General features: G+C 46.3%; 8 protein-coding genes and 2 long non-coding RNA genes across 17 annotated transcripts; 6 read left to right on the plus strand and 4 right to left on the minus strand.

Annotated features, from left to right (window-relative positions):
- The first annotated feature begins 6259 nt into the window (after positions 1-6259).
- On the plus strand, positions 6260-75208 carry LOC8041402 (anillin). Its single transcript, XM_029995431.3, has 18 exons — positions 6260-6527; positions 6619-6712; positions 6774-6890; positions 13809-13886; positions 21186-21316; positions 24503-24698; positions 31460-31659; positions 34253-34809; positions 38232-38406; positions 43030-43165; positions 43963-44127; positions 46492-46658; positions 52342-52395; positions 54421-54469; positions 56724-56830; positions 64324-64410; positions 69245-69352; positions 74820-75208. Exons 1-18 carry the CDS (start codon positions 6501-6503, stop codon positions 75024-75026), a joined length of 2655 nt encoding a protein of 884 aa, XP_029851291.3. The 5' UTR covers positions 6260-6500; the 3' UTR covers positions 75027-75208.
- A 2405-nt stretch (positions 75209-77613) lies between these two features.
- On the plus strand, positions 77614-86787 carry LOC115332943 (zinc finger protein 62 homolog). The gene is made up of 5 exons (XM_029995425.4): positions 77614-79415; positions 79818-80021; positions 80812-80932; positions 81353-81694; positions 82980-86787. Exons 1-5 carry the CDS (start codon positions 77947-77949, stop codon positions 83220-83222), a joined length of 2379 nt encoding a protein of 792 aa, XP_029851285.2. The 5' UTR covers positions 77614-77946; the 3' UTR covers positions 83223-86787.
- Positions 86788-90748: 3961 nt separating this feature from the next.
- LOC8041401 lies at positions 90749-108842 on the plus strand. The gene is made up of 6 exons (XM_002414638.5): positions 90749-91117; positions 91944-92167; positions 93190-93343; positions 96606-96737; positions 97597-97809; positions 103373-108842. The coding sequence occupies exons 1-6, from the start codon at positions 91012-91014 to the stop codon at positions 103522-103524; spliced, it is 981 nt and encodes a 326-aa protein (XP_002414683.1). The 5' UTR covers positions 90749-91011; the 3' UTR covers positions 103525-108842.
- On the minus strand, positions 93334-101153 carry LOC120841005. Its single transcript, XR_005715672.3, has 2 exons — positions 100984-101153; positions 93334-97950 (listed from the first exon to the last, which is right to left on the minus strand). It is a non-coding gene; the product is annotated as an uncharacterized LOC120841005 (long non-coding RNA).
- Positions 108843-118242: 9400 nt separating the features above from the next.
- Positions 118243-123375, minus strand: LOC121833700. Of its 2 annotated transcripts, none has more exons than XM_042287204.1 (3): positions 123290-123375; positions 121383-122301; positions 118243-118338 (listed from the first exon to the last, which is right to left on the minus strand). In XM_042287204.1, exons 2-3 carry the CDS (start codon positions 122299-122301, stop codon positions 118307-118309), a joined length of 951 nt encoding a protein of 316 aa, XP_042143138.1. In that variant the 5' UTR covers positions 123290-123375; the 3' UTR covers positions 118243-118306. The 2 variants fall into 2 exon arrangements, with proteins under 2 accessions (XP_042143138.1, XP_042143139.1); XM_042287205.1 differs by lacking the exon at positions 118243-118338 and adding an exon at positions 119873-120378.
- A 3222-nt stretch (positions 123376-126597) lies between these two features.
- LOC8041399 (uncharacterized protein C18orf19 homolog B) lies at positions 126598-134346 on the minus strand. Its single transcript, XM_002414639.5, has 3 exons — positions 133912-134346; positions 127414-127738; positions 126598-127093 (listed from the first exon to the last, which is right to left on the minus strand). Exons 1-3 carry the CDS (start codon positions 134024-134026, stop codon positions 126838-126840), a joined length of 696 nt encoding a protein of 231 aa, XP_002414684.2. The 5' UTR covers positions 134027-134346; the 3' UTR covers positions 126598-126837.
- Positions 134347-137318: 2972 nt separating this feature from the next.
- LOC8041400 (mRNA cap guanine-N7 methyltransferase) lies at positions 137319-146534 on the plus strand. Of its 3 annotated transcripts, none has more exons than XM_002414640.5 (10): positions 137319-137845; positions 138447-138573; positions 138670-138801; positions 139065-139189; positions 140712-140893; positions 142070-142237; positions 143753-143870; positions 143953-144075; positions 145967-146000; positions 146109-146534. In XM_002414640.5, the coding sequence occupies exons 1-10, from the start codon at positions 137804-137806 to the stop codon at positions 146141-146143; spliced, it is 1086 nt and encodes a 361-aa protein (XP_002414685.1). In that variant the 5' UTR covers positions 137319-137803; the 3' UTR covers positions 146144-146534. The 3 variants fall into 3 exon arrangements, with proteins under 3 accessions (XP_002414685.1, XP_029851302.1, XP_029851300.1); XM_029995442.4 differs by lacking the exon at positions 137319-137845 and adding an exon at positions 137858-137899; XM_029995440.4 differs by lacking the exon at positions 137319-137845 and adding an exon at positions 138265-138389.
- Positions 146535-152532: 5998 nt separating this feature from the next.
- On the plus strand, positions 152533-179867 carry LOC8038095 (DNA topoisomerase I, mitochondrial). Of its 2 annotated transcripts, XM_029995435.4 has the most exons (17): positions 152533-152735; positions 153193-153235; positions 160619-160802; positions 161742-161973; positions 162037-162240; positions 163608-163708; positions 166461-166551; positions 166636-166760; positions 169474-169589; positions 169717-169961; positions 170054-170530; positions 175026-175280; positions 175715-175829; positions 177422-177549; positions 177609-177703; positions 177763-177912; positions 178586-179867. In XM_029995435.4, exons 1-17 carry the CDS (start codon positions 152688-152690, stop codon positions 178686-178688), a joined length of 2712 nt encoding a protein of 903 aa, XP_029851295.2. In that variant the 5' UTR covers positions 152533-152687; the 3' UTR covers positions 178689-179867. The 2 variants fall into 2 exon arrangements, with proteins under 2 accessions (XP_029851295.2, XP_040357400.2); XM_040501466.2 differs by having other exon boundaries at positions 152570-152735; positions 177422-177912.
- On the minus strand, positions 179865-191784 carry LOC115332948. Its single transcript, XR_005715670.2, has 3 exons — positions 191630-191784; positions 191342-191534; positions 179865-179930 (listed from the first exon to the last, which is right to left on the minus strand). It is a non-coding gene; the product is annotated as an uncharacterized LOC115332948 (long non-coding RNA).
- Positions 191785-197990: 6206 nt separating this feature from the next.
- On the plus strand, positions 197991-236068 carry LOC8031953 (casein kinase II subunit alpha). 4 transcript variants are annotated; one of them, XM_029995437.4, is made up of 10 exons: positions 197991-198161; positions 213888-213934; positions 223432-223601; positions 223662-223773; positions 223847-223948; positions 224026-224076; positions 226643-227097; positions 227238-227386; positions 232377-232457; positions 233350-236068. In XM_029995437.4, exons 1-10 carry the CDS (start codon positions 198119-198121, stop codon positions 233445-233447), a joined length of 1308 nt encoding a protein of 435 aa, XP_029851297.3. In that variant the 5' UTR covers positions 197991-198118; the 3' UTR covers positions 233448-236068. The 4 variants fall into 4 exon arrangements, with proteins under 4 accessions (XP_029851297.3, XP_029851296.3, XP_029851299.1 ...); XM_029995436.4 differs by having other exon boundaries at positions 197994-198161; positions 226640-227097; XM_029995439.4 differs by lacking the exon at positions 197991-198161 and adding an exon at positions 212639-212856 and having other exon boundaries at positions 226640-227097.
- The last annotated feature ends 3746 nt before the right edge of the window (positions 236069-239814 follow it).

Below are 239814 nucleotides of genomic sequence, written 5' to 3' on the forward strand. Positions count from 1 at the left end.
CTGCGAGACAGGTACGCACCGTACGCACAGAGCATTAGGGCTCGCGCCGTAGTTTCGGCTTCGCTCAGACCTGAGGTGGAACGGTGGATAGTTATATATTTCTCTACTATTTAATTTCCTTTGGATTTTTTTTTTTTTTTTTTTGTAATGGTATTTACTGTTAGAAAGTTTTCGGATGGCACGTGACTGTGAAGATGTCCTACATGTGGGATTCTTCTTTCTTTTCTTTGTCTTCTTATGTTGATGTGTTGACGAAAAAGAGAGTAAGTCGTGAGTCAGCGCTATGTCTGTGTCCCTTTTTCTACTTGTCCTTGCGTTTGTTTGCGCTGTTTTAATTATGTGTTTACTATGTCCGTCATCAGTTGGGTCAGCTTAGAAGTCCAATCTCTGTCGTCATTCGTGACCTCATTTCGCCCACACTTTTCAGTCACTCTTTTATGGTGCTTATAGTGCCTGCAGGGCTGCAAGTGGGCATAACAGTTATCGCTATCACCAGCGCAGGATGTCTTCGTTCTTCATCTTACAAAAACAGAAAAGGAAGCAGTGTTTATACTTAGATCAGTATAAGTTTCATAAGAAACGTTCGAATGCGAACAGAACTGTCGCGTGGCGGTGTGCCAACCATGGTTCATCCTGCTTCCCCGCATCAATCCTGACAGAAGCTCGTGACGGAGCGCGTCGTGTTTGCGGTAACAGTGTCGCGCAATGTGCGTAGTCCGTTTAGCGGTTGTCTGAAATGTATTTTTTAAGAATACGCTGATATGTAAAAAAATATTTCAGAACATACTCTTCAGCAGAAAATGTGCGCAGGCCAGGGTTAGAACGATGTAGATCTTTCGCGAAGAGGTTGAGACCTTCAGAGCCTTGTACCAATGGGTTGACGCGGGACGGGTTCAAATGAAAATGGCGTTTCGGCAATAGATCGAAACGGGACGGGTTCAGCGGGAAGGTCGTCTCGGGAATGGGTTGAAACGGGACGGGTTCAAACGGGAATGGGTTGTTTCGGGTACGGAGCCTTTATGTGCGCTTTGCTAGGGCCACCCTTTGTAATACCACTCGCCGACAAACCAGCAGCCACACCCTCCCGGAAACAAGCACCTTATCTCACAAGTTTGGAGCAGCGTTGTGGAACCCACGGAGGGAGGATATTCATCTCCCCCCTTCGGATGGGGGGACCGATGGACACAAAGGCCACTTTCCGGCGCACGGGAAACGCACGGGGAAACAATGAGGAACAAAATGGCGATGGGGGAAAGGAAAACAGGCAGTTGGCATCACTCTATGCGAAGCGCACATGAAGGCACCCTAGTTTCGGGCTACACCCGTAATCGCCTCTGGAGTTCCCTCTGAGTGCACCTCAAATCTCATCTGTGCGCCCGGGGTGCCCGCATATATCGATAGTTGGAGCCCAGTGAATTAATAAAAAGTGATAAATATTAGATAAATATAGAGTGTTTGTTGTCCGCAGTGTTTTATGTTATTACTCTTTACCGATGACGTTACATAGTGCATCGGCCGCTTAGCAATGCAGCTGAAGCAGTTGGCGCTTCTGTTCTGTTCGTTCTCCAGTTCCTGTTTGTATAAATTTATTTATTAATTTACCTGAGTTTATATCATTCTATCTGTTTCGGATTAATTGCCCAGAAAGATAAATGCAAGACTTTTGCAGGTAGTCGAAGTATGCTGGTGTAGTGCTTTATTTTATATTATTACTTCTACTCATAAATTACACCGTCGTGCAATGTAAAAACGATAACCCATACATTTGGCTAAGAAAGTGGGATATATTCTGCAATTTGTGTATATATGTGATGCCATTTTGTGACTGTAATCTTTCTCCGAAAAAGGTTCCATATGATCTGTATTTTATATGTAGTGAGGCGTTCACTCCCCCATACACCCAAAGCAATGGTGAGTTGGTTAAACATGATCAGATAAAATTAGCGCAAACGACAAGAGAAAGGTAAGACAGGACAGAGCGCTACTTTTTTTTTTAGTAGCGCTTTGTCCTGTCTTACCTTTCTCTTCTCTTGTCGTTTGCGCTAATTTTATCTGACCATGTTTAACCAACTGGCCCAACAGATGATATTGGTGAGTTGGTTAGGCTGTTTAATTACTTTGTCTATTTTCTCGACCAAAACATTCTTTTTGCAAAGTGTTCAACAGGGCGCACTTAATTGTCACCCAAAATCGCTGAAAGGGGTGGGGTTATATATATATATATATATATATATATATATATATATACAGTGGCGTACGCAGGATTTTATTTCGCGGGGGGCCGGACCAACGAGAGTAAAAGGGGACAAGATAAAAAGAAAGTCCAAGAGAAAATAAAAGCATGTTCATTTTTTTTTTCTAATAACTATGCATTCTTCTATTAAGTAATTAAAATAAAGTTGTCATATTGGTTTCGGGATGATTATGATACATAAAAATGATGCCCCGGAAATTCCCCACCAGGAAGGCATTTGCATTTTATTTTTTTCATTTACAAGTCACGTCAAAAAAAGGCACCAGAGTAAGCAGAAAACAAGAATCATAAAAACAAATATTTTATGAAGCACGACTCCAATGCAGAAAGCCTCCAGTCATCGGGGCTGATAAAACAATGATGCATAAGTAGAAACGCGGAACATCTTGATGGATAGACGATCAGCACTGGAAAGCTCCTCCACCGTAAAGTACTCCCTATCTTAACCTGATCTAACCAACAAAAATCTCACGTGATTTGTTCGTTGGTGTCGATTTTTAAGGTTTCAGAAGTCCGCTCACAAAAGAAAGTCAAGGAAGTCACACAACGCAACAAAGGGACGATGTAAAATGGTTTACACACTCACATATTGCACTTGGCTCTCTTCCTGAGGAAGCAGGTCGCACACTCGTGCCCATATCTCGCGCGGTTCTCAAACTGCCGATGACAACTTCTGTACTCGAACCTTGAACCGCAAATCCCGCGCCTTTAGGCGCCTATATTCACTTTTCTAAGACTTTTCCCGCCATCCGAGGAGCCAATCAGATATCGCTCTTTTTAGACCAATGGGAGCCACGAGGTACAAAACAAACACATACAATACAGCTCTTAAAAAATCTTGCGTACACTCAGCGGGGGAAAGCTTTGATGCTCAAGTACAAAGACTGAAAGCGTCGGGATATCCCAGTTCGATAATATATGAAGTCGCGGAATCCTTGATGACCTCAAATAAAAAACATGACACTGAAAAACACAAGAAACACCGACCGACTGTTCTGCCATATATACACCGCTTGTCCCACAACTTGAAGAGAACAGCTGCGAAGTTTCAAGTCCAAGTCGTGCTTTCAGCTTTGGACAAACTAAAAAGGCTCTGCCCTAAGATCAATTGCCAACAGCATCAACAGCAAGAATGCAGTGTAAAACATCGACTCAAGTATGTAGAATGTCAAAGTGGAGTGATATATCAAATACCATTTACTTGCGGCAAAGTGTATGTAGGTCAGTCGGGGCGATGTATTAATACGAGATTAAGAGAACATGCCCAAACGTTGAAATCAGCACCATCGGGACATCTTGCGGTGCATGTCAGAGACTGCAAATGCTCACCAACATTCAACAACACCAAAGTTCTGAAGCGGTTCCGTGACAAAAACATTAGAGAGCTGTACGTGGCTCAAGTCATCCTCACCAGTGGCGACAAGTGTATAAGTGCCCCATCAGTGACCCTAACACAAAAAGAACTTCAGTTCCTTCGGTGTATGCCCTAAAGACTTGAAACACAAAAAGAACTTCAGTTCTAGCGGTGTTTTACCTCAAGACTTTTTAGCCGGTTGCTCTGCGTAATGTTTTTTTCTTTTTTCCTACTATTCAATTTTTTTATTATTTTTTCATTTTGCTGTATAGACAGTTTTTTTTACGTGACAAGTACTTTGCCTTCAGCTGAAGTCAAAATATTTTTGTTTCGATTTCTAAAACCAAGTATGTTCTTAAAGCAGCAGTGACTTTAATTTTATTTCATTTTTCTTTTCTTCTTTTTCGCTTCCACCTTGTCTTTCTCTAAATGCTCTATTAAATTTGACAGTTGTAAGTAAGCGCTCTGTCCTGTCCCCTTCTTCTCTTCTTAGTCCTTTGCGCTTTTAAAACCACCGTCTAGACATACAATACAAAATCCAATTAAAAAAGTACACGTGCATAGACCCCCGAAAACTCCTAAAAACCTTCGCCCTAACTGTCGACCGTCAGCCGGACATCGCTTCAAGGAAAATTCCCTCGTCGGGGTGCAAGAGCAGTACCCGACGCTTCTTCTAAAAAAAAAAAAACAAAAAAAAAAAAAAAAAAAAAAACAACAAAGGTTACAAAACATTGAGGGGCCCCGCTGCGCTCGAGCGAGGCACAGCGCATGGTACGCACCCAGAGCGGGGTCCTCGAGGAACAATTAAGACAGGGGACAAGGGGGCCGCTCCGTGGCGACGACAAACCAGCCCTGGCGGCTCCGCGAGAGGGACATGGGCCACTCGCGAAACAATAAAAGTAGAAGTAAAGAAAGATATTCGTTAATTGATTATTTTCCAGTCATATTAGAAAAAAGACGTTAAAACTACACATTTTTTTTATTATTTTTACTTTGCCATATTCCCTTCCTTTTTTATTACCTTTTTTTTACAACTTCTCCACGAAGTTTGATATTGCTAAACCCGAGAGTCACTAACTTCGCCGACTCCCCCCCCTCGGAAATTTCGGGGGGGGGGGGGGGGGGGGCCGCGGCCTCTTCGCCCCCCCCCCCCCCCCCCCCTGTGTACGCCACTGTATATATATATATAAAGAGTGACGAATGTTGACAAATGCTTCCGTTGATATATGGGAAAAAGTAATGTGCGCAGACACAGCAGCCGTAGGATGATAAAAATAAAATTCTAACTTAATGGCGAAAAAAGTCACGCAAGAAAAAAAGGTGAAGTGCCGAAAAAAAGTTGTATTAGCTTACGGGAATAATGAAGACTAGGCACAAGAACGCTAATTACGCGGGAAAGAAACTTTTAAAAAGGACGGAGAAGAATAAAAAAAAATGAATAAAAATAAGAAAAGGGCCTGACGTCCGTCCGGCTCGCAAAACACATCCACACGGCGTCGATTCTTGGTCGGTATCCAAGCGCGCGAAGGCACAGAGACACGGCGCTTCGGCGTGCCAAGGAAGCTTTGAACACGCCGCCAGACCCTTCTTTCGACGAGTTGTGCCTTTTTCCTGCGACCACTGCGCTTTCGTAAAATTTTTCACGTGTTCGCAACGGCAAGTCTCAACAATACACAGAGTCTCAAAAAACTTCTTTGGCGAATGACGACGAACGAGTAGAAAACGTGTCTACAGCACGCTGGAAAACCGCAGCAAAACGCTGGCAAAACCGCAAATCGTATCCCAGCGAGGTTGCGTCCGGTGCAGGGATGGGCAGTATTTCAAATACAAGTATTTGAAATACGTATTTCAAATACTTTGTGTATTTTGCATTTGTATTTAATTACAAATTGGGTAATGTATTTGACGTGTGTATTTAAATACTAAAACGTGAGTATTTCAAATACAATTGTAATTAAATACAATTTTGTGGGCTTGAAGCTGCTTGAAGCTCTGTACTTTTTCACCTATTACGTCCCAGCTGATTACAATTTTTTTTTGTGATTATATTTCTTTTGCGTTACTAGAGCCTCGCACATTAACTCCCGAGTGTGCGATGCAAAAGTAAAATGAGATACCCAGAAACCCGTTGCAGGTGCCCTGAAGTCGCTGACGCAAATTTTGAGGAATGTATTTGGAAAAGTACTATTTGGAGGAGACCAAATACATTTGGTTGTATTTTTATCTTGTATTTAAATGCTTTTTTCGAAATGTAATTAAATACTTTTTTGACGAAGTATTTTGTATTTGTATTTCGATACATATTTGCATGTATTTTGCCCATCCCTGGTCCGGTGGCTTCACTTGCGTGCACTTGCGGGAGCGGGAAGCGCGATGGTTTCAACGCACATCAACGTTGACGCACATTAACCAGCATTGAAATTTGAAGCGCGAAAACCAGCCGCAAAGTAGCAGAAGCCTTACAAAGCAACACAAAAAAGGGGAAAAAAAAAAGTTACAATATTTATTTGTTTTACTTGTCGCAAGCTACCACCCATCATTCTAAGCAAAATGGCGCTGCCGTACGGTTTCGGTTTTGGTTTCGCTGTGCCGCCATGTTGATTTTCGTACAGCCTCCGGATACCAGGGGATTCAAATGGCGCTGCGGACTCCATAGTTTCCGGCTCTGCATAGTTTCTCTGGGTTCTCTGTAGTGGCTTCGAGCCAGTCGAGCGTCGAGGAGGCGCTTTCGAATTTTTACCGGACTCGCCGGTTGGGAACTGGGAGTGGAAAGTACTTAACGTTGGTTCGCGCCGAGTTCTTTTCGAACTGATCCTTTTTGCAAATATTTCGTTTTTCACGTTGTTGTAGTGCTAAAAGTAGAAAGCTTCAGTGACTTGACTGGCCTTCAGCATGGATGAGATCACCGAATATGCATTGGTAAGTATGCGCTGCTCGATTTGTAGCACTCTCGTTGTTGGCGTTTCCGCTAGAAACTTGTTTGAACGCCCGTACTTGTTGCTCTTTAAAGAAACTTTCGGAACGTGCTCGAGCCCGTGTCGTCAACCCTGAAATGTTCAAGGTGAAGCGGCCTTCCCTTGACGACGGCAAGCAGCGGAGTGACGGTGAGGCGAGAGGCTGGCTCTCCCACACCCGAGACCTGGACGCAGGGGGCTGTGCTTGCAGGTCCCGACTGCGGAGACTCCCCGCCCAAGCGTCAGTGCTTGATTCGGGACAAGGAAAACTTGGGCGTGCAGCTGGCGCCGAAACTCCAGGGTCTGGCGGCGCTGCGCAGGGGAACAGGTCCGTATCGTGCGGGAAAGAAAAAAAATGGGTTGTGTGGATGTTTATACAGCCTAGAACTTGGTCTGCCTCAACGGGCGACGAGTCTCCCAGCTGGAGATGAGAATTTTGGCCAGTGCAGAACAACGCTGGCCTGGGGTCTTTAACGTGCATCACGCAGTAGTGATACACGGCCCTACGCCGGTACGATGCTCATCCAGATCGAAACAGGCAGGGGTGGGTATTGAGCCCAGGATCCTGGGTTCTGCAGCGCGAGCTTTCGCTCTACGTGCTCCGAGCTGGTGTGCGCTAGCCCACTTGGCCACCGATCCCCCCCCTATCGCGTGGGAAGTCCAACGGCCACTACATCCTCTGGAAGCAGAAGAGAGTGCATCCATCGAGAATATTATGTGACTTGCATTGACGTCACACCAACTGCCATTGTGGTGACCTTGCTGCTGATATATACAGCGTATGCACCAACGCGTAGACGGCCCGCAGAAATCGCATTCTTAACGTAGTGCTTTGCGATTTACTACAGAAGTGCGGCTCTTACCTCATAAAAAAAAAAAAAATGTTTGGGCAGTTGGTGGCGGCGTCAAGGTGGGGCTGGAGGGGGGTGTGTGCTAATTTCCAGGTTTGGCATATTAAGCTGGACGTTATGGTGTGGGTGTTGTTTGCTTCTCCGCATTATGGCAAAAACGCGACTTGTGCATGATCCGCGCAGCAGCATTGATGTTCTAGCAAATTAGGGAATTTGCTGTCTAGGATAAAAAGAAGAAATTGAAGTTGTTTTGGTATTTCATAAGGTGAGCTCCAGATCTGTTTTCCGCACCCATCTGTGCTGTCAAAGCTTTTATTGACGTGTAGACTCACATGAACATAAGGACCATCTGAATGCGGTCATTGAATTGGGGTAGACTGTCGACTGATGAACGCTTGCTTAGCTATAACCGCACGATTCCGCCTAGTTCACTTTCATTTCACCAGATTGAGGCAATAATCCACGGATTCAGGACAAGGGTGGTGGCACTGGGATTGAATCTAAACGTTGTACATCTGCTCAGCTAATCATCTACCTGAGCCCTAATTGTTTTGACATGGACAGGCATTGTATAGGCGTGCGATCATATAATTGAAGCAGCGTGGAGCAAGACACAGACCTCAGGTTAACACTCCCAGATTGCACTGAATAAGTTACCCCTCCACAGTGTCAAATCATGCTGCTGAATCTGGGAGGCTGATTGACCTCTCGCTATTTACACCGGGGATGCCTTCAGAAATGGATGTGCGTGACGTCAGGGATCAGCAGAATCAGCGGGACTCCCTCCCCTGCATTATAACGATCGACGGTGATGGATGGATGGATGCTAATGGCTGTACCCTGCATTTATTTATTTATTTATTTATTTTGAGTGACCCACAAGCAGCTTGACGCTGTTTGTGGTAGTTTGTGCCACCTAGTCTAGAAACCAAAAGTGGGATTTTTCCTCCCCGCCTAATTCCTTCCCTTCCGTCCTTTTGTAGCTATCACCAGGTGGTGTGGGATACTGCCAGGATGACCTTTGGGGGATTGGGGAAAAAAAGAAAACACAAAAGAAAACACCCCTTTTTTTGCCCCAGCGAGGGAGTCGCCAATTTTCCTCTGGCCAAACCTTGTCAGTGCCACCCCAACACTGTGCCCACTGGGAGACTGGGTTGAGACTTTGGACCAAAGCCACAGTGGAGAAAATTCCAATTTTCCTTTGCCCCTTGATCTGCTAGTTATTCATACATCCTTCAATTCTCCCTAGATAATTTCCACCAAACTTTTAATCTCCTCTTTGTTATTGCAGTGCCCTTTTCATCCATTCCTCCATTCTCACTTGCAAACCCCAGCGCTCTGACGAGATTGAGCTGAGAGAGATGTCTGAGCTGTCAGACGCATTTAGCGGTCACACTCTCGACAACAGGGCTTTGTGCATGCTGACAAGAGTAGAAAAATTGAGGTGTACATGAAACGGTTGTTACGGCAGCAGCGCTGTTCGATGCAGAAGGCAACAAACTCCTTCCTGTTAAAAAAAGAAGATGCTTCCCGAGTGGGTGGATGCAACTCAAAGAATGTGGAATCCAAAACCAGTTGTACAAGAAGCGTCTGGAGGGCGGCATTAATGAATATTGAAGACTCCTTCGAGTAAATGACATGCGCAACAGCGCAAGCCACAGGTTAGGCGATGCCACCGCCGGATTCCCGCAGAGCAAGATCTGTAAAGTTACCAGACACACCAATTGCGAAGAGATCCCACGCCAAGACGTGAGATCTATTCGGAATTGTGCAGTTTGAGCAAAAGCTCCCCCATCCGCCTGGGATGTCTACGTCAGTGCGGCTCCGTGCAAAGTGTGACATTGTTACCACGTGATGTGCATCCAATCAATCATCAATCAATTCCTCTTTTTGCATCCTGGGGAGCAAAGGGAGGAATTTCACCCTCGTGTGAATAACCCTTTAAGCATTCACAAGGCCTGATTTTTTTTTTTTTTCTTTTCACTCAATACCAGAGTGAAAGACAGAAAATTACGAAAGGCTCTAGAAGTTGATAAGAATTACGACATACTTCCACTGTTGGAGGACATCTGAACGAGGGCAATTCTATTCAGCTTCACTGCTCTGCGCCAGAGTGAGAGCCCAGCCACATAACTTTATGGGTAAATTCCTCTCTTCTCTATGCCAAAAGGTGAAGTCCATCTCCAAACCTGGAAGACATGTATCCTCAGATAGCGATTTGGACAGCAGGTCAGTATTGTGCGAGCTTCATTTTGAAAGCCGCTTTAGTCAGGGGGCCCCGGTATATTCTTGTTATTAGCCGAGACACGTCTATATTCTACGAGGGCATCATACTTTCTTAAGAAGGGGCAGCACCATGTAACAGGTTGTTTAGGAGTCGAACTGCTCAGTTTTCATGTTTATTTTTCACGGGCTATGGTACTTATGAAGCGGTCAGCAGCAGCTTACGCACGTGAGTACTGCTTAACGCTACTATACCAAATGATCCCAGTACATGCGGCAAAAGGCGCGGGGTTCTTGGCGTTTATTTTGATCAGATTCTATGACTGCACCATCTACTTCCGTCCTGGATTGCTGAATTGAATCGATGCAGGCAATGAGCACACCTTCCCCTTCAGCCACCCTAGCGGCATTTCGCAGGTGGTGCCATAAATTATGAACCACATGCGAGCGATTTTTTGACACGACAGGACCTGCTCTTGCTCGGTTTGTCGAAACCACATGCAAGTGATGCACGTTGTGACAAAAAGCAGTGACAAGTGACGCGCGTCCAGCAATAGGGACGTTGCGAAACATTCTGTTCCATTGGCCCGAGCCACTTCCGGGCGGCACATAAGAACGGGCCATGTTTTCATGGCCCGTTTACGAGCGATGTGAGGGGCAACGGAAAATACCATTGTTTGGTCTCTCGCTTGCCGAATCGCTTTCTGTGGTTAAAGCTTAATGCTTGCCGGCTGATGGCACAATGCCAGACACGAGGGGAATCGCTTCTTTGTCCCATCTCCCCACACCATTGTCCAGAAGTCAAGTGACACGGCGGCTCATTTCATTTTCGTGTATATAAAACGTTTCAATGCCGATCATCTCCATGAAAAAAAGCAGCGGCCCTGAGAGATTTAAATCCCTGTTTTTGTATTAGGTTTGTTTTAAAAAAATATTGCACTTTGAAAATTGTATTTTAGCGAGCGTGCCACACTGAAGGAAGCGTAGTCAAACCATTCGGAAGATCCTCTGCTAAGCTTGACACCGGTGCGCCCTTGATGCTTCCGACATCTCTCTGCAGACCACACAGACTGTCTGCGAAGTGCCGCAGTAAATTGCCCGAAACAGGCTCTTTTTTTCTCCTTTGAACGAGGAAAGTTCTTTGGTTGATGTTTTCATTCCCAACTTCCACCACCTAGCTGCACCTCTGTAGTAAATTGCAATGCGTTGGGAAAGCAAATTTGCTGACCTTTAGAAGTGTGCTTAAAGCATTTGTGTACATGCTGTACTTGGCACCACCATATTTCGCCAAGATCAAGTAGGAATGACTACCAGCGTAATGCTATCACATCACGTGCAAGCCATTTTTTGGCAAGGAAATTCAACTAGGGTTATATTGTTTGTTTGCAGAGTGCCTCAATGTTGCTTGCTAGCTGCGCCTTGCTAGAGTGGCGACATATTTTGGGAGAGCATGTTCGCCTTTGCAGCCGTGGCCAGCATGTTGCCTCCCGCGATGTGCTGACCTTGTATGCTTGAGACCTGTGGATCAGCTTGTACTCGTGAAATTGCCCAATCCACCTTTTTCCAAACTGGTGCTGCCACCTGGAAGTGCGGCTGGGTTCGAGATTGAGTGGCTAGAAAACAAGGCGTTTGCCAGGCTTCTCCCACAACTCGTTTTTGGTTCGACACACAAAACGTTAGCTGCATCCTGTTGGCTCATTGAGAGCATTTGACACGCTGTGACCTAAATACGGCTCCCCCAAACTTCGCTTTTGTCCCCATCATGGATTATCTTCGGCCCCCACGTTGATATTAAGAAGCAGTATTCCCTCTCTGCTCGGCCAGAAGAAAGAGAAAAAGGGTACTAAATCCATTCTCTCGAACTGAAAAAGGTGGATTTAAAAGTACTTGTTCAAGTTGGGGTCAAATTATCTCATGTAGAGGCTTCTTCGACTGGGTAGCATATGCAGTCGCGGTGTTGGAAACAAACGCATACTTAACGGAATGCATGACGTTACATGTTCTGAAGATTGTCCCGTGTCATTTCACAAGTCATAATACTCAATAACTATGTAAACAGCTCTTAAACGGTTACATATGAGCAGAAGGCAATATGGTGACTCTGCTAGCAGATGGCAGAGTTGTCCCCACTTTGTGAGAGCCACCAGCCCAGCATCCTTGAGGCAAACGATACAGCCATTAACATCCATCCATCCATCCAGCTTCGCCAATACTGGAAACTCCTTCGAAAACCTATGGGAGCGGCGGCGAACAGTGACAGTGACGCCCTTAGCAAATCTGGAGTCTTCACAAGCGGACAATACAATAGAAAAGTATAGGCTCTGCGACATTCTAGATGTTTGCAAGCCCCATTTTCCTATCCTTAGAGCTGAATCAATTAATCGCCTTCATTGTGTTTGCACGGCGATATCTACCGATCACAACCGCAAGGACAATCAAATTATTTCACATATAGAAACCAACATTTATTTATTCATTAAGTAGGCTGAGCGGCATTCAGAGTATTACATACGACTGGTTCGCGTCTGAAAGCTGGAAAGAAGGCTTTATCAATTAGAACTATGTTCTCAAAACTTACTTTTGATGTGAGATGTACAACATGCTAACCTTGTCATTTCACCTTCTCAGAATAGGTGATCACAATATCAGCAATATCCAGTGGGCCAGTCATCCCAATGGATATTGCTAGAGAGCCTACTAGCTAGTGGAAGCCAGCCAGTAGCAGATGTGCTCACAAACACATGCACATAACCACAACACAACAAAAGTGACAAAGAGAATGGCCATACAAATGCTTCACAAGCTTTGCAGCAGTAAGAATAAAGAGCTAACTGAAAACAAAAGAGACATTTTCGGGGCTTCATCTCGGACCCAAAACAAAAAGTGATTGCAGATAAAACAACTTTGCAGGCGGCACAAATGCTTTAGCATACAAAGAATCAAACTCCAGAGTATTAGTGTAACGTGAAGGACGACTTGTTTGTAAGCAACGAAGTGGCTGAGAAAGAGTCAAAAACATATAAAACAAGTCAATAATAAAAATAAAATGCCCGATCCACAGAAAAAGAGACAGAAAAGCACAAACAGAAAGGCAGACGGAAGAAAACACAGCGGCGTCTGAACCAAAAAGAAAGTAAAGTAAAATTAGAAAGACTGACTGAGTAGCGAGACCGTCCTCAGAGTGCTGGCATTTAGTGTGCGTAAAGGTAGTCAACTGAATCTGCGCATTGTATTACTGGAAACGAGTTTAATTTTTATTTGCGCTACCTCTTTTTCTTGCATATTTGAGAAGTGGCAGGTATTCTTTAAAGCTCCGTTTTTGTCAATTAAGTGTACGTGTACATTCATTTCGGTAATGACCTCAGATCTTGTATGCACAATTGTCTTCACACAGCATATTGAAGTCGGGGTAGTGAATATCCTATGATAGGTTTTCTGCTGCCTTTTATATTTATATTTGATGGTGTCGGCAGGCTTAGCCAGATTGTCTTTTCGACAAGAGAGGTATGAGCAAGACATTCATGAAAACGGTAATGTCAACAGCAAAGGTAAGATGTACTGATTGATCGAAACTCTAGAGTTGAGCTGTAGCTAAGTTTTGAGAATTTTAGATGTTTAAGTATTTAAAAAGACAGTGCATAGATAGATTCATGTTTCGCATGCCTTACTTAAACTGTGACATCATCAGAATGTTTTGGCTAAAAAGACAAAACTGCACCTTGAAAGCCAAGAAAACATTTTTTACAGGAAGAACACATCCTTCGCTCATGAAATGGTAAATAGTTTTTTAACAGAAAAACGTCACAACGCTTTTTCCTTAATTCTCTTGTGCAGAGAAAGGCGAAGTCAATGCATTCCGAGGAGTTTGTCTGTTAGGGGTGACTCCAGGCTTGCCAGGGGCACTGCGGTCAGTTTTCAGTATTGGTCTCCAAGGTATTTGGTTGAGGCACTCTATTTGGCACGCAACTTGGTGCCAGCCTTGTCAATCATTGTAGACTCTGTATATACAATATTAAAGTGTCACCTTCATGGTGCGAGCACGAATGGGCTGTTGAGAGCAACGCTTTGGTCGTGCGAGGACTTTTTCATCTGTTTGGCGCACAGCGTGGACTTTGAATGGTCATAGACTTTTATGATAAAAAAAAAGAAACCATTTGTCTTCTCCCACGCAGCTGGAGTGCACCACTGGGGGACCTCCTGCCCAATACCACGAGAGGGTGCAGCTTCTCTTGCCCCAAGGGACAATGCTGGTATCGCCTCATTGATTTTCGCCCATCGACCTAGTGCTTCTAAAGACGCTGTTCTCACAGGTTTGCACCAATTTGCAGACTAAGCGTTTCACACCTAGTGGTGGGCATCATGCATGCGCAAGGGAGTGTGGCTAAGATCCCCCATCAACAAACCATTTGGGATGCAATGTTGTGTCGGTGCAGGTTCCCGTGCTCTTTTCGTAATGGGATTGTTGATTTTACGTCTTCCTAGCAATGCCCGACTACTTTAGCGGCCTCAGTGTTATGAACAGTGCTCGTTACACCGCAAAACTTCCTTGAATGGTATGACACATGACAATCCATACTTAAGGTTGTTTGTTTTCGGGTTTTATATTTTTTAATATTCGGGGGGTAAAAATCGGGTGCTATTTTTCATGCTGATAATCAAGGAGAAATCGGGGTTTTTGTGGAAACATTCCGAAATTCGTTTTTTTTTTTTGGGGGGGGGGGGGGGGGGTTAAATTTCCAACAAATGAACTGAGTAATACATTCTTTTTTTTTAAATTTTTATTGGAGCGTATTACGAGCTCCTTAACAATGACGCGTTAAAATTGGGGGTCTGTTTCAAGCTGGTAATCGGGAGGATATCAGGGTTTTCCAGCTCTGATTGTCGTCGGTCGCTGCAAGGGAAGCACCGCCCACGGAATCCTCCTCTCCTTCAGGTGTCAACAAAAACCCTGACTGTTCGAGGGGCGGTCGTCTTTGGTCAAATATTTCGCTATGGAATGAACTTGTTAAGTTTAGCCTATCTGTTGACGCGACTGACTGGCTTGGACGTTGTTCGTGGGAAAGCTTGGATGCCAGCGAGATGGCCATGCTGCCCGAGAGACCCTGGTGGGCTTCGACACCTCAGCGGTCAAAGGGGAATTGATAGTGCATTTCACAAGCTGCGTGCAGCAGGGCCGAAGCCGTGTCCAATGCCTTGCCAACCCCAGCGCGTGGCTATGATCAACATTGGCGGCATGTAACTGGCTCCAGATCACGTAGCCGCTTGTTCTGGCTTCGAGTTGAGGGGGTGAACGCTACTCGTTTTTCTTTAATTTGTTTCCACGACTTTGGCTGTGTGTGGTGGTGCAGCCGTCAGTGGTTCAAACCACTTGACGGCTGGAACTGCTAAACATGGACTTGGAACATTTGTGTCTCCTAATAATAAAAACTATATAGTCGGTAAGTATTGGGCTTTTTTCATACCATACTATTGCATCTTGCAATGGTTTTGTTTTCAACTTATAGATATTGTGATTTCAGTTGTGAAATATGCAGATTGTTTTTTTTCATGAGGCTTAAGTTGTTCTTCTTTTGTTGACTTTGTTCTATTGAAAATCCATAAGAGGAATCGACCCGCTACCAGGAATAGCTGCCATTAAGATAAATTGTAGTGATGGACCGAATCTGCCGAACTTTAGATTCGGCAAAGTTTGGCACATGCCAAACTTCTGAAGGAAACTTCGGTAAAGATTCGGCAAACACCGGTGCACGTGCGAGAACGCCACAGGGCCATGCGGTTACCATCGTACAGTGTAGTACTACCAGCGGTTGCGGCAAGGTGCAGAGTAGGCGACATGGTAACTGTGTGTTTGTCAGCCTTTGCGAGTGTGGTTTTCTACAATATATTCTGCCTCAAGAACAGTAGATCGGCCAGGAATTGATGCAGTTCACTGCACGAGTAAGAAATGATGTGGTACATCCTGGATATAATTTTCATTTGATCTTTCCAGTGATGCAATGAGGTAGTTGCAACATACAAGTGCTTTAAAGCACTCCTCGCCGTTATAGCAATCCTGTTTTCGGCTCACAAGTAGCTTGTGCCAAAACAAAATAATATTGCTTTTTAATTAGCATTATTTCGCGGTTTTCATCTATCCCCATTAAACTAAACACAGAACTATCATGCTCGACGTTGCACATCCGCCATTCCTAAAGGCTCTGTTATACACCGACGTTGAGTGCAACAAACATAGCGTAGCACGGAATGTGGGTCTTTGATTGGCTGGCAAGCAGGAACTCGGATCTGCGACCAATCAGTATCTGTGCACTGCGCTAAACGACGAGTTTGCTATGCTCGACGTCCGAGTATAACAGATATTTCCATCTTTTTAAACATTTGCATGTGTCCTAACATCAGAAACCGGCATTTTAATAATTAAAAACGAGACGTTGCGAGTAGTGACGCACACTTCCTTGCAGAGCTGGTGTAAAGCGAATCAAATTGGAAAATATGCATATTTACAAAAATATTGTTATTTCTTCTGGTGAAGGCTTAGCAATCATTGCATTCATTTTTGTGCATGTAACAGTGACTCGCAGAGAAAGTAAAAATGCAGTGTTGCCGCCTTTATTTTAACAATGTACACACTTGCATGCTTGCGCTGATGAGGCCACAAAACCGAAACTCGCGTGTTGTGACTGCGGCTGCTACCCAAGCTCGTTGTCTCACAACCTCACCACTTTTGAAAAAAGTCACTGTAAAATTGCCAGTAAACACACAAAAATGACAATTATCTCATAGAATATCACATTATTTAGTAATAACTGTCAATATGTATTAAAAAAAAAACAAAAAAACCTAAGAACCTTTTTTGCCGAAAAAACATCTTTCAAGTCTGGCAACAATCTATCTTTGCCGAACCTTTAGAAAAGTTTGGCAAAACTTTGGCTTTGCCGAATCTCAAGATTCGGCTGAAGTTCAGCCCATCACTAATAAATTGTAATTCTGCTGTTTGCTTTTTATGGTATGGTCTGGATTATATTTAAGGAAAAGGTATGTTTGGAATTGGTTATGGAAGGTGCTTTTTCGTTATGTTTGTATTTAGAAAATCGCCTCCTGTGCTTATAGCCCCAAGTTTGACCTTGATGACCATCTACAAGATTTACTTTTACTCGACTCGACTTTTGTGGCTCCTGAGCTGCTCCAAAGCACAACTTCTACTGCTCCAAAGCTGCTCCCAGACCTGCTACAAAAGTCTGGAGCTTGCTTCCTCCCCTGAAGCAGCGAAAGCCACAAAGCATAAAATTGCAATCTGCATTTGCACTGACTGCCTCACATAGTTAAAAAAATTGGCTCCACTGTCTGTGCACTAATTTTTTTTATACTATTGTATTATTAAAAGGACGTGGGCAGCATACACCGGACATAATACTTTCCAATGAACTCCAGTGACGGCTATTTAGGAAATAGAACATTCCTGAGTTGCCAAGGTAAATAACTGAAGATTTATGAATTAAATCGCAGAGGGAGAGAAGCAATACTGAAGTCCTTTCTTGGTGCAGAGGTTTAGAAATATGTCAACTATAATAATGCCTGGAGAGCAAAAAAAAAAAAAATGATGCAAAAAGAAAAAAAAAATTGATTTGTGTTTATCTGCACCTTGATCGTTCTAGGGTTACTCGAAACAAAGAGAACATTATTGGCGCGAACGCATGTCCATCGGCGACTGCTAACTTTACTCATAGCACCGTTCCCTACACTTTTGCGAGGACCTGCAAGTGGCGAATTTGCGGGCTGTCGTGAGCCATTTTGGTGTCTCATGGCATGCTATTTATTTTATTTACACAAATACCTGCTTCGCCGTTAGGCATTATGCAGGGGGGAACAAAAGAAAAACGCATTCAAAAAGCATTTTCAGTAACGCAATCGACAATCATCCAGTACTACATTTTCACTCGACCACGCTTCTCCGCAGTCTGTCATAAAAGACGTCATTATTGATAATAGCTATCATTTCTTCCGGAAGGGCATTCCACTCCCGGGCGGTTTGAACAAAAAATGAATAACAAAAACAGTCAGTACGATAACGATACTCTGCCGCAGTCTTAGAATGATTCCGCCTTGAAGATATATGTTGTGGTTCGAGAATGAGACCCTTTTCAATGCGCGTTTCCCCGTGATATATACTGTGAAAGAATTTTAACCGCAAACACTTTCTCCGAAGTCTAAGAAGATTTCCCAATCCAGTCTGTTCTTCATTTCTGTACAGCTCGAGTACGGACTATAATCGCCTGTGACAAACCTTAATGCCTGATTTTGAATTCGCTCTAACTTATTTGCGAGGTAACACTGAGTCAGATCCCAGATAACACAGGCATACTCCAAAATTGGTCTGATAAAAGAAAAATATAATGTTTGTCTTACGCTACGAGATGTATTCTTAAAATTCCTCCGAATAAAAAATAACATCTTACTTGCCTTTGCTACAATACCGTATTTACTCGCACAATGAACGCACTCGCGTAATGAACGCACCCCCCAAGTCTGCTCTCAAAATTTCGACTTTTTTTTTCACTCGCGTAATAAACGTACCCCCAACTCGGACGTCAAAATTTTGACCGCCTCCCCCCTCGCGCGCGAAATGAACGCACTTTTTATCCTGGTGCAGCGAGGTCGCGAATGCATGGGCAGCGTGGGCGAACAAAACGCCTTGCAAAAGGCGTTAAAAAAATTGGCAAAGATCCAACGGAAGCAAGAAAAAAAAACATAGAGTAGCTTCTTTTTTTTCTTTTTTTTTTTTTTTTTTTTGCACAGCGCAGTCTGGACTTTGGGCTCGCGCGTCGCCGCGCGCAAGGAGGTAAGAAAGAGAAGCGGAGAAGCGCTCTAAACGAACGAAACAGCTTGCAAAAGGCGGCAAAAAAAAAAAAAAAAAAAAAGAACTCAGAACTAAGAGAAAACGGAAAAAAAAGAGGAGCTTTTTTTTCTTTTTTTGCTCAGCGCAGTTTGGTTACGGGGGTCGCGCGCCGCGCTCTAGGAGGTAAGAAAGGAGCGGAGAAGCCAGCAAACAAAACAGCTCGCGAAAAGCGGCAAAAAAAAAAAAAAAAAAAAAAAAAAAAAAAACGGAATTGAGAATTAAACAAGAGAAAAAGCTTTTTTTCTTTTGCACAGCGCAGTTTGGTTACGGGGGTCGCGCGCCGCGCGCAAGGAAATAAGAAAGATAAGCGGAGAGCCCAAGCAACGCCTGAGCAAATGAAACAACTTGCAAAAAGCGGCAAAAAAAAACCAAAGGAATTAAAAAAAAAACAAAGAGATAAGAAGTTACTTCGATTTTTCAGGGTAAAAGGTCCGTTCATTATGCGTTCATTATGCGAGTAAATAGGGACGCAAAAATTTTACTCTGCGTAATGAACTTTGCATCGATTTTTCGGAAAAAAGTGCGTTCATTCTGCAAGTAAATACGGTACTATCTATGTGGTCATTCCATTTTAGATTATTCGAAAAATTAACTCCTAAATACCTGTGTTTATCTACCCGCTCAAGTTCATAGTTTTTTTATCTTATATGTAGCCATGCTAACAATAGATCGAGTAAAACACATGTATTTGCACTTTTTTATATTCAAGCCCGTTTCCCAATGATCGCAACAGCGTTCTAACATACCTAAATCTTTTTGCATCATACAGACGTCTGCATCATTTTCTATAACTCTGTATAATACACAATCATCCGCAAATAGCTTGATGTTTGACTGTATCCCCTCGCAAATGTTGTTAATAAATATAAGAAATAACAAAGGTCCCAGTACACCTCCCTGAGGCACCCCCGAGGTTACAAGTACAGGTGAAGATTTTTGACCATTTAATACAACACTTTGTTCTCGCTGAGATAAGTAAACAGCAACCCAATTTATAATATTTTCATTAATTCCTATTAATGTAAGCTTATTCAATAACAAATGATGTGGCACCTTATCAAATGCCTTACAGAAATCCAAGAATATACAATCTACTCGTTTTTTGTTGTCAATGGCGTTTGAAAGGTAATGTGTAAATTCAGCTAGCTGAGTTACACACGAATAACCACGACGGAAACCATGTTGGGAAGGAGAGAAAAAATATTTTGAACTTAAGAAGTTATATATTGAGCTATATAATATATGCTCCAAGAGTTTGCACGCAACACATGTCAGAGACACGGGGCAGTAGTTTTCAACAAGATTTCTTGATCCTGACTTAAAAATTGAGAGTAATTGGGAGGCACTAAACGCCGCGGGTAGTTTTGTGCGAGCATTCTCGGTCGCGATCTCTGGACGTTGGAACCAAGCCCCCCCTCAATCGGCCGCAGCCAGGAAGGGAGCTGTTTATACTGTTCGGCGGATAGCTCAATCTCGCTAGAAAGAGCCGACCTCGCGATAACGCTAGATTCGTTTTCGTTTCGCCACTGCATTCTGAGCAAGCCCACTTAAATTCGCGGTTACAAGTAGTGTCGTGAAAACATTGCTCATTAATCTGTATTCTGCTATGCCTGTAATTGATCACTGCACTCAGAGACTACTCATTTTCTATTCATATCCAATAACAAAACTTACAAATAGGCTTTTTTTGTGTTTCATACAAAAACAGGCTGAGCCAAAAAAGCCTGGCAATTTAGAGCACGGGTTTGCAGTTCCCACATAGTAAACACTTTCAGCGGTGTTGAATTTTGGTGGTGGTTGGAATGTAGGAAAGTAATTTTCTAGGCACAAAAAGGGAATGAAAGACTGTTTTATTTTGGGAGATTGTGGCAGACAAGGAAGTTTGAGCAGTTGATTGCATGGAAAGAGCCAATGGCTCTTACGTTAACGAGAGGCCCTTTTTGTTCAGTGACACCTCACTGCACACTTGGGGTTAAAATCCAAAGTGGGTCATGAATTACTAACACTAAAAGCGGTGTGAAACGGGTCGGGCTTTTTGGAGGCGCAATGGGGGACAGCGGGCGTATCAGTGAGTCGCGTGTTAACCCACCCAGGCCCCTCTGTTTACGCCGCTTTGTCGTGACAGCCTGCAGATGGCTCAATAAAAAAATGTTAACCCACCTGGCCCACCCGTACACGCCGGCGGCGCCCCAAGCCCCACTGTCCCCCAAGGCACCACCGAAAAACCCATTCTGGGTGAAACATTTGGTATCTCAGTTCGTGGTTGTTAAAAAAAATGGCAAGCCCTCCCAGTATTCACCCCGTTCAGCGGGAGTTGATACCACGAGGGTGCCACATCATTTGGTGCCCCAGTAGACTTCCGGTAGTTTATTTATTTGTTCAACAATGCACAGCGATCGGGTAAGAAGATTTGCCTTCGGAGAAGTACCTGTAATACGTCTGCGGGAACCTGCGCGCATTGTAGAAACTAGTGCAAATAACAAAAGGATGCGAGACAAATGGAAAAGAAGAGGAAAACCGGAAGCTCGCAGGGGTCCGCCGATAGGGGGCGGTAGCGAGCTTGTTTGCAAACAAACATTGGTGAATAAACGGCTCTGGGAAGGGTGCGTGGTGCACGTGGCGGGCACTGCTGACGGTGCCCCCGTTGGTCCACCAGGGGAGGCTGCCCAGTGTCCGCGTCCCAGGGGCTTGGCCGCGCTGCGGCAGAAGGGCGCCCACGGAAAGGCCGAGACCTCGGAGGAGCCGTGCCGGGAAGGGAGCTGGGACCCCCGGGTGCTGGCCAGCCTGGTGAGTTCCTCGCTCTGCTGCCCCTTGAACCGCACATTCCCCAGAAGCTCTTGCCAAGGCTTCCGACTGCCCTTGGGAATTGACTCTCCGAAGTTCGGCCACTTTGATCACTACCATCGTCATGGCGTATGTGCCACAGCGATGGCGGCCTCCTGGTTACAGATGGGGAAAGAAGTTGAAGATGCTCGTGAGCAGACGATGCGAGGCCTATGTACATAACTTGCACGGACGTCATTCGTAGCTATGTCATTATTTTATGCGCCGGGAGCGTTCGGTTTGCTGTGTGAGTTTCACACCACAGAAGTATTAGTTCGAAGAAACTTGTAAGTTGAAATAACCACCAGTACCCAGCAACGGTGACGCTTGCAAGCTATAAATGGACCTTTCTGGAGACGCCAGTGACACGAGTGAGTGCTCTGGGGCATTATGGGAACTTCGAGGGTGTCTCGCTCTTTAGCCAAGCCAAGTCTAGCCTAGTCGAGCTTTTGCATGACAAGTGGCGCATGCTACCGCTCAAACTGCAGCACGATTCTTAATCCACTCATGCACCCAGGCGAACTAACGGTCTTCGATCGTTGGTACGAGCTGCATTGTTTTTTGTTTTCTTTATTGGCAAAGGAAAATAACATGTACCAACAAACTCAACTGATTCCCATAACAAAAAAAAACAACAAAAACGTTGGATGCATGCATGAGTGAGTGATACCTCGCTCTTTTGGTGCATGGTCCACGTGCGATGGCCCATTAAAAAAGAATGGTGGCCCATCCAGAAGGATGGCCCATCCAAAAAAGGGCTGTAGGTAGACGTGTTGTGATTGAGGGTTTCTCACCTCATATGGACAATGCAGTGCAGCACAGGGCACTGCAAAGATTGCCGTCTTCCGTACACAGGGAGCCAATTTGAACGTAGGCAACATCCTTGGAGGCAACACGGCGGTAGCAGCAGACAACGCTGCAGCGACCCTTGCTGTTCCCATAATACCTCACGTGCACCACTTGAGGGCACGTGCTACCATCCAGAAAGGTCCATTGAATACAAAAGCTGCGTAAGCGTTCACTTTTAACTCGGATCTGGTCAATTTGTCGGCGGCCCACAATCGCCTCTAAAGCCCCTTGATGTGCAGATTTTTATCGAGGCATTCGTGTGAGTTGCCGCTTTGTCCTGACCAGATATATTTTTGTCGCCATAAAAAATGAAAGAGAGAATGAACCATACTGTGAAGAGCAGATTCTCGTCCACCCCTGACTCGTGTGAAATACCGCAGACTACAGGTTTATCTTCGCCATTAGTATGGCAAAAGTTAAACTGCTACTTTAGCCACCAGGTGGCACTGAATTTCTGAAAGGGTCTATTGGCAGAAAATTGCTCCTGCCTCGCTGGCAGGGTAAAACAGTCGGCAAGGAGGCATTCCAGACGATTCTTAGAGTTTTCAAACTTTTGCTCGCAAAGGGACTCCGTGCCGTACTGTGCAGGCTTCTCCAGACTCGTCAGACAAAGCTCTTTTCGCACGACGACGCCGACTAGCAGTTAGGATCGAGAATCTGAGAGGCGACACTTATAGAGACCGCAGGGGCACGTGTGCACTTCCATTGTGTTGTGCGCAGTGCCACCGGCAACATATTAAAACGACGCACAAGCAGAGGGAAAGAAAGAGGAGACGTAGGACAGAGCGCTGACTGGCGTCTTCTCTTTCTCTCTGCTTGTGACCCATTTTAATATGTTGTCTATGTACCAACTGGTTCAACTCTCCACATTACTACAGTGCCACTGGTGCAGTGATTCTCAATTGAACTTGCTTTACAGCTCGCACCGTAAAAAATTAAAACTTGTTTAGAAAAAAAATAAATATTAGCTGCAGAAACAACTATTGTTGGTTGTCTATGAATGGCAATAGCATTCATCATGAGACTCACGACGCAGCTCGCTGTGAATACTACGCCACGAATTTTGAGTAAACACTTTATTTTATGAATGGTTCATGACGCAATCATTGACGTTAGTGCGACTGCTACGCTTCATTTCAAAATTAAGTGATTGCTTTGTTTCTTTCTAATCGTTTAATCTTCTATCTTTCTGTAATCGTTTAGTGTTCAAGCTGTTTCACCACCATCATTAACCACGTACCAACTAGCCCAACTCAAACCAATAATTGCTTCGTAGCTTAAACGCAAATGTGATTGTGTGCGTACTCCGCTCTGTGTATGCGCGGCGCAGGTTTATCTGCTTGCTAGGACGATGTCTAGAACGACCTCTAGGTTGACCTCTAATGTGATTAAGGATTACCTCTAGGACAACCTCAAGAACGTCTAGTATGATGTCGAGGATGACGTCCACATACGCACAGCGCCTGCGTATGTGCGGTGCATACGTGTGCCGCACTTATGCACGGTGCATTTTAGGTTAGATCCCATGTCTCGAAAACTGGGTGAAGTAACTAAAGAATGCTACTAGATTAAAAACCAAATGCAAAAGAAAAAAATTTTTTTTTTTTTTAAGCAGCCTGGACGGGAAAAGGTTACCATAAGACGAATTTACAACAAACGCAAAAAAAGTTTTAGAGCCAGACTTACGGCTCGAAACAAATTTGTAGTTGGCACTCGTAGAAGCCGCCACTGGTCATGTGGTAGACCTGTGTGCCGCCGCGCTGCGTCGCCAGAGCCGTTCAGTGCCGCCGCTGAAGACCCCAGGACTCCCACGCCGCCGCCACATGCTAAGTGTGGCACGCCACCGATTGAACGCGTTTCTCCATGCCACCGCTGTTGCCAGAGGGAACACACTGGCGCGCCGCCGCCGTCAATTTCTGACCGGCGCGCAGGTGTATCACGTGGTGCTTGCGCTCTCTTGGGAGCTTCCTTTGGGCTCTAAAAGTTACCTATTAATCTTCATTCTTTCGTTACACTTCAAACGAAGATTAATATGTAACTTTTAGTGACCATACGAAGCTCCCGAAAGAGCGCAAGCACCACGTGACCATAGCGGCCAGACACGTGACCCCTACCCTACTCCCTGGAACTTGTCGGGTGTGCACATCTCAGATTTCTGGTCTCAGTACTTGGAGGTGACCCTTTAGTCCCCTATGCTTAAATTTCCTGAGAAAAAAAGGCTTTTTGTGCAACCTTTAGAGTCGGATGCAGCACGGCCCACATTGGGCTCGCCTTGAGGGGCAGTGTGGCGTCTGTGTGCAGGAGGCCCAGGGCTTCACCCGGTCCCCGTCAGCTTCCATGCTGACCTACGCCTTTGGCCGTCCCAAGCCCTCCTCTGAGCCGGGCCCTCTGGGCTCGGGCTGCCCCCCTTGCGGGGCACGGGACTCTCCCAACTCGGCCCAGTCCGGGACGCTCCAAGAGAGCCACGCAAATGAAAAGTCGTGCAGCCAACTCGTGGGTAAGCCAAAAACCCTCAGGTTTTTCTAGAAACCTTTATTCTGATTTTTTAGGGTTATATATAAAAATCAATAACTAAACCGTAAAATACCAGGGGAGTGCACACCCCACTTTCACTGAAAACTGGGTTAATCTAGATGTGGGCGCTTGTCCAGTCAAATCGGGCGCTTAACGTATAATTTGTACAATCCCCAAGTTTGAGAAATGTTAATAGTGGACCCTTGAACCAAGTGGGTGCTTCTGCGGTATTTTACAGTAATGAACCAAACAAAGTTTTGAGCAGTTTTAGTGTGTTGATTGTTTTATACACACAGACAAGTCATTCATGTCCAGATAATCGGATTAAAACGTCATAGAGGAACTCACTTGGTCATGTAAATTTTCCACAAATTCTTATTGACGTGCATAATGATCTGCATGCACACCGTTTCTGTCACGGTAGTAGACCCGTCCAGTCTTCAGATAAATCTTAACTGAGGTAATGAGGCAATTTTATCAAAATTGCCTTCGTGAAAACAATTTTTTATTTTTTCACAAAGTACTAAAATATTTTCTGCATTGTTTCTGTCATGTGCGCTTTCAACAGGTTTCGTTAATGAGCTGCACATTTCTACGACACAAAAAAACGTAAGAATGTTTGAATTTCTGTTTTGAATTCGGGGAAAAATCGAGTTTAGCTCGATTATCAAAAAACATGTGGGGTGTGTAAAAAGAGGGAAATGTTGGGTTTTACCTGAAAAGGAAGGGCCCTAGGTATATGAAAGGAATAAGCGTTCTATAGACGATTGCAAGCAAGGCGACTGGCCGCCGCCATGTCTCTGCTCGTGCAGACAAGCCCGTGCAACTGCCAGCTTGTCAGAGCTATGTTCACATGTAAGCTGCATGTGCTCGCACGCATGGGGCACCAGTCGGGAGCTTACTTGCAATGGCCTATAGAATGCTTCCACATGACAACAATCCGCCATTTTGTTGTTAGTTTTTTTGTTTTCAGACAAATTTATTGATTTGAAGGATTACATCGTAACCTGTTGAGGAGATGTCAGCGTGGTAAGGCATCAGTTTCTGTGCACTACGCATTTGAGGGGTCCGGTATAAATCCTTAGAATGCTCGCCTTCGGCACTCGGCAGACGGCTCACAACAACAAAATGGTGGACGAAATTATGTCCGTGAAAACACCCCATAAACCCCCGTTGATCAAGTCTGGCATGGCCGCATAAGGAGCCACCTCTATCCTGCCCCCATGAAGTCTAGTTTGAACCTACCTAACCTTGCGTGACATAGGAACCTTCTCGTCTGTGTTTGTTTTACGAAAGTGAGTGAAAAGCTACTAATGCCTCCCTCCTACATATTATCGCGTCTCGACCACCAATACAGGATAGGCATCGTAAAACTACGACATCTGACAGTTGATTCATGCCCCATGCTTTTACGGAACCAGTTTCTGGCGTCTCTGGTAACCTTGTCCGATGGCATCGCGTTTAGAACGGCATTAACTATTTTAGTATTTTCTTAAATTATTTGCATTCTTAGAATTTGTTTTTTTTTAGAGGGCAGCTCTTAGGCGCCCGTTTGCAGGTTGAGCGTCGTCGCCGTCGCCATCGGCGGCTGTGGAACCATGCGTTGCATTATGGGACGTTTGCCCGCAAAAGTTAGCGCTGAAAATTTTCCTGCTAAATTTAGGGAGAAAATTTTTTTGCTAGATTTAGCAGGGAAACTTAACCTGCTAAATTTAGCAGGAAAATTTTCGCTAGATTTAGTGGGAAATTTTCGCTACATTTTCTGTTCAGTGGGAGGGGAATGTGAGAGGGGGAGAGGGGGAGAGGAGGGTAGGGAGGAGGAGGGTGTACCCTCCCCCCCCTCCTCCTCAAGAGCTGTGCTGTAATTCAGAATTTCAGAAAATTGTAAATGTCTTTCACTTTGATACTCCCTCCCCTCTGCAATGTTCTCGTGGCCCTGAGGGTATTTGAAATGAAGAAATTTACGATGCAGTGGCTCAACGAGGTGGACCTATGGTTTAGGCAGTTTTCCTTTGTTGGGAAACGCCTCTCGCGCCTTCTGCGCTGCTGCTACCCACCGCCAGACAGAATGGGCTCCGGCGATGGGTTTTGTTGCCCCCTTGGGACCTCCCATCGCAGATTCCTATTTGGTAGATTCGGAAATTTTTGAGCTGTCATTTTTGGCCCAGACATATCTTTCTCATTTTCGTTGTCTCGGTCACAATGTAGAATTTATTAAATATACTTAAAAAGAGCATTCATTGTGCAACATTTTGATATACTGCAACAAATTTAAAAGGCATACTCCTCTGTCTCGTAGAATGTTTTTTTTTTTTTGACGATTTTGGAATTTACAGTTATCTTGCCAAGTGTCTAATTTTATGGATCAATATTGGTGCCATAATATCAGTTTATAATCTTTATGCAGGTTGAATTTGCACTCAAGTTTATGCTGAAATGGCATTTTCTCCAAGTGCGAATTTCGGGCTCTTTCCATATTTGCATTGGGGATATCAACATCTAGGGCAGGTCGGTAAAACGGCATTCGCTAAAACGAGCTTCTCTAAACCGCGTGCCTCTGCATTTTCAATGGGTTCGCTCTAACAATAGAAAGAAAAGCACCAAGGCTAGTGTTTACCCCTTAATTAAAGGGCCCCTTAAAAGAAAAGAAAATAAAGTCTTTTTTTTTTTAAACAGTTTGATTGTGACACGCATGTCAAAAACTTAATTTTACGCGAAAAAAAATAAAATTTTAGAGCAACATTGACGGCGTGAGACGTGATTTGGTTGGTAGTCGCCTTCTTTCCACTTCTTTTCTCTCTCTCGGCATTTCGGGTGCTCGGAGGAGAGGTGGATTGGCTTGGCCAGCACATTGAGGTTGAAAGAATGTATGACCATTCCGTGACGTCATGGACTTCGTGCGCAGAATTTAAAATAAATCTCGCGCCTTCAATATTGCTCTAAAATTATATTTTTTTTTTCGCATAAGATTAATTTTTTGCATGCGTGTCCCAACTAGATTGCTTAAAAAAAAAATTTTCTTATCAGGGTTCTTTAAGGGAGGACATTACCTAGAAGGCAAACTTTTTAACCAGGAGTCTTATTTGTATAAAATTTGCAGGGATGATATAGCTCGGAAGGAGGATGACATGCAAAATTTTAAGTTTACAAGTTTATCCTTCAAAACAGTTACCGTAATATCTCAAAAGGGGCCCCACCCCCAAAAGATAACCCGCCACCTATTTTCGGCTTGATTTGCCATTTTTTGTTAAACACCGAAAGACAGCCCACTTCTAGTAATCGTAGTGTTTGGATCAATGATGGCCTCGGTGTAAATGCGGCTAGTTACCTATAGTGGGATATAAGCGAACATTGCTGACTGGGAAGAACAGTCATCTTTGCTTCATTGCCCCTCGCCACGATAAGAATTTTGGCAGGGCCCACTTCCAGTGGTGCAAAATGAAGTGCGCTTAAAGCAACATTGCCATCATCAGCATTACCATTCTTAGTCCTTCATGTCCCTGTAACTATGTTAAAATTTCACTGCATTCTCGTGTACATCGCGCTTACTTAGGTCCTCTATTGCAACTATTGCATATTGTCAGCATTAGTTTTATCAGTCTCATTGTCTTGCAATGCACAAATGTGCCAAAGTTCCTATGTGCTAATAATTAATGACCGGTGAGTTTTCTTTTCCTCCACACGTGTTTTGTAGTGTCATAATTCACTATACATTAAATTTGAAATTCGACCATATGTATTAATAGGGCTTTTTAACACTTTAACATTTATTTTTGCATTTAAATGCTTGTCTAGGTTTATTTATCTAGTTTTTTTTTCGTATAAAATTATAATTTATTTTTTTTTCAAAACAGGGACAGATTGTTAATCTGGCCAAAAAATGTGTAGACTCCCCGGTTTAAATGGAGCTTGTGGACAAGGGTGAGGGTTTGATGTTGCGGTTGAAAAGGGTGAAGAGCGCTAGGCCTAACTGCAGTCTTCATGAGGCCGCCATGGGCTGCTGACCTCTAGCAGGCCAGTCTCGAGGATTCTGGTTTCAGTTTCGTTCCAAAGAAAAAAAAGATACATTCAGATTCTGCCCTGGAACGAAAAAACATGTACATCTGCAAAAATATTTGCAACCAAAATTAAAGAAGAAAACAAAACGCTTATTTTTATCAAAGAGTAAGTCATTAAAAAGTTATAGCAAGTGTGCTCTTATTGCGACGATAGAAAATGAAAGAATCGGGGTCAAAGGCACCGCGAGGAAGAACGCCCCAAGGTACTGATCATGATCTTAAAAACAAGACATCCTCGAATGTAGTCGGTGAAATGTGAGACCTAGCTCTGTTCCGATAAAATAAACTTGAGCTCCGAGGATGCCCGCTTCACGCTGGCCTGTGTGGATGATATACCCAGAACTACTTGCGCTAAAGTGTACAGTTGCAATTGTCATTCTTTTTGCTCTTCGCAAAATTTCAATACATTCGTGGTTCTTGGAACGCTGGCCATTTTTGGAGCATTTTGAGCTATGTCCAGTGGGCCTAGCTCGCTTGTCAAATGAAATTGCGCGCCAGCCTCGAGGCTTGTTCATAACAGTTGCGTCGGCTGCGTTGCGACTTGCTGCACAGCGCCTCCCCATTGGCTCGCTGCAAGCACGACTGTGTGAACGAGCCTTGAGCTTCTTTTCTTTTGAGGAACACTTCGAGGGCATATTTTGGTTCCTCTGGGGACCAGAAGACGCCGAAATACCTGAACTTTCCTCTTGAACCGAAAACTGCTAAGAACATATTTTTAGTTTCAATTCAAAGCAAAATATTCAAGAATGTTTCGATTACGTTTTCATTCCGCCTAAAAATATTGTTCTTTTTCGGTTTTGCTTTCATTCTGTTCCGGCGCCCTGTTACAAACGTTGCTCACCGCCACTGCGGCTCCATGCCGGGACTACTCGGATCAAATAGCATGAGCCCTGAGCAATCAAGGCGACGGCAGCGCAAACAATGCAAAAGAAAAAAAGCACAGATTCAAGCCAGTGGTGTAGCCAGGGAAGGGGCTTATGGGGCGTCAGTCCCCCCTCCCCTCCCGGCACCCCAAGTTATGGGCACCCCATCCGCCCAGGCCCTCTCAAAAGAATTCCTGGCTATGCCACTGACTCGAGCAGACAATACGCAGCATTAAACCGAAAACAAAAGAAGCGGCTAAACAAAACGAAAAGTGTCGCGAATTTTACACTCCCCACACGGCGCCTGTGAAAACGACGACTGCGTGATTTACTCGCAGCTCTGTTCATATCCTTAAACAAAATCACACACACACACACAAAAAAAAAAGATATATATATATATATATATATAAACGAATATGTGCAGATGAATGAACCGTACTTAATCCAATGAATTAAAGAATCCAAGTTTTCAGGAACCCGCCGAAAGCCAAAAATTGGCGGAGCCAATTTTTGGCTCCGCCAATTTTTGGCTCCGCCAATTTTTTGGCTCCGCAATATATATAATCACCGAAATGCACACTCCGAAGCCGTGAACACAAGTGAAAAAAAACTGGGTTATGCAAGTAGTCCGTTGCTGTGCACTAATACAAGATGACCTCAGTTGTGAAATAACTATGAAAGGTTGCCCACAGATGGAGCCAGGGACGGATAATACAATCCATCGGGGAAGGCAATTTTCAGGCTTTCACTGGAGTGCAAACTTGATCCTGTTATTTCCCTATTGAAATACACGGAACAAAGATCTTGTTGGAGATACGTTAAAAGGGCACTGACACATCAAAATCTTTTTTTTTTTTATTATCCGAAACGATTGAAAACGATGCCGGGACATTACCCTCAAAATTTGAAATTTGGGACTTCAGTATTTGTGAAGTAAAAAAACAATTTCCAAATGCCGAATTCGAAGTTCCCGCGCGATCGGCGCTGGTGCCTTGACGTCAAAAATTGCGGAGACCTGAGAGCACACTTTCTTTCACCACTCCCTGCTGTTGCCACGGCGACCCAAAGCGAGGAGGAAAGGAGTGAGCGGCGGCGTTGCGGCGGACCGGTTTTGAGCGGTGTCGCCTGTTTTCCGTTGGAGGATACAAATCCAGGAGACGGCACCACAACGAACTCCCGATTTTTGGTATTTCAAAAAGAAGGGCCGTAGTGCGTTCGCAATTGCGTTAAAAAACATGTTTTAGGATTGCCGTAATTAAATTTTATAGAGATGTCGCCTACAAAGCTTCTAAATTTCCTGATTTTTGACGTCACCGATCAAAAGAAGCGAGGAGGCGAAGGCGGGAAAATCAAACGCCAAAAATAAAAAGGCGCGCGCGCGTGGGAAATTTTTGTTTTTGCGATGCGTTTTTTTTTGCGTGTCTATGACTGCAACTTGCATCGTTTTAGACAATAAAAATAAATACGACCTTTGGGGTGTCAGTGCCCCTTTAAGAAAGAATATACCTTTCGCAACGTCATGTCAGAAAATGTATTTGTGCCTCTGTTCTTTTCAGAAGTGCTCACGAATGGCAGTTTGTAGGAATTCAAGCTCTCGTAGAAAATCTCTAGCCCCAAAACCGGGAAATGTGCGACCGCCTGCTAGTTGTTTCTTTATTCTCCTTTTAATGAAACCATCCTGAAGTCGATCCGTCCGGTGGTTGCTGAGCAGTCGGACCAAAAAGTTGCCATTGGAAATACATGGGGCCTGGGGAGCTGCGATATCCTTTTAAAGACCCTCGTCCAAAATGTTTCCCACAGAAGGATGGATGTTTTTTCAGCTGGTTTAAAGTGTCCCTCTGGAACCCTGGAAAGAAAGTCTGTTCCCCAATTGTCGTCCCTCGGAGGGGCTGGCGAGGACCCACCAATGTCTCCTCCGGGGCGCCCAAGACCCTCGACGCCTGTCCAGCCCGAGCTGCTCTCTGTGGCCCAGAGGAGGGCTCTCTTCGAGGGACGCGCCAGACTGGCCGCTGCCTCGCAGGTGGGCACCTGCTTGTTCGACCCACATCCTTGCCAAAATCTCCCAAACTTTGCAAGTGAGCACTGCTCACTTTTCTAGTTACAGCTACGATGAAGTTTGCAATTTTCCTAGCCTTTCCAGTTTGAACTTGGGGAACTTTTTGTGGCATCTCTGCAGCATGCCCATATATCCAGGGGTAGCCTTTAAAGTGGCCGCATAAATCTGCTTGGGAGCACATTGCACTAAGACTTGCCAGAGTGGTGCCCGAAGGTGGTGGAAGCATAGCATAAAAAATCCAAAGAACAAACTTGCCCAAGTAAAAAGTAAAAAAAAAAAAAAAACTGATTTTTTTTTAGCTACGGTGCCCCTCTGCTATCCACGCACCCTCTGACGGGAGCATTGACCGACAGATGGCAGCAGCTGCCCAGGTTCAAATTTACCGCCCGGTCGCACCAAAAGCAGATAGTTTTTAATAAAAACCAGCACGCGCTCAATAAAAGGCATTAGGACACGAAACAAATAAGGTCGATGGTCTGTCGAGTAATTTCAATTATATGTCATCTGCTTTTGGCGCAGCTGGGCAGTAAGCTGACGCCAGGCTGCTGCCACATCTGTCGGTCGTGGTGCCAGTCAGAGGGTGCATCGGTAGCAGACGGGCGCCGTAGGTATAGAGAATCAGTTACTGTTCTTTTTACTTTTTACTCGGGTAAGCTTGTTCTTTGAAATTTTGATGCAATGCTTTCACCACCTTTGGGCACCTCTGTGGTAAATCTTAGCGCGATGCATTATCGAGCCAACTTTTGCAGTCACCTCAAAGACTTCTCTGGATTTGTGGGCATGTTGTAGTTGTAGAAGACCGCTTTATGGTCATACCTGTTTTTTTGCTTTCGGAATTCACATTTGTAAAATTGAGTGACTCGTGATTATCATAAAATACCGAATAAACACCGACCCATGGTGAGGAGGAGAGGAACTGATGTCGCAGATGCACCAGATTTGCGTTTCCCAGTGCAGCAAGCGCGCAGGAACCCACTCACGTCATATGCACCGCTAGTGCAGATTGTGCGGCTATGGTGATTTTTGTCCAAGGTTGCGTGGTGCGAATGGGGGAGCGGGGGACATGTTTAGAGATTTTCAACCCTACGGATATTGAGCCAGAAAAATGAGATGGGCAACCTCTCGGAAGAGGGCATTCTTACGAAATTTTTACGGTGGTGTACTTTTGCGGTAGACTTGAACTTGAAGGAACTGGCCAATTCTGTTTCACCTGTCATGAGTTTGAATCGTCCCCAAAGTAGGAACTGTATAGTACTGTCAACAACTTTATTTCTGCGGGCTAAATATTTAGCAAATATTTTACAAAATGCAACTTTTGGGAATATTTGGTGGGCACAGAATTGTGCCATTGGGAGTGGCATTCTAATGAATTGTTATCATGGAGTGAATATTTGGACAGTAATTTTTTGCGGTGAGGTCGCGGAATTGGCAATAATTTTGGACTAGGGTCCTTGGGAGTCAATGAAGCAGCGGCAAAATTGTCCTGGCGCTCGTCGCCTTTGTGCGTTTGCTAGCACCGAACAATCGCGCTCAGAATAAAGTGCAGGATCGTTTGCTGTGCCGATTAGTTTAGTCGGTGATAGAAAAGGAACAAATGCATTATACACTTTTGGCACCGCTTGCTTGGCTTCATTGGATATGATGGCCTTGCCCCAAGCGATAAAAATGGGAAAGAATAATATCAAGTGTGCCAGGCTCTTGGGAAGAGAGGGGCTGCGCATAAAACAATGTTTGCTTTTTACGGCACTCTTGGCATCGGTGTTGTTCTTGGAGCTTCATGACTATGTGATGTTCTTGCGCTACGATATGTGCGAAGGTTTCTAAAAAAATGGAGTCTCGCAAAAAGAGCAGCCCCCCCTACTGTGTCGTGGCGTTGGCATAAGCAAACATGGCGGCGCCCATGGAACAGAGCAGACACTGGTCTAATAAACGACCGAGTGTAAAGGAGGGGGAGAGAGGCTTTATATGAAGTAAAGTGTTGCGTTACAATTCAATTTTATGATAATTTCTTTACTACCCATTGCAAGTGTGCTTTGACCCGAGTCTTAATTCTGAAAAGATGGCTGCGTGTTCCTCTTGCGTCCCTCCTGTTCTCTTTGCAAAAAGTATTTTTAACGATAGCTCGAGTAACGATGTACTTCTTATAACAATCAGTTTTGTGACTTTCTAGACTAGAAATGATTTGTCCAGATACAACGATAATCGGTTATAACGATTGAATTTTTGGGTTTTTTCATTATCTTTCTAAGTGGATTGCACCATAGTATGCTTAAGTATCAAAGAGGAACCCTTAGTCATTACCAAAGATGGACTCGCTTAGCGATGCCACTACTTTTTTCACTTTCAAACGACGCACTAACATTGGCATCTGCTCCCAATGTGTCGGTCACTGCTCCAGACCCAGTACTTTGCCTGTTACGAGAGGTCAACTGCCGCTTTCATGACTGAATTTTACGAGTGCAGTGAGGGTCCATTGAAGTGGTTTGCGTTCTGGCTGGGCCAGTAGGGGGACTTGCACTGGAGAGGGGCCAATTGGCGTCCCTCCTTCTCTTGACAGGCCAGCGCCCGGGGGACGAGCGACGGGCGGGACTCCTGGGCTTGTGGGGACAGCCTCGAAAAGTGCCTCCCAGAGGTCTCGTCGGAAAAGTCGCCACAAGTCTTGGTGGAGGAGACGCCACCGGTGTCGTCGAAGGAGTTGCCAGAGGTCTCACCACAGGTTGTGATAGAGGAGACACCAAAGTTCTTGTCGGGGGAGTCGCCACAAGTCTTGGTGGAGGAGATGCCACCAGTCCCGTCGAAGGAGTTGCCGGAGGTCTCACCTCAGGTCGTGGTAGAGGAGACGCCACCGGTCTCGTTGAAGGAGTTGCCGGAGGTCTCGCCGCAGATCTTGGTGGAGGAGGCGCCACCGGTCCCGTCGAAGGAGTTGCCAGAGGTCTCGCCGCAGGTCATGGTGGAGGAGACACCACCAGAGGATTTGCCAGAGGTCTCTCTGGAGGAGTCGTCGGAGGATTCACCAGAGGTCTCGCCAGAGCTTTGGTTGGAGACGTTGCCAGGTGCAAGCAGGGTGCCCCGGCTATATCCAGTGCTGCCGCCTGCGGACTTGCACGAGGGCCCGTGAGTGTTTCTGGCCTCCCACGGCCCCTCCTCGACTGCTGGGTGCTGAGCACCTTGGGTGTCCTCGCATTCCTGAAATCCTCATTTGCTGATTGGCATTCGGTTTGAAGCGAACGAGGTCCAATTTCGGCAAGCTCTGTTAGCCAAAAACAAGTGTGTGGCGTAATGCAATAGGGCGCGTGTGCACAGCTAAGATGACAGCGTGTCCTACACTGCGGCAAAAGAAATGATTTTACGGCAGCCTCCATAGATCCTGCAGAACAAGAGTCAAAGCACACTGTGCAAGCTGTCATGTCACGCTCCAGGCTTGTTTTTGAGGATTTTAAGGATTGCATCTATCACACGCGGCTTGGAGACGCTACAGTCCAGAAAAAGGCTCTTAAAAATCTCTTACTCTTTCGTTTCATAAGTAAACACTTATCAATTGGCATTCATTCATTCATTCATTCATTTCATCTTAACATACCGTTAAGGGCATTACATGAGGGGGATCAGGGATTATATAATGGATGCCAAGTACAAACAAGATACACTTGGGGCATACTCGAGAAATTATATAAAATTGAAAAAAGAAGCTACACTGAGCTCAAGTCCTGACACAGCCAGCGCTAGGAGCTAATGGGATCACTGAAGCAGCATCGAAATTGCCAATCACTTTTGTTTCTGATTGATTGAGCAATGTACACAAGGAACACCGTGATTGATGCTGTCTGATTGGTCCCATCAGTTCGTAGCGTGAGCTGCGTCTGGACTTGAGGTAAAACAGTAGAATGACATGAGAAAGATGTAGTTTTTTGAGAAGAAAAAAGTTATCGGAGTCCACGATGGTGACAATAGAGAATGGGAGACTGTTCCAGTCGCTGATAATTTGGGGAATAAATGATGGATTAAAAGCATTAGTAGAACCAGAAATGCGTTTGATGGTGCAGGCGTTGAGGCGAGAAGATATTCGGTGAGGGGTGATAACAAAGTGCTTTGGACGTAGAGTGTCTGGTATCTTATGAAAGAGCTGAAAGACTTGCCTGCCAAGTTGCAGAGAGGACATGGTTAGTTGACTTTTAGCAACACTCAAAGAAAGCTCACAAGTGGATGAAACGAGCATCTCTGCTCTAAACTGCTCCCAGGTTATTGATGACGTACAGTTGATGGGGGTTCCAGATGGTTGCAGCATATTCGAATTTTGGTCTGACGTATGTTTCATATGCCAGGTTATGGACAAAAGGGGAAGCACATCTTAAGTTACGTCTCATTAGTCCAAGAGTTCTAGATGAGTCGGCAGTAATGGCTTCAATGGGTTTATTCCAGGAAAGGTCTGATGTTAATCTTACACCATGATATTTATGCACGGCCACTGTCTCAATCAGATCGGACTCCAAAAAGTATTGAGAGGACAGGGTGGATTTTTAATGCGAAAGCATTAATTGTCTCATGGAGCGAGCCGACGTCATCAGTTTGAAGCGCCAAAACGGCACCTTAAATCTTTTTTCCAAGTGTAGCCAGCTCCCAGCTATGAAACGACACGAAAAGCTTAGACACGGCACCTAGTTTCCCCGATCCCAAAGGAGCGAAGTAAAGCTGATGAATTTTTGGCTTCGGTCCCATTGACTAGCGTGCGTCGACAAGGCTCTCATTGGCCGCTGCGCGTCAGTTTCAACGATCGCTCAACCGATGGCGCTGCGTGTCCGCGAGGCAGTGGCTCCACCGTTCCACGCCCAAGGTCAGCGCGCCGTACGCCGCAGACGAAAGAAGGGAGCGAAGAGCGGCGTGCGTGCTTTCGCATTCACAACTCATAAGAAGTGCTTAGGTGGACCTCGAGCCTCTTTCCCGGTCAAATGGATTAGTTTGCATTTAGATTTGTTTAATGACATTATCCATTCTTTGCACCATTTGTTAATTTTATCTGCTTCCTGAAGCTGGTTGTTATTTTGCGCACAGGTTACTTTGTTATAGATTACACATTTGTTGGTGAAAAGGTATTTTTGAGGAAATTCCACTGGGAAGGTTATTTATGAAGATTAAAAAGAGTAGAGACCCAAGGACAGACCCCTGGGGAACGCCGGAAAGGTTTATTAGAGAAGATTTATGATCATTAATGGACATCAGCTGCACGCGTGAAAACAGAAACTCTCATGCAAACATTAATTGGTCAAGACGAAGAGACGATAGCTTAGGAAGGAGCCGTTGATGAGGGATACGTTCGAACGCTTAAGAAAAATCCAGAAATGCTGCATCTGTCTGGACATGACATTCAAGGTTGGTGTGTAGGTCATGGATGAAGTTGCGGAGCTGTGTTTCACAGAAAGGCCCCCTTTAAAAACCGTGCTGCTGTTTAAAGAAAAGGGAATTACGATAGGTGCCTCATGATACTGGAGTCGAGGATATGCTCAAGTAGTTTGCATGAAATGGAAGTTAGAGGGTGATAATTAGAAGCAGAAGAGCGGTTACCCTGTTTAAAAACTGGAATAACCCTGCCGACCTTCCAGTCAGGTAAGAGGCAGCTTTCTCATAGGGATGGGTTAAAGATGAGTTTCAAATACTCACTAAAAATAACACTGGTGTTTTGTTAAATTTTAGAGTTTGTGTTGTCGGTTCCAGTGGACCAAGGAAGTTTTAGTTTATCAATAAATTTTTTAATACCGACGGAGTTAATATCGATAGGAAGCATGTGCTCGTAAAACTCTTTGGAAGAGAGAGGGGACCGAGTCCAAGTACTCGTTAGTAAACACTGATGAAAAGTATTTGTTAAAGACCTTAGGCAGTCGCTCTCCGGAATGGGGTCATTGTTAGCATGAGTAGGCGCAAACTAATATAACCACTTTGTGCGATTCTCTAGCACGTCGTCTGCTTGAATCCCACTCACTGCGTCACGGGAAAGTGCCCGTGAGGTGGCGCCACTCAACATCTCGCCGCTCAACATCTCCCTCCTTGCCACGCGATGACGCAGCACACGCAACCAGTCTCTGTAGGAATTGCAAACGATCCCCATGGTTTGAGATGATGAGAGAGACCAAACTCTCTTAATATACGACTCTGGGCGTGGCTACGGAAAGCGTATGCAAGACAGCGTGTTCTCCCACATCAAATTTGTCGACATGAATATTTGAACCTGCATTTCCTTTGAAGGACAGGAAATGTTGCTCATGGAGCCCACCGTGACCATCCGTAGTGACAATACTGGATTTCTCGACTAATATAGATAAGTGACCCCACGAAAGTGCGGCGTTTGGATTACCCTTTCAAACGTTCAGCTTTCGTAGTATGGCTTACCGTTAGCTTAATGTGTCTTAAAGTCTTGCAACATTTCAGGGTAATTGATTGATTGCTTTCTCCGCTGCTAACATGTGTTACGACATTGCGGGGGAATCAGGACGTTAGAAGCAGTTGACTTTTAGTCTCAGAGTGAGGGCTTTTCTTCTCGGCAGCGTGGGGCTCGAACATGGGACGAGGTCTCTGGCGACGCCCTCTGGTGGCAGCACGGAGCTCTCCCTGGTGCACACGCAGAGCGTCTACCGACGGAAGCTGGTCTCGGCCCCCGCCCGGCCAGCGGAGCCCGTGGAGGAGTCTCCGCCCAGAGACCAGACCCTGGCTCGGATACTGGTGAGGCCGCTCCCCGGGAGGAGTTCCAAGCCACGCTGCAGGCGAGGCTTGTGGGCCGCTTTTCGGCGGCCCTCCGAGCTCGCAGCCGGAGTTGCTTCTTGGGCGGCTGCTCCATCTGGCTCGTGGACAAATGGACCTTCTTTGGCTCGGACATCTTGGCCGGTCATTTGCACCGTGTGACTACCATTGCCCAACGCTTAGCTTTTGCGCTCCATTCCCCAAACTGAAGCCTCAGATAGGATATACAAGGTGTTTCTTTAGACAGTTCGTTTTAACGAAAAGTTGCGAAAGCAGCACTAATCCGGTTTGTGCGGGGGAATTTTACGTAGGGTTCGATGTTTTCGGGGCATACCAATAAACCCCAATAAATAACCCCTGAAGTGGTTTCCTCGGAATCGGGAAAAACCGAAAACCCTCGAATCGGAGCTGCCCTTGAACAGGGAAATCCCCAGTTTCGGGGAAGGAAATCTGCGGCATTGTTTTTATGACCCTGAACACAAGCCATACTAGTATTTGGTCGAATATAAGTCAACCACAAATATAAATCGATAAAAAAAAAAAATAAAAAAAAATTAGATTGACCTTTTTTTTTTTTTTTTTAAATAACAGAAGTTTGGGCAAAAGAATGACGCAAACCTTACGTTACTGCGCTCTCAGCTAAATCATAGTGCAAAGCCAATCATTGTCAGAACTTCCAGACATGTCATCATCGTCAGAAGCTTCGTCAGCTTCGTCGACATCCTCACAGATTTACAACAAAAGTTCACTAACGCCCTTGCAAAATGGTGACAACAAGGGAAGAAAGAAGGTCGACACTGCTGCTGTTTCGGTTGTTTTCGTGCACCAAGAGCTTTCGGAAACAAGAAGCAGTGCGGCGCTACGGCCACATCGGCTCGGTGACTCGATAGCTCCATGCACTCAGTAGGGTCCGGAAGTTTGGTTATTAATGTAGGTCGAAATTTTCTGGTTGCGATTATAGGTAGATCCTTAATTTTTTGACAACATTTTCGAAAAAGAAAAAGAAACGTTGACTTATATTTGAATAAATACTATCCGTCCTTGAGGTTGTTTTTTCTTTGGGAACCACGTCCCTTGCACTGGGTCTCCTCCTGTCGTCGGTACCGACATGACGTTTGTCAAGTATTTGGGTCGCAGGTCACATGGACCCTGGAAAGGGTCACAAGATTATTGATGTGCAGCAGGGATGGGCAGTATTTCAAATGCTTTGTGTATTTTGCATTTGTATTTAATTACAAATTGGGTAAGGTATTTGACGTGTGTATTTAAATACTAAAACGTTGGTATTTCAAATACAGTTGTAATTAAATACAATTTTGTGGGCGAAAATACATCCCTCAAATTTATTGTCACTGTCCAGAGCAGGAAGAAAACTATGTTCTGCACCGAATGCAGTGTCTCCCAATCAAGCACAAGCATTTAGTGACTTTGTGATTACGGTGCTAGTCCAGGGCAAGAATAGTGACGAAATTGACGTTCGCAGGCAGACTGTGCCTGTGACAACTTGTGATGCTTTCCAGCCTGATTTCCATCCATATTTTCGCCTGGAACATTCTAAATGCGCGGGTCGTCCAGATTTTCGTAACTGGTGCGAGTTGCAACTATAAAAAATTGTCTAGCTAGTGCTGCACGTCTTGGTCGTCTCGGTTCTTTGCTCGTCTATACCAATAAGTAATCGAAAAAAAAAGCTGCTTGAAGCTCTGTACTTTGTTCACCTATTACGTTCAAGCTGATTACATTTTTTTTGTGAATATATTTCTATTATGTTACTAGAGCCTCGCACACTAACTCTCGAGTGTGCAATGCAAAATTAAAATGAGATACCCAGAAACCCGTTGCAGGTGCCCTGAAGTCGCTGACGCAAATTTTGAGGAATGTATTTGGAAAAGTATTTGGAGGAGACCAAATACATTTGGTTGTATTTGTATCTTGTATTTAAATGCTTTTTTGGAAATGTAATTAGATTTGTAATTAAATACATTTTTGACGAAGTATTTTGTAATTGTATTTCGATACATATTTGCCTGTATTTTGCCCATCCGTGATTAGCCGCAATAAACCCCGATTTCTTGCTCGGCGCTGAAAATGAACACCAAAAGCACAGATTCCGGAAAAAAAATAATAAACCCCGAAAAAACGTTCCCGAATCCAAAGAAAAATACGCCCCGTAAAAACATAACCCTAGTTATACAGCCTGGGGGGAATAATGGAGGGAGCTGCTAGTCACGCTAAGTCAGTTAATTAACTAAAATTTGTTATTAACTTTTTAATTAATGCATATGATTCCAATTATAAACTTGCAAGGCATCATCGAGAAAGTCTAAATCAATAAATTTTATAATCACTTTGAGCGCGTGGGAAGCTTGGTGTTGCACTGAAGTTTGTGCCACGGGTGCAAGTCTGTCAATCCGAAAACTCGTCCGCAGGGCTTTTTTTGTCTTTTTTCCGCTTTTTCCCATTGCGACATCTGCACGAGACACCGAATTACGCCGGTGCTTAATAAATACACCAAAAAACACATGCAGTCGAACCCGGATATATCGAATTTACAGGAGATCGTAAAATAGTTGGATATATAGATAATTTTGTTTTTTAGTTTTTAGTTTGCACCCACGGGAGCCGCCACTCGTCGCATGGTAGACCTGTGCGCCGCCGCTGCTGCGAGTTATGCCGGAGCCATTCAGAGCCTCCGCTGAAGCCCCACATTCCCCACGCCGCCGCCGCACGCTGAGCGTGGTGCGCCGCCGGCTGAATGCATTTCTCCACGCCGCCGCCAGAAGGGAACACTCCAACGCGCCTCCGCCATCAATTTCTGACCGGCGCACAGGTCTATCATGTAGTTCTTGCGCTCTTTCGGGAGCTTCCTATGGGCCCTAAAAGTTTCTTATTAATCTTTGTTTTTTTAGGTGCACTTAAAACGAAGATTGCTAAGTAACTTTAATAGATTAATTATGTGCACGAAAGGTTGTTCTTTTATTGCTGTTGTTTTTGATATTGCTGTAAATAAGTTCTGCAGCTGTTGGTGCTGGGGGAGGTTCCATCGGTTCACTTAAACTCTAATGTATTGACGGCTGCAAGCCACGTTGTATTTCTTGGGGTTGAATTAGACACTCATTTAAAATTCCACAGGCATATTAACTCTTTAACTAGAAAAGCAGCATTCGGCATAAGAGCATTAATCAAAGTACGCGCCTTTTTCCACATCGATACGCTGATTTCCCTCTACTACGCATTTATACATAGTCATCTCAACTACTGCATATCTTCGTGGGGAAATACTTATCGCACACATTTGTCTCCATTGCAGCACGTCCAAAATCAAGCATTTCGTATCATCACCTTTAGTCACTTTTCATCTGATATTTCTTGGTTTTTCCGTGCTTTTTATATTTTATCTGTTAGCAATTTAAATAAACATACCCTCGGGTTACTTGTGTATAATTTCGTGAACGGCAAACTCGCTCTAACACTTCTTAACGATAATCAGTTTCCACAGCATAAGATAACTCGATTCGCATTTCATCATAACTTGTTATTGCCTAAGCCTAGGACTAACTATGGTAAATTTACCACCAACTTCTCAGCCACGGCTGTGTGGAATTCATTACCTTTAGCCATCAAGCAATCACCATCAATTCACGTGTTTAAGCAGAAACTTCGCATATTTCTTCAGTCCTTTTAGTCATACATTGCTGTCATGACGTCATTGTGTATCTCTCTTTTTGATAATTGCCGTTTTGTCTCTCATATTATTGTAATTAGTACTGCATTTCACTTATTCTCAAAATTGATTTGCAATTCCAACTGTAATAACCTTGCTCTGTTTATTCAGTGTTATTTTATTTATAAGTTTATAATTATTATGAGTGTTTAACTTACTGTTATTTTGTTCATTTTATATCACTGCAATTAGTTCTGTGTTTCACTTATTCATGTCATAATTTATTTTCCATTCTGACTGCTGTAAATTTGTTTTATTATTATTGCTACCATTAACAGGAGGTCCCTTTCCAGTCTCTGACTCTGGGACCTCCTTCTGTAATATTTCTAATGTATTTACCTTTGATCTACGCACAATAAAACCAACCTGAACCTGAACCTGAGGGGCGGCTCTGTCGAGCAGTTCTTGTACTGTTTTTTGCTCCTCCTCCCTCTCTTCTTGTGTGAGGAGAAATCAATAAATTTGAATTCATACTTCTAGAGCCCATAGGAAGCTCCCGAAAGAGCGCAAGCACCGCTTGACTAGAGCAGCCAGTCACGCGACTTTATCAGCCACTTTCCCGTGGGCTCCCAGGGGTGCCAACCACAAATTCGTTTTGCGCTGTAAATATAGCTCTAAAAATGTTTTTGTTTAGTTTTAAATTTGTTTTATGACATTCTTTTTTTATCCTGGCTGTTTAAAAAAAAAATTACTTTTTTCCTTTGCATATGTCCTTTAAGGTGAAACGAAGTAAAGGAAATATTGCTTACCAGTGAGTTGTTTTGGGCTCAAGTTGGGAAAAAAATGTTTTCTTCTTTTTTTTTGGACTGGGGTTTTGGTTTGAGGCTCGGTCCGAAGAATTTTGGTGCAAGTTTGTCAGATGGCGGCGGGACGGTGGTGTGCAGGCACTGGGCGAGGAGGCTGCAGTGCAGGAGGGGGTGATGAGGCAGGCCAGCCGGGCCCTGGCGCTGTGCCGAGCCATGCCCGAGTTCTCCGGGTCGGCCGAGCAGGTGGAGGGAGAGCGCCTGCTGCTCCTCGCCGGTGAGTGACCCTCTGGGGCTCCGCTCGCGTCGTTTGACCTACAGGGTGTCTCAAATAGCGGCCAGGCTCTTTAAGTCGACCGCAAAAGTCGGTTTCTTAACCCATCGCGTTACAATTTTGTGCAGCATTGCCCACAGGTGGTGCATTTTTTTTTATAAAACTTGCAAAGAGCGAACTTGCCCGAGGAAAAAAATGCAGCAAAGCCACCGGTCTTCAAACAATAGGGTCTTCAACAATATTCTCCGTGCGGGAGAAACCCGCGGTGGCTCCGCTGGAGGCCGGTCGTCTGCGACGGCTCAGTATCTTTGGCTCGTACGTAGCAGAAACGCACGATTGGTCCCTGCCCACAACGCGCACCGCAATCACTGAGCGAACGCGTTAAGTGCAGTTGTTCGAGAAATGCGGGATTTAATCTGATGACGACACGCTTTGTGAGCGTAGCAGCGACGACGGCAGGTACATCGGCACCGGTGAGGACGAATTGTAGCCAAGCAATTAATCAAATTTGGCAGCAGCATTATTTTTAAAGTCCTGTAATGCGTAATATGCAGTAGCTATCTAGCATTTTTTTCTGGCACAATTTTTTTACATTTGTGTCGCATCGTAAAACTTATTTTATGGCTGAACCCGGCACTATCCACTGTGGCTAGTGCCGGGTTCCAAACAATGTTTGTGCATTTGAATAAATTTTTTTTTAAAAATGAATAAACTTAAATTTGCAATGTGGCAAGGAATCAAGCCCCCAAAAAGAGGATGAGAGGGGCCTTGTGTGAGCCTGGCTGGTTGGGTTCCTGCAGCGGAGCGTCAGCAGGCCTGCCTGGCGGAGGCGGAGCGGCTCAAGACGCAAGGGGGCTGTGCGGGGCAAGGGCAGAGCCCCGCGGGCCGGGCCAGCCTCACCTTGAGCTGCCTGGAGCTGCCACTCAGGAAGGACTTCCTGGCCGCCCAGCTGCAGGGGGCCCTGGGTGAGTTCCCCCCTGCACATTTGGCCCCGGAGGACCTCTTTTCTCGCCTTTTTCCCCCGGCATGTGCTGGTGCTTCGGTTCTACTTGGTTTCCCCAGATTCCACCGGTTTCCAGCTGTACGTGATATTCCCAGCTTGTGCTGTTTGCGCCCACTAGCGATTATGGCATTGAAGGCTCTCGCTTTTAAGAACAAGTTGCACATACACTATGCATTGTACTTAAATACTGAGGTGGGCTAGTTAGCTCAGCATACTGATAATGTAAGGAACAGACGAGGACATGAAGTAGAGAGGACAGCACTGTACTCTCAACTGGGTTTTAATAAAAATTTAGGGAAGAGAAGTAGTGATAGAAGTTATACGGAAGGCAAAAAAGCACGAGAGGGCAACTTTTTTTGCTGCCTGAATTTAGGGAGCTTTCTTTTTTTGTTGCTTCTTAAATTTTTTCTATGGATCAAGAGTTTTTTTATGCGTCTCGCTTTTCCGTTTTTCTTTCATTTTTTAAAAAATTATTTTCGTGTTTTGTTGTTTATGCTGTGTGGAGGTCCCGGCCAGGTGCACGCGTAAGTGCGGCGGTGTTTGCGGTCTCCGCCAACTTAGCTTTACTGTATTTAGTGGCTCTTGGATGCTCTATTTGGGAAGCTCCCGTTAGTTGCGACCTTATGCATTAGCAAAGACGCCAGGAAATTTCCATTTTAGCTTAATTTAACATATTTTTGTATATCAAATTATTGATATATCAAACTCTTTTACGATCCCCTTTGAATTCGATATATCCAGGTTCGACTGTACCCCCTTATGTAATGCCTTCAATGAAATGAAAGATGCAGCTGTTCCTGGTCATTGGAAAGTTGCAAAGGAGATCCGTGTTTACAAATCGGCGGATGCTTTATCCCTAATCAAATATAGGCCTGTATTGTTGCTATCGTCATGCTCTGAGGCTCTTGAACACATTGTTCTCAAGCCATACCTTGGCAAAACTCACTCATTAGTGCGATCATTCACACTCACTCACACTCATAGCCAGATATGAGGTGGGCGTTATTGAGGCCGGGAGTCTTAGAAAATTGTGAGAATGAGCGTGAGCGTAAGTTTTGAGAACTCATGAGTGTGAGTTCTGAATACTTATAAGTGTAAGGGTGAGCGCAAGTTCTAAAAACTCGTGAGTGTGTGTGAGTGAGTATTGGGAACTCGTGAGTGTGAGTGTGAGTTCATGAGTGTGAGGGTGAGTTATTAGAACTAATGAGTGTGAGTTCCAAGCACTCATGAGCATGAGTGTGATGATCATGATGAGCTGTGAGTGTGATGGGGGGGGGGGGGGGGTGGACCGTGATGACCGGTGAGTCTGATGGATCTGTGAACGCTGAAATTCGCTTGACTTCAATCAGCATATTTGTATTTTTTTTAGAAGCCACAAAAACTGGGTATCATACTTTTTTTTCTATTTTTAGTATTGAGTGTGTGCCTTTGATGACCCATGACTTTGATTATCTTTGGTGGTTGTGTCTAAACCATAAAAAATGGCACGTGAACCTGGAGAAAAGAGTGAGCGCGACTCAAACCGGCGAGTTCTCAAGTAGCTTATTACCGTGATGATGACGTGGGTGAGTGAGTTTTGGTTTCGTGTTTAATCGTAATGGTGAGTGTGTGTGATGACCTTGTTTTTAATAAATTGTGATGGTGAGTGTCTATGATGACCCTGTTTCGAATAAATCGGGATTGTGAGTGTGAGTTTTGACTGGGGAAACTGGGGTGATTGTGAGTGTGAGTGAAGTCGCCTCAAAATAATGACCTATGATTCAAGCATATAGTATCTATTTTTCTTGTAACCGAGAATGTCTGCCATGGCCAACATGGTTTCCGGGGCGGCCTTTGAACGACTACGCGTTATCTTGCTAAAGTTCTAAACCGTCAAGGCAAGTTGATATTCATCAATTACTCTAAAGCTTTTGATTGGGTTTTTCACCCTAAACTACTGTTAAAACCTGTTCTGTTCTGAGCCGGCTTACGTGTTTCCCCCAGGACTCTATCTTGAGACCATTTTTATTTCTTATCTTTATTAATGACGTGGCCAATTTCTCTATTAAAATTGGTATCAAAGATTGATTACTTCGGAACTATCGCTGACACCAGAGAGCGCCGTCGGACAAGAAGAAGGGCTCCTCCTCGTCCAATTTGATCCTTGACACAGATTTTTTTAATAGAGAAATCGGCCACACACGAACGTAATGTTTGGTTTCTTAGAATGCTTAGAGCCCATAGCTTGAGTTATGACCCTAGATAGACTATTGCAGGAAGTGGTTAAGGGCCCCTTTAAGACCTGGACGTTGTAGGGAGCGGCTGCCCCATGGTTGTGGCTGTGCAGGCGGAGACGTGCACCACTTCGTGTGCCTGGTCAAGCAGGGGCCCCACGTTCTGGCCAGCCAGATGCTGTCGACGGCGGGCGGCCAGTCCACGCTCCGCTTCACCAACCACATGACCCTGCTGGACCTGGCCCCCGACTTCCTGGTGACCGTCCACGTCTGCGCACTGGTCAGTGAGGGAGGCCTGCTCGCTTGGCCTACTGCAGCTATGGCGAGGGTTTGCCAAGGTTCTCCTAGCTACTCGACTCTTTGCTACGGGGGTCTCGAATACGCGGCCCGCGACGCTCTGGGAAGCGGCCCGCAAGCATCCCGTGGCTGCGAGCCCCCGTTTCCATGCCTCGAGTGCCACATGCGCCATGAGTGACAGTTTTATATCGTCAGTTTATTTCTGCTCAAAAGAGAACTTTGCTCGTTAACGTGTTCATGCATTTGGCACTATTCTGCTTATTTTTTGGACGGAGTATCGCTTTGTCTAAATATTGGCTTCTCATTCTTTTCTCATCTAAATCAACCGGAATGGCAGTATCACCATTAGGATACAAGCGTGAGCTCTTTGCACAAGGAGTCACCCCGATTGCACAAATGCTCGCTCAGCGGCAGAAACTGCCAAAAATAAAGCTGTGAGCTCGGGCTCGTAGCTGCCAGACAATACCTTTAAAATGAAAAACATTTTCTTATAATTCTGCTATAAAAATTGTCTGGAAAGCAAAAGCAGCCATATGAAGAGAAATTTTTATGTGCGTGTTGAGGCTAGTGAATTTTGTGGCAGGGCAAGGATGGTGTGCTTGCTCGCGTTTTATTGAAAACTGTCAGTACTGTGGTGTGGCAGCGTTCTAAATCTTATAACATGAGGCGTGGGCCCAAAGTAGTACATAAGCTAAAGATGGCCAAACGGTTGGCTTACAAAAAGCAGACAGCACAAGGTTCCTTGTCTAGAAAACCTCTGGGGTGTCACTAGGGCAGCCTGCTGCTTTGCAACGTGAAACACCACTGCTGTTTGCTTATATTTCTTGTCCTTTGCGAGTTAGAAACTAACATAGAAGTTTGGGCTAGCTGGTATTTCATGATTAAAAATTAAAACGGCGCAAGGATAGGGACAAGAACAAGAAGGTAGACGGACGGACAGTATTTATACTTCATGTTAGCACGAATAAACTTTAGTTGTAAGTCAGCGCCTTGTCCGTCCACCTTCTTGTTCTTGTCCGTGTCCTTGCGCTGTTTTAATTTTTAATCATGAGTTAGAGACCACTGCTTTATGCCCCTGAAAAGGGAATCTCTCGACCGCCTCGTGTTCTCCGGGGACAACCTCGGGTCATTTTAGAGCGTCGGTTGTATTGGCCTTGCACTGAGCGAGTGTTTTTCCGAAAACCAACGGAGTACGTAGAAGAGAATGTTGCCAAGTGAAGAATGGGCACGCCGACACGACCGAGCAATTTGTGCGGAGCATCCGCAAGGACGTGTTTGGTGCTAGCTGTTCTGTGGGATCACGATTGTGGTTTAGGCGAGACTCCGTGCGACCATCGCCAGAATTTCTGCTCAAGCACGATGCAATATTGCTGAAACGTCGCACCAGCCCATTCACATCACATCGCGTGATCATTCGCACATTTTTTTTACTTTCTCCAACATGTTGTGGTCGTTTGGCATGTACCGTCCACTCTTTAGATTCTGCGCATGATGGCCCCGCAGTTGTTGCCATGGCTCCGCGTGCCGGAAAATGAAATTGTGAATTTTTAGAGTTTGTTTTTGACGAGGAATCGCTAGTTTGTTGCAGTCCGCATTGGCGTAGCATAGCTTAGAATTTTTGCACCGCACGGCTTAGAAGCCAAGGTGGCCAAGGTGCACTCTTCTCCACCTTTAGTTCGCAGCAGTGCCTTGCCGCCCTGTGGAGGGGGCTTTGCGCATTTGCCGTCTCCAGATATTGCTAGCTGCCACAAACTTTTGAGCTGGAGAAAAAAAAAAATGATGCAATTTGTGAAAATGCAGACATCCAACAATGGGAGGGGTGCAATGTGGCAAAAGAATCACTTTACCAAACCTTGTAAGCCCTTGTCGCACGTGTGTGGCTGCTTGATTGTCAAAATGTGCCATCACTGTTGGGCAAGGTTAGTAAATCCTTGGTGCTTTCTCCCAGGTTTAGGAGATACACAAACACAGATTTTCAAGTTCCATATGATTCTCGTGTTGTTGCTAGTACAGATTGTTAGGCCTTTGCAAACAGATTTCATGCCACGTCATAGCTCTGCTGTTGAGACTCGTGGCTGCACACTTACATGATTTGACAATTGGGATTCGCAAAAAAAATGCTAGAAAATATGGACGAGTAGTCAAATAAACCACTGCGGTTGACGTTTAGCTTTTGAACTGCACGTTTAGCTTTTGAACAACCTACAATTTCTGGAAGGTCAGAGAAACCTGCCATGCTTCCTTCACTTGCTGGGCAGTGATGTGATATCTGTGTCAGAGTGCTTACCCTGCTACATCCTGCTACATTTCATCAAACTGTGAGGAATCTGCTGCCATATATTGCACCAAAAGTTAATTTCACTTTATGATTACAGAAACTAATAATTCAGGTGTCTCTGCATTGTGGGATTCTTCTGGTCAACTTGCGTCAATTCTCTCAACTTTCAGGTATCGCTTAGAATAATGTGTAATTTGATTCAATTTTCATATCGAAGTTGACTTGGTACTCGAAGGTTTCGTGATAGTATTTATTTTTGTTTGTGGTCCGTTGGGGCATTTTAAGTAGCTCCTTTGAGCGTGCTTCTTACTGTGCAGTGTTGCACTGCAGAGAAGCTATGCCTGCGGAGTAGACATTGCTTATGTCGCTTCCCTGCAGAGCAGCCTCATGCATGCCAAGGATAAAACTCTCTAAGGTGAAATAATGCACTATGTGTCAAAAATTAAAAAGAAAACAAAGAAACTAAGTGAGTGTTTATGTTATAATTACCTTGCAGAAAAAAACTATGGTTAGTCTATAAGACAGTATGACATTCTGACAAGTTGCATGCATCTTTTGTCACGGTTTCTTTTTAATTCAAAAGTTATGCAAGGACATTTGTTTATTCATACTGCTCACCTTTTTCAAGGCTTTAGCAGGAGTGGTACAACATAAATTCGAAATACAGAATTAACAGCATTGGCAAATGTATCTACTGTCAGTGTAGACATCCAAACCATAAATTGTTCTGTTTACCTTAATTTTGTCGTAGATTAGTTTAACTTTGACTCCTTGCTCCTTTCATCCGCTGTGCTATTCCAGAGCTTCGTACGAATATCAAGTAGTCTTTTCAAGAAGTTGTTAGAAACACTTACCCTATTCCCTTTTAGTTAATGGCAATTTTTCATTGAGGAAACAGTGCAAAAAACAGACGACGACAAAGAAGAAACACACGGGACTTGTCCCATGTTTTTCTTCTTCATCCTCGTCTGTTTTTTGCGCTGTTTCCTACGGTGAATTCCCACCAACTCGCCCAACTATTCATTCTTCTAAGTGCAATTTTTCATCCCTGCTACTTTTCCCTTGTGTCTGTGAACTTTAATATTACCGGACGATCCCTGTTAGGTTGTTGGTTTCCCAGTGTTTTTTTATTTCTTTATTTGGGTATCTCTTACACCCAATATGGCCTCGAAAATTCCTACTTTTATCTTATCTAACAGGATCTGTTCCGTTTCGTGCTCATCTTCTTTTATGCCCCTGATTATGAGATTGTTTTTATGAGAGCGATTATCAATGTCATCATATTTCACTGCTGGAAAGTTAATTTGAGATTGGAGATTGCTGACTTTGCTCTGTAGTGCTTTGATTGATTTGCCAGTGTCACCAACGTCAGACAGCTTTCTTTCGATTGCACAAAGCCGAGTGTGGAATTGTTGGAAAGACTCATCAGCAAACTTTTTTTTTTCTTTAAAACTCTTGCACTGTTTTGAGGATATCTTGTTGCCTGTCTACAACGGTGTTGATAACTGCCCTCTGGGATCTAATCATTTCTTTAATTTGGCCAAACATTTCTTCGGTAGTAGGCCTGGGATTAACCTCGACGCCCTCAGATAGCCTCAGGAGCAATTTGAAGACACTTCCACTATCACAAATGCACTGGAAAACCGTTTGTAGGCACGGCAGGACAACAAGACAAAGATTTTTAGAACGGAAACAAGATTTTCAATAACCAACCTGAACAATAAGAGCACATTATGATCACGGCAGTTTCGCCGATGTGTGACTGTGCTCTATATTAAATTTTTATATTTAGGTAGTCTTTAAATGGAATTGTTTGCGAACGCAGCCAATGAAATTAAAACAAAATTAAATTTGTCACGGGATGCTGCGAATAACATTAATGCATTCATCTGGATTCTGTAAGGTATATAACCCCCTTTTTTTGATTTTTGGGTATTTCGGACCCTCAACTGTTTAATTGTTGTCTTTAAAATCAATTTTGTTGCCTTCAAAATAAAATTTCTGGTGGCAAATAAAATAGGAGCAAACTGTTTAAAAAAAATGAGTGAAGTTACGCGCGAGCCTGAGTCATCCAAAACGGTCGAGTGCGTGAACCGGGGAAAGGGCCACCCTGAAAGGTTTGGGGACGGCTCCGTGTGGACGGCTCGTCCCAAAGGGCCAATGGGTTAATGGGGAGACATGCTGAGTTTGCATTATCATCAATGTTCCCAGAAAGCCAGAGGTTGCCCATGGTACCCTTGAGGCTTCCCCGAGCTCAGTCAACCGTCCCTGCTTGCAAGTAAAATGTTTTTCCAGTTTGAGCGCTATTTGAGAAGATCTGAGCCCCAGTAGATAATCCTGGTTCGTTGCTGTGCGCTAGGTCTCTAGATTTGTGCACTGCATTATTGCATTAATTAGGACGCTGGGACGGGCTTCCAGTCGAGAGACAGAGAAAGCTTTGAGAGTCCCTGCTCTGCATGCGAGATGCCATTGATGCGTGTAACTGAGTTGGCTATGCACTTTTAATGTGCTTTGCAATGAATGCTAAAAAGCGGGGTGGAGAATAAACATGGATTTAAATCATGATTTAAAATCAAACCTTTCTCACACAAATATTTGCAAAAATATTTGTTTATTTACTGTTTGCCTATTATCTGGTGCTCTCAATGTCCATTTGTTTGATATTTAAATCAAATAAACATTGAGCAAGAAATATTTATAGCAGGGTGGAAATGAGTAAAAAGCGGTGCTATTCTGGGCAAGTTGCGAGTTTGTCGGTTATGTCCTGTGGCAAGAAAATCGGAAAGTGAAATGAAGAAACATGCAATTAATGCAAAGGTGCAAGCAAGCTGTACAAGAATGATGGTAATAATCCCTTCTCCAGGGACAATTGTCGTCATGAGGAAAATAACCTCATAGTGCTAGCAAATGAGATCACGAAAAAAATAGGCAAATTAAGCTTTTTCGCAAATAAGAAATTAAGCTACATTTGTTCTGGTACGGCAGGGTTTGCAGCAGTAAAAAATGGTTAATTAGACTGTACTTTAAATTTACAGTAATTCTTTCTTCACATTGCCTTCTGTGATTGTTTGGATTGATCGATTGACCTGCCATGTTTAATAACACTTCTATAGTGCTACAGATAAACTTTTTTCAAGCTAGTGATTTAAATCAAATTAATCTGATTTTTTTTTTAATCACAATCTTTTTTTTGCTAGAAGTGATTGTAGTAGAATGAAGAAACACTATGGTTGTGCTCCAAAAGTGTTTTTTTTTTTTTCTGCTCTAAAAACGCTCGACTTAATCTCTCAAATATGTAGGAAATGGACCGCAGCCATGTCTGCAAGCTTGTGTGAGCGTATAACCCGTGGAATTTTAAAAGAGGCCGTGGCTTTGTTGTCTTGTGCAGCAAACCAAGAAGGAGACACTGCCTCACGACCGCAAGTACCGGATTGGCACCAAGGTAACAAACCCCTAGTCGTGTACACTCGTTGGGACGCTCGGCCTTTTTATGCCGCAGCATTTACAGTGGCTCGCATACTTGGCAAGGAAATTTGCTCACAGAAATAGTGCACTTTTTTTGGCAAAAGCTTGGGCGTCCACAGAACTTTTTTCAAGGGGGTACAAGCACTATTTTATTTTGGGGGGGGAAGGGGGAAGGGAGGGGGGGAGAGGGGAGGGAGGGAGGGTTACCCAATTTTGCTTTCGGAGAGGAGCAAGCCTGGCATTATGGGGCAAAAGCATGGTTGTGGCAAGCAACAAGTGGCCCAGCGGGCACTACAAATTTTCAGTAGGATCAGAGTCCTTTGGTCATGCTATTCTACTTTTATTGCGGAAATAAGAGGAGCGTCTGACAGGGTTTTATCAACACGACGGCTTCAAGCTTCTGCCGTGCTTGTTACAAATGCCATGGAGCTCATTGTTGACATTTGACAATCCTAGTGGTGGCGTGAGAAGGAAGCGTAAAGCTGCAGTCCCACTGTTCATTCATCATACAAAGGGCACTCGCTGCAGGCACAAGTGTCTGCGGACATGCCTCGAGCTTCTTGGAAGCATGACTGTTCCCTACCTATATACAGTGCAATCCACTTCTAACAATAACAAGAAAAACCCAAAATTTGCATCATTATGACCTATTATCGTTGTATCTGGACTAGAAACTGATGGTTGTATGGGGTATCGTTCTAAGTGAATTGCTCGGCACATGTTGGCAGGCTGTTTATGTGACCAGGACCGTCGTACAAGGGAGAAACGCACCTGAGCCAGTGGCTGGAGACTGTCTTTTGAATGACGTATGCACCTTTCCAAAATACGCTGGTCGCCGCCATGTTGCTGATAATGATGCACCTGGTGCCACTCCCCTGTCAGCTACAAATTTTCTGCCACTCTTTTGGACTGTTGAAACCTGCGCGATTCTCCACCTATGTTTTGCGCTTTTGCTTTCAAATTTTTCCGACCTCTCTTGGAAGTTCCCACTTTTTTTGTTTTATGCATGCTTCATACCTTTTTTTTGTTATCTTCCATTGTGACAAATAGCGCTGGTAAGTGCCTGCCGTTCAAGCGTTTCTGCTCGACATTCACGGGAAACGAAGGAAGGGAAGAATGTCCAACGGCCCTCGACACGATTTTGCAAACAGAGGCAACTGTTCTCCCCACTCTCTGAGATAATCTGCGTAGAGCCTTTCTCAGTCATCGGCAAAAATAGCTGTTCGGGCTGCGGTGATCAGATTGCATCCGTTTTTTTGCCTCGGTGCTGGTGTGAAAAAAGGAAGCTCTCCCCAAAACGTGCCCCAAAACGAGGTCCTCTTGGATTCCGTCCGATTGTCAGCATGTGACTGTCGTTGACTCTCTAGTGCTGCATTATTTGAAATGTTTTCCAAATATAAATCCTTTTTAGATAATGCTGCACCGTGTGGTACGTGCAATACATTGTTTGACTTTTAGCACTCGCTAAATTTCATGTCCGAGTCCCGTCGTGCACATAGATAAACACATTATTTGTGCGCGTGAAATATGCACGGCTTTTGGCTATCTTCTGCTGTAAATTATTTTTGACAGCTGGGCGCTTTGTCGATTTACACGGCTGAGTCAGTGGTGTCGTCAAAACTCATAGTAAAATAAATATTCCAATCACATTTGTTGGGAAAAATACATACACCGTGAATTGCAAAATACAGTGGGAAACTGAGAGAATTTAGCCACTAGCAGTGTCTGATATTGCGCCTATCAAAATGAACAGCCCACTCGGTTAAGGTTAGCAGGGACGCTGGTGAGAGACTAGCCTCAAACCCAGTGAGTGGGCTCAGTGAAAGGTTCTCTTTTCCCCCCCAAGCGTTTCTTGAAAAGGAGTATAAGCAGCGTGACCGCAGCCTAAGAGCATGCCACCAAAACATTGTCGGTATCCCCAGAATCCCTAAGGGGTGGGGGGCATGGGTCAAAAACGCAGTCTGAGCGGGAGCGTGAGCCTCATGGGAGGATTCTTCCCCAGGCCAAACTGAAGCTGACCCCCCGGGGGGACAAGACAAGTGGCAAGACTGGTGAGTGTGCACTCCCATCCCTGGCCTGCTGAAGCGTGTGTGCTAGATGCTTGAGGACACCGAGTGGAACAAAGTGCTGGCCTTTGCATGGTTGGCGTGCTGTTGAGACTAAAGCCATTGGATCACTGGGAAAGTAGTTCCAAGCTCCCCTTACGGTCGGCGTTTTGGTCCATGGAGTGGCCAGTTTCTCCTTGGTCTCTCCATTCTTGGCGTGTCAGTCCAAATTTCCGGTGACAGATTGCTTCGCAAAGGTTATTTCTTGTACATCGAGATTTTGTGATCTGCACACCGGCTAGACGAGCGGGATCTTCGCACCGCCACCACATGTTGCGTCAGTGCTTGGTGTTGGTTTTTGTTGAGTATGCAGGGTGATCAATTTCTGGGGATGCGGATTGAGTGGATTGGCATGAGCCAAGAAACGACAAACAGCTGTCAAGCTGCCATCTTGTTTATTTGGAGATACAAAAAAGGGGCAAAAAAAAAAATTTAAACAATGACTGCGCGACCTTAGCGCCGAATACGTGGCGCCATCTCGTGACTGTCTTTTACACTACCAACACTTGGCAGGATTGAAAACTAATCTTCCTGTCTTGAAATACACAAGAAAAACAATTTCAGTGTACAGTGAAACGTAAAGGGAATTATTGTCAATATCGTACTCGCAGAAAATTTCAATAAAAATGCATGTAAAAAGTACTTTTTATAACGAAGAACACATTGGCTATATCGAACTTTTTAACCCCGAGAAGGCTTCCAAAAACGCGCAAACAATTGTCTTCTAGACTGTCACCCCCCCCCCCCCCCCCCCCGAAAAAAAAAAAAAAGTAGGAAAGAAATTACCAAAAGTTCAAGCCGCAAACAAAATTGAGCGAAGGCATCCGGTTCAGAAAGGGGGAGAAAACTAAAAAAACACTGTGCATGCACAAAAACAACTTTTCATCCCAAAGCGGTTCATTACGAAGAGAAGCGATTCAGAAAAGGAGATAAGCTAAAAAACAAAATCTGTGCAGATACACAAAAAAAAAAAAATTACAGCTCGTTGTTTTAAGGTGAAAGCGAAGAGATGAGAAAGAAAGAGAAGCTCTTGTTTTACAACAAACGCAGCGTGGAAGTTCGTTGTAAATGGTTTTTGCTATATCGAACTACCCTTGGCTATATCGAACTGATCGTAGCATTTCCTGCTGTTCGTTATAAACGGGTTTGACTGTAAGAGGTTTTGTGGAGATAAGTGGGAATGATAAGCTGATTGCATGTGCATTGCCAAAGACAATGTTGATGAGGAACGCTTCCGGTCAAAGCTCTGTAGCAACCTTGGAATGATTGGTTAAAAACAACCTTTTTAAAGATTTGATAGGACCAAAATGACGATTGCCGTGGCAACAGGAACCGATGAGGTGGTCCCTGTTTTAGTGAGAAAAAATTGTCTGACAAGGTGGAAACAATAACATTCTTAATTGCCTGTTGATGCAACTTGTGGTCGACAAAAGTTCCCCTCCTGTGCCCTGTAGTTCAGCAACCGGGCTGGGAAGCCTTCAGGGTGCCCCACACACTTCGAAGGCCCCAGGAATAACAACTTTCTAAAGCGTTTTTATATAATGCTGATTCAGTTTTTTCTGAATTCATTTTTATTGAATCCAGAGAGTGTTTTTGTAGTTTATTTTTTTTCCAAAATTTTGAGTTTATCGGAGTTTATTTTTGTTAGATTCCCAATTCTCCGAAATTCTGACTAAGTTTAGTGTTTTTTATTTTTCAGAAATAAAAATTAATAACTGGTGCAAATGTGTGCTACATTCAAAAGAACACACTTGTATAAAAACAAACTTCTGGAGCTGGGTTTGACGTTGACGCCAAATCCAACCGAAAAATGTAGTTTTGTACAAGTGCATTCTTTTTGGCAGCTCCCCTCGGTAAGACCCCATTCTGACGATAATCTGAGATTGGAAAAGAAACTGGGCTGCCATTTTCTCGGGACCATTTACCCGGTGCACCGACCAAACTTAACTCTAAAATACCGTCTTTTTTTTTTCTTTTTTTTTTTTTTTTTACTGGGACATTGAAATTTGTAGTTTATTGAATAAATTTCAATTGACGTCCAAACTTTACCGATGGGTGTTGTTCGGATTTATCTGAAAACATGGAACCCTAGGTATAACGCGAGCAAACGGGTCTAGTAAATTACATTAGATGAATTTTCTTTGATATCTAAAGAGAACTGTGGGAAGCCAGTGCAGCTGTGAAGGAGGGATCCTTGCAGGGAGCCAGGCGGCCGACTGTGGGCCCCTTCGTCCCAGTTTTGGCCTGGTTGGAGTGGTGCACCTGACGCTGGCCAACTGGAGCCGCTCCACCTTCCACTTGGACAAGGTGAGGCTTTCTCCCGCTATGGTACCTGCGTTTCGTGTCTGTCTACACCGCCTCGTACAAGTGTCGCGCTGTTGGTCGCGGCCCTGGCAGTGTTTCAGCAATGGTGCTGGATGTGGCAGTTGCCCCGCAGCCTGGAGTTGGGACACCATGTGGACAGCCACACTCGCGTTGGCTCGTGCTTTACACCAGTATTTGAACGCCCAACCACCAGGATGGTGACGCGGCATACTTGGGACTTTTTTGAGTTCACTTGTTGCCACTTGTGGAAAACCTTCCATGTATGGGCTGTAAAGAAACGAGTCGCGTTACCGTACTCCCTCCGCTGCTCAGAGGGTGCTCCCAGTGGGTTACTGTGTGTCTTGTGACTGTGTGTTCCCGCCACTCTTTTGGCTCGTCTTTTGGGCGAGAACCTATGATCCTCTAGAGGCAATTCTGCTCCTCCTAGCCTTTTTTGAGAATGCATTGGATGGTTTTTAGCAGTTTCTGGATTTGCACTGCTGTAAGAGTAGATTGCATGTTCCGCATTTTTCCTACAAGCGTGGGAAAAGTGGAGGAAATACTTGGATTGTAGCGACGTATTGAGGCTTTTAAAGAGAATCCAGCCAGGCGGATTTTCTCGGTTTAAAATTATTGGAATAAGATCACTCTCGTAGGGATTGGGGTCGACAGCCCAGGAGAGGAAAGGAAACAATGTTGGTTCGCTAAGCGAGAAATCAATGGATGTAAAGGATCGAGTTGAGGCACTGAAATATGTTGGCTCCATTTTGTTCAGGAAGCATAGAGCTGTGGAAGACCGTTCTATCATTAAGCCACATGTGTCACGTCTTCCACCGCCCCCCATAGGGTTATGGGCATTGAAATCGCCAAAGACAAGGGGTGGTGGGGGAAGTTGATCATTAAGAGATTGGAGCTTTTCATGGGTTAAAGGATAGCTTAAGGGAACGTAGAGAGAACAGATGGCTATCAATCGGTCAGACAGGAGTTTGATTGCACATCATTTAACGAACTGACCAAGTTACCAATCTGCTTAGCAGTCGCATACTTCATGCTGCAATGGTATCTATTCCCATGACGTCACCTCACCTACCCTCTCCTCCTAAAAAACCATGGTGGAAGGCCGACTGTGAAGAATCAAGAAAAAACCAGAACTGAGCATGGGGCATTTTTAGGTGCTATCCGACAGTGACCAACCTAATCAGCTTCAAGATCACGAAGGCTTGCGCAAGGTATATCCGCCGCCACACAAAACACCAGAGTTTTCAAGGATGTGCTTCTTCTATTAACAATACTGCCACCAGCAAAGAAGTGGGCTCACAGTGATGTGATTGCTGTGCCATTTGGGCCAAACTGTGCTAAAGGGCTTATCCTGCTACATTTAGCCCAAATGTGATGAACTTGCTCCAACATTGCACCAAAGTTTGATTTCTAAATACGGAAAATATAATGGCTCTGGCCCTGCTACACGTCCAGATCGTTATGGTATGCTTGTGCGAATTTTCAGAGATTTTAATTTTAGCCACAAATAGCATGCTATCCTATTTGATCTCTCTATCAGTGTCAAACACTGACAGTACTTGAAATTTCCTCAATATTTCTCATGTTCTTAGTTTTCTCTGGCGTGTAAGTTAGCTTCGTTAAGTGCGCTTCTTACCGTGCTCTTGTGTACTGCAGTGAAGCGGTAACCGCAAAGTAAGCATCGCAACTTTGCTCATTTTGCTTCGCCGCAGTGCATCCAAGTGCTAAAGGGAAACCTTCCCCCAGAGCGGGACGTTAAGCACGCAAGCGTCCAGTATATTAAAAAAAAAAGGAACTTCGTGAGTACAGTCGAATCTCATTAATTCAAACTCTAGGGGGACCGAAAATTTCTTTGAATAAAGCAAAGTTTGAATCAACGGGAGTTTTTTTTCCATAGAGACGCATAGGATGGGACCAGCAGGTTAGTTTGAATTATCCGCAAGTTTGAATTAGGAGAGTTTGAATTAAAGAGTGAATTATACTGTGGCTATTATTTATGATAGACTGCTGTGTTCTAGCGATATCTTTTTCAGATTCATAATTTAGTGAGGGTACTCACAAGAACATTTGCAGGAACTGCTCTGTAGGTTTCTTTTTATTTGAACTTTGTTGTTTAGTTATCACCTTTATATATGTTTTATCCATTCAAGTTTCAGTGAGTATAGATTAAACAAACTAAATTAGGTAAAGCAGTAGAAGGGAGCTTGGGAGTGACCTGAACAACTTTGGCTGGATTGTTTTCAAGAAGGCATACTTATCGTTCGCATGCTGATCTCTATTATTATGAGGTTCTACATACAAAATGTCATTAATGTTTATAATTTAATGACAGAAGTATTTGTTTTTCATCTGATTTCAGAATTTTTGTTTTATTACAACCTTTAGTACTTCAATGAAACATCAATTTGCGACCTCAACATTATTCTGACATTATTTTAGTGGAATATACTATTTGGTTTATGTTTCATTTCATACTTAAAATGACCATTCACAGCAGTTCATACTGTCTTTCATCAATCAGCATCTTGTTGCCATGCCTAGTGCTTCTAAGTGCAACTAAACAAGGAAATCAAACCTGCCGTTGCACAGAATTGTGAAGGCAAAGCATGCATGTCTTTTAGTTGGATAAACCAACTCACAAATCTTAATATATAATATTCACAGTAAGTATGGATAAATATAAAATGTGTGCTTGTGCTCGAAAAAGTACTTTTTGCTGCTTCATAATTGAATTGTGGCGGCTCCAAAAGGTGCTACAAAATGGGTCAATCGCATCACTGAATTCATAGTGTCAATGGGCACTACCACTTTTTTTCAGTGCCGCTTCTTTCTGAAACCGGACTGTGCCCCGAGAGCCTCGAATTGCAGGCAGATCTCCTCGGGGAACACTTTCAGCGCGTATAGAGTTCCCAGCATTCTTCAGCGGCTTTTTTGAAACGCAAGGCTCAAGCAGAGTGCCAATCTGTCCAAACATCCAGTGGTACCCGGGAAGCTTACAACTCTCCCCTTAATCTGAATGAGCTGAAATGGCTGCTACACGAAGTAAAACCTACGGCTGCTGGACCAGGCAGAATCCACTACCATATGCCTACCCATCTTCACCACTCGACACTCGATTTAGTCCTGTATCTGTTCCATCGCATCTGGCAGGAGAGGACATACCCATCATCATGGAGAGTGGCAACCATCATTCCTTTGCCAAAGGCAGGAAAAGATGCATCATGTGCATCCAGTTACTGCCCAATTGCGCTAACCAGTTGTCTCAGTAAAACATTAGAAAGGATTGTTAACGAGAGACTTGTGTATTTGTTGGAAAAAGAAAACATCCTCGATAAATACCAACGTGATTTTCGGCGATCTCGATCTACATTAGACTGCCTGATTTGTTTGGAGGCTACTATTTGCGAGGCCTTTGTAGATAGGCAGTATTGCTTGTCTGTCTTGTTCGATTTGGAAAAAAGCTTGTAACACTGTATGGTGGCATGGTAACCTTCAGGATTTGTATAGTTTTGATATTCGAGGCATGATGTTAGCGCTAATTCAGAGCTATCTGGCTATGGATACTTCCCAAGTCAAATTGGGCACAGCCTACTCTCAAGAGTTCTGCCAAGAAAACGGAGTCCCTCGAGGAAGCGTCTTGAGTGTCGCCCTTTTTATAGTAAAAATGAACTCTATATCCCGGGTCATTCCATCGTCTGTCTAGTACTCTCTTTATGTTGATGACCTCCAAATATTGGTCTCATCTTGCTACCTTGCTGTGTTTGAACATAGGATTCAACTAACTGTAACCAATTTACTAACGTAAGCAGATCAAAAGGGGTTAAAATTTTCTCCTGGAAAGAGTGTTTGTGTTTGCTTCTCTCGCCTGCAGGGACCCTTAGCTGACCCCTCAGTCGCTATTCGCTCCACCCAAATTCTAACGAAACCAGAACACAAATTCTTAGGGCTTATTTTCGACCACCAATTGTCTTTCCTTTCTCATATTAAGTATAATTGCCAAAAGGCACTACGCATTCTTAAAGTGCTTTCTCGCACATCTTGGGGCTTTGACCGGTTCTGGCTTCTACGGATGTATAGATCAGTGATTTGCTCGTTTTTAGATTATGGCAGCATTATATATGGATCATGGCAGCATGATATATGGATCGGCGAGGCCTTCAGCTCTAAAAATGCTTGATCCTGTCCATCCCCAAGAGTTGATCTACTGGTGCCTTTTGCACATTGCCAGCCTCTGCAGAATCAAATAAATGGTCGCTGGAGAGACAAAGGTCTGTCTTGGATTCGTTCAGTGCCTCTACACCCTGCCCAAGGTGCTGTAGTAGAAACAAAATACAAACACAGCTTAATAAGCAAGCCCACTGTTATACCTCCGTTCAGTATGGGAAACACATGCACAGCAGATTCTATTTGACTGAGCACTAGAATGCCAATACCTCCTATCCCACAAACAGTAGCCCCATGGGATTACAACTCACTAACCAAATACAATAAGAAAGACACTTCTCCAGAGTGCATGAGAGAAGCATTTTTTTAACTTCACAGTAGATGTTCTGTGCACAGCTTACACTACGCAGATGGCACCAAGTCTGATACATTAGTTGGATGTGGCATGGTTGGACCCTCTGTTTGCTGTACCCAATGAATTGCATCTGCAGCCACCATTTTAATGGCAGAACTATGTGGTCTACGTGTTTCTATTGACCATATTGCGAAAACAAACCGCATGATCTCTTTTATATACATGGACTTAGTTCTCTACAAGCTCAGAGCTTCTAAAAACCCGATAATCATAGAGTTGCAGAAAAAAATTAATCTTGCGAGGTCTGCAAATTAAGCAGACTTCGCAGCAAGTTCTGCTGGCGAGAGAGAAGTGGACTGGCATACTATCCCATATAAGGATTACCATAAACTCGTAAAATGTTGTGTCACCCAAAACTGGCAGCAAGAGCGGGGTGAAAATATAAATAAAGCACCATACAGTAAAGCCATTGCTCAGTAAGTGGGAGAAGGCACCGTGAACGATTCTATGAGATCTTGTGCCGATTGAGGATAGGTCATATGTACCACCCTCACAGCCATCTTCTGCGCAGGAAACCATTGACTGTTGAACACATATTGCTTGAATGCGTATGGCTCTGCACAACGTGAACATTTTTCTCAAATATATGAACATATACCGTTACACCTTACAATCCCACTCTCTGACGAGCCACTTATCTCGCATAACTCTGTTTTTTTGGTTGGTAAGAGTTATTGGTCTTTTACACCGACTATGATTTTATATTCCAACTGGTACTATAGAAAGCTACTAAAGCTCTTTGCTCTTTGAAACCTTTTCTTAGTCTGTCTCTGGCGCAGCTAGATGCTTTTGCTCCATAAAACCTCCATCGATGCAATCAATCGTAAATATTTATAGCAGGATGAAAAGGAGCAGTGAAAACGGGTGCGGCAGTATCGTAGCACCCGGTGCGTCCCTGCGTCAGTTCTGCGCGGCGCTCGGATCTGGTCGATACAGATAATGCCGCGTGGTACATCTGTGGTGCACCTAGCCCAGTGTCACCGCTCATGTGTTCCATGCTTTAAAAGCGGTGCTCTTCTGGGAAAATCTGAGTTTGGCACTTGTCTAATGTCCTAAGGCAAGAAAATCGCAGAGTGAAAGGAGGAAACGGAAGCGAGCAAAATAATAAACTCTAAAAAAAAATCAAAACACGAAAAAAGAAAAAAAAAAAGAGCAAATGAAGCCTCTTTAGCACTAGAAGAGATCAAGCTGCATTTGTTTTAGTATGACGGGGTTTACATCAATAAAGAGCCGTTAATTAAACCATACTTTAAATTTACAGTAAGTTCTTCTTTCCCATTGTTTTCAGTGATTGTATGGATTGATCGACCAATTTCCCATGTTTAAAAATATGTCTAGTAATAAAGAACCACTTTTTTCTAGCAACAGTTATTTAAATGAAACGAAAGAGCGAGATTAGAAATAGAGGAAATAATTCCCGTGAAAAGAAAGAAATTTGTCTCTTATTAAGCTTGACAGTAAAGCACGCGAATAAAACTGGTTTATTTGATTTAAAAAGAAGAAATCGTGATTTATTTCCTACCCTGCTGCTCGGAAACCTCCTTGGAGTATGTGGCCTTAAAAGTCTCTGGCCAAAGTAAAAAAAAAAAAAAAAAATCATGATTTTGTTTAAAAATTGAATGAATTGGGTTTATTTTATTTAAATCAGGTATATTTCATTTTAATCAAACTTGTACGATTTAAGTCACTTCAGCTAGAAAAGAGTGACTTTTTTTATCTTTAGATATGGTTCTTTAAGGACTGCCTGATATAGTATAAATCTTTCATGCTTGACCATTCTCTGCTAGCTTTACATACAAAGTAAATGCCAATGGAATGCAAAAACTGATAGACAAACAATAAATAAAAAATATTTTCAGTATTGTTTGTGGATGTTTGATTTCAATCATCATAGCCAAGTCGGTGCAATTTGTACTCCGAGTCACTAGTTGTGTGCAATGCAGGCGAAGGTAGTGCCAGCCGAAGAGAGAAAGGGCGGGCACTAGGAAGGCGGGAAGGGAGAGGAGGGCAATGGAAGGTGAGGGGAGAAAGGGAGAGCACTAGGAACTCTAAAGAGGAGAAGTTTCTTTCCTCCTTTCCAGCCTTCCTAGTGCTTGCCCTTTCTCCCCTCGCCTGGCGTCGCCTTCGCCTGCACTGCACACAACTGATTGCCCTGAAACCAGGACAGTGCGCAGCGCTCCCCGGTCATGCAGTGCGAAGTCGGTGCAACATAGGGGGCAAACTGCGCCATGCCTGTGCACCGCGGCGAGCACCACGATGCATCACCTCGCGCGTTATTTGTTTTTCTTGCGTATGTCCACACACAGCGGCCATCTGCTGTCAATTTCTCCCGGCTTTTTACTCGCGGATTTAGCGGTCCCACACGAACGAACATTGTGGACATGATTGTCGATGGGGTCACGAAGCGGGTAACAGTTCCACAGGTATATTTTGCCCATCATTGTTGGTTCAAAAAAAGAACCACCAGATAATAGCCGTACCTCGGTTGCCTCGGTATCATTGAAACGCCTCGCAACGCTTTCCACGAAGTTCTTAACTTTCGGGCGCTCCTTGCCACCGCAGCAATTGCCGGTAATCGCAACGATGGCAAGAAGCTCGTCGTCTTCGCTGTCGGAAGAGCTGGGGAATTCATAGAATGCCGCTGCGAGGCGTCGTTTTCGCAAAGTCGCTATCTCGATCGGCTGTGCGTCTGCTATTCCCGCCATCTCCTCGATTCCCTCTCCTGGCCGGAATGCCCGATGGGATTGCACCCCGGCACACCGTCCATTTTCTTGGTTCGCGTTTTGATCGAGGACCATTGATTGAAGACGATGGGGTACACCTCGGTGCCCCGGTATAGAGTAGAGATGGTGATATAAATCACCTTGATTTTTATTCCCTGTCTCTGGCATGCACGCAGGTCCCCGCCCACTCTCCTCTGGAGGGCACCCTGCTGGCACAGCTCAAGCTCAGGCCCCAGCAGCATCCGCAAGTCCGGGGATTTCTGGTGAGTGGCACTGGGGAGCATCTCTCTCAAAGGGGGGGGGGGGGGGGGGGGGGGGGGGGGGGTGCTACTACTGCTGCTGGCCGATCGCTCGCTTTATCCCTTTATCACAAATGTTTCTGCCCAACTTTTTAGCAATACCCCCCCAATCGAAAAACATGGCACGAAGTATGTCAGCATTCATGGTGTTTAAACCCCGATACTGTGGTGAGGGAAAAAAATAGGAAATTTTAAAGTCGAAGAAAAAAAGGCACAGGAGAAGACGTCTGAAACTCAGCTATATCGTCATTTTCTCTCAATCTTTATATAGACAAACTCATGTTTACAAATAAACCGGAGCGCCCCTAGTGGACGCCACCAGCACCGCATGTGCACAATGTAGTGTGGGCAAGAGGATCGCTGTCGCCCAGGGCTCTCCCCGCAGTGGGCGGCAGTCACTTTCCCGCCCACCGCTCCCACTGACCACTTACCGCTCAATTATGCCACAGGATGACGATGCGATTTTGCCAGCGCACATGGCTGCAGACTGTCGTACTCAGCAAGCCTGTGAACCACCTTCTTATCGCGTCTTATCGCATTGCCCACTGCCGCCACTCTTTCAAACAAGGAGAGCGGAGCCACAGAGCGCCGCCGGTAGTGATGGTGTGGGGGGGGGGGGGGGGTGCTCGGCCGAGGAGCAACACAAAATAAACGGAGGTAACGAACATGCACCGTGCAGCAGTTCTCTCCGCAGGCGGTGAGTCGCAGAGAGCAGAAAGCCTAGACGACTTTTCTTTCTCTGCTCAATGCTTGCTCGCGCCGTGGCTTGCTTTATCATCGACTCTTCGCTCGCTCCCCGCCTTTCCTTCCCCATCTTTTTTTTTTTCTTTTTTTCCCAGGGCAATTGGGAGTGGCGCCACGCGGCCCTGCGGCTTGGCGCCACTCGCAGGGCCGCGATATTAGAGAGCCTACACAAAGTGCATTCTGTCGGCAAGCCAGATAGTGCCGCGTTGCAAACCCCTTCTCGCCGCTCACATCTCGGTTATGTCCACCGTTGAAAAATTTCTGGGGAGAACCCTGCCGTCACTCATAAACAAACCATTGAAATGTGATGTTGCCAGCATCGGTGCGAGTCCCTGTGCTCTCTGTCGTGTTGGAATTGTTGATTCTACGTCTTCCTGGCAATGTTTGACTACTTTAGTGGCCTCAGCAAAATTAATGCGTTGTACCGCAAAACTTTGCGTGAATAATGTGTCATGCGACGATTTATTCCACGTGGACGCTAAAGCCTGATTTGCATGATGAGATTCTGCTCTCTATTTTCAGTCATGGCGTCGCTCGGGCTGCAAAAGCGTGAACCGTAGCTGAGATGGTCGACGTCGATATTGAAAATCGCAAGCAGAATCGGACCAAGTGAATCAGGCATAATAAGTTGGTGATGGCCACTGGTAACAATGATCAACATCTTCGTGCATCTACTGTTTACACCGAGCCTACTTACCCTCAACCAACCCTCAACCAACCCTCAAAACTCTTAAAGTGTTTTAAGCCCTGCACTTGTTATCGTAATTACCAGGTCAACGATTGGTCTACAGGCCTCTGTCGTTTGAACGAGCAGACGACAACAAGCAGAAACGTTTGAAAGAGCAGATGACAGTTCGAACGATCAGGTAGCCGTTTGAACTTGAAGATGCACTGAATGTAGTCTGCAGGTGGTCGGTACAACTTGGCAGTTTTCCCACATTCATGTTGCAACAACACAAATAAATCTGACGACCACAAGTATCCCTGAATTTAACCCAAAGTGCTTCCCATGTGAGCAATAGTGGTTCGACGGTGGCTCGTTTTTCTTTTTCACGGCCCCTATCCACGTTCTTGGACAAAACGAGCAGACAGAAAACACGTGAAAAACGAGATGTACTAGATGCACATAAAATAAACCCCACTGCTAACTTTACCCACGCTGCACCTGCAACCCCCAAATTGCTAATCCCCAACTGTCACATCCCTGAAAACAAGCTATTTTATTGGAAGATATGATTTTGCTTTCACTAATGCTGGGGTTGTGAAGGAGGGGCTCAGACCATCCTTTAAAGTCAGTGGGGGGTCCGAGACCCCCTGAGGTCCCCCAGACTTTAAGCCCTGGTGCCACAGTACCTTGCCGTGTCATATTGGCACCTAATATGGCATCTGCACAAAGCGTGTAAATGCAAACATTTTACCCCCCAAACATGTCAATTTTTCGGGAAAAAAAAGTGTGTTCATTATGCAAGTAAATACTATTACTCGAGCAAATACGGTATTTCGACTTTTTGATTCCACAAAGAGCAAATTACTGAAACCAGCTCCCTGCCTCCATGGCTATACCATCTCTGAAGCCACACACTTGAAGAAGGTTGACAACCATTTTATCTGTTGCAACCACTCCTCTGTAATGCCTCCGGGCCCCGAGGGTATCAAAAGAAAAAAATAACTGGGAAAGGATCTCCAAGTGGGGATACGCGCAATTACGATGACCGTGGCTTTTTTCAGATCATTGCAACAGGACCGTCTAAAGTGGCGCCGTTTGCGCCACGAACGAAGCTCTGCCACGTCTTGCGCCATTTTTGACAAGGATTGCACCACACTCGCGCTCAGGTGGGCTGGAGCAAGAAATTAAAATATTTCATCGTTGGTCGACCCTTGGGGAAGTAAGGGGGAAGAACAAATATGTATTTCACAGCGTCTCTACAGTCAGATTACAGACTAAGCTTTCAACACATACAAACACAGATACTAAAAGCGCAGGTCACGAAACATTTGCTGCACTCGACTGGTTTAGACGACGAAGGAACACGTACAGGAAGATTGACAAATGCCATGTTGTCGCACTTTGATGACGTTTGGTCGGTCTCATTGACTCATACCATCAGGTGAGCTTTGAATTAAGGTGAAGCAAAGTATCGAGCTTGCTCGTCAACCGTGCTACAGCCTGATGATGCGTCGGCGGGTCGATCACGGACATGGTCTAAATTTTCAGACGATGTCGGCACTGTCAAGCTAAAAGTCGCGAGGAACCACTGCAAAATGGTAGGGTGGCGGCTACTGTGATAAGACAGAACCAGGGCCTTGTACACCTCGCGAGTTCGCTCGACTATGATGCCTGCTGCATTCCTCCGTGCCGCCTCTCACCAGCGCACGCACGCCAAGCTTCCCCGCTTTGCACCGGAGTGCTAGGAGCAGCGGCTGCCACGGGGAGTGCCTCAGTTAGCACAATATGCTCGGAAATGAGGCAGCATAATTTCCGAGCCCCTGTTCTTTGCTCTTGATTGTAGATTAATCTCTAAGTTTTTTTTTTTAAACTGCGACGAGAAAAACAAATTGTGTGTTTAGATTTCAATAAATAAGTCCAGGTAGTTCCCATGCAGCTGTCTGTCGAAAGAGCAGCGAGGTTCCAATGCCGCTAAAGAGCAGTGTCACTTTTCAAGCACGAGTGGAGGTCTTCATAATGTTTGTAGGTGGTTGTTTTTGCAGTTTATAGGACTAAAGTCTTGACTTTGGTAGGTTTATGAAACTTGGAAGACATATTTTTATTGATAGACACATTAGCGAATATACTGCATGGTTTTTGTTGGCACTTTACAGAAATTATATTTATGAACTAAATAAACTACCGGGTGTAAAAATTGGATGAGAGAGAGGGTCTTTATCCCAACTCAAGTGTTGAACTGTGATTCATTTTTCATCCAGTTTTAGTACCCATTATAAATGGAACTACTCTGAGTAGAGCCTTATTTCTAAAAAAAGAAGGCTCTGTGTTCCTTTTGTGCCCTATCTATTCTTATTACAAAAGGTTGTAAGTTATATGCTACAGTACCAAAAAGGAACCCTCAATCTTTATCAAAGATGAACTCATTTAGCGATCCAATCAATTTTTTCCACAGATGTTCGCATCTGGTCCGAAAGCGTCAGTGGCTGCTTTAAACCAATATTTTCCCTGCTACGGATCCTACTACAAAAGGTCAAATGCCGCTTCCATAACTGCGTTTTTGACTCGATAAATGTTTTCTTGAGAACTTGGGCTAAGTTCTTAATTTGGCCACCCCTTGGTTTTGGTCTCCAAAAGGCTGGCCCACCCCTTGGAGACCACAACCAGGGAGGATGTTACTGACGGTGCAGTTGAGAAATTGCCTGTTATTTGTGAGCCTTCTGGCCATTGAGTGAAACTCCGCAAGATTGTAATAGGATTCACTGTACTTGCTGAATCCTTTGTGCGAGGGTGGAGAATATAAATCAAGATGATTTAAGTTGTGATTTAAACCGGAACAAGTCCTATTTACTGTTCGTTTGTCATTTGATGTTTCCTCTGTGCACTTGTTTTGTACTGAAATCAAAGAATCCTGGAGTAAAAGATTTCTGTTAGGCTGAACACGAACAGAAAGCAGTGTTCTTCTGAGCAAATCGAAACATTGGGATTTCTTCCTAGATTCCACTTTGTTTGTCGGTTACGTAACATCATGTTGCAAGGAAAACGCAATCAAAGCTTTTTAGCTAACTATGCGTTTTAATATGATGGGTGTTATATCAATAAAAAGTTGTTAAACAAGCTGTACTTTAAATTTACAGTAATCATTTCTTCGCATTGCTATCAAGGATCGGACAAATTGATCAATCTTTCTGCCACGTTCAAAAATACATGCAGTGATCAACAGTCACTATTTTCTAGCTACAGCAATTTAAATATAATTAATCTGATTTAAATCAAATACATAAGCGATATATTTAAACTTAAGAAACAAATGTTTTTTTTTTACTTTTTTTTGTGGAGCCTGGGCCCAAGGGCTATGGAAATAAACGGGCAATGTTCCGACGCTTTCAGACGATGTTCGAGGACGTTGGCGGCTTAGGTGCTTGGCATCGTCGCTGGTGCCTGCTGGCAAAGAACCGGCTGTCGTTTTGGCGCTACCCCGAGGATGAAGGAACCAAGGTGGGTGTCGCTCCCTCGTCAGGCACGGTCCGTAGGTACAGCCCCACTGCGTTTGGCCTCACCTTGGCAGGGCCGACGGGGCTGCTGCATTGGCCATTTTTCTGGGAGGGCTGCAGAGCCCTTGCACCTCTGCTCGGTGCAGAGCTGAGTCTTGCACACATAGTCTTCTGCAGGGTGGTTCTGCTCGGTTTCCTTTTCCACATTCAAATGCTCGTTATGATAGAGTGTGCAGCGTGCCCACGAATAGGGAGAAACCTGTAAAGCGGCTGCATAAATCGGCTCGGTAACGTATCGCGCTACGATTTACCGCAGAGGGGCCTGAAGGTAGTGGAAGCATCGCATCAAACAACTCATTTACACGAGTAAAAAGTAAAAACACAAGAACTGATTTTCCCCACCTACGGTGCCCGTCTGCTATCCACGCACTCTCTGTGCGTGGATGGCGAAACAACCGACAGAGGGCGGCGGCCCCCCTGGCGCAACCTTACCTCCAGGTTGCTGCGCCAAAAGCGGGCAATGTTTTTGAATCATGCGAGGCACCCGCCCAATAAAACGGATGAACTAGCAAATAAAACCGATGGTCAGCCGTTTAATCTCGGCAACATGTCGTCTGCTTTTAGTGCGACCGTCCTCTTGTCGGAGACTGGGTTCAAGAATTCCGTGGTAGGATATTGGCGCAAACAAACCTTTTGAAAAGGGAGGGAAAAAAGTAAAAGGTTATGAGTAATAGTTTCAAAAGTGATCGGATTATTTCCTAATAAATGTATTTACTTCAAGAGTAATCATTTAGGAGTAATTTGATTACTCGTAATGAGTACCGTACAACTCTTGTATGGGCCAAAAGAGTGTGCATTGCGTGGGGCATTTCTCCATGTCTGGTGGCTGGCCCTGCACAGGGGAGTAAAGCCGGGTGTAGAATGCGGCAAATCCCAAGTGCCAACATCGCTAGTCCCGAGGGAGAGAGCGACAGAAAAGCGGAGGTTAAGTGTGGCCAGCGGCATCGTCATATGCATTGCCGGCACAAGCAGCGCTGTCAGCCCTCTGTAGTCGCAATCAAAAGCGTGCCAATAAACGTCTTTGTTTCTCAGCGATCACCGCGTGCGGTTGTGTCCCTACGTGCGGTCGACATGGTGTCAGAAGACACAAAGACTTCGGCGAAGTAGGCTTCGCTGAACAGCCGCGCAACCCTGCCGCTGCAATTGGCTACAGCAGCGACAGCGGGAAACGTGACATCCCTGCTACCAGCCCTGAAGTCCCTGGATACGTCGCAAGATCTTTGGGTGGCACTGAAACTTTGGGCGAATGAGTACAAGCTCCATGCGACTGCGACTGGGCTCGCAACTAAGCCCAAAGAAATTCAAGCAGCAACGTTTTTGTTCGTGGTTGGCGTAGAGGGACGGAGGATCTTCCGCACGTTCAATTTCAAAACGGAAGCGGATCGCAATGACACAGACGAGCTCTTTGAAAAATTTAAGGAGCACTGCAAGCCCATCGTTAACCTCATGTACCATGACTTTGTTTTCGGCTTGAGAGTTCAAAAGCAGGGGGAATGCTGCCTGACGGAGCTTCATACGGTCATCCGGAATTGCGAGTATGGGCAGCTCAAAGAAAGGATGTTCAAGAGCCACATCATCCTAGGCATAAAGGACAAGCAGTTACAAAGCCATCTGATAATTGAGAACCCCGATTTCAGCAAACTCATGGAAATTTGTGGCACGCGAGAGAAAAGCAAGGAGCAGGTAGAAGAGATACAGAAAACGACCCAAGTAGGCCGCGGCAATGCCGACAAGCACCAGGACGCCACTAACAAGGTCAACTTAGCACAAAAAAACCAAGCATGCGCAAAGTGCAGTTATGCGTACCGCAAGAACCAAGCCTGCCCTGCAGAAGGCAAGAAATGCAAGCAGTGTGGCAAACTCAACCACTTCGCGAGCGTCTGCTGATCAAAGAAGCCGAACAAAGGCGCGCCAGACAGATGAAGACCCGGAAAGTTGAAAGCCTGGAATGCGAAGGAAGCTACTTTCTGCATGCTGTCTCATCGTGCCACACGCAAAAAGGGGTTGTTTGGAAAGCCAAGATCGACATTGAAGACCAGCCAGTGGTCTGCAACTTGGATACTGGACCAAACTGTTCAGTGATTTCACTCAAGCAACTGAAGGTGATAACACGCAAGGAGTTTGAACCAATTAAGCAACAACTGAACACATTTTTCGGCCAGAAAAAGAAAGCAGCCGGAAAGGTGACTCTGCAAGTGTCCAGCAAACACGGAGCTGCTTGAGCTCAGTTCTTTGTTGTGCAGGAGTCGGTGCAAGCAACCCTCAGTGGTGAACTGTCCCAGGAGCTAGGCCTCATCCAACTTGTGACTACAGTAACAGAAGAGGGCCAACTTTACGAAGCGGCACGACCGTTCTAAGAGACTTTCAAGGGACTAGGTGAACTACGTGGGAGTGGGGTACCACATGAAACTGCACTACAGATCGCTAGGTGTAGTCAAGTCAGCCAGTAACGTCATACTGGCCCTCCGTGACAAGGTCAATGCTGAACTCGACTGGATGGAAACAAATGGAGTGATAAGCCCCATTACAGAACCAACCGAATGGGCCAGCCAGGTGGTAGTTGTAGTCAAGAAAGATAAGAATATGATTAAACCTTGTCAACCTGATCAAAGCATGCAAGAGAGAAGGCATTACCATATGCAGACACTGGAGGACATTTCGACAAACATAGAGGGTGCCAAGTACTTTTCTATGTTAGGCGCTGCCACAGATTTTTGGCAGATTCGATCTGACAAGCCCAGCTTATACTTGTGCACCGTGAGCACGCCTTACGGTAGGTACAGATTCTTCCGGATGCCATTCGAAATTGCCACTGCCCCAGAAGTCTTCCAAAGAGCAATGCACCAGGTGCTCCAAGGTCTCAGCGGTATCGAGGTGGTCATGGACAACATACTGGCACAGGGTTCAACAAAAAAGGAGCACGACAGACGTCTACAAAACGTCGTGCAACGGTGCGAAGAAGTGAACCTCAAGCTGAACCTGGCCAAGTGCCACTTCTGCCAAATGGAGGTATGCTACCTCGGGTTTGTGCTAACCGACAAGGGACTCTCGATCGACCCGAACAGAGCAGAGGATAACCTTGCAGTTCAAGTACGAGAGATTGCAAAGGAACTGAAGACGTTCCTGGGAATGGTGAACTTCGTTGCCAGATTTTTCCCGAACATGCCGGAGTTAAGTGCACCTCTACGAGACCTGCTGAAGGACAATGCTTGGGTCTGAACCGACTCCCAGCAAGAAAGCTTTGAGCATCTTTGGACAGCCCTATCACAGGCACCGGTTCTGGCATACTACAACAAGACGCAGCCCCTTGTGTTGCAGGTAGATGCTGGCCAACGAGGTGTAGGAGCTGTCATCCTGCAGAATGGACACTCCCTAGCCTACTCTTCTCGCTGACTGGAGTGCAAGAGAGAGATGCACAAATTGAAAAAAAGATGCTAGCCATTGTGCATGGTTGCACCTGTTTTCACAACTATGTCTTCGCTCGGCCTTACATCCTGGTGGAAAGTGACCATGGCCCTCACGAGGCGATCTTCAGGAAACCACTTCACCAGTGTACGTCCGCTACGTCTGCAAAGAATGCGCCTGGCTCTTAAGAAGTACTCACTGCAGATAAAGTATGATCCGGGAAACGAGATGTTCATCGCACACGCCCTGTCTCGGTTTCTATCGATAGCGAAGGTGCCAGAGGAAGAACACTTCCAAGGGAACGTCACTGAAGAGCTGACAGTCTCTGCAGAAAGACTACAGCAAATCAAGCGGGCAACGAAGCAAGGTGAGAATCTTCGTACTCTGAGGGAGTATGCAAGCACAAAGTGGCCAGAAGAGAAAAATGCCGTCCCTGAACAAATCCGAGCCTACTGGCCGTACCATGATGAGATCCATGCAGAAGACGACCTTCTTCTCCAATCAAACAGACTGATCATTCCCAGCATTATGAGGAACGAAGTCCTAGGCCTCTTGCACGCAGCCCATGGGGGTACAGAAAAGATCAAACAATGTGCCGGAGACGTTATGTTTTGGCCAAGAATGTCAGCAGACATCCAAGAGAGAGCGGAAAGATGTGCGCTCTGCAGACAACACGAGACCAGGAACCAACTGCTGCCAATGATGAGCAATGATGTCCCAGAACTGCCATGGCAGATAGTTAACATGGTCCTTTCCCAGCAAGCAGGAGAAGAGTATGGGATCATTGTGGACTTTTATATGTTTTATTTTGAACTTCAACGCTTGAAACACACAGTGGCAGATGCTGTCATAAACCTCTGCCAAGAGGTCTTCATTACACATGGTTTTCCCCACAAGCTGATCAGTCACACTGCGCCACTGTTCAACAGCCACATGTTTGCCGAATTCATGGAGCGCTGTGACATCATCCACGCGACATTGAGTCCACACTGCCCCTGTCCAAACGGATTGGCCTAGTGAGCCGCCCAAGAGGCAAAGAAGCTTCTGAGCAAGACTCCCTACGACACGGCAGAATTCTACACCGCCCTGTTGGAATGGAGGAACATGCCAAGAGACAGGCTCCTGCAGTCCCCAGTCCAGCGTCTGATGGGAAGAAGGACGAGGACACCGCTGCCTACCCAACCTCAAGCTTTTAGAACCTGAGACAGTGCCACCCCAGCAGGTAACTGCAAGACTTAAGGAGATATGCCAGCGCCAACAGACGTACTACAACCAAGGTAAAAGAGGTCTGAAGCGTCAGCATTTCGGGTCGCCAGCAGTCGTAGTCACAGACGACCCCGCACTCAGATCCTACATAGTGGCGAGTGAAGATGGACAACAGCTTCGTCACAACAGAGAGCATACCCGCTCCCAAAGCCCCGCAACAATGGCAGCAACGATGCCACAGCCTTCGGGACCCCAACCCGTGGCACCAAGGAGAAGCTCAGGACAGTCCCGCAAGCCACGTCGGTACATAGAGTGTGACTGAGGCCTTAGTTCCAGACTTGTTTCCTTTCATTAAAGAGAGGGAGATGTAGCCAATGGCATCATCATGTGCATTACCAGCATAAACAGCACCACCAGCCCTCCATAGTCAGAATTAAAAGCGCACAAATAAACGTCTTTGCCTCTCAACTATCTCCGCAAGCGGTTGTGTCCCTACGCACGGTTCTTATTAGGCGTGTTTGTGTAGCTGCAACGAGTTGAAGTTGCTTGAGCGCTTGCCAACATTATTTATTTTTATACGATTACGGTGTTTTTCTGCAAAGTCAGCTCGAAAAGAACAAGGTGCAGACCTTGCAGGGGATGTTTTACTGCTTCTTTGTGCATATTAAGGCGTCGCCAGCGATATGGGCCCATCAGGACCGCCAGCTGGGACCAGCAATGTTCATGTCTATGCCCTGCCGTTCCCAAGTGCCCCGAATGCGTGGGACCTTTCCCTCTATATTATTAATATGACTCTGCAGGAGCCCAAGGGCTGGCTGGACCTGTACGAGAGCGGCGACATGGACAGCCGCCTGGTGTCGCGTGACGTGTGCGCCCGCCCGCACACCCTGGCGCTGGCTGTGGCAGGCGGGCAGCGCCTGCTGTCGGCCGACACACGGGAGGAGGCAAAGCGCTGGTGCGCGGGCCTCAATGCTGCGCTGCACTGGACGCGCACCTGGGCCTGCTGAGGCTCCAGCACGCTTCCTCAGCTAGATCACCTCCGGGAGATAAACGACGCTTTGTGGACTCCACATGAGCCAATCTTTGACTTTTCTCGGGCCTTTTCTGTGCTATTTGTACGGGGTATCCGAAAACAACAAAATGTATGCTGCTTTTTTTATTTCAAAAATAAACTAAGCACTGCCGAACACTCATTCTCTGCCCAAATGTAGTACTAGCAGTGCGAACCAGGTTTCAAAGTTTCAGCAACCGGTATTTTATTCAAAAGTTCACAAATAAGATGGCTGCACTGAGAGATACATTGTTAAGACATAGGGCGCAGTGGACCGCTGATCCTTTTCAGTTGAATACTGCTTCATCCAGGAGGTAAAAACGATTTGTTTTGAAAGACAAGACAGCAATTAGCATTCCAGAAAAGGTTTGTTTGTGCATCTCGCCTGAAAACGAATTCATCGATCGAACGGTAGGGTGCCGATAGTACGCCGTCAGAAAAGGTATAAAGGAAAAGAAATATGTGACACGACTAATTTAAGCCGTTTTAACGTCGCTAGAGTGAAAAGGTTTAGCTCTCGGTGACTGAAAACTTTGCGTGTATGAAGTTTTCGTCATGCCAATATTCAAGTGTAGAATAAAGCCAGCGCACGAGCCGAGGGGGACTCTGCGTTTCAAGACGCTCGCGCGCCCCACCCTTTGCACTGTTTTCTTTCAGCTGGTCTCAGCTTAGACGCTGTAGCTTAGACGCTGTTCTAGCAAACCGGCCGGGAGCAAACGGTCAACGATACTTCATCTCACAAACATCTGCAGTGCAGACAAAGGCACGGGCACGAGCGTGTGGCTTTGGAAAGTGCCTCCTATGCACGAGTTTGCGTACAAACAAAATCATTTCGCTGAGCAAGGCTCATGCGCCTGTGCCTCTGGCTTTACTGCAGACATTTGTGAGATGGAGTAGAGAGGCGCAGATTGAACACTTCTATTTCACGCTTTAAATGTCGTTTGCAATATTGTGGCGTCGCGGTCTTCTGATTGATCGACTCAGTGTCGTACCTTCAGTTTACACTCTAACCGCGGGGGGGGGGGGGGGGGGGGGGGAGTTTTTGTTGGGTGCGGCCTTTGCTCCACCCATTGTCCAAATTCTCCTAATATACGGCTCTGAACCCTGGGTGTCCGCAGCGCCATTTGAATCCCCTGGTATCCGGAGGGGGCTGTACGAAAATCAGCATGGCGGCACAGCGAAACCGAAACCATACGGCAGCGCCATTGTGCTTGGATGGATGGGTGGTAGTTTGCGCCACCTAGAGTCAAACAAATAAATATTGTAGCTTTTTGTTTTGTTTTGCGCGGTTTTTGTGTTACTTTAGGCTTCTGCTGCTTTGCGGCTGGATTTCGCGTTTCAATGCTGGTTAATGTGCGTTGAAACGCACACAAGCCAGCACTGAAACGCGAGACCAGCAGCAGAAACCTAGCAAAGCAACAAAAGTGACACATACACAAAAAATATGCAATGTTTATTCTTTTGCGTTCATTTTTATTCAACAGGCAGTAGAAAGTACAGAAGAAATGACTCACTATTTTTCACAAAAGAATCAAAGAAATGAACAACAAAACAGGATAAAACGTTAGGGTTACGTGCGACGAAGGTGATGATATCCGACCTTGCAAAAACACTTCTCTAAATTTACATAACTTCTCTGTAGGTTCGTGACCCTTTCCAACCTCTTGGCGTATACTCACAAGCATTACGCCGTTCAATCACAGGCGTGGAGCCTAGAAACAAAAAATTTAATTACTTGCTTGATTGGCCTTTACGTGCCTGACATGGTCATGTGAAACCAGCGAGCATATTCTGCACCTCCTTTCAAAAAACGGTACTTCAAGTTCAACACAGCGACACTAAATACTTGTGTCTCCTCCGTTTTTCTTCTCCTTGAGTCAGCCTTGAGTTAAATGCCTCCACGCTAAATTGACAATCATTTCTAATTTGATTATATAAGAAAGCGTAAGTAAAGACCGACGACGGTGTCTTGCAACTAAAGGAAACTAAGCAATGAGGTTAAGAAAACCTATCTCAGCTCTTTGGTATCGAGTCTTCATCGATATCTGTATTAGTTTTTAATATTCACTTAAATTAGGGAGTGCGTCACTACTAAACGAAACGGGAAACCAGTACGGATCGCTCCATCGCTCATCCTCAGTTAATCGAAAAATATTTAGGCTCATTTTCACTCCTCACGAACAGACGCGTGAATCGCTGACAACAATCCCAAATAAACAGCTCGCTGCAAAAAGTGCACCATCTTATGAAGTGAGCATATGAGCTCGATCTTGATATTACATATAAATCGCCAGTTAGTTGACAATGACACATTTCTCGCGGTGAGCGAACAAGGGTAATCCTAAACAATGATAGGATTCGGTTTTAGAGAGAAAGCGCGCCCAGACACGTTGAAAGAGTGAAAGAAAAAGTGAAGGCATAACTAGCTTCAAAGCTAGTCATGCCTTCAAAATAACTTCATCGCTATTTAACGTTATAAATTGTATGAATCATATTTATTTAAAACAAAACGTATACCCACACCCGCTGGGAGCGCGGCAATCGGAAAAAGTTCGCCGGATCCACCGTGGCCGGATCCAACGGCCGGACGGAAGTAGCCGAGAGCGAGAGCGGCGAGAGCTTCGACTTCATTTGCTTCATTCCCCTAATATTACTGTAGGCTTAACGGAACGACGTTGGTCGTGGTTTTGTGCTGCTGTTTTGGGCCGTCTTCGTCAGTATGGTGTGTGCGTTAGTGCGTTAGACGGCTAATGAACGAGAACGATGAGAAAATGACCCCCCCTACAAAAGGAGCATTCGTCTTGTTCAGGGTTGGGCGCTGATAAATTGTAATGGATGTTTGAGATGCGAACGCAGCAAGCCCCGCGTTTTCCTTGATGAGTGGGATGGATTTGATGAAACGACTGGCCAGCCCAATGGATTTTGACGCAACCCGCGCCGACGTTCTGCTGAGCTGCGGCGCATCTCGTCAGCCGTCCCGCAAAGCGGATTGCCTCGGGCACTACGGGGCTGGTTCCCGGGATCCGCTGTGTTCCAGCCAGGCGGGCGAAGCCAGCGCGATTCCGACGTGGCTTTCCAACGGCCTTCTGGGCACCACCACGTCCGATGTGCCGTCGACCGGCGCCCTGCCCCCCGTTTCCGAACTGCGGCCAGGGATTCGGTCGGGAAGCGGCCTCCAGCTGTGGGCGCTTTCCGCCCAGACGGCCTACCAGCAGACGTCTTCTCCGAAGGACGACATGGGTGGCTTTGCGAGGCAAGAAGCGATGCCTTACCAAGTGGACGGTGCCGCTTCGAGAGCCCCGTGCGCCCACGAAACCTATCCTACCGAAAACATGTTTGCCTACAGCGAGATCTCGAGGTCTGATCTAGCCACTGTCGAAGCCCTAAGTTCACTCAGGACCTCCGTTGAGCAGATTGATGCAACGGATGGAGTTTTGAACGTTGGTGGCATCTCCACATCGTACCAGAATGTTCCAGACCACCCATACTCAAACATCCCACTGTTGTCTATTTCTAATGCGCAGCTTACCTCGGAAGAACAGACGACACTCAATCGTATTGTGGACGACTCTCTGTTTTCTGTCGCACCAAAGCCGAGTCTTCCTCGCACAATACAACCATCCACCGTAGTACACAAAAAGGCAGAAAACAATAGTAGCATACTACAAACAGCCGCTCACCACAGCAACCTCATTGCATTGACCCGACCGGGGGTTGGACTGCCGAGCATCGAGGCGGCCTGTAAATCGGAGCCACCCCTCAGAGAGGACCGAAACCCACCGGCCTGCCCTAACGTGGCCCCGGTGCAGTGCTCTGCTGGCCAGGATGCGAGGCAGGCAGAGAGACGGGCAGCGAGTCTTGTGGAGGAGGTGCGTTGCTTCCGCTGCACCGTCTGCTCATCCCTGCACGAGACCAAGGCCGAGGCCATCGAGCATGTTGCCCAGCTCCACAGCCCAGGGGCCCAAGGGCGGCCGTCCAGCCACGCGGTCATTGGTCGTGCCGAGAAACGCTTTCTGTGCGGCAAGTGTCGGCGCGGTTTTGTCACATTGGACGAGTGCTGCCGACACCTCAAACAGGCTCACAAGGCCAAGTCTAAAAAGATCCGACTGGAGTGGATATACACCAACCAGCCGGACCAGATGCGGGCAGCGACTCCAGCGGAAGAGGTCCTTGCCGAGGTGCCAGCTGTTTTGCAGGGAAGCGGCGCACCCGAATACGGTCTACAGAAAGAAGCGGTGCGGTCTACATCCAAAAAGGACTCTGGGAGAAAGTTTGTGGATGCCCCCATGTCGTCCTCGCAAAAGGCGTGGAGACGGAAAGTGAACAGGGAGCAAGAAAGCTTCATGTGGGTACCTCAAATCAGTTGCTTACCGAGATTTAGGAGCTCCATGATAAGTTGAGTGCACATCATGTGTGCTGCCTTTTCTCATGTGTAGGTTTGCCCACCAAAACCATTCTTTTTTTTAAGATTTTAAGTAAATCACTAGAGATCGCGGCATAGTGTATTAATTTGCTATTTTAACAAAAGATTTTGATTGTTGCCAATATAGGTGTGCTATAATAGCCTATTAGCAATGACCAAGTCAGCCCCAAAATCTATTTGCCAATTTATGGGAGGAGACCAGAAGCCAGCCCCACAAGACTTGAGATGTTCCCAAGTTGTAATGCTGCTGAACTAGACATCCATGTAAACTGTCGCTTCAGCTCCCAACTTTCAATGCATTTTGAACGCCTGGTTTTGTTCCAGCTGCGAGCGCAAGGGCTGCAACGTCCGCTTTCGCGAGCTTGAAAACCTCGAGTACCATGTGCGGTGTCATCGAGCAGATGCAGCAGACTTCGCTTGCCCCGAGTGCTCACTGGTGTGTCTCCGGTGGCGCACCATGACGGTGCACTTGTGGCGTCAGCACCTCTGCGACATGGAGCTCCACTGCTGCGACCAGTGTAACTTCCGGTGAGGTCACTCTTTTTGCTCGAACCATCAGCGTGGCATTTTTTTCTGCCCAGGGTGTTGAACCCTGTCACTGCTTGCCATCGTAGCCAATCCAGCAGAGGGAGCATACCTCGTGAGCCTACAATTGGGCTTTACCTGAATGCAAGGGCCCTTCGTTGGCAGCAGGCGTGAGCTACAGTTCACAGATGTGGGAGTAGTGCGTGCGATGACACTGTCTGTGAGCCAGAGTCGAGGCTCGATGCCTGCTGCTAGCCAAGGCCCCTTGGTTTGAACATTTCCCTCAAGAAAATCACTTATGGTTCGGGACTGGAACAGTCTGGCAGTTGCTGCCAGGAGGTATTCCTATGGTGATCATTCTGCCGGCTGCATTTACCCACTGCAAAAAACAGCTCGGTGGTTTCCATGGCATGGCGTCTCGAGTGAACAGCGGTAGAACTGATATTTTGTTTTGTGTGCATTAGAGCTGAATTGAAACAAAAAGTGCAACTACTGAGCCCGAGCCCGACAGAACCAGAAAATTGACCAATTAAACACATTGCTCTTGCATGCTGGAGTGTGGGCATTTCGAAGCAGTTGCTCGCAACAGAGGATGTCTCGTGAATTGGCCACACGCTGGTCTTTTTCTTGCTTTGTCTGGAAGAATTGAGTGGATCTGGAGGAACAAAGTTTCCTGTTGATGTATGAAAACAGCTGTCATTTGCTTTAGCTTCTGTCATTGCTTTCCATTTTTTTTCTCTGGGATGGGTGTTGAAGCCCTAAATGGGGACCTTTGTTGATTTATGTAAAACAGGACCTACAGTTTGAGCAAGCTGGAGAACTTGCACAAGCGTATTCATGGGGACGAGCGACCTTTTCTTTGCGACGTCTGTGGCAAGGGATTCAAGACAAGCAAGCAGCTACGAAACCACAAGGTTAGTCTTCGCTCCGTTAACTGCCTGCTGTAGCTGGCCATTTTTGCATTCAGGGCTACACGCCCAGAAAGAGATGCTGCACTGCCGAAGAAAGACGATTTTCTGCCGGGACGTGCTGCATTGGGGAAAATTGGATGTAGCCATAATTCCTTATGGATCGCGGTCTGGCACAGGAGACGACTTGCCTGAACAAGGGTTGGTGATAGCACCCCTTGCAGCAGCACCATTCCAACTCTAGTGCCTGCGGTGTGTGCCAGCAGTGGTGTTGGGGGGGGCAAGGGGGACACAAAATGTCGCTCACCCCCACCTCTATGTGCTGGGACTCCAAGATTTTCGAAACCGTCCCAGTTGTGTCCTGCTTGGGCGCTCTCGGCGTGCTCGATGAGGTGGCTCTCGAGTGACGAAGCCCTCTGGTCACAGGCGATCCACGTCCAGGCCAAGCGGTGTGCCGCGGGGGGCAGCATGCGGGCTGAGAGCTGTGCAGAGTGCGGGCGGTGCTTCTGCAAGCGGCGCCTGCTCCAGCTGCACCGGAACTCGGTGCACCGCAAGCTGCGGCCCTTCCTGTGCTCGTACTGTGGCCACCGGGCGTCGGACCAGAGCTCGCTCAAAATGCACCTGCGCCAGCACACCGGGGAGAAGCCATTTGCCTGCCACCTGTGCGATTACCGGACAGGGGACCACAATTCGCTGCGGCGCCACAAGATGCGCCACACGGGTGCCAAGCCCTACAAGTGCCCCCACTGCCCGTACGCCTGCATCCAGGTGAGGCTGCTAAAATCTGCTCCCCAGTTCCGCGCTCGTGGCCTGAGATCCGCCCTCGTCCCGCAGTCACATTTCTTTGTCCCAAGTCCTTTTTTTATCGGGAAGAGTTGAGTTTTTGCGCCCGGAACAGCCGTCGTCCCGTGTTCCGGGCGCATAAATTCAACTCGTCCGTCATCCCGTGTCGCACTAGGACACGTGTCCTAGTGCGACATAAAAGTTGCATTTGAGGCTGGAATACGATTTGGAAGGCCGGCACGAGAAGTCTGAAAAAGGTGAGCCTCATCGGGTGTTTGGATCCCAGCAACCTTGCCAAGTGTACTGCCCACTCCCTGCCGGGGGCGCCTTTTTATGAAAACAATGGGAACACCCAGCCACCTTTTGGGACGGGTGCAGAAGTGCGGACCAGTGATACTGGCCTCAAAAGGGTTCGAGGTGCCGCTGGAGAAGAAAGGAAAAGGTGTTTGATAATTCACGTAGGAGTTTGTTGCTCTTCCAGGCGAGAACGGGAGTGTTAAGAGATAGACACATTATCTGCCATGTGCCATAGTGAGACACAAACATTTGGTTTTGAAGAGCACGGGGCTTCGCCCTGCCATTTCTGAAGAGGTAACGGATCTGGTGGGGGTGCTGGATTTTGCTTGGAAGGGTGAAGGAGAAAAGGATTACCGTCACAAAGAAGAGGTTCGAAGATTGGTGGAGATTATCTAGGGAAAATTGAAGGATGCACAACTAACTAGCACAGCTGGGGACAGGTGGGGCAGAGTAAAATTGAGACTCCCTCACGTGTGGCTTCGGCCCAAAGTCTCAACCCTGTTTCCCAGTGGGCCTGGTATTGGGGTAGCACCGACTAAGTTTGACCAGAGGAAAATTGGCGACTTCCTCGCCAGGGAGAGAAGGCGGGGGTGATGTTTTTTAGTTTTTTGCCCGATCCCCCAAAGGTCATCCTGGCGATATCCCACACCGCCTGGTGATAATTATAAAAGTGCAGAGGGGAAGCAAATTTGCTTAGAAGGGTGAAGGGAGGAATAATACTTTTGGCTTTTAGGCTAGGTGCTGCAGGCTACTGCCTGTTATAAAGGGTACAGCCATTAGCATCCATCCAGGATGGGCAGGGGCCTCAAGCTTTCTCACATTTCAGTAAACCTAAGGAATGAGCTCCACCATTTACATATCATCGCCAGGGAAGTTGTAATTTAATGCACATTTTGAAATTGCGGTTGTTAGGAGTGGGGAATTGTGTACTCTAAAAGGTAGGATGTGCGCTGATTGGATTCCCCTGACGCAGTCGAGCACGTTCAAGGGCCACCTGCACCGGAAGCATCCCGGAGAGAGCGGCACCGTCCTCTTTGCCTGCGAGCAGTGCCCGTTCCGCACGGTACGCAAGGACAACTACAAGGCCCACCTGGCGGGCCACTCGGAGCAGGCTGCGGCTACCCGGGACGGCCCGGAGCATGGGGTGTTAGAGCACGCTTCTCGGCTCTCCCTGGGCCAGATTGTGGAGCTGGCACAGTCTGCCGGAGCCTCCTAGCACCCCTGCCACGTGGGTCCCGCTGCTCGCGAGATTGGGAGACACTGCCTGGGACCCTCCATGTCGGAACTCTGTGCAGGGATTGGCCTCTGCCCAACGATTGAATGCCGTAAAATGGAGACCATACAAACGACGTGTACTGGCACAAGCTCTGCAACCAAATGGCCTCATTACCATTGTTTGCTTGCAACACCTGTTCACTGGCAGAGAACCGATTGCCGAGGCTGACCCGTTGTCCAGCACGCGAGGATACGGGCATTTGTGGGCAGGTGCCGAACCTCGCGGGAATCTATGTCGAATGGGGAGGCGTGCATCTCGCACATATCTTTTCTAGTTAAAAAGTGCACCCGTTGTGCACTTTTTAACTAGAAAACTAGAAAACTTTCAAACTAGACAGTAACATTGTCTAGTTTGAAAGTAATTGGAGTGTTGTTGACCCCCCAAGTAACATTCCAAGTTTGTGTTCCTGCGGTCCAAAGTACTCCCAAGAAGTGTTTCCTCGAGTGTGCTTGTGTTCACCTCCCGGACATGTAAACACTTGCAAAGTGACCAGGCTTTTGACATGTCGCAGTCGGCATTTTGGGATGGACACTCGTCTTTGGTGCAGCACACAACAGTAACGCGACTGTTGTGTGCTGCACTGGCTTTGGCAGAATAGCAGAGCAGGCGGTTCACGGCTGGTGCCATTGTTCCTCTGGGATGCAAGCCCTTTTGGCAATTGAATGGCGCCAGTGGTACGCTGCATTCCATGGACACTGTAGACGCACATTGTCTCGTGACGATACTGATATGACCCAAACCCGTCGTCGTCTCCACAGTCTCGTTAGTGTGACCTAGGGGAAACTTGGTTGCTTTGTTTAGCCTATTTGTAACTTGTATTTGGTTCATACACTCATCATATGCCACTTAAAGGGATCATGAAATGGCTTTGACTCGCTAAATACTGCTGAGAATGAAATCTTGGTACTTATATAGTATAGAGGTTTTGTTCCCTTTGATCTTTACTGGAAATATTTAAAAAAGGACACTTGAAATGAGGAAATGATTCCTTTGGGATAATGTTATCAGCCGTGACTGATTCCTGCACCGAAGTTAGACGGGCTTCTGCAAAAATGCCCTGGGAGCAAGCAGTACAAGGAAGTGTGGAACCACCCTCTCGTCCTTGCTCTTGCAGCATTTGTATCGCGTGGCGGCGGAGAGAGGGTAGCGCAGTTGCTCGCCTGCTCGACGTGCCCTCACCACTTGCTTACATTAATTACTATTTATTGATAGGCAGTTTTATAACAGTAGCCCTGGTAAACCCCAATTTCTTGCCTGGCCCTAAAAACCCCAAAAAAACACAGGTCCTAAAAAAATTAAAATAAAATAAACCCCGAAAAAACATTTAGGAATTTGAAGAAAAATAAACCCCCAAAACATGGAACCATAATTATAATTAGTTTACTACTGATCACATTCTACTTGTGTTTGCTGCCTATTACACCGTTATCTAGAAGGGCAAATTTCTTTATTTCATGTGTTTTTTTCTTGACATAAAAAAAAAAAAAAAAAAAAAATCTCTAAAGACACATGCATTGTCTTATGCAGAACACCAGAGAAAGAAGTAATCTTAACCTCAACTCGCAGTCAAAATGCACATTCTGGCACCGGCCCCTAGCGACAGTGTTTGTCGTTACCACACGTCCGGGTTGGTGATCCTCGAAGTGCATGCTGTGGGCCAGACATTGTTTGCCCATTTTCGTTGCTGCACTGGTTGGTCAATGAACCCGTAGCAGCATAGGCCATAGGCACATGCGGCGGCGTACCAGGCCTGCACATTAAGTTCCGCAATACAAGGTGCAGTCAATGCCGCGAGAATAGATTGGAATCGTTTTTGTAAGTTTTGAAGGTGTTTGTGCTTTCACTCTTCAACCCTGACAAACTCAAACCTGCATATCCGCCAACACAGCAGCTTCCCTTGAGCACAAGTTTGGCGGCGACATGCTGCTCATAGCCAATCCACGAGGAATTGGAAGTTTGCAACCTCCGTTTGATCCCAGAGCTGTTGATAGAACTGTCCGTCCAAGATGGTCTTTCCATCGTTCGAAACCAATCGAGCGGGTTCGACACGCATGATGGTGACGCCCCCTAATAGCCTCATCCCACACTGAAGGTAGCGCAATCTAATGTCACGTGATCAAAACCAAGCAAGGATGAGGCTCCCTGCTCCGCTGTGTACAGCGATTCTGCAGCTGCCCACGTGTGGCACTTTTTCCTTATTTTTGACGCAAACTCTGTACTGTTAGTTCATTCCCAGCTGCCATCGAGTGCACAAATCTATTTTTTTCTTTCTGTCAACTATGGGGAACATTTTTCGGAAGAAACTCGACGCCGGAAGCAGAGCGAGAGCGAATGGCTTCAAAGAAGTCTGGTAGCAGAAGCGTCGCAATGACTGCCACTAATGTTCAGTCAATGCTTTGTCACAAAATTCTTTGTAGATATTTGCCTAGTTTTGTCTCGAGTGATTATAACAAGTGTGCTCAGTGTAGACTAATTTGCATTATTAAATGAAACGTTGCTCTCGACTTTTGAAGACTTAATCGAGGATTGAAGGGGGTTCCCCCCACACTCGTTGCCGTCTTCTCCACCAGAGACCCAGAGTCGTCTGCAGGGATCAACCCCGGAAGATCGTAAAATGCGCCCACGAGAGTGGCGCACTTGCACATAATTGTGCAATAGCGTTCTTAGTTATCACACTTTTGTCGGAGATAAAATAAACCCTTACAGGCTGACAAAAGAGTTGGCAGTGCTTCGAGTCTCCTCAATTTCCTGCCTGGAAATGCGTCGCACAGCCTTTTTTTATTAATCTACCTGAAGCACGTTGAAGCACTTGTTACAACAAACGAGTATGCGCAATATCGGTGTGCGTCAATGCCCCAAAATAACCGGTACTGCACAGACTTTCAATCTAAATGTTTTATGTTTCATCGCAGGTCACAACTATCTGTCGAACTACAAGCGATCCTAACTCTGCTTGCAATTGCATTACTCTTGCAAGACATGACATTCTCGCTCACTTATAAGTTGAAATACAACACAGACGGTATATCTGACGTGGTGGAATACAAAACGGTCGCTGTCATACTTCAAGGGCACAAGTCTTGAATCTGACGCACGCTATCCGCAATGGTTTGCCCAGATGGAGAGGAGGAATTTCGCTGCCCTCAGTGGTCACTGGTCATGGCGTAGAAGCATTATAGACCAGAGGCATCGCAACCCAGTGAGCAAATATTGCAGAACAGACCATTTCATTATCACAGTGTGCTACATTCGAGAGTTGTGGCCAGTTTTGTGGAAGGAATGAGCATTTTAAAGCAATCAAAGTTTTAAGATGGTATCTGGCACACCCCAGCAGAGGATTCATTTGGACCAACGTTCGTTTGACGTGTAACCGGGATTGGAACCTGCCAAATGGGGATCAGTAGGTCGGCGCTTTGCCTCGAAGCCACCGAGGCGGCATTTGAAAGGTTTTAAAATGCTCCTTCCCTGCGCGAGTGCTCGCACAAATAAAGCACGTTGCATTCGAGCTTAAGTCTCGTGCCTGGACTTTTGCAGTAGTGCACATCTAATGAGTGTCCCATTGCACGATATACAGTGCGTTTTTGGTTTTTAGTCTTTACAGTCACTAATTCAGTCTGCAGGTGAGTTATAAGGCTAGGGCAAAGGGCGATAATCGCCACAATAAGTTGCATCATTTGTTAGTCAACTTTTTACTTTGTGAAAATAAACGCATGGTTCCAATTAGAACCTTGGTGAGGGTCATCGAAAACCACTAAAGTCTATTTTAGAAGAGAGTGCACTAACGTTGCCATTGGTGTAGGGGGTGCAAGACTGGCAGTGCATAAATGTTGACAACAGAAAAGCCGTGCAGGCACATTTTTGCACCACCAGCCTTGCGCCTGTTGCACAAGTGTGAACTCTAGAGCACCACCACACTCCCCAAATCTTTCTAAAATTTACTTATTTAGTGGTTTTCGACGATGATTAGAAAGTTTCTGATTGGGACCATATCTTTACTAAGTAAAAAGTTAATAAACAAATCCAGTTAATTAACCGACTTAAGGTGACAATTACCCCTCTTAAATTATGTCCCCCCACCCGTATAACTCGCCCTTACAGACGGCATTAGTCTAGCTTTGAGACACTTTTTCAGATAAATGTGTAAAGCCTTCGAGAAAAAAAAAAATCTGTATAGGGTGCTATGCATCCCGAGGGCTGTCTCTAAAATGGGCCAGAGAAGAGGGCGCCTGCACGTAGCAATCTGAAATTTTGCTGCTCTATTTTAGCTCGTGATGGAAGTGCTGCGCCATTTGTGCCATGAACGGAAGTCTGTTTTTGCTGAGAATTGCGCCACGCCTACACTAAAATAAGTAAAGCAAAAAAAAAAAAATTATCGGTTGACTCTAATATTTAGAGAAGAGGAAATTAAACTGCTACAAATATGTACCTTGGTGTGTGTCTACTCACCGTATAGGTCAGTACAGTCGAAGGCTCGAACACACATTACCACCAAGACACATACTAAAAGTGCAGGTCGTGGTACATTCGCTGCGCTGGATTGCAGTCGATGAAACAATGTACGCGAAGGTCTGCCACGATGTCCCGCTTTGACGCTGGTGGGTCCCATTGGCTCCTAGTAGCGGCTGCACCTTAAATTAAGGCGAAACGAAGTGTCGAGATTGCTCGTTAACCATGCTTGTTGGTGTATGTGGATTGGTCGTCTAAATGTCCAGACGATGTGAGGAGCTAAAAGTTGCAAGAAAACACAACCCAATGGTAGGATGCTGGCTACTGTGGTAAGACAGAACCAGGGTCTCGTACTTCCGACGAGATCACTTGATTATCGTGTCAGCCGCATGCCTCCTTGCCACCTCTCACCAGCGTGCGCGTGTCGAGCTTCACCACCTTGCACCCGAGTGATGGGTGCAGCGGCCGACATGGGTGAGCACCTGGGTTAGCGCGATAGGCTCTGTACTCATGCTCGGTACTATTCATGGTCTACTTTTAGTTTGTCTCGGTGGTAGGTTCATCTCCATTTTAAATATCTGTTTAGTAGCGTACGTTGTTGGGCTAGTTGGTTCATCTTAGTAAAACATATAAAATAGCGCAACAGAAAGACAAGGACAAGAAGTATACAGGACAGGCGCTAACTTTCAACTGGTTTTATTCAGGAAAATTGAACACATATATACACAGGACAGGCAAAGCAGCACCACGCAAATGTCGATTAATTTTTCACCCGATCACTCAAAAACTGAAATTCATTACAATGAAGAACAATAGAAGTGTCGCCGACACATGCCGTCCCACTTTTTTTTTTTTTTTTTTTTTTTTTTTTTTTTTTTTTGTTAAAGAAAGCTTTCAATAGCTCTCGAGCGACCGTCTCTCGGCTTTTTCTTAGTATCCGTATCTGCTGAAGTCGCGGAACACAGCCACACGTGTTGCAATGTATTGGCCAATGCGAGCCATATTTATTTTTTTACTGATAATGCGTGCTCCCGTGCTCGGGAGCACGCATTGTCAGTAAAAAATAAATATGGTGACACGATTTAGAATACACATTTTTTGACGTAGATGGAAAATGCTGAGAGGTCCCTATTTTGATTTTCACTTAAAAATATTACGACATCTTCCGAGTTCATGACTTTGAACAGGTCGTCAATGTTCAGCAAATCCAATGTTTTTTTGTTTTTTTTTTTTTTTGTAAAAAAAAACTGCGAGAGATTTCTGCCAAGTTTCATTTTCAGACACTTACCCTTAACGGGCACTCGATTTGATGGGTGTTTGCCGAAAAGAACATATATCTAAACACAGGTTCTATGTTGTATTTATCGCTCGCGATAGCTGTTCCAGATTCAAGCTCTTACATAGCCCTTTAACATATCATTTCTAACCTTGACCAACGATGCGTCATCAAGCTTACAGATGCCCACCTTCAGCCAGTCAGCAGTGTCCTCTCTTCGACAAAACAAATTTTGTACAAAATAAAAATTCGGCAGAGAAACTTAACACAGCTTACGTGTAGGAATGTGAAAGCATTCGTACACGCAGCTCAGTCCTACAAGCGGCGCGCCACGTCTTTCTTTCGCACACTGCACCCCGGTGGTGACGTCACGCTACCCCACTGCGCAGGCGCAGCGAACCCCGCCGGCTTCCGTGACGAAGCATTTTTTTATTTGTGGGGCGCAGGCTTGACTTATTGGTGTGGCCATCTTTTGGGCTCAACGCCGCCGCTTTTTCGCGTAATGGGACAAGGCTTTCGCCTGAAAAAGAAGTTGGCTTTTCTTTTCTTTTTTTTTTTTTTTTATTGGGGACGTTGGGCAGCAACGTCAAAAAGTACAAGGGAAATGAAAGCTAGAGTTCCTGTATAGGCACCCTACGGGAGCCAGAGTTGCGCGTTCATCCTCGGCGAGTGGCCGTAGCGCCGGCTTTCCTGCACGGCCAGGGATTCTTTGCTCGTCACGTGACTGAATTCGGCAAATAGCGGCGCCGCACATCAAAAGGAGGGGAAGGAGGCAAACGCTGGGGAACATACGCGGGGGCGCGTGCAACGACGGCGAAGCGACCGTATCGGTGTTTTTTCTGCACGGCGAAGGATTCTGTGCTCCTCACGTGATCCATGTCGGCGAATAGCGGCACGTGGAAAACAGACCGCAACTCTGGCTCCCGTAGGGAGCTTACATGAAGTCCAATGAAAGCTATATCGGTGGACACACGTGTGGTCCGACGACCCGTGCCCATTGTTGTACAGGTTCCACGGAAACAGGAACGAAATGTCGTCCCTTCTCAATCTTGGAACGAATTCCCTTTACCAGTTCCGGGGGATCGTATCCCTTTGCATTCGTACTTTAAACGTTACGTTTGCGTATATTAATAAAATATTGTTCCAGATAATCCGTAGGCATAAAATAAAGCAAGCAAGTGAACGAGTCGCCACGATCACATTTGGTCCAGTTCTAATTGTTCTCGACTATCTCTCGGACTCATCCCACCGAGTCGAGAAAAAAAAAATCATTATAAATAGACGCCGTTCATTTAGTCGTTCTCTCGAAAACCTAACGAATTCCCGTTCCACCGATGCAAGATCGAACGCCATAGTTGGTTCTAAAAGGAACGCGCTCCGGGAACTCTTAGAACGTGCTCTCCAGTCGCAACCCCTGTAAAGGGTGCTCTGCCGCTCGCTGCCGTGTCGTGGGCGAAGACGACAACCGTTTTTGCAGGGGGCTGACGTTGCGTCAAGTCGGCGAACGGGAGCGCGCTTTTGCCCTTTCGTCGCTTCCTACTCGGACGAATGTCAGCAGCTTCCTCAGTGCACGACTAAGGCGGCAATATTGCGGCGAAAATCAATTTCTGCCGTAGTTTGCATAATGAGAGAGGCAGATGAACGCGCGTGTTTTTCGTTGGCCCACTGTGAACACGGAGATGGGCTGCGTTGGTCGACGAGCGAGCCGGCGGCGGGTTCGGGCGCTGGATGGGGGCCGGAGCTGGCCCAGGAGCGTTGAAAAGGCGGTGGCGCCCTCAGTCGGCGTCGAGTACAGCTCGCAGGGGCCCAAGGGGGAAGCGCTCTTTCCCGGGGGCGGTGACTCCTTTGGCAGCGCGGAGGCCGCGAGCAGGAATGCCTTCGAAGGCGAGGTTTCGTCCGACCAGCAAGACGAAAGCGTGAGCGTGTCGGAGAGAGCGGCCCCCGCCGTCGATGAGGGGATAGCGCGCCCCCGCAGGGTCCCCATTCGCGAGGCCGGCCAAAGTCAAGATGGCGAGCGTTCAGCGGGACCACTGGTCCTTCGTGGTGCTCCAGTTCCTGCTGCTTTCGCTGCTCATATGCAGGCACGGCTCCTTCGCGGATCGGAACAAGTATTGTGAGTGCCCTTTGGCGTCGCTCACCTTTCCCCGACGCAGAAAATGGAGGGAAGAGTTTCCCTCGCTCGAATATTCCCTCCAACGCTACCGCGAGCTTTTCTTATGGCCAAAGCATGGGAGAATTTCCCAGGAGCGCATAAAATGATCCGGTGACCTAATATTCCTTCGTGTTCTTTTTTGTACGTGAATTGTTTTATACGCATTCAAAAGGGTCTGGCTAGCTAGCTTCCTGTTATTTACCGAGACTCGCACCAAGATGTATTACTGGATCAATATGGGGAATCATCCCCATGCTGCCAGCACATGCTCATCTGACAGATATTGCAAAACATCGTTATCGGATCAAGTTTCCTTGAAGTATTCAAGTGGAGCTCTTTACCCGGGAATCTTAAGAAGACAAGGTCGCATGCTCTTCCAGCTGATGCATGTTTTGCTACGTTTTGTTGGCGCATGTTTTTTCTATTAGTGCATGGTTCTACTGTTAATGTAGTTTGGAATGTTGTGCTATTATTCCATAAGCATCCTGATGTTTATGAAATAGTAGCATGATGGCAAAAGCAGTTCTAATGCTTTTGCTCGCCTGTTCATATACTGTGGATAACGGTGAAAATGTTTGCTTAATGTCTGTCTTGTATTTCACAAAATGACTTTATCTACAAGATATTTTGAATAATTCCTTGTCTCAAAGACTAGATGCCCAGACATAACTATTAAGGTATCCGAGATCTCTGTAGCTCTTTGGTTGTTCAGCTGCCCCTGGGTTGCTGAAAATTTTGTTTTATTTGTATTGAAGCATGAGAACTCATAGACCGGCAACTTTTTCAGTTCACATCTCGTCACTCTGCATGGGAGACCGGCACTATCCCCAGTACAAGAAGATAGATGGTGCCGTGCTCACCTCGGAGAGCGAAAACAACCTGGAGTGTGCGGTGACATTCCAGACTGACTCGATCCTGCAGCGCTTCATGCTACGCTTCGAGCGTCTCGCCCTCGACTGCCACGACCATCTGGTCATCTTTGATAGTGCCCACACCATTGGGAATCACAAGGTAAGCGTCCTTGTGCCTACAAGAGCTGCGCACAATGTGCCACAGAACGATTGCAAATCTCGCACAGTTCCATTTTTCAGGTACTGGGTCTTCCTAGTGAACTTAGCCGAGGGGCACCAAACCCAAACAAAATTTCCATTTGACATTTTGAATTACTAGGGGGACATTTTGGATTACGCCCGAACTGATGTGGGCGGAACCTAGGGAAAAGTTGGTCGGCCTGCATTTGCCCTACTTCTCCAGTTTTTCTCAGCGTGGGTGCCAGATTCGTCCAATGGCGCTTAGCGAGAATGCCATGGCACAGCCTATGTTCATCCCAAGTTGTAATTTTCAGTCGTAGTATAAAAAGGTTCCTGGGCAAAAAATCCTTGTTCTGGGAACTTGATTCCAGCAGAGTGCAGAGGTGGCCTAACATGAGGTCCCTCGTAGGTATAAGGTTTAAAAGCGCAAACTGACAGGGACGATAGAAAATAACAGAAACGACAGGGACAAGGCGCTACTCTCAACTAATTTATTGCAAGACCATTCAACGCTTACATGCACAACTCATCTACCTTTTACATTTCAAACAATGCCAACAGCCAATAAAACACTTTACAGACACCCATCTAGATAAGTCACTTCTTCATCTAGTAGGCTAACAGATGGCGCGCTGATGCACTTGTCATTCTTTTTAATAAAGAAAGCCTCTATAATCTCCCGCTCTGTTTTTTCTTTTGCTTTTTTCTAGAACGTCGTTGAGTCTAAAAGCGGTTTGCAGCCACAACGCTTACAATGCTCAGACAGATGACCCCCCGAATGGTTGCAATGATTGGGGGGTCATCTGTTTTATGAAATGTAAAAGGTAGATGAGCTGTGCATATAAGCGTTGAACGGTCTTGCAATAAATAAGTTGAGAGTAGCGCCTTGTCCCTGTCGTTTGTGTTATTTTCTATCGTCCCTGTCAGTTTGCGCTTTTAAACCTTATACCTACCATGGACCAACAGCCCAAACCAGTTTTAATGAGGTCCCTCCTCTCGCAGGTGGATCTCTCATGTCGGAGCACGCGTTCGGACGTCGGGACCATCTTCACTCAGGGCAACTATGTGACCCTTAAGTACACGACTGACAGCTGGAGCCCCGAGGGCAACGGCTTCAAGCTCATCATCACGGCGTACAAGGACAACTCTCTTCCTGGTACCACTTTATGTTGAGCACGAGGCAAATTGGGAACACTCTTTTTCAAAGTGCAGTTTAGAGCTGGACTTTGCTATCCGAAAACCAAGGGGGACTATTTGCCCTTGGACGACCGGATAGCTATCGAAGCAGGCATTTTGTCACCTCAGAGGTTCCCAGCATTTCAATTGTGCCTTCCAGTCTTGGGAGATAATTCTTGGGTGCAGTGCATCGTTCTGCATGCCACCAAAGCACGCTGCATCTCTCATACGTCACCTTTGGGCATGGGCAGAGAGACACTGCTTTTTTAAAGCTTTTTGGTTCACATCAGTTTTCTTCGCAAATAATTTTATTTGCATCTGCATGTACAGATGCCGAGTTGTGGAAAGGAAGCAAATCTTTGGAAGCTTGACCATGCCCCAGCGAAAGAAAGCAGACGAAATCCGTCGGCAGCAATGCAACCACATTTTATTTTTGTTACTTCAACTTTTGCTATCATTGTCCCCATTTATTTTTAAACCAAAGGCACATTACAAAAAGATTAGGTTCATTTTAATAGACCGCGGTCGTCAAGGGCAGTCTCAATATTTTTTTAAAGCAAGCTGGAATGGGAGGTAGCGTCGTCTATCAATATGCGTGCCAAACATACCCCGCCACTAGACTATTGTCTGCGTTGCCATCTGCCGTTAACCCTGGCAAGTTTTTCGGCCCCATTTTTTTCTTTTTAACAGAAAGGGCGCTACGCCTTGTAATTTTACAAGGTAAAACCCACCTGCGAAATACACCTTTGACGAAAAGTTTAGACTGCTACGTGCAGGCACTGATTTTTACGGCCCATTATAAATCCAGCCTCGGCATTTCAAACACCCTATATATTATACAAAAAGTAGGTATGGTGATTTCCATTCTTTAACTATAAATGTCAATGATATATCTATGCAATATTTATTGAGTAATGTAAGTAGGTTATAATTAGGGCTCCATGTTCTCGGATAAATCTGAAAAACATCTGCCGGTAAAATTTTCATCAATTCGGATTTAAGTTAAGTTTGGTTAGGTTCCCAGTTTCCTTTAAAATCTCCTATCATTGGCAAGAGATGTCTTGCCGTTTAACTCGTCAAAGTTCATTCAGGACAACAGGTGATCATTGTACTTCTGGATCATAGCAAAAGCCACTGCTCCGGTTTCTAGCTTGCACCATACTATCGTGCTACCAGGAAGGAAGGGTTGCGTTTTTGTAACAGTGAAAGCTATGAACCATATAGAGTTCATAATGGGGGAATAGGGGGTGGACAGTTGAAGCTTCTATATTACACCCTTTACCACTCCACCCCACGTGGCGTAGGGCGATCGAATAGGATGGGCTTCCCAGCGACTACCTCCAGGGGTTTAGTGATTTTAAGCCATCAACATTTATCAAAGCTACACTTGTTTGCAAGTTCTGTCGTGGGACACATTAGTATTGCCAATGGCAGGGGCACCAACGCCAAATCCAGCCAAATATTGTTTGATACAAGTGCATTCTTTTGAATCTAGCACACATTACATCCAGATATTATTTATTTTCGAAAAATAGAAAACACTTCAAAATTAAACTCTGAATTTTGGAAAATTGGGAATATGAAAAAAAAAAAAAAAAAAAAAAAAAAACTCGCATAAACTCAGAATATGATGAAAATTAAATTCAGAAAACAAGGAACACTGGTTCTAATGGAGGGATTGCAAACTAATTTGTATGATAATGAGAGACATTGGATTCCTCTAAGGAGTGGGTTCAGATAGTGGGTGTATTTCTGGTTAAATTTAATGTATGCTTAAAAAACTAATGACTTCGGGGGATAAAAAACTAGGTGACCTAGTCAGGAGATATTCATACAATTGATATATGTTGATAATTTTGTATTTCTAAAAGAATAAACGTTTCCGATAGAGCGCAAAACTTTCTTTTGAAGTAATAGTATTCTATTAAGATTTGATTTGTTGTTGTATCCCAGACAAGATGGCAATAATTTAGTTCTTGAGATTTAAATAATGCACATTATATTTGTAATCTAATATTTTCGGGGAGAATCGCACGACGTCTAGCAAGGACACCGCCAATTTTGCATAACTTTCTCAAGACAAATTTTCTGAAAATATAATGCCTAATGTTTTATGATTTTTCACCAGCTCAATCAGCATAAAATTAAACAATTAAACTGGCAAGTTTTTGTTTAGGACACCTTGTTTATTGATTGATAGAAATAAAATTGCTTTGGTTTTTGTTTAATTAATTTTGCAAATTTGGAGAGCATGATATTTCCTTCGGTTATTAAGTTATCAGCATCCACATCGCAAAAGAACAGACTTGGTGTCGTCTGCATACATTATAAGATGAGTGCCTTTGTCAATATTATAGTAATATCATTTATATATATTAAAGAGTAAGGACTCCAATAAGCTACCTTGGGGGACACCATATCTGATCGGCAGAAGAGGCAATAAATGACCAGACTGCCTACATCCTTCTAAACATGAAGACAAAAGTGAAACAAATGAACCATGAATGCCATAATGGTTTGTCAGCAAGTAGTTGGTGATTAATACAATCAAAGGCTTTACCTATAGAAATGCCTAATATCAAAAGTTTGTTTTCAGTGTTATTTACCTCCTTTTGTAAGAGGAGTGCAGATTCTATAGATCTTCCCTTCCTAAAGCCAAACTGAGACTCGGAAAGTATGGTGTGTGTTTAACGAAGAACATATCTAAAGGACACAAAATAAGCTTTTCCAATCCCTTAGAAAAAATAGGCATAAGAGGTCTGTAATTGGACAGGGCATTCCTGTTCCTACACAGCACTGACCCTTTTGCAAGTTTCATTTTCTTAGGAAAATTCTCCACACCACACATTAAAGGTGCATACAAGATATAAGGCGTAATTATGTCACGAATATATTTAATGGGTTTCATTTAGATTGCATGTGTTGCCGATTTTTAAAATCTATGAATGTTTGAAACACTCGATAATAAGGGATGAAAAAAGATAGATTAGCCGACCCTTCTTGAAATGGTGACTACGGCTGTGTCTCAGCACGAGCTCGACGCCAGATTAACAAAATCAGAATATAACTAGCAGTAGTATCACTTGGCAAGCAGAATAATTGGGAATAATTTGGGTGCAGTTTATTCTTGCAGTGCTTCGAAAAGCACCACAAAAAGACAAAGGTGGGGGACCACAAAGCGCTTTGTTTTTGTTTGGAAGTTGACTAGCTCATTTGTCATTTTCTTTCTTTGGCGGCTGCAGACATCAAGCACGACCTCAAGTGCAGGGAATTCGAGTGCCGCAACACCTTCTGCATCTCGAGCAACTTGACCTGCGACGGAGTGAACCACTGCGGGGACAACAGTGACGAGACCGGCTACGCCTCCTGCATTGGTGCGCTTTTTGGTCACTTGCAGACGTTTGCCAACTGGCGAGGCCTTAGGTCGTTCCCTATTTAAGGTAGAGCAAACAATAGCACCAGTTGTTTAGGTAGGTAGCCCTGTCCTAATCACTCATTGTCACGCAGTGGATGTGTGTACCTCGCAGACCTACAATGTACCCAATACAGGGTTTTATCCATACATCTCTGGATAAAAGACAGGTTTCTGCTTGCAACTTTCTAGAAGCAATCTGTTTCAACTCAAGGCTGTGTACCGGGCTTGCACCTGTGTTTTCTGTAGCACCCGCACAAGTCACTTGTTGGGCAGGGCCCCACGTCTAAATGGGAGTAAGACCTTTCGTCCTCTCTCCTCCCATCAGTCTCGTGTTTCAACAATAATCCACAGCTTTCAGGTCTTGGAACGCCAGTAAATTGCTACCAGCTTTGCAACAAAAAGCAACGAAGAGTGGAAAAACGCAGGAAAAACCCCAGACTGGGAACATATAAAAACAAATGGACAAGCAACACACACACGGTTTCGTTTTTTTTCTTTTTATCTGTTCCCAGTGTTAGGTTTTTATATATGGAGCAAAAAGTTGAACAGGTTGAAAACATACTACGAGTTGTTAAAAAAAGCAAACACTGATTACAATTGTTTCCACAGTGCACATCCTATTGCTTATTGCTACTGTACTTCTAATAACGCATTTCTAAAAAGCATAATCATTTTCCTCCTTTTTTTTTTCGAGTGTGTGGAGAATGAGGATTCGAACTGCCTTGCAGCACTGCACCGTGCCACATGAAGGCTCTCTTGAGAGCATTTTTGGTGGCCCATATGTCTTGCGCTAAGCGGACAAACGGCCTTTCACGCAGACGAAACATCGAGCAGCCAGATCCTGGGCCTGGGCGTGAGCCTGTTTGTGACGCTGACGCTGGTGGTGCTCGTGTCCTGCCTGGTGCTGTGCGTCGGGGTGCTCTGCCTCTGCCAACGCATGCGGCTGGGCACCCCAGGCTTGCTGCCGGGCGGAGGCGTGGCCTCGGCTGCGCTGCAGGCACAGGGCAACAACAGCGCGGCCGCCTTCCCCAGTAAGCGTGTAATGCCGCCTTCCTTGCTTCTTCCCCCGTGCGTTGCCTGGATGGACGTTGCCTGCTTCACGCATGCCTCCTGTGCCCGCTTGGCCACTCTAACGTGCTAGACAATGGCACCATGAGGAAGCCAGTGCTGCCCTGAAACAAGCTAGAATCTGGAGGACGGGCAGTTTTACAGAGCTAGATCGTGGCCACTCCCTCGCTGGTGTCGTGTGTACTGTCATGACCAATATGAGTGTGAAGGCCGCTCCGCATGATTTGCTGTACTACCAGTGCACCTTGCATTAATGCATGCTGGGGTCAAGAACAGTAGCCTTCAGCGCTCCTTGTGCCGCCTTTCACTTCCAGGTCGCCTGCGTGCGCCCACCGTGACCTCCACCATTTGAAGTAGAATGATTATCGCGTGAGAATAACTTGGAGCGACGTGGAACTTGCTGCGAGAAAGTTGACAATGGGTTTACAATGGATTCAGGGAACAAACAACACTGCCTATGCTTGCACCGCGATAACTTCTTGCATGTGACAACACATTTTGCGGCTTTCTGCTTTTGCAAAGCGCACGATAAGGAAATAATAAAAAAGTTACCCTCAAAAAATATTTATATAATCTACTTTTGCTGGTGCACATTGCTGGCAAAAGAAGGCTCTCTGTCATTGGTCAACTGTTTCACAGTTCCACCTACCGTTCTTCACCAGTAGACTATCCAGAAGTGCAGAGTGGTACAACAATCGTTTGAGATGATATGTCTCATTCGCAAAGTGCCTTTATCGAATTGGTTAGGGGGCACTGTGTTTAGCCTCCTCCCCTGCATGTATCGAAATTGGTCCCGAAGTGGCAACAAATGACATCACAAAAGCCGCAGTGCTATTCTGGTGGTGGGGCGTAAAAGTTGTGGAAACGAGAGAATGGGAGCATCGCTATCGTCCCAGCTCGTGGCCACCGAAGCTTCTGTGGGCTACCAAGCTGGTCAGCGACCTGCAGTAGGACAGGCAAAAGCACGACACTTGTACGAGGTCATCAGGCGGAAATGGAGGGACCAGTTTTTTGGACGCAGTCACCGGTCGGAGACGCACCTACCGTAATATCCCGAGTCATCGCCCACCCCCCAACCGCCTGAAATTCGTTAAAAAAGTGGGGTGGGCCATGTCTCGGTGGGTGAGCACAAACACTTGAAAAAAAAGCGGAAAAAACCGCCTATTTTTCTCTGTGTATCTAGCGCTGATGCACAAGAGATACATCAAGCTCAAAACTCGATTTAGTTTCATTGTTTTATAGAAAAAAAATGCTCACGAAAGAATATTTTACTATAGCGAAGTTTGTTGCTTGCATACGCGCTAGAAACACCGCCGATCCGCATATAGCACGAACGTTTGTTCCGTGAAAGAATGTCACCATTATGTTCTCCTAGTTAGTAAAAAAAAAAGAAAGAAAAGTCTACAAGAAAATAGAAAAACCGACCAGGCGCAACGAGCGAGCGGACCAAAGAAGCGACCAAGAGCAATGCTGGGAAAGCGGGAAAGCCGGCGGTCGCGTTGGCAAATACTTTGGCGTCGGGCCAAGTCGGGCGCCTTGTCAATTGCAAGCTCTTGCGCAACTTTCTTGTTTGGTGCGTACATACGTGCGTCCGTGCACGGCGGACTATCAATGCGCGGTTGGGACGCTCTGCAAACGTCTGTGTAGGACGTTCCAGCAAAGCTTTATTTACGCTTTGGCTTTGCCCAAAATATTGCACAACCGCGGTCGCGATGGGCGGGAAGAAGGAGCGGGTTCGCGGTGACCTTACTTCGGCGGAGACAGACTTTGACCTAACACTCCGCGGTTACGTTACCAAACTCTTATTTTGTTATCTCCATCGTTTTCTTTTCGCACGGATACACGACCACTTCGGGGTCGCTCACGGAGGAAATGAGTAAACAAAAAGAAGTGTCTTTCCCTCCTTCGTTTTACTTTGTCACGGACGTCCTCCAACTGCAAGGTCCGCGGCCGCGTCATTCGGGTAGGATGAGTGTTCGCGGATCGCAGAGTCCGCGCTAGGGAATTTAAAGGGGTGGGCGATGACTTGGTGTTTTTTCGGAAATCGATATTGGCCCAAAAAATGGGGTGGGCGATGGCTCGGGGATGGGCGATGACTCGGGATATTACGGTAGTAGTACTGTGGGGGGGAGCGGTGTTCACACTCACATTGATTGCGGTAGTACTAGATATACTTTTTCTTGGAGGCATCGCTTTCATTTATTTGCCCATAGCAGACCGAGTGTTGACTGAGTAAATGCTTTGCGCGGTTGACATGACACGAGAGGCAAAATGTGCATGTTACACCGGAACACAGTGTGTTAAGGTCTATTCACACGATGCATCTTGTTGGCGAATTTTGTGTCGCAAAACTAGGTTTCGAGAAACGGGGTCCCCGTGTGAACGCCACCAAAAAAGTGGCGCGCCTCCGATAAAAGTGGCGCATGCTCCTCGCTTCTGGAGCAATCTTTTGCTGAAACCTCACCGTGGCCTGTGAATCACCTGAAGGAAAAACGCGGATGCTGCCAACGGCTGCTCAACTTCGCTATGACGTCTGACCTTCGAGGCGGAGCGAGCTTTTGGAGGAGTCTGATTTTTGGCTGATTCCGCATCCGAGCTGAAGCCGAAAAAAGAAAAACAAACATGGCAGCGAGCGACAAGCGGTGCTTACGGGCGATACTATTCTTGGTCTGCTCGGTTTCAAGTGTGTGAACGGCGCTTTAGCAGTACGGGTTGGTGGCGTGGTGCACATTCATCAACAGTCAGGACCAATGAGTGCCAGCACTGCATATAAACATGACTGGGGATGACTTCCTTCTTTGACGTTCGCGGTCTTTCCCGGGTTCGGCAGGACTAGTAAACCCAGTGAGCCGAATCTGACGAAGTTTATTGAGTGGTTTTAATAAAACAGACTGTCTCTTCACACTGTGCGTACTTCGTATCATTTTGATACAAAACGCTTGATATTCCCGGTGCAGATGACAAGGTTTGGCAAAATTCTCGTGAGTCAATACCATCACAAGTTTCGCGCGTCAAACTCCACGTGTGAACAGGCCGATTTCGCAAAATCTCAATTTCGCTAAACTGTGACGCGTTGAAAAGATGCATCGTGTGAATAAGCCTTTAGATGGAGGAAAGCATAAAGACAGCCTCCTTACCATTTCCATGGCCAGCGCACTGCTCTACAATGGAGCTTTTTCCAGTAATGAGCGCCCTCTAGCAGTTTTTCTGACAACTACAAATTGAGGCCACTTCAAAATAAACAAACAATCACTCTTGTTGTTTCCGACAGTGTTTTTCGGAAACAAGAGTGATTGTCTATTTTGTAGTACCCTCGTTTGTAGTTGTCAGAAAACCGCTAGACGGCGCTATTATCCTTTGGCTAGGTGGGGCAAGTCGCCACCCAATTAAAAGGGTTCAACCATATCCATTCACCTAGTCATCTTTTTCTTTCACTTTCATTACTGTGACTTTAGGCAACTAACTGCCACGTCACGTTTTTTTTTTTGCTTTTTCTCTTGAGCTTCTCACAAGTCCCACACGTGCCAAGAACTATGCGATTGTTATAATTAGTTTATTAAATCGCCAAGTCTTAAGCAAAGTATTTATTTAGTAGTCATTTCTTACTTGGTTAGTATTTTTGTCAAAATCTTTTTCGTAGCCGTTTTTACACCACACTCTGAAAGAAAATCAAGTCTCGAAGACCTCCCCAAAAAAACGTTTGGAAACGACAATGGCTGGTGAAGGGTATTTCTAGAGCCTTCCACACCCGAAATGTTTCCTTGTGCCTTCTTCTCTAGAAAATATCAACGACTAAGGAGATTATCGCTCGATTATCCAGACGCGTTGCATATTCAAGCATTGTTCTTCGGCTGCCAGGCCGAACCTCAGAATTCACCAAAAGAACATCCGCAATCTACTTGTTTCGTTGTTGATCGACGTGCACCTTGGGCGACAGGATGCGAAAAATAAATGATTACCATTTTCTTTCCCCCTTCGATCTGAGCAATCAACTGCGCAACAAGAGAATGGTATCACTACATATGGCATTTCTAGAAGAAACGAGAAAAGCTATCACTGTTTTTGCCATGTCAACGATAATGGTAGACGAAGTTAAACGCACAGCATCGGCAAACTGGAGAAACGCGATGAACAGGATATAAGCTAACGTTGGCTACTTAGCTGCTACTCGTACTACGGTGTGGCTAGCGTGGCTGCCCACCGGTAATGGTGGCAGCACACTGTGAGCGCGAGTAGGCACAGAGGACTACTTTGTCGGTGCCTTCCTCCGACGTTTTCCACAAGGCACGAACAGCTCACCCATCTGCACCAGGCTGATCCTAACGGAGGTCATCATCTGCTTTGAATCCGCTGCATAGACCATGCTTTCACTATGCTCAAGTTGCAACACGCGACATTTGTGCAAAGGTTTTCTTTGGAGTTCAAGAGCCTGTGACGTTACTAGCTGCTATGACGCCAACATATATTCATTTATGCGAACGAGTCCTTCCAGTAAGGAGGTCTCTCAAGAAAGAACACGACTGAAGCTGAAGGGGAAGCCAAAAGAAAAAAAAATGGATAAAATAATTTCAACAAAGAGGAGCAACTATTCACACAGGGCATAGTTCAAATTATCAGTCTCTACATAAAGATCCTTCACGCATCTAGCTTTGTTTTCCAAAGGATGCTTCTGTTCTGAAGATGACTCGGTAAGGTCCTGTCGCAGCAAGAAGGTTAAAGTGGAAATCATCGCATGTCTATTTTACGCATGCACCTACTAAAAATTGAGTCTGATCACTCACAAGGGTTGTCTTGGGCAGTCTTGGTCCTGTTGTTGGGAATGATGCTTGGCTGGGGCTGTTAGCCCATCCTTGAACTAGGGTTGATAGCAAGGGCCCAATGTTTCTCTTCTTCTGTCAACCTCAAAGCTTGCAGCCTCCCCAATGTCTTCTCCTCGCTTTGCTTTTTTATTTTTTCCCTCTTCCAGTGTGTACACCAAACTGACGCACAACACACACAAAAGCAACGAGTAAAGGCTGGCTCACACATTTGCATTGACTGTGTTGCGTCAAGCAGCGCAGCGCCTCCCCATTCGCTCGTCATAAAGGTCACCATAGCAACAGCTCAACGCAAGTAGTCTTGAAGCAGTGAAATGCAATTGTGTGAATGAGCCTTAAGACTTGATGGCACTGACAAAGTTCTTTCTTGTCACACCCTACTCAGTGAACTTAAATGAAGCGTAAAAAGGCTTTAAAAGTAGGTTTCTCCTATTCAGCTTAGGCCCCTGCATGGTCGCAATGGCGCAACGATGCAAGTGTATTGTTTGGAATCGCAGTCCCCGCAGCCACCCGTCAGGTGCCAGATTTTTGGCGCCATCTTGAGGCTGCACTGCAGGTGCTCGGATGCTGTAGTCCCTCCTCTCTGTCCCCACGTGTCTCAGCCCCGCCTCGCTCCAAGTCGGAAAGAGAGGTGTACAAACGAAGGCCCTTGTTGCGGGTGCCACCAAGGGTAGGGGTGTGCGCTCTAATGGCCGTGCTCCGTCTGCAGGTCACCAGCCTGGGAGCGGAGGCGTGTACGGAGGCACGGCCGAACGTCTTTGCGAAAAGCCTCCCCCGTACCCTGGAAACAACTACCCCCCAGCGTCCGGCATCGGCTTTCACGTTCCCCAGGAGAGCCTCTACTACCCAGCCACAAAGTGACCGGCCCAGCAATGCCACCAACTGGCTCGTCTGAGTGTGCCATTTCTTTTGCCATGCCCAGACGTCTCGAGGACAGTGTTAGGCACCCAAGGTTGTGGCCGCATTTGGTGGGGTCCCGCTGTCGGCTCTGCTCTGCCTCCCAGACTGTCCAAAAGAGCACTCTTGGCATCGACATGCCTGCTCCGCAAGGTCTAGGCGCAGTACCGTAGGACGGCCATTCGGAAGTGGGAACGTGCTCGGGTTGCCACCAGTTCCATAGTATATCAAATGTCCAATCCTTTTGGAACAGATGTCGCTGTACAGTTTGTTGCATGCTTGGTTGTCCTTGGTGTATTTTATGGTTGGACAACCAAGCTTGGTTGTCCTCAACTTTTTATGCTTTTGTGTTTTGCCGAGAAATGAGGATTTACTGTATGTGCCTGATTTTCTTTTATCCTAATCTAACTGCGGAGGCTCGAGCATTACTGACGCTCTTACGAAGCCTGTGTATTATAACTAGGGTTCCGTGTTTTCCGAATTTACTTCTCGTAAAATTCGGAAAGTCTTTTTTCCAAAAATTCAGTTTATTTATTATAGATTCCCGATTCTCCGAAATTTGGTGTTTCATTTTGCCGTGGGCCCAATTTTCAAGAATTCAATATAAAAAACAAATATTATCCGGACCAAACCTGCCTTAAATTCACAAGAACTCACCTATATTGACTATATCTCCAGCTGGATTGGGCATTCATGCCCTTGCCATTGATAATACTAACTGTCCCACAACAAATTTGCAAGCATTGCTTTAGTAAGTTTGATATTTTAGAATGATTGAAATTCTTGACATACTTTTTGGAAAGCTCAATTTCTTCCCATCCCAGTCCACCTCTCTGCTGAGCAAAGTGGAGCGATGAGATAGAACCTTTAGCTGTGCCCCTCTCTCCCATGATCATAGCTTTCCCTGTGATAAAAACACAACCCCGCCTTCTTCCAAGAAGCCCAAACTGAAAACTAGGACAGTGGCTTTTGTCGTGACCCAAAATTAGTGACCTGTTGTCCCGAACAAAACACAACGAGATAAATGGAGAACCCCCTTTTGTCAAAAGTCGGATATTTTAAAACAAAACTTTGCCTGTTCTCAGGATTACTGACCCTGTGCTCTGGCCAATTTTACTTATAGAATAATGTGTTTTTTAGTTGTATTTTTGCCATTGTAACATCGAAATTTTAAATTTTCCGGATAAATCTGAACTGACAAAAATTTTACTGGCATGGGTTTTCGGATTTTATCGGATTTATCCGAAAACACGGAACCCTAATTATAGCCAATGTCAAATCAAAGCAACAAATCCCATAAACAGTGATGGTAAAAAGTGCACTTTTTGAAAGAGTGCGAGGATTCTATGTGCGCAGACATGCAGAAAGGCACTCAGTTATGCGTTTGTACATAGTAATGTGTGTGTGTGTAAAGCAGGCCTTTGCATCAAAATTCCCTTTCTTTGTGAGTGTGCATGTCTCTGAATGCCACAAAAAGCTGGACACTTGTTAGTCTGTTTGTAGAGGGCACACGTCTGCAGTGTTTTTAGATACCTTTTTTTTTTATGGATGGCAGTCTTAACAAGCAAACAACCAATCTTTTTCAGCATTTTGTTTGTTACTCTGCAAAGTGAGGGTATGCAAACAATGATGGAATGGGCCTCCCTGGTTCAACCCTCGATTGTCCTTATGTTTGCCATATTGAGGAAAGGGAATCAAATACCCACTCTACTGCGTTTCACCACAACTTGGCAAACTACGGACCTAGCGAGCGAATCAGCGTCGGGCACATGACAACGTACCATTGTGGTGCACACCTCCTACAGGGAGCTGTCACACACTTTGTTTCATCGCTCCGACAGGCTCGAGGGCGCAGCAGCGCTTGCTCTTTGTCAAGTTGTGCTGGAACGGAGTAGTTTATGCTACTCCTTTTGAAGCAAACTGGCCGAACCAATTAGCCACATATGGAGTATTTGACAAAATATGGGGGACCACCTTTAGTAATGTTCCCTCGCTACACTTGTCTAGCTGTTTAGGACAACGTACGTACATAGTCTGAGCTAGGATCAGCCAGATAACGCAACATTCGATTCTCTTATTGGGAGCAATGACATACACTTGCACAGAAAGCAAAGACTAAGTCATATTCACCTGCAATCTCAATCCGTGATTATATTTCTTGTGTTCGTGAACCTGGTGTTCGGCATTCCTCTGATAAATGTCCGTGTACCTGCCGTGTTCTTTTTGTTCCGTGTCATTAGAGTCGCATTAGTCTTACGTTAAATCAGCTCAGATAATATTCTAATTTCATTATTGGTGAACAAATATCATGTTCATTGAGTGTATATATTGACTATTTTTTATACTCATTCTCTTCAAGTTTCTAACATACTTTTTTTTTTTCAGTGGAACTACGATGGAAGTATTTTTACGTTCAGCACACAAGTTTCTGGGGACATATCACAAATGATTAGCAAAGGCAGTGAAACTTGATGGTTTGTAACTTGACTCTATATAGCTACAGCAACTTAGTGCTAACATAGGCAATCTTGAATGTTACACTCTGATGAGTCTGCTCTGGTCAATGCTATAAATAATTGCCCCACTGATTATAAGCATAATATTAGTGCAAGATACACTGAATGTCGATGAAGTGCGGCCATTTTTGTTTGCTGTTGAAGAAAAAGTGCAAGAAAAAAATATCTGCTTCCTTCTTAACGAGTCACACTACAGGCATCGCCCGTTCACAAGGATGTTTGAACGTTTGTGAGATTTTCATTTTCATGGACCAAGTTAGCAGTGTCAGGTTTCCTTATAAGAACTGTGAACATGTTAGCTGCATTAGCTGCTTCTGGGGAGCTTGGTGCATATCATTGTTTTCTACGAGAACACGTGCCAGTGTGCAAGCCTGTGTGTGTGCAGCTCGCCTGTGACACACCACTCTAATAAAGCAGTGATCTGGAAAGCACTGGGACATGCGTGTGGCCAGCTGCACAGGTACAGTCTTCAAGCCTGCAGGCGCCCAGGGATGTAAGTCGTGCACTGGTCTATATGTCTTGTACTCCGGTCAACAAATTCACAATAACCAAACAGGACATCAGAGACGGTGTTGCAATTGCCCGTCTTTCCCCTATCACGATATAAGTTTTTACCTCCGCATGATGATATTCAAAATCTAAGGGTGCCACTGCTCTGGCTTGTATGCCTTGTAAGCCAAAGCCATTTGACATGTCAAACATTTTTGCGTTTTCACCGAAGCCTCTTCTACGTCGAATCCCTTCAACTTCTGCTTGTTTTTGTCTGTGATGTGTGAATGCACTGAAGTGACAAACATGAACCAGCCCTCACCCCTTCCCAGACAACACAATTACATACTGAGGACATGTCAAAGCCAATTTGTCCGACCCCAGCATGTCCCCAAAACATCCGAAGGATTCTTTGAAACATGCCTTTTTAACGCATGCATTTGTTCCACAAAAACCCGCTTCAAAGCCAAGGTCTTGTGCATATAGCCTTCCCTGACATGCGAGCACATGCTGACATGGGAGCTTGCACTGTGTTCGTTAATTTCACACCTAAGTTTTTGCTTCACAAACAACCTCAATGCAAGCGGTACATGCTTGTCCACGCCCACACAGGCTAAGCCACAATGTGGTGGGCTAGAATTTGGGTATGTGTGTGATGGTGACTAGACAGCAGGGGCAGATTTATGGGTCAAGCTTGGTGGTGGTGGGGGGGAAGGGGGGGTGTCTGCTAAGAGATAGCGCAGGGAAAGTGTTGTCCTGGTTTTTCAAGTAATGTATGGCACTTCTTTCATTAAAAAAAAGTGGACCTTGGGGGTGGGGTGGCTGTGTCCCCCCCCCCTTAAATCTGCCCATGCTAGACAGACTTTTGAAGAGGGTCGACTGCAAGCAGTGTTGGGTAAAGTTCACCAATAAAGTGCTTGAAGTAAGGTAAAAAGTAAATTGGAGGTTATGCACTTCAAGTAAAGTAGTACTGTAAAATACCAAACATCTGCCCATTCCACATAAGCACCCACCTATCAATTTTGCAACATTTGCAAAATGCACAACATCCCATCCCCCAGTTTAACATGATTATCTCCAGATTTTGAGGACGCTGCTTGCTCGAGATTTTACAGTAAGCACTCCAGGTATGATGTACTTAAAGTTAAAGTACTATAAATACCATGTACTTTTAAAGTAAAGTAAAAGTACTTTTTAACACAATCTTCCATGCACCTTTTAAACCGGTATACATTGCTCCAGAGATAACTAGGGGTGCATCAGTTATGTTTGGAAATGGTGGCGAATATTGGATAAAGTCAAGTGGTCACAGACTAGTTGTTCTACACTCGCCAATAAACTATTTAACACATAAAATCGAATTACAAGACACTTATTTGCTGACAAAGCATCATTGTGTGACACAAATTTAACAATACCAAATTTGAGGCATGCACTTTAAACTTGAGAGTTGTATTTTTCTCAGAAAGTACCAGAAAAAAAATACTTGAAGGACTAGTTTTCTAAACTTTCTTGAAGTAGTATTTAAGTACAATGTACTTAAAAGTATTCCCAACACTGCACACAGGAATGTCTAGTAAAGTCGCAGACCATAAATCCCAAAAAGAAAAAAAGATTGCATAGGCAAGCTGACCAATCCACCATTTTTTAAATAACTGGTGCCACCTGGCGAAAAACGGGGTTCCAGGATTCCCAGGATGAAACTGCTGATCACATTAGGAGGAAGAGGAAAGCTCCTTGAAGGAACTTGGGGGACAACAAATGGACCATTTTCCAGTAAGCTTCTGCACATGCGTACACCCCTTCTCCTGGCACTGCCTCCCGCTGTCGCCATTTTTGCTGGGCAAAGTTCCGGTCGACCAACATATTCAGCACCCATCTTTGCGTGTATTTTGTCTTTTTTGGCCATTCATGTTTGAATATACGCTAGTATGGGTCGTAAAAGGCAACGAAGATCAATAGATCAATACAATGGCACAATGCTAATGTACTCCGATGGGCAGAAAAAAAAGTTGAGCTGCCCTTCATTTGTTGTTCGAAAACAACTCCCCAGACGGCGCTTGTTACTGGAAAAAGGTCCATTGCCACGATTGCCACAACAGGCAGAAGGGACGTTGGGGACAGCAGCTAGCTCAATGGAGCCAGCAGGATCTAGCCGTCTAGCTTCCTTGGTCGAGGCACTCACTCGAGCACATGCTCACACAGAACCTCCTGAACCAGTGTTTCCAAAAATGGTCAATTGGTAAAAATAAAAAAAAAAAAATAAAAAAAAAAGATTTGCCCATTATAAATTACAAAGCACACTTTAATAAATATAAAGTGGTGAAGGGTATACGGAAAGGGGTAATGGTACCAGGTTTAACATTTGGTAATCAGGTCTAGCTTGCATCCTGAGCGAAGTGATCACGGGCAATGTCTGTCAGTTTCTGTGATAGGTATACCATCCAATCTGTTTCCGACGAGCAGTAGTTCCTCCTTCAGAAGTTTTTTTCCCTCCGGGTGTGTGCTGTTGTTCCAGGTAGTAGTTGAAAAACCCTAGAAAAATTAGAAGCAGTCTTATAATGCGGTCAACTAACTTCCACATACATTCCTACCACAATATCATATTGATTTCTACAGAACTAGGTTCTTCAAGCCAGATGTGCTTTGTTTTACATCTAAAAATGCTGGGCAAACCTTTAGAAAGTCTAAGTTTCAGTATGTTAATGCAATAAAATAAAGACTTGTGTAAAAAAAAAAAAAAAAATTCGTGTTTTTTTTTTTTTAAATGAGCCAAAACAAATGCTAATTTGGGCTGAAATTCGAAGTACTGTTTCTGAAAGGTATTATTCTGAAATCGGTCATATTATGTCAGAAAAAACAATATAAAGGTGGCCGCGGTACACGTCTCAAAGCTAGCCCAATAAGCACAGATTCCTGTTTAAGTTTCGCTTCACAAAAATTTAACTCATTTTGAAAAACAAAAAAAAAACATCTTTTTAAGTAATTGAAAGCTAGATAATAAGGCTTCAGCTGGCGTAAGTATATGATAGATATCCTAGGCTTAAATAAATGAAAAGGACAATGGTCTATGTCCAGCCCATCAGTTACTTCTCCGCCATCTTGAGTCTTTACGTGAAATTAACTGCCTTCAACATATCGAGTCGGAGAAATTTAACAATATGTTGTTAACAGCTTTACATCTGTGGCATTCATTGCAAATAGGAATTATTTTGGTTGAAAATCCATTGTTTTGTAAGCCTAGATCAGTCCTGAAAGAGGGGGAGGGAACTCTGCTCTGTGGCCATTTGGACTGCAAAGAGGCATTCGCTTAGCGCACGTGCAATCTTCGAAAGGATGTCATTTCTCAGGTTTAGTCAATGATATGTGTTGCAAATAACTTTCAGCACAAGTACACTTCAACTACTGGACAATGACTATGAGATGTGGGAAGACAGCGGCTTGCACAGTTCATTTGTCATCATTTGCATGTATGAGGCTACACGCGCATTTGATAACAAAGAGAGCACAGAGCACTATTCTCCCAGCTGTCTGAATTCAAAGGCATTTACATTCTGCACAATAAAAGCATTCAAAATGTACAAATACTACAAACAATGAATATCAATAAAAAGAATGGGTGTTAAGAGCGAATTTAAGGAAAACAAGGACTTACGTTGAAGGCTTGAACACTGAATAAGGAAATTATAACCATCAGGAATTTTCAATTTGGTACAAGAGAAGCGTTTTACAACGCAATAAATGTGCACTGCTGACACAGGCTCTTATTTCTCAAACCCGCACAGCAAATATTTCCTCCACCAATGAGCGTGCAACAAGGTTTGGCAAAATTGGAGATAGTTCCAAACATAAAAGCAGGAAAAAATAAGCAATTAAAAGGGCCCTGCAATCATATTTAATTGTCTACCTTTTTTGCGCTTTCCCTGTCTCTTGGGGTTCGGGCAAGCCAGCGGGCACGGAGAGAGTAACTAAATATCAGTGTGTCATATTTTAACCGGACGACGCGGAAACCTCCTCCACCGACGAAGGCGACCCGCGGTACCGAAAGCGCGAAAAATGTGACGTTTTTGGTCCTGGGCTTACTACAGGTCAGAGTCGCTAAAAGCTTCTTTTTAGTTGAAATACAAAATATAAGTGGTGCAAACTGTTTCAATTATTTATAAAAGTAGTTTTTGTTCAGTATTTTAGATCAGAAAAGAAACGAATGCAGTTTATGAAGTACGGAAACAAGAAATGACCCATCGACATACCCGCCACCAAGCGGTAGGACAGGCGGCGCATACTAGAAAGGAGTAGTGGGATCAGGTGCAGACACGGAAAGGTCCCGGACGTACGCGGCGGCGCTGCTGTCGTATGGACAGAAGGATCCGACCGGCTCCGAGCGTTCCGAAGGCCTTCGGCGAGAAGCTTTGTCTTGCGGTTTGGCTGTTTCGCGGTATGGCAGCGCAAAGTGGCTCCCATTCTGAACTGATCTTTATCCCGTGTTTGCTGTCGTTTGTGGCCAATGAAGTGTCATTTAATCACGCAGCAAATGCAATGAGAGCCGCTCTGGCCGCCCACTGCATACAGCCAACCCAGAACATGCTTTAGTGGCGCTCTCTCGCGCCGTCGACACGGAGAGCGGCAGCCGTGAGCGCTCGATGAGCTCACTACCCCTCTCGTTCACGGCTACTCAAGCAACCAAAGACGTCATAAGGGAGGTGTTTTTTTTGTTTTTTTTTAAATTTTAATTTGGCTATAACTTTTAAAATAAAGCGAATTTCAAGAAAAGAAAAGTTTCACTAAGTTACTGCGTTCAGTGCGCTCAGGTTCGGTGCAAATTAAAAACCAGTAAAAAAGTCCTTGCAGGGCCCCTTTAAGGAGACAATTCGGGCCAGTTGGTTCATGATTACCTAAAAAAAAAAAAACGCAAAGCAACTATATATATATATATATATATATATAAAAAAAAAAAAAAAAAAAAAAAAACCGAGGACGATAAGTAAGGTACGTTGTTGGGCTAGTTGGTTCATCTTAGTAAAACATATAAAATAGCGCAACAGAAACAAGGACAAGAAGTAAACAGGACAGGCGCTAACTTTCAACTAGTTTTATTCTGGAAAATCGAACACATATATACACACGACAGGCAAAGCAGCACCACGTAAAAGTTGATTAATTTTTCACCCGATCATTCAAAAACTGAAATTCATTACAATGAAGAACAATAGAAGTGTCGCTGACACATGCCGTCCCACTTTTTTTGATAAAGAAAGCTTCCAATAGCTCTCGAGCGACCGTCTCTCGGCTTCTTCCTAGTATCCGCATCTGCTGAAGTTGCGGAACACAGCCACACGTGTTGCAATGTATACACGAACTCATCTCTGTGACGTCACGGCGCGGTGGTGGCGCGTCGGTCGCACTTCCGGTCCGGGGCTGTGGGCAGAAGTCCCCATGCCAGACGTGTATTTCTGCGTTGTTTTGAAAGGAACCAGGCAAAAACCTGCCTTCTCGTCAAAACGCCGCGACTGGGGCCGAACCAGAAGTGTCGAGAAAGGTTTGAAGGTCAGTTTTCACGCGCTCGGTTCGTCGAGAATCTGGATATGTGCCGTGAAAAGGGAAAAGCAGACGCCGTCGGACAACGATTGCTTGCGCGGGAAGCACTTTGGGTTGAATTCACGGATACTTTTGGTCATCAGATTTATTTGTTTTGTTCCAACATGAACGCCAGAAAACTGTCAAGTTGTGCAGACCACCTGTGGACTATGTTCAGTGCGTCTTCAAGTTCAAACGGCCGCCTGATTGTTCGAATTGTCGTCTGCTCTTTCAAACGTTTCTGCTTGTCGTCTGCTCTCTTAGACGACGCCGGTCCGTAGACCAAATGTTGGCCCGGTACTTGCGATAAGAAGTGAGTGCAGGCCTCAAAAGACTCAAATTTGAAGGTTGGTAAGCAGGCTCGATGTAAACAGTAGATACAAGGAGATGTTAGTCATTTTTACCAGTGACCAACACCGACTTGTTGTTATGCCTAATTCAGTTGGTCCGATTCTGCTTGCGACTTCAGTATCGTCGTCGACCATCTCAGCTACGGTTCACGCTTTTGCAGCCCGAGCGACGTCGCGACTGAAAATTCCGAGCGAAATCTCATCATGTGAATCAGGCTTCAGCGTACAATCTGCGGCGTCCACGCGGAATGAATCGCCACATGTCAAATTATTACGTGAAGTTTTGCGGTGTAACGAGCCTCGGTAATTTCGCTAACACCGCTCAAGATTGTCAGACATCGCCAGGAAGACGTAGAACCAACAATTCGAACGCGAAAAAGGGCAGGGGAACTCACACCGACGCCGACAACATCGCATTTCAATGGTTTGTTTATGGGCGACGGCGAGCTCCTTGCCCACACCCCCATCGCGCATGCGCGGCGCCGGTAGCGTCCGCTAGGGGCGCTCCGGGCGCTCCGGTTTGTTTGTAAACATGAGTTGGTGTATAGGCAAAGGCGAGCCATATTTATTTTTTACTGATAATGCGTGCTCCCGTGCTCGGTCATTGATGCACCGCCCCGTCTGGCCAATGTATACCTTTCCACAACTCAGGGGGATTTCGTAGACCACACCTACTGTGCAGTCCACGTAAGGGGTGACGTGTTTTTTGTCACACGGTGCTTTTGCCTCCTCATCAGAGATGCGGGCGCACAACCCAGCCAACTTCTTTGGGGCAGAGAATACAACTGGAACATCGTACTTGGTTGCAACTTTCTTCAGATTGTGGGCAACCTTGTGTATGTACGGAATGACCTCTGGTCTTTTTGTTCTCTGCCTCGTTGGGACCTTTCTTTTCAACCCCTTCATTTTTTGTAAGGCGGTCTCCGCCACAGAAACCAAGACCGAACACGGGAAGCCAGCTAATTCCAGTCTAGAAATTTGATATTTAAAACTAGCATCCGCCTGATGGTCACAAGACTTCAGCAGTGCAGACTCCAGGCACGTAGTTGCAATAGCTCTCTTAACAGTCTTTGAATGCGCTGAATCAAAAGGAAGTAACTCTTTCCGCGCACGAGGTCGATACATCCAGCACACACGTCGTTCGTTGATGGTGATGTTAATATCTAAAAACTGCAAATGATTGTTGTCAGGAAGCTCATGAGTAAAAAATAAACCTTTCCCATGTTGTTCAAAAGCTGACAGAATACTTTGTACTGTATCACAGTGCGTCACAGGGGTGTCACAGGGGTGTCAGGAAGCTCATGAGCTTCCTGACAACAATCATTTTTTTAAGCTCCATCGCTTTCCGCATGACTGGAAATGATGAACCATTTATACATTTTTGCTTGCAATGGGGCCTATCTGAACGTAGCCGCTTTTAGTTGTAATCAACAAGCGATACACGAAACGGGAACCTCAATTAACTTTGCAAACGCCCGGAGCTGCTACATATCGTCTTGCTGTGCTGTTTTTATCTTCGTGTCCCTGTTCTTATATTTCCTTGTGAATGAACGACGAAGACGCTCTAGATGTACTTTTATCGAACCGCAGAAAGCCTCGAAGCAGCCACGAATTATTTTACTATTTGATGCAATATTTAGAGTGTTCACCTCCAATTTCTATAGCTGGCACGTTCGCTGCCGCTGTTCCCCCCATCGCCACACTGGCGGATGCCATGACTCAAACAAAGAAACGTGCACACTGGGCTCGAAAACGCAGATTGCAACACACGAGACGTTTCCTGCAGCGACTATCAAGCGCCTCAAAGCGCCTTAGTCAACGGAAACAACCCACCAGCGGCACTCCAAGGAGCGCTTTTGCCGGCTCTCTGGTATCGCGCAGGAGATCGCGATTAAAAAAAAAAAACAATAGAACTATGTTTTCAACAATTTCCAGTTTCACCCGGCGGCGGAAATAAGCCTACAACTAAGTGTTGTAGATGATAAAATCGATTCAGTCACCACTGCAAATTATCACTATTAAGATAAATTCAGTTACGAAATTTTACAAGCTGAAACAGCAGTTAATATGAGAAAACTCGCACGCACATTGCGAGCGTACCCCATGTTCATCGGCGGCACAGCGTTCGGTGCGCGCTCCATTCACGAAATGTTCCGAGCGAAGTCGAGAGGATGGCGTTGAGGAAACGCCTTTTCGGTTTACGGACGCAATCCACTGCCCCCGGAGACAGGAGTCATGTGGAAAGCGATGGAGTTCAAAGACATTGCAGCCGCTCTCGTCTTGCTGGATTCCTTGCAAGCTACATATGTCCTCGGACAGTATTCTATGCTTTCTGTTTTTATTCGTGCACCCTATGACCCAGCAATGGTGTCCTGATGACCGGGCGATTGTTGCCATCGAAGCCTCTGGCTTTAATTAAGTTTGCGAGTTTAAAACAAAAAAGAAAGCGCTAACGAAGTTCGCGCACAGCAGACACCCAACACTGGTGAAGCCTCTCATCCGGGACTTTCACTCTTTCTACACAATCAGAAAGGGGGAAAGCGCCGGTAGCCCTTTCCCCTTTTCTCTCTCGCCCTCTTTCAGTAAAACGGTCTATACATTGGCCAGACGGGGCGGTGCATCAATGACCGAGCACGGGAGCACGCATTATCAGTAAAAAATAAATATGGCTCGCATTTGCCTATACATTGCAACACGTGTGGCTGTGTCCGCGACTTCAGCAGATGCGGATACTAGGAAGAAGCCGAGAGACGGTCGCTCGAGAGCTATTGGAAGCTTTCTTTATCAAAAAAAGTGGGACGGCATGTGTCAGCGACACTTCTATTGTCCTTCATTGTAATGAATTTCAGTTATTGAATGATCGGGTGAAAAATTAATCAACTTTTACGTGGTGCTGCTTTGCCTGTCGTGTGTATATATGTGTTCGATTTTCCAGAATAAAACTAGTTGAAAGTTAGCGCCTGTCCTGTTTACTTCTTGTCCTTGTTTCTGTTGCGCTATTTTATATGTTTTACTACGAGGACGATAAGCGACTTTTTTTGTGCTCTTGTCAGTTAGGGTGCTTAAGTGAACATGAAGGCACTCTAGTCTGTCTACTTCAAGGTCTACTTCCTCGTCCTTGTGTTTTTTGGCGCTTTTTTGGGGGGAAACGTAAGCAAGCACAGTTCGGTGACAAACTATTTTAGCAAACATTCAGAACTGGCTCAGCGAGTTTGAGGAACAAAGGAAAACCTTATGCTCACCTTAGTTGCCACCGGACGGAGTTGCTCGTTGGTCCCAGCGTGTCGTGGTTTTCCAGGCTTTTCTTGAACACTTTGATAGTGTAAAGAACCTTCGAACGTTGGTAAACTTGAAGAAATTGACACTATTTTACGTCTTTGAGCATTTCTTACCTGCAGTACTTACCGAGCACATGCCAGTGTGGCCAACCTATTTTTTGAAAATACCCCACGCCAGCGTCCAGAAAACCCTATGTTACCCTACGAATATTTCTTATTACCCTACATTCTACCCTACGAGGCAAATCTGTGTTAAAATAATGTTGTTGCATGAATTATGCTGATGTAGGGTAGTATTAATACAGTACAAAGCGACAGGGCACGCATGCACGCGCATACCTGGGTTATTCTAGAACACCATGCTTGCATGGGCGCTGTGTAGCATCAGCACAACAGTGTTACTTCGAGTGCACAGACATCCCCATCCAACATGTTTAGCTGATTTGTCATCAAATTAAAAACTGGGCTACGTGGGACCAGCACTCGCGGCGACAGACAAGGCGGCTCATTACAAAAGGAAGCTAATCGGAACGGTATATTAGCGTATTCTTTGGGTGAACCGCCTAGGGATTCGTCAAACTATATAAGGTAATATTTCGACAAACCAGGCTGCTATTGCACCGGGGGAGGATAGGAAAGCGGCGGCTCTTCCGTATTCGCTAATGTGTCATTCGATGAAACGTGATGGTTTCGACTTTGTTCGCTAAAACGTCGTTCACTCAAGTGAACGCCTCCAGTCCCAACTACTTGCGCAGTCGGTAGACAGTCTTCAAACTGCCTACCGACTGCACAACGTGCCGGGAAGCTCCGCGGGAGCTTTGAAATCGGTTTCCGTACTCGTCGATCACCCGTGATCAGTGCTCTATGGGCGTGGTAAGAAGAGTTAATTGCAATGCGCCATAACAAAAAAAGCGCCCAGTACGAGTGGTAGTTCGGTTATTTGCAGCATGCGCACCTCAAGCCAGCGCGTAGAAAATTCCAGTTGAACAGGTGGCTGCCGGTTCTGGTGGGCTCGGCCTGGTTCTGCCCGCGGTGCCACGTGTTTCGCAGGTGTAACAACGGTCGCCGGATGGACCAGAGTCATCAGAAAAAAATTGGCGGGAACATTTCCACTGGGAAGATACCTCTTCTGGCTCCAAACTCCATATGCGCAACTCCATATGCGCAACTCCACCTCCTCCCACTTACTCCAGCTTTCTAAAACTCTCCACAAAAAACATCGAGGGACTTTACTCTAACTTGGTGTGTGGTGCACTCTGTTAGCACGTCTTGTAACTTGGATACTTTCGTTTTGCATGATGTCGTGGTGTGGCAGCACACGGGTTGTTAAGTTATGCAAAGCTTGCACATCAGCTTTTTTTTTACTTTTTTGTATTATGCTTGCCGTTGAAGAAGCAACGTCTGAAAATACCCTACTTTTGGCAGGGAAATGGCCGGACGGCCCTACAACCCTACAATGTACCAAAAATGCCTAAAATACCCTACAAGTAGGGTAATTACCCTACGGTTGGCAACACTGGCACATGCACGAAACTGGTGAAACTTCAAACGCTTCAAACACCAATTGATGTCATAGCGATGGTGCGTTCCATTCTGAGGTCAAAACGAAACTAACTACAATAAAGTAGAAAAAAAGCCTTAGTAACTGTAGTATTTCTGATCGAGCGGCGGCCAAGGGCCCTCCGTTGAAGCTCAAAGAAGGAATGACAACCGCCGGCTTATCATTTCACATGAAAATAAGTTGCAGCTTCCAGCTGGAAATAAAGATTTCCGGCCGCATTTTCGGCTAAATGGACCTTTTCCAAATACCGACGGCACCAGGCGGTGGCTGCACGAACTAAAAATCAAGGAAGTGACCTACCTGCGCTACCATCGATAATGGGAGCTACGTTACCAGTTGCTTCGCTCTCTGAGCAGCGTCGCGTGCCCAACGCATCGAGGTAGGCCTAGCGCGACTTTAAAGAAGGAAATCCGTAGCGTCCACCCAAACGTCGTGTTTTTCTTTCCGTCCACTTTCTTTTTTTGTGTAACACAATTATATTTATGCTGCAATTACGTGTTCTACTCGTCGATTTACAGCCTCATTCCGAATTTCCTCGATTTTTTCGTGCCGACTTCCACCGCTTGGCATCGGGCGCTCGCGCGTGCGCAGAACGCTTCTCGGAAAAGGTCCATTATACAGCAGCAGCTGGAAATTACCAGTTCTGACGAATGGTACTTACCTGAAGTTAGAGCGGGAATTATACGAAGCCTATGGAAGCACTTACTATCAAGTTCACAACTGCTTTCCCTTCTATACCGGAACTGACGTCAACGTTTCAAAGCTATTTTGAAAATAAAAAATAGGTGGCGCCCTAGGCGCTCCCCCTTAGGGAAGTATTCTCCCCTTCCGTCTTCATCTTTCCGAGTTAATGGTTACAGCACAGCTTGCGGCTGCATTGCGATGGTGGGGCCCCCACAAGAAAGAGGCACTTGTGCACTCAGAACACTTTTATTTCCTGTTCTGGTGATGGCACCTGGTTGGAGCTCTCGCTATGCGTTACCTCTGGTGCCATGTTGAACCACCTCGACCTGCGACAGGGAAGAGAATGTGATAATTTACCCCGAAAATGGGCAGGGATGTGGTGGGAGTGTGAACTTGATAGTAAGTGCTTCCATAGGCTTCGTATAATTCCCGCTCTAACTTCAGGTAAGTACCATTCGTCAGAACTGGTAATTATACTTCAGCCTCTGTCGCACTTACTATCAAGTTCACAACTGCTTGTTCAAAGCTTTCGCATGTGTTCTCAGCACCTGGGTTCCAAAGTGAGCCCGGGTATCTGATTGCCGTCGGTAAAAGCGGTTAAATGTCGCCTCGGAGGACCAGTCGGCTGCTGCTAAGATGTCGGCAAGTGGTACTCCGACCTCCACAGCTTTGGAGGTGGCCGCTCCTCGCGTTGAGTGCGCTTTGAAAACCGACGTGTCAATGCCCGCAAGCGTTAGTGTGTGTTTTATCCAGTGAGCTACTGTGTCCCGTGCTGCTGGGCGGAAAGGCTTCTGCGTAGTGAGCAGAAGCTGCGTGTGGGCGCCTCGGAGTCCTGCAGTTCGTTCGAGGTACACCTGCAAGCATTCCACTGGACACAATTCCCGAACCTCTTCGAATGCTGGGAAGAAGAGGGTGGGAAGGGGTTTAGATGCCCCAGAAGTCTTTCCGAGGCCACTGAGCCCAAGCTCCCAACCCGCGGATTGTTTACGGATGTGGCATGTTGAAAGCAGGCACAAGTCTGACGTCCTGCCTGCTGAGGCAAGGGCTAATAGCATAGCTAGCTTGCTAGTGAGCATCTTGAGGCTAAGATCCTTGTTAGGACCCCACGACTGCAGGAGGGTTGTCACCGTTTCAACCCTCCAAGTTGTGGGGTATCGGGGTTTGGGGGGGTTAGAATTAAACACTCCCTTCATAAGGCGCACAACTGATGGGTGTTCCCCTAGAGGGCAACCGTCAAAGTTATGCAAGATCTGAGACAAGGCAGAACGGTAACACCCTATAGTGCGATACGCCAGGCCCTCCTTAAAGAGGCTAGCGAGGAAGTTGAGCACCTGTGTTAAAGTGGGAGAAAAGGGATCAACAGTCCTTGAATGGCACCAGCGTTCCCACCTGCGCCAGCAAGAGGTGTAGGTGAGCTGTGTTCCCCGCCTCCATGATGCCTCAATGAGGTGTGCAGCCTGCTCCGAAAGTTGGCTACGAGTTTGCTGGAGTTGGTCAGTCTCCATGCTGCTAGTGTCAGGCTCCCCGTGCTGAGCATTGGATGTACCTGCCCGTCGTGGCTGCGCAGTAGGTCGTGTGATTGGGGAAGACGACGCGGTTCCTCGTATGAGTGGTGCAGCAGCGAGGCATACCATGGCTGAGATGGCCAAACTGGAGCTACTAGAATGAGCGGACTGTTGGAGCTCTGCAACTTGGCAATGCATCTGCTCACAAGGCTGAACGGTGGGAAGGCATAGAGGCCCTGACCCGTCCAGTCCTGGCTGAGAGCATCCACTGCTGCCGCCTGAGGATCCGGCTTCCAGCTGTAGTAGTGCCTCACCTGGTGGTTGGAGAAGTCTGCAAAAAGGTCCGTGAGCACGGGGCCCCACAGACAGTTGATCCTGCTGAATGTGAACGGGCACAGCTTCCAACTGCTGGCATCCATCACTCTCCTGGATGCTTGGTCTGCATCCGTGTTCATGTGCCCCGGAATATGTTGCGCCCTGACTGATATTCCCCTCGCCCAACACCACGACCATAGCTCGTGGGCTATCCTGGTGAGTTGTGGAGAGCAGGTGCTGCCCCTCCTGTTGATGGCCGCTACTGCTGCTGTGTTGTCTAGCTCGAGGAGGATGGAGCCCCGAGACACATTCTTTGCCAGCGCCTGAAGGGCCAGGAAGGCTGCCATCAGCTCCAGGGCATTGATGTGCCAAGTGGATTGGAGTGGTGTCCAGTGATGCCCGATCGTCCACCCCTCCGAGCATGCTCCCCACCCCTTCAGCGAGCTGTCCGACTGTATCGTCTGTACTACTGGGGGTGTCTTGATCTGGCCCCTTGGGGTCTTCCTCAGTGCTCGGATCCACCACGCTAAGTCCTGCCGCGTGTCCCTGGATAGTGTAAGAGTGGTCGTGTATGTACCTCTCTGTAGGGCCCGTCTCAAATCTGTTTGAAGGTTCCTGATATAAAAGGAACCCTCCGGCAGTACCATTAGGCATGCATTCAGTTGTCCCGCCAAGCTTGCGACTTGGCGGGCCGAGATCACCGGTTGCTCTAGCCTCTGCTGTAGGTGGTCTAACAGGTTGGCGAGTTTCTCTCCAGGGAGCTCGAGCGTCAATCGTCTCGAGTCTATCGATAGTCCCAGAAACAACAAGTCCCGGGCTGGTGTCAGTACCGACTTCTCCAAGTTTACGGCAAAACCCAGGTTTTGTAGGAGGTTCACGATTAGATGTCCCTGGTTTGCGAGTAGGGAGGGGGACTGGTCCATGACAAGGATATCGTCCAAGAACATGACAATGCGAAGTCCCTTGGACCGGAGATAGGCCGCGACTGGTTTCAGTAGTTTTGTGAAAACTCTCGGTGCCGATCTGAGGCCAAATGGCAGCACGTTCCAACGGTAGACCCTGTCCCCCTCTCGGAAGCCGAGCCAGGGGCGGTCCTGGTGGCAGATTGGGACAGACAGGTATGCGTCCTTCAGGTCGATACGTATCATGGAGTCGCCCTGCTGGATAAGATCCCTCACAGAGTGCCACCCCTCCATCTTGAAGTGGTTGTGTTGCACCGACTCGTTTAGTTGTCGGAGATCTAGAATTGGGCGCATCTTGTTGTCCTTCTTTGGTACTATGAAGAAGGGGGAGAGGAACTTCACTTCGGAGGGTGGTACCCGAGAGACCGCTCCCTTTCTGACCAGCTCGGACACTGCCTCCCGGACCTGATTTGACTGCCCTCGGGTCGGCACGTTGTGCAACCCTTGAATCGCTGGTACCTGTGCAAACTCCAGCTTGTACCCCTGTGTTGTCTGAAGGACCCAAGCATCGTGGGTGAGTAACCTCCACGCTTCGCGGCAATATGCCAGTCGGCCCGCGGGCGGCAGTGCTAAGAGGTGCGGGCTTACCGTTGCCTCGATGTCCCTGGCGGAGGTAGGCCCCCCTCGTGTAGCCTCGGGAAGGGGGCCCCCCGTGAAAGGGCTGCCGGCCCACACTCCGGCTCTGGGCACTGGTCCCTGGGGCAGCCGAGCTGCGGGACCTCTTGGCTGCTGGCTCCGCGGCGGGAGGGGGCGGTTGGCGGGCTTCCCGGAGGACCTTGATGGTCTCGTTCCGCGTTCGCAGCTGCCCCAGGAAGCCCTCTCCAAACAGCAGTGGGGATCCCTCGTCCCCGCCGTCATGGGCCACCATCTGGCGGAGGTCTGGGGCCACTCGTGCAATCACCCCCTCCCGGCGCTCGCGGGAGAGCGACGCGAAGAGCCGCCCGAGATGGGCGGTAGCTGCCCCCACGTGGTCAGCCACCGTCTTTCTATCAATGGCCTCCTCCGTGAGGCCAATCTCTAATAGGCCAACCAGTGGCCCCATAGCAGCGGCCACTCCGTCTTGGCTTTCTCGGAGTGCCTGGTCCCGGGCAGCGACGTTGGCGGGCCCTTCCGAGCCACCCTCTGGACGGCGGCTCCTCTCCTTCGCCAGGGCCTTCATTTCCGGATTTAACTCCGGCACTGTGGCGAAGGGGAGCCGCGGTCGCGGGAAGCTCGTCAGGGCCGCCCTGCACCGCTCCGCGCGCCCTTCGGGGCCCCAGTGCTCTTTGAGGAAGTCGAGGAGGGCAGGGTCCACCTCCCGGGGACGGCCCTCCGTCGGTCTCCCCAACCAGGCATGGGGCTCGTCAGCGGGACCCAAAGGGTCCAGGTCTGGCGAGTTGCTCCGCTCACTATGTCGGAGTTCGACATCCTCCGTGGCTAACGGAGGGAGGCGGTTGGTGAGCACCGCTACCGAAGTAGCGATGTTCGCCACCGTTCGTTGGAGCTCCACGATCTCGGCGGTTGACATCTGAGAAGCCCAAGAAAGTCACATATCGGTTAGAAACGATTACCGCCGCACTGATCTCCGTTGTCGAACGAAAGGGATAAAGGTGCTAAGTGTGGCCCTTGAGGCTGTTCAAGAACGCGCCACGTCGTCCGGAGCCGGAGCTCCCAAGACGCGAGTGGGGGCACCGGATGTAGCTTGAGATCGCCGCCTCTGTTCGGGGCCGGGGCCCATAGAACAACAAGGGGGATCGGACAGTTTGGCTTATTGAATAGCCCTTGTGACTGTCTAAGACCGCGCTGCGTCGTTTGGAGCCGCAGCTCCCAAGACGCGAGCGGGGACGCCGGAAGTAGCTTAAGATCGCCGCCTCTGCTCGGGGCCGGAGCCCATAGAACAACAAGGGGGATCGGGCCCTATTGCAAACCGAAAATAGTCCTGCTCTGTCCGGAGCCGGAGCCCATAGGACGTGAGCGCGGACGCCTGAAGTAGCTTAAGATCGCCGCCTCTGCTCGGGGCCGGGGCCCATAGAACAACAAGGGGGATCGGGCCCTATTGTAAACCGAAAATAGTCCTGCTCTGTCCGGAGCCGGAGCCCATAGGACGCGAGCGAGGACGCCGGAAGTAGTTTAAGATCGCCGCCTCTGTTCGGGGCCGGGGCCCATAGAACAACAAGGGGGATCGGACCCTATTGTAAACCGAAAATAGTCCTGCTTTGTCCGGAGCCGGAGCCCATAGGACGTGAGCGGGAACGGGTCCTTCAAGCCACTAAAACTCCGCTGCTTGAAACTCCACTGCCTTTGTCCGAGGCCGGGGCCCGAGAACTTAGGCCTAGCACCGATAGCGGACGTGCGACAAATAGGTTCAAAATTGTTTACTCAGCGGTCGGATAAAGTTTCTTCTAAAACCTCGCAGAAGGCGAAGTCAATCTCTTGACGAGAGTGAGCCTCTCCGAGTTCTATCGGTTGAAATCTCCGGAGAACAAAGAAAAGGCTCGAAGAGCGATGAAACTTACGACTCGTCGCTCCGATCAACGAAGGAAAGATGAAGACGGAAGGGGAGAATACTTCCCTAAGGGGGAGCGCCTAGGGCGCCACCTATTTTTTATTTTCAAAATAGCTTTGAAACATTGACGTCAGTTCCGGTATAGAAGGGAAAGCAGTTGTGAACTTGATAGTAAGTGCGACAGAGGCTGAAGTATAATCCTGTTTACAGCTGGAAATGAATGTTGCTTGGAAGCACATGATCCACCTGGAAGTTTCCCAGCTAGATGGGGAAAAATCTAATTTCCAGCAAGAAATTTGTCCAATTCTGGGTGGAAACAGCCTGAAATTCGTTGTGAGGTGGGAGAGCCGATTTGTTTTGCTTTGTTTTACGTGTTGTCAAACAAAAACAAAAAAATGAAAGACGCAATTACAATTTTCTGTAATGCCGAATTAGAGTGCAGCTCTTGAGGAGGAGGTGAGGGTATGCCCCGCCTTCTCCTTCGTACCCTCTCCTCCTCCCCCTCCCGACCTTAGTGACTCTCGTGAAGGCCTCGTGAAGGTCACTGTGAAGGTCATGATCTTCGTGGTGACCTTCACTTGTGACCCTCGTGGCGTCATCATGGGAAACATCCCATAATGCAATGCGCGGTTACGCCAACGGCAATGGTGACGGCGACGGCGATGCCGCTCAAGCCGGAAACGGGCGCCGAAGAGTTGCGCTCTAAAAAAAAGTGTGCTCGTATCAAACTGCTTCTTCATCCATAAGGTAGTCGATAAAAGGACCCGACAGAATCAAATGCTGCTTGGACTGTCTGCTAAACCACTCTGCAGTCAAAAGGGACTTGCCGTGTCTTCTAGATTGGTCAAGTTACAAAGTATGACAAAATTGCAAGCGGATTCACACAAGTATAGGTTGTTTGCACATGACGTCAAACCGCCATTTTGTTGTTAGTTTTTTTTTTTTTTTTTTTAAATTTACTACATTGAAGGATTACATTGTAACCGCTTGAAATGATGTCAGCGGTGCGCATTTGAGAAGGCATGTAAATTCTTGAAATGCTCGAGTTTGGCACACGCCAGACAGCTCGCAACAACAAAATGGTGGACGAAATTAAGTCGGTGAAAACACCCAATATTTCACAGACGTGACGAGCTGAAAGACGACGCTCGTAACAGGCTCGACAGCTGCCAGGCTTCAAGTTTGAGCAGGGTGACCATAGCTGGTAGGCAGCACATAGTTAATTGGGGTGCAGAGGTGGCCACGTCCCAGATTTTCAATGTTCCACAGCTTGTCCTCTGTTGTCAATCGCATGCACCATCCACAGGGTCGGACTTTTCAGAAGCAAGGGGTTCATGGAGGTGGAGGGAGATAAGGGGAAGGGCCACAAAATAGTGCTCCTGCATGGTGTAGGAAGGTAAATGATGTTTACCTTCCTGCATTGTGCAGAATGGTAAATGCGCGCCCGCTGGTTGGTCTCATGTCAGGCGTTGCTGAGGAACATGGCGGCGCTTCTGCTCCTCTCGGCGCCAAGGAACATGACAGCACCCGAGGCATCTACATCGGCGGCGGCCGCAACCTCGCCAGTAGCGAAATGTGGCCGTCCACGCCAGTACACAGCAGACGAACTAAGGGAGCGGAAGAACAACATAAGTGCTTAGGTGTCCTCAGAATTTTTATTATTATTATTATCTTCATTAACTTCAGCGACTCCGGCCGCCTGACCACGTCAGGCTGCGACAACTACAAAGTTATCTCCATCGCCAAACTGAATCGTAACGTTTTTGACATCACCGCCAACTGCACCATTTCGGGAGCTTAGCTGCAACCTCATTGGGGAAAAAGTGCATTTTGACGTCGCCTCACGTGACCAAGAGGGCGGCCAATCAGCACCCGATTGAGTTATCCCCACGATTTAGTTGGCTCCCCAGCATAGACACAAACAATTGTGGGTCCTGGTTGTGAAAACACTGGGTGAAAAAAATTAAAAACATGATGCTAGGCAAGCAGATTATCTGCACTCCAGTGACCTTAGTATCGCATGAAAAGGGGATCAGCCTTAGTCAGCACGGCAGAACGGAGCTTTGTCCATCCAGCAAGTAAACTAGCTGGAAGTATCGAATGCAAACAGGTGGCCCGTACAAACGAATGCCATGCATGTATATTCTGTCATTTATCACGATCACGAGGAACGATGAGTGTAGTTTAATTTTAGCCCCATGTGAATCTGGTTCGTAGAACCTTGCACCCTTTCTGAGGATTAGCACCTTGCTCACCACCTCAAATATAAATAAACTTGTCCAAAAGCAATATTTTCTGCTCTATTAATGCGAAAGCATACTGTCCTATGGAGCGAACCGGCGTTACCAGCTTTTGAAGCTGTGCGCCAAAAGGCACCTGAATTCTTGTCCAAATGGAGCGAAGCCTGTATTCTTTTCTGTTGGCACTGTGCTCAGTTTTGCACGTTAGTATTGCCTGGGGGTAAGGGAGAACACTACTTCTTTTGCTTTCGTTCCACTCTCCTAATTCAATAAAACCTAGTGCCATACTTTCAGGAAAAAGTTGCAGTTAGCTGCAGACCCATTCCGCCACGCTTAGGAGTCTTCAGACCACCAGAAGAGCAGGCCATGGGTGAGGGGTTTTTACTCGTAAATGTCTATATGACCTACATATTGGAGTTTTAAGTCGTATTGTTGAATAAGATGAGGAAAATTTGGGAACCAGAACATGGGGTAATTGTATCTGGCAACTTGATATCAATAAAAGTATATTTAATTCAGCCATCTCCTCCCCTTCTGACATTAACTGCTGGCAGAAGTAGAGGTGGTCTGGCATACATTTGAGCATAAACTGAACCAACAAATTAAAGAAAATGGGCTCATTGAAGCATATACTGTTCACAATATCTTAACACTAACAAATTACGAGCCTCCACATTAGACCTACTATACAATGCTGCAGGCCAAGGAAAGCCCTCCACTCCTTCACCAGAGCGGACGTTGGAGAGTCCCTCCTCGTCTCCCCTCCGGCGTTTGCTCCAGCAGAGGGAGGCCTTGTCCCAATTTCCTTAACCTGCAATATGAAGGAGCTGGTTTCCACAATTCCTTAACCTGCAGCAGGACACAACCTATTATTTAATTCTAACTGGTGCAGCCAAAGTTGTCGGTCATTTATCCCATACGATTTTATTGTCATTAGCCGGTGTTGCACAAAATAAATTTGGAAACAGCAAGCAATGTCCACGTCAAACCCATAGCTACCGAAGAAAAAAACAGTATTGTCAGTTCTCTATCTTTCCTCGAATAACCACGCTTGTGTAAAAGATGCATCACACACACAAAAGCTAACAATGCCCATTTATTTAGTGACAACTAACGATGGTTTCGAGCATGCACAAACTTGGACAATGGTCTACAGTCAAGCTCTCGGAGTTGCAGGATTTGATTCCACTCTCGATGCCCTTGGCTCGTTGCCAGGCCATGGAGCAAGAGCGTGTGCCACGGCTCAGAGCCGAGCCGCTGTGCCGAGCTCTGGGCGCCGTCGTATGTACAGGTGCTTTGTTGGCCCCGAGGAGAGGCATCACTGGGGCTTCATCTTGTCCCTGAGCATCTGTCGCAGCTGGTCGCTCGAAGGCATGGGCTTGATGAGGCCACGCTTGACCAGCAGACGGATGGTGACCGACGTGGCTCCCAAGGTGACCGTGTAGCGTGCCGGTGTAGCCAGCTTGTACATGGCTGACGCCGCTGCAATGTAGCCCAGTCCCGATTTCCGCAGGGGACTGATAACGGTCTCCGGCAGGCCGACATACTCCAGGAGGGGCACTACGTCCACCCCGCTGTCAACAGGAGACAAAACCACTGTGACAAAGCACCGTATCCAGCCGCTCGGGACACTCAACATGCATCGCGCAGAAATAGGTTTGACAAATTAATGGAGAAAAAGCATCTCTACAAGCTTTCGTGCAGGATGGAATTGTTAGAAAAGCTTGTGGCAGCTTATTTTGATGGTGATGTCAATTAGTGTGACTTTAATTATCATGCAAGGTACTGAGGGAACAGCCCTTGCTCAAAAGACTTTAAAGGCAAATTGATGCTCCTTGTAGCATTCCTAGTGCATGTAAGAGTGTCCCGAGTTTCCTTTGGAATGTGCTCCTACCATGTGGCCAGGTAGAAGAAGGATCCAAACCAGACGATGGAGGTAGCAATGTGCACCGGCAGCATCACGTACCAGTACTCCTTAAACATTTTCTTGTAGCGCTGAAAAACATTCAACTTGACAGGCTCATCGGGCTCGTCTTTGAGCTGTGGCCTCTGCAAGTCTGCCCTAGAGTCATCTTGGAGGCCTGCCTTGACGTCCGGCTTCACATTGGCCTTGGTGCAAAACCTGGCCACAACACAGCCCCCGGGTGGCTCACCCAACCTCGGCACAATTTTGCCCAGCTCGACGTAGGAGAACCCGTAAGCCTTGCGACGCTCTAAGCCTGGTCAAAAAGGAATAAGGCAGCAAGGTCAACGAGAGGAAACTCCCGGGAGCAACCACACGCACTGTCCATATGGAGCCCATTTTTCCCACTGTTATTTGGCCACAATTCTTGCCAGGGTTATCAGATTGGTCTATTAGTAGCCAAATGGAGCTACTTTTTTATCTTAATTAGCGCCCAAGCCTGGTGCTTGGTCACACGGGTATTCCCAATTTCTCCCTGGATATGATAGAAAATGCTCTCAAAATGAATTTTGGCTCATAAAAATGTAAGAAAGACTGCCTCAGTGGGATACATCTACTACCAATAGTTTATAAAAAATAGAGTAAACAAAACGCACGCAGAACTGTCCAAACACTCGCCAGGTCAGTGTCCAAAAAGGGACTGATAAAAAAGGCTCTAGATGATGTCACTTCTGGCTGGGGCTAAGTGTCAATGGTTTGTTTTGTCTTTACAGCAAAAGTCTCAAGGCCACAGTCTAGAAAAAAGAATCCCCAATGGAGTGCCCAGGCACAGTACGCCATTGAGAGCAAAATCACAACTGACCGCCACAAATTCCTGCACGGAGGGTATTGGTAGAAATCATAAGCCGTGCATCCGGCATGAACAAGAAATTTATCTGCAATCCTGAACAAAAAACAAATGTGTGGCATTCTAAAATGGCCTGACAAGTGATGTATGAAGTCCACAGCGGATTATCAAGTCTACCAACACACCCCATGTGGAATTTCGCCCCTCCGGCCGGTGTTACATTGGACCAGTTCATAGCACTGTAGCCCGTACTTCAAAGGCAGTTGGACCAAGTTTTTGCTCGCTGAAATGCCAATGCTCTGTGGGCCAAGTACAGTCGGGGACAAAAGTTTCCAGGACACACGAGCAGCGACTGAAACGCGTTGCTCTGCCATCTGGTTTCCAGATTGCACAAAAGAGCGTGTATGTCCTACTGTGCCTGAAAGCTCTTCTGTGGCATGGCGCCTAACCCAGAATCGGGTGCGTGGTGCCGCTTCATTTAGCGCTTGCGGCTGACTAGCGCCTGCCACGCATTCCGAAATTGGAGATACTGCTCCTGGCACTCCGCCACATTTCGCCGTGTAAATGTGCATTGCTTTATAACCAGTTGAGCTTATTGCTCAGTTGAGCTGCCGTGACTTGTTGCTTTATACATGCTATATCAGAAAGCGTTCCCTAAAAATCACGATATACAGAAAAACGTGAAATCACCATACATTCAAAACCGGACTCACTATTGGTTAGCGATACGCCGTTTAAAAATGCGTAGCAGACGCTCATCAGCCACAAGTGCTATGCTGGACCGAAATTTTGGAGCTCACAAAACAAGGCTGGAGCGATAGGCGGGACGTTGCAAAACCCCAAAACATCACTCATACAGCATATCTCTAACGGATAGCCATATTTTTGGAAAGGAAGTGTGTGATTGAACACCGCCGACCAGGCCGACAAGGCATGCGACATTGCGATTCTCATTCCCTCTTCACTTCGTCCCCTCAAGAAGGATGAACCGAAGCGAGGAGAAGAGAAGCAAGGCTGCTTTCCCTTATTCCCAACTGTTCCTGGAGGATCATGACATCATAGTCCTTGCTTGATCGCGCCCTACTTTCCCAAATAATGCAGCCATCCCTTTGAGATACCGATGTACGAGTGATGTTTTGGAGTTTGTAACGTCCCGTTCCAACGCTTCTGGGGCCTTATTTGGCGAAATTTAAATTACAATTCAGCATCCCTTAAAAAAGGTATAGAATCGAAACTTGATATACACCAACTCATGTTTACAAACAAACCGGAGTGCCCCTAGCGGACGCCACCGGCGCCGCGCATGCGCGGTGGATGATGGGCAAGAAGCCCGCCGTCGCCCATAAACAAACCATTGAATTGCGTTGTTGTCGGCGTCGGTGGGAGTCCCCGTGCTCTTTTTCGCGTTGGAATTGTTGATTCTACGTCCTCCTAACAATGTCTGACTACTTGAGCGGCTTGAGCAAAACTATCGAGGCAAAACTTTGCGTGAATAATGTGACGTGCGGCGATTCATTTCACGTGGACGCCGCAGAATGGGCGCTAAAGCCTGACTCCCACGATGAGATTCTGCTCGCTATTTTCAGTCGCGACGTCGCTCGGACTGCAAAAGCGTGGACCGTAGCTGAGATGGTGGACATCGATACTGAAAACCGCAAGTAGAATCGGGCATTACAAGTCGGTGATGGCCACTGGTAACAATGATCAACAACTTCTTGTATCTGTTTACACTTAGCCGACTTACCCCAGCCAACCTTCAAAAGTGTTTTGAGGCCTGCACTTAGTTCTTATCGCAATTGCCGGGTCAACGTTTGGTTTACGGGTCGCTGTCGTTTGAACGAACTGACAACAAAAAGCAGCCAAGTTTGAAAGAGCAGACGACAGTTCGAACGCACGCGCAATGGAGTACGGGCAAGAAGCACCGCGTCCCGCGTCAACAAACCATTCGAATGTCACGTTGTCGGCGTCTGTGTGAGTCTGCGTACTCGTTTTCGCGTTGGAGTTGTCGATTCTACGTCCTCATCGCAATGTCTTACCACTTCAATCGCCTGAGCGAAATTATCAAGGCTCATTACGCCGCTAAACTTTCCGTAAATAATTTGACGTGCGGCGATTCATTCGCATGAACGCTGCAGAATGGACGCCAAAACCATGATGAGATTCTTGTAGCTATTTTCGGTCGCGACGTCGCTCGTGCTGCAAAAGTGTAAAAGGTAGCGGCGATGATCGACGTCGATACTGAAAATCGGAAGCGGGAACAGACCAAGCGTAACAAGTAGGCGATGGCCACCGGTACCAATAATTAACATCTTGTATCTACTGTTTACACCGAGCCTACTTAAGTCTTTTGAGGCCTGCAATTACTTCTTATTGCAATCACCGGGTCAAAGTTTGGTCTACGGGCCACTTTTGTTTGAACGAGCAGACGACAAAAAGCAGACAAGTTTGAAAGAGCAGACGAAAGTTCGAACGATCAGGCGGCCGTGTGAATTTGAAGACGCACTGAATCCGTGGGTGGTCCGGACAACTTGGGGGTTTTCTCTCGTTCATGTTGGAACAAAGCAAATACATCTGGCGACCACAAATTGTGGCCCGCACACGCAATCGTAGTTCGATAGCGTCTGGTTTGCCCTTTTCTTGGCTGCTATCCACGTTCTCGGACAAACGGAGGGTTCAAAAACACATGAAAACTGATCTTCAAACCTTTCCAGACTCTCTTGGTACAACCCCCATCGCAGCATTTTGACGAGAAGGCAGGTTTTTTGTCTCGTTTCTTCCAAAGGAACACAGGAATGCATGTCTGGCACGGCGACTTCTGCCCACCACCCCAGACCGGAAGTGCGTCCGGCGCGCCACCACCGCGGCGTGACGTAGGAGAGTTGAGTTGGTGTATACCTCCGAAACACTTGGAAACGGGTGAAATATGATCCATGGTATTAATAAATGATAATTACACGCTTGTATTTTCAGCGGATGGATATATTTTTCGTTCCAACCGACGTATTCTGGCGAATGCTTTAAAATCAGCCATCGAGGCGGCGCCATGCGTCTCAGGATATTTGCCCGTGACGTAACGCTCGCAATGTCACAAATTCATAAACGGCCAAGGGTACCGTAATTACAATCATCGTCACTAGGTGGTGCCACCTTTATCGTCAGCGCGTTACAATCCCGCCAAGTGGAAATACCCGAGGAATGGTGTACTAGAACTGAGAGGTGTGCCAAGCGCCGCTCGTTCCCGGGCGCCTCCATAGCACACTGCCACGCCGTGGAACTGCTACTATTGAGTCTGCGATGTCGGACATTTCAACGTAACTCGACCCCCCAACTGCCTCGTGGTGTTGGGAAATTGCTTTATTGGTTTTAAAACTGCTTTTCTTGTATTTACGAACGAAAAGGCTGGAGTTTCTGACCTGCTGTCATAAAAGAGGCCATGTTTACACAAAGAAATAGGCGCTAAAATTTCGGTTCCATACCCCATAAAAAATCTCTATACTTCTTTTTACAAGTAAAGACAACCAATACAAACGACAAAGCCCATTCCGCTGGAACGAACTGCCGTCATTCAGTTCAGTCAGTCTTCTGCTGTGCGCCTCAACTCGCTTTCTAAAAAAACCTGTACCGTCACGCAGTTGGCAACTCAAAGAATGTCGCTACTTGTAGGAAACTTATCTAGGAAGTTTACAAGTGCTATCTCCGAAGCGGCACCATGTGCCCAATTCTGGGTTAGGCGCTGCAGAAGAGCGGGAAAACACACATGCCTGCAACGTGCGATCTTGAAATCAGATGGCAGAGCAATGCGTTTCAGTTTCAGCTCTCGTGTTCTGGGGACTTTTGTTTCAGACTGTACATGTGCGACGGATGTGGCTCTGCAAATCCGTGCGGTACACAGTTTACAAATAGCAGTATACTATGCATATAATAATAAATTTGCACAAAAAAGAGAAGTGACCCTGGGTGATAGGCTGAGCAAAAAAAGCAAGAAACTGTACGCGGTGTGCCTGCCAGTCTGCCACCCAGGATTAAAACACGCACACAGAACTTCACGTTGTAGTTCATACGGCCAGAGCGTGTACAAGCTGATGCAACAAATTTCGATCAAAAGCTTTTGTAGATGAGTAAAGCTATATGCACCCCGTCGTGCAGCTCGGCCGGAAAGGGTTATACGCACTACTCGAAATTCGTATAAAACAAATGGTTACAACGAGCTTTCTAAGCGGTGACATAGCATAGTGGTAAGGTGTCTGCTTCAATATACAAGTGGACGCGGGTTTGATCCGTGGTGTGGGCCTACTTTGCTTCTTTTTTTCTCAAACATTTTGTTTTGTCGAGGCATTTGGCAATATTTACGACATTTCTTTTTTTACAATCAACGCTGAAAAAAAAAATGTTGTCGACGAAACTTTGCAGAACTATAGTCGGTTACAGGTTAAGAAGGTAGCGGCAAATGCCCCTCAAAGGGAATAATATATCCCTCCGCCACCTCCGTATCCAATAGCGTCCCATCGTTTCGGTGACGTCGCGGCCAACGCGCGAGAAGAGTCTTGCCTTTTGTACATATTTGCTTTATCTTTCGACTTTGACTTAGCATTGTGGAAGCCACGAGAGGGAGATTAGAGTCCTCCGCCAGCCCAGCCCCCCTGACCCCCCGATGGAAACAAATAACACTTTCGGGGATTAGCTTCCCCCTCCGATGGATACAAAGGCTGCTTTCAGGGGCTCGGTTCCCTCTCGAATGAATACAAAGGTCGCTTTCTTAAAAAGTGGGATCGGAGACAAGTTGGAATTCATTCAAGCGGAAAAAGGAGCGTTTCCAATGAACGCTTCTTTCGACTGTGGAGAGATTTGAAACGGGCGCATCACGCTTGTGAGAGGAGCTTCTCCTACCTTCTTGACTTGTAACCGACTATAAATGGTATGGGACTCCCTTGCTTTCCGGAGGTGCAATCGGAGACAGAGGGGTTTGGGTTGCCGGCTGGACGCCGCGAAGCGGCGTGTACGGGTGAAATCTTGTAATTAGCAGCCGCACACTGTCGCCACAAAGCAGCATGAACACAGGCGGGGTGTGTGTTAACGAGCTCCCCAGTGATACACGCGCTGTTCGAATAGGGTGACCCAAATGGCATGAGCTCTCCGCGTAGTGAGTATAGCCATTTCCGGTCGAGTCGCACTATGTAGTGCGTATAGCTTTACTCTTTGTAGATACCGCGGCGCTCGCACAAATTTCGGTTTTGTTTCAGTGTTACAAATATTCATCTGAGATGGCCGAGAAAGCGTCCCCGCCTTGAACTCGTACACACGAGAACGGCAACATGGCTCCACCGAGCCACAAGTCACAGTTGTGGCCAGTGGATCATCTATGGGCAGGAAAATCCTACAAAAATATACCCATTTGTTCTCGAACCCGCATTTCTGAAAGAGGTGGAGTGCGCAAATCGCTTACATACGGTTTCTACCCTACGTTGAAGTACACGGCGTTTTTGTAAACGCTTGCTTCGTGCGCCCGATACTCACCTCGGCGCCTTACACAAATCTCCGGGTGACGAGAGGCGACTCTCTTTGCCCCGAGAACCAGCACAGAACCGTCGAGCTCCCAGTCAAAGCTGAGCGCGGATCGCTCTGCAAGACGTGGCCATACTCACACCATAGGGATCGGTGGCTGCACTGCGTGGGGACGTTCCGCACAAGGTGTAGTAACCTGGGCAGTCGACACGCCGCAGCTTCAAGCCGGCTCACACAGTTCAGGATGAGGGCCATGCCGGCCACCTGATCTAAAAGGCCCTGGGAGTTGGCGCCCCTTTTGCCTGCTTCCCGTTCAGGTGTGCGGCGGCAGTGATTGACTCAAGATCACAGGACCACATGGAGTTAAAGGTTAAAAACACGTGCGTGCGACCATCAGTGGTGAAGAGGAGACCGAGGAGACGGCCGACACGAGACCGAACACGATAAATTAATAACTGCTAAAAACGCTCAAAATATAGATGGCTGAAGCCAGAGCCAGAGCCGTATATGTAGAGAGTTTGGTCAATGGGAGGCGCGGGCAGAGCCAGGGCGTGCGGCAGACTCGGAAAGAGGGCTTGGCATGCTCTTTTGACCAACCAGAAGCCGAAAAGAATCCCCTAGCGGTGGTAGCGAGAAACAGTTCTGAGCCGATCGAGCCGATCGATCATCGAAGGTCTATGTTCGTATATGGTTTTAATAAGTGCGTAAGAGTGAAGTGTAGTAACTCTTTGTGGTTGAAAATAGGGTGCACGTGTTGTTTCATTATGATCATGCAGAAAGATGTAAGAAACGAATGCGCCGCTCAACTCTGTTTTGCGCGGACAGAGTGTGACCGCTCTGACGGCAGATGCCCGGCGCTCGGCGTTTGGCGTAAGGATTATGTCGATCTTTCCGCTAGTCGCACTCTTCCACCATCATTTTAGATGAGTGTGATTGAAACATCACGTGTACCATATTTTCAGCCATCAAGAGTTACTCCAATGCAGTTATCAGGTTTGTTTCTCGCGACCACCGCCAGGGTATTATTTCCGGCTTCTGGTTGGTCACATTCGAATTTCTGAAGACGCCCTGGAACACGCCCAGCCCGCTTTCGGCCAATGGCGCCGCTTCATTTGTCTCCTATACTTCCCAACGAATGGCCAAACTCTCTACATATACGGCTCTGGCCAGAGCCAGAGCCAGAGTGTGAAGGGAGGATGTAGCCAGGGTGTAGCTCTAGAGGAGCAGAGTAGCGGCAATCCTCTGATCCGCGTGTTTCGCCGACAACATGGCCGACAGAGCAGCGCGAGCGCGAGTCACGTGGTACTCAGGGTTCCAACTTCCAGGCATGGAGAATAGAAGGGTGGTTCCAGGCTGTCCAGGAGGCGGCCCGCCCGACCCTCACACTTTTCGAAACTAGTCTGTTGTGAAGTTGGTAAAGTACTAAACACTTTATCAAAGTTTTCATAATATCGGATGCGTGCGAAAATTTTGAGAAGGCAATTTCCAAGTCATAGAGTATTTTGAAGCAGACGAGACGGGAGTGTCCGCTTCTTTTGTGATAGAGTGGAACCTGTAAAGTCACGGTGCAGAGGACAAGTCGTATGTGATTGGTTGATGACGAGTTGAAATAAACTTGTAGCTGAGTTTGAGACCTGTCTGTTTTTTCTGTTACTTCTGCTCTTCTAAAAAAAAAAAACCCAGTCTCAGGGTGAACGACGAAATGGTTGAGTTTTGTAGGCAGCGGAGATGGACTTCCTGGGTTGGCCGGAGCCGGTCACGTGGACGGTGCGACGTCTTGTGACGTCGCCACGTCGTCTGCTGCGTGATGCCGCTCAGGCAATATTTAAAAAAAGAAAGTTACGCCTTTACATGGCACGCAACTTAGCGAAAATTATTCTAAAATGTTTTTTTATTATGTCAAAAACTATTGACGTTCCGTACATACCCACAATATTGAAGAAACAGCGATTTTCTCACGCCCCCTATGCACGTCCCCCATGCATTTCTGATCGGAGTTGGAACCTCCGCGCCTTAGCCGGCTAGTCGCCCAAAGAGGCGTTCTAGATTGCGCTACTCCAGCGTTAGTCTGCCAACTCTGCTCCGAAGGCGCTATATAGTCAAGGAGGTTGTATATAGTGCTCCAGAGCCGTAGTGCTCTAGCTTCAACAAGAAACGTGTCACAGACCGAGAAGATTATAATCCCTTCTCCAGAGATTATTATCGTTATGCTTCAAAGTACTCGTAATGATAACGTAGATATAATCAATTTGTGTAGTGAGACCAAGTGAGACTGTCTAAATAAATTAATAAACAACAAAAAAAGTTCAACCATTTCGTCGTTTACCCTGAGACTGGGGGTTTTTTTGAAGAGCAGAAGTAACAGAAACAGACAGGTCTCAAACTCAGCTACACGTTTATTTCAACAACTTCCTCTTATATAGTTCGTTCTCGTCGTCAACAACCAATCACATACGACTTGTCCTTTGCACCGTGACTTTACAGGTTCCACTCTATCACAAAAGAAGCGGACACTCCCAACGTTTCCAAGTTTCCGCTTCTTTTGTGATAGAGTGGAACCTGTAAAGTCACGGTGCAAAGTACAAGTCGTATGTGATTGGTTGTTGACGACGAGAACGAACTATATAAGAGGAAGTTGTTGAAATAAACGTGTAGCTGAGTTTGAGATCTGTCTGTTTCTGTTACTTCTGCTCTTCAAACCCCCCCCCCCCCCCCCCCCCCCCAGTCTCAGGGTAAACGACGAAATGGTTGACTTCCACCAGCTAGCCTGTACTTTGACTCTTTTCTCGTTAAAAAAAGTTCCTCGTGCTGTTCTCGGGGCGCTGTGAACGCCCAATTACAGGAAGTGGCCTTGAATGAGTCCACTGGTTTTGGAGCACGCAGAGCGCAGGCGCGCATGCGCATAGGCAGCGGTTTCGTTTCAGAAGCGCAAAAATACAACAAAACACATTTATAGAGTGTGATGTTGACGCGTACTGAAAAAAAATATATTATATTTTTATGTATATTTAATTTATTTTTAGTAAGATAATCTGCAGTTAAAACTAGAGGTAAATGAAGTTTGATTCAATACTGTTTTCTTTAGTTTTTAGTAATGAGCACCTCCCACCACGTGAGCGCTTCTATACACCTAGTTAGCACTGATCAGTGCCTAGTTAGTATGTATGATCTCTATGATACACCTAGAGTAACTGTATAGAGGGTATAGAGGGTAGGAAAGGGCATGACGTCAGCCGCGTAGGCTCCACAAGCCATGCTTCCTTGACTCCTCGCCTCTTTCGCATTTTTCTCCTCACTCTCACTACATCACGTGACCGTAGCTAGCCTTCGTTTAGCTATCGTGTACTAGAATACACCACAGCCTAGCCTTCGATCTGATAAAACCTACCGTACGGAGCGCGCGCAAGCCTGCAAGAAATCCTCCTACAATCAACCATCCATCTCGCACGTGACATGTCACGCGCACCAATCGCTAGACAGATCTGCGGTCACGCTGGGCACAAAATCGTTTAAACTTTTTATGACTAGGCTTCACCAATATTGCAACGTGCCCACTCCTAGTACTTCTAACCTCCTTGCTGTTTAGGCTCTGCTTGCAGAGCCTAAACAGCCTACATATATATACACCTTGAGAGTGGCGCCATCTGTGTTTGCGCCGGGCAACTCACTTTTTGTGCGGAGGTTGCCTCCTTTCCTCGTTGCCTCGTTTTTTTTTTTTTTTTTTTAATTTATTTTTATATATAGCATGACCAGCATGACCCCATAAACACACCAACGAGCTTGCAGTGCTTGCAGTGCTCACCCGTCGAACACTAATTATCCTTTATCCACTTTATCCCTTACCGGGTTTACCTGCTTTCTTGGCTCCTCGCTACTCGCCTTGTTATGTGGTAGATCTGAGAAAGCCGTCATATGAAGCCGCGGCTAACTTTTCTAGTATTGAATCTCTTCACAGAAGCAGAAAGCCTTGCAAGCCTCCGTACACAGATTCTTGTACCTACAAGCAGTACAAGGCGGCTCGACTAGCTCGCAATGTCGTTAGACCAAGTTGGAAGCACAGATGTCCGAGAGGAGGTGAGCGAAAACGGCGGAGTTGGGCCTTCAGAGGCACCATAGGAAATTCGCTCGGTACGCCAGCACAGACCGTTTGTGGAGACGAGCTGGTCGAATGCAGAGGGACCAACGGAAACATTGCCGTGATGCAAAACAGCTTCTATGTCCGCGTTGATGCTTTCCTTTACATAGCTTGTAAGTGTCGCCATAGTTGGGTACTGACGGTTATTTCTACTTCCTCGTTTCTTCCAGCCACAATAACCTATTGCTAAATTACCCGACTATCAAGGAGAATGCAGGGATTGATGTTCCACGCGCCGCACGTGCTGGCCTCAGCAGTAGTAACTTTTCTAAAGCAAATGCTTAAAAAAAATTGCATCTTGCACGCGCGTTCGTCAACGATTTATTTTGGTTATTTACTTCGCATCTTTTATACGGGGAAGGCGTGCGCGTGTGGCGCGTGGAACACCAATCCCTGCATTCTCCTTGATGCTTTAGCAATAGGTCTATTCTACGTTGTAAAACTAACACGGGGAACCGAACGCACGCTACACATGAACTAGTGGTATGGCCGCGAATGACGCCACTTGCAAGCAATGTATAACGAGCCCTCCTATTTCAGGGCGGCCTGGCGCCTGTCGTGCAGAAGCACTACAACAGCCTCGAAAACGGGGGCTTGCAGGAGAGAGATCGCAGCAGGATACTGCACATGAGAAACTTCAATAACTGGATCAAAAGCATGCTGATTCGTAAGTAGCAGTGTTTGACTAGCATCGGAGGCTCCTAAGGGCACGGCCAGGCCAACTCAGTCGCTGGTAATTTGCATTGGCTTCTCCATGCTCCAGGGGAGTACATCAACAAGCGAAGAAGCGACAAAGTCGATGATGCTCCTTTCAACGTCCTCGACCTCGGTGCCGGGAAAGGAGGGGACCTCCTCAAGTGGAAGAAGGGCAACATCTCCTACCTGGTCTGTGCAGGTCAGTGAAGCTCTCAAACCCCATGTTGTGCTGACATATTACACTTGTGCCACCAATTTACCACAAAACATTTTAACTTTTTGTTTTCCTATGCAATTTAGATCAGTGGGCATGTGTCAAAGAGCATTCCAGTACTATTTTGAACACTTATTACTGTTAGAAAAACTACATTGCACTCTTGACTGGATCAGTCCCGCCAGTGTAGTTGGAAGTGACACCAGGTGTTGCAAGCTTGCCTCCAAGAGCCTGGATTTTTCTTGCAGATATTGCGGGCACATCGCTGGAACATGCGGAGCAGCGCTACCGAGAACTCTCGGATAGGCAACGGCGGCAAAGGGAGCCCGGCGGCATGTTTGATGCCGAGTTCATTGAGGCAGACTGCACCAAGGTTTGGTCCGTTTACCTCAGAGGGCACGCAACTTCTACATAAGGAAGTTAGAGTGAAACATTCTGTATATTGTGTGTTACGCGTGGCAGATTGAGCCTGACTCGTCGGCCTCAGATAGACTGAAAGCAGATTTATTCTGTCTAAATAATGTATCATTTTCGAAATAGTTTGTTTCAATGTTTTTGCTATGTAGTCCATGTTCGTGCAGCACGAGCGAGCTTAAGCACTCCCCTGAGCAGTGTAGCTAGATCCTGTTGGCTTCAGTGAACTGCAGTGCCCTATATTGAGCTCTTCAAATGTTGCTTTTGTGCCCTATGTGGCTTTTCTTTTGCCTCCAAGTTCATACAAAGAAGCTTCTTCCCTCTTTTTTTTGTACTAAAAAGTATTCCATCTTAAGGCTGCTTCACAAAGCACCATTTTCGTATGTTTTGTTACATTACATACAACTCGTCGAAACATTTGTGTGTCGAATGTTGCGTGCCTGAATACCTTCTTGAGCTGGCAGCCACGCTTAAAGGGCAACTTTGGTGGAAAACAAAACCAAAATAAATTACTTGTATCGCTTTAGTGGCACGAAATATGATCACAGCCGAAATAGTGAAGCCGCATTCGCCACTGAACCCGATTTTAAAGATGCGACCTGCTGCTCTTTAGCAGGCAACAAGTGGGTTAGCTTTTAATTAGGAACGCTGGCGCAGCACCTTCCTGACGTCATATCGCAGTGGAGCTGCGGTTGATTGGTTGTACCGCAGCACCCTTACGACGTCACATCGCGGCCGCGCGGCTAATATTCAGTGTTGCCATCCCTCTGGCAGATAGTTTTGGTTTTGCCGTAGACGCCTGAAACCAAACTTTGAGCCGTGATATTTATAAAACTACACACAATGTCGAGAAAAAAAAAAAAAAATACCTTGTAATTCAGGGACACTGCTTTAGCCGAAAACAATCGTAATCCCAAATGAAAAAATATTGACCTAAGTTGCCCTTTAGTATGATGTCCCGGTGGCTTGTGGTGCAAGCTTTTGTTACCTGACGTAACGCAAGAAAACTGGGCTGTGTGAACCAGCCTTTAGTCTTTATGAGTTTGAAACTTTTTCCTACAACTCTTTTTAAAATAGTGGACATTTTTACAACTGTAGTTAAATATAAATGCCCATTATTCCCCAGGTTTCTGGGCATTCTAACATGGCTACATGACCCTGTGGCTTCTTTGGAGTGTGCCTCATAGCCTAGTTGAGTGAAATGCGGTCCAGTGCTTTTTCGTGAAGACTCGCTGACAGAGTTCATGAATCTATGTTGCAGCACCGAACAATGATGGGCCTCTCGAGTTGCTTTGCTCTGGCATTTTCTGCTTATTGACGTGCATCGTTTACCTCTCCAGGATCCGTGTAGCTGTAATCGGGGTGTCCATGACCCACGAGCCACAAAAGGGGACGTTCCCAGGAGTCCTACGAGTTTTTAGATTCAGTGGGGGCAAAAAATGTGGTGGCGGTGTCGCAAAAACCGTGTTGGGATGGTGCAGGTACGGCTCAAGGACCGTTACCGCCGCAAGAACCTTGGCCTGGATCTGGTGAGCTGCCAGTTCACCTTCCACTACAGCTTCGAGAGCCTGGACCAGGCCCGGTGCATGCTGCAGAACGCTGCAGAGTGCCTCGAGCCCGGCGGCTATTTTATTGGCACCACTCCCGACGCCAACGACCTGGTGTATGTACCGCTTTGAAGCTCTACATTCCCAGGCTTGGTCAGTGGAAATGGAGAGATGCAGATTGCCATCACAGGGAGAGGAGTCGCAGGCTCAAAACAGTTGAACATCAATGAGCAAAATTGAAAAACAGTAAAAACTCTCAACATGAACTCAACAGTATGAACTCTATGAGAAATGTAATGAAAGTGGAAGGATCTGTTTAGATTTATATATACCAATGTTATCACTTAGATTATACAGAAACCCTTGGAACCAAGGCATTTTTCCTTAATTCCAAAGGTTTCCAAGAAAGTAAGAGCTGTATTTTGGAGGTGCTATCGCAGAAGTTATAGTTATTTGTTATATTTGTTACATATCTCGCTGCTTGGCTCTGAACTCTTTCTGTCTGATTTATATAGCAGTTGTAGCAAATTGGATCCAATTGTATTTAGAGCAACTTCTGAGGATTGATTCTTTGTGTGCATTAGCCGTATCACAACTGCGTGGCCTGTGCTTCTGAATCGCATACTTTTCCGAGAGCACACATAAAATTGGTCTATCTTCGAACACAGAGGCTAGTCCGAGTCTACCTCTGCCCCCAAGCCCCGAGGCTAGCAGTGGCAGTGCAATCTAACCACACTAAACTATGAGTGCTATAAAAAAATAAAAAATAACTTTTTGATGTCATAATGGTGTCTCTACCAGCCTCGTTGATTGACTCCGCATCTATTTATTTATTTCATACTGCAGAACAATGAATGGCCCGTGCAGGAAGGTCCAAAAAAGATCATTGAGAGCAGTGGTATAGACCAGAATATTTTGGGAGCAATTGGGCATGCAGAATGGCACATACACTAGTGTGGACAAAGTTTGGGGACGTTCCTGGTTAAGGGGAAAAGAGTCGTCACGGATGTAGCCGACACCTTGCGTAGCCCCTGGTTTAGTGAAGTGGTGTTAGTAGTGTTGAAGAGAAAAGGGGAACCATAATTTTGGAGGTATTCTTTCGTATGGGGAAAGTGAGTTCAGGACCTGTTTGGCTAGGATGCATGCAGCGTTATTACTTCTCTCTGTGTCCTGTTGGCATCTTGCAAGTATTGAGAAATACTCAAGAGTTTCAGATGTGGTGTCTCTCTTTTCGTTGCTGCAGTACTGTAAATTGACAGTGATCTCCTTGTGGATTGCATGCTGACTTGCAGACGCAGGGTGCGTGAGGCCCCCGGCCTGAAGTTTGGCAACGATGTGTTTTCTGTCGAGTTCCTGGGGTCGAAGGACACACTCCCGTTGTTTGGAGCCAAGTACAACTTCCATCTTGAGGGCGTCGTCGACTGTCCAGAGTTCCTCGTCAACTTCGACGTCCTGCAAGAGTTAGTTCCATCTCATTCTTTGGCGGGAAAGCGAGAGCATCGGGCAGGCTGTGCAGTTTCTGTCTTGAGTGTACTTAACCAGCAAGTTGACTTAAAAAAACCATGAAACGATTTTAGACAGAATTTTACTTATTAATGCAGAATGCTCGGTTAGTTGGTATTGGGATGTCAGGGGCATAGTAGCGCTTTAAGACGAGGCATATCGTTTAAGGGATCAAAAGAAAACTAGCACGGGAGATTGGGAAGGCTAAGTTCTAATTTTTGGCATGAAAGTTTGGCAAATAAAAGCGGACTATATCTTATACCCCCCCCCAAGCACTCACAATGAACCTGAGTGCATGAATGGGTAGAATAATGAACGAGTGTGGCAATACTTTCTGTAATGGGCGATAGCTTGCGCAACCTAGCAAAGTAACTGCAACATCTGCTGTGCGTCTTTTTTCCTACTTTTTTCCGAGCACGTTAGTGGAATTTAGCTTCCGTATTGGATACGATTAGTGTGTCACTTAAACTGTGCTCGCAAGCAATGAAATCGTCTGAGTACCCTCGACGGAAGTCACAGTTCAATGTCTAGTTGCATAAGCCGCAGCAACAACGAGAGCACAAAAGGTTTCTCTACGTGCAAAACGATGGGGTCCAGGCACAAAACGCAAAGATAAGTATTCTCTGTAATGTACCCGTCGTTTTAAAGCACGGTGGCTGTGGCCATCGCAGTTCAGCATTTGCAGATGCTACAAAGGAACAAATTATTAGGAATTTATATTACTTGGTTTCTAGCATTTTGTGTTTGCAGCCGAAATGTGACCCTATTATTCTGTACTGATTGATCGCCTTCGCGGGCGAGTTCTCGTTGTGCCACATCCCGGCGTATGGAACAAGGCCCATACTTTCACTATATCGAAACATTTTAAGGTGCACTTCACTCAGCTGCAATGCATCCATAGCCATGGCATTGATCACTCAAGCGTCGCAAACTAACGAGTCGTATGAAGCAATCGGCGTTCATGAAAACCTGAGAAGGTACGTCGTTTCGACGTCCTTGTGTCGAAACGTCGACGCAAAAATGTCATGACGCAATGTGACGCTTGACTGACACGGCTCCCTCGCTCTGCTGGGAGAAGTTCAGTTTCCGGTAGAAAGGCATACTTTACGTCACGGCCACGTGATTCCCCATGTTTGTGGCCGAGTCCGGTCGAGTCAAGAAAAAAAAACGGACGCGAGTTTTCATTTTTTTGTTGTAAAACTCGAGTCAATTAGACGAAAACCGATTCCTGCTTTGGGTTCCATGAATATGAAGATTAAAGGGACACTGGCACCTCCCCAAAAAATTCTTTATTTTTTTTTTTGGGGGGGGGGGGGGGGGGGGGGGGGGGAAGGTGTCAGTGTTTGCCCGGTGGGATTGCACGTATTTGTTTCCTGTGTTGCCCGCAAAACAGTGGCTCGTCCAGTCTGCAGTGGAGCTGACCCGGGTTTTCAGCGCCTGACCATTGGGGTACCGGGACATTCTGTTGACAGGTTGGCCAAGGAGTTTGGCCTGCTGCTCGTCTACAAGCAGAGGTTTGAAGACTTCTTCAATTTGTACAAGGAGGATGCAGAAGGAAAGATACTTCTTCGCAAGATGCAAGCACTCGAGGTCTGCCTCTGGAAATTTAAAATAGCTCTCCGGAGGGTATGTGTGGCATTGTTTTAATTTTGTACTGGCCCGTCGCAAACAGGGCTACCCACCGCAAGGAGGCCAGTCGCCTATGGGCAGGGATCCCGAAGATTATGAACACGCTTGCAGGGAGATTGAGAAGCTCAAGGAACAGGACCCGTCATCAAACCGGAGACTTCAAGTGGTGAGCTCTGTGGTTTCGGTCTCTGGCAAACTATTTTGCTCATCACAGCTGTTAGGCTGACTACCATGGACTTGAACCGAGGGGAAACAAAACACTTTGGTTACGGAAGCCGTAAAATTTGTGTTTGTCCTCTGTCAATGTTCCCTTTCTCCAGGAATTATTATCGTAAAATTAATTTTGTTTCGTTTTTTTTGTGGGTGTCTGTGAATAAGTTTAGTTACCGGTCTATCTCTGTGTAATAAGTTTAGTTACCGGTCTATTATTTCCCCAAAACTGGTTTGTTTTGATTCCAACGCTGAAAAATGGCTGTTAGAAAGTAGCTTGTGTAATAGAACCAGCGTGTCGTACCAAACACCAGACCAAAAACCAAAAAAAAATTATAATTTTTTAGATAAGCATAATGAAATGTGTATTAGATTTAGCAATGAACCAAAGTCGGAATATTTTTTATTAGTGCTCAAATGCTATATTAGAGCATTTGAGCACTAATACTGTAATGACATATAAAGTAAGAACCCCAAGACATGGTCTCTAAATACAAAACATATTTTGTAGAGATTTATGCAGCGGGTGATTTAGTGTGTGGACGAACAGTATGTCCATATGCTTTGTGTCGAAGCATGTCCAAATAAGGAAGCATTATTGAGACTCGGCCGAAAAAACCTGTAATGAAAAGGCTCGCCATGGAAATGCTCTGCCTCGCTCGGTACATGTTATGGGTTCTGGTTTACTTGACATTGGCTCAAGTGTAAGTCTCCAATTCAAGGTTTAGTGGTAGGTCTTTTATATGGCACACAAGTTGCCGTATGCAAGGGGGAGCTTGCCTGAGGGCTTTATGTTTGCTAGCACAGTGGGAGCCAAGAATATCTCGGCTGCGAGTTCCTCGTTGGTTTGTCGACAAAACTCGTGCACTCTTGGAGTTTGGTGAAGACAGCCCTTGCACCCTCGGCTTGCTTCAACTGAAGGGATGCAGTGGCTACCCAAAATCCATTTGGAGCTCGGTGCAGTCACGTCTCCACACCTGCCAAGGCCCAATTTAAGCCATATCTAGCACCATACGTAGGACATGAAACTTTTTTGCCTCGGGTATCATATTATCATTACAACAGTGAAGAACAGATTTACTGTATTGTTCATTTTATTTATAAATTTATTTATGTTCACTACAAATTTTCTATATACAATAGCTGCGTTCGATTTCCCTGCCCCTCCTGCACCGGTGCAGAAAAGTGTAGGGCGGCGTACTTCCGGTTGTGTCTCAATACACATACCAAAAGTACACTGCCCTACACTTTTCTACGCCAGTGCAGATAAATCGAACGAAGCTCATGACTCAGGTGGAACTAATCGCACTAAACTGATCAGGCCATATAGCAATAATAAAGGTGTATTCGCATTCAAATTCTCATACTTCGTGCAGACCATTGAAGATCGGAATTCACTGCCAAATAAGTTCATCCAAAGTACCCCAAGTGCTGCTGACCCTAGTCACGCCACTGCTAGGAGGTGCTATACGCCGTTCACCCTTAAGCTGAGCCTGCGGGCAAAGCTACGAGCACGATCTAACTCGTGCTCCTAGCTTTGAGACGTGCATTTCTAGTGCGAGTGCTCGCTTTGTGGAACAACTCTCTAAAGCAGCGACCTCAAGCTCTCGTGCTTGTGGCATGGGCTGCAGTCTCGGCTTAAGGATGAACAGAGTATAGCGTCGAAATGAAAGAGGAAGATTAGCGGAGAGAGGAAAAGAGTGAGAAGTTCTCGAGGAAAAAGGGGTGAGGCGCTACTTCCAGTATAGAGGGGCTTTACCTTTTTCCACATGCGAACATTCTCACGTGACATTGGAGCAAAGGAGGTAATTATTCGTGCCTAAATGTCTTCTTTGTCTTTCTTGCAGGGAACCCTTTCAAAGGCAGAATGGGAGGCACTAAGTATGTAGCAATTTTTACCAATCCCTTGCCTGAAGTGTTAACAAATGTCCGTGATTTGTTTGTTTGTCAAAAAGAATAACTGACAGCCCATACTTTTTTTATTTCCAGGCATTTACGTCGTGTTTGCATTTCAGAAGAACTAAGTGGTGATGCAACATTCCTGCTAGAACATCTGTCTCATTTCTGACGTCTATGCGTACGTTGGTTTCCAAGCCCATCAGTCTTGCGGAGGAACACTGGAAGGACTTTCAATTGATAATTTGGTGCATATCAGAGTGCATCAGTATACTTTTTTATTCATTTTACTCGAATGGTTCACTGTGCTTCATTTCAGTGGTCGCAAGTATACACACCGAGATTTTTGTTGTTTGCTCTTGGAAGGCTTTGGTGAATATCGTGTACGAAAAAGTTAAGATTGTGCTTTGTTGTAGTAGTTCCAGGGATTCCCACCGATAACTTTGTTTATTCTCTGAGGGCTACGTATTAATGCCTCACGCAAAAAAGTAAGACAAATAAACCAACAATTTTACCGTGGCATTTGTTTTGTTATGTTGCACAAGGAGGATGACATGTTACCATCGAGGCAGTGCAGATAATTTCTAAAAGGCTTTAGCAGACAACTGTTCTTAAAACTAGATGGAGCAGACTAGGCTCGGGAAAAATGTGCGAGAAGATTAGTGCAAGACCAATGACCTTGTCCGTTCCATCCAGATTCCCGGTGTGTGTGCATGTATTAGCCCCGAGAAGTTTGCGTGGCGCCCCCTTACGGCGAACCGGGGTGACGTCACGGCGAGGAGAGAATTTTTCCCCGACTCGCCCCGCTCGGCCTGTGGAGGCTGCGACAACGCTAGCTGTCGGCGCGCTCGTTTTTATTTCATTTTTTTTGGCATGTTTTTCGTAGGAAGTGTAAATTTTTATATGTGCCTTTATTGGGGTATGGCCTGTAACTAGAGGTGAAACTTCAACCAACATTTTATGCATGCTTGACAGGGCAGGCAACGCATGAATCGGAGCTGGTATATGAATATAAAGAAATATGGCCACAATTGCAGGAGCATCATTATAGATTTACATCTCGCACAATAAATTCTGTTGATGGTCTGAATGAATTGGCAGGTTATGTGTACTATTTTTTTGTATCTCTGCTGTTAAACAAGATCGCCGAAGCAGAAAAGCTGCATACTCCTCGAGCAACATGCTAAATACAGTCTGGGCCATGGGGAGAGAATCACAAGTAAAACAGCCCAAGTGCAGGAGCAAAGTAAAAAAACAAGGAACATTTATTATATACATTGCTCACATTTAACCTTCGCTGGATTTGGATAGTATTTCAAGGCACTACACGGGTGGTATTTGTGGACTTGTTTATATCAACCCTCAAGAAATGTATAACAAACGTAAGCGAAGATGTCTAGCTCGTTATTAGTCCCTTAAGCCCTAAAATTGAGACTTTACTTAAATCGAACTGCCCTGAAGCTAAAATACCAGAAGCTTTCTCACGCAGACTGTCGCCCTTCACAGGTTTCACATTTTCTGCTACTAGTGCTGCATCTACCGCTGGACAGACGTTCGAATGCTTGCTTTTACTCCTGTTTTCCTCTGTTGTCAGAGAGTCCAGCTGTAGGGAGTTTGGAGGCTGAGGAAGCTTTTGGGGACCTGCAGCGGTGTCTCTTTTAATTGGAAATGACAATTCAGATTAAACGGTGTATTTTTTTTTAATATCCAAGGCTGGAATAAAGAATGTCATGAAAAAGTATAAACATTCCAAATTACGGCACCATTGCTGTGCATATTTTGGGCAATTCAATACATATCATACAGGCAACTGGGGGCACTTCGGCCGTTTTTGCTGCTACCATACAAACTAATTTTCAGTAATGTTGCATCTTTAAGAAATATGGCTGCATACGTGTATAAACTATATAATTAATTCACGAAGAAGCTACATTTATGTAAAACAGCCCTATTCCACGAGCACTTCAAAGATCATCAGACGCAGGGCCTTTAAAACATCTGCGAACCAGCGCATGCAGAGTGGAAGCGCAGAGTCGGGGTCGCGAGCTAATTTGCCGACCACCCAAAGGCCCGTGATATAAATGCCACTTCAAATGCCTTGAAAGCGAGATGTAATATCGTCCTAAATCATGAACAGGCAAGGAACAGAATTCCAGCGTCTGAAACACTTGCGCCACCACTTCACCGACCCTTCGCAAGATTGCCTTGTGTCGTGTGGACGGACGGGGAAGTTCATCGGCGGAATTGCCTCCGCCGAAAGCTTTCGGGATTTGTAACCCAATTTTAAAGGTAAAAGGGGCAAGCAGGCTTATAAAATGTACGGAAGCACGTCAATATCGGCCTAACTCAACATCTTGTACACCGGGTACACGAAGTCCAGCTCCCCGAAGAGCTTCCGGGATACAACACCAAACCGGGAAACCGGTGCTGGGAAGCGAGCCGATGCGAGGTCGCGGAGCGGAGTACTCCCCCTGACGTCACGGTACACCTCACCCAACCAGGGCGCTGCGACCGCAGCGACACTTGTGTTCGCTCTCAGGGCTAATAGAACAGAAAGAGTTGCAACACTGGGTGGGTTTTGCGTATTCATATATCACACTGACCAGTATCACTGACCGGCACGTCGATGGAATCACGCATCCAGAGAGACATGAACCCGGGCGCGCCTCTAGCGGTCCCTGTAATCACCATTAGCCACACTGGCTGCTTATGTATCGTAATAGCCGAGGTGTGATAAATGGCAACGAGGAAAGTGATCCCTGGGCTTGCCTTCCACGTATCTACAGCGTCTGGGCATACTACCTTCCGTCCCGCGCGAGCTGCCCTGCGTTGCGCGCCGAAATTCTCTTCTCCGACCTGGAGGAAGGTGAGACGCCGACTGCTGCAGGTCCACCATACCTCGCCCTGGCCGAGTTTTACCCAATCAGTCATCCGCTTGGCTCGTGTATCGGGAACGGCTTGAATTTTATTTTCTCCTCAGCTCGCTGTGTGCTCCCAAGACACCTCTCGAGACACCGCACGCCGACATTGTGGCAAAACTCGACACCCACTTCGTCGGCAAGCCCTCTGTCACCTTGGAACGCTTTCGATTCAACAAATGGGATCAGCTTCAAGGAGAGAGTGCCGGCATACGTGGCTGCACTTCAGCAGCTTTCTGGTCATTGCAAGTTTGATGTGCGACTGATTGGTCTGTAGCTTGTGCGATTAGACCCTCCAGTGCCGACTGTTGGCCGAGTCTGAACTGACGTTCACCAAAGTTGCCCAGATGGCCAGTGCTACGGAGGAAGCAGCTGCAAACACAGAAGAACTTGGTTGCACCAGGTTCGAGGCTCACCAGGAGCAAAACCAAGTGGCAAACTTCCCACGAAAGCACTCCAGTGTGGTAGTTGCACTTCCAGAAATGGTCGTTCCCCACGCTCCCTGTGCTGGAGATGTACTGGCTCCCAGGATGCCTCAACTTGTTCATATGCCAGTCATATGCCACTCTGCAGCAGCAAGGGACATACAGTAAGCTTGCTGCAAGAAAGCAAAAGAGAGAAAGAAACCGGGCGAGGCGCCTCGGCACTCGCCCTCCGTTCTAGCTTTGAACTTTTGAAGGATAGTTCAGCAAAGATTTGGCAAACGCCTGCGCACGCGCGAGAACGCGACGGGGCCACAGGGCCATGGATTGCAAATGGACGCCGTTCGGTCGTGCGGTTACCATCGTACAGTGCAGTACTACCAGCACGGTTATTTCCAGGTGTCGAGTAAATGGTAACTGTTTATCAGCTTTTGTGAGTGTGGTTTTCTTCAATAATTTCTGCCTCAAGAACAGAAGATGACCAGGAATTGACGCAGTCTACTGCAAAAGTGGCATATGATGCGATACATTCTAGATAACGTGATTTTCATTTCATATTTCCAGTGATGCACGAGGCAGTTACATCATTGACTGACGAGTACTTTACAGCAGTACTCCTCGCCATTACCCACGTAGCATGAGAACGTTCTGAGAACATTCCGGGAATGTTCAAAATAACATAGATGACATTCCTGGAATGTTGAAGATTTACGTAAGAACATTCTATCAACGTTGTCAGAATGTGGTGCAGGCACTTATCGCTACATTCGGGGAATGTCTTTAAAGCGATATTCTTAGAACGTTCCGAGAACGACATAGAACATTACCAGGTCATTCAATCAACACTGAAACATCCTAACAAGGTTCTAAGAACGTTCTCAGTACATCCAAAGAACTTCTGCAACATTCTCTGAATGTTGCAAATTTACGTAAGAACATTCTATCGACATTGTCAGAATGTGGCGCAGGCACTTTTCGCTACATTCGGGGGATGTTTTCTAAGGGATATTTTTAGACCGTTCTGAGCACGACAGAACATTTAATCACCATTCTAACAAGGTTTTAAGAACGTTCCCAAGATAACTGCAACATTCTCTGAGGAATGTTTACACAGATTCCACAATTATGGCTTGCTTAGCTTACAGCCCCACTGAGCCGTACTACACATATTGATATAATAATCTCACAGAGCGATCAATATTTTTTTAATCGGAATCTATTTTTTCCAGGCCTAGCACAATCTAGACGCTTTTCCAGCGCATTAGCCAGAGCCTGTACTATAACGACAGTTTACTCCTACTTATCAAAACGTGCTGCATACATAACCGATTACTCACTCCGAGCAAAAGAACAGATACCTACAACATCCCACACTCAAGCGGGACATAAAAATCTCTATTCAAAACTGCCCCTCTACATACGCAGTGAGTGCCAAGCTCATTATCAAATTTTGAAGACCATTGCTTTTCTTCTACACCTTATCTCACATTCTTCGGTAGACTCGTATAAGATAGAACTGATCCCTTATGCTAAGTTTCCAAAACCTCCACTTAATTTGCTTGAAAGCTCCGTAAAGTTGGCTTCACCTGTGAAAATTCTAGGAATGTTCGCAAGCGAACGTTCCAAGAATGTTGCACATATGAATGTTCAAAAGGGAACGTTCCGAGAACATTGTGCATACGAATGTTCGCCAACAAACGTTTCTAGAATGTTGAGCAGCTTACCTTGTAAGGAATGTTAGCATACGAACGTTCCTAAAACGTTCCGAATGGTGTTTTAACGTTCCTTCAACATTCAGAACACCCAGGGAATGTTCGCACGACATTGGGTGCTACGTGGGTATAGCAACCCTGTTCTCGGCTCAAGTAATTTGTGCCAAAACAAAATATTTTGTTTCGGCACAAAATATAAACAGAACTATTATGCTTGACGTTGCACATTCGACGTTCCTAACTCCTAAACGTCCGCGTGTGTCCTAACATCAGAAATTGGAATTTTAAAAGCTAAAAACGAGACGTTGCGAATATGAGACGCAGACTTTTATTTAAAGCTAAAGTAACATAAATTTGAAAACAAAAAAAAAAAGAAAGAAAACTTGCACATTTACAATAAGTTCTCTTCTGGTGTAGGCTCAGCAGCTGTAGCATTCATTTTCTCGCACGAAACGGAACACAGTTTTTACGGTTTTCCACATACCCTCGGAGCATACGATCACGCTCATCGGCCGTCGGCAACCAAGGATGTTAGATTCTCCACGTCGGCAACCGTTGCGCCGTACTAGGAGGGGGCAGGTTGCAATATTGGCGAATAGAATAGCTTTTATCCGCCGCTACGGAAAATCCCAAGCATCTCGCACTTGCAACGCCACCAAGATAGAGTCACGATTTTTATTTCAGACACGAAATGCTGTAACTTGAGAAAAAACAAGATTTTTGGTCCGGAGTAACAATTTTCCATTTGTTTAAACGTGAGAATGCGACGCGAGCGGTCGACCGGTCGTGTCCGCATGCGTCGCCTCGTCAAGACTGACCTTTGCCGATAAATGTTCGCTCGTCGCAAGCATCAAGTTGCCGGTGATCGTTGCCCACCTTACTGGGTTTTCCAAACCGAGTGCAACCTCGTCCTGTCTTGAAAATCGCAGTCCCTAAGATGCCGCCGACGTCGCGCTCACGACGCCGTCAAAACGGCCGCAGCCATGGTCCTGGGGGCCGCCATTTTTTTTAACTGTGCTCGTGTTGGCTTTAGCCAACTTCTCAATACGAATTTTCCTTGGAGGTGCGCAAAGACCCTTTGCATACGCACGCAATTTCTGGGAAATAGCGTGCGCTAAAATAGCGCGCGCAAAGCGCAAAACGTGGTTTGCGTTCGGCGCATGCTTAGTGGCGACGACGCAATTTTTTGCGTACGCAAAGCTTTAGCGTATTTGCTGCACTTTCCTTCGAAAGTTCGGCATGTGCCGTACTTTGCCGAATGGCCTAATCTATTCGGTCAGTTTTTGGCAACCCGCCACCCGTGGGATGAGATTTGGCGCTGTAGTCGTCTGAAAAGGGAGTCTCAAAGGGAGGTATGATTCGGTCAGTTTTTAGCAACCCGCCACCCGTCGTATGAGATTTGGCGCTGTAGTCGTCTTAAATGGGAGTCTCAATGGGAGGTGTAGGAAGCTTCCGTGCTCGTAGTTGGACGCATGCGCACTCAGGCTGTGGTAGTGCAATGTGTGAACAGCCGCGCATGCGCACTGAAGCAAGTGTCGGACTTAGTCTACGGCGCAGCGACGGGTCTTTGTCGCCATAGTGTGCTGGAAGTGAAGGCTGTTGTTCTGCCGGGGGGTTGTGATGTTAGAGATGAATTCTCTCGAAGGCGGTGCAACAACGGGGATCAAAGTGAGTATATCTCGATTAAACCCTACGAGTCCACCATGAGAGACGGTCATTTTTGTGACTACGCTCAATGTTAAAGCTTCCAACCTGATGGGGGGTACGCGCCGCCGAGCCGCAATTTTCTAAGTCGCAATGGCGACGAATTTGTCTAAGTCCTCGTTCGTCGGCGTTCGTTGAATCGGGCAGAAGTCGCAGGTTGCGCGACTGTGCTCGCAAATTGAACTCGCTGGGGGAAATCGGTGACCTGGAAAAGGACGAATTTCACGCGTGGTTCGTTAGAGAAAGATCTTTTTCCAGTTTGACGACCGGTAGCTTTTGTTTCCCGAACTGGTGCGAGGGGCCAAGTCCAGCGTGGTGGCGGCCATCGCACCGCTTCCGCGAGCGGTAGCCTTTGAGCGTCGTTCTCGGACACTTTCCGGGCTTGACTCTCAAATGGCTTCATTTGATTCTTTTCCCACAGCCGCCGAACGAAGGCACAAGGGACTGCAACAACGTCCTACACGGTAAGCGATCTTAACGAGACCCAGGTCTCTGCGTGTTTCTCCCGTTTGTCTGTAGCGTACGCTGTGGAGCATCGTTAAAGTTCATTCCTAGAGTCTGGGGCGAAAAGTCTTTTTTTTTTTTTTCTTTCTTATTCGTCCCTGGCGTGATCGGCGCGTGTAGGGAAGTTACTGCTGCGCCAACGTTTGTCCCGCAGCCCGCGTGTGCCGAAGTGGATGTTAATTTTCCACGTGATTCGCTGCAGCTTTCGCGCTTCTCGTACGCCAGTGACCGTTTCTTTCGGAAGTACCAGAGCTGAACGAGGGAATTCCACTTTGCCATCCGGAGGAAGTGTGCGGCCGATCGCGGAAGCCTGCCCCAACTACGTCGCAGCTGCGACACTTGAATCCCCAGTTTGCCGTCCTCTCACCGAGGCGCAGCGTCGATGACCGCGTGGTATCGGCGTGCGACGTCCCTTGCTGGCCAAAGGGTGACGTTCTCGTCCAAGCGCGCTCTCTTATGAAGCTCGAGGCAGTGCGCTTTTTTTCTTTTTTAACAGACTCCCTTTGGGCCAACAAATATCTATCCAAGCGCAGCTGTTTGCAAACGGCAACTCGTTATAGAGCTTCGTTTTAATTTTTTTTTTTGCGTCTTAATTTTTTGAAGACAATACCGTTTAAAGGGAACTTTTCGTGATCTCAATTAAATCTGGTTTGTCAGGTTTAGTAAGCTGAGCATCACATAGTGACCCTCTATCTCTAATGCAAGTTGTTTACCTAGGTAGCTAATATTGCAAGATTCAAATTGAATCGTTCATGGTAACACCTGCGTGTAAAATTACGAGACTTTTTTTTTTTCATGAAATAAGTTTTTTTTTTTTTATGTAGTTTAAGGGTGCACAAAATGACATATAATTTCCCTGGATGCTGACAACACTTGTAAGCTTTTATTCATTTGCTATTGTTTGCGAATATTCGAAATTTCAAATAGTAGTTCTGAATAATACACAATTCGATAATCGCTTCGAAAAGAACTGCACTATTCGCGTTTTTCGAAGTGTTGATTGCAGCGGGTTAGCCCCGCTGGGTGCACTTCTTACCAAGCCCCGGTGCGCTGCGGGGAAGCAAAACCCGCGGAAGTGAGCTCCGCGGGTGTTGCTTCTCCGCATTACATCGGTGCTCGCAAAAAAGCGCACTTAACGGGGTAACCCGCCGCGATAAACAATATCGTAATTACGTGCTCAAGAAAAGCATACATTCAAAGCGGGATGGTGCACCCGTGCCGACTGTATTTGAAAATAAATGGAAACTTTGTGAATGTGTATATCTACATTGTAGTAAAAGTTTCAAAATTAAACTTTTATGGAAAAGTATACACCTTTCCAAAAAACACTCGACCCCAGGGGCAACAAGCTGTTTTCGAGCCCAGTCATTTAGTTTGAGGCTAGACCCTCACCGTCCCTCCTAACCCTAACCGAGTGGACTGTGATATCAAGAGGCGCAGCCTGCGTAGGCGCTGTTTCAAACGCTGCTGGCGGCTAAATTTTCGTCTTTTCCCGCTATATTTTGTGTTTCATGTTTCCCGAGGACATTGACATTGAGAAAGCATTGTGCCACATTTAAAAAAAAAAAAAAAAAGGCACGAAAAACTGTAAACTATTTTTGTTGGGTACGTGCGCGACAGAATGAATGCGACTAGAATGTATAGTTCTAGTTATTTTTTTTTTTCTTACGATAAGTTTTGACGGCGCCGCGGGATTCGCCGCATGTGAAACGACAAAGCGCTTTGCTGACAAAAATAAATTGCAACAGGAGAGGGCCGAAAGGCATGCATTTTTCACGCTCACAAATAATGTTTTTACCGATGTACAGGACACGGACGTACAATTGAGGAAGTGTTAACATTGGAACAATATATTGTACATACCACACAATGCAGCATTATCCGAAAAGAATTTATTTGAGAAAGATCTCAAAATAACACAGTCACAGTCGATGACAGTCACATCTTGACGATCGGGCAGAATCCGGGATGACTTCGTTTTGGGGCACGTTTTGGGGAGAACTTCCTTTTTTCACAACCGCACCAAGGCAAGGAAACAAACGCGACTGACCCATTTTTCACCCCAACTCGGACAACTATTTTTGGAGATTACTGAGGATTCTACGGGGATTATCTCTGGGAGGGGGGAGAACAATGTTCGCAAAATCGCGTCGAGTGTCGTTCGACGTCCTTCACCTCCTTCGTTTCCCGTGAATGTCGAGCAGAAAAGCTTGAATGGCAGGCACTTACCAGCCTTATTTCTCACAATGGAAGATAACACAATAAGGGTACGCAGCACGCATAAAAAAATATTAAGTGGTAACTTTCAAGAGGGGCGAGAAAACGTTGAATGCAAATCCCCAAAAACGTAGGTAGAGAACCGCTCTGAGCAGGTCTTCACAGTCCCAGAGAGTGGCAGAAAATTTCTAGCTGATAGAGGGCGCGAGAGTCGCACCAGCCGCATCAGCAACATGGCAGTGGCCTTGGAGCGGTTTGGTTTTTTGGAAAGGTGTATACTATGTTAGGCAGGGATGCTTTTACAACCTGTGTTCATCATGCGTGACTCATTCTTTTTTAACTCGAGATTAAAGAAGGAATATTTTATATATCAAGATTCGTAAATTCACTCAATTGGTATAGTTGGCCATCTATATAGGATTCATTTTATGTCAAATCCATCGTTTACTCGCCATCCCAAGGCACCAGACCTTCTGAGATCACAGTTCATAAATATAGCTAGATTAAGCTTAGCTTATGAATGAAAAAGTGGAATAACCTTTACAGGTTTAGCTGGGTTTTCGTCTAAGCATTATGCAATGGTAGTGAAAGGCATGGAAAAACTATTCGATATTGGAATCAAACATATTCGGCCAAAACCACTATTTGCTACGAATTCGCTTCGGACTCAAAATCCACTATTCGCACAAGACTATTCATTTCAATACTTTCGGAACAGACGGGCGAGTTGTAGAGAAAAAAAACTGTCACCTGTGCCTTCCCAGGAACATGTCTGTATAGCCCTCTGACTGTGAACAAGTTGTCCTGAAATGAAAATAATTAATGTGTTTTGCACGCTCCGGGGTCTAGGTCGTTTTGCCAAGAAACCGCTCTGCATTGGCTGGGTACTCCAAGGTGATTGTTCCGTTTGTGTGAGGCAGAATTTCGAGGTTAAACAAAGCGATTGAATAAATGCTGTAGTATGAGCACAAGTTGTTCCATTCTGAAATTGTTTTCAATTTGTACTCCATACTGCATTGCACTTTGTTAGCAACAGGAACATGAATGAAATCTTTCAGCTGTAATTTGCTAGTGGTTGATGCCCCACACTGCTGGCACCAGATAACAGAGGCAGCCTGAAATAGCACGCAGGAAACATAGTACAGCACTTTCTGCCATGCTGGACATCTGTACCTGTTCTGTGCAGGGATCAGACAGCTCCGTGAAATTCTTGAATGCCTCGGATTTGGATACAGACCTTTGAAGGGCCCTTCAGTCTCCTTGGAAGTTGCAATACTCCTTGTATTCCTTGAAAACTGGGAAATGAACATGTTTTTGTGAATCTCAGTGCTTTGAGAAGTTTTTTGCTCACGGGAGGCATATGCGGAAGCACAGACTCCAGAATGCACACAGTCCAATAGCATTGAAAAAGAAAGAAGTGCACTCTTTTTGGAAACTTGCTTTTCAATGAACACAGTGCTTTTCTTGAGTCATCCTAGCCATGGCGATGTGTAGTGGCGTGCAACATTATCACGGGAGAAAAGCGCTCGCCCGATTGCCTTGGCAACCGTCATGGCGGCATCATTTTTTTGCTGCCAGGCACATTGCCGTCAGCTTGACCATTGGAAAATGTGTTCTTTCTGCAAAATTTGCCTGCTCCGTGCGCAGGAAATGTATCTTACAATTTTAATCCGGCTAAGATTGTATCTTGCGATACTCTTTGCGAAGCCGCCAACACTTGCATAACTCGTCGCATTAATTGTATTGTCCAACATGCCCCTGTATTAGCAGGTGCTTCAATCCAGTCTAAGGTGTCCCGTGTCATTGCCACTTTTTCTTTGTGTTACCTTAAATTTTGTCTTGTGACACTCTTGAAATCCTTAAAATGCCCTTGAATCTTGCATCAAAAATTCTGTACGAACCTGTGTTTGGAAGTGTGGAGAGTTTGCTGTTTGCTAGAGTTAAAGGGCCCTGTAAGGACTTTTTTTACTGGTTTTTAATTTGCACCAAACCTGAGCGCACTGAATGTAGTAGCTTAATGAAAATTTTCTTTTCTCCAATTTCGCTTTATTTTAAAAGTTATAGGCAAATTAAAATGACAAAAACAAGCAAAAAATAACCTCCCTCATGACGTCCTTGGTTGCTTAAGTGGTTGTGAACAAGAGGAGGGGTAGTGAGCTCAGCGAGCGCTCACGGCTGCCGCACTCCGTGTTGACGGCGCGAGAGGGCGCCATTAATGCATGTTCTGGATAGGCTGTATGCAGCCGGCAGCCAGAGCGGCTCTCATTGCATTTGCTGCGCGATTAAACACTAATATGGCATGACACTTCATTGGCCACAAATGACAGCAAACACGGGGTAAAGATCAGTTCAGAATGGAAGCTGCTTCGCGCTGCCATACCGCGAAACAGCCAAACCGCAAGACAAAGCTGCTCGCCAAAGGCCTTCGGAACGCTCGGAGCCGGTCGGATCCTCCTGTCCATACGACCGCAGTGCCGCCGCATACGTCCGTGACCTTTCCGTGTCGGCGCCTGATCCCACTACTCCTTTCTAGTATGCGCCGCCTTTTCCACCGGTTGGTGGAGGGTGTGTCGACGGGTCATTTCTTGTTTCCGTACTTTATGAACTGCATTTGCTTCTTTTCTGATCTAAAATACCGAACAAAAACTACTTTTATAAATAATTGACACGGTTTGCGCCACTTATCTTTTGTATTTCGACTGAAAGAGGCTTTTAGCAGCTCTGACCAGTAGTAAGCCCAGGACCAAAGACGTCACATATTGCGCGCTTTCGGTACCGTTGGTCACCCCCATCGGTGGAGGAGGTTTCCGCGTCGTCGGGTTAAAATATGATGGGCACTGATATTTAGTTAGTCTCTCCGTGCCCGCTGGCTTGCCCGAACCCCAAGAGACGTTGAAACCGCAAAAAAGGTAGATGTTTAAATATGATTGCAGGGCCCTTTTAAGGATTTGGCATGGTACTTTCCCCTTTATTGTTAATGGCTGAGTCCTATTTATTTCGTTTGAAAAAGAAATTGTAGAGTTGCATTATCTACCACTGTAGGGGGGAAGCCTGCACCTTCTGCTCCAGAACTGGCCACGAAAACTAATGGCGAATTCACTGTTCGTTTTGGAGTGTGCCAGGATCACCAGTCCAGATCCGAAATGGAGCATGCAATACGAACGGAGTCGCTCCGCGTCCGGATCCCAAATTGAACATGACCTCTCCTCTGCGATCGGCAGATGCCTTCCCGTCATCCACCTTCCCGAGAATCCCCCTCCCGCTGTCCCGGATCTCGAAGCACATGTTTTCACAATCTCGTCGCTAACAACACGTGTTCAACGCACGAGCAAAGTTGATCGTGATGTGAAACATGTGTGTCGATAGGCGATGTGCATCAGCGTAGCCCACTTGCCTCTTCATCGGGATACTCGTGAACGGTGTCCAAGTACTTTTCGATTTTCGGCCTCTTCTGCGGAGGTCCGAGAAGGCAGTCGAATTGATGCGGGACATACAAGCAATCCTCGTTGTCGCTGCTACTTGGACGGCTGCTGCTGGAGGAGCTGCTTGAGCAACTCGACGACAGATTGTCATCAAGCAGCAGCAGCAGTAAAGCGGGCAACACTTCACGAGCGGTTATTACGAATTCTTCCGAGGCGAGACGCCCAACACGAAAGAAAGTCTCAAGTGCGCACCGAGGGCTGGCCAGACTGGCTTCCGGTTGAATCCGCCGAAATCGGCGGAGCGACTTTTCTCGGATCCGAATCGAGATCTTAAGTGGGAGCTGATCCAAAATGATGAGTGAAACACGTCCGTCTCAATCCCAATTGCCCAGTGAAATAGGTGCGCTCCAGAAAAGTCGATCCTGGCGCACTCCAAAAAGACCAGTGGAATTAGCCATAAGTGAGAAAAAGCCTTTTCTTTGTGTGTGTGAACAAAGGTAATGTTAACAAATCATGTCATAGGTGGGGAGGGTGGAGTTGTGCCATGTTTCATAACTTGGGTAGGATGAGCCAATTGTACTGGAAAAAAAAGAATGGTTTGGCACGTGGTTGCTAGGCCACCTGTTCGGCGCTGGGTTCATAACTTTTTGCCTTAGCCTGCTGCTGCCCCTTCCTCTTCTTTGCTACGACTTGGCTGTCTATTGTTATGGTGTGGAAGGTGCAGACTTTTCCTCTGCAGAGAAGGCTGTGCCGCCACACTAACGTGATAGTTGGCAGTGCTGTCATGGAACTCGACCCTTAACCCCTAACCGTTTTGGACTATGCATACCGTCCACCTAGAGCCGTCCCCAAACCATTTAGGACAAGTGTAGCCAGTCCGCGCACCTTACCTCGCCCCTTGGCTGTTTTGGACGAACCAGGCTTATTCACAGCTTAGTTTGCAGCACTGTTCAGAAATAGGAGTGCGTGTTTTTTTTATTGTACACCTTAAGGATGGTGACCGATTGTGGAGACACATACAACCCAAGCTGCACTTGCAATTCAAAACTGAAGGGAAAAAAACAACGGTTGGGGTTAAAGGAGTACTCCAGCATTTTCTTCATACTCCCCGATTCGTCTGAAAATCTGATCTGATAAACACACCAATGAACACCGCTGAAATAGTTAACCAAATATTGGGCCAGAATATTTTTCACAGTAATTGAATTTACAATTTTGGTCCTCACCGTGTTTTTCAAAGTACAAGTCTGTACTGGCAACAATGAAAAAGTGACGTCAGGGGAAGGCAGGGGTTCTTGGGACTGTAGACTTCGTTCCCAACTGATTACAAGCAGTTTCAGGGTGTCAAATGAATGCTTTGCAAGCTTGTTGCAGCATTTGTGCAGCAGCACGAAACTAGTGCTCTGCATAGTCCATTTTGAGACTGCCCACTCAACCTGCAACCCTGCCTTCCCCCAACTTCACGGCATTGAAAAGCGCAGGTATATTTGAATGTTGGTTTTGGCATCATTCACAATAACTACTCTGAATTTCGCGATATTGAACAGCATTCCAGAAAGAGTAAAGACCATTGATTCTGAATATATAGTTGGAGTAGCTCAAAAAATTGCTGGAGTTAACAGGTTGGGGAGCCAGGCATTGTCGGTGATTGACGAGCGAGTTAATTTTAGTGCGTGGATGTTGAAAAAATGGTGACATCTATAGTTTCAGGCAGTCTGACAAACGGCATCAATGGGGTGGTGAGCAGCAGCCACCACAAGTCCTCATCGGACAAGCACCACCACAGCAGCAGCAAGCACCACAAGAGCAGCAAGGAGCATAACAAGGACGACCACCACAAACACAAGGACAAGCATAAGGACAAGCATAAAGACAAGTCCTCCTCGGGGTGAGCGAAGACCATTCCCTGTGCACTAGTAGCTTTTCCTCTTGCACCTGGACCAAAAAAAAAAAAAAAAAAAAGGCATTTCAAAAGCTTCACACTTAATTTTTGAGGCATCTCTGCTTTAGGAATGAGGTACAAAACATGCCCAGTTTTCTCCAGCAGGAATGGACCATATGCAAACTGCAATGTTTAAAGGAAAATTTGTCATGGAGTCCACTCGTGCCATTTGTGGCATGGTCCAACACCACGTGTGTTGCCTAGCATTTCAGCCAGCTCGAACTGCATAGGATGTAGCTGTAGCATTGGTGAAGAATGGCGTACCTGTCCCCATTGAAGGATGCTGTTGAGGCATTTATGTGTGCCACCGTTTTTTTTTACAGAACATGCAACTAGGCTTCTGAGGCCAGATTCCCGAAACTTTCTTGTGACAAAAAAAGTTTGTAAATTTATCTTTCAACAAAGTTACAAACTTTTGAGTATTCCCGAAGCAAAATGTTCGTAAGTTTTGCGTAAGTTACGACGAAATCTGCAACTTCTGCAAAACTTGCAAACATTTTGCTTCGGGAATACTAAAAAGTTTGTAACTTTGTCGTAAAATAAATCTACAAACTCTTTTCTCAAAAGAAAGTTTTGGGAATCTGGCCTCTGCTTCATCGTTGGGTTCAATCCCGCCAGAAAAAAGCCAGCCAAGAACCGACTCCTCGGAGCTTCCCTTCTTCGCCTCGGTCAGGCGCAGATGTGACACGGGGCTCCGAGTGTCAGGAAGGGCAGACACTGGTAAAGTCACAACTAATTGTAAGCATAGGTGGCGTTGGTAGCAGACGAGCGGATGTCAGGGATAGCCACGAGTGGGGTTGGGTTGTGCGTCCCAGGGACGTTTGCTAGTTGTGTGCACCGCTAGGCTTAGCGGGAAACCAGACTTTGTGGGGGGCCGGCTCGCAGGTCCGGTGGAGGCACCTCTTCTTCGTCCAAGCACCGAGACGGCCACCAGTCTTCTTCTTCTTCCAAAGACCATTCTGGCAAGGAGCATAAGTCGTCATCTTCCAAGCCCAAGGATGACTCGACGAACGAGGTGAAAAAAGAGCCCTCCTCAAAAGATGGCCAGACTGGCGAATCAAAGCACAAGGAGAGTAGCAAGGACAAGGAAAGGCATAAGGACAAGCACAGAGACAAGGTGAGGCGTTAACTTTGGGTCAGGGCTAGGTACGGTCTCGCTGCAAGCGCCGGTTTGGCGCAGGAGAAGCACCGTAGCTCGGACAAGCGCCACGAGGGGTCCAAGGTGACCGTGAAGCAAGAGGCAGCCCGCAAGGAGGGCTCCCCGGCCAAGGCCCCTCGGCCCGAGGCTGCGTCGCCGCCTCATCCGCGCATGACGCTCGAGACGGAGACTGTTGTCATCAGCGAGGTGAAGGGCGAGGTGCTCAGCGACGATGACGTGCCTCTGGTGAGCTTGTTTGGAACGCTCCTGCGGCTTCGTGCCTCCAGTACATATCGTGTCCACTGGAGCCAATTTGATGGAGCACGGCCAAAGTGCCAAGCCAGACGTACCCTTCCATGATCGCATTCTTTACCTGCACGCTGGTCTCTCTATCTGCATTTTACACTCTACTATCAGGGCGGGTTTTCTCAAAGCGATGGTAAACCCATTTTGGTAAACCACGGTGCCTAGGAAGGAAAAAGTACCTAGGTAACTGTAATAAACGGCTGGATATAGAACAACAATAATTATTTTTGATTGGGCAGTAAGATGTGCCATCTATCGGTGAAACAAGCCAATCATTTTGTTTATCCTTTTTTTCCGCTGGTTGTTATCGATCTAGTGTGGTATTTTAAGTCAAAATATAGTAATGTTGTACTTGAAGACCAATTTATTTTCTTCAGATGGTACGAAGAAATTTTAGCTACTGTGCTAGAGTTTGTCGACGAATAGTCGAAAATGTAAGAAACATTTCCTTCAATATATTTTGCCATAAACAAGGCATAACTTTTCTGTGTGCCTTTTAGTCTGGCAACGCCGGTGCTGTAGTCTTGTTTTTGTTCCTTGCGACGCACGTTTCTGCGATTCCTGCTGATCTAAACTGTTTGCCCTCTCTTCCGTTTGCCCATCCGATTTACCGGTGACGAGAAGCTAAGCTTCTCGTCACCGTTGAATTCCTGGCCACCGGGGATATGTAGAAACCTCGATGCTGTCGGCGTACTGTCGGCGCACTGCGAACGAAAAAAAAAAACAGTACAATGTCCCAGCTGTTCACCCAGAACGAAGGCTTTATCGAGGATAACCCCCTTTCTCCGCAAAGTAATCGCTGCTCACGAGTTGGCGTGCATAGTGTAACAAAATAAATGTGTTAGTATAAATATATACCAACACTCGTTCGCAAAACATTTTTTTACTCACCATAAAAACACTTGCAAGGCTTATGTACCGTCATATGTCTTGGATCCCGGACTGCTGAAGAGTGATGCGTTCGCGGAATGCTGCCGTCGGTTAGTTTAGTACTCCCTGTGAACTACCGCTTTGCTTGACGTGCTAATAGGTTGATGGTGCGTCATTAATATAACAGCCAGATCGAAATGAATGTTCAGCAGAACCAAGCAGAACTATTAACCCTCATTAAGCGACGTCGCGGCCATTTTGCTTGTAGGTACTGCTCCTCCCTCGGCGCCCCTGCTCTCCCAGTCACGTGACCTAGAATTCCCCCTTCTAGTGACAATAGTTACCTTTAACCCACGGTTCGCGTTCGAGAAAACGGGCCCAGGAATGATTCATTTCTTTTTTTTGTTCCTCTTTCTTGTTGCTTTCTGGGGCCTCAGTCTGCACGGAAACCTCAACGGTTGTCTGACCCTAAGGTTCTACCGAAGGCAAAACGGGCTCTGGAGTCTGATTCTGAAGAAGACCAGCCACTCTCCATCAGGTAACTGCGTTTATTTCCAAAGCAAGCTGTTAGTCTGCTGTGAAAGGGAGGCAGACTTTAGAAGGGGAGGGGCACTACACGCTTCTATATCTCAGTAGTTGCACACAGTGCTATCATACGTATGGGGGCGAAAGCGTAACCCGACTTGAAGAGGTAGGAAAAGGGCAACTCCTGTCTTACCCTCTCTTTTCTACCCCTTTGGAGATTAGCCCCTCACTTGAAACTCATACAAAAGCAGCTTTTCTCTCTCCCTTACTTTCTCAGCTCTGTGCGCAACTTGTGAGAATGAAATAAAGGTTCAATATTACCGTACCATATCTCTAACATCCACATCATTTTTGGAACACACCTTTATAGACATATCATTCGATACTTAGAACTTTAAAGGTTTGTTGACGCAACCAATCGAGTGTATGCATGAGCGTGCATCTGTTGCGAATGAGCGGGGTCAAAATCACCTTTATGGACAAAGGCTTTTGACTGCATATTGCATAACAAATTAATTGATAAACTTCATGAGGTGCTGACGCGTTTTAGGCGACGTGTTTTTGGTTCCTTGTGCTTGGATAAACAATATAAAAAACACAAGTTGCCAATTCTTTCAACATCAAAATCGTTGCACTACCCCTTTAAGGGAGGACCTAAAAGGGTAAACTTCTGAACCTTCGGCTTAATATGAATGAAATTTACACTGTATACTGACAGTTGTGAGGCAGAATGCAGTCCAAAGTTTCATCTATGTACTTGAATGGACCTGTTCCGGAATTCAATGCCATCTGGTGACTCAAATGGCAGTTTAACTTTTACAGTACTAATGGCAGCAATGGGGGGGGAACACCCATACTCTGCTGTATTTTATGGGGCGCCGTCACCTTCGCAGGTCCACGGTAAACGAGAATGTGCACTTTACTGTGCAGTTCTTTTTCTATCCCTTTCAGTGTTAATGGCATGAAAGATGCAACCAGTCAGAATGAAGCGCCAACCAGGCACGTAGCCAGGATTTTTTGAAGCCTTGATAAAGTTCTATACACCAAGGGGCTTTGAAGCCGAGAGTGTGCTACTAGCATATTGACTGGGCTCAAGTTAGAGATGAATGCTTACGCAGCTCTTGCATTCAATTCCTGCTTCACGTCGCGCTAACGTCTAGAATGTATAGTCCTCAGATCATCTGTTTAGGAGCATTTTCAACTTCTTCCTTCATCAGTAAACTGAAGGGCACCATTAGTGTAGCACATATGCCACTTTTCAGGTGATGATAGCTATCAAAGTGGCCAGACTGAATTCAGAAAAGGGTTCATTGTGAAAGAAATTATAGTTTTTATCAGGAACACACTGGCATTGTTTAGGAAAACTATCGTTAGAAAACTAATGTAGAACCCAACATTTTTCTTCACTAGATACGCAGCAGAATGCCTGGGGAGTGCAACTGTGAAAACAGTCTCCAAAAAGTAATTTATTTTATGCTAACATCGCGCTGAAAAATCAAACAGGTTTCTTGCCTTTTTTCTTGTCGACAAAATCTTGACATCTTTTCTCAAGAAATCCACAAAGTAAAAAAAACAATGCCACCACTGTATGACCAATTAGATTCCGCTTAAGAAAAACTATGAGAGAGCCTTTCCATTTGTCCCGTTACCAAACAATTGTTTTCTTAGGCGAAATTTATGCTGAAAAATAAAATGGAGAAAAACTTCTTCAAGAGTATCAAACCTTTACCTTTTTTTTTTTTATCGTCGGTGGACCGAAAAGAATTTATAAAATAAGAAAAAAAAACTGCTGTGTAAACAAGTGAAATTTTCTGTGAATACTCTAGGTGTTGATGGATGTAAATATGCCATTTTTCAAAATCGTTGCTTTTTGCACAAAAAAAAAAAATTTTTTTTCATGGGTAGTGTCCCCCTTAAATATGAAATATTGTCCCTTGTTTTGAATTCTTTCTATTTTATTATTCAGATAACCTTAATAAGGAGCCCATATGATGCCACATACTTAAGCTGAGACCTGATGAATGATTTGAAAGCTAGAAGACTAGTTTTGGTATATGCTAAAAACAATTTTTGTCTAATGAACCCCAATGACCAGCTTGCCTTATTTACAATGTAACCCATGTGTTCATGCAAGCTTTGGTTATCAGAAAAAGCAAGTCTTAACTTTTTCAAGGTTGCAACACATTGTGGTTCTGCTCGTTGATATAAATTTGGTTTTGTTGATGTTCACATGCATTTGCACTACACGATGAAAAAATTCTGCATTGAATGCACGGCATTTGTTGGCAGTAGACAGTTTTTCGTGGCGTAACTACAGTTGCGCTGCTTCTTCGTGCTTTTTCTTTTTTTTGGGAGGGGGGAGGGTGAGCGAAGTGGAGGGAAGGAGGAGCTTACCGCAAAATACCGGGCAAGCGCCCACTCAAACCTTGGAGATAATCGCAAAAAAATGGGGGGTGGGCACTTGTCCGATCATCAATTTTACATATAAATGTACTGTGCGTATTTTCTCAGATCTCACAAATTTGGTAATAGGCACTTAATGTGGAATGGGCGGATGTGGGGTATTCTACGGTAATATATGAAGGTTGAATTTTGTGCAGGGTGACTACCCTGCCCAAAAGGTTTGCCGTCTTTTAGATCAATAAATGAATAGGATCTAGGGGTGAGAGAGCAAGCTCGCCACCGACCGACCTAGCAAGGTCTCTTGGGGGCTTAATGGCTGTTGGACGGTTGTGAAAAGGGAATTTTTTGTGTTTTGTCACCAGGACCCAGAAAGCCACCAAAAAGGTCAAGTCTGAGGAAAAACCCAAGAAGCGCAAGGCGGACAACGAGAGTGACTACGAAGACGACATTAAGGTGAGCCTGTTTTCCGTGCCGGAGTTTGGGGCTGCGTCCAACTTTCTGTTGGGTGGACTGCTCTAACCGCATCTGTCGGTCCAGCCGGCCAAGAAGTCGATGCCCAAGAAGGCCAAGCTGACGGAGGTGAAGACAGAGTCTGAGCCGACTGCTTCCAAGAAGAAGAAGGGCAGGGCCAAGAAGGAGGAAGAAGTGGAGGTGTGGAAATGGTGGGTTTCCCTTAGGAGCAGCGCCTTTCTCAACAAATGAATGTCCCAAAAGGGTTCTTATCTCTGGGCTATTCGCGACTCCAACTAACTGTAGGTGGCGCGACTCATTTTCCAAAATGGCGGTTATAGTGAGGGTCGGAGATGCGTGCCGCTGTTGAGCCTGTCTAGGGTGCTGACTTCACTCTGTGTCACAAATTATTTCTGGCAATACCATGAAGCTAGGGTGTTATGAGCGCAGGTCACCTCTTTACCCTGGAAACAAAAACGGTGTTTAGTGTAATATTTACGCAAGGATGCTCGTTTTAATTCTGGGGCGAAACCGAAACTAATCCATATTTTGGATTTAATTTTTTCTCGATATAGATCTTAATTTCGAATTCTTTCATAACTCAAGACGTGCTTCATATCGTAATTTAAGAGAAGTTATTCGTGGAAAGTTTCTTTTGTGCCATACATGTTCGATCCAGGCTGATAATCGTAGTTGTTGTGGTTGTTGAAAAAATCAGTGCTGATATTTGTGCGTTCTTGCTGCGTTTTCTCACTTAGATAATTGTAATGAGAAATAATGAACTGTGGGCATTTTAATGGGTTTTGAGCATTTAGATGATTAATTGGTTTAACATAATTCCCAGCACAAGAATAAGAGAATAATTCCAATTTTCACAATATGTCCACAAAACGTATAAATTAATAAGCGCTGTTCTCACTGCAACAACCCAAAGACGGAATTCGAGTTAGACAGCTGAAGTGTGTGTGTGTTTTTTATAGCAACGCTTGACGCATAGGACTTTATATTGCATTCAGTGTTTGACTGTTTGTCCATCTTGATAACGATATCAGTTTTTCGTATGCTAAAAAAAGAACAAAATTATAACTTTCTGGAAAGACTATTATGGTTAAATGGCATATTTTCGTGATTTTGGCGTTAATTGGGGGCATACGTTGCCGCGATTTATATTAATAATAATAATAATAATAAATTCAGATATTTTAATACGTAATTTTTCAAGCTCTGATATATTTGTTGCTTATGATCTAATTTCAAACACGCAAACAAATATGACAATCAAAAGTGTGTTAATTATCATCACTGGTGCCAATTGCAGCATTTCTAATTACCAAATAAAAAAATAGTCTAAAATCAATTAAAACATTCTAGCTAACGTGAGAAATCCATGTAAAGTTAATCCATGTAAAGTATACTTTGCCATCAAACTCGCGACTTTTGACAATCGGCGAAACGTCCAAAGTCGCCGCCAATATACTTCCAGATCAAATGCCCAAAAGTTAAAAAAAGCCCTTTTTTAATTACTAGTTTTTTCATTACCTTTGTTTACTTTTGTATTTGCTCGCCGTCGTTTTGCCAATCTCAGCCTTTCCAGTTCGAAGGAACGCCTACCTGCTTGTACGTCTGCTTACTGCAGCACGTTTCGTTCGTGTTGGAAGCCGGTGAACAGTAGTGAGTTTTAATATTGCGTATACGAGCGAACTCAAGCCCTGTGTGTTTGCGTTAGCTTTGCGCGTTCCACACTGCGTGTGCGCGGAGTAGAAATTGCGGTCTTGGATGGCGCATGGCGATGAGGCGCACGCACAATTTGGGGCACGCAACTCTAACGCAAACGGACACTGCTTGCGTTTGCTTCTATGCGCAATACTAAAACTCTCCAGTAAGGTACATTCCCATACCGGCTGCAGCACTACGTTGGGAGAGTGAAGAGCGTTGTTTGCATTCGGAAACAACATTTCCCGAGCCATGATCGCGAGCAGTTCCGCCATGCCCGCTGAGCAGGAGAATCGGGGGACCATCACTAGAGCGCTTCCCGTTTCTGCCGCGGGAGGGCGAGCGTCGAGCTGGAGACGCGAATAGTTTATAAATGAGCATTTGGGGGACATTTGGACTTGTGTCACCATCAAAGGATTAAGGGGGGGGGGGGGGGGGATCACACTGGTCCCACAATAAGTAACTTGCCAACAGATTTAAGAAAAAAGAAAAAGACAGTACATTTGAACCTTGTTTTCTGAAATTTGAATCATGAACTTGGTTGGACCGAGGTTTTCGTTTATTAACGTTGCAATTAATCTCCCAGGTAAGCATTTACAAACAAGATTCCACCACAAACTGCAGTGGTACTATGAGAATAAAGTTCAATGACCCTGGAAGCCGTGCCTAGCACTGCAGGAGAGAGTGTAGCCGTGAAAGTGAAACAAAAACGTTGCACCACTGCGAGGTGGGCCGTGCCTATACTCCGTTTCACGATAACTTGGCGAGCTGTGGTATGATCTGATATAGCCATAAATTATTTATTTTTATTGTAATTTTTTTATAAATTACAAGTTTGACAATTAAATTTCGTGAACCCGGGCATTATTCTATCCATTTTTTTTCTTTAAGGAGCAGTTATTGGTTTTGATGTATCACAATGAGTCATGCTGATTAGTTTTTCTTAAATAAAAAGTGTGGATCCGTGGTAGGGAAATTGTTAATTGGTGGAGGATTGATTGGGAACCCCTGAGAGCCTCGTAGAGTGGCAGCCAGCGTTCGGCTAAGTGGCTGGTCTCTACAAAGAGTCGGCCGCCCCTCTGAGGCCTCTGGTTTCTGAGGATAAAGAAGGATCTTTGACTGGCCACAGAGCAATGCGTAACGACTCAAAGCAGCATGGCAATAGGGTCTTGGACAGCGTGTGCAGTGTAAGGCTCTGGTTTGCTTGCCCAGGTGGGAGGAGGAGAAGCACGACGATGGCAAGAAGTGGCGGACACTGGAGCACAAGGGCCCCGTGTTTGCACCTCCGTACGAGCCGCTGCCCGACAACGTCCGCTTCTTCTACGACAGTGAGTTTGGAGCTTGAAAGGCGTGGGCCAACCGGCAAGGCGAGGCAGGAGGCGGGGATGTTGCTGCCTCGTCTCGCACGCTGCCCTGGCCACGAGGGGGCGACACGTAACACGGGCGTCTTTGCAGACAAGGTGGTCAAGCTGAGTCCCGCAGCGGAGGAGGTTGCAGGGTTCTACGGACGCATGTTGGACCACGACTACACTTCCAAGGAGGCCTTCAACAAAAACTTCTTCAAGGACTGGCGCAAGACCATGACTCCGAAGGAAGCGGAGCTGATTACCGACCTCAGCAAGTGCAACTTCAAGGAGATTGATGTGTACTACAAGCAGAAGAGTGAAGAGCGAAAGGCCATGTCCAAAGAGGAAAAGCAGGTCGGTTTGCCCAGTCTCTGGACGTCCCCACTTGGGGTTGGCGTAGGCCCAAGGTTTCTGATGGCCCCGAACGCCTTCTTGTTTTCTTCCAGGCAATAAAGGCACAGAATGAGAAGCTGCTGGAGGAGTATGGCTTCTGCATCATCGACGGCCACAGGCAGAAGATTGGCAACTTCAAAATAGAGCCGCCCGGGCTCTTCCGTGGCCGCGGGGAGCACCCCAAGATGGGCATGCTCAAGCGTAGGGTCATGCCCGAGGACGTCATCATCAACATCGGCAAGGAAGCGAAGATACCCCCACCTCCCGAAGGCCACCGTTGGAAAGAGGTGCGCCACGACAACACGGTGTCGTGGCTGTCGTCCTGGACTGAGAATATTCTCGGGCAGACCAAATACATCATGTTGAACCCCAGCTCCAAACTGAAAGGGGAGAAGGACATGCAGAAGTATGAGATGGCCCGCAAGCTCAAGTCCAAGGTTGGAGTCATTCGGGAGGACTACATGCGCGACTGGAAGTCCAAGGAGATGCGCATCCGGCAGCGCTCTGTCGCACTCTACTTCATTGACAAGGTGGGTGGGGCTGGCAGGGCAGTCCTTCCAGGTGCTTTCTGAGTTTATGACCAGCATAGATTTTGAGCCGACCTCACTCACCCCAGTTTCCCTTGTCAAAACTCACAATCACGATTTATTCAAAGCAGGGTCATCACAGACACTCACCATCACGATTTATAAGGTCATCACGCACACTCACCATTGGGATTAAACACAAAACCAAACCCGACTCGCCCACTAATACTAAACAGCGCACAAAATGTCGGCGGAAGAGAAAAGGACAGTAAAACAAAAGAGTGCTTTCTCCCAACTGATTTAAACGGAAGAGGAGGGAAAAGAAGCTATGAAAATTAAATCCCATGTGAAAGCAAGGACTAAAAAAAAGATACAGTAAAGGAAGAAACTATGTACAGACTAGATCGATAGATATAAGAAAAAAAAAGAAAAATTTTTCCATTTATCTTTTTTTTTCAATCTTTTTTTTTTCTTTTTCTTAAATATATCGATCTAGTCTGAACATATTTTCTTCATCTTTTTTCACCCCTTGTCTTCACATGGGGTTCAATTTTCGTAGCTTCTTTTTCCTGCTTTTCTCTTCTAAATAAATCAGTTGGGAGTCAGCGTTCTTTCGTTCTACTGTCCTTTTCTCTTCGCCGACGTTTTGCACTGCTTAATATTAGTGATGTACAAACTAGCTCAAATTACCACTTTGCTACTGACTCGCCCACGTCATTACGGTCATCACACAGCTCATCACGATCATTGCACTCACAGCTCATCACGGTTATCACACTAGCAGCTAATCACAATCATCGCCTCCCTGCTCATCATGGTCATCACACCCGCAGCTCATCACGGTCATCACACTAGCAGCTAATCACAATCATCGCCTCCCTGCTCATCATGGTCATCACACCCGCAGCTCATCACGGTCATCACACTAGCAGCTCATCATGGTCACCACACCCACAGCTCATCATGGTCACCACACCCTCAGCTCATCACGGTCACCACACACGCAGCTCGTCACGGTCACCACACACGCAGCTCGTCACAGTCATTACATTTGCTCAATGACCTCACTCAGAAATAGTTATCGTTCTCACCGTAGTCGCGGCTATCGTGCTCGTGTTGCGCGCATACAATTCCACCGCTCTGGCGCCAGCCGTCGCGTCGCCAAGAAAATCTTATTTGTATTTTTTGTTTTTGTGTGTGTTTCGTTTTGACTTTTTTTATCTGCCGGCTGAGATCTCGAGGAAGGCGTGCTTTGTTGGGATACAAGGGCGCATCATCTCGTGTCTCATCAACTATGCTTTACAGTGCATACTGTTCGTTTCAAGCATTCGCAACAATTTCGTGCAGGTATGGAGTGAGCATTTGCAGCATTGTATATTTGGGTGTTATTTATTATTGTTTAGACATGCACCGTAATGGGTATTTTACTGCTGCATAGAATAATATTGCGAACCTCTCTTTTGGTAGGACGGTTTGCCTGACAAGTCGTCGTCAAGTAGAACTATTTCGGAACGGTCTGTCTTTAGATATTTATCATCGTTCTTGCAGAGTATTTTTGCATAAAATAACTGCCTGGTGGATAAATGTTTTCTAAGAACCAACTTTTGGTTCTTCATCGTCGTACGTGGTCTCTAACGAGAAAATCATAGAAAATATGCGGATGAATGAACCGTACATCGATTGAATCAAAGTTTACAAAGCCGCCAAAAAAGAAAATTTTCTGCGGCTTAGTAAAAACGGACTGAAGAAGGACCTGCCAGGTAACGAAACGTTTCCGGCTTCATCATCAATCGCCACACAAGACTTAACCATCGAGGGCAATTATACTAGTTTGAATGCTATTACTCGCAAGTGCTTGTTCTCTCCCAGGTTAGGAAAATTTTTAGCTTTCAGTATTTTTGGGTAATTTATTCATTTTGAGCAATTAAATTGTTGCCTATTGAATTTAAAGGTATGGTTTCAATTAGAATCTTGCTTTGCATCATCGAAAATGACTAAATACACTCACATTAGAATGATATAGCACGCGCAGCACTTTACGGCGTTCTGAAAATATTTTCAATTTGGACGCGTTTCTGGGTGTCTGTTTCTTATCGGAGCGCATCTCCGCGCGAGCAATCCCGTTCCCCGTGGCCAAAACAACTGAATTCTATGATGTGCAATTATTTAGTATTATTTTATTTTGTCAGATGCAAAAGATAAGGCACTTTATCTCTTTGGGGCAGAAAAGGTTGCTTTTGTGCGCACATGCGCAAGCAAATATATCGGATGCTTTTTAATTATTTAGGTGCTGAATCTTCAACCTTTCCACTGTTATTTAGTGGTCCAGTCGAGCCCGGTTATAACGAAGTCAATACAAATTGGAAATATGTTTGTTATGTCTGAAATTCGTTACATGTAAAATAAGAATAAAAAAAAAAATTTTTTTAATGCACAGGACAACTGATGGCATGCAGCTTATAACAGAGGCTTTTATGATAACAACTGTCCTACTTTTGTGGATTTTCATTGTAAAGTAGCTATAATAAAGCCGCAGTTCTGTTATCACACTGGCGGCCATGCATGCGCATGTTACGCTGTGAGGTGCGCTTCTACTTTAGACAATTTACCCAAGGCAAGAAAGCGAGGAGCAGTGGATAAGCGGGGTGCATGCATTCTGCCGGTGCAACTTGGGGGCGCGGCATGGTGAATACGGCGGTCTCTTGTAACGTGCTTTTCGACGGACCAAAAAAGAGAGCTTCTGACCAGAGTAACATGATAGGTGACAAAGCTCCGGGAGTCTGTACAACAAGCAGGAATCAGCTGCTGCACAAGCTTGTTTCGCAGGCGCGTATGTGGTTTTGGACAACCCAGGTTCACGCGAAAACACAAGAGAATATTTTTTCTGATTCAATAAGGACTTTGACGATGCAGGTCCCTTTGAAGGCAGCTGTAACAGCCATTCACCGTGACTGGCGTGACGAACGCCGTCACGCTCTTTCCGAAATTTCGGATGGAGAGATTCGGCGGCCTGCACTTTTATCTTCAATTTTCAACCGAATATAAGGCCGGGAACCACAAAACTAGCTCATGCAAGCAAGAAAAAAAAAAAAAAAAAAAAACGCAGGCGAGGGAGAGCTTTGCTTTAAGATCACCAATGCGGTAATATAAGCGCAGATGAGGTGAGGGAGCAGGGGTGCAGCGGAGAGAATAGAGAGTAGAGAGAGGAGCACCATCTGTTGTAGAGCTGGGAAGGTATTTTGGATGAGCTTTGCTCAGACAGCGCACTGCGTCGCAGTTTGCTGCCCTATCCCGAGGCTCGTAAATTAGGTGAAGGTGACTTTGATTATTGCTGTGTTGATATTTATCCTTCGATAAATGAATTGTCGTATTCCTAATGCGACAATTCATTTATCGCATTAGGTAAAAAGTAAATTGGTGTATGTATGTTTATACATCCTGAACTTAGTCTGCCTCAACAGGCGACTTGTCTCAGCTGTAGATAAAGAATTTAGCCAGTGCTGTATCACCGCTAGTCTGGGGTCTTTAACGTGCACCACGCAGTAGTGATACACAACCGCACGCCGGTACGATGCTCATCCAGATTTGAAAGAGACTAGTGCAAAATGCAGAATCCCTGGGTTCTGCCTGCAGTGCAAGCTTTCACTCCACGTGCTCGGAGCTGGTGTGCGCTAGCCTACTTGGCCACCTATCCCCCTGAGCCTTTGTTTCAACAATGAGAGGAACATGCAATTTCTACACAAGAGGCCCCACGTAGAGCGGTCCCCCGGCTTCGACATCGCTGTAGGTTCAATGCCATACGGCAAAACACCACCAGTCCATTGGTGCCTCCTCGTCTGTCGTAAAGCGACAAGCGAATGCCCACTCCCCTTCCCCGTGCCACTGGTCGAAGGCGAAAGCTCAAGACGGCGCAGCATTTGCAAAGTGAGAGCTTCTTCGTCTACCAAGATGCCCCGGGAAATTCCGTGACCAAACCAGTTCAAGCAAATTCTAGCGTTCACAGATCGTCATACTCGCAACTCATCACGATCATCGCACTCACGCTCATGAGTGCTTGGAACTCGCACACTTATGATGTCTGAGTACTCGCACTCACCTTCACACTCGTGAGTTTCGAGAACTCACAATCACACTCATGAGTTCTCAAAACTGACGTTCACACTCAATTTTTCGAGACTTGTAGCCTCACTCACGATCGCCTCATATCTGGCGATGAGTGTGAGTGAGCAATGGTGATCGCACTCATGAGTTTTGCCGAGTCTCTAATTAAGCAGCAGTCGTGCGTAGGGCAGTCCTTTCAAGTTTAGATTGGCTTTCTTCAGAACTGTACCTCGTTTTATTGTTAAATCTACTATGGCACACGCGTGGCCTCATCTGTTTTGCGTGCGAGTCGACGGCTCAATCGAGTTGCGTTCGCACCAGCCGCTTTGGCAGGGTCGCATACTGAGCATGAAATGGAGCCAAGAAGGAGTTGGTCTGAAACGGACGTCTGTTGCAGCTTGCCCTGAGGGCGGGCAACGAGAAGGAGGAAGGAGAGACTGCGGACACGGTGGGCTGCTGCTCGCTTCGAGTGGAGCACCTGACCCTGCACGACAGCAAGGACGGCAAGGAGTTTGTGGTGGAGTTCGACTTCCTTGGGAAGGACTCGATCCGCTACGTCAATGCGGTCCCCGTCGAGAAGAGGGTCTTCAGGAACCTCAAGCTCTTCATGGAGAACAAGAAGCCCGCCGATGACCTGTTTGACCGGCTCAACGTAAGTGCCCTTGGCCCACTTCAACGCTCACAATGTTGCTCCACTTCCTTGGTTTTACTGCAATTTCACCGTCCCAGCGTGGGAGTTCAAGAAAATTATTTCTAGCTAAAAATCGAGCTGATTGAAAAGTTGATATGTCCAGAGTGAGATGAATTATTTTTGCCGCAAGATATGCATGAAGCCTAAAAAATGGGAAAGCAATAGGTGGGGGGTAATGCCTAATTTTATTAGGTAAAACAGTCTGTGGGGTCACCCATCCTGCTGCAGCTTGAGACGACTTGCGCCAGGTTGCCTTGAAATGCTAAAGTGGATGAACCAATGCCATCGGTGTAGGTTGACTTTTATCGCATTTTAAAAAAAAAAAATTTTTGTTCTCTAAGTGTATGTCATGGAGGCGGAACCTAGAATAAAGACGAATGGTTCTGGTGTTGCAGACAAGCATCCTGAACAAGCATCTCAATGAACTAATGGAAGGCCTGACGGCTAAGGTCTTCCGTACTTACAATGCCTCCAAGACACTGCAGGAGCAGCTGGAACTGCTCACGGAAGGTAGGCCACGCCTCTTACTTCTGTCTTTGTCAGAGGCACTAAGGTGCATCGGGAGGCAATGTTCTGTCCCAGGGCCCACTCCTCCCCTGTCACTGACCCTGGAAGGTGGTCAAATGACCGTGAGGCACGAGGGGCACTCGGAATTCCAGCTAACGTGACTTTGTCCACGGGACCTAAACTTTCCCACTAATCGTCTACTGTACAGACCTTGGGGCTGGTTAATTTTCTATCTTTGGCAAGGGTTGCATAGCAGGGCTGCTGTTGATCTATTTTCTAGGCAGTTGAAGCAAAATGATGTGCGGTTCTTTCTACACTCAGTGCCTACACTATGTTTTCCTTTTGCCTGATCTTCCTCAGCAGTAACTTCATATGCCACTACTGAAGTATGGGAAGGTGATTCATTTCACTTATATTTCCAGCCTCTTAGCCCTTTTTTGTGTCTGGAACAGCATTTTTCTGACCGAAGCGAGGACGCACCTGCAGCACTTCATTAGGTGATAGTATTAAGACCCAGCTCGATCCGATCGCAGTTGCGAAACACTTCCTTAAAACTCACCTTTGCAGCACAGTGTACTATAGGATGAAGAATATACGGTGGTGGCATATGGCTCAAAACCTAAGAGCCAACTGCAGTGTAAGAGGCAACATTGGAGTTCAAGGAGGTTGACCATCTTATAATTATCCGAGCAAAATATAGAATGTCTGGTGTCACTCGTTGACTCGTATGCATGACGTCGTTATGCCACGATATCTGACGCTCTGACTTAGCTCGTCTAGTCCAGTCTACATTGCCATTCGCACAAACGGCAAAACTGTCCTGTTAGTTACTACTGATGCCTTTGAAGAACTGAGGGGAAAAGCTCCCCGGGGAACGAAAACTGCCCTTTTTACGCTAGTTAATTAACCTGGACAAGAAAATCTCATGTCCAGTCAAAAGTTTACGGACTACGCGAGCCGTGTCCTATCTGCATCGCTGCGCTACCTTGCGGCGCTTGTGGTCGAGACCCGTAATGTGTGCATGTGCATCCTTTGGCAGGCATGTCGACCTTCCCATTTCCGGCCAGCGTCTTTTTATTTTCACGGGTGTCGCTTCGATAGCGGCTGTTGGTTGCCGTGCCGCAGCTTTATCTAGGTGGCACGATGAGCGACAGAAGTTGCCATATATCTTCTACCATCTGGCATAGAATCGTTTTGCCCAGCCGAGCGGCCGGGAAGATGACCATGCTTTCTGATTTAATTATCACTTTGACAGCAAGTACAGACACAATTAAAAGGCTTCTGAAAGAAAAAGGCAGAATGGCTGTTTTCCTGGCCGGCGGGAGAGGAAGTTGATATCGCGGCTTCTGCCACTCATTGTGCCACTGAGATGCAGCACATCGATCAACGGTAGCTATCGAAACATCGTCCGCAAGCGGGAGTGTTGAAATGCCTGCGAGTACTGAAGGACGTGCACTGCAGGTCTCGGCCACGGCATGCGTGGTCCATCAACTTTTGTCGCCGGCTGTATGAGAGTTCTATAATAAGAGACAAGGACTAAAATGAAGCATATAGCCTGGAACGTTGTACAAGGGGCCCCTCTCATGTCTGTGCAGCGGACATGTCGCTGCCAGAGAAGATGCTGGCCTACAACCGAGCCAACAGGGCCGTGGCCATCCTGTGCAACCACCAGCGGGCTGTTCCAAAGACCTTCGACAAGCAGATGGAGAACCTACAGAAGAAGGTAGGCTTGTGCCGTTGCCGTGGACACGACACATGGAGCATTTCTTTTCTTTGGCCCAGATGGAAGAGAAGGAGGCACAGATTCGCGAGTGCAAGAAGGAGCTCAAGCAGCACAAGTCAGACTACAACAACTCACGGTCGGAGAAAGACAAACAGTGGGTGGATTACTTTGTCCTGGAGAGTGCGGGTGTTTCAGCGCCGTTCACAAATGCAGGCTTCTGGAGCGAAAAAAGAAGCGTATGCAGCAGTTGGAAGACCAGATGAAGAAGCTGGAGGTGCAGGCCACGGACAAGGAGGAGAACAAGCAGATTGCCCTGGGCACCTCCAAGCTCAATTACCTCGACCCCAGGATCAGTGTTGCATGGTGCGTCTGCATTGATGTCCCGCTGTACTCGCCACGTTTGTATGGGTCTTTGTTGCGCCATTCCAGATAAATGACGCAGCAAAAACTGTGTTGGTTGTAGGCCGACGTAAAGTTTGCCCGGTTTAAACCTGCGGAAACATCCAAAGCTTTGTTTGCCATACAAATGCAGTAAACGATGAGAGCTTCCATTGAGCTCCAACCTAAGTTGTTTTAGTATCCTTCCTTCAAAAAACATAGAAACAACAGAAATAGAGCTCAAACTTTAATGTTAAACATTAGAACCTCCGAGCAGTGGGAGACTGTGCTGCTCAGCTCGGACCTGGGTGAACAGGTCCGCCTGGTCCAGATGGCCGAGGCCGCCACCAAGGAACAAGGGCTCCTGGCCGTCGATTGAGGGGGGAGGGGGGGACGCTCTCTCAACACTCCCTCTTCCCTGACCCCATCTATAGGCAAATAAATGTTGTCATCATCATCATCATCTATTTGTAGGGGAACGGGTAGCACTATGTTGGGAGAACTTTGCGTGCAAAATGAGGGCACTAAATGAAAGGAGGCAGTGCGCATGTTTTTACCGCACCCAGTGTGTTTTGGCGGCTCGGTGCACTCCAGAGGGGGACGGGCGCACAGCCCTGGGCTCACCTGGAAGCAACAGAGTTGTTTGCTCCACCCGCAGGTGCAAGAAGTGGGACGTGCCCATCGACAAGATCTACAACAAGACCCAACGAGACAAGTTCCGCTGGGCCATAGAGATGGCTGGTCCAGACTACAAGTTTTGAGCGCCCCCCAACATCCAGGCGTAGACTGGACTGACCCACGACACCCCGTCCCTGCATGGAAGCTGCCGTTTCACAAACCAAGTGTCCTCCAAGAGGGAGCAAAGGGTGGTGGCCCGTGCTGCCGCCGCTCTCTGTGCGTGTGTGCAGTAGGGGGAGGGATCTTCTAAAGGTGTGGCTTCCTTTCACAGTTGCTTTGCCCCTCTCCAGCTAGTTTTCTTCCTCTCTTGAGCAGGAAGAGAGAAACATCTCTTGGCATTTGATTGACTCGAGTGAGTTAATTAACTGTTTGATTTGGCAGTGTGTTAAAAGAAATGGGAAGACTCGATGCCACTGTGGTGCATTTTTGTGTAGATCATTCTGTGCTGTCTTTGGATTGCTTTTAAGTGAGAAAATTTTATTTATGGTTTCTTTGTGTGATTGAGTGCATTCCTTGGCAATTCTGACATTTTTGCCTTTATATCCAGAGGCTAAAAGGAATGCAGGATGCCTCTATTCCCTCGGAAAAAGGATAGTTAAAATGGTACTAATTTCTGTTTCCTTTGGACCAGATTCCACCTTGCTTGGAATGTTTTCAAGGCTCGGGCACCTATTAAAAATTCTCAATTGTTGCCTCCACACTTTTTTCTTAATTTTTGAGGAAGCTTTAGCTTTTTAGGATAACAAAAAACTTTTCCAAGTAGGATTCTTACAATTGATGAACTGTCTTGAGAGATGTGTTGAAATTCATTGTCGAAATGGTGGAAAACCTTTTCCGATGGTTCCAGTCTCTGGTGTATAGGAACCTCTTGATTGAGACACGCAGCTATAGACTGTGTAGAGGGGGGAAATTAAGTAAACTTGGTACTCTAGATCTGTCAAATTTAAACTTGTTTTTTTTTTTTTTTTGTTATTCTTTAAAAGAAACTGACATCGATAGTCTAGTTTTAGGTCCATGTCAACTCTACTCTAAATCATTGTATGCTAAACTTGCACGATCGTTTCGCTATCGTACACAAGCACCCTTAACTGTGGAGTAAACAGTATCATGTGCCGATTTTTTCTTTTTCATTGTTTCTTGTCGTCATTTGCATTCTTTAGACAAGGGGATGGCGGGGGTGTTTCTGGGCCATTTGTAAACGTGCATTATTCATTTTTTGAGCATTGTCTTACCATATCAGAAGTAAAAGCAAAACAACACTCTTTTTTGTGTCTTTATTACTGCTGCTGAGAAGTACTGGGTGGTCCCACACAGTTGAACATTTCCTGGAAAAAGAAAAAAAAAAGTATTCTGGTGCACTTTGCAAGTATATGTGCCATTTCAGACAGTCTGTAATGCTAAGAGTTCCCCCCCAGCGCACAAATCCTTCCATGTTTATTCCACTTCAAGGATCGATGGGGGATATGCCGTAAAATGCCGGGGGAAGTGCCCAACCCACTTTCACTGAAAACTGGTTTAATCTAGGCATGGGCGCTGGTCCGATCAAATCGGGCGCTTAACATATTATTTGCCGAATTCCCAAGTTTGGGAAACGTTAACAGTGGGCGCTTCCGCAGTATTTTATGGTAATTTTGCAGGATTTGAAGCATGCCCAAGTGAGCTTTCTGTGGATTGGTATGCTTAGGTGTCCGAAGCAATATACAGGGTGTTTCTTTTTTGCGTATAACCGGTTTTGAAAAGGGCGGCTGACCCTTGCATGGGTGTTGTCTTCACCATTTGCAATTGGAACACGGACCATTCATGGTCCGTGTTCCAATTGTAATTTTAAAGCCAATCGCTAATGATGGTTAGACCAATTTGTGCAAAGGCAATATACTGATACGTATTCTAATGTTTGTCCGGAATTAAAAAAATAGAAGTTATATTTTTCACCCACAATGTGCAAAGAAGCGAAAGCGATACATGGGTCGCACTGACGCCACATCGCATACTTTTGACCACCATGTAAGAAGAGGAGGAGAGGGAAGCTGCTTCTGTAAGAATTTTGAGTGACGGGTTTATCTTTTATAATCTTTTGGGAGGAGAATAGCGACGCCTGTGCAAATCCGGGAGGCACTAAAGAGGGTCCTGATAAGAAAGGAGCTGCTTCTTGCCCTCGTCTGGTGGTCATCAGAGCGCTCTTTGAATGATGTCACGTGCAACCCATGTATAGCTGTAGCACGGTCGCGCAATGCGGGTAGAAGAATGGTGCCGTCAGCAATGTTACTAGATTACCTCAGTTGTGGAACTCCCGCTGAAGGGGATACCCCCCTCACTCACTCCAGTCGCCTCCCGTCGTTGGTAGCGCCACCTAGATTTTCGTTTATGAACTGTGTGCTCCATAGAGTACGGTAGAGCGCCATCTACAGTCGGTGACAAGTCAAGAACGAAGTGGAAGCTCCTTCACCTCTTTCCACCTTGGCAAAGCGCACGCCGAAGAGGAGGTCGCCTCCACCGTTCGCTTTGCTAAAGTGGAAAGGGGTGGGAGGAGCTTCCACTTCGTTCTTGACTTGTCACCGACCGTGACGCTGTGCTTCGAAACGCACGTATTCCATAGACTACACTGCAGTTACCATACCAGCTGTCCGGCGCGTTGAATGACAGGAGGTGAGGGGTGCGGGAGGGGAGTGGGGGGGGGGGGGGGGGGGGGGGGGTGTTCGATCATGCAGCGTCTATGAGCAATTCCGTAACTGAGCGAAACTAATAACGTTGGCCGTCAGGTACCCGAGGAAGGAGTTGCGACGGGGTTGAAGGGGAGACTGGCTTCTCTCGAACTATGGGGAACATAAGTTCGTAAAAATCTTAATAAATTCCTTTAATTAAAAGGTTTAAAACTGGTGTGGCAAGGTTCCCGAGATAATTATAAAAATCCTCAAGCTCGTTTTTTTTTTTAATAATCTTAATTTTGCCGTTATTATAACAATTACATGAGTGCAGCCTGTCAGCCCATTCGTTTACATGCAGTGGACTAAATATACATATTTTTAAATACTTGGACAAAATTATCAAATTAGCTTTGCCAGGGGTTCTAGGAAAATTCTATTTTTTTTTTTTTTTTTGCAATTTTTATCATGGTGTTATATAGGGTGTGTGAAGTCACCAGGCTCGATTTAAAATGGACCGTAAAAATCGACGCTTGCACGAGGCAATCTCAACTTTTTGTCAAAGGTGTATTTCACAGGTCCGTTTTTTCTTGTGACGGGTTATCTTCTATAATCTTGTAGAGGGGCGATAGCGACTTGAGGGACACACAAAAAGGACTCTTGGGGAGAGTTTCTCCTTCAGCTTCTATCTCGACGTGGCCGAAGGCGAGACACTCACTGTCACTAGCTGTCAAGGTTCCAAGACGGGCAATACAAACGAGGCGTTAGCGACATCCACCAGGTGCTCCTTGCTAATCGTTTAATTCGTTTTAAAATTCCTTTTCGTGTCTTTTTTTGACAATAGATTGGTGTGTCTGCTGTGATGATGCTCCCTTGAACACGAATAGACCAAGAAGAAATTTCGTTGTTGTATCCCTTTAAAGGGCCCATGAAACGAATTTTGGGCTGAAATAAATCAATTTGTATTGGGATTTTACTAATAGCACATCGTTCAGTGGGCCAAAAAAAAAAAAAAAAACCGGTGACGCGCCGCGGACCCCGCAGCTCGTCACTGGCTTCAAACGCACGTCTCACGACGCCGGACCTCACTTCTTCCCTTCACCCCTAAGCTGGCACTGTGGTGGAAGCTACGCGCTTGCCGGACCAATCAGTCGCCCCCCTTTCATCACCCGACATCATTCTCTGCGCTTGGGTATGCGCGAGAGAGCGAGATCACGTGGAAAAAGTGTGGCTGGCTCAAGGAGCACGTAGCTTCCACAGCACTGTCAGCTTCGGGGTGAACGGGGTGGGGAAAGCAACTTGGTGTCTGAATTTTGAGCGACGGGCTCAAAATTCAGACACAAGCAAGAGGAGACTCCCCCTTTCCGTCTTCTTGAACTGTTTGGTAGAATGCGCGATTTATGAGTTGAGGAGGAAAGCTAAACAGGAAAAAGTTGGAAAAGCGTTTCATGACTCCTTTAAAGGGATACTTCACGAAATTTGCAATACACCTGTCCTGTTAAAAAAAAATAGGTTGAATGTCATCCACAGTATCTGTAAATGACAATCGCACGTTTGTATTTTTCGTTATAAACGGCCCACTCTGGCAAGTGCTCGGAGAACAGCCGGCGGAGAGCACGTGGCATCCAACGCAATCGTGACGTAGTTCGTCTCGGGACGAGCAAAGCTGCGGCGAGGCTGACGTCGAGAGGATGGTCTAGTCGTTCCAGCCACGGAAGCGGCTGCTTTGTACGAATTTTGAGTGACGGGTTAATATCTCTAATCTTAAAGGGGACAATAGCGACTTCTGCGACACACAAATGGCGTTCTCGGGAAGAGGGAAGTTCCTCCTTCCCCTCTTCTCTCGTCGTGGCCGGAGGCGAGACACTCACCGTCACTAGCTGTCAAGCTTCCTAGACGGGCATTACAAGCGAGGCGTTAGCGATGTCCACCAGGTTCTCTTTGCTAATCGTTTAATTCGTTTTAAAATTCCTTTTCGAGACTTTTTTTAACAAGATATTGGTATGTTCGATTTGATGCTGCTCCTTTGAACACATATAGACTAAAAAATAAGCGCCGAAATTTCGTTGTAGTATCCCTTTAAGGTCGTCCTTTGCTTTTTGTGCTATCGTGGAGGTGTAGTGCTGGTGTGCGACAGTACTGACGAGATCAGTTTTTGCGACAAAAACTCGGGCAGCTTCGGCGTCAGCCGCGGTGCTGCATTTTGGGTTTTTTATCGGAGCTAGGCACTGATCTCTGGGGCTAAGAGTATTAAAGAAACATAGTTTATAATATATTTTACAGCAATCTCCATACAAATCTCGGTTCAGTTTTGTGTAAGACTCCCAGGATTTGCTACGGCCACGTGTCAAGCGGGCAAAATTGTACAATATGGCGGCAGCCAGGGGGGGGTACTTTTGTCTGGTGAACGGGACTACTGATCTATATGACAATAGACTTCTTCCGAAATTCAAAGCGCTCATCGTGGCAAAATGCCACGCAGTGCACCCTGGGAACTAGTTGGCCACTCAGTTTCGGTTTCGATTGAGCAGCTTCTGTCGTTCGCTTCGGTGGCCTAGTCGTTCCAGCCACCGAAGCGACTGTTTTTGTACGAATTTTGAGTGACGGGTTAATCTTCTATAATCTTGTAGAGGGACAATAGCGACGTCTGGGACTCAGAAGAGAGAAACTCGAGAAGAGGGGAGTTCGTCCTTCCCCTGTTCTCTCGTGGTGGCCGGAGGCGAGACAGTTATCGTCACTACTTGTCAAGGATCCACGGGCATTACAAACGAGGCGTTAGCGACATCCACCAGGTGCTCTTCGCTAATCGTTTAATTATTTTTTTTTTTTTTAAATTCGTTTTCGTGTCTTTTTTCAACAAGAGATTGGTGTGTCTGATGTGATGATGCTCCGAAATTTCGTTTTAGTATCCCTGTAAAATATACAGTAAACATCAGGAGGATCAGATAACCCTGCAAGTCCGCCCTGAAGCCGGACTTGCAGGCGTGTGTTGCTTTCTTTCATAGCCTCCATGAGCAAGTGTGTAATCACTTTACGTGATAGAAGAGCCGAAGCTACAAGCACTACAAGCCAAAACATATTCTCCTCACCGATGCTTGCATTGCACGAGCGCGCGTGCTTGGCAGGAACACTGGGAGCTCGCTCTCGAGTTCTAAACGAGACCTACAAATATTTTTTTGCTTGCCTGGAGCACTGCTCAAGACATGGCAATACTTTTCAGATCGTGAATATTGCCCCGTCTAACGTCCAACGAGCCCGACAGTGAAGACAGCACCCAGCTTTTTTTTAAAGAAAACCAAGTACAAAGAAACAGCCTGACGCGCGAACAAGTCCGCATTTGTCCACACGAGGCAACTCGATTTGCGTCAACAGCAGCGGCGTGATGTCAGCGTTGTGCGCTGTCTGGCCTCCAGCGCGAGCTTGCTACTTTCGAGAACGGCGTCTTGTGAGCTTGCACGCGACGCCAAAGCAGGCTGGGCATCCGAAACCTGACGTCATCCCCTGAGCTCCGGTCACCATCAGCCCTCTCTCTGGGACTCTCTTTTGTGTGTCCCAGACATACCCAGACGTCTCCCTCCAAAACAGGGGTCTCAAACTCATCATAATGGGGGGGGGGGGGGGGGGGGGGGGGGGGGGGGGGGGGGCAAGTGCAGATAACCCACCCACAAAATGTCGAGGGCCAACATAGGGCGGGGATTAATATCAAGTAACAGAGATGCTGTTTCACGTTGCACCGAGTCTCCGCGACACCCCGATATTTCCTAAAGAAGGGATCTCGCGCTATTTGCTTTTCGTAAAATAGCCGTTTTGCCAGTGCCGTACAATTAGAAACCAAGCACGGAATTGTTACTATGTCGCTCAATTCATTCGGGAAGTATCCGAGTTCAATATATGTCTGGAAAGAAATTAGTCTCGTACGTTTTTGGCTTTCCTGACGATTTTAAAACAGAATTGCAAGAAAATACTTCTGTCTAAACGGTGACCACGGCCGGACTAGAATGAAAAGGTTCGCTTCGGCCGGGGTTGAATTGGAGGAACTTGCAGACTAGTTAGAGCTACAGGCCTCGATTGATTGATTGAACACGTTTATTGGTCATAAAGGCCGCCTGCCCGCAGGGACTTACGCAGGACACTTCTTTTTCGTTTTCTCAAAAAACAAAGTTCCATAAACAAGCGTGTACTTATTGTAAGCCACAAGTATTTCAATCGGTGCACTACAGTTGTTTTATATGAGTACATCGGCACACAGTCAATCGCAGTGGTCGGAACAGTTAGTTGTCCAGGGTGTTTCAGGCAGTACTCGGAGGGGTTAGAGTGCCTTTATACACACGCGCGCTTTTGCTTGAGTGGTGACATCTCAGCCATTTTCCCGCCCAATCGTTTTTTTTTTGTTTTTTTTTAATGCATTTTGAAGCGCGCGCAATCTGGTGTCACTCAGCTCGAGCGCGTAGCTTTGGCTAATGCATAGACGCCATTTTACCGCCCAAGTCACGCACCGAGTGCGCGAGAGCGTCACGCGCTGGCACATTCAGGGCAGGATGTCTTCACCCTCAGAGAGACTTACATGTAGGTACCCTAGGAGGGGATAAAGCCCCTAATATCCTGGGAAAAGTGGCGCCATTCATTGTTGTAGAAATGCTCGAGGCACGTGGCTCTCGCCACTTCTGGGAAATTCATGGCGTCTGAAATCTAGCTCAGTGCTGCGCTGTGCCGCCATAATCTTCCCAAGGGCTGCACGTTGAACGTGCCTCGTGCATCGACGAACCTTGCGCTACTTTTGAAACATGAAGGGGCTTTAGGAGGGGTCAGAGCTGGGAGGGGTCAGAGCCGTGTATTGGGAGAGTTTGGCCAATAGGCGGAGCAAAGGCCGCCGCCAGCGCCGAATATCCCCCCCGCGCCTAGAGCGTAAACTAAATTTGTGACACAGCGTCGACCAATCAGGAGATCGCGACGTCACAATATCCGGAGGGCAAGTTCGTCTGCTTCTTGCGCAGGGGGTAGCGGTGACGTCAGAACGCCGAGCCCTGATTGGCTGATCGCGACCCCCTAGCTGAGCGTCGTCTGCTCCTTTGGAACGTCGTCTGCTCGCAACGTCGTCTGCGTCTGTCTTGCCTTTCCTGCGACTTTCGGAAGTGCAGAGGCTAGATTCACGAAACGATCTTACGCCAAAAATGTGCGTAAGACAAAACTTGAGAACAAATTCGTATTCACGAAACGAAATTTTCATAAGTTTTGCCCAGGTTATGACGAAATCCTACGACAGCTCCGAAGCTTTCTTACGCACTTCTGATGATCAAATCAGCATGGCCGACAGCGTCGCGGTCGCGACGACCAACGGACGTTTATTTTTCTACGTGCACTTCTCACGCGTCCCGACTTCAAGCAGCAAGAAAAAAGTAAGAAGTACTTGAAACAGACCACGAAAAACAAGAACGCTGGATCCACAAACACCCGGGAAAAGCTTCAACGGCCACGATTCTACCGACAACGACCAAGCGAGCTCGGCAGATAGGCCTAGCAGGCACTCCGACTCGGCGACCGTCTGCCCACGAACGGCTGGCGTGCTGAATGGAATATGCCCGCGCGACCCTTGTGAACCCTTCCCGTATTATACTTTGATCGCTGACCTCAATTTTAGATTAAGCGGTCAATCTCTTCCTCTTGTCATCTCCTTGTTTTCCGAGGCAAAGGTGACCTCGCCGGTAAAAAAGTGGTAAATCTCCGACAGACGCAGGAAAGGTAAAGCAGCCATCGCTTTGACTAGCAGACGTAAAGCAGATGACGTTAACTGCGCCAACCCGCCGACGCCGTTAAAGAGTGAGGGGTCTAGCCGCACACGAAAGGAGGGAAAAAGTATTTGGGAGGGAACTTGCGGATACTAACACGCTCACTCTCGGTCCTTAGTAAACAAACCTCGGCGCCTCGGGACACCTCGCCAGTGAGTCCTTTCACTTCCCTCCTTGATCAGCGTTTGCTAGTTGTTAGACAAAAACTACGTACCGCTCGAGTTATTTCGTCTGCCCTCTCTGAGAGGCGAAGTCGAGCTCGCTCGATTTCCGAAAGTTGCAGGAAAGGTAAGACAGACGCAGACGACGGTGGAAGCAGACGACGTTGCGAAGGAGCAGACGACGCTGAGATAGGGGGTCCCGATCAGCCAATCAGGGCTCGGCGTTCTGACGTCACCGCCATAGAGTTATTATAATGTACGCTAGAGGTTCAACTGGCGCTAGTGTCTATGCGACTTCCGTGACGCAAATTGAAGCAGACAGCAACCAGTCTACTTTTGCGGTGCTCCTGTGCATTCCTATGGGAAAACGCGCGTGCATTTTGTCTCTTCGCCGGAAAATAACACGGAGCACTTTGGTTATTTCGGTCGTATCGAATAGTATGTGTCTTAATTAACATTGTAAAAGTGTAATTGCTTTAGTTAACGCATTTTTCTTTTCTAGTGAGCGATGTTTAACTTCGCTACATTTCAGTCCCAGACGCGTGTGTTCCGCAGCAGGTGTGTAAGAACAAGCGACGATTCAAAGCAAAATTACAATCGAAAGGAATATGGAGTGTGTTCAAGGCTCGCCAGCATTCCGGTGACGCTTATATATATTGATAATGCCAGTCCTGTCACTATATAAAAATGACCCCATCGTGCATGCGTTGATAAAAACATTCAAAACATAGATAATAAAGTAAGTGGGCTATGAAAGGTGTCTCTTGGTATTGTTTTCTCTGCCGGGCAGCTTTTATCGGGCAGTTGTTCTCAAATATTTCGAGCGTGCGGGTGATATCTTGAACGTACGAACAAACACATCTTCGCACAGAGCAGAAAGAATAAAGCTGTACTTCCTTATTTAAAATCGGAATATATTGCGTGACCTTCAATTTATTTTGATCGTACATGCACGTGTAGTTACTGATCCAGTGTTACTGCGTAGCTCTTGCCGTCCGTCTCCCCTTATTTCCAGATGTTCTTCGTTCGTCTGGCACGTATATCCCTCATGCTGAAAAGCGCCGACGTCGTGTTCGCGCTAAAAGTGTCCGACAGTGCACATAAATACACGTACGAAGCCGTTTTAGTACCGTTTTTAATCCGACCAATTTGAAAGAAAAACGCCGTAACTGACCACTTATTTCGTCGGCCTGACTGAGAAATGTTCCAAGCTACTTAGTACGTACGAATTATTTGGGATATTTGCTCTTATGATCGAGCGCAGGGAGAAAATGCACTCACTTTTTCCCATAGAAATGCATTACCGGAAGTCAATTTTCGACTGGTTGCTGTCTGCTTCAATTTGCGTCAGCACACTAGCGCCACTTGAACCTCTAGCGTACATTATAATAACTCTATGGTCACCGCTACTTCCTTTCTCATACGCAGAAGACGAAAATCAGCCCACTTGCGAGGCGTATTGCAAACGGCATTTAAAGCGTGCAATAGAAGCGTTCAATCTCGGCCTCTCTACTCCATCTCACAAATGTCTGCAGTAAAGACAAAGGCACAGGCGCGCGAGCCTAGCTCAGCAAAACGCTTTTGTTTGTACTAGAACTCGTGCATAGGAGGCACTTTCCAAAGCCACGGGCTCGTGCCCATGCCTTTGTCTGCACTGTTGATGTTTGTGCAGATGGAATATAGGTGACAGTTCGCTCTGGGCCGGCTTGCTAGAACAGCGTCTAAGCTGAGGCTGGCTGAAAGAAAAAAAAAAAAAAAAAACTGGTGGGGCGCGCGAGCGTCTTGAGACGCGGAGTCCCGCTCGGCTCGTGCGCTGGCTTTGGCAGTGCTTTCTTTCCCCGTCTCGGCTGAAACGCTGTTTCTAGCAAGTCGGCCCTGGTTTGGAACGCACGTTCGTTTATTCTACACTTGAATATTGGCGTGACTAAAACCTCACACGCACAAAGTTTTCAGTCACCGAGAGCTAAACCTTCTCACTCTAGCGACGCTAAAACGGCTCAAATTAGTCGTGTCACAAACTTAGAGCACACGACCACCGTTAGGGGCTGTTTCGCGGCCTGTGGTTGGCCCCGAGATGCTCGCCTATTCAAACCAATGTATGACCAAACTCTCTCAATAAACGGCTCTGGGAGGGGTGGCTTTCCGGCGCCCCCACGCGGTCAAGAAAACTCCCATTGCCTCTAAACCAAAAGTAAAGGCCGTAAGGAATGCCGCTCTCCAGTCTGACCGTGGTAAGACTGGAGAGATCCTCGATCCGAGAGATAATAGATTAGTGCCGAATATGTTAAAACGTCTTAAAGGGGTACTCCGGCGATTTTTTGAGCTACCTCGACTAACTATATTTTCTGACTCCCTGGCCTTTACCCTTTACGGTATGCTATTTAGTATCGCGAAATTCACAATAATTATTGTGAAATCGGCAAATGAAAATGATGCAAAAACCAACATTCAAATATACCTGCACTTTTCAGTGCCGTCACATCAGTGGCGGGCAGGCTTGCCAGTCGAGCAAGCAGTCTAAAAAATAGAATATTCCAATCATGTGTTCCGTGCTAGAGCGCGGGTTCTGGGGCGAGCTTCCAAAGCATTCGATTGACACCGTGAAGCTGTTTCGAATCAGCTGGGAACAAATTCTACAGTCCAAAGAGTGAACCCCTGCCTTCCACCGACGTCACTTTCTCGTGGTTGCCAGTAGAGACATTCGGTTTGAAAAACTCGATGAGGACCAAAATTGTAAATTCAATAACTTCGTAAGAAAAAATTTCTTTGACCTAATATTTGGGATACAATTTAACTATGTTGTTTGGCGAGTTAAGCGAAATTTTAAGCCAATCGGATGAATGGATGACAAGAGGTCCTTATTTATGGCGCATGCAGCGCTCGAGGCATAGGAACGGGTGCTCGCGGCCACGGGACACTTGCGGGCTGCGTCCCAAATAGTCGTGGCCCGATAGTCGCGTGTTTGACAACCCTTTGACAAACAACCGAATTGTTTAACAACAATTCGTACAAAAGCAACTTTCCTCTCTCTCCCTTCCGTGGTGGTCCGAAATGGATGGTGTGACGTCTGTGCAAGAAATGGTCAGTGCAGCCGAGCTGGCGCGTATTAATCCTAATGTTTAAACCCTGAAACAAAAACAGAACAAAAAATAGAAGGAAAAAAAAAAAAAGTGACTGACAGCAGCGTCTTAAACTGAGCGTTTGATTGTTGAGGGAACAAGCACAAAGTCGGAACAATTCTCCTTCCTCCGTTTTTTGTTTTTTTTTTGAGCTGAGTGAGACGTAGTGTTTGTCACCTTTCTTCTGTCCCTTCTAATTTATCTTCATCTTCTTTACAAACTCAGAGATTAAACATCACGATTAACACTTGACTGGCTTGTTCCTTCCTGACTTGTGTGGAAATTCAGTGTTTCAAGTTTTGAACTGAACTTATTATGAACCTTTGGCACGGAACCACTGCAGTTTGCATATAATAGAAAAGTGGTGCTTCGCTGCTAGTTTATTTTCAGTACTTTATTGACTCAAGTTGCTTATGTGACGGCCCACATGCCTGTGCGGAGTAGGTCTGCAAATGTAAATAACACTGAAGTCTGGACGAGCGTGTAGTAATGCGGAGCGGAAGTTCGTCTGCTTCTTGCACAGGGGTGGCAATGATGTGAGAACGCCGAGCTCTTATTTGCTGATTGAAAACAAATAGTGGTTAGACCTCAAGGCATCTAGCATTGAGCTCTACCCACTGTCAATCAAAGCCAATCAGGGCTCGGCGTTGTTCTGACGTCACTGCCAATCCTGCGCAAGAAGCAGACGACTTGCGCTCCGCATAGGAATCGGAACAGAACAGGGTGGGCAGACTGCAAGCTTGCGCTGTCGCCACCGTTTGTTATGTTGCTATTCGAAATCACGGTAAACGGTGTTGGGAAAACATCAGGCATGTTTCGGCAACTCGACGGAAGGACGAATACCTGAATAGGGCCGGACAACTCTGGTCTAGATGGATCAAACCCAGTAAATAAATTGCAAAAATTACTTTCGCGTGCCCAGCATGAAAGTGAGACTATCTGTGCTGGATAGTGCATTTGTTTAGCGAAAATATCGAAGGATATTTTCAAATTGCGAGACGGGTCTAACGGATGACGTCGTGTCATACCTCAGCCGTAGCCGTGGTTGTCTGGAGGCAGATGGACATGGTAGCCGAACGGTGCAAACGAATGGTAGCCGTGACCGTGGGAGGGTCCGCGGTAAACCTTGATGCTCACGTGACCCCCGTATCCACCGCCACCGTAGCCCGCCTCTGCATGCTGCAGGAGTACAGCGCACAGTGCCAGGCCCAAGAGGACGCGCTGCAGTCGTCGACCAAATGTTCGAACGAATAACGTAAGCAAAAGTGCAGAATAAAATAGGGGATGCACCTTAAAAGCTGACGGATCCGTCTTACCAGAGCCCCGGACATCTTGTCTTCGTGAACCGCGTCCAGTTGCTCGTTTCGTCTGTTCGACCAGGTCTATATATGAGCCCAAAAAAGGAAAGGACGGTTGGCCCCAATGTTCACAGTCCGTAACCCAAGGAAGAGCGGCTGATGATGTCGGAGGCTGGAACGACAAACCTGACAAACCGTTAGTGTCGATTCGTAACAGCTGACTGGAGTTGGGGTTTTGCTATTTACGCGTTGTGCGTTTCTTCCATGCATTGAGCACGCCAGGATTGCAGAGGTATTCTTGTAAGTAAAACAACTAAGATCATATTAATAAGATGTGTTTGTTCATTATGCTGTGCACACGTTATTTTTTCGTTCATTTTACAGGCGTCATCAAGTGAGATGATTTTTTAGGTCTTCATTTTACTCACGCAAAATAATAAAATATATTTATATCCCAGAAATAAGGGTGATCGCAGGCGAGCTGGAGAGCGATCATAGACACGATGTTGTGTTTGTCCCCCTTTTTGTGTCCCCTCGTGTCCGGGGTTTGTCAGTATATTTATATTCGGTGTTATCGTGCATTGCCCAATGGGCATTGTAGCACGAGAGGTCAAATTGTACAGTATCATTTTGTAATACATTGTGTTCACGCATACAAATATGCGAACATTAATAAACAAATTTAGTGCCAGGAAAAAACAGAGGGTACCTTTCTAAAACAATAGCCGTAAATACACCACTGCAGTGGCGAAGCCAAGAATTATCTTCTTAAATTTTGCTTTAGTATTAATGACACACCCCTAGAAGTTGTAAACTCATACAAGCAACTGGGCGTGATTTTAAGTGCTGACCACATTTTGGAAACTTCATATTTACTATTGACTAACGACGCCAATCGAATGCTTGGTTTTCTCAAACGTAACTTTTATCTCGCCCCATCATCATTAAAACTATTCCTTTTTAAAACACTGGTTAGGCCCAAGCTAGAGTATGCAGCTTCCATCTGGGATCCCTCTACCCTTTACCTCGTTGATTCACTTGAAGGTATTCGGAACAGAGCAGCACGCTTCATAATGGCCAATTATAACCGTACCGCAAGCGCAACATCAATGAAAGATAGTTTAGTTACTCCCAAGCCTCGCACATCGTCGCACAGTCTCTCGTATTCTTCTTTTTCATAAAATCTATCACCATATTTCTCAGCTTAAATCACAACGATTCATCCCGTCCTACTTTGTTTCAGCACGCTTTGATCATCGTCACGAAGTCGGTGTCCCATTTTGCCACTCCAACGTTTATTATGACTCTTTTATTCCCAGAACCTCCAAATACTGGAACCGCTTAGCCGCATCGCTCATGCCAATTAATGACCACGCACTTTTTAGAGCGCAGCTCTTAGGGGCCCGTTCCCGGCTTGAGCGGCGTCGCCGTCGGCGTAACCAAGGTCACGTGACCCCCAAGATCACCACAAGGTCACGTGACTGCCAAGGTCACGTGACCCCCAAGGTCTCGTGACCCCTCCCCTAGGGTCACGTGGCCCACAAGGTCACGTGACACCCAAAGTCACGTGGCCCCCGAGGTCACGTGCCCCCCTCAGGGTCACGTGAACCCCTCCTCCGAGGTCACGTGACTCCCCCCCCCCCCCCCGAAATCACGTGACCTCCCCGATGACGTCACCGGCATCCGCATCGTCATCATCACTGATGACGTCATCAGTGCGTCACTGATGACCTCACCGGCATCCGCATCGTCATCGTCATCATCACTGATGACGTCACCGAAATCCGCATCGTCATCGTCATCATCGCTGATGACGTCATCGGAGTCCGCATCGTCATCGTCACTGATGACGCCATCAGTGACGTCACTGATGACATCATCGGCATCGTCACGTGACCCCCCCACGTCACTTCACCCGCCCCCAGTACCCTTCCCTCCTCCTCCTCAAGAGCTGCGCTCTAATTCGGTGTTAGAGGGAGTTGTAAACGGCTTTCACTTTTTTGTACATCTATTGCCAATTTCATGTTCCCTGTTTTTTAAGTAAACTATATTTTGTTTTGTTCGTATTATTATTACTATTGTTCCCACTCCCCTCCGTAATGCCTTTTGCCCTGGGGGTAAAATAAATAAATAAATAAATAGACTGTGGTCTGTTAGGGCCGTGAAGATCCTCTTCTCTAATGTTTTACATGCCAGTGTCTATACAATGATCGAAATAAATATAACAAAGAGAACATTCTACATAATTTAAAGGGATACTACAACGAAATTTCGGCGCTCATCTTTTGGTCTATATGTGTTCAAAAGAGCAGTATCACATGGAACATACCAATATCTTGTTAAAAAAGTCTCGAAAAGGAATTTTAAAACGAATTAAACGATTAGCAAAGAGCACCTGGTGGATGTCGCTAACGCCTCGTTTGTAATGCTCGTCTAGGAACCTTGACAGCTAGTGACGGAGGTTGTCTCGTCTCCGGCCACGACGAGAGAAGGGGGGAAGGAGGAACTCCCCTCTTCCCGAGAATCCCTTTTGTGTGTCGCAGAAGTCGCTATTGTCCCCCTAGAAGATTATAGAAGATTAACCCGTCACTCAAAATTCGTACAAAAGCAGCCGCTTCGGTGGCTGGAACGACTAGGCCATCCTCTCGACGTCAGTCTCGCCGTAACTTTGCTCGTCTTGAGACGACCTATGTCACGATTGCGTTGGATGTCACGTGCTCTAAGCTGGGCCTTGTCCGAGCGCTTGCCAGAGTGGGCCGTTTATAACGAAAAATACAGCCACCAGGATCAAAATACAAACGTGCGATTGTCATTTACGGATAATGTGGATCATTTTCAACCTATTTTTGAACACGACGGGAATATTTTAAATTTCGTTGAAGTATCCCTTTAAGACAAACCCCCGAGACTGGGGAAAAGACGAAAGACAACACAACACACAGAGTCTCAAACACAGCTGAATTTTATTCCACAGAAGTTCGTGTTTATAGAGGGTTTCACTGCCCCCACAAAACTGAATCATTTCACCCGAACATCCTGATAAGACACGCGAAGAAAACTAGAACCGCTCCTTTTTCGGAACAAACCAACAGGACCGTGTGCAAAAACCTCGAACTCAAACAAACACACACACAAAAAGGACAAAGCGATAGACGGCTAGGGACAAAACAACCGGACCGTGGGCAAAAACCTCGAACATCAAAACACACAAACGAACACAGAACATAAGAAAGTAGAAAGGAGTGTACTTGGCATGGGCCGAAGTACTGCGTCTCCGTGCCTCCGCACGCTTGGATACCGTCCAAGAATGGACGCCGTGCGGATGTGTTTAGCGAGTGCAATGTGCGTGAAACCGTATGTGCCTCTGGAGCAGCGTTTTACTTTACTCTGACTACTGTATTTGTAACTTGCGGCACTCGTGGTGCAGAAACGAGCTTGATCCAGCGTTAAGTGGCGACGGAAGGGGGAGAAAGTATGTCTTAAATTTCTTTCTTTCTTTCTTTCTTTCTTTTTTTTTTGTTTTTCGTTAGACGGTTTACAGAATACCGCACAACAGCTCCTCATAAAGATCAGTGGCCTGGCTCATTATCAAGCTCTGTAATTGCCCTTCACATCAAGTTTGAGCGCGGCTCGCCTAATTGTGATTGGTCAACAGATTGCACACGACCATATGGGCCGCGCTTCAATGACTTTCAATCTCGCCGTTTTGTCTTTTGCCTTCGAAAACCGTCCTTGCTCCACAGCGCTGCTCTATTTGTGCTGCCATGTGATTTATTAGAGTAGATTTGGAACATAGCCATGGTTATAAAGGGATGCTTGAACGAAATTTAAAATATACCTGTCGTGTTCGCAAATAGGCTGAATGTGATCCACAATATCCGTAAATGACAATCGCGCACGTTTGTATTTTGAGCCTGATGGCTGCATTTTTCGTTATAAACGGCCCACTCTGGGAAAGCGCTCGGAGAACAGCCAGCGGAGAGCATGTGGCATCCGGCGCAATCGGACGAGCAAAGCTGCGGCGAGGCTGATATCGAGAGGATGTCCCGTTCCAGCCACCGAAGCGGCCGAAGCACGCCAGCGATCGGGCAACCCCAACTAACCGCAAAACTGGTTTTGTATGAATTTTGAGTGGCGGGTTAATCTTCTGTAATCTTCTATACCCGTTTTCACCTCAAGAAAAACAAACTAGTTTTGCGCATTGTTCATACGCAACGCGAAGTTGTTCTTACGAGATTTATTTGTCGGAGGAAAAAGCGATGATTTTGGCGCTGGAACGTGTACGTCTTGAGAAGGTAACATATATATAGGGTGGTTCAAGTCACCAGGCTCGATCTAAAATGGACCGTAAGAATCGACGCCTGCACGTAGCCATCTAAACTTTTCGTCAAAGGTGTATTTCACAGGTCGGTTTTTTCTTGTAAAATTACAAAGCGTAGCTCTCCTTCTGTAAAAAATAGGGCCAAGAAACTTGCCTGGGTCAATGGCGGGCGGTGACGCAGACGACCAAGTCCAGTAGCGGGGTGTGTTTGGTGTTCGTATTGATAGATGGCGTCGGGAGCAGCGTCCGAAGGTGCAGCCGACCAGCGAAAGAAAGCAGACGACACGCAGACGAAATCCGTTGGCAGCAAAAGCGCCGCCGTTATGCAGACACGTTTCGTCACTTTAAGTTTTGCTTTTATTGTCCGCATTTATTTTTTAACCAAAGTTACATTTTAAAAAGATTGTGTTCATTTTAATAAACCACGGTGGTCGCGAACCGTCGCGTTAAGGAGGTTGCACCATCTATCAATACGAACGCCAAACACACCCCGCTCCCAGACTTGGTCGTCTGCGTCGCCGCCCGCCGTAGACCCTGGCAAGTTTCTCGGCCATATTTTTTACAGAAAGAAAGCTACGCTTTGCAATTTTAGAAGAAAAAACCGACCTGTGAAATACATCATTGACGAAAAGTTTAGATTGATACGTGCAGGCGTCAATTTGTACGGTCCATTTTAGATCGAGCCTGGTGACTTGAGTCACCCTATACTATCTAACAGAATTCACTTACGGTACATATATCTTAATTCTCCACATAGAGGGGGAAATTTGTAATGGACCGCGAAGAGTCTTGGTATAGCCTCCTCTATACGGAGGCTATGGTCTTGGGGATAGGGGAGTTCCTCCTTACCCTCTTCTCTCGTCGTGGCCGGAGGCGAGACAGTGATCGTCACTACCCGTCAAGGTTCCTAGACGGGCATTACAATCAAGGCGTTAGCGACATCATCAGGTAATCTTCGCTAATCGTTTAATTTGTTTTAAAATTCTTTTTCGCGTCTTTTTTATAAAAAAAAAAAAAATTGATACCGCTTATGCGGTATCAATTGATAAATGGAAAATTTATATATATATATATTCCGGATTGCCGTGAGGTGCTTGTGGCGATCTGTCGTTCATTAACACGAAGGGAAAGCAGAAAGCAAACTACTAACGTCGCTAACGTTGTTGTGAAGGAACCGGCACAAAAAAAGAAAGTGGCAAATGAGTTCATGGCTTCTTTTGTCGGTGACTGAAATCGCTGTGCATGCTGCGAAGATACTCAGGTCTTGCCCTGTTTACTATTCGGCCCACAATTCCCGACAACTTCACTAAATGTCAACGCGTTAAACTACACTCGCAATCGGACAGCATGTCTTACATTTTCAGAGCCTGGCAAAGGTTTTCTTTCTTTTTTTCAACAAAAAACAACCCCCCCAGAAAAAAAAAAAAAAAAAAAAAAGAACCTTTACTGATTTGCAGAGGAAGGTAAGGTGCAACGCCGGCGAGCGTTTGCACTCTGGTCTATTTAAGTTATTTCAGGAATGAACGCTTGGAAACGTCAAATTCGGGACCCGAAACGTTTCCAGCGGACCTCGATAGATCAGGATAATATGCAAACAATCCAAAATTGCGATGGTTACACTCGGATCTGACTAAATAATTTAGCTGCTTTCCGAATGATGCTCCTTGATCCGGCGAATAACGCAGGAAGGTTACAGCAGCACGTTGTGAAAGGTATGACATTAATTTCAGAGCTAACTTTTTGAAACGACGAATCCACAAACACATTTGTTTCTGAGGCACGCCGAACGTTGCCGCATGCGATTTCAAATTGATTTCCGGTATGATTTCCGGTTCCGCTTGCCCTGCCATTTGATGAGAGCGACAAAAAGGTTAGAGAAATGTAACGATAAATGTTTAACCAAGAATTTACCAGCAATGAAATGCGAAAACCGTTGATAAAAAGCTATCGTTATTAAGTTTTTCGCGGCGCAGTATCACACTCTGCTGGCTGATAAAAAAAAAGTGGCTAGCGCGGGAAGTTTAGCAGACGACAGTTGAGCGTCACTTCTGGATCCCGCTCTGCGACCGCCACTCGACTGCGTCCCAACGAAAATGTCTTCTGAAGACCTGCCTCGCTTCAGCCTCATCCGAAAATACTTCTCGGGTGAAGAATGAAGCACCCTGTCGTTCTACATAAAGTCAAGGATGTCCAATATCAAGGAAAACTACGATCTTCTCCTACAAATGGGTGAGCGTTGCCAAAGCCTCCGAAAACAGCGCGTCTGCGAATTCCGGGAAAGGGATGGCTGCCAAGAATAATTTGAGACATAAAAGTATTTCTTGGTATTCGATATGCTACAGTAGGATACTAGGCCTGAACACCGGGTCCCTGGTATATCGTAGCCTAAGTATCGAGGTCTGCTGTGAAATGGAGGTACTCGCGGAAGTGAACGACAATCCCTAACCCTGGTGAGATTAAGTCTGTGCTTATGCGGAGAGCAAGTCGTCTGCTTCTTGAGCAACAGTTGCGGCAACGTCGGAGTGTCGCCTAGCTACGATTGGCTTTGATTGAGAGGAGAGTGGGTACACATAAACACTAGATGCCTTCAAGTCTACCCACTATTTTTTTTTTTTTTTTTTGTTTCAATCGGCCAATAAGAGCTCAGGGTTCTGACATCGTCGCAACCCCTGTGCAAGAAGCAGACGAACTTTCGCTCCATAGCTTTGAAATAATACTGATACTTTTCTTTTTTTTTCAACTGATAATTAAACAACTTATGGAACAAGGATCGGTATATACCAATATGCAACAAAATGCAAAAAAAAAAAAAAAAAAAAAAAAAATATATATATATATATAAAACTGAGAAGAAAAAAACCCTTAGTGAAAAACAGCAACAACGGACGATTTAATCTTCGACGTTTCGGCCGGAGTCCGGCCTTCGTCAGGAAGGCCGGACTCCGGCCTTCCTGACGAAGTTTTATACCCACGCCTTCGGCCTCCCGCCACCATGCCCGTTATATATATATATATATATATATGACGGGAATTTTTTTTTTTTTTTTTTATCTGGTTTGTGTCCAACGGTGCCAAACATGGCCCCGGCCCGAGAGAATTTTTAGACAAACCCAAGCACGGCCCGATCCCGACCAATTTTTTTTTTTTTTAATAAATTTGAGTTCGGGTTTTTTTTTTTGTTTTTTTTTTATCCATTTGAAGGCTTTACAAGTGCCAGACGCCTTTTTATTTTTTGAACGGCGGCGTAGTGACTTTGCACTTCGCTCGTTTGTTTTTATTGAACCTAAAAGATCAATAAGCACTGCTTTTGTTATGAACATTTTAGAATTTGCGGCACACGAGTGCTACGGCCCGAAACATTTTTCGTTTCAGCCCGAGTCCGGCCCGCGGGCCGGGCCGGGCTCGTGCCTTCGGGCTAGCACGGGACCGTGCAGGGCTCTAATGCAGCAGCCATCACCGCCTCTGAAAATATCCGGTTTTTTATGTTAGTAATGTATACTGGTTATTGTTTCCACAAAGGTAATTAAAAAAAAAAAAAAAAAGAGCGCGGCTTTTTGCGAAGCATTACTGAATTCATCTTTTATGCGGTGAATTGAGACATATGTGGGTGCATTTCAGATTAGCTATATGTTATATGGCTAATGTAAAAAAAAAATGTGCAAAACATATACGATTTACACGACACATACTGAAGGATAGTGGGTAGACATCAAGGCAGCTTTGCTTTGAGGTCTACCCACTATCCTTCAGTCGGAGCCAATCAGAACTAGGCGTTCTGACATCGTCGCAATCCTTGAGCAAGAAGCAGGCGAACTTGCTCTCCGCAATGTTTCTTACCCCGACAACCAAATATCGTAGGCACTACGAAATGCCCCCCCCCCCCCCCCCCCACCCTTCCCCAAATTGTATACAGTATATAGTAGTTGTGTTTTTTAACCAGGGAAAATAAAGTACGCATCGACGAGCGGTCCTTCTCCACCCAAAAACAGCACCCGAACCAGATGCCAAACTATCGGAACTATCCCCGTTATCTTCTTCAAAAGTCAGAAGCGATTTGTGGAAATTTACAACGGGAAAATGCCGGGTCCTCACTCCAACTCAAAAGTAGTTCGTGCTGTCGCCGTAGGTAGTGCGTTGACCGTTGACGCTGGTGTTGTGCGCGGGGGCGCCACTCGCCACCGTCGGCTTGCGTGTGCGCTTCCGGCCCTAGGTCACCAGACACCAAGGCGCCGCGGCCCTCGGGAGGGAAGGCTTTATTTGAATATATCTGTGCGCAGATCTGCTTGTGCTGTTGTGATTTTCTGGTGGGCTTACTACGATTAGGGTCGCGCATTTTACAAATATATTTCCATCCAATTAAAAAAAAAAAAAAAGAAACTCGATGGTAAATATTAAACGTATTTGGCTTTTTCGAACCAAAATAATCATGGCTCCGCCGTTTATTTTAGCTTTCGGCGGGTTCGTAAAGCTTTGATTATTTGATTCATTGGATAAGTACGATTCATTCATCTGCATATGTTCGTTTACACACACACACACACACACACACACACACACACACACACACATATATATATATATATATATATATATATATATATATATATTGAGACTTGATAGTGTGTTAGGGTGCTATAATTTATTTCATAAAGAATTGTTGCGAAATTTTGAGAGAAATAAAAGATTGCGAATGCAAACCTCACTGCTTGAGTCTAAACGGAATGCACGTGTCTTGCCGCTAGCGCTCAACGTTGTTTTTACTGTAGCTGGACACTGTTGGATAACTCAAAACCAAGCACATTTATAGGCCTGAAACATTACTTCGGAACGCACGTCCCGTTTGTGGTGCCCATTCAATTGTCCTAGTCTCGGGTCAACTAAAACTTAGTACAGAGCGTAAATTCTACCGTTTGACCTTACACGTAATTCAACAACTTCAATAACAAACCTGGAATTTCTCATTCGCCATTGCTCTTGACGGCAGCACCATTATCAAACTTTGAACAGTTTTAATACATTTTATAAATGTAATGTGCAGCTACTTGTGGCAGGGTGCCAGATTCAATTGCTCTTTCGTGTGCTCATATCTTTATTAGGTTTTTATCATTGTGGATCTGTTTTTGCACGGCTTTTCGTTTCATAGTAAGCCAGTTTATTGGCACACTGTCTTGCTGTCCAATAGAACTAAAAAAAACAACAACACGTGTCAGGATTTTTTTTTTTTTTTTTAATATCATTTTTGACCGTGGACAAATCGCAGTGCGGTTGATTTGTATCAAGAGTGAATTAAGCCTTCAGTTCATGATTACAAAGGGTCTCAGTGTTTGCGCAAAGTTAAATCACTACTTCTATATTTTTTTTTATTTTTTATTTTTTTTTTTTTTTAGTTACGAGCTTGCGGGTTTCTTTGAAAAAATGCGACTTTTCGGGCATGCGCTAATTTTCGCATTACTGCTTTTCTTGGAGGGGATCAGGAGTCTGCTCATGGACAGGTGACCCTCTGCCGGAAGCGAAAGGTGTGCATACAGAGATCCAGTAGTACTCCGAAAATTTGTGTTCTCAGAAAACGTAGTGTGTACGGACCGAATGGCTGACATCATAAACATTGGTCGATGACATGAAGCAAACATGATTTTTCAGCATTGTTCTTCAACGCAATAAACAGAGAGCTGATCGTGCCAATTCTTCGATGCAAAGAAATAATGAAATCAAGTTTCATATTGTGTTACCGCAGATAGCGTATTATTGCTCACAATCTAGCGATATAAACATAATGTTTTGAGCGTATTTGTCCACAAAATTTATATTATAATTTATATATAATTTATACAGTTAGAGCAGAAAAGTAGAGGTCAACAGTGACTGCTCGCAGTTAACTTGCGTTTTCATGCGCGGTCTGAACCAATTTGTAGTCAGAAGGCTTCAAAAAATACCTTCTGCTGTAGAGCCCGGTTTTCCTCCGGCGCCAACCAGCAAAACGCCGCCCGTTCACCGGCGCCTCTTTGTCTGAAGCGGCGAGCGAGCGAGCTCCCGAGCCAGTCCGACCCAGCTTCCTTTTGTTCTCTCAAACGTAACGAAGAAAACGATCAACCAAACGCAAGTTGCACAAACCGCGCCAAGCAGCGAGCCTTAGCTCGCCTTCTTTCTCATTCGTTACCAAATAATCAAACCGCACCAAGCACCCGCGCGGCCGCCACGGCGACATTGTTGCGGGGCGAGCGTCAAACCCACTTCCCGGGAGATACCGCGAGAGGTCAGAACACTCGCGCGTCCCCCCACAAATTCTTTACGCCTTCATGCGAAATCAGGCCTCCGAAAGAACTCATCGTCTCGCACTCCCCTCACCGCCCTCACGGCCCTTACACCCCTCACGCACTCACGGTCCTCACGCCCCTCAAGCACTCATAACCCTCGCGCACACACGCCCCTCACCGTCCTGACGCCCCCCGCGTACTCGTTAGCCTCACACATCTCACGGTCCTCACTCACCCTCACACTAATGAATTTGCGGGGTTAAGAAACTCACTCACCCCCCCCCCCCCCCCTCACCTGTGAAGATGAGGGTGAGTGAGGGCCCTAATGAATGAGGTTTGCCGAAGTATGCTCGCTAAGCGAGCCATAAATCACTGCATGCAACACTGCGAGTGGAATTAGTTTCGGTTTCGGTCGACACATCGACAAGAGATCATACACGGAGCGTGGGTGACACGAAGACATTATAGTAACTTTTGTATGAGGTCAAATTTATTGCGTTTTCTTAAAAGTTCATGCGCGTACGTTGTGCTCAACTTTGAGACTCCCGTGAGGATGTGACTTGTTTTTCGCCCAATGAATTAACCAGAAGCTGATGATTGGCAAAAACGCAAGCTACAGATTCGATCACGGTCAGATAGCATGAACTGAAGCTGCTCAATCGAAACCGAAACTGAGTGGCCAGCAAGTTCCCAGGGTGCACTGCGTGGCATTTTGTCACGATGGGCGCTCTGAATTTTGGAAGAAGTCTGTTGTCATAGAGGTTCAACAGGCAAAGGTAGATCCCCCCTGGCTGCCGCCATGTTGTACAATTTTGACCGCTAAACACGTGGCCGTAGCAAATCCTGAGATTTTTATGGAGATTGCTGTAAAATATATTATAAACTATTTTTTTTTTAATACTGTTAGCCCCAGAGATCAGTGCTTAGCTCCGATAAAAACACAAAATGCAGCACCGCGGCTGACGGCGAAGCTGCCCGAGTTTTTGTCGCAAAAGTACACAATTTTAAACGAAACATAACTGATCTCGTCGGTACTTTCGCACACTAGCGCTACACCTCCACGGTAGCACAAAAAGCAAAGGACGACCTTAAAGGGATACTACAACAAAATTTCGGCGCTCATTTTTTGGTCTATATGTATTCAAAGGAGCAGTATCACATCGAACATACCAACATCTTGTTAAAAAAAAAAGTCTCGAACAGGAATTTTAAAACGAATTAAACGATTAGCAAAGAGCACCTGGTGGATGTCGCTAACGCCTCGCTTGTAATGCCCATCTAGGAACTTGGACAGCTAGTGACGGTGAGTGTCTAGCCTCCGGCCACGACGAGAGAAGAGAGGAAGGAGGAACTTCCCTGTTTCCGAGAACGCCTTTTGTGTGTCGCAGAAGTCGCTGTCCCCCTACAAGATTAGAGATGATTAACCCGTCACTCAAAATTCGTACAAAAGCAGCCGCTTCGGTGGCTGGAACGACTAGGCCATCCTCTCGACGTGAGCCTCACCGTAGCTTTGCTCGTCCCGAGACGACCTACGTCACGATAGCGTTGGATGTCACGTGGTCTCCGCTGGGCCTTCTCCGAGCGCTTGCCAGAGTGCGCCGTTTATAACGAAAAATGCAGCCGCTCAAAATACAAACGTGCGATTGTCATTTACGGATATGGTGGATCATATTCAACCTATTTTTGAACACGACGGGAATATTTCAAATTTCGTTGAAGTATCCCTTTAAGGTCTTCTGGTCGTACATATGTCGCCTCAGAAGGCCTTGCCAACGTCCCAGCTTCAGCGCCAACGGCAGAATGTTCGATACCACCGGTGAGATTGCTGCATTCTTCGCAGACCACTTCTCGTCTGTCTACAACACAGACGGACAGCGGCTGTCGGCACATTCCGCTGCTTTCGCACCATCATTATCTGGCACCGATGCATCGAGTCTGGAGGAGATCACTTTCTCAACGGAAGCACTGAGCATTGCGGTGTCCAAGATCAAGCATTCGCAATGTCCTGGCCCAGACGGCGTGGCACCTGCCTTTTTCAGGATGATCACGCAGCACACTTTGCCCTCGCTCGCCTGTGAGCTTCAGAGTCTTTTCGACGTGGGAGCTGTTCCTGCTTCCTGGCGACACGCCTTGGTCACCCCTATCCACAAGGGGAAAGGAAAGCCTACAGACGATGTCACGCATTATCGTCCGGTTTCAATAGCGTCGATCATCTGCCGCACATTCGAACACGTGGTGAACGGCCAGCTTCTCGACTTCCTTGAGGGCACTGGCTATTTATCGCAGTCACAGCATGGTTTCAGACACAACCGTAGCTGTGAGACGGCCCTGGCGACCCTGAGCCACTTCGTAAGCAACTGCTTCGACAATCGCACTGAGACAGATCTCGTTCAGCTTGATCTCAGCAACGCGTTCGACACCCTCGACATCGGTCTCCTGTTATGCAAGGTGTCGGGCGCCGGCGTCCGGGGTTTCCTGCTGAAGTGGCTGTCGAACTTTCTGAGCGGAAGAAGATAAGAAGTCGTTTACCGAGGTGCGCGCTCGGCTGCGATGAACGCCCCCTCCGGTGTGCCACAAGGGTCGGTCCTGGGTCCTACATTTTTAGAGCGCAGCTCTTAGGGGCCCGTTTCCAGCTTGAGCGGCGTCGGCGTCGCCGTCGGCGTCGCCGTCGCCGTCGGCGTCGGCGTCGGCGTCGGCGTTGGCGTCGGCGTCGGCGTCGGCGTCGGCGTAACCGCGCGGTGCATCATGGGAAATGTCCCATAATGCACCGCGCGAGCCCCCCCACCGGGGTCACGTGACCTCGTGGGGGGCACGTGACCCCCCGAGGTCACGTGACCCCGGTGCATCATGGGAAATGTCCCATAATGCACCGCGCGAGCCCCCACCGGGGTCACGTGACCTCGTGGGGGTGCACGTGACCCCCCGAGGTCACGTGACCCCGGTGCATCATGGGAAAAGTCCCATAATGCACCGCGCGAGCCCCCCCCCGGGGTCACGTGACCTCGTGGGGGGCACGTGACCCCCCCCCCCCCCGAGGTCACGTGACCCCCCGAAGTCACGTGACTCCCCTGAGGTCACGTGACCCTCGCCGATGTCGCGTGACCCCCCAATGACGTCATCGTCACTGATGACGTCACCGGCATCCACATCGTCATCGTCATCATCACTGATGACGTCACCGGCATCCACATCGTCATCGTCATCATCACTGATGACGTCACCGGCATCCACATCGTCATCGTCATCATCACTGATGACGTCACCGGCATCCGCTCGTCATCGTCATCATCACTGATGACGTTACCGACATCCGCATCGTCATCGTCATCATCACTGATGACGTCATCAGTGACGTCACTGATGTCGTCACCGGCATCCACATCGTCATCGTCATCGTCACTGATGACGTCACCGGCATCCACATCGTCATCGTCATCATCACTGATGACGTCACCGGCATCCGCATCGTCATCGTCATCATCACTGATGACGTTACCGACATCCGCATCGTCATCGTAATCATCACTGATGACGTCATCAGCGACGTCACTGATGACGTCACCGACATTCGCATCGTCATCGTCATCATCACTGGTGAAGTCATCAGTGACGTCACTAATGACGTCATCAGTACCCGCATCGTCATCGTCACTGATGACGTCATCAGTGACGTCAGTGATGACATCATCGGCATTGGGGGTCACGTGACCCCCAAGGTCACGTGACCCCCCCTGGTTAGTTTAACCCCCCCAGTGCCCTTCCCTCCTCCTCCTCAAGAGCTGCGCTCTAATTCGGCGTTACAGGGAGTTGTAAGCAGCTTTCACTTTTTTTTAATCTACGTCAGTGACATGCCCCGGGACGACAGTTTCCCTCTCGTCCAGTACGCGGACGACACATCGATATTGGCCCCAATTACTTCCCCCGACACCTGCTTCCTCCTCCAAGACTACATCAACAACATGAAGTGCTGGGCGACGGACAATTGCCTGCGGCTTAGCCCCGCGAAAAGTGCCGTGATGCGCTTTCAGCGCCCTGCTACCCTGCTGCCATCTGCTCGGCTGCTACCCTGCTGCCATCTGCTCTGCTGGAGAAACCCTGCTACCATCTGCTCGGTGTGCCACTAGCCACATGCGACTCTCTCACCATCTTAGGGGTCACATTTACGAAGACATTGGATTTTTCTGTCCACATAGCCAGTGTCGTGGCTAAGGCTCGACGATCCATGGGGTTTGTGTCTCGGGTGTCCAGGCTATGTGGTCCCTCGGCCAACTCCGCACCTTGTACACCTCGATCGTGCTGCCGTCGTTGGAGTATTGCAGCTCTGTGTGGTCTAACGCCCCTGAATAAGGAAGGTAGCGCCATCTTCTCCCTCCTCCTCTGACGCGCACGCCTTTTATCTTTATGTTTTGATTTTTTACACCCGCGCATCGACTGTAGTGCCGCCTGGATCGGGCCAAGGTAGCAACGACCTTCCTATACTTGAGTCAGAGCGCAGTCAAAGGCTGAAAGACACGCAAATACATACAGGCTAAAAGCGCACTGTCACGGTCTACCAGGATGGGCTCGAAGAAAAACGACGAAAGCCGTAACGTTGCACAGTCGGCGTTATTTGATTGGGGGCATGAGCTGATAGCAAGCACTGCACTCCGACAGCATAGGCATTCCTTCTCCCTCCTCCTCCTCTGACGCGCACACCTTTTATCTTCGTGTTTTGCTTTTTTACACTCGCGGTCGACTGTAGCGCCGCCTGCATCGGTCCAAGATAGCAGGCAGCATTCTTCAAAGTATGGCGCTACTTTTCGGTATAAAGGGGCTTTAGTGTGGTCTAGCATCTCGTGAATAGCATTGAGAGCGTGCAGAGACGCGGTTCCCGGACGCTTTGCGCGCGCGCTTCGGGCTCCACGGACGCAGATTATTCAACCCGACTTATACTCCGGGTCAATAGTTGCGTGCAGTACAGGCGAAGGCAGCGCCAAGCGAGGGGAGAAAGAGCAAGCACTAGAGAGCCTGGAAAGTCGAGGGAAACCTCCTCTTCTCTCTAACGTTCCTAGTGCTCTCCCTTTTAGAGCGCAGCTCTTAGGGGCCCGTTCCCGGCTCGAGCGGCGTCGCCGTCGGCGTCGGCGTCGCCGTCGCCGTCGCCGTCGCCGTCGGCGTAACCAAGGTCATCCCAAGGTCACGTGAGCCCCAAGGTCACGTGACCCCTCCCAAGGTCATCTCAAGGTCACGTGACCCCACGTGACCCCCTGAAGGTCACGTGACCCCTTCCAAGGTCATCTCAAGGTCACGTGACCCCAAGATGACCCCACGTGATCCTTTGAAGGTCACGTGACCCCCAAGTCACGTGACCCCTGAGGTCACGTGACCCCCGAGGTCACGTGGTCGCCTCCCCAAGGTCACGTGACCCCCGAGGTCACGTGACCCCCAAGGTCACGTGACCCCTTCCAAGGTCATCTCAAGGTCACGCGGTCGGCGTCGGCGTAACCGCGCCCCTCCCTTTCCTCCTCCTCCCTCTCCTTCTCCCCCTCCTCCTCCCCTCCTCCTCCTCCCCCTTCTCCTCCTCCCCCCCTCCTCCTCCTCCCCCTCCTCCTCCTCCCCTTCCTTCTCCTCCTCCTCCCCTCATTGTCCGGCTTGAGCGGCAAGGAGGAAAGCAGTACGAAGGTGGAGGAGGGGGGGGGAGAGACGAGGAGGCGGAGGCGAGGGGAGGGGAGGAGCTTGAAGGACGAGGAGGTGGTAAAGGAGAGGGAGGGGGAGCAGGAGGGGAGGAGGACTAGCAGGCATGATCACGAGGGAGGAGGAGGAATATACCCTCCACTCCTCCTCCTCAAGAGCTGCGCTCCAATTCGGCGTTACAGGAAGTTGTAAACGGCTTTCACTTTTTTTCCCCTCGCCCTCCATTGCCCTCCTCTCCCGTCCCGCATTTCTAGCGCTCGTCCTTCTCCCCTCGCTCGGCGCTGCCTTCGCCTGTACTGCACGCAACTAGTGACTCGCAGTATAAACTTGCGGGGTGGCGGCCACTTGAACAACGTCGGAGAATGGCCCGCGTGCGCCTGGTTTGCCGCGCTCTGGACGGCTCACTGACTGGGTCAGCCACTGCATGCCAGGACTGTAAAGCATGGCCTGCCCGCGACCCCTGCAGGCTTAGGTGAGCTTCCCTCTGTTCCGCTCAGGGAGCGCAAGCCTCTTCCGCGGGGCAGGGAGGACTCCCATGAGCTATGCAGAAGATACGGCCAGCATCTGTTCACAGGTTGATGGCCCGTAAGGGGTTCGCTCAAGGGTCTTCGCGCGTGCTCCGTGTCACCCTCGGGCGGGGCGTGGCGGGGGCCGCGGTTGCGGGCTCGGCTGCGCGGGGTGCACCACACACAGCGTTTAAACATTAAAACAGCGCAAGGACACGGACAAGAACAAGAAGGTAGACAAACAAGGCGCTGACTTACAACTGAAGTTTATTCGTTCTAACAGCGAGTATAAATTCTGTATTGTCACAACAAACAAACATGAATAAAAAGCGTGACCTGGATGCCACGTGCTCACTAGCCATCGCTACGCACTGTCACTGTGTGTCTAAATAGGAACGTTCCTTATCTGATAAAGATAGTGACGGAGTGCTGACCACAGTTTTGCCCCAATCTTCCAATTTCCCGCGCCTCAATGATTTCCCGAGTGAGTTTTGTCTTTATTTTTCCTAATCACTTCACACTTGTCAAAGACGGGAGCGCAGCAACAGTCTGGGTTATGACTATTCGTTGTCTCCATACGTGTATATGTGTTATTCTTATCTTGTACTTACAATTACTGTTTGTTTATGTTTACACCTACTCAGCGGCGGGCTAGCAGGCGCACATAACCTTTCTATTTCTGTCTAGCCTTGGACGCCGCTGAGTGGGCAAACTTTCTCGTGCGAATAAAAATTATTATTATTATTATTATTATTATTATTATTATTATTATTATTATTATTATTATTATTATTATTATTATTATTATTATTATTAGTGGTGGTCAAAAATATGCACCATGGCGGCGGCCGGGTGGGGGTCACTTTCAGCCGCCAGTTTATCACTCCAGAAGCCGGAAATAATTCCCTGGCGGTGGTCGCGAGAATCAAAATTAATAAGTGCGCCGGAGTAACGCTCGGTAACTGAAAATATAATACACGTTATGTTTCCATCACGGTCATCCAAAATCGTGGCGGAAGGGCGCGACTAGCCGAACGATCGACATATTCCCTACGCCAAGCGCCAAGGGCCGGGCGTCCGAGCGGTCACACTCTGTCCGTGCAAAACAGAGTTCGAGCGGCAGATTCGTTTCCTATATCTTTTTGCATGACCATAATCGAAACATCACGTGCACCATATTTTCAGCGATGAAGAGTAACTACGTTTAGCCCTTATTCTAGCTACTCCCTCTAGGGGATTCTTTTCGGATTCTGGTTGGTCAAAAGGGCATGCCAAGCCCTCTATCTGCCTCTGGTTCTCGCCATGGCATGGTGGCATAGCCTTGGCACGGCCCGCTCTTCCCATTGACTAAACTAGTGTAGCGACCGCGTAGCCTCCGCCGGGCATTGGGCGAGTGACCGGCGCTTGGAAGAGGGTGACGTCACGATGTAGGTGGCACTCCGCTCCTTGTCACCGCCCACGTCCCCGACTCCGCGAGCAGCCGAGGAGTGCCAGGAGCTCGTTGCTGGTTGCTTTAAGACGCAATAACAGCGCTTCAGATAAGAAAGGAACAAATACATTGATAAATTATATAATTTTGGTCCAATAAGCAGGCAATGACGGAGCTAAACAAAAAAAACGAAATTTGAAACGCGCGTTTTTAGGAGGTCGTTAGAGTCGGGATTTCGTGTAGTGCAGTTGTTAGTTTAGTAAGGTACGTTGTTGGGCTAGTTGGTTCATCTTAGTAAAACATATAAAATAGCGCAACAGAAAGACAAGGACAAGGAGTATACAGGACAGGCGCTAACTTTCAACTGGTTTTGTTCAGGAAAATTGAACACATATATACACACGACAGGCAAAGCAGCACCACGTAAAAGTTTATTAATTTTTCACCCGATCATTCAAAAACTGAAATTCATTACAATGAATTACAATTACAATTCTTCATTGTAATGAATTTCAGTTTTTGAATGATCGGGTGAAAAATTAATAAACTTTTACGTGGTGCTGCTTTACCTGTCGTGTGTATATATGTGTTCGATTTTCCAGAATAAAACTAGTTGAAAGTTAGCGCCTGTCCTGTTTACTTCTTGTCCTTGTTTCTGTTGCGCTATATTTTATATGTTTTACTAAGTTGTTAGTTGCTTTATATTATTTTCGCTCGACAGCAGTTGCTACACAGCGAAGTTGGGAATGGCTGGGTGATAGCTGCTACTTTTGCTATGTCCGTGCTCGCTCGCGCGACGGATATCGGATTATTTTATTTTCGCGGACGATTCAAAATCAGTTTGATTGAGATGGCGCATGCTACGCAAAACAGTATTTTATAATTTGGTCACCCACACAAGCGAAGATATCTCTACTCTATGTTTTCTTCGTCACTTGAAACACTGAGTGAGTAATTGTTTGAAGATGGGTGAGAGAAAATGATACATTCAAAATACTTTATCCCAGTCTCTGATGCTTTGCGCGGTTGTGCCATTGGGCTTGCTCGCTCCATTTTTTGGGTCAAAATACCCGTGCAGAAACTAACGCAAAAAAACAAACAAACAAACAAACAAACAAACAAACAAACAGAATAGTTCTTTAAAGTTCATGAAAAAGTTTATAAAAAAATGTAAATGTGGAAGGTTTATCACTGGCTTTATGCGCAACGGTAGATGATTATTTTAAGACATGTGATAAAATTTATTTCCCTTCACAGTTTTCTAGCGTTGTTTTTTCATGCAAAAAGAATAACTTCATTTACATCCACTGCACGAGAGTTATTTCTGTTCCTCGCTTTCATCTCCTTGAGGGGTCGGACCCAGCACTTCTTGAGCCTCTCGGATAGCAGATTGCTAGAGAGAAAAAAAAACAAAAACAGTATTGATAGAACAATAAATAACATATAACCTAAAATTAGATGTCAAACAATCAATCGATCAGCTTTTTTTTTATTTTTTTTATTTTGATTTATTTTTGCAAGACATGCCCGCAGTCTCGAACTGCAGTTCGTCCACAGGTTCTGTATTTCAACAGAATAATGAAAGTGTGGCAGAAACTCACGTTGAGGGATTTGCTATCGAAAATATTTGCCAAAATGTTTTTATTGTCGAACCGCTATAATATATCGGCTACCAGGTAACTGTTTTCGGTTTCGATTCGGGTTTCGGTTATCGACATATTAAACTAAAACTTTTGTTCGTTGTTACCCTCTACTACACAAAATGCTCACAGAGCCCCTTTGCTGTGTTTCAAGTAACTCCTTTCCTCGCATAAATTATTGTTTGTTTTTTTTTTCAGTCAAAACTGCTAAGCACGTGTCTCTTAACTTTATTGAATTACTTTATTTTACCTAAATACTTTCTTCATTTTATCTTAGTTAAAACTAGCAGTTAAGCCTCTGTACGTACCGCACAATATGGATAGTAATTTTATCATTTCATCTGGTGATGTTAGGCGTCTTTGCGTATCTTTAGTTTGTTTTATCGTCTTATCACAGTAATTAGCAACAATTATGCGTACGTTTTTAACACGTATAACCTTAATAAGTAAAATTCGCATAATAAGAACGTGCAATTTCTGAGATTCTCCATCACATTTCCTTTTGTCGCGGTACGGTGCAAGAGACAACACAGGCTGTTTGCGGAGCCAGTTGACAAACTAGTTACACGAATACACCGCAATTACTGTACAAAAGTGTAATATGGAGGCTATATGAAAACAATACAGGTGGCATATTAGTTGTCACACAGAGAGGGTAATCGGCACAGAACGAGTCTCTTGACACGCCCGAATATGCGAAACCATCTGTCACGCGTCCGCCAAGGGACTCAAGCATCATCTGGTCTACCGTCCGCATGAGTGCTTAGGTAGCACCACTATCAGATAGAAACATGTGTTCCACACCTAATCTCAGGCGATTAAGAGAACGACGTCATCTGCAGTTGAAAAGGACACAGAGCGAGGACTGTAGCGTCGGCTGCTACAAATCCGCCGGGGCGACCGCGGTGTTGCATGCGCAAGCGCCGCCACGCGGCCGTCTACCAACGCGAGGCCGCTCCTCCAGCTTCGTTCCATACTGTATGCTTCGTTCCCTTGGAATACCTACGATAACGACCGCCAAAGCTCTTCATACCCTCAGAAAACTTCACATTTATGCAATCTTATAAATGATAGGAATCATATTCGTTTAAGGCCACAGTGTTTAAATCAAAATAACGTCTGTCTACGCCTGCTGGGAGCGCGGTAATCGGAGGCAGTTGTTCGGAGCGGATGTACGTCATAAAGGTACGCGGCCGGACGGAAGTAGCCGAGAGCTTCGTTCCCCTGCTGCGGCTTTTGTGGGAGCTCTCTGGCCGCTCTGGTGGCTCTGGCCAGCGCCGCTGCTCTGGCCTCGATTTGATCTCGGCGGGCTGTCCGCCATATTGCAATGTTGTGCAGTTTCTAATCCTACTCATCGGCGCTTTCTGTAGTGTAACTCTCTGTAAACTCTATGTAGGTGTACGCCAGGTCGTAGCTCGCTGGACGGTATGTGTTAACGTTCATGTTCTAGCTTGATCGACCAAGCTTTCGTAAGACGCTGTTTCAGAAATCGCTATTTAGCTCTCCGGCGCCGATGCCATACCAAAGCCGGTGCCCCGTGTGACATCTTTCCGATCACTTGGGCGCCGTCTTTATCTTGTCCTAGTAACTTCCGGCGAATGTTTCGTGTGCCTGTGGCCGTCGCAGTGTCCCTAAGTGTGTATTTATGCGCTGAATTAGCTTTTTTCGTCGTACAAGATACATCGAGCCGACGAGACACTCGTAGAGCCAGCCAGCTAGCCCTAATACCCGTAAGTTAACATGGACTTTTCTGCCCGTTTCTAAGCCTTCATCATTGCCGATTCATTCAACGTGGTTAACCTTTTCGAGCTAAGTTGTAATCTCATCGCATTCTGTGCATAGTTCTTGTGTAAAGGCCTGGTTGTTATGTCTCGATCACGCCTTACACAAACAGAAGGAAACGAATATATTTTTTTTAAATGCTTTTTTTGGGAGTCGACGTTAAATATCGCTGCCTCGAACTTTTTGGCGGCTGGGTGGTGGGTGTGGAATTCGTGACTTGATCGAGTACTCTTTTTAGTGTCCGAGTATGGCCCGTCAATTTAACCTGCCCGTAGTAGGCCTACAAAGCCCAGTATCGCGCATTGGGAAGGTGTAATGAGTCCAAATGCCTGTGCCGAAGGACTTTTTTTTTTTCTTTCGGGTGTCTGGGGTCAGATTTCATTAGCGTTGCTAGCCAGCGGGAAGTGGTAAATGCTAATTTTTCACTCATAATCAATTGGCTCGCGTATGAGCTGCCTTTTTTGATTATTCGTTCCAGTCGACGAACGATTTTGCTTAGCAGTGCTTGCACAGGACTTGAGCTGCATTACCCAGAGCAAGAATAGTCCTGTAGTCTACTAACAAGCGATCTTTGTGAACTTAACCTGCCGCCCCTATAGCAAACGTCGTTTCCTTACCTTCTCGTGTTTCCATGTGTTTGCTGGAAGCCCACTCACCCTTTTGTGTTCCTGCAGGAACGTTTGCCCCAAGGCCTCAACTAACACACCATTTGACCAAATTGGTATGCAATCTTCTTGGATTTTTTCTGTCTTGTATGTGCATGCCCGTGTTCACTAAAATGAAAAAAAAAAAAACACTATTTGTCTATACTTGTGGAGCAGTGTTGCTGAGAGTTGTGAAACCCTCAACAGCACTGCCCAAACAACTCGACCTGAACGTTTCAAGGGAGAATTGAGTGGCCTTAAGCATCACGGAAGTCAGTGGGAACCCCTAAATGCGACTCCTTGCAAGGACTTGGCCAAAACCCTCGAATTTGCCTCGGAAAACCTCCACACTTGAATGTTAGAAAGTTGGGGCACGAACGAGCTGGTGAAGGTTAGATGTAACACAGCCCCGAGACTGCAGGAAAGCAAAATGAGACTAAAAGTGTGTGAGTCATCCTTTGTTAACCTGCAGGCTTGGGGTCAAGTTATTTCTTATGTTTAAGCCGCAAAACTTGTCTGTCTTAAAATTGTAGTTCTGCTTTATTAGTTTTTTGTGTCTGACCGAATACTTTTGAGGCACCACTTAGAAGATGTCTTTTTAAAAGGGATTTTGGTTCTCAGTAAATAGTGTCTGGGGAAACCCTGACTGCATCATAGAAATTATCCTGAATGTAACTATACTGTTGATAACCCAAATCAAGAGTAGCCAAATATCTATCTGCCCAGGTTTTGTATTGCCATGCAGGTAACCCTGTGTCTCGCACAGGGTTTCCTAGGTGGAGAAATGTTTTCTGCTGTACAATTGGTTGGTCGGCACTGCTGAAATATGATTTCTAGCTGCTTCATTGTGCTGACCTTATTGATATGTTTGCTGCATGAGACTTTGACAACTCCACTCTGCTTATGTGGCATTAGTTTGTTTAAAAGTCAAGCAGTTGCAATGTTTATGACATAAAGCCACAACATATGGTGCATATGTTTGTTTTGGTACTTATGTGGGAACCGCTGCAAAAAGGGTGGTTTACCACTTTCTAGATTTATTTGCTAGCAGTGCAAAATTGGCACATGGATCAGTTTCATGAATACCTGGGCTGTGAAGCCGACAAAGCTGCAGCTGTGGAGGGAAGGCCACGAAGTCGCCAAGCTGCCACCTTTTTTCTTTAAGACACATGACTCAACTGCATATAGTAACCTCCTACACATACTGTGATTCTAGGAAGTTTGTATGCAACTGGTGCACTTGGGCTGTGGTAGACTAGAACTGAGCTGTGTTTGCCCATTGCTGGCTCTGGCTGGCATTCCCTGCACCTTGCATGGCGGTACCACCCACCACCCCGGTCCCCTCCTTCGACGGCTTGCTTGGCGCACTGCTCAGTTCTACTGTACAAATGCTCCAGTGTTGTCGGTCTACATACCAAACAGTTGGTCATGCACAGATGACAATATTTCAGCCTGCATGTTATGGCCTTTTTATTTCACAAGTTTTGATTATGAATGTAATAAAAGCTAGGTTTTTCTGAGGGTATTGCCTTAGCTTTAAAGCACCAAATTTCAAAATATTAAAGACAATAGCTTTTACCGCCATCTGCTGCCACGTCAAGTAGTTTGGAAAAATAACGATGTAAATAATAATGGCAACATCCAAGTGTCACACTGTAAATATCATGTTTGAAGGGACACTGACAGGGTATTTGCACTCGCCAAGATTTTTATTTGTACATGCCATATGAGAGCCAAACTTCCCAGAACAGAATTTGCGGCTCAAAATTAGTTTTCTTTCTGCCCGAAAACCGTTGATCGAGAACTGCTTGTTTTGAGTCGCGCTCATTCTTCTCTGGGGTCACGTGCCATTCTCTATGGTTTAGACACAACCACCAAATATAATCAAAGTCGTAGGTCATCAAAGGCAGACACACAAAAATTAATATAGAAAAAAATATGATGCTCATTTTTTGTGGCTCCTAAAAAGCTGCAAACCCGATGATTGGGGAAAAAAAAGTTGCACAGACGCATGATTTCTGCCAACTCTCTTCTATGTTTCTTCTTCCTCCCCAGTCCAGTTTCGGTTTGTGTTTCGTGCAGTTGCATTTTTTTTAATTGAATTGCCTGGCAAAGAATAAAAATAAATTTTGGGGGGTTTCAGTGTTCCTTTAAGAAAGTCCTCTTTTGCCAGGTTTTTGCAAAGGCTAATACAATAGTAACCAAACAACGCGGTTGAAAGTATCTTATTTTCAACTAAATGTAGAAAGACGATAAACTGCCTGTCCAGACACGTACTAGATGGCTGCTTTGGGGACTGAGCCCAAACGGGCTTGGGTAGGGATAGTGCGGACAACTTTTCTACATTTCAAAACAAAGCATTGTTAATTTGTGATGTGGAAATGGCAATGGCAAAGTGTGGTGCAGTGTACTAGCTTGTTCAACATTGAAATGGTGAGGAAACAGAAAGCATAGACAATGCAGATGTGGGCTGGTGCTCTACTAAGGGTGAACATAGCAAGGAGCCTTGAATTCAGGGACTCAAACAGTAACCGTAACCCGTTTAGGAACAAAATTTTTTCAGTAACCGGAACCATTATTTGAAGTTTATGAAAACCGATATTACCCAATATTAATAAAAAAATGAAAATATTAGTTTTTCTCAAGAATGACCTCGAGGACGGATCTTGAAATGTCGTGGCCATTTGACACAGTTACCGTCAGCGAGTGGTGCATCTGGTAATACATTTCTATTCAGTCTAAATTTTGGATTAAGAATATTTATTTGGAATCGGTGGTCGAGCCTATAATTAAGTCTCTGACACACTCCTACAATTGCTACATGTATCCCGTACCTGTCGCTTTCAGTGTATTACTAATAAGTTAGAATTTTGTGATGTCCAACCAACTCGGTTCTTTCAAAACCGCTGATGTTCTTGACATGCAACTAGGGATGTCGCAAACCGGTTGAGGTTCGAGTTCCACCAGGTTCAACGTTTTTGAACTTTTATTGAAAAGTTTGAGAAAGTTCAATTAGGGTTCGACTGTTACGTGTACGCGTGACGGGCTAGCTCAGTTGGCTTTGGTTTGGATGGTGATGACTAAATGATCAAGTCAGACATTTTATTTTTAGCAACTCAGTTGGGAAACTGCCATTGAGCTTGCTTTGAAAAAGTGACTCCGATCCGTGCTCGAGAACCAAACTAAAGGCGATCGCAACGTCGCCATTCCTCCCGCAGCGGCCACTCCGGAAATTGCACGGCTGCATGTATTGGTTTAGCTCGAGTCGTGCAACTGCCGATGGCACCATCTCGAAGTGCCATTTCGCAATAGCTATGTAAATGAACTTGCATGTTTTGACTCGTCGAATGTCTCATCCACACCCAGTGGGAACTTTCTGAGGGTTGTTTACAAATGCTGCCGAACAACAAAGTAGTGATGTTTATTTTTATTTTTATTATATAAAATGTGATGGATCCATGAGTAGGGAGGTAACATGTATGCTTGGGGTATCATACTATATAATGCAAATAGATGTAGTGAACAAGTGTTGGAGCTAGAAACGTGTGCAACTTTTTACCAATTAGAAGTTATAAGACGTTTTTGAGTTCTTGTTATTGTGAATGTCCCAGTGTCTTATATCTAAAACTACTTTAAACCGTTTATTATAAAATGGCTGTCCAGCATTTAAAGCAAATTATTGGAGAAACCGAAATAAACCGGTTTTTAGGAACTTGTAACCGATAACTGAAACCATAAAAACCATAAAAAAGGTAAAAAACGAAACAAAACTGATATCAACAGGAAACGGTAACTGTGACCGAAACATTATATTCTTTGGTTTGAGTCCCTGCTTGAATTACACTGGTAATCTAAATCGCAAAATTATTCATATGATGGTAATAAATGCACGTACTAGGTAGTTTCCGAGATTTCTATATTCGTTTTCTCTTTATAACGCCCAGTGCCAAGTTTCGTTATAGCTAAAGGCTAGAGCTGACCGATCCGTAAAATGTGGGCACCAAAATACAGCCGGTACCCGATTTTAAAGCACTGGATGATGTTTCATGTACTCGCTTAAAGGGCCCCTGAAAAGAAAAAAAAAGTTTTTTTTAAACAGTCTGGTTGGAACACGCGTGTCAAAAAATGAATTTTACGCGAAAAAAAAAATTTTTTAGAGCAATATTGACGGCGAGAGATTTATTTGAAGTTTTGCGCGCAAATTCCATGGTCATTCAGCTCGGCTTCTCATTGGTAGCGATGGTCATTCAACTCAGCTTCTCATTGGCTAATAGAATGAGTGACAGCTTAGATGTTGGTTTTAAAATCTTCGTGATTTTTTTAAATCGCCTTTTGAATTACATATTTTTAGGTTTAAGAAACAATCCATCCAATGAATGTCGCAATTGTTTACAAACGTTTTACAAAATCGTAACTTCCGTTCGGATACCACAACAAAACAACAAACAAAAGCTTCGCCATTTTGTTTTCTGTCGTGGTCGCCGTCTTCGCGTTTCGCGTTCTGAAGAGGGCTTGTTGCTTGTGTTAGTTAGTCAGTCATAGTAAGTACTTGGGAAGTGGCGCGGGGTGACAGGTTTCTGTTTTTCTGCTCTTCTTTGCGCGATTCGTGTGTCCCGTTTACCTCATCTTTTGTTTGTTTTCTGGCGCGCGCCAGTGCCAATGTTTGTTTAGATGTCGGTTCCCGTGGTTCCCGTAAAGAGTTTAGTGAGGCACGCGGCACCGCACTCAACGTTTAATAAAAAAAAAAAAAATCAGTTACCACTGCGTGTCCTCGCGGCGGCTTGAAGGATCGTGCGGCTCGAACGAACTCGTCGAGGCACCCGCTTCGCCGCGGCGAAGCGGGTGCCTCGCGGCGATCGGAGCGGACGCCTTCCGGCTGGCGAGGCGTGTCCTCGTACGGACGAAGGCCCAGCTGCTGGCAGCGTTGAAGCAACCGACGCTTCAGGTCGGGGTCCACCGCGACGACTATGTACTGTGTGTACGACCACGGTACGTGCACGATACGACGCGGTATGTCGTTCGACCGGCAGACAGCCGGCCAGGGGCTGTATTCCAAATCTCCAAATGGATCCGAGTTTCTCCGGCGGATCGTATCACGTGAGAGCACAGATTGAAAAACGCTGTACGCGGGTAGGTTTTAGAACGCCAAGAGTACAAAACCCTCACCCTGGGGTAAGATCGAGTCAATTTTGGAACACGGCCAGGAAGTAGCAATGGCTCTCGTGCGGGGCGCAGGCAAGCCAGGAAAGCAGCCAAGCCGATCCACTACGAAGAGGCGGGGACTACCTCTCCTCCACGCGCCCGAGATGCCGAGAGAGAGAAAAGTGGAAAGGAGGTGACTGCCGACTAAATTGCGTATGGCGCAGTCAATATTGCTCTAAAAAAATTTTTTTTTCGCGTAAAATTCATTTTTCGACACGCGTGTCTCAACCAGACTGTTTTTGAAAAACTTTTTTCTTCTTTTCAGGGGCCCTTTAACTCTGGTTCCAATACCTGAATTTGGTCAATGATTTTCATAGAAACTTTGTAAATGCCCTCCTACGTTGAAAAGCTGTGGGACATTTCGGACAATGAAACCAATTCATGTTCAATCTCCAGAAGGCGCACACAAAGCCCCATCACAGAAGAGAACATACGCCAAATATAGTTTGTAGGGATGCACTGGGGGGGGGGGGGGGGGCAAATAATTCCTATGAACTTGTAGAAATATCTCTGACTAAGCGAGGGTTTGCGAAATATGAAATTAATGAAGAATTTAGTTTTGGCACCATTTCGTGTGATTTGCATGGTATATTGATATTGTGTTTCATGGTGTATGTTTTTGTAGTTCTACAGGGTGATTCAAGGAGAGGCCAGGCTCTTTAAATCGACCTCAAAATTTGGTTTCTTAATCTGTGAGGTGGTGCATTTTTTTTTGTAAAATTTGCAAAGAGCGGACTTACCTGAGGAAAAAGTAAAGAAGGAAAAAGGCTTAGCTCCTATGGAAACGTAGCATAGCCACCAGTCTTCAAACAACACGGCGCCGTTTCGGACAGGAGACAAGAGATGGCGCAAGCGGTCGCGACGCCAACTCTCGCCAACAAACGAGCATGGCGTCTTTAGCAGATAAGGAACTGCAGTTCCTTGTTGTTACCGCGCCTGTTTTTGTTTCTGCAACTGTCGCCGTCTGCGGAACGCATGCCGTATGCTCGTTCATTGGCGGCGTTCGTTGCGCCATCTCTTGTCTCCCGTGCGAAACGGCGCCTTATCCGCTATTTCGTTATAACCAACTATGGTTATAACAAAGTACAAATGAAATGGGAAATCGTGATTGCTTCGCTGTAGCCGCTATTTCGTTATAACCGGTCTCGGCAGTAAACCGATTTTTGGGAGACGCTAGACCGGAGTGGAACCAATATCATAAGGGTAACCTTGACTGAACTATTACTGTTGTCGGTTTGAGTCCTTGCTTTAAAACATCCTGAAAAATAATGTTTAAACAGAAACTGCTTCCCTCAAATTCTTATGCCTCTGTTTGTAGGAACCAAATGAACTTTCATAGTAAGTATTTGAAACTTTTGATTCTCTCCACGTGGTAAGCCAGAGTTTGCAGGCTGTGTAATTGTAAGATGTTCACTGGAACAATATTTCTGGACATTTACAAAGTCGTTCGGAAACTATATTTTGTTAGAAATGCCTCGTGCATTGCTTAAATGGGGCTGAAGAAACCAGTCGCTCAAGGTTAAAGTGCAAAAGCTTGAAGCAGGTTGAAAGTGGTAAAACTTTGTTAGCAGAAGGCAACTGTATTTGTCATGCTTTCCAACACACTTGATAAGAAAACATGAGAAGCATTAAGGGAATACATTCCATTTCCACCTTTGATATTTTTCTAGTCAAAGGCGCACTTTTTGCCTCAAGGAGGTAATTTTTGAGAGGCATGTTGTCTTTCTGAGTTAGGATGACGAGAAAATGCTGTTTGTTAGTGCTACTGCATTGTTAAAGGGATACTAAAATGAAACTTAAAATATACTTCTTACATCCAGAAATATTTTGAACATGACCAACAAGATCTGATAATGACAATCTCATGCTTGTATTTTGAACGGATGGCTGTACTTTTTGTTCTATACTTGGTTTCAGCTTCAGTTCAGACACTACCGACACTAGGAGCTCATAGGACCAATCAAGCAGCATCAAAAGTCACTAGGTCTTTTCTCTTTGTAATTGGTTCAGCGGTGATAGAATGTGCATGTGAGCCATGATTGACGCTGTTGATCAATCCTATCGGCTCGTAGCGGTGGCTGCGTCTAAACGGAGTACCAACAATTAAAGGGGTTATGACACGAAAATTAAATGGATAGATTATTCTTGAAATGGAATGCTCATAGGCTACTTAGTATATACACCAAGTTACGCGATTTTTAGGGCTTTGGTAATTGCAATATTCAATTTACAAATTTTTATTATTTTCATCTGGCGACCAGGCAACACTGCCCAAGTTAGTCACACCATGGTGTCCATAAACCACGTGACCATGAACGCTCTCTCATTCTAGGCTCCCCCATGATCGCCCAAGCTCTCCTCGCCGCGGTACAATCAAAACCGCTCCTGCCACTCGGTAACCCGAAAGCTATTCTCGCTCTTGCCCCCGGCCCGTTGACCTTCCACCCTGCATGCACCTGCGAGATATTACCGGACGATGATGACCACGGCGAGTTTGTCCGTAACTTGTCGTCGCTGGAGCTGGTCGCCATCGGGTCACAGTTCAAATGAACAGCTCTCACCGTCTCTTGATAGCAATCACTCATCGCTGCTGCGATCAATGTCGAACACTTTGACAAGGTGAGCGATGCCGTAGACTTAATCGTCACGGACTGCATGCTAGAGACGTGGAAGGTAAACGAGGAAGCTGAGGCTCGAGATGCCAGGAGGGTCAAGTGTGTGAGTGCGTGCAACAAGACATCACGCTGGAGGCTGGCTATATAGCCAGCCTCCAGCTTTGCTCGGATCAGCCCCTCCGAGGAACCCGCATATAAATCTATTTATCCACTAAACTATCGCGCCATTTTCAAAACAAATTTAGCAGGATTATAGGAACATACAATGGGTCCTAGCAGTATAGTTATTTCATTTCTTATTTTTGGCGTGTCATAACCCCTTTAATTCTGGCAAGTGCTGAAAGAGCAGCCATCGAAGTTTCTTGCTATCCCTCGGTCGCAGGAGTTGAATAGGCACGGGAGAGAAGGGAAATCCAGTTCGACCAAGTTTAACAGGCTACGCGTGCTTGGAGCTGCTTCCGTTGAGTGACTCTGCTTTTAGGACACAATTGAATAACATTCCAAGTAGGTTTGGGAACGTGCACCAGATGCAATTTGGTAATCGTTTGTCTTATTTTAAATGAAGTTTTGATGTCTTTTTAAACAAAAAATTGGTATGTGTGGTGTTGCCACAACATATCAGCATTGAGACAAAAACTCTGTGATAAGATTTTGTTTTAGTATCCAGTGGCGTAGCTAGGCCTTTTGGCACCGGGGTTCCTTACATCTTTCGTAGACCCCCCCCCCCCCCCCCTTCACTCCCCTAATGCAACCAACCAGTAAAGTGGGGGGGGGGGGGGGGGGGTACGCCAGAGCTGGCTATCCCCCACAAGACTGGGACACGGTACCACCGCGTTGCTACGCCACTGTTAGTGCCCCTTTAAGGCTCTACACTCTGGGCATGATGCCACGGGATTACTTGAGGTGAGGGTGCATGGGAATGCCCCTAGCTTACAAAAGAGTTTGCAGCTCACATGAAATGGCAACTCAGCTCGTGTCCAAAAATATAAGGATAACCGGTGGTTTCACATTCATCATCACCATCATTTATTGAACCTTGAAGGCCCTTGCAGGCATTGCACAAGGGGGGGGTATAGGCTGGAGAACAACGTTATGTAATGTTACGTCCTTGGGTTTAGAGAGAGTAAAATGTTTTTTTACAATTTTTTTTTTTTTTTAAGCATGGTCACAATACGAAAGAAAGACTGTGGCAGGCAACGCTGACTCCGCGTTGTCGGCCACACGCTGCATTGATGTGGTACAGTCGAGTGATCTACCATGTGCATGGACTCTGTGGAAGTGTGGTTTGCATTACAGGCTTTGCTGCAGCCTTGGGCACTCCGCTAGTGCCGTCTGTAGGCCTTGGGCTCTCAAACTATTTGATCTGGAGGATCTGACTGGAAGCTAAGGTCTGGTCTTGACAATGATGCAATAAAGCAGTGCCCAGAGACCTTGTAAACAATGAGGTTTACACTGTTTGGCTCGTAGTTGTGCATAAACACTCGAGGAAATTTGGGAGCTCGGGGTGAAGGGTCTTCTGAGCAGTCTGTGGGTTTCTGGGAACAAAGTTTGAGAACCTATGACCTAGCAAAGCAAACGAATGCTCGGACAGCACGGTGTTGACATTTAAGCATCATTACACAGTGGTAAAGAGAAGTGCATCGTTAATCTGTCCTTGGACTGGAAGGCTGATCTTGAACTGAGGAGCCTGGGTTGAAGAGCTTGGAGTTTGTGGGAGTGTGGACGCCTCGCAGGAGCTCTCTGGTCTTCCCCCACAGGTTTGCACAACTGCCAGAGCTGGTGGCCACCTTGGGACTACGCGAGGAAAGCCGCCGGAAAGCAGGGGCCAGCAGATGCCTCTGCCCAGCAGGTCGCGCGTCTATCCGGACGTCAACTCCCACCGGCCGCGGGACTACTGGGACTACGAGTCTCACGTCGTCGAGTGGGGGTGCGTGGGCATTGGTTCGGTGAGTCGACTGGGTGAGCTTACCTGCCGCTCGCTTTCCAGGGTCCAGGATGACTACCAGCTGGCTCGCAAGTTGGGCCGGGGCAAGTACAGCGAGGTCTTTGAGGCCATCAACGTCACCAATAACGAAAAGTGTGTAGTTAAAATTTTAAAGGTGAGCCGCTCTCGATTCGACTCTAGGGTTGGTGCACATTACCTAGCCTCAATGTTGTCCCTCTGCCGTGCAGCCTGTCAAAAAGAAGAAAATCAAGCGAGAAATCAAGATTTTGGAAAATCTACGCGGCGGGCCCAACATTGTCACATTGCAAGCTGTCGTCAAGGACCCTGTGGTGAGTGTGCCGTTGGCTGTTTGATACTGCTCTGTGGACCGAAGTGAGTCTAAGCGTTCTCTGTTCTGCCTCCCTAGTCTCGGACCCCTGCACTGATCTTCGAGCATGTTAACAACACGGATTTCAAGGTGGGTTGACTCGTTCGGCTCTTTCTCAAAGTGCGCGCACCTTTTGGCAATACTGAACGTGCCCCTCAGTTTGGGTCCGTGGCTCATATCTCTGTTTTCATGGTTAGCATGACTGCCACTGCGTCGTAGGAGTCGTTGCAGCACAACTGCTTGCCATTGGGGCTTTTTCTGCATATAGTTTTATTGGTTTCGCTTAGATATTGGCATCGCGGGAAGGAACTTGCGGCCCTCTCAGGCGGGAGTCGAGATCTAGACAAGGTTGGGTGAAAGGCTTCGGGCTCACCCCGGACACGAAAAATATTGTGCTTGAATGTTGACGAAGTTCGGGAGACGCTCATCACACAGCTGCCCAACGATAGAAAGGGCTGCCTGCAAAGAAAATAATAACTGCCTACCGTAAAATACCGCGGAAGCGCCCCGTCCGTTCAAGCGCCCACTATTAATATTTTTCAAACTTGGGAATTCTTCAAATTATATATCAAGTGCCCGATTGGACTGGAGAAGCGCCCAAGCCTAGATGAAACCAGTTTTCAGGGAAAGTGGGCTGGGTGCTCCCCCAGTATTTGACGGTAAGCGGGTGCTCCAACCAATGAGGATGTAAAATAAATTGCATTTGTTCTTGTCATATTTATGAGCTCTTGTGGCGTATGATGGGTTATATGCTTAAGCCTTTTGCCCTCCGCTCAAATAAGTACTAACAAGGTCAAAGTTCTCGTGCTGTTTATGCATAGCCAGAATATTGGCTATGCATGCTGCGTGGCATCAACATTTCAGCAACAGGGAAATACTTGCGCAAGTCTGGCAGTTTCTTTTACCTTAGCCACATTATCGTCTTTACTAAAGCTGACCTGATCTGCTCAGGGTGCACAGCATGCTCGGACAGGACAGCAGCTTTTCTGCAACTGCTTTGACCCCGTGTACGAAATGGGCAACCATGAAGTGCAGCTGCTTTTTGGGTTTGCTGAACTCGTAGGACATAGCATTTCTTGTCGAGCAGGCGCTGTCGCCGCGTCGTAAAGGAAGAAAGAGTAGGGGAGGCTTTGGCAACTAATATTCGCTAAAGGTTTATTTACTCGTTGAATTTCTTTCAATTTTACATAATCGGCTCATTTACACGTCGAGTTTGACGCGCAAGAACTGTGATATATTAACTCGCGAGAATTTCGCCAAACCTTGTTCTCTGCACCGGGAATGTCGAGCGTTTCACAGCAAATGAACTGAAGTATGCACAGTGTGAAGGGACAGTTTGCTTTATTAATATAACTCAATAAATTTTGTTGGATTTGGCTTGCTTGATTTGCTAGGCCTGCCAAGCCAGGGATGGACTGTGAATGCAAAAGCACTGACAGACTGTTATGTGCAAATAGCAGATTTTGAGTTCAAAACAGTGGTTTTGGCCAAATAATTTCAAATCTAATAGTTTCTCCCACCTTTGACCTACTGTGCACCATGCTTTAAAGAAACTTCAGCAGAACTCGTGAACGTTGTTCCCACCCTTCCCCCTGTCCACTTCCACATTGTTAATTTTAATCTAGCTATACTTATGAACTGTGGCATGTAAACGACAAAATTGTTGCACTTATCCTAAGTGAGGGTATTCATAAATCTGTTTGCTGTGTGCAAATATTCTTTCTTCAGTAGAAAAAAGAACAAAACATGAATGAGGAGCACATGTTGTCAAGGCAGTGCTAAACATGTACTCTGGCATAATCGCGGCGGGTTAGTGTCGTTGAGTGCGCTTCTCACAGAGCACCTATGCACTGTAAAGAAGCGATGTCCGTGAGCTCTGCGGGTATTGCTTCCCTGCAGCACGCAGGTGCGCAGTGAGAAGCAGTCTTAACGGGGCTAACATGCCGTGATCAACTCTTTGGAAAGTATGAATATCGCTGTTCACCTATAAGCGACTATTGAATAGTGCATTATTCAAAACTACATTTAGAAAATTCAAATATTCCCACAGCACTACTGGCGGTTGGTCTAAAAGTATTTTGGAAATTTTTGCACTAAAAGACGAGTTATCTCCAGCTGTCATGTTTACATGCAGTGCTTCCACTCGTTGTGACTGTTGAGGAATCTGCAACCAAGCCCATATCACCCTTACACATCGCTTGCTCGTTGCTCATCGCCTTCTTGGTCACCGCCATGTGTCCTATCCTGTCCTTTCTTTCTTTGTGTTCTAGTTTAATTCTAAAGTTCAAGCTAATGTATTTACAAGTATGTATTAACCAGCTCAACGCTTAACCGTCGTTTGTTTTCTTTTTTCGGCTTAAAGCGTGATGCGGGTTGTCCACTTCCAACAAACTGAACACGTCAGCACTGCATAACATTGGGCTAAGCGGTAGTTTCTGCAAGTTGTTTTCATTGAACGCGAGTATTTGGATGGAAGAACCTTTTGAAGCATTAGGGCCACTGAGCCCAAATGATTTTCTGGAACAAAGCACTTGTCCCCTTGCGTCCTTGTTCTGCCGACCATGTGAGCTGATGTTTGGTGAAAGCAAGCGGCTGTTATTTGCTCGGGTGTACCCGTTTTGCCTAGTAGCAGATGCAGTTTTTGCCTCTGCAGCAGCTGTACCAGACGCTGACCGACTACGACATCCGCTACTACCTGTACGAGCTGCTCAAGGCGCTGGACTACTCGCACTCGATGGGCATCATGCACCGGGACGTAAAGCCGCACAATGTGATGATTGACCATGAGTGCCGCCGGCTGCGCCTCATTGACTGGGGCCTGGCGGAGTTCTACCACCCGGGCCAGGAGTACAATGTGCGGGTGGCCTCGCGCTACTTCAAGGGGCCCGAGCTGCTGGTGGATTACCAGATGTACGACTACTCGCTCGACATGTGGAGTCTGGGCTGCATGCTGGCCTCGATGATCTTCCGCAAGGAGCCCTTCTTCCACGGCCACGACAACTACGACCAGCTGGTGCGCATTGCCAAGGTGCTGGGCACCGAGGAGCTTTTTGAGTACCTGGAGAAGTACCAGGCGGAGCTGGACCCCCGCTTCAACGACATCCTCGGCAGGTATTGTGTCCCCTTGTTTAGCTCTCTTGGCCTTCCTAAGCGACGCGCATCTGCGGCGGTCTCTTTGGTTAGCCATGCTTTTTGCAAGGAGCTTGCTGGGCCAGTTTTGGGACCGGATGGCCTTTGTGACACAAACCCAGGCACTCGCGCAAGCGGTGGGAGCGCTTCGTACACAGCGAGAACCAGCACCTGGTGACGCCCGAGGCCCTTGACTTTCTGGACAAGTTGCTGCGCTACGACCACCAGGACCGGCTCACAGCCCGCGAAGCCATGGAGCACCCTTACTTCTGTGAGTCTCTGCTGCTCATGGGTAATTTTGGACAGGTTGAGATTAGGACGGGGAGCGCAAAACTAACGTTGACGACGGAACAGCTCGAAACCTCCGGAAGCCTCAGAATGGCAGCGACATTTTGCTGTCAAATGTCTTCCCAGGTGTGGGAAAGACATTACATGCACTTTCTCTTAAAAAAGGAATAATAATGAAATATTTAAGCCACAACACGCTGACTTAACACGTGTGCTATGGTCCTGCTGAAGAGCACAATGCTAAATTGAAAGTGCAATGACCTGTTGTTGGCTTGGGGAACGGAACTTGAGGGAGAACGACTTGATGTGAGGGGTGGAGGTTCAGCAGTATGCAGCAGGTGGCGGGAAATCGCAGGTGTTCTAGGCCAGAGAGGCTTATCGATCTTGCTGAGATTAGACACAAATAGGAATGCGGCATGACGGAGCTCTGCCCCGTCCTGTCCCCCGATGTCCTTTGTCAACTTGAAGTCCTTGCTCGACGACGTCACTGATGGCTCTCTGAAGCCCCCCCGATATAGAGCACTGCACGGGCCCGGGCCAGCCCGAAAGCCCGAGCCCGGCCCGGCCCGCGGGCCGGGCTCGGGCCGGGTAGCACGTATTTTCTCGGGCCCGGGCCGGGCTCGGGCTTGAACAAAAAAGTTCTCGGGCCGCGCCGGCCCGGGCCGGCCCGAGCCGTGCCTGGCCAATTTTGTGCCGTAAATCATAAATTGTTGTTGATAGCAAGAAGTTTGCTCAATAATCTTTTAGGGTCATTGAATACAAAAAAAGCGAGGTGCAAATTCACTACAGCGTCGTTAAAAATAATAACTAAAAGACATCTTGAAGCTAGAAAGCCTTCAAGCTTTTTCCGTGTGAGCGAGGGTTGTGTTATAAGTTGTAAACAAAATAAAGTCCCAGTCATATGCTAGTCAACCTGTCTGATTCATCGCTCTCAAAAATATCTAGTTCACTATTAGGAAGATTTAGAAAAACGTACGCAAGCGCTTTGGGTACCGTAAAAGTAGCGTTGCGATGTAAATAGCGTTGCGATGTTCCCAAAACCTGCAAGCGTTCCGCGCTTGCAGGTTTTGGGAACCATCTTGAAACAAACGTTTTAAGGGGTTAACTAGGAATATATTAAACTTAAGCTTGCCTGAAAGGGTTGTATATTTTAAGAACACGTTTACATGTAAAGCTACTTCAGAACATATTAAACAGAAAAGGTGCGCAGACCAGGCTTAGAACGATGGAGACTTTTTGCGAAGAGGTTGCGATGTGCAGGGCCTTATAAAAGTAGGTTGAAACGGGACACGTTCAAACGCAAAGGGTTTTTCGGAAATTGGTTCAAATAAGAAGGGCGTTTAGGGAATGGGTGGAAACAGGACAAATTCAAACGAGAAGGGCGTTTAGGGAACTGGTCGAAACGGGACGGGTTCATATGGGAAGGGTGTTTAAAGAATGGGTCGAAACAGGACGGGTTCAAATGGGGAGCTCGTTTCGGGAGCGGGTCGAAACAGGACGGGTTCAAACGGAAATGGGTTGTTTCGGGCTACAGCCATCGGGCCGGGTCGGGCGGGGCCTTGAAATTAACAATACTGTCGGGCTCGGGCCGGGCCCGGGCCGTGTCTCTTTCGGGCCGGGTCGGGCCGGGCCTAGAAATTTAAAATTCTGTCGGGCTCGGGCCGGGCCCGGGCTGTGTCTCTACCGGGTCGGGTCGGGTCGGGCCGGGCCTAGAAATTCCGGCCCGTGCAGTGCTCTACCCCGATATATGCCTCGAGTACCTCCCGGGTTGACCTTGTGCCTTCCCACAATGGTTGTGAAGCACTGTTGGGGCAGGCATTTCCAATTGCAGCTCTAAAGGTGTTCACAGAGCCTTCACACACCGTCCCGTTTGCTCGAAGCGCTAACCGCGGCTAAAGTTAGCCGCAGTACCTAGGAGAGGGATTTTGAGATCACGTGACTGGGCACGGTAGGGATGCGGGGAACAATGGGGGGGGGGGGGGGGGGGCAGTGCCCTAGTGAGTGAGCGCCGCTCGCTTTGGAACTAGTATGTCGTTGTAGCTGCAATATCGGGCGTGTTAGTCAGCAACGAATAATGCAGGAGGCTTTCGCCTTGCTTTACCTAACTTAAACCGCAAAGCATGGGCGATGACATCGCCACATTTTTTAGATAGTGTTTCGATTCTGGGCATTCCTAAGCCTAAATAAACGCGATAGTTGTCGGCATGGCAACATCTTTGGAAAGCGGAAAAAACCACTGGGATTCAAAAAGTTTGCAGATGCCACTGGTCTTTTTGTCTCTCTACTGTGTTTTGTATGATGGATCTTCAACAGGCTGCATGCCACATCGGACGTTAGGTCTGACCCTGCTTTTCAGAGCCTGTCTGCTTGGTTTCCAAAGCTGCCTGGCAGAGTGCTCAGCCTAGACACGATAAAGCAGTGTCCCTCTGTATGACTTTGAAGTGAGTGGACCTATAGACGAGGAGGCCCAACTAGAGTTCCTATCCTCATGGCGCCGTGCAGTAGCGAGGCTAAAGTACACTCTACTGAATGGCAATTTGAACATTCATGCTTCGAGGTATTGAACGCCACGATTGGTCAGAGCTACACGAAGCTTGTACAGTAATCTTTGTTGTACTGACTCTTTTAAATTTACTTTTCCCACAAACAATCCAAGAGAGGAACAGCCTTTCCAAAGTACAGGTCAACTCGTCATCGATAGTATACATCGAGAGCCGACTATTTTTAAACTCTCGGTAGATAACTATCAGAAAGCTATTGATCTTATTTTTTTAGATGAAGAAGAATGTCATGGAGTCCATCCAGGAAATGTCGTAAAGCTTGGAGAAAAACGCAAGTGCAATTAGTAACTTCCACATAATTATTGAAGAACAATCAAACCTATTGGAGAATAATCGGAAAACAGTAGAAAATACTCCCTAGATACCATTGACAACAAACTATAAAAAAAAAGCTCTAATCCATATTATCGAAAAACTAAAATCCATATTATAGAAAATCTCAAAGCCATATTATCGAAAAACTATGAATAATGGATATTGAAATTTTTCTTGATGTGTCATCGTTTTTTTGCTGTTTTAGATTGCTTTCCGGGAGTTTGCACTTCATAGGCAGAGTTCAATCAGGAAAATTTAAATCCCTTTGTCATCGTGATAACTAAACTATGACTATGCGTTGCACTTTGCTTGAATATGATGCTAGCTATGGTGATTGAATATGAAAGTATGGGACATTATGATGAAAAGATAATTGTGGCGTCTTTTGACCGAACAGGTTATGAGAAAAAAGAAAAAAAGAAACCAATATTTCCTTTCGGATTTACAAGCTTTTTTCCACTGAAATAATGCCTCCTTGCCAACAATATTATTACTTGGATCACGGGAAAGCTTTTATCTTTTATTTTTTGTCCAGTTATACATGTTTAAAAACTTGTATTGGAAAAATAGAAAAAAAAAATAAAAGCATCAGTGCATAATCATGTTGGCTCGGCATAAGCTTTTTTTTTTTCTGGCAATGTTCAATTCAACATGTCCACAACAAAATCTGTTCTATTTATTGACTCCAAATTTTTTATTTATACATTGTTAGAACATTTTTTTTTTTGCTGCAATGCTTTTGGAGATTTAAATGCTGAAAGCATGTGTGTGTGTGTGTGTGTATGGTTTGGTCTGTGTGCACTGAATACTCTTCCAGAGCACCAGTGGCACAGCATTCATTTTCATTGTCGGCGACACCGCCGTTGTACAGTTGCTTCTACCCATCAACATGCACACATACGCACCCAGAAAATTCACATCCTCACAGGCGTAAACCTTCTGTACGTACAAGTGTGCATCCACGATATGGGTAAAGAGGTTCTGCTTTCGTCAAAGTAGTTTAATACCTTCTATTAATTTTTAGGTTGTGCCAGTGCGAGTGGACAATTTAGAATTTCGCCTGTGTTCTATCCGAACCAGTCACAATGTTTTCCTTCCTTTTCAACTTTGGCACACAGATTTGTTTACTGTTGCTTGCCATTTTTATTTTTCCGTCCTTTTCGATACGCGGGTGTGGTCGCAAAAAGATGGAGGTGATTTTATTTTTTTTATTGAGTTGTTTTGTGGTTTGGTCAGACTAATAATGACAGCAATAAAAAGCAAAATGAATTCTTGCTATATTGACTATTGGGTACCGTAGTCAACATATGTAGCAGTGGCAAGCAAGCTGCCATGCCGTGCAATTTGTAAGCTATTTCATAGTGGGTGGAAATTGAGCTGTCCTCAGCGGGCCCATGCAAATTGTCGTCGGGCCGGGCCAGCTGTCGGAAATAGACCCAAGAGATGGTAGTCTAGGCTGGTCTAGGGCTCCTAAATATTGGCCCATGCTTCAAAAACCATGCTTCACAAATATGGGAGGTACTGAAGGCATACTGCATCTACATCGGGGGGCAGGCTGCATCAGTGAACCATCAGTGACATTGTCGAGCAAGGAAATAGTTGATAATGGGGCCGCTGCACGTGCAAAGGCCATCAGGGGCCAGGGTGATGGATGCACGTGCGAAGCTGTGGAGTGTTTTTTTTTTTCTTTCTTGCTTATAATAAAGTTTCTAGGTACGAGTAAAAGCTCTGTCCTGTCCACATTCTTCTTCCTATCCTTGTGTTAGCGCTATTTTACCTCGGTATGATGAGTGAATAGACCAGTGTCCGAAATCCTAGCCCCCAGCGATGAAAATTGGAAATGACAATCTCAAACTCGGGCTGAAGAGAGGGGCTGCGCATAAAACAAGATTGTTTGCTTTTTACAGCACTCTTGGCATCAGTGTTGTTCTTGGAGCTTTGCAATACTGACGTTGTTGCACTACGATACGTGCTCTAAGAAACCAAAAGCGCAGCCCCTTACTGTGCGTCAGTATAAACAAACATGGTGGCGCCCATGGAACAGAGCAGACACTGGTCTACCTTATTGAAGGCTTCTTGATCTTTCTCTACCTGCAGACCCAGTGTCCAAGGAACAACAACAAAAGTTTTTGGAGCGCCGGACAGGTCACAGTGGCTCACCTCCTCCTGTGTCTGCCGGTGAGACGGCGTGAACCCTTGCGGAGACCGCATCAGCATGAGTGTTGCGCCCCTTCCTTTTTTTTTTTTTCGTTCCTTTTTGTTTATGACAGGTATGCACAACCTCTGGCCCACGGAATACAGATGATCTGGCCTTTTGTCAGTCTGACTGGAATCTTGTACAAAGTTGTGCCTAAGGACCACCAAATGTGACTTGCGGCATGTGAAACATAAAAAAAAGACTTATTTAAAAATGACTCATGGGAAGTGTCTCAGCCTACATTTGTGATGCATATGAACGTGGAAATGGAATGATGGGAACATTTCTGAGTTTTATGTTGTGTTCTGGAGCCTTCTGTAAGAAACGGTATTGACGTTGGCACAAGCTTTCTTTTTTTAATAAAGCCCTTTGTTCTCTTGTGTGGGCGTCACTGCTTGCAAACGGCCTCCAGCTGAGGGCAGCTGCAGCCCTGCAACTGGGAGGGTTTGTGCATCCCTGGTTTCAGGTCTCGGGCAGCTTGTGTCGGCCGTCTCCTGGGCTCTACCACTAGGGGGAGGGGATGGATGGCCAAAGGGGACATAGGCTCATGATCTGGGGTAGTGTTAGGCTGGGCAGAGTGTTTCTCAAAATCGGGCTGTGCAAGTACCTGTCATGTAGTTGACGCCGAGTGATAATGGGGCTTCGCCGTGCGACACGTGGGCACTCATTTTTGTTAAGCAGAGGCCTTTCCTGGTTGTCTATAGTTATCGTGGAATGTGGATTTGGTATTAAAAGAATGGTGTTGAGCTTGTACTGGCCAGCGTAGCTGATGGCGAGCTCAAAGGAAGGTTTTGGCGGGTGTTGTTTGGCCGTCCCCCGCCTGCTCCCAAGCTTTTGCCGGTGGCTGAAGGGGCTGCCTGTGTGGGGGCGCAGGCGGTGCCCCCGTGGGGTCCAACGCGCTGAGTGTGCTGCCCACCTCGCCTGTGACGTCGCCCAGCGTGGCCGCCCTGGGGAGCACCACATCGACATAGGGCCAAGGCGTTTGTCCTCCACTGGGTGGGCCTCCAGACGCTTTCTTGTCCTGCGGCAATCTGTTAGCGCCTTTCCTGCTCCTTGGTCTCCGACCGAGTTTCGTGTCACGGGGTCCTTGCTAGCTCCACGAGTCCCACCTGCCTTTTGGCTCTCCCAAATGGATTTTAATTGTGTTGCCACATTCTGTTGTGCCTTCGAAATTGTCCTTATTTTGTGATGGTTCTTTATTTCGTCATTTTTTTTGTTGCAAGTGTGTCTGGCATCTGTTGTGTGGCTCGTGCAGTGGGAGGACAAACACAAGGCAAATGATGTTCAATAAACTTTTTTTTTTTTTTTCAATCTGGGTTGTATCTAGGTTTTCAACCTTGTGTTAGGTGTGATGTCATTTCTTTTGTGTGTGTGCGGAAGCAGACTTCTGTAAGAGTCTTAGGCAGGTTGTGGATGTGCGAGGCCAGATTATGATTCTTTAAAGCTGGTGTTGAGCTGCACTCTGACAGTGTGATCATAGTTTTTTTTTCATATTTAAAATATAGACATTGAAGCACCTAAGCAACTGTGAGGTTGTTTTTTTTAAAATTTTATTCCTTGTAGGTGCAGAAGGGTGCTGGTACAAATTGAACAGAACTGGGCCAATTTTCTTACCGATTTGTTAGTGCCATGGCTTTCAATAATGTATGCACCCACTAAATCTCAAAGCTCTTGTCCAGTTTGTAGCCTTCATTACATTCAGACTGACTGCCCTATTTAAAGTATGTTCAACTTTTTTTTTCCTTTTTTTTTTGTGTGTGTACCCTGTATTAAACCATTTTCTTTGCTCAAACTGGATGGCTAGCTTGGACGCCTTCTGTGCGCAGCAATCAACACGGACACTAGCATTTAATAACAGTTGCAGGTTGCACTCTTCCATACGCATGCATCAAGAGGTCAAGTGGCACCACCTGTGGCCAATTTGTTTTGGGCCCGGTGGTACCTTGTTATTTGACGTGGGCATTTTAAGTACACCACTGCATTCTGGTTGCAATTGGTGTGTTGCATTGGCAGGTCATTTCGCTGACGCTGCGGCGTTTCATTGGCAATTTTTTTTTCGTCGAAGGTGCCTACATTTGTCTCATCAAAAGCCTCTTTTCCTGCATGTTGTCTTGGCTGTTGGCATCCTGTTTCTGTGCTCTCGTGTGGCATCCTAGTTGGCAGCTTCAATGAGGTTGGTCGTAAGTTCGAGCCTGAGATGGTCATCCATTTTCCCCGAGCGGGGCGAAGCAAAGGGGTGACCTGTTTGGAAGCCTGCCGAACCCACTTCGTTTGGGGCTCGCCGACTTGTTTTTGCCGTGTCGGAGCCACCTGGTATACTTCTACATAGCGAATTGAATACACCATCAACAACAAGAAAAAAATGTTGGTGACGAAATGGTGTTGACAAGATGTGCATCAATGCATGAAACACATTTCCGTGATGAAATGATATGGGACCTTGCGATTGCACCGAATGCAAACCAGTCGTATGTGTCATAGTTGTTTGTTGATAGGTTTGTGGCTTGAATCGACAGGTTTCTTGTTGTGTGCCAGGCATTTTCATTAGCAAGGGCTATGAAAAGGTTTGGATATCTACTTTATGCTATGTTGAGAAAGTGCCGCAACATTTACTAATCCACCTATGAGCAATGGATGAGCTGCCTGTAAGCGCGGCACGAGGAGGACGATCAGCGATGCACAGATGTGTTCTTTCTCTACATCGAGGTTATCTTGTCTCTTGAAAGAGGAACGCTTGTTTGAGGCGCGTCATGTCAGCGGAGGTTTGTGCTCTTTGTGTACACCCATAGACTTTTTTATAATGTACACTGTGCAACACTGTTAGTGCAAACACAACCTGAGCGCTGCTTGGCATTTTACTCTGAAATGGTGTTGTATAGTTCTAAGAATGCAGTTGAAGCTCTGCCTCCAGTATGTGCTCATTGCATTGGGGTTTGGCCGCATGTGCGATGAGGCCAAAAGCTCGCGATGCGAACGTCTACTGCATTCTTAACCTGTTACCCAAGTAGTTTTGATGACTGGGTTCTAAGGGGATGATTGCCTTTTCATACTAACACTGTTGCGCCGTGTACGCTAGAGGTTCATCTTTCAGTGCACCTGCGCATTCCTGTGGAATAACCTGCATCTGTTTTGTCTCTGCCATAGAAGTAATTGTATTTGTTTTGGGTTGTAACGAATAGTATGTAACTTTATTAACATTATAAAAGTGCAAATGCTTCATTTGGAGTATATTTTCAGGTTGGCTGTGTTCTAATCGGCAATTTTTCAGGACCAAACCTATGTTACACAGCAGGTTTGTAGAGACAAGTGACAAATCTAAGCAGAAAGGACAATTTAACGTAGGTTTGTTCAAAATGCTACAACACTGGTTAGGCTATGCCAGATCCATATTAATATGAAAATGATCCCACGATGACACTCCCCAAGCAGTTAAACCCCCCCCCCCCCCCCCCCATATTAGGCCACTCGGTGTTTTCTCCCTTCTGCCTGTTTTCAAAATATTTGAGCAAATGGACATGTTTTGAAGGAGAATGAAACTATCTTTCCACCTATGCATGATCGGAGGGAATAAAACGAGATTCGTTCATTGCAACTTGCACAGATTATTTGCTTTGGCTTTATTTTGAGGATCTACATGCACAGGTAGATATAGTTCCTGTTCCCAGTATGTATTGCTTTTACACGTGCAAGTGCATCTATGAAGCTGTTAGGTAGCACTGTTTAATGGGAAAGTGAAAAAAAAAATTGCAACTGACAAGTATCTTGGTCTACGTGATTAAGAAATATTGACTATTTTAGAATTTGTGAAATTTGCACAGGGAGAATATGCACCCATAGAAATGCATTGCCAAAATAAATTTGTCTGGCTCCAGCCGAACCTCCAGCGTACGCTGCACGACACTGTTAGTGCAATTAATCTATGTGCTTTTTATAATTTTAAATGATGTTGGGAGGCACCATAGTTTACCGTTTAGGGTAGTGCCCTACATGTAAATGCTTTCTATTGCACTCCCCCCCAAAAAAGTAATTGTTTGTTTGCATTGCGAGCCTCCAGCATCACCCAGGTGGTGCTCCTTGCATTACATAGTAGAAAGCCTAGATTAAAGGATGGGTCTAACTCGTTTGCAATTTAATCATGGAGCATTTGCTATTTAATGGTAGATGCCTCCTGCCCCTCCTGTCTTGCTACCTGCGTTTCAGCTTTAAGGGGGTCATGAAACGATATTGAGTTTGAATATTCGTGACTTTGCGGAGGCCTACTGGTCCTGGTCTGGCCCAAGTATACTCGCACAGACCGCCTCTGATTTAGAAGGTTCTTTGTTGCGGTGAAATAGACCATATGCGAAATTGTTTGAACGTCTGGTAACACTCCGTGCGCTGCCATCTTGCGTCGAGATTCCTCTGCTGGTTGTCAATGTCGTAGCGTTGTCGGTAACAGTCGAGGCCTACTGCTCACCATCATCGATCCTCATGCACACCTGCGAGCTAAGGGTTAGTATTGCTTTACGCCCTTCCTTGCGCATGCACGTGCTTGTCGCCCCGCCGTTCGCTGGTTTTTTTGCTGTAACCAACATGGCGGAAGTACACTTCAGCTCGAAATTTGGCTTGTAAGTGCCGGTGAAGGCACTGACAAGCCCGAAGTCACAAGCGCAGGCACCTGGTTTTCGAAAGTGCTTTCTCTGTGCGAGTGTGTTTGCAAGCGAAGGATTCTTTAGGACTACGCTTTCGTGCCCTGGCCTTTGCCAGTGCCGAAGCCATCTGGTGAGGTGGAGCATGTTCTTTGGCGCCCCACTAGATGGCACTGTGCATTTCGCATATGGTCTGTTGCGAGGATAAAAGGGGATTATTTTTTTCAGTCCTTCCTTCGCAAAGCTTGATGACAAATGTGGGGTCAAAACAATGTTATTTGAACAGCTAAGTTGCGAAACTGTTCATAGATGCTGCTTGCACGAGCCGTACACCCTCTCTGCCCCCACGACACTCCTGCCGTCGTTCGATGCGCCGGACGGCTGCTACGATATCTGTAGTGTATTCTACATTTGAAGCACAGCATCCAGATGGCATTCCACCATACTGTATGGTAGAGCTGTATGGAACAGTTTGTAAAACGGAAATATAGATGGTGCTTCAAACGACGGGAGGCTGATCGTAGCGAGTGAGGGGGTTAACCCCCTTCTACAGGAGTTCCACAACTGAGCTACCCACCTGACATCAGTTGAGAGAGCGGCTCATGGATTGGACAAGAACTGCACGAGGATTCGACTTCGGATTGTAACAATCGATGCCTTGGGCGGACACTTGGGTATAGTGGCTTGTGTGGCGATGAGAATAACCAACTCTATCAATGCCTAGAGCTAGGCATGCGTTTTTTACTTTACCGACCCTGGTGCGTGGCTATGATTAACATTGGCGGCATGGGGTAGGCACCAGGCCACATTGCCGCTTTTTCTGGTTCAGAGTTGGGGGGAGGGGGGGGGGGGGGGATGAACAATGCTCGTAATTCTAAAATTTTTGGGGACTGCCCTTGCCTAGAAATAAAATGTAAGGCAAGTTTATTCCGTTATTAGCTTTAGGGAGTGATTCTAAGTAGTATTTAGCGAAAGGAGAATTGTTCCATAAGTCCAGACAGTTGACACTACGAGTCAGTGGAACTCATCAAGCAGCATCAAAAGCGCAAGTAGCGGCCCCTTCTATAGGCCTGTAGCTCTCAAGTTTTGAGCAGCGTTCCAGGCGAGCAAAATCGAATATTTGGCTCGCGTTTGCGGCAATGCGCTTCCCCACTACAGTTTTTTTTAGACTTCGCGTTCCATTCTAAGTGCCAGCGTAGCAGAGGCTACAAGAGCGAGCAGCTAGCTTTCAGCATCCCTGCCAAGCACGCGCGCTCGTGCAGTGCGAGCGTCGTTCACGAAGACGTGCTTTTGCGAAAAGCTTCGGTTTCGCTATCACGTGAAGTGAAACATTCGTGCTCTCGGAAGATATGAAAGAAAGCAAAGACGAAAAGAATGTTTAATGGGACGAGAGCTGTATAATTTTTTTCTTTCTATATGTTTTGTTACCGCGGATCTACAGATGCGTGGTAACAACCTTCTATTCGAATGTGGCACGTGCAACATCGAACGTCACAGCGCCACACGGATGGTGCAGCCAGCATAACATGGTCGCGTCTTGCGAACGCGCTTGCGCCCCCTGCCCCAGAACAACGGGTCTATTCAGCATTTGATAGGACGCTTGCACAAACTCTCACGATGGTGCCCTTGCCGTCTGATTAGCCCCATCAGCTGGTGGGGTAGGCTACGCCTGAATTTAAAGGCTGACCTACAGAATTGTTTTCTGACAAGGAGAAAACCAGTTCCCTTGGAAATTGTAAAGGAGATGCTAGCGAGCTGGTGAACTTACTAAATGATGCAACCCGAGACGTAGGACAAAAAAAAGAAGAAAAAAAAAAGGGGGGGGCAACACAGCCACAGATGCAGGTCCCAGCTACTTCCCCTTCCGTCCCTCTCCCGCCCCCAAGAAAAGTTGTCACTCCCAAATTAAAAAAAAAAAAAAAAAAAATTGTTCACAAAAGTTTTTCCTTTGTGCTTAGGGCTCAGAACGCCTGGCGCGTCCACTTGGAGCTCGCTACGCTATCAGCCCGCCGCACGAACCGAAGGTTGATCGCTGCATGCGCAGCAGCGCATTGGCATCGCATCTCGCATGAAGCGCGGTTGCTTGTTTACATGGGTCTTTCTTTGTCGCTCGGGTCACTGCTTTCGTTTTCTCGCCGCTACCAAGATGGCGGACGTAGTATTCACACTGAGTATTCAGTAGCACCAAAACGACCAAAACTCTTTGCATCAGAACGGTCGCTCACAAACAAACGTCGCAAACGCGCGTTTACTAAAAAAAAAAAAAAAGAAAAATTGATATAACGTGGATAAAGAAGAAAAAAAAACAAGGGAAAGCACCAAAAATTTGCATCCACCACTTGGCCCGTAGTTCAGACGGTCTCACCTGGCTTGGCTTCCAAGTGACTTTCGACGAGTTGTGCCTTTTTCTTGCAGCACTGCGCGTTCGTAAAAGTTTCAGCGTGTTCACAACGGCAAGTCTCCACGTCTACACAGGGTCTTAAAAATCTTTTTCTGCGAATGACCACAAACGAGTAGAAAACGTGTCTTAACCACGCTGCCGTCAGGCTCCGCAACGCTAGCGAAAACGCGATTTCGTCACATGCAAGATGGCCGTCTGGTGGCTTCACTCGCGCTGCAGTGACCAAGCGGGTGCCAACGGTGCTAACAACTCGCCACAGTCGCTAGAGCCTCTGTGAAGTCACAACAGTGACAGCATCGAGATAAAACT

The sequence above is a fragment of the Ixodes scapularis genome, unplaced genomic scaffold (genome assembly GCF_016920785.2).
Source record: "Ixodes scapularis isolate PalLabHiFi unplaced genomic scaffold, ASM1692078v2 PGA_scaffold9__187_contigs__length_104089568, whole genome shotgun sequence".
Lineage (NCBI taxonomy): Eukaryota > Metazoa > Arthropoda > Arachnida > Ixodida > Ixodidae > Ixodes > Ixodes scapularis.

Bases quoted from the DNA above. Each gene is read 5' to 3' on its own strand.
- LOC8041399 (XM_002414639.5), bottom strand. From the start codon at position 134,026: ATGGCCCTCATCCTGAACTGTGTGAGCCGGCTTGAAGCTGCGGCGTGT. The intron at 127,739-133,911 runs GTGAGTATGGCC...CTTTTTGACCAG, and splicing joins CAGCCACCGATCCCTATGGT to GCTTAGAGCGTCGCAAGGCT. The intron at 127,094-127,413 runs GTAGGAGCACAT...TCCTGTTGACAG, and splicing joins TTCTTCTACCTGGCCACATG to CGGGGTGGACGTAGTGCCCC.
- LOC8041401 (XM_002414638.5), top strand. From the start codon at position 91,012: ATGGCGAGCGTTCAGCGGGACCACTGGTCCTTCGTGGTGCTCCAGTTC. The intron at 93,344-96,605 runs GTACCACTTTAT...TGGCGGCTGCAG, and splicing joins CAAGGACAACTCTCTTCCTG to ACATCAAGCACGACCTCAAG. The intron at 96,738-97,596 runs GTGCGCTTTTTG...CCTTTCACGCAG, and splicing joins CGGCTACGCCTCCTGCATTG to ACGAAACATCGAGCAGCCAG.
- LOC115332943 (XM_029995425.4), top strand. From the start codon at position 77,947: ATGAGTGGGATGGATTTGATGAAACGACTGGCCAGCCCAATGGATTTT. The intron at 79,416-79,817 runs GTGGGTACCTCA...GTTTTGTTCCAG, and splicing joins AGGGAGCAAGAAAGCTTCAT to CTGCGAGCGCAAGGGCTGCA. The intron at 80,022-80,811 runs GTGAGGTCACTC...TATGTAAAACAG, and splicing joins TGCGACCAGTGTAACTTCCG to GACCTACAGTTTGAGCAAGC.
- LOC8041400 (XM_002414640.5), top strand. From the start codon at position 137,804: ATGTCGTTAGACCAAGTTGGAAGCACAGATGTCCGAGAGGAG. The intron at 143,871-143,952 runs GTCTGCCTCTGG...CGTCGCAAACAG, and splicing joins GCAAGATGCAAGCACTCGAG to GGCTACCCACCGCAAGGAGG. The intron at 144,076-145,966 runs GTGAGCTCTGTG...TCTTTCTTGCAG, and splicing joins CAAACCGGAGACTTCAAGTG to GGAACCCTTTCAAAGGCAGA.
- LOC8031953 (XM_029995436.4), top strand. From the start codon at position 198,119: ATGTCCAATATCAAGGAAAACTACGATCTTCTCCTACAAATGG. The intron at 223,774-223,846 runs GTGAGCCGCTCT...TCTGCCGTGCAG, and splicing joins GTGTAGTTAAAATTTTAAAG to CCTGTCAAAAAGAAGAAAAT. The intron at 224,077-226,639 runs GTGGGTTGACTC...TTGCCTCTGCAG, and splicing joins TTAACAACACGGATTTCAAG to CAGCTGTACCAGACGCTGAC.
- LOC8041402 (XM_029995431.3), top strand. From the start codon at position 6,501: ATGGATGAGATCACCGAATATGCATTG. The intron at 6,713-6,773 runs GTGAGGCGAGAG...CTGTGCTTGCAG, and splicing joins CGGCAAGCAGCGGAGTGACG to GTCCCGACTGCGGAGACTCC. The intron at 52,396-54,420 runs GTAACAAACCCC...ATTCTTCCCCAG, and splicing joins AGTACCGGATTGGCACCAAG to GCCAAACTGAAGCTGACCCC.
- LOC121833700 (XM_042287204.1), bottom strand. From the start codon at position 122,301: ATGTCAACCGCCGAGATCGTGGAGCTCCAACGAACGGTGGCGAACATC. The intron at 118,339-121,382 runs GTAAGCCCGCAC...TCCCTGTCGCAG, and splicing joins CCAGGGACATCGAGGCAACG to GTCGAGGTGGTTCAACATGG.
- LOC8038095 (XM_040501466.2), top strand. From the start codon at position 152,688: ATGTTAGAGATGAATTCTCTCGAAGGCGGTGCAACAACGGGGATCAAA. The intron at 175,281-175,714 runs GTAAGTGCCCTT...CTGGTGTTGCAG, and splicing joins ACCTGTTTGACCGGCTCAAC to ACAAGCATCCTGAACAAGCA. The intron at 177,913-178,585 runs GTGCGTCTGCAT...CTCCACCCGCAG, and splicing joins CCCAGGATCAGTGTTGCATG to GTGCAAGAAGTGGGACGTGC.